The sequence below is a fragment of the Phocoena phocoena genome, chromosome 4 (assembly GCF_963924675.1).
Source record: "Phocoena phocoena chromosome 4, mPhoPho1.1, whole genome shotgun sequence".
Taxonomy (NCBI): Eukaryota; Metazoa; Chordata; class Mammalia; order Artiodactyla; family Phocoenidae; genus Phocoena; species Phocoena phocoena.
The window spans coordinates 95068170-95356527 of NC_089222.1; positions in this window are offsets into that span (position 1 = coordinate 95068170).

A 288358-nucleotide genomic window follows, 5' to 3' on the forward strand; every position below is an offset into this window, starting at 1 on the left:
TCTTACGCTGCTTAGAGGTGGGATTAGTTACAAGTCAAAAAGCATTGGATATTACAACATGAAAGTCTCTGACGACTGTGACAAAGAGCAGTTTCATTGAATTGGAGAAGATGAAGTGGGAAGGTGAGAAAGCTGAGACATTGCATACAGCTTGATTGGATGTTTTGCTCATGAGGGGATGAAACAATTTTCAAAGTAAGAATATGGTCAAGAGAGATCTTTTTAGTTCATTAGCTTATAAATATACAAGACCTAAAAATAAAATATATTGTATGCTGGTGGGCATGACTCCAAAGACTGAAAACTCGATGATACAGAAAAGAAACAGTGTCATCACCATAACCAAGATATTGAGTGTTCTAGAGGAATTGGAATACATAAATTAAATAAATGAAAATTTGGAGCAAAGGCACAGTAGCAAAGGAAAAATTTTTTAGGTTCAGTTGTGGGTTGTTAACTGATTTGATTGTGAGAAGAGAAGAACTTTCTTCAATTCCCTTTTTTTTTTTTTTAAATGAAATGAAAGGCAAAATCTTTAGCTGAGAGAATTGACAGAGGATTGAGAAATGATTTGGTAAGGAATAGGTAGTTTGAAATAGCCTTCTCAGCGGTTGGGAAGGAAAGCCCACTAGGCAAATATATATGTGAGCTGCTGACAGTGTTGAGTGCTCATACAAGAGTCAAAATTATGAATTTCAAGTGAGACCAGTGAGCACTGTTGTGTCATTTTTTAAAGAAATATTGACCTACAAATGGGGATGTGTAGAGAGTTGAGATTTAAGACCTAGATAACAGAAGAGAGTTATTTTTCTTGAAATATGATGTCCTGATGAATATAAAATATTCCCAGTTCCAGAACCCCACATTGGCTGTACTTTGCATTTCAGTTCCAGTGGTCTTCCTCATATAGATGCACTTTTAACTCAAACAAACATCATCTAAAAAGGGATCTGATAAATTCCACACGTAATTATTTAGGTAAGTCATTCAAAACATTTATGAACCAAGAAACAATTTAAAGAAGCAAAAATTCTTTCAGAAGACCCCAATATTAAAAAGGCTTCATTCACTATAAAATTATTTTATTTCTAAGTTTTAGTAATTCAATTTCGTATGAATTAATATGACTTTACATTATATAAAATTTTATATGCATTTATATTCAATGCATACTTTAATCACCAATATAAACAACATATAATCAAAGTCTAATAAAGTTTGTCTTGTCATACTTGTAATGTTACATATTAAATGGTTAGCAAATAGAATAATATGTAAGTATATAAGGGTTGTCCTTATATATACTACAGCTTCCACCCCTATCATATGAACAAGCTACTACATTATTATACATGATTCCATCACATCAAGACAACAAAAAGAAATAAACAAAACAGAAAGAAACATGTTTTTTAATGTGTAGTCTTGTCAAAGATAACGGTTTTTTCCACTAGATTTTTTAAATTGTGTTTTAGAAAATTTGAAATAGAACATATTTCTGAAGCTACTGTTTCCAAATATAATGAATTTTGTAGTCTAAGTAAGAATTATGGTCTTATGTGGAATACACCATACTATGACTTTACCTTAGATAGTTTTCTAATATCGCTGTCTTGAAGTTTTGCTTATCTTGATCATTCCCAAAGCTGCAATTTTTTCTTCCCGTTCAGACCGTTGAAATTAGAATATTACTACCTTCCTATTGGTAAATAGGAGTTGTATTACAACTCTAGTTTTTTAGAGATCAGTACTACTGTTTGAGCTGTGATGTCATCTCTGTATTTTTATATTTTGAATGACTTATTTTGAACTTTGTTTTAGCACCGTGTATAAAGAAGTGTTTATATTAAGGGGATGTGCTCTGTTGGTATGCATTTAGACCCAGCCATGAATATCCTTTTTAATATAAACATTTGATAATCCTCATCCTTACTGTATTTGATTAGCAGGCTCTCTGGTACGTCTAACTATAAATCTGCATTCAACACATTCTAGATCAGACTTGAGTTTAATTACTTTATGACAAGGGTTGGGTAATATTTTAGTGGTGATGAGCCAAACATCAGAGTCCTTATACGATTAATTTTGTTTCTTTAACTTTATATTTAAATGTTTGCCTAAAATTACAGGCTTTTGAGGAAGTTAGTAATATTAGGTCACCTTGTCAGATATGCTTGGATATCCCAATTGAAGATTGATCTGAAATATATTGAAAGCTTTCTCACTCAGGACTATTTTCAATGATCAGTCAATAGTTTGTCAATGCCAAATCAATGAGACTGTTACATGCAAAATCTAGAAGGCTGAATATTTCCTCTTGGAAGACAGTGGTTAATGGATTCCTGATCTCTCTCTCTCTCTCTCTCTCTCTCTCTCTTTTTAATTGTCAAAGTCTGCTCTGAAAATATTTCTTCATATTTGGTTTCAGCATTTATATATGGTTTATAAGATTGCCTAATAATGTCTCATCAATTTTTATATTTGATGTGCCAGTGACACCACCAAGAGACAAATTCTGTGACTGAACATTCGCACCACAAACTCCAACTGCTCTTGACAAATAAAGTAAAATAAAACTAGTGTCCAAGTGTAACCATTTTCATTCACATAGTAGCAAGATTTTCTCCTATTGGTAATGCTATGCCTTGTAAATATTTTGACTATGATGTATGCAAACTTATAATACCTTTCTTCAAGTTGCTATTTCCTTTCATTTAGTTACAAAATTATCTGTTCCTCATTGGAATACTTATGGGAAATCTCAGTTTACCATAGAAGGTGATTAGAAAGCTTAGATGATTTTGTTTTACAATAGGAAATTACAAAAATGTAGTGATAGAGATAAATAACAATAAATCCCATTTTTAGATAGTCATTTTGGCAACTCCTAATTGTATTTTTTCATTGCTTGTGTGAAATCAGAATATTTAGAGGTTAATTCATCCTACCTTTTGCAAATAACCATAATTCAACACAAAAGAAACAGTGATCATTTTAAATTTTACAAATGTAAACAAATGCAAATAACATATATATGTATTTACTAAAATGCACTGACACTGTTCTTAAAATGTATGCACATAATTTAAAAACATAGCAATTATAAAAATATAGAACTCTGTATAAATCACAATTAGCCATTCTTTTCAAATGTATGAAGAAAATTATTCAAACTTCTATTAATAATTTTCTCTCTACATTTACCAAATTGTCAGAGGACTATTTAATACATCACTAGGAACCTCAGTGACTTGCAGAACACTCTGAGAAATATTGTTATTAGCATATTGCAGTGTTTCTCAAATTTTAAGAATCACTTGTGCTGCTTATTACAATGTCATCCTGCAGAGATCTGGATTCTTCAGTAGTTCTAAAGTGGGACCCAGAAATCTACTATGTATTTATTTACTAGCAGGTCTGTAGGTGATTTTGATACAAATTGTTTAAATTCCATATTTGGATAAATATCAGCAAAGCAGTTAAAAAGCACAGATTTTGGGATCAGACAAATCTGGATACATATTTCTACTCTATGGACTTTATTTATTCTTATGGCTGTGAGTCTCCTTGTCTGTACAATGGGAGTAATAATCTTTGTGTTTATTCTTCATACCTTTGTGAGATAGTTAAAATAATGGATTTCAAAAATTTTGCTCAATGCCTAACACTCAGGAATTGCTTAATAATTGTAAAGCAATCACAGTTTTTGTAATTTTTATCAGTCTAAACCAGGATCTAATGATCCAGTATAGGTCAATGGGTGATTAGTAAGAATCCACACTACTTCTTAAAAACTTTTTTTTGTTTTGATTTTTCTTTGAACTCTATGCCTTCTCCTTCGCAGATTTCTTTGTAGGCTTGTTTTATTGACCCATCCCATTATGTTGTTTTTTCATCACTCTTCATTACTTCATCAATTTCTCTCCCCCAATTAATCTACCTCTTCTTTTCGATGAGTGTCCCCTAACATCCTCCTGCTTGTGAAAATTTGATGTAAAAGCATCCACCTTTGGCATTTTTCTCTTCCTTTTCTTCTACATCTCACCTACCGCCAAAATATCTACGAAATACTTCTACTTATCTACCACTCACAGTGGTATTACACGAATTCGAGCAATCAACCACTGAGCTTAATTCCACTTTACCCATTCTGTGCAATACAGAAGAATCATCTTATTAAAACAGATCTAATGATGTCACTTTTTGCTTTACAAAGTTTTGTTTCTATATTTTCTTTTATCTTCAAATTCTCTGAAATATGTACTAAGGTGTTCTGACCAAAGCTTAGCTTTAACTATGAACATAACTCCCTTTAAACTTAAAACAACATTCATAGTATACTCCTCCTCTTTACCTTTCAAAATGGTGGTAGCCAGAGGAAATGCTTAGCTGAATGGACCTTTCTATATAATCTTCAATAATGATTTAAACTATTAAGGCCATTGTGCTTTCATTTCTAGTTTAATAGTACTAATTTACAGAGAATGAAAATCCTAAAGCATCCTTTAGATTGAATTAAAACCTTATCTTATAATCTTTTATAAGTTCAGTAATGCTTCTCAAATCATGTGCCATAGCATGCTTGTGTGCTGAGTGAAATAATGAAGTATTTATTACTACAGTCCTTGGGATAATGGGGTGGAGTGTGAGGTAGCTGGAACCCTTGGGTCTTTCTTCTCACTGTGAACTATCTCACTTCTTTCCCCACATGTGCCATGATAAAAAACAGGTTGATAAGCATACTACTACTATGATTACTCCTTCAATTTCATGTCTTTCACTATGAAAACACACAAAGAATTGGATATTACTTTATAAGCAACTTTAACTTAAAAATTCTGAGGACTGGATTCTAAATCTGGTTCTTTTATTAACTTGGATAAGCATGAAAATTTCACAAATCCATGAACCTGCTTCTCTTCATTAGAAGACAAAATGGATGGACTAGAGATGCTAAGACCAGTTAAAGTTCTAAAAGTGTATGATTATATTCCTTACAATTGCATGGAAGGCCTTACAATTTTATTTATGTATTACAAAATATTACGTAAAAATGACAAAATTATGAGCATTATTATTGTATATTAACTTTATAGAAATGGTTAACTGTCCAGGAAAGGAAAGGAGAAAATAATGCGTGTCAAGTATTAGTAATCATAATATAGAAAAGAAAGCCTTGTATTCCATGAAGATTATACAGACGTAATATAGTAAATTAGATTTCTTCTATGAAACTGAGAAAAACAGAAGAGCAAAATCATAGGTGGTACTTTAAAGAGGCAAGGGCCTAATAATATTCTTAGTGGTTTTGTACATGTTGCAACCTTTTTCTACCCACATTTTCTGATCTTCCCTCATTCCAGGAAGATGTCTGTGGATCTTAAGTATGTATAGCTAATTGACTAGTTATAAAAGGCAAGTGAAAAAGTTCTAAAAGGAGCTGTATATATTTTCCAGGGGAGTTAGCCTTTAATTCAAAGCTTTAATTTCCATTCTGCAATGGACTTCATCATATGGGAGCCTGTTGAGGTAATTTAATATTTCCCTACCATGAATTTCATGAGAGAAACTGCAAAATAAAGATTATAAGATAAATCAACAATAATTTAAAAATAAAATAATTATGATACAAGAGAGCAATAGTGTTTTATAAATTGAGTTTAGGAATAAAATTTTTAAATAAATAGCTATAGAAGGAACAAACTATTATCATCACACACTTTTAAACTTGTGATGCAAAAAAAAGAAAAAATCCCAAGTAAAACAGTATTTCGACTGGAATAAAACAAATATCACATATTAAATTGATAAAATATATGCCTCATGAATTATAACCCTTCTGCTGCTGTAGTTTATCGTTTCCAAAACTGCATTTTGAATGAGCTTGAAGAATAGTTTCTAAGTACATAATGAATTCTCGGCACTGTTTGCTAATTTTCTCCTGTGTTATGGAGGAGAGTATCTTAGATACTTGATTTTGAAAACCAGAAGAGTTTGCCAGCTTGTCTCCCAAAATGAATTCAACTAAACAAACCTTAAGAGCACGATTTCTATCTGAAGATGGGTTTTTATATATTCCTTATGTTTATCTTTTATTGATTGATTTAATCTGTATAAATTAACTCTTTACCTAAGGGCTCCAAAGCTCATGCACACAGTGGAAATTCAACATTCAACAGAAGTCAATTCTCAATTATTCAGTGGCTGGTTCCCCAGTGCAGTGCAATGATAATTCATGCCTCTGGCTGCTTCTCCTTCCTGAGTGCTTGCATTTTGGCTGCTTTGCTTATTGTGATTTTTCTCCCTCAGGATCAACAGTGATGGAATACCAGGTACATTACTTTGACAACGTCACCTTCCAATTTTAAGTTTCCAGCTTCTACCAAATCAGTATTTTGGTTGAAGATTTTACCTTTGATGTCACAAGCTTTCTCTGTCTGTTATTCCCAATTTATATCTTCATGCAAATCAGCCACATGCCATGATGCAAGAACCAGACTGCTGCATTTAAAACTTCTGTGCTTGCTTTAGAATGAGTATTGTAGATTCCTAACAATTCATTTCTTCTAGAAACTGCCACTTCTGATGAATATTTTAGGATTGTTCTTTATGAGTCTTCTTATATATTATTAGTTATTTTGCCAGCATCTGCTGATAATTTGGTAGATGTTATAAAGCAGTAGAGAAATAAGAAATTAAGTCTTATATCATCCCAATTTGCTATTAGTAAATATTTATTTATTGGATGTTTTTGAATTTCATGAAAATCGTATTTCATAGTAGATATTAAACATGTTATTTCCTACCTTCAAAGAGATATATTATTTTTTAAGAAGTTGAATTTTTAAAAGATCTCTTGAAATCTAATAAGATGTCAAGCTCTGAAAGAATGAAGAAACCTATCGAAAATCTGTGAATCAAGCTTTTCTCAATCATTTTTATCATCTTGACTCTGATTTACCATTTTCTTCAATCTAGAATTGTTTTTTTCCATTCTACCTCATGTTGCTATATCCTGCATTTCTATCAAGCTTCACAACACACATAGTGTGTGACAACTTACCATTTTAATAGATTAAAAAATTTAGATCCAGATTCTGTTCATATAATGGATAAAGGCCAAAGAATTTTATTTTATTTCAAGAGGGACTTGACTTGGGTCAGTATTCTTTCCTGACCTTGAAATTTAATTATTGGTAATTAATAGGCATAATATCAAATCAACCACATCAAGCTTCTGTTCAGACAAATTTATAACCATGTACATGTTATATACTTGGTATTTTCAAGACCATGACTACTTATTGTTTATTATTTTTCAGATGAATTTATAGGCTTAGTATTATGGGTTCAACTCAAAGAGAGTTCCTAATTAAAAAAAAAAAAAAAAAATCGTGCCAGACCCATCCATTCCTCCCCAAGGAGGAAGACTACATGCTTCCCTCATGCTTTATAAAGATGCTCATGGTTCTATTGTTCAGTGATTCAACCCCTACTCTTTTCCAGTGGAGAAATCATAATGATTATTCCTTGTAAGTATGTTTGTTATTGTATCTCTTGTTATGCCGGTTCTTTAAGTAATCTATGTACCTTTAATGACAGCTACTACTAAACAAATATGGTAATTTTTTGTTGTTGTATGCTTAGCCTTATTACTTAAAGGCACAGCATCAAAGGTAATTGAAGAACTGGCATGAATAAAGAGAAATATAAATGCGCTCATATTTAAGAAAAAAATCATCAGAAGAAAGCACCTGACAGAGGAAAAATGAAACTCAGTCGACTTAGTTAAACCAAAGAAGCTTCGTCAAAATGCATTAACACTTCACCAATTTTTCCAACTTTGCTGATTAAATAATTTTTTAATTTCTTAATTTTTAAAAATTTGGGTTGACTATCACTAAATTGCTTGCACAGAGAATATTCTAATTGATTTATTGAACAAAGCATTACAGTGAATTGTCCAGACCAATATGAAAACTATAAATACCTAAGGAATGCAATAAAAGTTCATAGTAACATGAATGATAGGGTTATATATAAAAATTTCTGTCATATTTAATCTATGGATTTAAAGTGAGAAAAAAGAATTAATTTCAAAGACCAATTTAATTTCATCTACTGAAAGGACTGGTTTTATTTGAGTTTTTACATATCACTCATCTTGTAAAAAGAAAGGTGTAAATTTTTCATGATAAAACACTCTACAGGAGATTGGGTAAAAGTAGGTTTCAGATTCTACCAGATTCTAAAGGATATTAAATTGGGTTAATGCTATTTGGTTTCTGTAAAAGGCCTATAGGATTATAAGAAAGAAGTTTCATGGAAATCCTAAATTGAAAACATTGTCATAAACCGTACATTCTAAACCTTATTTGACGGGTTACAATACATTATTTTTACCTATAAACGAAGTATAAGGCAAAAATTATAACCCAGAATCTGCCTTTTAATCAGTCTTTTTAAAGTTTATTTTTTATTGAATGAAATATTCTTTAAGTTCTATAGTGCTTTACAATTTTCAAAAGTTTCACAAAGATGATTTCATATAATCCCGTTATAACCCTTTTTTCCCTACCCCTATATTGCCCCCCCCCTTCCCTCTCAACACTAGTAACCACTAGTTTGTTCTCTATATCTGTGAGTCTGCTTCATTTTGGTTTATATACTACTTGGTTGTAGTGTTTAGATTTCACATGTAAGTGATATCATTCAGTATTTGTCTTTCTGTATCTGACTTATTTCATTTAGCATAATGCCCTTCATGTTGCTGCAAATGGCAAAATTCCATTCTTTATGGCTTAGTAGTATTCTATTATGTGTATATGTATATGTGTGTGTGTGTGTATATATATATATATATATATATTTATATATATATATGTATACCACCTCTTCTTTATCCATTCATATGGTGAAGGACAGTTAGATTGCTTCCTTACCTCAGCAACTGTAAATAATGCTGCTATGGCCATTAGGGTGCATGTATCTTTTCAAAGTAGTGTTTTTTGTTTTTTGGGTTTTTTTTTGGTTATTTACCCAGGAATAGGATTGCTGGGTCATATGGTAGTTCTATTTTTGTTTTTTTTTTTGAGAAACTTCCATATTGTTTTCCACAGTGGCTGCACCAATTTACATTCCCACCAACAGTGTACAAGGGTTCCCTTTTTTCCACATCATCACCAACATTTGTTATTTGTAGACTTTTTGATGATAGCCATTCTGACAGGTATGAGGTGTTATATCATTGTGGTTTTGGTTTGCATTTCCTTGATGATTAGCAATGTTGAGCATCTTTTCATGGGCCTGTTGGCTATCTGTATTTCCTCTTTGGAAAAATGTCTATTCAGTTCTTCTAATCACTTTTTAAATCAGGTTGTTTATTTCTTTGATGTTGACCTATATGAGCTGTTTATATATGTTAGATATTAACTCCTTATTGGTTATATCATTGGGAAATACTTTCTCCCATCCAATAGGTTGTCTTTTCATTTTGTCAATGGTTTCCTTTTCTGTGCAAAATCTTTTAAGTTTAATTAGGTCCCATTTGTTTAATTTTGCTTTTGTTTCCTTTGCTTTAGGAGATGGATACAAAAACTACTGCTGCAATTTATGTCAAAGAGTGTTCTCTGCCTATGTTTTCCTCTAGGAGTTGTATAGTATCCAGTCTTACATTTATGTCTTTAATCCATTTTAGTTTTATTTTTGTATATGACGTTGAGAATGTTCTAATTTCATTCTTTTACAAGTAGCTGTACAGTTTCCCCAGCAACACTTATTGAACACACTATCTTTCTCCATTTTATATTGTCTCCTCCATTGTCACAGATTTATTGACCATAAGTGCCTGGGTTTATTTCTGGGCTCTCTATTCTGTTCCATTGATCTCTGTGTGTGTGTGTGTGTGTGTGTGTGTGTGTGTGTTTGTGCCAGCACCATACTGTTTTGATTACAGTAGCTTTGTAATATAGTCTGAAGTTAGGGAGCATGATTCCTCCAGCTCTGTTTTTTCTTTCTCCAGATTGTTTTGGCTATTCAGTCTTTTGTGTTTACATACAAATTTTAAAATTATTTGTTCTAGTTCTGTGAAAAATGCCATTGTTATTTTGAAAGGAATTGCACTGAATGTGTAGATTCCTATGGGTAGTATGGTCATTTTAACAAAATTAATTCTTCCAGTCCAAGAACATGATATATCTTTCTATCTGTTGGTGTCATCTTCAGTTTCTTTCATTTGTGTCCTACAGTTTTCAAAGTACAGGTCTTTTACCTCCTTAGGTAAGTTTATTCCTAGGTGTTTTATTCTTTTTGATGTGATGGTAGATGCAGTTGTTTCCTTAATTTCTCTTTCTGATAGTTCATTGTTAGTGTATAGAAATGCAACAGATTCCTGTATATTAATTTTGTATTCAGCAACTTTACTGAATTCACTGATGGGCTCTAGTAGTTTTCTGGTGGTGTCTTTAGGATTTCCTATGTATAGTATCATGTCATCTTACTTCTTCCTTTCCAATTTGGATTCCTTTTATTTCTTTTTCTTCTCTGATTTCTGTGGCTAGGACTTCTGAAGCTATGTCAAATAAAAGTGATGAGAGTGGGCATCCATGTCTTTTTCCTGATCTCCGAGGAAATGCTCTCAACTTTTCACCGTTGAGAATGATATTTGCTGTGGGTTTGTCATATACGGCTTTTAATATGCTGAGGTATGTTCCCTCTATGTCCACTTTATGGAGAGTTTTTATAATAAGCGGATGTTGAACTTTATCGAAAGCTTTTTCTACATCTATTGTGATGATCATATGGTTTTTATTCTTCAATTTGTTAATGTATTGTTTTAAAATTTTTATTGGAGTATAGCTGATTTACACTGTTGTGTTAGTTTCAGGTGTACAGCAAAGTGAATCAGATATATATATATATACACACACACACACATGCACATATGTATATCTCCACTCTTTTTTAGATTCTTTTCCCATATAGGCCATTACAGAATATTTAGTAAAGTTCCCTGTGTTTTACAGTAGGTCCTTATTAGTTATCTATTTTATATATAGTACTGTGTATATGTCAATCCCAATCTTCTAATTTATTCCTCCCTCTTCCTTATACCCTGGTAACCATAAGTTTGTTTTCCACATCTTTAACTCTACTTCTGCTTTGTAGATAAGTTCATTTGTACCCTTTTTTAGATTCCACATATAAGCAATATCATATGATATTTGCTTTCTCTGTCTGACTTACTTCACTCAGTATGACAATCTCTAGATCCTTACATGTTGCTGCAAATGGCATCATTTCATTCTTTTTTATGGCTGAGTAATATTCCACTGTATATATGTACTGCATCTTCTTTATCCATTCCTCTGTTGATGGACACTTAGGTTAATTCCATGCCCTGGCTATTGTAAATAGTGCTGCAATGAACATTGGGTGCATGTATATTTTCAAATTATGATTTTCTCCAGATGTATGCCCAGGAGTGGGATTGCAGGATCATATGGTAGCTTTATTTTTAATTTTTAAAGGAACCTCCATACTGTTCTCCATTGTGGCTCTTCCAGTTTACATTCCCACCATCAGTGTAGGAGAGTTCCCTTTTGTCCAGCATTTATTGTTTGTAGATTTTTTGATGATGGCCATTCTGACGGTGTGAGGTGATACCTCATTGCAGTTTTGATTTGCATTTCTCTAATAATTAGTGATGTTGAGCATATTTTCATGTGCCTTTTGGCCATCTGTATGTCTTCTTTGGAGAAATGTCTATTTAGATCTTCAACCCATTTTTTGATTGAGTTGTTTGTTTTTTACATATTGAGCTCTATGAGTTGTTTGTATATTTTAGAGATTAATCCCTTGTCAGTTGCTTCATTTGCAAATATTTTCTCCCATTCTGTGGGTTGTCTCTTCATTTTTGTTTATGGTTTCCTTTGCTGTGCAATAGCTTTTGAGTTTAATTAGGTTCTATTTGTTTATTTTTGTTTTTATTTTCATTACTCTAGGACATGGTTCGAAAAAGATCTTTCTGCAGTTTATGTCAAAGAGTGTTCTGCCTATGCTTTCCTCTAAGAGTTTTATAGTTTCTGGCCTTACATTGAGTTCCTCAATCCATTTTGAGTTTATTTTTGTGTATGGTGGTGGGAAGTGTTCTAATTTCATTCTTTTACATAAAGCTGTTCAGTTTCTCAGCACCACTTATGGAAGAGACTGTCTTTTCTCTATTGTATATTCTTGCCTCCTCTGTCATAGATTAGGTGGCCGTAGGTGCATGTATTTATCTCTGAACTTTCTATCTGGTTCCAATGAGGTATATTTCTGTTTTTGTGCCAGTACCATACTGTCCTGATGACTGTAGCTTTGTATCAATTAAGTATATTCTGAAGTCAGGGAGCCTGATTCCCCCAGTTCCGTTTTTCTTTCTCAAGATTGCTTTGGCTATTTGTGGTCTCTTGTATTTCCATACAAATTGTAAAATATTTTGTTCTAGTTCTGTAAAATATGCTATTGGTAATTTGATAGGGATTGCATTGAATCTGTAGATTGCTTTGGGTAGTAGAGTCATTTTCGCAATATTGATTCTTCCAACGCAAGAACATGGTATATCTCTTCCTCTATTTGTGTAATCTATTATTTCTTTCATCACTGTCATGTAGTTTTCTGAGTATAGGTTTTTTGTCTCCTTGGGTAGGTTTATTCCTAGGTATTTTATTCTTTTTGATGAGATGGTAAATGGGATTTTTTCCTTGATTTCTTTTTCTGATCTTTCGTTGTTAGTGCATAGGGATGTTTCCTTTGTTTCTCTTTCTGATCTTTCATTGTTAGTGCATGGGGATGCAAAAGATTTCTGTGTATTAATTCTGCATCCTGCAACTTTACTAAATTCATTGATGAGCTCTAGTAGTTTTCTGGTAGCATCTGTAGGATTTTCTATGTAAGGTATCATGTCTTCTGCAAACAGTGACAGTCTTACTTCTTTTTCTTCCAATTTGGCTTTCTTTTGTTTCTCTTCCTTCTCTGATTGCCATGGCTAGACTTCCAAAACTATGTTAAATAACAGTGGCGAGAGTGGACATCCTTTTCTTGTTCCTGATCTTAGAGGAAATGGTTTCAGTTTTGCGCCATTGAGAATGATCTTTGCTGTCAGTTGTTGTATATGGCCTTTATTATGTTGAGGTAGGTTCCCTCAATACTCACTTTCTGGAGAATTTTTATAATAAATGGATGTTGAACTTTATCAAAAGCTTTTTCTGCATCTATTGAGATGATCATATGATTTTTGCTCTTCAATTTGTTAATGTAGTGTATCACATTGATTTATGAATATTGAAAAGATTTTGCATCCATGGGATAAATCCCACTTGATCATGGTGTATCATCCTTTTAATGTATTGTTGGATTCAGTTTGTTAATATTTTGTTGAGGATTTTAGTATCTGTGTTCATCAATGATATTGGCTTGTAATTTTCTTTTTTTGTGTGATATCTTTGTCTGGTATGGGTATCAGGGTGATGATGGCCTTTTAAATTGAGTTCAGTAGTGTTCCTACCTCTGCAGTTTTTTGGAATTATTTCAGAAGGATAGGTAACAACTCTTCTCTAAATGTTTGGTAGAATTCACCTGTGAAGCCATTTGGTCCTGGACTTTTGTTTGGTGGAAGTTTTTAAATTACTGCTTCAATTTCATTACTGGTAAGTGATCTGTTCATATTTTCTATTTTTTCCTGGTTCTGTCTTGGGAGATTGTACCTTTGTAAGGATTTGTCCATTTTTCCTAAGTAGTCCATTTTATTGGCACACAGTTTTTTGTAGTAGTCTCTTATTATCTTTTGTATTTCTGTTGTGTGGTTGTAACTTCTCCTTTTTCATTTCTGATTTTATTGATTTTGGGCCCTCTCCCTTTTTTTTTTTTTTTTTTTTGATGAGTCTGGCTGAATGTTCATCAAAATTATAAGCAAAAATCTGCCTTTTATTCAAAGTACTAATGGAGTATTGAAGAGGGCTCAAATTAGCATTTCTTATGAGATTAAATTTCCTAAGGATGGCATCATCTATATATGGCATTAAAACGTTTTTTAAATATTGGAAATGGCTGACAAATGCTCCTGTTTCTCAAAGGATTCAGCTTCATTTTGAACAGTCTTCCCAAGCACTGAGCCTTACATTTGTAACATTTTGATTAATTTCATTATCAGCCCTTAATTTGACTCCCAATTAATTGTGAACTCACATTGTCAAGAGGCAATAAAAAATTATAATGAATGATTTATTGCAGAACTGGGAATTTCTCCATGAAGAAGGTTGATACAGATAGGTAAGATAGGGAATAATGAATAGATTAAGATTGATTGGATCCTTCAGTGGGAAGGAAGATGAGGATACTCAGCCCAGTGAATAAATGAACACCACAAACTATTATTTCAACAATAATTTAACATAAATAATGGCATAATGCCTATTGAGAGAAGTTAAATATTTTTTTCAATTTCTAGTAATGAATCTTTTTCTATAAATGTGATATCATAAAACTGTATATATTGTTAACTAGGGAGGTTGTAAACTCTATGTGTATGAAAATTAAATCCAGGGAGTATCTGTGATTTATTGACTCTATGTTTGAGTTAGAATTAAGTAATCATCCATTATATTCAATGTTTATTTATAATTATGTAAGAAGTTTAGGAATATAACTTTTTTTTTTTTTTTTTTTGCGGTATGCGGACCTCTCACTGTTGTGGCCTCTCCCGTTGCAGAGCACAGGCTCCGGATGCGTAGGCTCAGAGGCCATGGCTCATGGGCCTAGCCACTCCACGGCATGTGGGATCTTCCTGGACCGGGGCACGAACCCGTGTCCCCTGCATCGGCAGGTGGACTCTCAACCACTGCGCCACCAGGGAAGCCCCTAAAACTTTTAAAAATATTATTTCTAGTCCAGAAGATGAGAGGGAAAAAAGATCAATTAAACATTAGATTTATTTAGCTGAACCACACAGCTTGCGGGATCTCAGGTCCCCGACGTGGGATTGAACCTGGCCCCTCAACACTGAGAGCACAGAGTCATAACCACTGGACCACCAGGGAATTGGCTAAATGTTAGTTTTAATCATCATTATAATTATTTACAATGGATTAACCTATGGCATGAAATCATAGTGTGAGTTGTTGATCCTAGGGAGAACTGATGAGGAATGGATTCATTTTTCATTATTACTGAAAACATTTTGGGTAGAAATAATTATTTATAAAACAGAACATAAGTATCTGCTGAATGAATATTGCAGAATTTATAACCCTACTATGGTGCCTCTGAATCCCTTGTGAAGTTTTTATTTTCTGTTTTTTCTGTTTTTTTTTTTTTTTTTTTAAATCAAGAAACAGTATTCTCTAAGCAAATATTTTAAAGATTATTTGGTAGTTTTGTTTCATTTTGTTTTTTGATTTTCTAATACATCCCCAAAATCAATTTATTAATTTACTGAATACTGATTTACTAAGTTACTAACACTAAATGTTTATAATTAAGGTAATACTGTTCTGGGAGATGTATACAGTGAAAAAAGATTATCTTTTCATTTTATTTTGTTTTTCTTGGGTTTAATAACTTTAAGAGACTAAAAACTGTATTTATTGATTGATTAATACAGTACGAAACCTGGAGAGTTGTCTAGTAAAAAATCATTTTAACTTTTTTCAGTTCACTATTTTCCAAATTGATATTAGCACAAAAAGTTTTTGTTGAAGTACCACAAATGACCATACTTTTAGACACACCATTTTAACAGTAAATAAAGCAGTAAGTTGTGCATCATGCAGTAGAATCGCATTGTTCATGATACAGAAATGATAGAGAAGTTCCTGGCAAAGGTTGGCATGCATCTTAAGAGTCAAGGGAAAAAAAGTCGCACATACACAAGATCATAAGAGTTAGTAAGATGTTATGAATGCAGATGAGACATTAAAACCCTACCGAACCCTAGTGAAGCAACCGCCTTCTAAAAATGAGAAGGAATTATCAGGAAATAAGGCAAATTCAATTCAATTTATCAAATATATTGAGCATCTTCTATGTACAAAATATTCTGCAATTTGCTTCTGGCATTCAAAAATGAATTTCTAAAGACATACTTCTCAGCTTAAAATAAATTGAACCTAATGTAATAGAATAGTATAGAAGATAATACATAAATAAAGAATAAAACATTTGGTATAGTGTGAGGGTCACAAGAATTTAAAAAAAAAAATTATTTGAGGATCCAAGCAATGAAAGAGACTATATGAGCATTAAATTCATGGTAATTTGGTAGAGGAGAATATATTTTAATAACTGAAGGTGTTTTATATCAATTTTACAAACACTGTTGGGTAGCACACAAGACTGGAATAGAAGATTTTCATTATTTTTCAAAAGAAATAAATCAAATAGGAAGAAGCCATGTAATTTAATATTACTGGACATAGTAACAGAGAAAAAATAAAGTGTAATCCTTGACCAATGGTTCTCAATTGTTAGCACTCAAATGCTTGCTAAAAATTCAAATACTAGATTCTCTTCTTTAGAGAACTTGATTCAGTAGGCTTAGGAGCAGTCTGGAACTTTTAATAATCACTAAAAATATTTTTATTTAGGCAATCCACGCACCAAACATTTAAAACAATATTCTGGTTTTCAGGAATGCAACTGACACAATATTTATGTTTAAAAATTCAGTAAGTAAAAGTATTTTTTTGATTAGTGATTTCAAAAGAGAAGAGGTTTAAGAGTTACGGTAACCTCTAAAATACGGTTCAGACAATGAAAAGGTAAATTAGCTCAGTGGGTTTGAATCTAATGCAATCATTAGGCCTGCATATGGAGTTAACTGATTATCTCTGATTTTAGAAGATCATATATTAAGATGGTTAATACAAATAAATGACATACACCCTAGAAACTGACATCTATAAGAGGAATAAGGGTAAAGACAATAAAAGGAGAAGAGTCTCAGCAATGAGATTCTAAGAAAAACAGAAAGGAAAATTGGTTAGTTGGGGGAAATGTTGTAATAATAAAAACATCTCTTATGGAGAAAGTATAACTTCATCCTGAATAAGAGTGAAATAAATCCCAATATATTTGAAGAGGTCATGAAACATCAGAATTGTTTGCTAAGAGTTAGTCTTCCAACTCATACAAATGACATATAGAAACTGGCAGGGCATAGGGGACTAATTGAACTAGAGCAATCATTGTTCAGAACCTTTGCAGTTATGAACTGCAGTGGTGCCACATGACTGGTTTTTAGCAAATTCTCTACAATTAAAAAAAAAAAGTAGTTTGGAAACTACATAATACCTGGCATTATGTTTGAAACTTGTTGGCAAACTCAAATAATTATCCTTAAATTTTTATGAACACTAAGTAAAAAAATATAAAAGTGGGTAAAAAGGAAAACAGGTATCATTAGGAGTTAACATCATCAACAGGATTACCTATAAGAGTAATTCTGAAACATATTTCAAAAAACACTAATTTTGCCTCAAATATTAATAAATATTTTCATAAAAATAATTCCTTGGTCAAAAACGTTTATAAAATTCAGCCGTGTGTGTGTGTGTGTGTGTGTATTTACATGAGCATTTTTTCATACTAACATAAAAAGGCTCAGAGAATGCATGAAGTTTATAAAACTCATCTCTTTATCATTTTATTGCCCAGAATATCCCAAATTTACTTAACCATAGAGACAAAATTTTGAGTAACTTTTCATTGGATATTAGAATACATTGTATCAAAAATACACAATTGCTATAGTATATGCAAGTTATACTACACTAGCATTATTTCCTTTTTGTGTGTATGTGCCATACAATTATTGGTAGAGCAAAATGAACTTTCAGATATGTTGTGTATTGAATATATAAAGAGTCCCTGATAAAAATATTTTACGAGATCCTTGATGTGGGCTAGCAGAGGCACCAGTTAATCAATTCATATTTTGCTTATGGCTTTGATGCCAAAGGGCTAATTAAGATTGACATCTAACTAGGAGAAGGATTTATTTTTAATGACATTTAATGGATCTTTGTTTTTGCCCTTTTCATATATTTTTAAATGAATTGGAGAAGGGCAAAGAAGGTAATCCTATTAAATTTTGGATTAAAATATATGACAGAAATAACTATAATTTGGGAATAAAATCTAAAATAAGTGGGATAGAATAATGGATTTAATTCCAGAAATTAAAAGTTAAAGATGAGTCCTTTTTCCATATGTTGGTGTAAGTCTGTTGCATACTAATGAATTTGTCAGGGCTCTTAAACAAAAGCAGGCAGATTGTAAAGGGGTTTCAAAACTTGGAAATACGATCCATACAAAAGTGATGTTACCAGGTTATATTTTTTCCCCTTTCCTCTCTTAGATCTGCCCAGAGTATAGGCACTGTCACAGAGCTGCCTTCCAAGACAGCATTGCAAGAGATAAAAATGTAGTGTACTAGCTTCTTAGGGATTCCATAACACAGAACCAAAGACTGGGTGGCTGAAGACAACAGAAATTTGTCTCACATTTCTGGATGCATGAAGTCCAATATCAAGGTATCAGCAGGTCCCTCTGAAACCTGGAGGGAAGAATCCTTCCACGCCTCTTCTAGCTTCTGGTGTTTATAGCACTCCTTGGTGTTCCTCGGCTTGTAGAGATATCACTCCAATTTCTACCTGCATTATCACATGGCCATTTTCTCCCTGGTGCCTCTGTTTTCAGAAATATGTTGTTCTTATCTCTGTATGTGTCTATCTTTGTGTCTCTTCTCCTCCTCTAAGGACACCAGTCATATTAGATTAAGGGCCCATCTTATTCCAGTAGGACATCATCTAAATTAAATCTTTACTACATTTTCAGAGACTCTATTCACAAGTGCCTGTGGCTAGGTCTTTAACATATTTGGAGGGAGGGACACAATTCAACCCACAATACTCAGGAACCCCATATTTCTGAAGAAAAGAAACAGTAATGGGGCCTATACAGGTTGAAGACCGCAGAGGGAATCCTGGAGAGGAAAGAGTTAGAGAAGGTGGGTACCGTAATTCTATGTGTGAATCAACACAGATTTGGGCTCACTCACAAGAGTGAGTGCTCACACACAGGACAGAAAGAAAGCAACACAGCACAGTCTTTGAGAACTTCCCATGTATTTAGACATGGCCCAGTTCTTAGATTAATCTCTGAGTAGTACATGCATGGGACAAATTCAAAGAGGAATAAGCTTTGAAAAGTGAACTGAAAATTGTACTGCCAGAACATTCTCTGAACCTAACTCAGTTGGCTGCCCAGAAAAATAAAACAAAACAAAAAATCAGTGTTCTCCTGAGGATTCTTAAAGGAAAGAGAGTCTGCCCAACATAATATTGAAAATATCCAGGGTCCAGTCCAAAGTTACTCAACATAAAAAGAGCTAGAGATATTTGACCAGTTCTTAAGGGAAAAGACAATCAGATGCTGAACCTGGGAAAACCTAGATAGTATAATTATCAGACAAATATTTTAAAGTAGCTACTGCAAATATGTTTCATTAAATTAATGGAAAGATAGAATTTCTCAGTGCAGAAATAGAAACTAAAACAAAATGGAATTAATAAAAAAGAAAAATCACTGGCTGTACTCAAATAACAGAATGCAGATGAAAGAGGAAAGGATTACTGAACTTGAGGATAGATCAATAATGTGCATTCAGTCTGAAGAAGAGAATGAAAAAAGGTTGAAATAAAAAAGAATAGAGCCTCAGGGATCTATGTGACAACATCAAAAGAAGTACGATTCGTGCTGTTGAAGTCCCAGAAAGAGAAGAGAAAGATATTAGGGCAGAAAAAATTTTTTGAAGCAATAATGGCCAGAATTGCCCAAATTTCCTGAAAGACATACACTTAGATATTCAGTGAACTCCAAAGAAAAAACTAAAAACAAAAACAAAACACACACACCAGGCATACCAAAATGAAATTGCTGAATACCACAACTTAAGAAAAATGCCTTCAAAGCAGCTAGAGAAAATGACACATAATATACAGGACAGGGCTTCCCTGGTGGCGCAGTGGTTGAGAATCTGCCTGCTAATGCAGGGGACACGGGTTCGAGCCCTGGTCTGGGAAGATCCCACATACTGCAGAGCAACTGGGCCCGTGAGCCATAATTACTGAGCCTGCGCATCTGGAGCCTGTGCCCCGCAACAGGAGAGGCCGTGATAGTGAGAGGCCCGCACGACGCAATGAAGAGTGGTTCCCGCTTGCCACAACTAGAGAAAGCCCTCGCACAGAAACGAAGACCCAACACAGCCAAAAATAAATAAAAATATACAGGACAATGATAATTCAAATGACTTCAAATCACTCATCAGAAACATGGAAACCAAAAGACAGTAGCATGACATCTTTAAAGTTTTGAAAGAAAAACCTTCCAACCTATAATTCTATATCTTGAGAAAATATCTTCCAGGAATGAAAACAAAGTAAAGACCTTCCCAAAGGATGAAACAGTGAAAGAATTCCAGAAAAGTAAACCTGCTCTACAGGTACTTCTAAAGGAAGCTCTTTGGCCTACAAGGAAATAATACCAGAGTAACATGGATTTATAGGAAATAGGGAATAAGAAGAAAAATACTAAACAGTTGGATAAATATAAAAGATTGACTTTTCTATTTAAGTGAGGTAAGGTTTACAATGTGTGGATATGTAAGAGACATCATAACTATAACATAAAGGGCCTAGGGAGGAGAAAAGATTCTATATGGTTGAAAGCCTTTTATATTTTAATAGAAATAGTACAATCTGCACAGTAAGCAGACTGACACTTGTAATCCCCAGAGCAACTATAGCCCATAAACCAATATATAATTTAACATTATACAAATAATCCAGGAGATGGGAGAAAAGCTGAAACTGAAAAATAAGAGAGAAGAATCAGAAAACAAATGATAAATAAATAAATTTAGTAGACCTAAGTTCAACCACATCACTAATTACATTAAATAGTAACTGTCTAAATACTGCAATTAAAAAGCAACATAACATTCAAAATGTCCAAGGTGGAATTCAACATACATACTGCAGCACAGATTGAATGGAAATTACTATATGATAAAAGACACAACTTAAAATATCAACACAAAGATTAAAAGAATAGAAAAAGATATAGCATGCAAACAAAACACATAACAAGTCTGGAATTACTCTTAAGAAACAGATAAATACAACTTCCAAAGAATTTTACCAGAGTAGAGATAAGGAGAGACATATCAGAGTGATGCAAGGAAAAATACATTGGGAAGCCTTCAAAATTGAAAATGTATATGCATCTAATAATAGAAGCTTACATGAAGCAATATTGACAACATAAGAGGAGAAATAAAAATCCTGCAGTTATAGTTGAAGATTATAACATGTTGTGGAGCTACAGAGAAAACATTTTTATGTTTTATGTTTCTGCACAGTTAGGGCTCTGTGAGCAAACTCTACTGAAATTTGGAGCTTTATCCAAAAGAATAAGGCTTAGGATAGACTAATCAGATGGTGAGAGAACTCCAGAGGGATTTACCTTTCTAGATGTAAGTGTTTAAATTTCAAGTGGGGTTAAGATCTGGGACCATAGAGAACCCCCCTGAGCCATAAAGCCTGAGTTTTTACTGTTCTTCTAAATGCATGATTTTGTACTTGTCTTAGAATAAATGTGCTTATTAACAAAGAGACCCTTACTTTCTCTGCTTAAAATGGCCGCTAAAAATAAAAATATCTTTATCTTCTCCTATTTGCAATAAATAGTTTAGCCTAACTTCAGAAGTAATGTAACATATCAATTCTTATGGCAAACAAATAAGGTTGATGATTATCAATGAAGTATGAGATGCTAAAATATGGACAAAAGATTTTATTACAAGTATTTAATAACAAAAAATTGTTTTGAAGAGGGATCGAATGGCATTTTCTGACTCATTTAGTAATTTTAAAATGCATATGCTTGATTTACATACATTTGACTATTTGCTTATCCACAGAGAATATTTCCTCTGGCCACTAAGACAGTGCTGCACAAATGGGTCTAAGTTATATGAGTATCAAAATGGAAGTCTGAGAAGCTGGGGTTTACAAGGACTAGTGTAAGAATAGGAGATGTTTATAGGAGGCTTGACATCTAGAGATATTTAGAACACTCTCCAAAAAGATCTAAGAAATCTGTATCAACTTGTATACTCACTTCATGCCTGATAGACTTAGTCTGCATATTTTATTGCATACTAAGTACAAATTTTCTATTGCAGGATTAGATTTCTTGCAAAGTTGGCCATTTAAAATATGCCATAGAGCTTCCCTGGTAGCACAGTGGTTGAGAGTACGCTTGCCGATGCAGGGGGCACGGGTGCGTGCCCCGGTCCGGGAGGATCCCACATGCCGCGGAGCGGCTGGGCCTGTGGGCCATGACCGCTGAGCCTGCGCGTCCAGAGCCTGTGCCCCACAACGGGAAAGGCCACAACAGTGAGAGGCCTGTGTACCGCAAAAAAAAAAAAAAAAGCCATAAATTCAGTAATAAGGAAAAAAAAAAAAAAAAAACCTCTTAGAAGTCATAATGAAATACACAAGCATTGGTACTTTAAACCATAGGAGAAATTTTTAAAAATGTCAATTGCTAATTGTAAACTTGTATATACATATATATATATATATATACATATATATATATATATATATATATGCTTTTTTTAAGCCAACAGTTTGAAAACCATATATAAAACTAAACCAAAGAGATCAAATCTAGGAATTGGAAGAAATACACAACCAGGCAAATATGTTTTGCAGTCAGACGACATTTATAATTAGTATAAACAGATCTATTACCCAAAAAAAATCCCTGACGATATTAGAAAATTTATATTCTGAACAAGAACTCTGAATCAATAAGAGAATTCAAGAATATTCAGTGTGGTATGTTTAAACATACGTGATGAGGGAGTTTATTTTTTTCTTTAATTTTTTTTAAACACATTTAAAACAATTATTTATTTTATTTATTTATTTTTGGCTGCATAGGGTCTTCATTGCTGCATGCAGACTTTAGTTAACTAGCAGAGAACGGGGGCTGCTCTTCATTGCGGTGTGTGCATTTCTCATTGTGGTGGCTTCTTTTGTTGTGGAGTACAGGCCCTAGAGCATGAGGGCTTCAGTAGTTGTGCCATGTGGGCTCAGTAGTTGTGGCTCACGGGCTCTAGAGTGCAGGCTCAGTAGTTGTGGCACACGGGCTTAGTTGCTCTGTGACATGTGGGGTCTTCAGAGGTAAGGAACTCCCTACCTTATGAGTCAGCCCATGCAAATTTTATATGGCTAAATTGTTAAGAAATACATTCTTATGGACAGAAGAAATCTGCCTTCTTATAACTTATACTGTAGTTTTGTCCTCTTAGAACACAGAAGGAAAGTCTAAACCTTTTCAACATGACAGTTTTTCATTATTGGAAGACAACTGAAGGGATGTCTCCATTCTCTGTTCCTCAGCTAGAGATTTCCAGTTCCTTAATACTTGGTAGAGTTTTAGGTCCTTCTATCTTCCAAACCACTCTGCTCTGGGCACACTCAGGGTGTTGAGCCCCACTCTGTGTTCTTCTGTGTACAATGTAATAGAGGTGGGGTTGACTGTCAAATCTTTTCTGCCTCCTTCAGTTCCCTTAGACAAAAATGAGAGAAGGACAGTGTCGGCCAAACATTGAAGGTCTTTGATTTGTCCATGGTCTAACTTGTACATAGTTGGCAATAGTGTAACACAATAACACTTTTGAAGATAAGTTTTCTTACCAACAGGAAACTACTTTGCACTGGGGCAGAACATGAAGTTCCATAAGAGACTGTTTCTTTTTATGTATCTCTTTTGTCAAAATTTAGCCATTTCACAGTCATTTCACAGTGATTGTAAGTCAATCACTGCTAAGAATGGGCCTACCATATTTGACTATCAGATTTTTACTCTTAAGTCATAATAATGAACAAAATCTAATTCTACCAAAAAGAAAGAAGCAAGTATTTGTTATTTTTTAGGTAAGTAATAAAAGCCTGCTGTTTTCAGAATATGAACCAATATATAAAAGTTTCTCAAAGCACAACCATGGTTGACATTTTATAGTGAAGTGAGACTCAGGATTGTGGCCAAAAAAAATCATAACAAATTTTGGAATGAAAATGTGGTCAAGGTCAAAGAATAATTAAATAATTCTAGATGACTAGAAATTTGGAAATCTCAAAGAGCTATCAAGGTAATAAGAGGATTGGAACCATAAAGAGTATTTGGCATTTATTTTTTAATTTACACATTAATTTACCCATTGTTTACATTATTTAAAAACTGTTTCCTTGAGCATCTACTTTATGAGCAATACTTATCTGTAGCATTAGGTAGTCAATGATCAATAGACATGTACTGTCTCTGCCTCATTTTTTGTGTAGTAGGAATAGAATTTAAAATAAAGAAACAAACACAAAAGTATAAAATATAATAAACAATACATAGTACTGCAATATGCAGATGAAGAGACACTTTAAGTAATAATGACATTGAGACCCTCTCATAGAATGTAGCATATATGGTACCAGCTATTCAAAGAACCAGTTGGAAGAATGTCAGAAGAGAAAATATATTCAAGGACTTTAAGGAATAGGAAACTCACAGAAGCAAAGAGCTGAATGAATTTAGTGGCTACAACATAGTGATCAAGAAGAATAGTGATCAGTGAAGAAATTAAAAAGATTGTAGAATCTAAATCATTAAAGACATAGATCATGAAAAGGAGTTTGGGTAGTACTGTAACCCAATGGGAAGCTGGAAATTGATATAAATTTAAGCTGGCAAACAGGAAAGCAAACGTAGGATTCCAAAAGATAGGATAACTTAGCATCTTAGTTAATACCTATGCAAATTAAAGTTATTTTCTTCTCTTCTGTTCCTTCTTCTCTTCCTCCTAAACTTTCTCCTTTCCTCCTGCCTCCTCCTACTCTGTCTCCTTCTCTTCTCCTTTACCACTGTCTCCTTTCCTCTTTCTCTTTACCCCTCTTCTTCCACTGCCCCTCCTCCTCATTTTGTTTTTCTTCTTTAGCAGGAGCAAACTTAGGAACTTTATCAACCTGTGTACAAACCCTTGTTAGTTAATCACGTCTTATTTGATTATGGAAGTTGAGACTGTGTGAGCAGCATAATTGAAGACCATTGATGTATAGGGAAAACTCATTCAGGGCGTCTTTTACCTTATGAGAATGCATCTTTGAATGGCCACTGTACAATTTATGCATAAACTCTTCTCTACCAGTGCTAACTTCTTACAAGTATGAATACTTGTAAGAATATCTAGTAATGAGTTTGGGGATTTAAGCCATCACTGAGGTGTGGAAAACCTAGTAGCATTCACTAATTCATCCAACTAAAAGTGTGTTTACTGCTCAGGTCCTAGAGCTCATACATACAGTGTCTACCACTGAATTTGTTACTTAATTACCCACTGTCTGGAATACCCCCTTATGGCATTGTGTACAGCTTATCTACTAAGGAGACCGCTAACTCTCTGAGAGCATTTATTTTGTAGCTTTTGCTATCTTAAATAACACCATAGAACATAAAAGAGTATTTTTTTCTGAATAAGTACTCAACAATTATTTTGGAATTGAATCAATACTGATCATTTATTCTCTATTATAAATTCAATATAGGTAGGGACTAGGTCACATTCATCTTTGTATAAAATATATACTAGCTTATTACCAAGAGAAGATTAGGCACTCCATGTGTTTGTTGAGTAAATGAACAAGTTTATCAAGCTTTAAGATTTACCTTTCAGGAAAAACTAAGGAAAACACCTTGTCATAATCATCAAATTATATAGTGAATCTATGGCCACCATTTTTTTTTTTTTTTGGTACTCATTCTTTATTTACTTTTTTTTTCAATTTTATTTTTTTAAATACAGCAGGTTCTTATTAGTTATCTATTTTATACATATTAGTGTATATATGTCAATCCAAATCTCCCAATTCATCCTACCACCACCACCTCCCACCTGCCACTTTCCCCTCTTGGTGTCCATATGTTTATTATCTACATCTGTGTCTCATTTCTGCCTTGCAAACTGGTTCATCCGTACCATGTTTCTACATTCCACATATATGCGTTAATATACGATGTTTGTTCTTCTCTTTTTGACTTACTCCACTCTGTATGACAGTCTCTAGGTCCATATACATCTCTACAAATGACCCAATTTTGTTCCTTTTTATGGATGAGTAATATTCCATTGTATATATGTATCACATCTTCTTTATCCATTCACCTGTCGATGGGCATTTAGGTTGCTTCCATTACCTGGCTATTGTAAATAGTGCTACAATGAACATCAGGGTGCATTTATCTTTTTGAATTATGGTAATCTCTGGATGTATGCCCAGTAGTGGGATTGCTGGGTCATATGATAGTTCTATTTTTAGTTTTTCAAGGAACATCCATACTGTTCTCCATAGTGGCTGTATCAATTTACATTCCCACCAACAGTGCAAGAGGGTTCCCTTTTCTCCACACCCTCTCCAGTATTTATTGTTTGTAGATTTTTTGATGATGGCCATTCTGACTGGTGTGAGGTGATACCTCATTGTAGTTTTGATTTGCATTTCTCTAATAATTAATGATGTTGAGCAGCTTTTCATGTGCTTCTTGGCCATCTATATGTCTTCTTTGGAGAAATGCGTATTTAGGTCTTCTGCCCATTTTTTTTTTTTTTTGGCTTAAATAACAGAAATGTATTTTCTCACAGTTCTGCCCATTTTTTGAGTGGGTTGTTTGTTTTATTAATATTGAGCCACATGAGCTGTTTATATATTTTGGAGATTAATCCTTTGTCCGTTGATTCATTTGCAAATATTTTCTCCCATTCTGAGGGTTGTCTTTTTGTCTTGTTTATGGTTTCCTTTGCTGTGCAAAAGCTTTGAAGTTTCATTAGGTCCCATTTGTTTATTTTTGCTTTTATCTCCATTACTCTAGGAGGTGGGTCAAAAAAGATCTTGCTGTGACTTATGTCAAAGAGGGTTCTTCTTATGTTTTCATCTAAGAGTTTTATAGAATCCGGTCTTACATTTAGGTCTTTAATCCATTTTGAGTTTATTTTTGTGTATGGTGTTAGGTTCATTCTTTTACATGTAGCTGTCTAATTTTCCCAGCACCACTTATTGAAGACTGTCTTTTCTCCATTGTATATCCTTGCCTCCTTCGTCATAGATTAGTTGACCATGGGGGCGTGGGTTTATCTCTGGGCTTTCTATCCTGTTCCATTGATCTATATTTCTGTTTTTGTGCCAGTACCATATTGCCTTGATTACTGGAGCTTTGTAGTATAGTCCGATGTCAGGGAGTCTGATTCCTCCAGCGCTGTTTTTTTTTTCCTCAAGAGTGCTTTGGCTATTCAGAGTCTTTTGTGTGTCCATACATATTTTAAGATTTTTTGTTCTAGTTCTGTAAAAAATGCCATTGGTAATTTAATAGGGATTGCATTGAATCTGTAGATTGCTTTGGGTAGTAGAGTCATTTTCACAATATTGATTCTTCCAATCCAGGAACATGGTATATATATCCCTGTTTGTGTCATCTTTGATTTCTTTCTGTGTCTTATCGTTTTCTGCATACAGGTCTTTTGTCTCCTTAGGTAGGTGCATTCCTTGGTATTTTAGTCTTTTTGTTGCAGTGATGAATGGGATTGTTTCCTTAATTTCTCTTTCTGATTTTTCATCATTAGTATATAGAAATGCAAGAGATTTCTGTGCATTAATTTTGTATCCCACAACTTTACAAAATTCATTGATTAGCTCTAGTAGTTTTTTGGGGGCATCTTTAGAATTCTCTATGTATAGTATCATGTCATCTGCAAACAGTGACCGTTTTACTTCTTTTACAATTTGTATTCCTTTTATTTCTTTTTCTTCTCTGATTGCTGTGGCTAGGACTTCCAAAACTACATTGAATAGTAGGGGTAAGAGGGACCTCCTTGTCTTGTTCCTGATCTTAGAGGAAATGTTGTCAGTTTTTCACCATTGAGAATGATGTATGCTGTGGGTTTGTCATATATGGGCTTTATTAGGTTGAGGTAGATTCCCCCTATTCCCAATTTCTGGAGAATTTTTACCATAAATTTTGTTGAAATTTGTCAAAAGCTTTTTCTGCATCTATTAAGATGATCATATGGTTTTTATTCTTTAATTTGTTAATATGGTGTATCACATTGACTGATTTGTGTATATTGAAGAATCCTGCATCCCTAGGATAAATCCCACTGAATCATGGTGTATGGTCCTTTTAATGTGTTGCTGGATTCTGTTTGCTAGTATTTGGTTGATGATTTTTGCATCTATATTCATCATGGATATTGGTCTGTAATTTTCTTTTTTTGTAGTATCGTCTGGTTCTGGTATCAGGATGAGCCACAGCTGCCCCCCACCTCTGCAGGAGACCCTCCAACACTAACAGGTATGTCTGGGTCTGTCTCCAATGGGGTCATTGCTCCTTCCTCCTGGGTCCTGATTTGTATACTACCTTGTGTATGCCCTCCAAAAGTGGAGTCTCTGTTTCCCGCAGTCCTGTCAAAGTCCTGTAGTGAAATCCCACTAGCCTTCAAAGTCTGATTCTCTGGGAATTCCTTCTCCCATTGCCAGACGCCCAGGTTGGGAAGCCTGATGTCGGGCTCAGAACCTTCACTCCAGGGGATGGATGTCTGTGGTATAATTATTCTCCAGTTTGTGAGTCACCCACCCAGAGGTTATGGGATTTGATTTTATTGTGATTGTGCCCCTCCTACCATCTCATTACGGCTTATCCTTTGTCTTTGGATCTTTTTTGGTGAGTTCCAGTGTCTTCCTGTCAATGATTGTTCAGCAGTTAGCTGTGATTCCAGTGCTCTCTCTTTTTTTTTTTTTTTTGCATTTTTCTTTCCCCAATTTTTAGGACTCCTAAGAGTCAAACAAAAGTGAAATATTTGATTGAATTTTTAATTTTGCCTTAGAAATGTGTCCAAGAATGAGAGGCTTGTCATCACAGATTTTCAAAAGTATAATCAGGATATCCAGAGGAAGACAAAATTCCAATTGATGTTTATCAGTAGCATATAGGCAGTGGTAAGCATTCTTCCTCATCATTCCCAAGTTAAAGAGCTAAGATAAAGTGTGTGAAGAGTAGTAAGGGGGCCTCCCTGCATTACATCAGAAGTTCGCAGAAATTTATAAATAGTCTTACGTAAGTCATTCAAATTGTTTGTTAAAGTTTGCATGGACTAACTTTTGTCTGTTTTAAAATGTGTGATTAATTCTCAATTTAGCATAGGTGCCTGATAATACAATTAGAATTACAGTTTCAATATTTTCATCTTACATTTTAATATGAAAATTAAATAATATATTACTGTCAGTGAATTAAGTTATGGTAAGCAATTTGTCAGTAATAACTCTGGATAACATATCCAAAAGAGAATTCAATTTTACAATTCCCTTTGGAGTGCAATTAAGCCCATAATGAACCATTTAATTCACTTGATCAGTTTTATTTAGCATCCAAACCTAAACTAAGCTATATAAAATTTATTGAGTTACTCATATTATAATACATAAATATTTAAGTGATCAATCAGATGATCCTGCACTAATTTTCAAAACATTTAATTCATACATTCAAGACATACATATCAAAAGCTGACTATGTGTCAGCTGTGGGCTATAATGAGTGCTAAATCAAGTCTCACAAATATTTTAGAATTCAGAATACAGTACATTAGGGAAATTTCCTGGGAGTGGAATTTCATGTTCAGTGTCTGGGTAGGGTGAGAATTGGGAGAAGTTGTTACCATATCAGTCTTCATTAAACCAATTTTTTCAAAGTTGATAAACATGGCTACCAAAATTTTTCAGTAGATCTGCTATTTCTAGAACTGCTAACCTCTTTTCTTCTTATGAAGCAGGCAAATATATATTCCTAACTATAAGCCTGCCATCACTGTTTTGAATGTAACTGCCTTTATAGGTACTTTCTGAGACTGGAAGCTGGTAAATAAGGTCAGGAAAAAGAAATTGTAAGAGAAAACATTCAGTAAGCATAAAGTGGATGCTTTAATCAAATGGATATGTTTTAATATTCAGTTATTTTGCTGCATACTATCCAAAGTAAAGAGTGTTCAGTCATTATAAAGCATCTTTTGTAGTTTAAAACATACTGTATGGTGTTAGAAATTCTGATACTATCTGCATTATTCTTTTTTTAAATTTAATTCTCAATGTACACACACATATATGGAAAAATATGTTAGAGATATCACGCTAGCTTCTAATCTCCATCACCAGTTACCTCTTAAGCATTGGTGTTGACTACTGTAGACCAAGAATTTGTAGATCATAGATTCTGCTTTCCTGGTCAAGATCCTCTGCTGCATGTCCCATCTCACTCTTTACCCACTCCATCTGCTCTAAGACGTCTGTTTCCCCTTTTAGTGGTTGTAATTATGGTCCCAGAGAAGTATTAAAATTGGCTTGTTAATCCCTGGGATGGCTGCATAATGTTGCATCTTGCTTTCTTCTAACTGAAGCACACAGTGTCTGTGCTTTCTGCTATTTGTATTCTCTACCTAGAATCAGGATTTCTTTTTAAATCATGGCATGAGCGTGAGCTTAAATCCCCTTCCATAGCAGAAATATATTTCTGTCAAATTTCTACCTTAAATTTTTTTTTCCTGAACTAAGACACTTCCTATATACTATTACAAAAACTATCTACACATAACAGTGGCTTGGGGCATTGCCCTTGAATTGTTTTCCTTCCAAAGTCCTTATAAAGAAAGATGACCATATCATTATATTTTTAGAAAGAAAGCAACCATATAAGCAAAAGCTCACAGCTCATTTGGAAAACTTATTGAAAACTTTGATAAGATGAAAATTAAAGAGTGTCGTTAGCATCATCAGACATCTCTTTCAAAGATTAAAGGTGTGCTGGTATGGAACAAGGTAAAATCTTAACAATAAGCCACAATGTGAAATTATGTATTAACCATAATTCTAATGGAGCCCATTTTTCCTTTCTATACCTAAACTATATTGAATTCAGAGTATAAAATGAGAACACCATAAAGTATAGAATTATAAGAAAAATATATTTCCCCTAGCAATTAATTCATTCTCTACATCTGTGGGCGGGTGTGCTGTTTTCAATGGTTTCTGCTCTCTGTTCTTATCAATACAAGTTCTCTATCACATATTTCAAATAACTTGAAGTAATGAATTATTTTATATGATTTAAAATTTGTATTAGAATATATGTCAGAAGGTTCTGTTTTTTCATTTGCAAGCAACCAAAACATCCTTTAAATAGTTTCTAGAGGAAATGAATGGATCAATTGCTATTATGGAGCCCGCAGAATCTTAAGAAATGCCTGAGTATCAGGCTGTAATGACTCATAGTCAGGAGCATCAAGAAAATGATACTACAAGACTTTTCCAGTGAAAATGTACTGACCCCAGCCAGTTCCAGGCACAGACCCTGCAGCTTGCTGTGCACATGCTGCCACCAGGCACAACAGCTAGAATTACTGCCAAGCTGACCCTGAAAGAGGAACATTGTTGCAGCCACCCATAACATGATAACAAATTCTATGTGTTGCTTGCTTCTCTACATGACCAGTTTCTAGATTAAAGCTTCATACATTGATTTTGATTTGTGGAGTCTAGGGCAAATCTATGCACTCTGGCAGGAAAGGCAAATTTCTGTATTTTCCTTTGGGAGAATTTTCAAATATACTAAAAGTATTCAGTCATTACATATGGCTTAAAAGAATGACAAATGTCTTTTACACAGAGACAATGCAGTTTGTATATTTAATTACTCCATTCAAGCTGAGATTTAATGTGAAACAGGAGAACAAAGTAGAATAATCAATCATTCTCATGTAGCTTAAAGAGACGAGAAAGAGGAGTTGCAATTAGAGTTCGCCACAGGTGCAGCAGGTTGGAAGCATATTCTTGGAAAGGAAAGGAAGGGAAAGGAGATAGATATATCAGTATCTAAATAGATATAGATGTCTATTTATATAAAAATAGACATCCCTATATATCTATAGGGATGTCTATATATAGATATATACTTTTTTTTCTAAATAACATAGTAATTCATTAATATTCAGCTATCTCACTTGCCTTAATTCCTAGAGTATAAATATTTTAATTAAGGATGGAAAAGGTATATAAAAATGTTATTCTTTCTAAAGATTCCTCTAAGAGTGTAGTTATAAAAGTAGGAGTAATTAATTGCCCCAACTCGCAGAACTCTATTATATATGTCGTTGTTAAATATATATCAAGTTTTTAATTTTTATTCATTTGGAGTCAAAGTTGTACTGAACTGTACTGTCAAGGAAGGGGAGGCAGGCAAAGGGACAGAGTGGGTAAATCAGATAAAGTATGCTAAGTACAAAAGGCACACAAAGCTTCATTCTCTTCTATCTCTGTTACTCTGTGAGACATCACCCAGCATCTGACTGAGGTAGGCTTGATTTATAAGAATGGGTATGGATACGTTTCTATTTCTTTTCAAGAGTGATTTTGCTAGTTTGAACAAGACCTCAGATAAGATTTCAGTTGCATTTTTTTCTGTGACAGTTGCTCTTCCTACTTTCTTTGCGTGCATTAAAGTGTGTGTTTAATATGTACTATAATGAATTCACTTGCCTAAGTTTTATTTCAAGGCTTATTTTTATTTTTTTAATAAGTTCATTTTTCACCAAAAGGGTTATGGTTACATAATTGGTAAAGTAGTTAGGAAAGCATATTCCAATCAAAGTAAAAAAAGATACAATTCAAGGAGTCAAGGAGTCCACTAAAATGTCAAAATGACATGTTTCATGTTGAATGAGATGGTATAAAAAATCCCGAGAGAACAGTTTTTGCAAGTTATGTATTTATGTTTAATTTTTGTTCTTCAAGACAATGTTATTACCATGAAGATATTTTCTCTTTAGTAATCTAAATCAAATTATCATATTCCCTATGCTAAGTGCTAGCTTATAATACCTCCTTGCATCCCTTCCAACACAAAAGTATGTGCCAGTGACTGCATGCACACATACATTTAACCATGGTTTTTGGCAAATTATTTTCCTTAATCATCTGATGCAGTGCTACATAATATACCTGCATAATGGCCTGTTTAAGCTTAGTATGATTTCAACACGACTTTGTATTTCATTCATAGGTCTTCTAGATGTATGCTTCTAAAAAGGCTTTTCCGTTACGATGTACTTGATGAATGATATTTACCTGAGTGGCAGATCCACACAGGCTTATTCTAGATGTTGTGGAAGTCATACTTCTTTACTTGCCATAGTTCTTTACTGCTGTCCTATTTGGAATTTAAAACCATCTTGGGAATTTTGTTGTGATCATTTGTTTTGTTTTGTTTTTGACTCTCCAAGACAAAAGAAATAAAATATCTTGATGCTTTGCTCATGCAATAAATTTTCCATGATTTGTTCTTCCTTCTCTCTTCTTTTCTAGATAATATAAACTTTGATGATCATCTACTGTCTCTATTTCTACCACATAATTTATCTGTCCACTTCTAGTGCTTTGTCCATAGGCCAGTTTTGTAGTATACCATTTCATTCACATTACTTCTTTATTTGTGTATCTCCCTTTGGTATTTTTATCTCCCAGAGAGTCATGTACAATAATTCATCTTTATTCTTCTTGTTATTATATCAATATGTAATTAATAGAAAGCATTCAGTAATTGTTAGCTGAATTGAAATAAAATACAAAAGTGAAAACTATTAACTATTTTAATAATATGTAAACAAACTTAAGGGGAAGAAAATGTTATAATGGTTAATTTTGGCTCAGTCTTTTAGAAAGTATGTATGTATGTATGTATCCATATGTACATGAACGTATATACCTTCTAATTTATAAAACCAATGGCAGAGATAAGTCAGAACCAGAAAAATTCAAATAAAGTATCTAAACCCAGGTATTGGTTTTGAAAAACAACTTACAGTACAGTAAGAAGCTCTTCTGTGTTCCTTTATAATATTCTTTATAAACATATAGCTTATATTTTGACTCTGAACAAAATTACCTATAGGAAAAACAGAATATTGCCTAAGATTGGATGTAGAACCCTCTTTTTCATTAGTATTGTGGCAAATCTTTAATAGTGGTTGAATGTAAAAATGAAAAAAATATTGGAAATATCGGTAAAACTTTATCTCTTTTACTTAATCTTATGGAAAGGAAATAAAAAGGATTAAACAGGAAACAGAAGAGATTTCTACAAAATTTTAATTAGTATTTTCAGATAATGAGAGGTTATTGTATCTACACAGAAGAAATAGAAGGCTATGAAATAAATAGCATACATATTTCTGGTAGTGGTATTCCTTTCTCTAATTTTAAAGTTTTCCTGATTATAGTACCACAATTAATAGCATTATTTCTATGAATTCAGTCTACACTGGAAGTGTAGAATGTCATTATTAAACTAACTCAGACAGATCTGACATTGACTTCTTTGCTTTTAATTTTAAAAAAATTAAAAAAAAGGAATCAGTCTGCAAATGAAAAAGATAGGTTTAAACAACTTAAGTTCTGTGAAATAAAAATGTCACATAAATCTTGTTTTCTACATGAAACATCCAATTTAGATGTTTTTAAAAACTGAAATTTCTAATTCAGCATGGCCTCCATTGTGACTGTCTGAAATGTCATTGCATTGCAACTAATACAATTTTGTATTAGTTGCAATGCAACTAATACAATTTTGTCCTTAATTTATTCACAGTTATGGGGTTTTAGTTTGGTGCAAATGTAGACACTGAAATATAGTCCTCACTGTCACCCCTGGACCTTTTTCTCACAAGCTTTGCTTTTCTTTACTTGTCTATGGATGTTTTGTTTATTTATCCCTTCACTTATTTTACCAAAGTCAGGAGGACATTCATCTGTGTTTCATAGGCTTATGATGTTGGATATAAAATGGAGTGAATTTCATTTCTAAACATGGAGTTGGGGAGAATGTAAAGATGGAGAACCCTTAAATATTAATACATATTGTCTTTTCAATTTTAATGCAGAGAAAGTAGTGGTTACGTGTAAGGGAAAGAGAGAAGGTAACAAATGGAGTGAGCTTTGAGAGATGGCAAGATGGGATAAGAGTCAGGAATGTGATGGGGAGGAATGGATTAGAAAGGAATAAGATGTAGAAAGAACACCAATTCTATGCTTTAGTAAGAAAGCAAAAAAGTAGGGGTAAGTTCACCTGTATATCTGTAGGTGAAAGTTGTTCAAATTCTCATCTCATTGCTTACCTCTTTCTATGAACGTTATGCAAAAACATCTGCTGAAAATTAAATCTGATGGATAGTATGTGAAAAATGTTTTTATAAGAATGGAAACATTTGAAATATCTACTGTGTAAATGGGGAAAAATAAACATCATAGGATGGCCAGGATCCAATTTATGTTGAAGACCATGGCTGTGTTGAAGCACCGATCTGTGAGCGTTGGTAGATTTCTCTCTGGAAAGTGTTTAGGTTCAGAGAAGATAAAAAGATTTATCTGGGGTTAGTATTTTCCCTGGTCGTGCTGAAAAGACAATCAATATGATCAATAAGAAAACTGATACAGAAAAACCTAACACGGAAGGATGGAAATGGTTTAGGATTAACGACAAAACAGTAACTAATACTTTGAATAGCTTTATGAGGTCAAAAAGCAGTGCTGTTGTGAGTAACTATATGAGGAAGCTAGAGACAGAAACTTGTCATGGGGTTGGGCTACCTGAATGTATCATTGCAAAGGTAGGTTGTTTCAGATGATTTAAAAATGCCCCAGGTATGTCCTCATCAATGATTGGTTGAAGTTGTTTTGAGAGTTTTAGTCAGCCACAAGCCTCAGATTACATTTTGTACACCTATTACTCATCTAGTCAATGTTCCTAATCCAGTTTGCCGAAATATCCTCTTTCCTTCTAATAAAACTAGATGTTCAGCATTAGAACCAACCCCAACTATTAAGAAATTTTAGAGACATTAGTCCTGTGTGACTTATCAGTTAACTATTGATTACTATCACTACATTTCCTACAAAGAAACACATTTCCAGATTCAGATATCACAAGCCTCAATAGCTAAATGAACACAAACAGATGGTTACACACCAAGTATGACTAACCAGTTTAGATTTAAGAGTTATGTGCCACATAAAGAACCATGCTTCCTTTACACTTAACATCTTCTGACTTGTGTGTGTTAACAAAACAGACAAGCACTCACTAGTAGCACATGAGTCAGGGTAAATCACTGATTAAATAGTGAGTATCTCTGCTGTGATAAACTTTTCCATTAACCCTTAAAAAAAGAAAGATGTATAAGATCTATGGTAAAGAGGAGAAAAGGCATTCTACATAAGGAAAACAATCTCTATCCTACTGTCCAATTCCACAAACCTTTAACTTTATATGCAGATTTATGCTCTAGGCTTTATATGCAGATTTATGCTCTAGGCTGCAAATCCTCTAGGCTTCTGTGTCCCTGATATGATGACAAAGACATATGTCCTCTAACGTCTGCTGTGCTCTTTCCCTTCTGTACTTACCACTGCTGTCTTTTTGCCTTGCATTGTATTCTAAGATATTAAACTCTTAGCCTTCATCTATAGAAAAAGTAAGAGCTAATGTTCCACTAATTCCTGTTTATCATTCTTTGAGGATGACTTAATTTCCTTGTTTCCACTGTAATAACTCAAGTCAGGGTATCAGTTCATCATCAACAATGTCTACATTTTGTTGAAATCTGTCTGAAAGCTACTGTAATATAAACTGTGCACTATTCTCACAAGGTGGAAACAAAAGTGTTCCCTTAAACAAATGCTGACTTATTGCTTATGGGCCAAAGAGAAATCTTTTTCTCTAAGGACATAGGGTGGTCAAATATGACTAGTGTAGGAGAAATCCCTGAGACTAGAAGTTCTGAAAAATTGTACAGTGTTTCAAAGTCCATCTGGGTGTGGAAAGAGAAACTGAACTATATATTTAAATATATTTTCGTTTAAGATTTACTGTATTTTAAATGAAAGCATTATCATGTTTGGAGAGGGGTCATAGTTATGAATTGGGATCCTGGTTGAGGTTGGACAAACTTCAACTCGTTGTGCAGAGTTGAGTGAAAAAGCAACCTTTTTTCCCCCCTATTTCTGAGCTAACTTAGACGGTTGCAATGTTGTTTTCATGTATGTTCAGCTTCAGTTGAACTGGAAGAAACCGTAAACATGGAATTCACTTTGCAGACTTCCTTGGTTCAAGGAAGAGAAATTCCTTTTGGAATTTTTGAAGGCATACATGCCTTAATTCTAGAGTACAAATATCCACCAAGTAGCTTTGGATGTGTGCAGCCGCAGGAGACCACCCATCACTCTTGTCCTCTCACATTTCTGAGGAAATGAACTCCTAATCCTCCTAAAGCATGAAAATAATCACACTGTAAGGCACAAAACATTGCAGATTGGCTGTAGGCTGTGATGTAAGTATGAACAATATTACCCAAATTTTACAGATGAGGAAACTGCCACTCAGAGAGTATGTTTCAGTAACTAATATAGTAGAATTGGGGTAAAATTCAGACATCCATCTTTCTTGAAATTGTAGTTTTCATGATTTCCCTTACATCATTGGTTTTCAGTTGGGGCCTTTTTTGCCCCCAGAGGACATTTACAGTGTCTGGAGACATTCTTTGTCACAACTGGAAATGCTTCTGGCATCTAGTGAGTAGATGCTGGAAAGGCTGCTAAAAATCCTGCAATGTGCAGCATAGCACCCTGCCCCCCAACCCAACGAATAACTCTCTCATCCTAAAAGTCCATATGCCAAGTTGAAAAACTGTGCCTTAAATATTATTGATATATGTTGGCATACGGAAAGAACCTATACTTACTGGGGTACTATAGGAAAAGAATGTCTTTCATCCTTGCATTTACACATAAGCTTTGCTAAAAAAGCAAACCTACTGGTTGAGTTTCCTAAAGCAAATAAGCTGGCTTCATAGTGCTTCCCAGAATATGTAGCCATATCTCAAGGACACCAGTGTTACCCTTAACAGGTCACTAATCAAGTGGGAGAAACCAAAGCTATGGGCTGTAGCTAGGTTATTTTTTCCAACAAACTAATTAAGTTTTATGCATTGTATTCACATTCTATGAGAAAAAAAAATGTTATTTATTGGAGCATAGGCCTTTTCTGGTGTCTGCAGTATTAAAGGGTCCTCAGTAGAGACCAGTATAAGCAAAGAAAGGAATACAAGTGTAAACAAGTACAAATGAAAAGTAGATTGCACATTTGGATAACACTCCTCTTGTAGCGCTGTAAATCAATATGCCCAAATAGAGGAAACTGAAAATTCTGAGCTGTATTTGTTGCTCACCAATCAAATGGTCTCAAACACAGAACTGTTGTTCTAGACAAAATCAGTCATCTCTTAATGGTTGCTGAAATAAAGTATTCATAATCAAGAACTTTCTTTCTTTCTTTAACACACCCCATGCCTGACATATATAGTGTTATTTTATGAAGGTACTCTCTGTGGTGCATTACATAAAGAAAAAAATAATCAATGTATATATCACCAGTGTGTTTAAGTAGCATAAAATGACTATAGCTCACCTTTTCTTCTGACACTACACTTTTGTTATTTAAAAAGAAAATTTGCCAGTCTCTTGGGTAAGGGTTAATAGCTAACATTTTTATTAACATTTTCTTTATTTCTAATTACGTTAAGCATCTTTCCTATGTGTGTTGTCAGTTGATATGTTTCCTCCATGAATTGTCTATTTACATTTTTTCCAATTTGCTACTTTTTTTTTCTTTTCATTATTAAGAAATTTGAATACTGTTTTCTTAATGATACACATTGGGAATGTGTAATTTCTCATAATACCATGGGCTGGCAAGATGAGAGCTACAGAGCTCTTTATACTCCTGAAGGGTACAAATATTTTGAAAAACAATTTCTCAATGTTTTGTGAAGTTGATGATGTGTATATAATACTATCCAGCAACTTCACTTGTATGTGTCTCTCTACTGTTACCACTATACTTATACAAGTAATCATGTTGTAGAAAGATGTTCAAAGTAGCATTTTTTAAGGTAAACTATGTATTGATAATTTTCTATAGTCCAAACATTTGGATGGTTCTATATTCTGCCTTTTAATCTTACAGAATCTACTGAGAGGTAGACTATTTTTAAAGACTTTTAAGAGTCGTATTAGGTTAACAACAAAATTATGTGGAAAATATAGAGATTTCCCTCATCCCCCATCCCCAAACACACAGAGTCTGCTCCACTATTGATAACCCCCAACAGAGTGGTATATTTGTTATAATCTATGCACCTACATGGACACATTATCACCCAGAGGGTCATAGTTCACATTAGGGTTCAATCTTGCTGTTGTTTGTTCTATTCATTTTGACAAATGTATAATGCATTTATCATCCATTATAATATAACAGATAATAGTTTCCCTGTGCTGAAAATCCTCTGTGCTCTACCAGTTCAACCCTCCTCCCACCAACCCCTGACAATCACTGATCATTTTACTGTCTCCATAGTTTCACTTTTTCCAAAACGTCATCATAGAGTTGGAATAGTACAGTATGTAATCTCTTCAGTTTGGTTTCTTTTATTTGTAATATGCATTTAAGGTGTCTTCATGTCTTTTTATGGCTTGATAACTCATTTTTTAGAGCTGAATAATATTCTGTTGTCTGGATGTACCACAGATTATTTATCCACTCATGTACTAAAGGGCACCTTGGTTGCTCCCAAGTTTTAATGATTATGAATAAAGCTGTAATAAATATCCTGTGCAGGTATTTGTGTGTACAAAACTTTTTGCCTCATTTGGTTAAATAACAGAGTGCATTTGCTGGATCATCTGATAAGAGCATATTTAGTTTTGTAGGAAACTGCCAAACTATCTTCCACAGTGACTGTAGTACTTTGCATTCCCACTACCAATGAATGAGAGATCCTGTTACTCTACATCCCCACAAGCAGTTGGTGGTATCACTGTTCCAGATTATGGCTATTCTAATAGGTGTTAGTGGTATCTCATTGGTGTTTTACCTGCAATTCCTTAATGACATACGATGTTGAGCATCTTTTCCTGTTTATTTGCTATCTTTATATCATCTTTGGTGCTGTGTCTGTTCAGGTAGTATGACCACTTTTTAATTGTTTTTTTTTTTAATTGTTGAGTTTTAAGAATACTTTGTATATTTTGGATAACAATCATCAGATATATCTTTTACAAATGTTTTGTCCCAGTCTATGACTTGCCTTCTAATTCTCTTGTTGTTTTCCACAGAAGTTTTTAATTTTAATGAAGTTCCACTTATCAATTATTTCTTTCATGGATCATGCCTTTGACATATCTAAAATTTCATCACCATACCTAAGGTCATCTAGATTTTTTTTTTTTTTTGCGGTACGTGGGCCTCTCACTGTTGTGGCCTCTCCCGTTGTGGAGGCTCTGGACGAGCAGGCTCAGCGGCCATGGCTCACGGGCCCAGCCGCTCCGTGGCATGTGGGATTTTCCTGGACCGGGGCACGAACCCGTGTCCCCTGCATCGGCAGGCAGACTTGCAACCACTGTGCCACCAGGGAAGCCCTAGATTTTCTTGTAAATTAACATCTAGGAGATTTATAATTTTGCTTTCTACCTTTAGGTCTGTAATCTATATTGAGTTAATTTTTGTGATGGCTGTACAGTCTTTGTCTAGATTCATTCTCTTACATGTAAGTGTCCAGTTGGTGTGACAACATTTATTGAAAAGACTTTTCTTTGCTCCATTGTATTGCCTTTGCTCCTCTATCAAAGATTAGTTGCTTATATTTATGTGAGTCTATTTAACCTTTCTATTCTGTTTTATTGATCTATTTGTTCTTTCACCAATACCAAACTGTATTGATTACTGTAGCCTTACAGTAAGTTTCAAAATTAGGTAGTGTTGGGTCTCCAGTTTGTTCTTCTTCAATATTAAGTTCGCTCTTCTGGGTATTTTGCTTCACCAACTTTAAAATCATTTTGTCAATATCCACAAAACCTGCTGGGATTTTGATTGGAATTGCATTGAATCTATAGATAAATTTGGGAAGAACTGACATCCTGACAATATTGAGTTTTTCTATACTCATGAACATGGAATATTTCTTCATTTGTTTGGTTCTTTAATTTTTTGTAAGAGTTTTCCTCATGTAGATCTTGTATATATATTTTTATATTTACACTTAAGTATTTAATTTTTTGGATGCTAATATAAATGCTTTTGCACTTTTAATTTCAAATTCCACTCACTCATTGCTTGTATATAGGAAAGCAATTGACTTTTGTATATTAACATTGTATCCTGAAAACTTCTTATAACCGTTTAATAATTTCAGGAGTTTTTTGGTTGATTTTTTTCATATATTCTACATAGATAATCATGTAAAATGCAGACAAATACAGTTTTGTTTTTTTTCCTTCCCAACCTAGTATACCTTTCATTTCTTTTTCTTGTCTTACTGCATTACCTAGGACTTCCAGTATGATTTTGAAATGCAGTGGTGAGAGAGGACAACCTTGCCTTTTTCCTGATATTTCTGGGAAAGTTTCTAGTTCCCCCTTAAGTATCATGTTAGTTGTGGGTTTTTTTGTAGATGTTCTTTATCAAGTGATGAAGTTTTCCTCTAGTCTTAGTATTCTGAGCAGTTTTCTTTTTTTAGTCATGAATAAATGTTGGATATCTTTCAAATGCCTTTTCTGCACTATTGATATGATCAGGTTTTAACCTGTTGATGAGATACATACATTAATTGATTTTTGAATATTGGACCAGCATTGCAAACCTAAGATACATCCTGCTTGGTCATGGGGTTAATTTCTTTAAACACTGTTAGATTCCATTTGCTAGTATTTTGTGGAAAGGAAGCAAAGCAATCCATTGAGTAGGAGACATGTAGAAAACAAGAACTGGTGTAAAGCTTGAAATTGTTAGAAATTGGCATAAATATTTAAGGTTGCACATTGATATGTTCAACTTTATACTGATTTCTCATCTTTTCCATTCATTTCACATATTGAACAGTACAGATAGAGCATTCAAACTGCTGACACTAAGGTCAAAATTGTGAATATATTTTAAAATTGTTCCTTTTAGAGGATGAAGTATTAACAATATGGACATTGGGCTTCACTGATGTTCTGCACTAGTTATGGAATAAAATGAGGAAATTTTAATGATAGGACAGTGTGGGAAAAAAACCAAGATTAGAAGTCCAGGAAATTTGCCATGGAAACTGTCAAACATTGAATTATTCTCCTACAATTATGTCCCTGCAAGGCATGTGGACCATTAGACATTCTGTGATAGAAAAGACAATGAAGGTCAGCTTCTCCTTGTATTTTATAGAACAGATAGTTACACCATTATGAATTAAGATGAAAGATTACAGTCATAACTAAGTGACAAACTCATAACCATCACAGTCCTGATCAGAATGATGATGATCATGATGATGATTAATATAAGATTATTAATCTTATAGCTATCTCCGGGCCTGTGTTAAGCATTGTGTCTAGCCATTAATTACAGTTGGTTATACCATAATACTAATGGAGCTACATTTGTGGTTATGTCAGCTCTTTAAAGCATACATTTCTTGGTTTTAGAGTCAGGGACTGAAATCTTGACCTGCCAGCTTTCTTGCAGTTGAACACAAGGTGCGTCTACATAAAATGTGTGTGTGATTCAGTACAGTCAGTCAGCACTACAACAAAGTACAGGAAAATAGATAATCTTTTGTCAAAAAGTTCAATGAAATTATGTCTAGGAAATAGCTCAGTATTTTTAGGATTCTCATAGTCTTATGACTACATCTGGCACATTCAAATTTTTAATAATGAAATTATGTACATTAATAGAATACTTAAACATTATCAGAATAAATTTCAAGTATGAGGTTCCCTGATCCTGTACTTAGCTCAAAATTTCTGTGAATGATATGAATAAAATAATAAAATTCATGTTCATAATATGTATGGATAAATCTTGCAGGGCAAATCGTGTGATCCATTACAAACATAACGTTAACAAATTTTTCATTGGTCTGAAAATCAGGTAAAATAAACTAGAGCAATTTATATGAAATCCAAGGTAAACAATTCCATTTAGTCTAAAAATTCTACATAATTATGAATAGAAGCTACCCATAATACAGAAAAAGATGAAATTAAAAAAGCCTGCATACATGGATAGTAAGAAATGCTCAAACTTAGCACAAGCTCCTAAAAAATTAGGATGTCTGCAGAGAATTGTATCTTGAAACTAAGCCATACAATGAAGAAAAATTGTGACTATATAGATCAGGAGAAGACCTTGATAAGTTGTGACAGATGTTTGTATGGCTCTCATTTGGGAAAGATATTTTGTAAATTCTAAAACAAGTGAGTGGGAATTATAAAGAAATTATTTTACATCAGCATAAGAACTTACTATACATAAAAATATGTAAACTTTTGTTTATTCCAAATATTACTGGGCTTCCCTGTGATGTGATCTTCCCATCCCTGAATGAACATATATCCATTTTGCAAGTACTGGTTGCTATGCACTATGTTGTCTCTGAATAATTTATCAGTGGACATGAAACTTACATGTTAGTGGGACAGCTACTCATGAATAGTTGCAGTGGAGAGTCCTCTGCAGTGGGTAGGGAGAATTCTGTGATTGACAATGAAAGCTTATGGAATGTTTCTCTGTTTTTCTGGAATTTTCTTGTTTTTTTTGTTTTGTTTTGGGTTTTTTTGCTTTGTTTTCCTTCTGAAGTTATAAAAGAAAAGAAATGCTCTGAACATAGTGGATGAAAGTGGAATGACAGCTCAAATAGCACCAAGATTCTTGATGCTTTGCTTTGTGTATTTGTTCGTACTGCTTTTTTCAGAGAAGAAAGGTGAATGAGAAGATTCAACTCCTCAGGCTACATCTAACTCCAAGTTTCTAGGGGTCAGATTATACAAACACCACAGGAAATAATATTTTTTAAAAATAACATTTTGAACCAAATATTGTTAAAACTTCTTTCCTTGAAGAGGCACGTTATACTTTTGTTTGCCACCTGGAATGGAATTGTGTCTATTCATATACAAAGTAAATAAACATAATTGAATTTATATGCTAGGAAATATGTTTTATTGTTCTATGTAGAATGATTTTGTCTGTGGTGAAACAGTTGACATCTCCCAGGTAGAGCTATGGTTTTCCTGATAAAATGTTTTTGTAAAAAATGTGTTTTGAAAAGCTAAAATACATTCTGAAACATTTTCTTTAAGTAAGCCAGACATTGTCAGTTGGGGTGGCTTTTATTTCTTTATTTTGGCATGTCTACACAACATGGAAGGAAAAGTAGTGAAAAGCTTTGCCAAATGACACACTGCCATCCATCCATAGGGAGCAGCTCTTGGATTATCATCCCCACAGCAATCCTAAAACAAGTCATTTGGAGTGGAGGAGAGCACAAGTGAGACTTTTGCTTTCTATAACTCTTTGCACCTCCCATAATCTCTAAGCATCCTTCAAGGGGATGATTTTGGAGGAGATGGAGATATTTGCCTGTGATCTGTGGGGCTTCCTGTGATTACTGCACTTTTTAAAACAGGGAAAGCTTGAATGCCTTGCTCCTTAACGTGTGGTCCCAGGACCAAAAGCATCAGCATTACCAAGAATCTTGTTAGAAATGAAGAAACTCAGACCCACCCCAGTCAAAATGGATTAGAAGCTGCATTTTTAGTGAGATCCCACATTAAAGTTTAAAAGTAGTGTTCTAATCTGTGCCTTTTGTCAAGGGAAAATGAGGATCATATAATTTAAAGGAAAGTCTGAGAAACTTGTGTGTGCACGTGAATTTTATTAACTTGCATTTATTGTTTTCAATGGCGAGGTAATGTTCTAAATGCATTACAAACATGATCTTCTTTAATCCTCCCCATACGCTTTGAGTTGAAAACTATTATGTTCGTTTCACCGATGAAGTAACTAACACTTAAAAAGTTCAGGTATATTGCCCAAGACCACAGAGCTAATGAGAATCAGAATCTGTCCCCAAACTTCCTTGCTAGTTCCAATTCTCAGAATATAGAGTCTTGGGCTTCCCTGGTGGCGCAGTGGTTGAGAGTCCGCCTGCCGATGCAGGGGACACAGGTTCGTGCCCCGGTCCGGGAAGATCCCACATGCCGCAGAGCGGCTGGGCCCGTGAGCCATGGCCGCTGAGCCTGCGCGTCTGGAGCCTGTGCTCCGCATCGGGAGAGGCCACAACAGTGAGAGGCCCGCGTACCGCCAAAAAAATATAGAGAGAGAGTCTTAAACTGATAATTTGCCTCTTTGTTCCTCACTTTCCTATATGCCTTTCGATGTAGAACCTATACAGTCGGGGAAAACAGGGTCATATTAGAATGTAGCAGATTGGTAAATACTGTTTATCTCAGTAGGTTAATCTTCACACTAGTAGAATATTGATATGAATTAAATTCTGATAAAAGTAAATTATTGGAAATATTACCAACGATGTCAAGCTCTAGTTAGTCTTAATATTTATGATGACACTCTCAAAAATAACGTTATTAAAATGTTTTTGTGTCTGAATTTTTTTCACACAATAAATACTAGCTACAATTCAACACAGACATTTAGTAGGCAATTAATTAAACTATGACATAGCTAATGAACTTTGAATGACATATCATTAAGATTTGAACAGGCGCTATTTGGAAAATAACTTTCCCCCTTTCTAAAAATTTAAACTCTTGCTAACTGTGCTAAATATGAGTAAACAATGCTTAATTATAACAAAATATAGGATCATGGATTTCTGTTGTTTGCTCTCCCTGAGTTTTTCCTTTCTGGTAAGCATAGCGTATGTTTTACTACTAAGATTCATCACACAAAAAATAAAATAGAAAAAAATATATTTGTCCTCCAAATGAAATGTAAAGAGGCCATGTGATTCAAACACAAACATATTAAACAACCAAATCCATTAACCAAATTTGCAAAATTCTATATTCTTGCTGACCTTGGTGTGGTGCTTGCCTCACATACTAAGAATTTAGGGCAATGACACTACTAAATGCTTCATAGCAAACACCCCAATATATTATTTATACATGTTGATTTTTCCCCTCAATAGTATTTCTCTAGGTAAATAAAAATATGAAAGGGTAGCAAATCTAATCAATTAGGTATAGAATTCAAAACCAGTTTCTCTTGTGCCTTCAGTGCATTCAAGCATGTTATTTATTTTGAATATTGAATCTAAAATGTGCAGAATACGCTCTAATTAAAGGCTCCTGAAGACAAGGTCCCTCAGTCATTGTACAGACTCTGTTTCCTAATTTGATTGCTCTTAAGCTTTCCTTCAAAATGTTTCATTCCTCTCAGGATTATACATGCACACACACACACAATTGTGATCTCATTCTCCCTCATCTTAATTTTTCTCAATTATTTGCAGTTTTTGAAATGTAAAAATGAAACATGATATTATCCGTTACTGAGCATGTACATTTTTACAAACACTGTATGAGTGGTTTTACTATGCATACGTTCTATTGAATATGTGAAACAACTGCATAATTCTATTTCTATTACTCCCTTTTATCAAAGTCAAAAATTGAGACCCAAAGAGGTTTTAAATAACTAACTCAAAGTCACACAGCTAAAAAATCAGAGCACACTGGTATTTCAACATTTTCCTTTTAAAAATGTTTCAATATCTGTATTAAAATTTCTACAATGAGTTTAACAAGAATTTCAAGTCTTATGCTACTTTTAGAATGATTTTAGTATGAATATGATGCAGCGAGCCTCATAAAATTTGTCATAAAGCACTATAATGGGAATCTAATCCATTTCTTAAATGCACTAGGGATCTCTGGATGCTTAAGGAGATCAGTAAACTACACAGTGTTTTCTGAAGAGGGAATATGTACATAAACAAGTGGAATTGACATAATAGAAAATAAGAAAAATGGTAACATATTTTTGGTATTTTTATAATGAAATTATTGCAGAATTGTTCATGAAATTTACTTTTATATAATTTGATCTTTAAACAAAACCAACTAAGTTGATAAATTGGAGAAAAAGAAAAATGAGTCACAAAATAGTATAATTTAATCTAAAAAATTTGTGCTGACATTTATTGCCCTACATCTCAGGAAATATTCAGTCTTTCAGAGGCACCATCATATAATCCTGGAATGCTTTACTTGCATAGACTTAGGTTTAATTTCCATAATTTTATAGCCACGGTAATTAAGAGATAGAGAAGTAAATTATTTCCCGATAAAATTAAGCTAATTAGAGTTATGTCTTTACAAAAACCTAACCCCACTCTGTCTGCAACATTCTTCTATTCTTGTTTGGTGGGAAATGATTTTTATTGGTTTTATAATTTGATAATGATTTGTGTGGCAGTTTGACTCATACAGGATTCCTCACAGCCACAGATTATAGGCAACACCATGAACTCTAAAGATATACTAAAGGCTTACTAAATAAGCAGTTATTTTACTGTCTTATTTATGATTAATAGTATGAATTTGGAAAAACCCAAGTTCAGTGTTGGTGGTGCAGTATGTGACCATTGAATAGAATTAACCTCACAGCATGCATACAAATTCAACCCATACAGTGCACTTTGAAAAAAGCCTTCTAGATTGTAGTACTATAAAGATTTAAAACAAAATTAAAATAGTAATTTGATTGTTTTTATTAAATATTAATAAGTATGTATAAAATAAAATTTCTAGGGCTTGTCAAGGAAAAATATTTCTCAGTGACCAGCTTAACTTTAGAATATTACTAGTCCTGTACAGGACTTTTGCAAATTATTTCCTGACTCTCTACTTCTCACTCCTCCTCAGCAGGTACATATACTTTGAAATTTTGGTCTCTTATTTATTTGTTGTTTTTTACTAATTTATCTCACATACTTTTACTTCAATCATTTGTTGTTTATTTTATGACCTGTTGAATTTTAGCCAAGTGGAATTAACCAATGCATATTCCTGTGTAAAATAGTTTAACTCAACCCTTGAGTGATAAGAGATACATACATCAAAACATACATAAAAATACATACATACCTATATACATCAAAAGGGCAAGTTATGTTGGGTGAAAAAGCAGGCCTTACTGGGAAAAATAGCATGCAGATTTTTGGGAGAGAATTCTCCATGTGTCTCTTAGGTTTTTGCATGTCTTGTGAAGAGAGAACTGACTGCCCTTTCTTTTGGAATATAATTTCAAAGACGTTTGTTTAGTGTACAATCTTAGAAGCCAGAGATAGAATCTCTCTGGAGCAAAGGGAAGGTTTGGAAGATAGAGATGGTGTCACTTTCCAAACAAAAGTGCAGCCCTGTTTACTGTTCAGTTTAATCAAGGTAATATTTGCATCTGGTAAAAAGTGTAGGGCTTCCCTGGTGGCGCAGTGGTTGGGAGTCCACCTGCCGATGCAGGGGACACGGGTTCGTGCCCCAGTCTGGTAAGATCCCACATGCCGTGAAGTGGCTGGGCCTGTGAGCCGTGGCTGCTGGGCCTGCGCGTCCGGAGCCTGTGCTCCGCGGTGAGAGAGGCCACAGCACTGAGAGGCCCGCGTACCGCAAAAAAAAAAAAAAAAAAAAAAAGTGTAGGTACACTTGCTGCCCACTGTAGAACATTCAGGTTTTGTAAGCTCAGGGTTTCTCTTCTATAACTCAATTACTATGTGTAATGTGTCATCTGGATCTATTTGCATTCCTCTATGGGAATCATGGTTTATAAATTGGTTAAAATGCCATTACTCCAGTTCCTATTACTGTTTTGAGTAATAAATTTGTTTGTGTCTGATCCAAGGACACATATCTTCTACCAACTTTCATGCAATCTACGGAAATTTTATTTAAGAAAAAAATTACTTAAGCTCAAAGGACAGCGAGACTTACAAAAGTTAACTTGGCCTACCTCATTCCTCTCCCCTGCTCTGTGGTGGTCTAAAAAAACATCAGACTTACAATTTATGGTAATGATGAAGACCAGCAATGTTGCAGGTATTGGAAGAGATAGGCCAAATTTGGAGCACCTTATAAATCCCTGCTCCCAGGCATTGTCACCATTTGTTCTATCTGTGGCCCTATAGAAAAGCCCTATTCTAATGGTATTGTTAATTTGTGACTTGACTTGGAACACCCTTCGTAGAAAAGGCCCTTTTCCCAAAGACTGTGGTACTAGTTGAAGCAAACAAAAGCCTAGACAAAATTTAAAAGTAAGGTTTGGGAACTAGATGTCCATAGGGTACTTTGAAACGCTCTGACAGATTGCTGAGGATTTAGAAGGATGTGTGCATATGCAGCACTGTGTGCATGCCCAGGCAAGATATGAGACATCTCCAGTTACTTACCTCTGGCTGACTTTAGGCCCTGTGCAAACAAGAAGCAATCGTTAATGCAGACTTGTAAACTGCCTGAGCATTGAAAGTATATCCCAACACATACACACACAGACACACACACACGCACGCGCACACACACAGCCACTTGGCTAAGGTAGAAGATATATATATATATTAGCTAACCTATAAACTAATCAAGCAGTTGCTTCAGTGGCTGCATATGACAAGGAACACAAATTTTACAGAGTCCAGAGAAGTCACTCAACAAACAAACAGCAATAAAAACAACAAACAACAAAGATCAAAAACAAACTCTGGAGACAGGAGAAGAATCTCATTTTCAGAGTTTCCACATGACATTTTTATGTTGTTCAGTTTCAAACAAAAATGTTAAGACATACAAAGGAATAGGAAAATATGGCCTATAAGTTAGAAAAGAAAAATCAGTCAATAGAAATTGTCCTAGAGGGGGCCCAGAAGTTGGAAAATTATAATATGTTGAGTACTTTAGATTTAAAAAAACAAATAATTTGAAAGTAAAATGATGAAATATATGCAAATATAACCTAGAAAGAGAGTGGCTATGCTAACCTCAAAAAAAGAATAGTCGTTAAGATAGTAATTACTACTAAAGACAATGAGGGACAGTGCATAATGATAAAAAATTAGAGATAACAATTATAAGTATATATGCACCTAACAAGAGAACATCAAATTATGTGAAACTAAAGCTGATAATAGTAGACAGAAATAATTTAACAATAAGTTCATGATTTCAATATTTTATTCTCAATAATTGATAGAACTAGAATTAGTTGTTATTAAAAATTAGAAATTAACAGTAATTTGTTATTAGAAAATAACAATATTTAGAAAACTTGTGTAGAGCAATCAACCAACTTGATCTAAGAGACATCTACGGAACACTAAAAGCCAAAACAGCAGAGTATACTTTCTTTTGATGTGCTCATGGAACATTTCCCAAGATAGTCTGTATGGTATGCCATAGACCAATTTTAACACATTTAAAAGAATAAAAGTCATACAAAATATGAATTTTGTACAAAATGCTAAAATATAAATTAAAAATTGAAAGAAATTTGGTAAATCAACATATATTAAAGTTGACATAAAATCTTAGGTAAATATATTATTTTCTTTTTGTCCTTTGGCCCCTACTAATCATTACAAAAGATATATATGTATCCATATTTAAAAAGTGTTTTTGGCAACTGGTCTGTTAAATCTTATGTGTTTATATTAAAACTCTCAACAATGAGGACAAAATAAAAGAAACTACAAAGAAGCTGTAGTACAAAGATGCTAAAATTGAGGGCAAAACAAATAAAATACAGTTTTTATTTTTGTTTTCCAGTTGAAATCAAGGTGAAAACTCTATCTCATTTTGTTAGCTTCATGGTCTGGCTATAATTTGGGCAACAGAGATACACGAGACTTGCCTAGTGAAGAGCTGGCAGTCCATTAGTAAATCCTTCAGGGAATCTTAAAACCAGGGAGAGAGATCCTTACAAATTAACAATAAAATGAGATAAGAACCATTCCTCTTGGAAGAAAAAACTTTGAGAAGTGCACCACAAATACAATATATGTTAACCTTGGACTGAAGTTTAAGTGGCTTGATACAAATTAGTTCAGTCTTTTTTTCTGGGTCTCACTGCAGATTTAACCTGGTGAGTTGATACAATGCAATTACTTAAAACATCATTATTCTAAGTTCTATGTGAAGTCATGCTATTCTGTACCTATTTAAGAAAGATAATATATACATCATAATATGGTATTTCATAGAAACAATGAAATAAAAAGGAGGATATCTTTTCCAATAAAGTGGCATTGCTTGGCTGAATACGAAAATTGCCTCTTCTGAGAATATCTGTGTAATTTAATCACTCATTTGGCAAATACAACTTTTTATAAAGCACTGTATTTAAAAACACACATGAGAGTAAATCCCTTATAAGAGATACACACATTGGTTTAACTTCATACATAAGACATGAGGAAATTCTGAATAAGAAAACACTCTCAGAGGTGCAATATTAATGATGTAAGGCAACAAAACAAATGGGAATGACTGTTTATTAGTTTCTGAAAATCTTCACACATATATAAGACTGTTTCTGTGTGTGGCTCATTTTTATTTTTTCATTGTTATGTTTTTAACCTTTTTCAAAAAATGTTTTTCCTCTCTGTCCTTACTCCTAAACACACGGGTGTACACACACACACATCCCAATACTCACATACAAGGATTCCATTAATTTATAATACAGAAAAGAAAAATCCAACCAACCTGTGTCTTAAGTAAATTTCGACTTATTATTTTCTTGTTTAACAGGAAAAACAGATATAGTCACTTGAGGACTGAACTAATTTCTTCATAATGACATCAATGATTCAGTTGCCTTATAAATTTCTACTCTGTCATTTTTTTTTTTTTGCGGTACGTAGGCCTCTCACTTTTGTGGCCTCTCCCATTGCGGAGCACAGGCTCCGGACGCGCAGGCTCAGCGGCCATGGCTCAGGGGCCCAGCAGCTCTGTGGCATGTGGGATCTTCCTGGACCAGGGCACGAACCCATGTCCCCTGCATCGGCAGGCGGACTCTCAACCACTGCGCCACCAGGGAAACCCTCTACTCTGTCATTTTTAGTTTATGGGCTTCATCCTCATATTTATCACCTCAAAGTCCCAAGAAATCTTCTTCACTTCCATTATATATCTGTATTTCCAGCAGGGAAAAAGAATAGGAAGATGGATAAAATAATATTAATCACCCAAATTTGTTCTTTTTCAAGGATATTTACTGTGAGCCTTATCCAATATCATCTACTAACATCTCTTTCGTCAGAATTATTGTGTCAGATACTTATTTTTTGCTATGAATAATGATGAGAAATGTAGTTAGTTTAAAGCTGAGCACATTGCCCCCAAACTAAATATAAGTTCTGTTAGTTAGCAAGAAAAGGAGGGTGAAAATTGAATTGGAATTTGTCAGTGTGTGTGCACATACACACAGGTTTGAGTCGAATATACTCTATTAAGCTCTCCTGTTTTGTTTTTTTCTTCTGGCTCTCTGCCACTTATATAGTATAAGTAACAATTTTTTTAATTTTTATTTTATTTTTTTTTGTGGTACGCGGGCCTCACTGTTGTGGCCTCTCCCATTGCGGAGCACAGGCTCCAGACACGCGGGCTCAGCGACCATGGCTCACGGGCCCAGCCGCTCCGCGGCATGTGGGATCTTCCTGGACCAGGGCACGAACCCATGTTCCCTGCATCAGCAGGCGGACTCTCAACCACTGTGCCACCAGGGAAGCCCTAAGTAACAATTTTTAATACTCTCTCTTCTTCACTGTGCATACCTTTACCTAACACATTGCCTAGGAAATGGGGACATTTAAGAAATATATGTTAATTTCTGCTTATATATCTGTGTGTATGTGTATATACATGAGTAAACACATCAGATTAGGTTTGAAACTGGTAAGCATATGATGCCAGCAGCCTGGTGACGTCCAGAATTCATTGATGGTGACTGCCAACTAGAAACTGTTAAATGAGACTGCAGAAGTTCTATTGAGAACACAGAAGGAAAAAAGGAAAATCCTTGTATTTTTTTTTAGCAAATTTATATAACCTTATTTTGTACTCCTTATCAGAAAAGCAATATATGTGAAAGATGATTCTCACTGTCTGACTTTTTCTGTTTGTTTTTTTTGTTAAATTCAGTAAAAAAAAACAAGAATGTTAAGAATGAGTCAACTCATATGAAACTCATGTTAAGAGGTAGCAGCTTCCCAGGATAGTGCATCAGAGTACAAGATAAATGAGTATAAATGAAGAATTCATTTCAGGGAATTAGATGTTGATGTATGTTTTGTGCCTTATGGGCTTGTTTCACTGAATGAATTTGAAAAATAATAAATTTTCTTATAAGCTGATTGGAAAAAATTGAGAAAGCTTTTAAAAAATCTGTTTATAAGTAGTTCACATGATTATAAAGGCAAAGAGAAATAATAACTCTGAAGTTTGTGTGTGCGTCTTTATGTGTGTGTGTATATGTGGTAACTCTGATAATAGAAGTCATTTATTTAATTCAACAAACCAATAAGCAGCTATTAGTATCTTGATTTTATAGATTTAAAAAACTGATGGGCTCCCCTGGTGGTGCAGTGGTTGAAAGTCTGCCTGCCCACGCAGGGGACACGGGTTCGTGCCCCGGTCAGGGAAGATCCCACATGCTTCGGAGCAGCTGGGCCCGTGAGCCATGGCTGCTGAGCCTGCACATCCGGAGTCTGTGCTCCACAATGGGAGAGGCCACAACAGTGAGAGGCCCGCATACCGCAAAAACAAAACAAAACAAAACAAAACAAAACTGATGATCAGAGTTTAGTAATGTCCTCAAGTATAAGAGCTGGTTAATGGAACATCTAGGATGTCCCTCTCTTCAGAGTCCTTTTGCGATATATGGCGCATTCAACCCACAATTTTCTTAAAAATAGATATTCTGAGGAATTTGTTGTAGAATATAATTCCCTGCTTTGGCTACCCATTGGGCAGGCATATTCTTTAATAAGATTGTCTACTTATTAAAATGTGACTTTTAAAAAGTTTTCCAAATTACTCACATACAAGTCTTAGAATTTTAAGATTCGTTGTTTATCTGTATATCTCTGTTTAACTCAGCCATGACCTCAGTGATTTAACAGCCTTCTTCTTTTGTGCTGTCACTTGGTCTTAGACCCTTCGTACTGAAGAGTCATGTTATTTTCTGTCTCTTATACAACAGCTCTTTTCATCCTATCTATCTATCTATATCTATATCAATATCATCTATATCTATATCTATGTAGGTTTATGTGTGTACGTGTGTTTCTCATTGATCTTTCCCTGCATATTATTTTATTTTACCTTTCTGAAGTTGCACATTTAGAGTTACATACAGCATGCCATAATTTTAATATTATTTTATTTAAGAAAATTGAGCGCTTGATTTTAATAAGGTACTATACCAGACCTCTTAATATTTTCTCTTTTGTTTCTGTTTGTCTCCATCATGCCAATATATTCTTTTAAGCTATAGCAGCACATTAGGAACAACTTATTGGCTCATTTACATGGTCATATGTTTGGGCAAGACACTTTTTCATTAAAAAGTTATTTTGGGAGGGGCAATGTCCTTGGCATTGTGAATTCTATGTATCAAATATTTTAATAAAAATGCCTTCCAAATAAAAAAACCCATATTTTCCAATTAACTTTTAGATGTGAAACTGAATAAAACAAATATCTACTTAATTTATTAATTTTATATGTGTAAATACATGTCATCTTTGTAAAATGTATTAATTCTTATATATTGTTGACATATATGATAAAATTAAATTTTACATCTACTTTAAGTATCTTTTTCTCTGCAATAAATATAAAAAAAAATTCAGATGCTGTGCTGGCATCTTTGATAACAAGTTTTGATTTATTAACACACTATTCCAGAGGATATCGGGGTTTTTTTTTTTTTTTTTTGCGGTACGCGGGCCTCTCACTGTTGTGGCCTCTCCCGCTGCAGAGCACAGGCTCCAGACGCACTGGCCCAGCAGCCATGGCTCACGGACCCAGCTGCTCCACGGCATGTGGGATCTTCCCGGACCGGGGCACGAACCTGTGTCCCCTGCATCGGCAGGTGGACTCTCAACCACTGCGCCACCAGGGAAGCCCGAGGATATCGTTTTTACTTCCTTTTAAGCCATTTAATATGGATTATTTTTCCTTGTGTGAATTTCGTTTTTAGTTCATTTAGTACGATACCTGAAGAATCCATTCACACATCATTGGACTGCTGTTTTTATGTTTGTATTTTTATGATTACCATATTTTAGTTACTTCTAGTGACTTAAAATGTTTATTTGCAATTACATCAAATAATTGCAATTGTGAAGTTGCATCTTTGAGATTAAATGGCAGATCTGTGTTGTTTGTTTGTTTATCCCCATGATTTTATTTAACAATTTTAAAACAAATTTCTTTAAGTATGCAAATTGATATTGATTGAAAATGTTTCTGGTTATTCTATATTCCCTGAACCATATTTAGGGCTCAAAATACAGCATTATATTTTATCCATTTTAAGACGTTTATTTTCACGTTTTAACAACTTTGAAATTAGGATGTCTCTTATGGTCAGTGATATGTCATAGTTTAATTGCAATCATTTTTTCCCTTTTTAGTAATATATAAAATAATGTGCCTCTTCCAATGAATGGCATTTTAAATTTGAAGAACTAGAGCAATTGAGTACTTTGTAACAACCGATATATTTAATGAATCCCTCTTTTCGGGGGAATAATTATGTACATCCAAGTTTGTACATTTGGGAACAGATGGAACATGATTTCTAACCTTAAAGCTCACATGGAGGAGGATAATTACACTGCAGTTAGTAATGTCTATAATAGAAGTATAAAGAAAGCTCTGCTGGAGTCCGCTGAAGGGCTAAACAGAGTGTCTCACTGTAGAGAGTCAGAAAAGGCTTTAAAGAGTAGATGACTTTGAGGTGAAATTTGTAAAATTAGGCTTTTATTAGGTGGAAAATGTGAAGAGGAAAATTTGAACAGAGGAGGAAACCTGTGAATAAATATGAAGACCAATGAAAGAATGACATGATCTAGATGCCCAATTATTCTGACTGGATTATAGGGTGTGGGACAAAATTGTGAAAATAATCTGAAAAATTATACAGGAGCACTTAAATAAAAGTCTGTGGCCTTAATAAAGAAAATGGACTTTTTCTTATAGGTAAAAGAGCACAATGGAACAGCTATTATTATCCACTATATGATTTAGAATGATCAGTATGAGGGCAATGTGCAGATCAAGACGAAAAGGCTGGAAGTCGGAAGATATAACATGTTAATGAAGAGAGGACCTTAAAAGAGAAACAATATAGCACAAGAAGAGTGATTGTATCTAGAGATTATCTAGAAGAAATTATCTGGCATATGTGATAATGTTACTGAACCAAACGTGGATCCATTGTCCTGTGGGCAGTAAAGCCAATGTACTGACACCAGGTGGTGGTGAAGGAAAGTACAGCATTTATTGCAGGGCACCAAGCAAGAAGAAACAGGCAACTCACGCTCAGAAGACCTGAACTCCAAGTTTCAAGGAAGGGGTTTTAAAGGGAGTGTGAGGGAGGGGGCTGCAGGGTACTTGATCACCTAGTGCACAAATGTCGGATTGGTTGGCATGAGGTGAAGTTTCAAGCATCATCAACCTTCTGGTTTCAACCAGTCTAGGGTCTATGTTCTTGCAGTCCATAGTTTTCATCTGGTGGAGGTCTGCTTCCTGTAAAAACAACTTAGGAGTGTGTGTCAGGACTTTATCTATATCTTTCAAGGAACTGTGTGTTTTGTGATTCTGCTATGTGACAGATTTATAGTCTAAATTTTACCAGTTTCCCAGCCCAACAGCTAATATTTGTTTCTACACCTTTACATTTCCTAATCATTAACTCTTGAGTCGGCCTTTAGAGACTCAAGGGAGGCCTGGGAGACTAAAGCAAAAGCCTGTTACTTCAAAGGACAGGGAGACAAGGGCTTGTATATGGTTTCAATAGTAGACTACATGAAAAAAGAAAGAACTTGAACATGAGCATTTAGGATTTGGGGAACATTAGCTGAGATAATATGTAAAGGAGTAGCTTTGGTGAGAATGTATGTGTTGTTCTAGGTATGGAGATGTCCAGTAGATAGAAATAGTATAAAGTCAGATATCTTAACTTCTAGTGGGCCTCAGAAAAGTAATCATTATAACTATGGAGGATTTTATGTCATAAATAATACCACACAGCTCTTACTTAAAGCTTAAATGTTGCTTAAGTTAATTGTTCCTGGACTGTTAGGGGGAAGCACTAGATAGCACAGGGTTATTTTAAGAGTCTCTTGGATGGTGGGTGTTGTGGGATTTGATAAAAGTAAGTAAAATTTTAGTTTCTTCATCACACTTCACCAAGAGGAGCTCTGCTGATATTTAATTTATTTGTCTATGTTCCTTGGTATGATTTCATTGGAAGAGAGACAGAGACAGACAGACAGACAAACAGGACAGAGATTTCCCATGTACCCACTGCTCTCACTACACATGCATAGCCTTTCTTATTACCCATATCCTCCACCAGAGTTGTACATTTGTTGCAATTGGTAACTAATAGATTAACCTCAATTTACACATTATTATCACCCAAAGTCAATACTTTACATTGGGGTTGACTCTTGGTATTGCACATTATATAGATTTGGACTAATATATAATTACATGTATTCACCAGGTAATTATAGTATCATACATAGTGTTGCTACTGGTTTAAAAACCTTCTGTGCTTTGCCTTTTCATCCCATTTTCCCCCTATCCCTTGGCAACTGCTGATCTTTTTACTGTCTACATAGTTTTGCCTTTTCCAGAATGTCATGTAGTTAGAAACGTACAGCATGTAGATATTTCAGAATGCCTTACTTCATTCTCCATGTCTTTTCATGGCTAGATAGCTCATTTCTTTTGAGCACAATATTATTCCATTGTCTGGGTATAATTCAATGTATTTATCCATTCATCTACTAAAGGACATCTTGACTGCTTCCAAGTTTTGGTGATTATGAATAAAGCTGCTATAAATATCCTTGTGCAGGTTTGTATGTGGATATAAGTTTTCACTTCATTTGGGTAAATACCAAAGAGCACAATTTCTGGATCGTATAAGAGTATGTTTAGTTTTACAAGAAACTGCCAAACTGTCCTCCAAAGTAACTGTACCATTTTCCGTTCCCACCAGAAATAATGAGAGTTTTGGTTATTCCATACTCTCTGCCTCTCTGCAGTATTTGGTGTTGTCAGTAATCTGAATTTTGCCAAAGGTGTGTAGTGTTAATAGGTGTGTAATGCTATCTCATTGTTTTAATTTACATTTCCATGATGACAAATAATATGAAGTACCTTTTTCTAAGTTTATTTGCCATTTGTATAGCTTTATTTTGAACTGTCTGTTAAGGTCATTGGCCCACTTTTTAATTGCTTTTTTATTGTTGAGTTATGAGTTACTTTTATATTTTGGATAACAGTCATTTATCAGATACATCTTTTGCAAATATTTTCTCCCAGTTTGTGGTTTATCTTTTAATTCTATTGTCCTTCACAGAGAAGAAAATTTAATTTTAATAAAGTCCAACTTAATTATTTCTTCCATTGATTGTGTGTTTGGTGTTGTATCTCAAAAATCATCATCAAACCCAGGGTCACCTAGACTTTCTCTTATGTTATCCTCTCGAAGTTTTATAGTTTAATGTTTTACATTCATGTTTGTAATTATTCTTAGTTGATTTTTTGTGAAGGGTGTAAGGTCTTTGTCTAGGTTCAATTTTTTTTGCATGTTGGTGACCAGTTGAAAAGACTATCTTTGCTCCATTGTATTGCTTTTGCTCCATTGTCAAAGATAAGTTGACTATATTTATATATTCTATTTCTGGTCTTTCTATTATGTTCCATTGATCTAGCCATCTACGTTTTTGTCAATACTAAGCTGCCTTGATTATTGTAGCTTTATAATAAGTCAATATCTGGAAGTATCAGTCCTCCAACTTTGTTTTTCTCCTTCCATTTGCTATTCTGGGTCTTTTAGCTCTGCATATAAATTTTAGAATAAAATTGTCAATATTCACAAAGTAACTTGCTGGAGTTTTGTTTGGGATTGCAATGAATCTATACATCAAGTTGGGAAGAACTGCCATCTTGACAATATTGAGACTTCTTATTCACAAGCATTAAAGATCTCTCCATTTGCTTAGTTCTTTGATTTCTTTCATCAGAGTTCTGTAGTTTTTCTCATATAGTTCTTAAACATATTTTGTTAGATTTATATTGCTAATGTAAATGGTATTGTGTTTTAAATTTTAAATTACACTTGTTTATTGCTGATATATAGGAAAGTGATTGACTTTTATATATTAATGTTGTATCCTATAACTGTCCTATAATTGCTCATTAGTTCCTGAGGTTTATTTTTTCTGTTCTTTCAGATTTTCAACTTTTCAATCATGTCATCTGAAAACAAAAACAGTTTTATTTCTTCCTTCTCAGTGCCATTTATTTTATTTTCTTGTCTTACTGCATTACCTAGGACTTCCAGTACAGAGTTGAAAAGCAGTGGTGAGAGTGGACATTCTTGTCTTGTTTTTAATCTCTGTGAGAAAGCTTCAAGTTTTTCATCATTAGTATGCTATTAGCTAAACGTTTCTTTAATAGATATTCTTTATCAAATTGAGGAAGTTCCCTTCTACTCCTAGTTTACTTAGAGCTTTTATCATATATTAGTGTTGGAATTTTGTCAAATATTGAATACTTTTTCTGCATCTATTGATATCATGTGAGTTTTTGTTTTGTTTTGTTTTTTTGCCTTTTGATGTGATGGATTATATTAACTGCCTTTTGGAATGTGAACTAGCCTTGCATACCTGGAATAAATCCTACTTGGTCATGGTGTGTAATTCATTTTATACATTGTTGGATTCAATTTGAGAACATTTTGTTGACAATTTTTGCACCTATGTTCCTGAGAGGTATTGGTTTGTAGCTTTCTTGTAATATCTTTGTCTTGTCTTGGTATTAAGGTAGTGCTGGCCTTCAGCTTCTGTCTTTTGAAAGAGATTATAGAGAAGTGGTGTAATTTCTTTCTTTAACTGGAATTCACTTTTTATCTGAGCCTAGTGCTTTCTGTTTTGGAAGGTTATTAATTATTGATTCATTTTTATATTTGATAAAGTCTTATTCAGATTGTTTATTTCTTCTTGTGTAAGTTTTGGCAGGTGTGTCTTTCAAGAAATTGTTTAATTTCATCTATGTTATCAAATTTTAGGGCATAGAGATTTTTATAGTATTCCTTGATTATCCTTTTTCTGCCCTTGGGATCTGTTGTGATGTCCCCTATTTCATTTTTGATATCAGTAATACATGACCTCTCATTGTCTTAGTTATTCTAGTTAGAAGCTTATTGATTTTATTGTTTAGAAAAATTTTAAATAGAATGGTAAAGAAAATCTCACCAGGAAGTTGGCATTTAAAAACAAACAATCAAACAAAAAGTTTGTAGGAAGAAAAGTGTGAATCGTGTATATTTGGGGAAAATATAAATATGAAAATGTTTTTCAGGCAGAGAAAACAGCAAGAGGAAATCCTTGAGTTTTAAGCTTGTCTGGTGTGCTCCAGGAATAGGAATGGTGCCAAAATAGCTAGAATTAAATGAGCATGATTGGGGAGACAGTATAAAAAGAGATCAGACATGCTATGAGAAAGTGCTTAGATTTTATAGGTTATTTTATGCAAATGTAAATATTGGGATATTTATTTCAAGTAAGATGGAATTTTATTGGAAATGGGTGAGCCTTTACATTAAAGAAATCACTTTAGCTTTTGATGAAGATGGGGTAGACAATACTAGAAGCATTTATCAGATAGAAAACATTTTGTGATTATCCAAGTGAGAGATAATGGTGGCTTGGACCAGAGTCTTAGCAATGGAGGCTCTGAAAAATTGCTGTGTCATAACCACTAGGATTTGATCATTTGTTTTTTAAAAGCCCCAAGTAAATTACAATTGCCAAGTTTATACATACGTGTGTGTGTGTGTGTGTGTGTGTGTGTGTGTGTGTATGTGTATATACATAGACAGAGAGAGAGAGCACTTCTGTATACTAGAAAAGTGATGGGAGTAATACAAAAATAATAACTAACAGTTACTGAGTGCTTAGTAGCTTAGTATATGTCAGGCCCTGTTCTGTGTGTTTGAGATATATTTACTCAGTTAATCGTGATAATAACCCTTTAAGGTAAGTAAGTACTATATATATATGACTATTATAAAGAAAATAAACTTTCTGTATATGGTGCTGTCCAAAGTCCCAAAGTTAATAAATGTAATAGAAACTAAAACTTAAACAATTTAATCTAGAACCTACACACCTCACCATTGTTGTATATTGCTTCCCTCCTGAATATAAATGTGAAGGTAGAAGAATGAGCAAGTATGTGTGCTAAAATTTTCAGCTTTTTTATGGAAAGGCATAGGAGGTTTTCAACATTTAATGAATCAAGTACACAATTTAATTCACATTATACAATTGTACAATTATAGAAGTAATCACCAGAAGCACTAAAACCAGAAATGTTTAATAGAAATTCCCTCTTGGGAATGATTCTCTAAAACAGGGAAGGTAAGGGCAGAAGCCGTTACCTTAAAACCGAACTTCCATGATCACCCCAGTCAGTGCCCACTTTACATGTTTACTAGGCTCACCCACTTTATGGGAAACATTTTCACTCTTAGATGTAAGATGATTTTTTTAAGGGCTAAAAGTTATATTCTGCTTTATTATCAGTAGAAGGATTTTATGAAAGTCAATGAAATTGTAACCTCATAATTAGGATTTTATGGAAGATAGTGCTAATCTCTAATGTAACTCCAGCTCCTTAGCTATTTGAGAGACTTTTGAATAAATAGACTTGGTCTAGTGTTTGTCTAGCTTTTTGAATTTTGATATTAGCTGTAGTATTACTGAGTTACAGATATTTGTCCACATAATTTGTGTGAGAACAACATAGGAGGTACTCAGTAGAGGGCCAAGAGAAGATCAAGAGTGCCAATTAGTAGCCACTCAGAGTCCCCTGCCAGGAACTTTTTCATTTGTATTCAGAGGTTTGGAAAAGATGGTTATCCATGCCCAGAAGAATTCAATGTGAACTCTTGGGTGACATATAAAAGAGAAAAGTTTCATTTCCAGAGAGCAGTGGAAACACAACTAATCTTATGTCCACAATTCTTCCTTCCAAATTTAAGAGAAAATATGTATAGAAATTTTTAATTTTTATTTTAATATTATAATGTAGATGAAAGTCTGAAATTTAAAAAGAAAAAACAACTCATGAAAAGAAATAGTGTATTCATTTCTTTAATTTATAACCTTTGTTTTTTCAAACAAATGACCCAGGGCTTCAAAATTACTTATGTCTTTTGTAATTTAGGATTGTTTTCTTCTTCTTTCTGAAACACTTCCTTATATACTTATTTTCTATGACCCGTGCCTACAACCTATCCTTTTAGAACCTGATTAAAGGAAGACAGAGGGTCAAATAACTTTTGAAGCTCAATAATTTATTAATATAGCTCCAGTCAAAAACATTGACCTGAATACTGTCTTCCTTTTTAACTGAGATGTTAAAAGCTATTTTAGGGATCCTTTTTTCCATTTAATTATGCTTATACTTAATTAAATCTACATAATTCAGCTGATTTCCATCGTTATAAAGTATTGTTGTAGGCATGCAGAGAATAAATAGATTTGATTCTATCAGGAAGAAAGAGCAAAAGCTGAGAGTTGCTGATTCTTTAAAATGTAATTTCTACTTAGTAAAGAAATTAACTCCAAAAAATACTTATGTCCTTGCTTTTTCGCAGGATCACACTCAAGTAATGAGCAATTGGGTAATCTCCAGAGCCTACCCTAGGTTTAATGATAATTTTCCCCTTATCTTTCCCATTACTTTCTTTACTCTTTTTTCTTCGTGGTCTACAGTCCTCTGCGTGCCCTAAATTCTAAAGCTTTCTCCTGATTTCCCAGAGATTCTTCTGTGACACATGTGATTCTCCACCCTGAATTCAAACTAATCTATAATTTCTAACTAGTGTCTTGTGCTCTTGATCTCGTCATCCTTTCCCTACCTCAACTGTCAACAGTTCAATATGATAACTCATATGAGACTCATCTGTGCCCATGTAGTATTTCCTCATAGGAGTAATTCTCTAACTAGATATTTAGGGCTGCTGGGGAAACATATTTTCAGAGTGTAGTGAGTTCTGTACAAGAATCTATGAAAACCTTTTATTTGTATTTCAAAGATCATCTATTATAAGCATATTTTCCGTACTTATTATTGGGATAAGTATTGAATCATTTAGTATCTAAAGGAATTATTCAGTAGATGATTATCATCATTTTTGCAGCATGCATAGATCCAAAGACCCTCCATGAAATTGTAGTTAGTTCAATAGTTCAAATAGAGAAAAACAGTGGGAAAATTAAGCCATTATATCATGTCTAGGAAAAAACGCATGTAGGGGAGAAAAAAATTTCCTTAACTCCCTTAGGATCCCTGGCTGAGCCTGAAAATTAGACTGACAAAGACAAATCAACAGGAGAAACACATAAAAATGTATTTAATTAATAGAAGTTTTATGTGATATGGGGACCTTCATAAGGAAATGAAGACTTAGAAGAAATGATTAAGTCTGATGATTTTATACTATGTTTGATGAAAAGTGGAGAGCTGTGGGAAAACATGATAGCACAAAGGGTATGAGCCAAGGGTAGTAAACTGGGGAAAACTTAGCAAGGCCTGTTCATTCAGATTCCTCTTCGTGTCTTTCCATCTTTGCAGATAAAACTATTGAATTTTATTGTTTTTTAAGAATCATTTGTATCTAGCTTATAATTTTATTGTTAAACTTTAATAATGTTTGTATCTATTGTTTTATTTGTTTTTAAATAGCATCAAAAGAAATATAAAATACATTGACACAGAGTCAAGTAAAATTATTGCATTACTTTTCACTTGGATATCACTGAAGTTTGAAGAAAAATGCCTCATAGCTTCTGCAGATAAAGGGATTGTTAGTCTCTAAGTTAAATGTTTCAATTAGAAGAACTGATTTGTTTTAATTTGCTAATATTAGCATTTAAATGAAGAAAAGTACATTTATGAGGAAAATTTTTATTCTATGGCTAGTCAGCTAAGACATGCCTTTTTTTTTTGTCTCACTGTTGTGGCCTCTCTTTTTTTTTTTTGTCTCACTGTTGCGGAGCACAGGCTCCGGATGCGCAGGCTCATCGGCCATGGCTCACGGGCCTAGCTGCTCCGCGGCATATGGGATTTTCACAGACTGGGGCACGAACCTGTGTCCCCTGCATCGGCAGGTGGACTCTCAACCACTGTGCCACCAGGGAAGCCCTAAGACATGCCTTTTGCACAGCTAAAAAACACACACAAAATATTTTTACCCATAACTTTCAGGTCATATCTTGACAGTTATCTATTTTCTTACAAATTATGCCATCCTCCAAACTGAAGTTAGTTCTCCATCGTCTCAAAAATGTTACATTTTGATTACTTTAAAGGTGAACACGGGGCTTCCCTGGTGGCGCAGTGGTTGAGAGTCCGCCTGCCGATGCAGGGGACACGGGTTCGTGCCCCGGTCCGGGAGGATCCCACATGCCGCGGAGCGGCTGGGCCCGTGAGCTATGGCCGCTGAGGCTGTGCGTCCGGAGCCTGTGCTCCGCAACAGAAGAGGCCACAACAGTGAGAGGCCCGCGTAACGCAAAAAAAAAAAAAAAAAAAAAAAAAAAAAAGTGAACACTTTATAAAGACAAGTCCTTCAAAATATCTCATTTATTTTGATGCCTGCAAATTGTTTTGCTTTCTTTGCTGTCTCACATCAGTGATCAGTTTTCTTCACAACACAAGGTACTAGGAGGAATGGGAACTCTACCAGGTTTAATGTTACTAATAGAAAAATTTTTTTTCCATAGGATCTGAGGTTTTAATCATATATACTTTAAAAAAGCAATTATTTTAATATGGAATAGTACAAACACATATAGATTTTATAATCACTGGCATTCAGAGTGTCTCATCTTCCTGGACATCTGCTTTTACTTACATGGGAATGCATGTGTGTAACTTTACATAATATTTTACTTTTTAAAATTTTTTATTTTTTAAAATCTTTATTGGAGTAGAATTGCTTTACAATGGTGTGTTAGTTTCTGCTTTATAACAAAGTGAATCAGCTATACATATACAAATATCCCCATATCTCCTCCCTCTGGCATCTCCCTTCCACCCTCCCTATGCCACCCCTCTAGGTGGACACAAGGCACCAAGCTGATCACCCTGTGCTATGTGGCTGCTTCCCACTAGCTATCTATTTTACATTTGGTAGTGTATATATGTAAATGTTACTCTCTCACTTTGTTCCAGTTTACCCTTCCCCCTCCCCTTGTCCTCAAATCCATTCTCTACATCTACATCTTTATTCCTCTCCTGACCCTAGGTTCATCAGAACCATTTCTTTTTTATAGATTCCATATATATGTGTTAGCATATAGTATTTGATTTTCTCTTTCTGACTTACTTCATTCTGTATGACAGACAATAGGTCCATCCACCTCACTACAAATAACTCAATTTTGTTTCTTTTCATGGCTGAGTAGTATTCCATTGTGTATATTCCATATGTACATTCCATTGTACATATTCCATTGTGTATATGTGCTATGTCTTCTTTATCCATTCATCTGTCGATGGACACTTAGGTTGCTTCCATATCCTGGCTATTGTAAATAGAGCTGCAGTGAACATTTTGGTACATGATTCTTTTTGAATTATGGTTTTCTCAGGGTATATGCCCAGTAGTGGGATTGCTGGGTCATACGGTAGTTCTATTTTTTAGTTTTTTAAGGAGCCTCCATACTGTTCTCTGTAGTGGCTATATCAATTTACATTCCCACCAAGAGTGCAAGAATGTTCCCTTTTCTCCACACCCTCTACAGCATTTATTGTTTGTAGATTTTTTGATGATGGCCATTCTGACCAGTGTGAGGTGATACCTCATTGTAGTTTTGACTTGCATTTCTCTAATGATTAGTGTTGTTGAGCATCCTTTCACGTGTTTGCTGGCAATCTGTATATCTTCTTTGGAGAATTGTCTATTTAGGTCTTCTGCCCATTTTTGGATTGGGTTGTTGGTTTATTTGGTATTGAGCTGCATGAGCTGCTTGTATATTTTGGAGATTAATCCACTGTCAGTTGCTTCGTTTCCAAATATTTTCTCCCATTCTGAGGGTTTTCTTTTCATCTAGTCTGTGGTTTCCTTTGCTGTGCAAAAGCTTTAAAGTTTCATTGGGTCCCATTTGTTTACTTTTGTTTTTATTTCCATTTCTCTGCGAGGGGGATCAAAAAGGATCTTGCTGTGATTTATACCGTAGAGTGTTCTGCCTGTGTTTTACTCTAAGAGATTTATACGCTCTGGCCTTACATTTAGGTCTTTAATCCATTTTGAGTTTATTTTTGTGTACGGTGTTAGGGAGTGTTCTAATTTCATTGTTTTACATGTAGCTGTCCAGTTTTCCCAGTGCCACTTATTGAAGAGGCTGCCATTTATCTATTGTATAGTCTTTTATTAAAAATAAGGAGTCCATATGTGTGTGAGTTTATCTCTGGGCTTCCTATCCTGTTCCATTGATGTATATTTCTGTTTTTGTGCCAGTACCATACTGTCTTGATTACTGTAGCTTTGTAGCGTAGTCTGAAGTCAGGGAGTCTGATTCCTCCAGCTCCATTTTTCTTTCTCAAGATTCTTTTTGTTATTTGGGGTCTTTTGTGTTTCCATACAAATTGTGAATTTTTTTGTTCTAGTTCTGTGAAAAATGCCATTGGTAGTTTGGTAGAGATTGCATTGAATCTGTAGATTGCTTTGGGTCATATAGTTATTTTCACAATATTGATTCTTCCAATCCAAGAACATGGTATCTCTCCATCTGTTTATATCATCTTTAATTTCTTTCATCAGTGTCTTATAGTTTTCTGCCTACAGGTCTTTTTTCTCCATAGGTAGGTTTATTCCTAGGCATTTTATTATTTTTGTTGCAATGGTAAATGGAAGTGTTTCCTTAATATCTCATTCAGATTTTTCATCGTTAGTTTATAGGAATGCAAGAGATTTCTCTGAATTAATTTTGTATTCTGCTACTTTACCAAACTCATTGATTAGCTGTAGTAGTTTTCTGGTAGCATCTTTCAGATTCTGTATGTATAGTATCATGTCATCTGCAAACAGTGACAGTTTTACTTCTTCTTTTCTGAGTTGGATTCCTTTTACTTCTTTTTCTTCTCCGATTGCTGTGACTAAAACTTTCAAATCTATGTTGAATAAGTGGTGAGAGTGGGCAACCTTGTCTTCTTCCTGATCTTAGTGGAAATGGTTTCAATTTTTCACCATTGAGAATGATGTTGGCTGGGGGTTTGTCATATATGGCCTTTATTAAGTTAGGTAAGATCCCTCTGTGCCAATTTTCTGGAGGGTTTTTATCATAAATGGGTGTTGAATTTTGTCGAAAGCTTTTTCTGCATGTATTGAGATGATCATATGGTTTTTCTCTTTCAATTTGTTAATATGATTTATCACATTGATTGATTTGCGTATATTGAAGAATCCTTGCATTCCTGGGATAAAACCCACTTGATCATGATGTATGATCTTTTAATGTGCTGTAGGATTCTGTTTGCTAGTATTTGGTTGAGGATTTTGGTATCTATGTTCATCAGCGATATTGGCCTGTAATTTTCTTTTTTTGTAGTACGTTTTTCTGGTTTTGATATCAGGGTGATGGTGGCCTTGTAGACCTCTGAGCTGAATGCTGTTTTTCTCCTTAATAGGCGTAATGATTAATGTATCTTACCCTGATTGCTTGTGAGATTGTATTAGTTTTCCACAACTATCCACTCCCCTTTCTCTTTAATACCTTGAGAGGACTACATTTCCCCCTTCCTCACATTTCCTTAACTTTGTGTTTGGCCAAGTAACTTGCTTCAGCCAAGGACATGTGGGAAGACATGAAAATACATGAGTTCCAAGTTTCTATGAGCTTTCTTGCCCTCCTGCAGTCTACCATAAGAAGATTGTGACTGCTTCATGTAGTTACTGCTCTTTGCCTTGTTCCCCAAAAAGCAAATCTATACAGTGGACCTAAACCCAAGTCTAGTCAAGCTCAGCTGAGCCAAGTAGTATGCCATACAACCTACTGACCCATGAGTGAAAAATACATGTCTGTTTTAAGCTAATAAATTTTTTGATCTGTTGTTTATATAGAATTTTTGCAGCAAAATCTAAGATATTTCTTGCAGAGCTGTGATCTTCAAATAGGTTCCCATATACAAATATGATTTATAAATGTTATAGTATAAAAATATCTTACAGCCATTATACTGCAAATAAATCAAAGACTAAAAATAACACACTGCATAATTGTACTTTTGTGAAGTTGTAGAATAGGCAAAACAAGTCCATGGTGATAGTAATTACCTCAGGGGTGAGGCTGAAGGACCTTGGCAATAATTTAATAGTATGAGCATTAAGGAACTATTTGGAGTAGTGGAAAGTTTCTAAAATTTGTTATCCATGTTGAATACAGAGATATGTACAACTGTCAAAGCTCAAATAGCTTAAAAATCATGCACCATATTATATGTTAATTATAACTCAGTAACACAAAACCCATTCAATATTGCTGACTCATCCCTGAACTTGACTTTTACATCCAAGTACACACTCAGCATTTTCACTTGAACATTGATAGGCAACTCCCACTCAGTATTCTCACAACCAAACTCCTAATTCTACCCACCCCTTAAGAAAATTTCTCTTGCAACAGTATGCCTTATCCAAGAAGAGAAAACAGCTCCATTTCCCTAGTTCTTCAGGCCAAAAATTTTTTAAAAACATTGATTCCTATCTCTCAAATAGTGCATCCAACTCATTGTCCACTCCTCACTACTTCCTCTGCAAATATCCTGATCCAAGCCATAGTCATTTGTAAGGCTCCCAACTTTTATCCTTGACATTCTGCTGCTCAGATAGCTAGAGTGTGCATAGTTGATTCTCAATTGATATTTACTAAAGTGATGAGTGAATGAAAATGACTTTGCATCCTAGCTTTTTCTATTTAATTTCATCCAGAAGAATCGTGATCTCCCAGGAGTTATTATGGCTCAAACACCAGCTCTGCAAGCACTTACTGCTTGTTCAATCTAATTAGCATTACTTACAAAGGAAATGTAGAACAGCCCAATGCAAGTGTAAAGAAAGCATTAATCATCCTGAGTGCAAAGCTTAAAAGCAAGATAGTAAGAGAAACTACTTTCCTGCTCCTTTAATTATTCTGGCAGCCACAAACAAAACAGAATGAAGAGAGAGGATGAAGGCACTAAAAAGAACACTGCCATGATTTTATCCCAAGGAAGTCATCCTTTCTCCCATTTTCTTCCAGGTTTCTGGCACCTCCATCCTAAACAGTTCTAAATCTTTACAAAGTGAATTCAATCACCCTAGAATTCATGCCTGAATTCTAAAATTTACAAGCCTGCCTTATATCGGTTAAGTAAAAACAAAATCTTCACAGAGAGAAGAGAGCATCAGTGAGCCCAAAACAATATGATAATGACAACCCAAGTATCTGAACACATGTTAAGACCAACTTTCCCTCTTTAACTTTGTACATTCTGGTTCTTCCAGTCATTAATTCACTTAATAATAGCAGTAAAGTATAATTTTTAAAAAGAATAAATTTATGATTCACACACAAATATAAATGAACACTTGTAAAATATTTCAGTCAACTCAATGAGTGAGCCAGTAGACATTACAACCAGTTCAAATGAGATTTTAATTACAAAGATTTTTATTCTGTACAGGACAAAATTCATTTCCATCACCATGAACAAGAATCATCTGCATTGCTGTAAGCATTACTGTTTTCTACAAGTTAACTTCTATCTACAGAGTTGTTCAGTTGTTGGTTGAAGACATAGCTAGCTACACACCCCTATGGAATCCAGTATCTCCAGTAAGTCTGTTAAACAGTGCAAGCATGCCACTCAAAAGACATTTGAATTCTATTTTGCCCATTTCCAAGTCATTGTCAATTTTTCCTGGCAACAAGAAAAGGAATTACCTTACTGAACTATTATATAATAACTTTTCAAAACAAGTTCTACTGAAAAGTTTCCTAAACAGTGAAATAGTTTAAATATCTTTATTATATCAAAAAAACAGTATGTACATGTTTTCTTCTCAATTCTTCTTTGACTCATGGCTTAAAAGTTTACTCTCTAGAGGACTGACTTTAAAAAAAAAAACAATTGCACTCCATTGCTGCAGTGAAACTATCATTTGTCATGAGTGTGTGACTGCAAAAACAGTGACAAAGCAACAAGCAAAATGTTACAGAAATGCTTCATTTAAATTTATTGTTTTCCATTTTTCGTTTTCATGTGTCTGTAGTCTGAGTGCTCCTGCTGGCAAGAGAAAAGCTCTTTACTCTGTGGCAAAAGTGAAATCAATGAACAATGCCACATACATTGTACAATACTGTTCTCACAGTTTCACTAAGACACATAAACATAAATACCTCCATTCTATAAGAAATTGCTCTTTCAATTTTATACACAGAATTGCCAGTAAGCATTTGGATTTTAAAGTTCGTCATGCTCTCAAATTAAAAAAAAAAAAAAATTTATATATAGATATATATAGAGAGAGAGAGAGAATTTTACATATACTTTAAAGTCTTCTCATCCCAATGGCTTAGAGAATATCTTCATTTTAAATACATACATACATAGTATAAAAATGTAAATCATTTCAAAAATCTGAAATTGATTAGTCACCACCACCACTGCCAACAACAACCAAATAACATGAAATTTATTTTAATAAGTTTACCAGTTTTATATTATTTGTAAGCAATTTTTTTTACTGAATATCAAATCTTGGAAAAGGTTTGAAAACTCATTACCATTTGCTAAACACACTCTTATTATCCTGTTTCACCCTTCTAAATTCAACTACCTTCTCTCTGTTTTGTATTCTCTCAGGGACAAATTCACATCTTCTATTGCCCCATTTGGAATTTTCCTTTGGGTAACATATCTCCATGATTTTTCCACATTTGAATAAAATGAAAAAATATTATGGTTCACATAAACCTACATCCAAATCATCTATACTAGCATAAAAAGCCATTTTTTTTGATGCTAACATCAGTTCTTTTTTATTTTTTACAAATATAACATCTTACTCATTTTATTCTGTTTTTAGTTTTCCAATTGTGTGCTTGTTATTTAGTTGTCTTGTGACAAAATTATTATTAAATTGAATCCCGACCGATGTTTTTATATAATTCAATAAATATTGCACGCATCATTTATTATTTCTTGATATGCAAAGAATCCATGATGATATTACATATTTAAATATGCTATGGTATATTTAAAATGTTATGGGAGAGACCTTCAAGATGGCGGAGGAGTAAGACGTGGAGATCACCTTCCTCCCCACAAATACATCAGAAATACAACTACATGGGGAACAACTCTTACAGAACACCTTGCCTTTTGGGCAAGAAACTCCCCACATACCTGAGCAGGGCAAAGAAAAAAGAAAAAACAGAGACAAAAGAACAGGGATGGGACCTGCACCAGTGGGAGGGAGCTGTGAAGGAGGAAAGGTTTCCACACACTAGGAAGCCCCTTCACTGGCAGAGATGGGGGGTGCGTGGGCAGGAAGCTTCAGAGCCACGGAGGAGAGCGCAGCCACAGGGGTGTAGAGGGCAAAGCGGAGAGATTCCTGCACAGAGGATCAGTGCCGACCAGCACTCACCAGCCCGAGAGGCTGGTCTGCTCACCCGCTGGGGCGGGTGGGGCTGGGAGCTGAGGCTCGGGCTTCGGAGGTCGGATCCCAAGGAGAGGACTGGGGTTGGCTGCCTGTGCGAGGAGAGGGGTTTCAGAGCACCACCTAAACTAGCTCCAGAGCCGCGGCCATCAGCGTGGACACCAGAGACAGGCATGAAATGCTAAGGCTGCTGCTGCAGTCACCAAGAAACCTGTGTGCGAGCACATGTCACACGTATAAAAAGTGAGAAAGTAAATGGAATGCTTCTTTAGAGGATATGAAGACATAGCACAAGGTAAAACAGCTTTTTTTTAAACTCTATGAAACATCTGGAAAACACTATAGACCAAAATTTAGTGTAGTGTAGAGCATCTTGGAAGCCATTTATGTCAATTTAGTCTCTAAATTATTATGCCTAACACAGGGTCTTGGTCAACATAAGTGCATTTTTGCCTTTATGAAGTGTTTTTCTTGAAGTGGCTCCAGTGGCATAAATCCCAAGGATTTCTATAAAATAAAGCACAGGATACAGTCCAAACTCAACTTATTTTCATGTTGATTTACATATATGATAATTTATGTGATGGATATCTTATTTAGGCATCTACAGGAATATTTCATTTTTTCTGTTGTTACAGATTTACTTCTATTTGAAGAAGGAATAATTGCTTTTTATAATTCGATTGATGGTTTATTTGAGATGCCTTTTATTTGAGAATCACTAAGTTAGCTGCCAGAGATGCAGAGGTAGAAAATTCATGTAGCTTGGAGTTCAGCATAAAAGTAAAATGAATGAACAATTATAACAGAGTTTGGGAAAAGTGTTATGATGTAGTTATGCCCAAAGGCCTGCGGGGTTACAGTGAAAGGGTTCAAACTGAGATTAAAAGATCAATGTTTGAAGGATGAATAGGAGTTAGATATAACTAAAGTTAAAGAGAATGAAGAGAGAAGAACATTCTTAACACGGGAAACAGACTGCATGGATGAATAAGAGGTGTGCTGAGAATTTCAAGTGGTTCAACATGACTGAATTGAAAAATGAATATGATGCAATGGCAGAATATAAAGGATCCCACGGTACTTGAACTTTCCTTTTTTCACTTTACCTATGTTCCTTCCCCATAAATTCCCTGTCTCAGAAGCTCCGGTGTCTCCCAGGATCTTCTTATTCACCCAGAAAATAAAGAGTTAGTTGAAATCACAAACTAGTAAAGCTGGAAGGAATCTTAAAGGTGATATATTAAACCCTTCATTTTTCAGATAAATATCTTTAAGTGCATAAAATTTAATTTTCAATTTGTAAATAGGAATTCAAATATGACTATAAACTAAGACTTCCTGCTTTAATTTCAAATATTTTACTAAAGAATTTGTTGATAGTCTCCTATTTTTCAATCAGATTTTCAACCAGCTGAACATCTTGTTTTATTCAAGCTTAAAAGCCAGCTACTGGATGAAACTTATTTTTAGAGTAAAATGTTAAACCCCCAGCTTTTTTCCACCCAGTTTCAATTATTTTGTCAGAGGTCCTTGTTAATTCTACACACATTCACTAGGCAGAGTTGATGGGCACTACTGAGGCCTAATTATTCTTGAATAACATACCACACATATCTAAATCATTCCCTTATGATTGGGATGACTTATAGCCTGGCTTTCCCAGGAGATGCTCACTTTACTACTGTTGTCCTAAATGTAATTACTCATAGCTTTTATTTTGTTCTCTAATAGCACCCAAGTTTGGACAATAAATGATATGGTCACCTTTCTAGTCAGTCAGATGAGTCCCTTTTACAATTAGCATAATTGTCCTACAAAATTTCACCCAATACCATTTTAAGTTATAATTCAGCTATTCCATAATCAAGATAAATGAACAATATGATATAAGCACTCTTATCAAATTGTCAAGGAACAGGGAAGTCCCTAAACTTATCGATACCAGGAACATATACTCTTAGCACATTTATTCTAGAACAGGATCAGGGGAGTTATGACCATGAGTTGTGTCTGGGATACTTCTAATGGGACATTCTGAAAGTGGATGTGGTCTTTAAGCTTTCCAAGGTACTTTTAAAGAACTGACTGATTTTGTATGCCTTTAATTGTGAGAAATGTATATCTTCTTTTATACCTCGGCTAAAATATCTCTTCCTGCCATTTCCTACACAGTGTGAGAAGGAACTTAGCAGAGAGTGAAGATCCCTAGATAACAACCTACTGCCAGTCTAACAGCCCCCACATAACAGTTATTTTTGCTTTGCCCATGGAACTGCTCTATGTTTAATGCCTCCCTGATTGAGGAACCAAATTTAACCTCCTCAGAGCCATGAGAAAAGTCCTGTGAGCCTGTGTCATTTCTGAGTGCCCTTATCCAGGTACAAAAGCTATTGAGCTGTTTTAAAGCACCATTTCTTATTTCCAGAAATGTGATTACCCCTGCTGTAGAAAAGGGAAATAAAACCCTCTCTGACAGAGAACAGCTATACTTTCATGTATATGTTTAACAAAGTGGGGATGAAGAAAAATACAAGAAGCAAATGGAAACTCACATCCTTCATATAATAGAAAAGATCTAGGCACCCTTCCAAGAACTTTTCAGCTTAGGTTAAAACTGTCTGGAGTGAGGCACCATTAAACTCAGTAATACTCCAGACATATTTGTTTAACAATAAATAATTCCACAGTAAATGATTCTGGAAATGGAGTTGTGGTAAAGATATTCATGTATTTAGATACTTTAAAGTAAGTAATTTTTTAAAATGATAAATTACATACACTTGAAAGGATTAGTACAGTGAGTTAACTGATGATGCATATTTGCCTAAAGTTGTCCTAGTGGGTTTTCTATACATAAAAGAGAAAATTCAGTTATACTTAGCGACAACTCTTTTATTCCTGAAATCCAGCTGCTCAAGTTCTTAAAAATTGTTTTCCATTGAAGTATATTGAACATGACTATCTATATACATATTTTAACAAACTTTTCCCCAAAAGGTATGTGAAGATAAATCACAGTCCAATGTGTGAGAATCATTTTGCTGAAAACTGTTAGTTCTGATCAATATAAATCGTTTTATTCAACTAATGTCTGTCTAGTCTATATTTAAATGTGTTCAACAATAAGAAATCAATGCTACTTGATTATTATTGTAGAACTTTAAAAAATTTTCTTTAAAGGAAACAAAAGTATGACGTGTTTCCACCAGTGTCAGACTTCATAGGCTAGCTAGATCATTTGTCAATGATATTCTACTGTTCACAGTTTTGTTCTTAACACCAACTCCCCCTACTACTCCCAAGCACACATTAACTCTACTAACTTGGCCTAGTGACCTGACCAGTCAGGCTTGTCTGTGATGCTTACATAGTCATGTAATAATTACATAGGTATTGGCACTCCAAGACACCTGCCAGCAAATCAGGGGAGAATAACATCTAAGTGGGTTGTCACCAAGAGAGCTGAGTTAACCCTATGATGATCAAACTGTCAGAGAAACGCTAGTAAACATCAACCAGTGTGCTTCAGTGCACAGGGACTTGCAGGCTTCTTGGCCTCTGGTCCTCTCATGGAAAAGCAACATCTGCCAGGCCGTACCTGGAAGCCTCATGACTTTGTATAAACTGAGGAGATACCCTGCCCTTGACACTCTCTCTTTCTATGTTTTTCCTTTTATAGTCTATCTAAAGAGAATGGAAGCATTTTGATCACACAACGCTTTTACTAAAAAATGCACAGAATCTCCAAATCATATAATTGTTTCTCTCCCACTCTCTTTCTCTCCCTGTGTTTGTCTCTCCTCTCATTTTCTCTACACACACACACACACACACACACACACACAAACACACACACACATTGCATTCCACTTCATTATACAGCATAGTATGTCTGACAATGCAAAAAGAACCAGCAACTTTGAGAGGGTTCTTTATCTTTTCATTTCAGAAACAATCCAACAATTAAAAGTAAACATAGGGCTTCCCTGGTGGCGTGGTGGTTGAGAGTCCGCCTGCCGATGCAGGGGACGCGGGTTCGTGCCCCGGTCCGGGAGGATCCCACATGCCGCGGAGCGGCTGGGCCTGTGAGCCATGGCCGCTGGGCCTGCGCGTCCGGAGCCTGTGCTCCGCAACGGGAGAGGCCACAACAGTGAGAGGCCCGCATAACGCAAAAAAAAAAAAAAAAAAAAAAAAAAAAAGTAAACATAATAGTTAAAATAATAAAACATTATGTGATTTACAATCAATATTGTGATTTACAATCATTGTAATCTTTATTTTACAGTCCACATAATATTACTTTTGTAAATACAGCTTTTGGACAACAAATATCAACCAGATTTCCACCTTTACGATCATCCTAATAAGACAAAGAGGACACTCTTGAACTTTAACAGTGTCGAAGAAATGCCTAGGGAAAAAAAATAGGCAAACTCCATAAGAAACTACTAAAAGGAGAAAAGAAAAAAAATCAATCAAGATATTTCAGCTGATGAAAATTCCTTTCCTCCCAAAGCTACCCACAAAGCAGAATAAAATGAAAACACAACTTTTCAACTAAATTCAATATACTTAAATGAGCATTTAGACCTATAAAAACATTGTAAAACAAAAATCCAAAAACTCTGAAAAGAAATAGACAAGAAATACACTGAGAGCTGATCAAACTAAGAAAGTCTGGAGTGGAGGGTGGGTGAAATGAGAGTAGAAGGTCAAAAGGTACAAACTTCCACTTTTAAGATACGTAAGTCCTGGGAGTGTAATATACAGCATGGTGACTATAGTAATAATGCTGTATTCCATATTTGAAAGTTACTAAGAGAGTAGATCTCAAAAATTCTCATCACAAGAAAAAAATGTAACTAAGGGTGCTGATGGATGTTAACTAGACCTTATTTTGGTGATCATTTCATGATATATACATATATTGAGCCATTAGAATCATTGTGTTGTTTACCTGAAACTAATATAATAGTTTATGTCAATTATATTTAAATTAAAAAAATAGGAAAAAAAAAACCCTCAGAAGTAAAGCATAAACTGTAAGGTGCCCAAAATAGAAATTAAATTATAGCAGATAATTTTATATTGCTCTACAGAAATATTCTTTAAAATTTATATGATATAAATTCATAGAAGGATGAAATTGACAAAACTGGCCACAGTAGAGATAAGCACACACACACATAAATACATACATACACAGCCCCAGATGGTTTTACTAACCAATACAACCAACCTTTAGATACACAGTAGTGTCAATAAATAAATTGTTTTAGAAAAAAGAAAATGAAAGAAACTTGCCACATGATTTTGTTAAGTAAGTATAAAATTCATGCTTAAAGATGATAAAGACTGCACAAAAAAGAATAATATTATGCATGAATATTGATGGAAAATATCTGAATAAAATATTAGCAAACAGGATCTAATTTAACATTTAAAAAATGATATAACATGACCAAGTGGGTTTGTATGAGAAATGTAAAGGGCATTCAATAGTGAGTCATTTTAATATAATGTACTAATAGGTATAAGGAGAAAAATGATACCTTTATAGAGGCTGAAAATCCTTTTAGACTTAGCTCATCACATATTACTAATTAAAATCTTAGGAAAATAGGAATGGGTGGATACTTCCTTAATATGATAAAATATATATGTATATGTGTATATATCTCAATTTTAAACTCAGCATTCTATTTAACAAAAAAGTAATGAAGGCATTCTGGCTGTGATCAGGAAAAAGGCAAGGATGCTCAACATCTCCAGTAATATTTAATATTGTATTGTAGATATTAACTACTCAATAAAATTTGATAAGAGTAAACAAATTGAGAAATAATAATTTAAAAAATATAATTTATTTGAAGATGGCAAAATAACATTCCTGGAAAAATGTATAAGACTAATAAAACTAATTCAAACAATAAGATAATTCAGCCAATTAGTATAATATAAAATTAACGTACAAAATATTCATGTAATAACCATTTAAAAGATATAGTGAAAGAGAAGACCCTACTCAATATAGCACACAAAAAATAAAATTCTTAGGAATAAACTTAAAACTTTTTGAAACTTGCAAAAAATTAAAATATTCCTAAAAACACAGAAGTTGACTTGAAGAAATGTAAATATAACCCTGTTCTTAGGATATTTGAGTTCTCTCTGAGTTGCTTTATAAATTTAATAAGATCACAGTAAATTTTCATTAAGATTTTTTTCTGGAACTAAGAGTTGATTCTAAATCTCATAGGAAAAAGTAAACACACAAGAATAGATACTGAGAAGGAAGAGTTATGGAGGTTGATGAGCCCTGCCAAAGCTTAAATATCTATTACAAAGCCTCTATACTTAAAACAGAAAAAGAATATAGAAATAGAATACACAACAAAGACAGTATTATGGCTAATTCTGTCCCCCAAAATTCCTATGTCAAAGCCCTAACCCTGGTACTTCAGAATATGATTGTATTTGGAGAATGGGCTTTCAAAGAAGTGATTAAGTTAAAATGAGGCCCTTAGGGTGTGCCCTAATCCAATCTGATTGGTGTCCTTATAAGAAGAGGATATTAAGACATATAAAGAGGCAAGGAGAAAAGACCTGTGAACACAGTGAGAAGGTGGCCTTTTGTAAGCTAAACTGAGAGTCTTCAGAAGAAAGCAAACCTGCTGACACCTTGATCTTGGACTGCCAGCCTCCACAACTGTGAGAAAATTAATTTACCTTATTCAAGTCACCCAGTGTGTTATATTTTGTTATGACCCTAGCAAATATACACAGATAGTATCTCAAATTCTTGGAAAAGATAGACTTTGAAATAAATGGTGCTTGAACCACTGGCAGCTTTATGAGTGTAAAATTAAATTAGATACATTTCTCACTGTGCACAAGAATAATTTCCATTTAGGTATACAGATCTAAATTTAAGAAAAAAATTCGAGTATTAAAAGATAACATGTGTTAATTCTTATACAAGCTCAGTCATCAAAAAAGTCTCTCTAAATATGACTAAAAATTCAGATACAATGAAAGAAAAGAGTGATAAATTTGATTATGAAATATAAAATATTTTTGCATGACAAAAGAAAAACAACATTAAAAACTCAAAAGACAACAACTAGGATAAAATATTTGCACTATATATAATAAATAGAGGGCCAATATTAGACTAAAAGAACATTTTTAAATTGAGGGTAATAAAGAACTATATTCCTACAGAAAATTTTGTAGAAAACATCAATAGAAAATTAACAGAAGAGAAATAAAGAATGACCTTTAAAAATATGAAAAGATATTCAACTTCATATATACTAGAGTAAATGAGGATTAAAACTGTGTTGACATACTATTTCTTACCCATCAGATTAGTAAAAATTGAACAACCTATATCTATTGGTGAGGCTGTGGGTAAAAAGGCACTCTTTTACATTGCTGGCCATAATGCAAAATGGCACAAATTTTAGAAAGGAATTTAGCAATAAAATGACATGATATATATACAACCTAACCCCAAATAGGTCAGAATTTTGTTGAACTTTGTGTGTGTATGTGTAACAGAGAGATAGACTGATCAAGAAATAAATCTGATTGAAGGGCATATAAAAGTGTCTCTGAATTAGTTTTGTAACTTTTCTATAATTTTAAAATAAAAATAAAATAATTTATAAAGAATGTAGGGAAGAGCATTTTTATGACATTGAGTTGGGTAAATTTGGGTTAGGAAAATATTTCTTAAGCAAGTAACAAAAAGCACACCTCCCCCCCAAATTTTTGCAATCTAGGAGAAGATAAGTAGAATGCATATAATTAACTGAGGATTAATATTCATAATAAATAAATAATATTCACAGTTATAATTTCTAATAGAAAAATAGGCTAATCATGAAAACTTAATTGAGAGAATAAGAATGCTTAACATTTGATAAAATGTAAAAACATTCTAAAAATCTATACTAACCAAATTAATTTTAAAAACAGCCTTAGAATACTGAACATAGATTTTAAATAATATTATACTAATAGTCTTTGATGTTACACCAAGAACTCTCAAACTTTGCTGAAAGTATTACAGTACTTTGGAACACAGTTTGGGAATATCTTAAAAAATGGAAAATCTATGTGTCCTATATTCAGTAATTCTGTTCCTATGTGCATCCAAGAGAAAATTCCCTTCGTGTTAAAAAGAAAGATCTATGCAACAATATTACTTTATTATGATATAAAAACAAAAAAAGGAACAACCTCAGCTTTATCAATTAATAGGATAAATAGTGGTGTATTCATGTAATTGAAAACTAAAGAACAATTAAAGAGAATGGATTATATGTATATATCTTTCTATTTGTATACATGAACCTCAAAAACATAATTTGAGGGCTTCCCTGGTGGCGCAGTGGTTGAGAGTCCGCCTGCCGATGCAGGGGACACGGGTTCGTGCCCCGGTCCGGGAAGATCCCACATGCCGCGGAGCGGCTGGGCCCGTGAGCCATGGCCGCTGAGCCTGCGCGTCCGGAGCCTGTGCTCCGCAACGGGAGAGGCCACAACAGTGAGAGGCCCACGTACCACAAAAAAAAAAAAAAAAAAAAAACATAATTTGAGGGGAAAAGTATATATAGAATTATATGTAGAGTAGTATATGTTACATAAAATTTAAGAACTCAAGAACAATACATGTTTAATATATTCAGACACATGTAGAAAAAGCATAACAAAGGGAAGTATTATATAGACAACTCATGAGAGTGTTTTTATCTCTGATTCCATTCAGAACATGGAATGTAGAAGAGGTAGAGAGTTTCTCTTGAAAGGATTTTCAATATTTATTCTGAAATCAACTTGTTAAATATGGATGATTGGATTATGGTTGATTCCTATATTACATATACATTTTTCTAAGTATTTTAAATACTTCTAATACAAAAGTATATTTATAAATAAAATGTAACTGTAGTTGATGTATTTGCTTTTATCCTGTTAAACAGTGAGCCTGTCTCTGATTTGTAATTTTCCTGTTCTCCTTCCTCCCTTCCTTGTCCACACTTGTCTCCTCTTCCTTTTCTAAAATGCTTAGGATCTACATCATAATACCACATACAATAATAAGTGTTAAGAATTAGATGGGAAGGCTCTAAATCCTGGTGTCACTTCTTACTAGCTGAATAAGCTTACTGAGATACTAAAATTTGCATAATTTTCCTAATCTTTTGTGAGCTACTGCTAGTAACCAGCTACAACTAGCTATATCAAACTAACTAGCTGCTATGTACTACCTCAAAATATATGCCTTAGATGGATCTCAAAAGCATAATTTGAGGGAAAAAAGCATATTTCAAAATACATACAAGTCTCTTTCTTTCTGTCATACCAACGTGGAGATTTTGGAGATATTTGACTAAATTTAGAGTCTATTTAGTAGACAGAATCTCCTTTTTCCACTTTACCCTTTTCATGCATCCCTTCCTTTCCCTCTTCCCACCCTCCCTCCCTCTCTCCCTTCCTTCCCTCCTTCCCTCCTGCCTCCCTTCCTTCCTTCCTTCCTTCCTTCCTTCCTTTACATTTTCTCTCTTTTTAGCTAAATGTCATTTCTTTTGCTCAGAGTCAGGCAAAATATCTCTGCTGAAATGGCATCAGTGGTAGCCTAGTGGATTGTCAACATTTTTTAACCACTATGCAATTATACTATCCACCCTCACCAAAATGTCAGTGAAGAACATGTGGGAAGCTGCTCCCAACCCTGCCCAATAATAAGAAGGCTTCCTTCAGGTGTCAACAGATGTTGACTGGTAAACATGAACTTCTACCTCCACCTGAAAGTACCAAGGCAACCCCCCTTCCATGATGGAGCAGTGTCAGAAAAAGCCACCAAAATTAGAAAGTTTAAATAAGATTCTGTATCTCATAATATAATATGAAAGTGTCTAGGTTTCAAACAAAATTCAAGACACAGGAAGATCTCAAACTGAATTTTAAAAAATCAATTGCTGCTAACACTGAGATGACAGAGATATTAGACTTAGGACTTTCAAACAGCCATTATGAAAATGTTTCAATAACCATATACAAGAAGTAATTAAAACTAGAAAGGTAGGGACTTCCCTGGTGGCCCAGTGGTTAAGACTCCACACTTCCACTGCAGGGGGTGCGGGTCAATCCCTGGTCAGGGAACTAAGATCCCACAGGCTGCATGGGCAGCCAATAAAAATAATAGAAAGGAAAAGCAAAAAATAGAAATTCTCAACAAAGTAATAGATTATATAAATAATCAAATGGAAATTATTAAACTTAAAAAATATAATAACCAATATAAAAAGCTCAGTGGATGTGTTCAACAACAGACTGGATATGGCAGAGTAAGGGATCAGTGAGCTGGAAGACAGAACAAAATAAATTGCTCATATGAACAAGAGAGATAAAATAGGTTAAACAACAACAAAACAAAGCAAAAAATGTGATCAGAACCTCATGAACATGTGGTACTATAACATAGATCTAATAGCTGAAAGCTTCACAAATGTGCTAAGAGCCAGATACCTACAGATTCAAGAAGTGGAGCAAAACCCAAATTGGATAAATGCAAAGGAATCTGTGGCAAGACATATCATAATTACACTTTTGAAAAGTAATGAAAGAAAAAATCTTGAAAGCAGCTAGAGAAAAGAAACACCTTACCTATGAAGAGAAAATAATTCAAATGATAAATACAGCTTATCAGAGACAAAGGAGGCCAGAAGGAAGTGGCACAATGTTTTTAAATACTGGAAGAAAAGAATTATCAACCATGGAATCTGTATCTGGCAAAGCTATGCTTTAAGAATGAAGGAGAAATCGAGACATTCTCAGCTGAAGGAAAACCAAGAAAATCTGTTGTGAGATCTACCCTAAAACAATGGTTGAAAGATGTTATCTAAACAGAAAAAGAAATAATAAAAGAAAAACTATTAGAGCATCAAGAGTAAAAAAAAAGACATGATAAGCAAAAATGTGAGAAAATAAAATAGGCTTTCCTTCACCTGTTGGATTTCTTAAGTTATGTGTCATCGTTGAAACAAAGATTATAACATTGTCTAATGTGGTTCTAAATCTGTATACAAGAAATATTTAAGACTGGACACCCATTGGCCAAATAACAACAAAAAACCTCAGCTAAGTCTCACACCTTATACAAAATTAATTCAAAATTGATCAGAGACTTAAATGTCAAATAAAAAACTACAAGTTTTTAGAAAAGAAATGTAGGTAAAAATTTTTAGTATCTAGGACTAATCGAAGAGCTTTTAGACTTGGTGCCAAATGCACAACCCACACAGGTATAAATTAACAAATTGGACTTTATAAAAATTAAGAACTTCTGCACTGCCAAAGGGTATGTGAAGAGGATGAAAGGACAAATTACAGACCAAACGAAAATATTTGTAAACCACATGTCCAAAAAGCGTTTAGTATCCAGAATAAATAATGTACTCTAATCTTAATAGAAACCAACCAAATCCAATAGAAAATGGGCAAAAGACATGAAGAGACATTTAACTGAAGAAGATATACAGATGGCAAATAAGCACATGAAATGATTTTTAACATCATTAACCATTAGGGAAATGCAAATTAAAACCATAAAGAATAAACAAGACAAAAAGACAATCCTCAGAATGGGAGAAAATATTTGCAAATGAAGCAACTGACAAAGGATTAATCTCCAAAATTTACAAGCAGCTCATGCAGCTCAATATTAAAAAAATAAACAACCTAATCCAAAAATGGGCAGAAGACCTAAATAGACATTTCTCCAAAGAAGATATACAGATTGCCAACAAACACATGAAAGAATGCTCAGCACCACTAATTATTAGAGAAATACATATCAAAACTACAATGAGGTATCACCTCACACTGGTCATAATGGCCATCATCAAAAAAATCTACAAACTATAAATACTGGAGAGGGTGTGGAGAAAAGGGAACCCTCTTGCACTGTTGGTGGGAATGTAAATTGATACAGCCACTATGGAGAACAGTATGGAGGTTTCTTAAAAAACTAAAAATAGAACTATCATATGACCCAGCAATCCCATTACTGGGCATATACCCTGAGAAAACCTTAATTCAAAATAGTCATGTACCACAATGTTCATTGCAGCTCTATTTACAATAGCCAGGACATGGAAGCAAACTAAGTGTCCATCAACAGATGAATGGATAAAGAAGATATGGCATATATATATATACAATGGAATATTACTCAGCCATAAACAGAAATGAAATTGAGTTATTTGTAGTGAGGTGGATGGACTTAGAGTCAGTCGTACAGAGTGAAGTAAGTCAGAAAGAGAAAAACAAATACTGTTTGCTAACACGTATATATGGAATCTAAAAAAAAAACAAAAAGGTTCTGAAGAACATAGGGGCAGGACAGGAATAAAGACGCAGACGTAGGGCATGGACTTGAGAAGGGGGACATGTGGAGGGGGAAGGGGAAGCTGGGACGAAGTGAGAGAGTAGCATGGACTTATATATACTACCAAATGTAAAAATAAATAGCTAGTGGGAAGCAGCTGCCTAGCACAGTGAGATCAGCTTAGTGCTTTGTGACCACCTAGAGGGGTAGGATAGGGAGGGTGGGAGGAGACGCAAGAGGGAGGAGATATGGGTATATATGTATATGTATAGCTGATTCACTTTGTTATAAAGCAGAAACTAACACATCGTTGTAAAGCAATTATACTCCAGTAAAGATGTTAAAAAAAACCAAACACTAAAAGATATAATTACATACTTATAAGAATGGTTAAAAATGATTGACAATACCAAACGCTGATGAGGATGTAGACTAGATCACTCATATATTGCTGGTAGGAATGAAAAATGGTACAATGACCCTGGGAAACAGTTGGACAGTCTCCTAAACAATCTAAACATGCACCTATCACATGACCCAGCAATTTGCACTCCAGGGTATTTTTCCCAGAGAAATGATGGGTTTAGGTCACACAAAAAACTGTACACAAAGAGTTTTAGAAGTTTTATCCATAACAGCTCCAAACTGGAAAAACTAAATGTGTTTTTCAGTGGGTGAATAGTTAAATAATATACACCCGTATTGTGACATACTACTCAGCAATAAAAATGAATGAACTACTGATACACATGAAGCAACCTGGATAAATCTCTAGAGAATTATGAGTGAACAGAGCCAATCCCCAAATGTTACATGATATATGATTGCATGTACTTGAAATGACAAATTTATAGAAATGAGAACAGATTAGGAATTGACAGTTTATAAGGAGTAGATGGGGTGTAAGCAACCTGGGATGGCTATACAAGGGCAATATGAAGGATTCTTGTGGTGATGGAAACATTCTGTATCTGCCTGTAGCAGTGTCAGTATTTTGGTTCTGATATTTTACTATAGAGTTGAAGATGCTACCATTAAGAGAAATTAGGTAAAGGACACATAGGATCTTTCTGTATTATTTCTTGTAACTGTATGTAAATTTATAATAATTCCAAAATAAAAAGTTTTATCAAAAAAACAAGAATTTTTAAAATTTTCACATTGGAATACCTTGGAACATTGGCACAGAGGGCCAATCTAAAGCAATTAGATAGAACAATGGTAGGAATAAATAAAAGACATAAATATATGACCAATTAGATTAATCCTGAAGAACTTGCCCTAAGATTAAGGAAAATGGTATCACATTCAGAAATTTGCATGTGGTTTTGTTTACATTTTCACTTTAATATCAGACTATAGTATTTTACAAAAGTCTACATCATTATAAAATAACAAAAGTAAAGGCTGCCATTACTTGAGCACTGTGTAGATTTTCAGCACTGTACTGCTCTGTGGGTAGCTTTACAATCATTGATGCACTAGATCCTCTCAAATCTCGTTGAGACTAGAACCGTAATTATTTTGAAATGCTTGAGACAAACAGAGGTGAAGTTAATTATGTAAGACCAAATAGTTAATAAATACTGGATTGAACTCATTTGTGACCTGATGATAAATACTGGGTTGAACTCAAGTATTTGTGACCTGAGAACCCGAAGTTTTTAAACCCTATACATCCACCAGACAGATTACCAGAGATTTTAATTTTTCGTCCCTCTCTTTCCCTCTCCTTCCTCACCTCTGATTCTTAGTCACACCCCCACCCTTCTTTCTCCCTCCCTGCCCACCCCCCCACCCCCATCCCTAGCATTTAATTACAACCACTTTATGTCTGGCACTGAACTAGATGGTAGAAATAAAAGATTATATGTACTGATAATTCAGGTCAGTAAGATATAGTCTTCATCTTTGAAATAATGCTCTGTTTCTCTTTAAATAAAAGACAGTATTTTGAAAGAGCAAGTTGACAGTTTGCTCCTGCCCCCTAATAAACTGTTCTGATCCTTCTTGTATCAGAAAAATAAGAAAGTTTAATTTTATATATATATAAATTGTTAGTATTTTTTTGCTGCCTTTTGCCCCACGACCACTATTAAGAACTTGTTCTGGCTGGCAGGGCTTTTCCCTCTCCGAAGTGCTAGGAGGATGATGAGCTGGAAATCAGGAGTTCAGGATTTATTCTTATGAAACCATCATTCTTCTAAATTCAGGAGAAAAAGGAAAACTTCTACTGACTTCCTTCAGAGTCCAAAATATATTCCATAATATTGGGGATACATCCATTTCTGTCAAGATCAAAATGTATAGATATGAAAATTTGAATAATGAACTTTAAAATGGTTTTAGAAAAAAATTTAGGTTATCTCCCCCAAATTTCTGCCATATAGGAAGCTATATTACTTTGCTCACTTAATATGTTAGTTACTGATTTTTGAGCACAAAAATGTAATACCTGATGCGTTTAATAATGAACATGTCATGGTTTTTTCTCTCTATCTTAAAAAAATTATCTATTTATCAATAACTTGCAATCCTGGATTTTTTACTCTATTTTCTTTAAAATTATATAATTATATATCTCTTGAATTTATGAGCTACCTCAAATTTACCACTTGAAAATTTGTTAAAATGAAAGCAAACATCCCTTTCTCAAAATGCGTGTGGTTTTTTTTTTACTTCTTATTTACTATTTCTATTTAGAAAAATCGTTTTTATTTTTATTTGCATATTTATGCACAGTGAAGCCACAGGAGGAGAGAATAAAGGTTTTCTTCTCAGAAGGGGACATCTGTAGATACCCTAAGCTCACAGGTAGCTTCAGGGTAGGATTTAGTTAGATGAGAAAGGGAAAGAAATCAACTATAAGAAAGTCATCCATGAAAATCACTTTATTGCCACATAGCTGGTATCCTGTTCAGAATTCCATAACTTGGCAGACATTGGGAGCATACTGCCTGATAACTGAGTATCACTGTATTTCTTGAATAGGATTCCAATGAGACACATATCCATGGGGATCTTTTATAGTGAAATAGAAAACTCAATTTTTCTCCAGTAAATTGTGATGTAACACTGTTTTTCAGAATAAATGAAAAGGAAGATAACAGAGGAAAGAATCATCATGTGCCACCATGCACATTCTGCCCATTGGTTCTGAATTATTCAGCTACTATGTGAAAACCTGGGCATAAGTCCTGACCTATCGTGCCAGTTACACCAGAGCCATCTGATGGTTTGTTGACATTCAGATTTTTAGTCCCCCAAACAGAGTTCCCCACTGAAACAGAATCTGCTTCATTCTTACTCATTCTACAGGGAGAGAATTGCTTCTCTAAACATCTACAGCCTCCTGGGTAGTTAGCATCTTGAATCACACCTGGAAATGACTACATAGCTGGTCCATAAGGCATCAACAGCAGATGTCCTGCACTGTGTGCAGAGGAAGCTCTTTCCAATACCTAAATCTAGGACTAAGAAGTGTGTTTCTTTCATTTATTATGCTGTTATTTCATGGTTCCAGGAACAGTGTTTTAGTCAGCAGATGGAGAGCTAGATCACGCCTGCCTTCTTATTTATTATCAATAGTTTGCTGTATCCTTAGAGGAATGAACAACTATTGCACTGCTTAGAACAAAAAGAAAATTATAAAATTAGTGTTAAAATCAAGCATCTATTCCTCTCGTTCCCCTTTAGGGGGTGTCCAATAAATGATTTGTAGGCACTTATATAATGCAGTTATGACTGTTTATAGAATTGGCTATTCAAAGCATAATTCTTCTGGTCATATATTGTACATCATAGAGTTTAATTAAAAGTGTATCTGCTTCACTATGTAGTAAATGTTGCATGCACCTTACCTCACAGTACATACATATTTCATGTTATAATTATGCATTTCACAATCTAAAGTTTGCATTTAATTATACAAAAAAGTTTTACAATTTACAAACTTCGTAGATGATAAACACCATTTTTTTAGGAAGGAATGAGGGGAATGTGAAAACAGGGGTTCTCTTAAAGAATTTGTACTTGAAAATTTAACCTCTCTAATATCAATTGCTTTTATCTTTAGAACCATATATTTTAATCCAATATATCATATATATCTTATAGAATGTTTTAGCTGAGGGCCAAGCTGAGGATGATGATACTGAGAATCATAATTCTTGTTTTTACAAGCCCAAAAACATTTTCTGTGAAAAGGCAAATATTTTAAGTTTGTGAAATTTGACATAAATACTCTTAGATGTGTCTTTTGTTAGCCATTCTCTTTTGGGCCTCCTTAGACTTTCAGTTAGTACTGCTGCCATCACTCTTTTAAAACCTGATCTCTGGAATGAAGCTGAAACTTGCTATTTACAAAGAATTTGCTCTGAAATTGACCCTACCTCTCCCAGGGTTAGGCTCATTTAAGTGTCACCTCTATGTGAGCACATCTTGCTGAACAAGCCACTGTTAACATTTTCCTAGAAAAGTACCTGCTTCTTTTTTCATACCTAAGTTGTGTAGATTGGCCTCGAGTCTATTTGTTGCATCACTGTAGATGACTTTTTATTTCTGTTGCTGCTTTTAATGTTTCCTAAGTTTTATTTTCATCAGTTTTGCCTAAAAGAAAACTACTTTAATACAAAGACACAAATAGATTAAATGCACAATTATGGATAAAGATATCCTATGACAATGCAGCTAAAAAAAGTTGGAATGACTATATCTCAAACAGAGGGCAAAATATTACCAGACATATGGAGGATCAATTCATAATTATGAAAAAGCCAGTTCATGAAGGACATAACAATTCTAAACATTTATGCATTGAATAATGTACCTTAAAAACACATGAAGCAAAAACTACTAGTACTGCAAGGAGAAAGACAAATCCATAATTATTATCAGAGATTTCAGAAACCTGAATTCAATAATTAATTAAAAATATGGGAGAAAATCAGTAAAGACATCGAAGACTTGAAGAATACTACCAACCAATCAGACCTAACTGACATTTATAAAACAGTTCACCCAACAATGAAGAATATATATTGTTTACAAGTGCTACTGTATTTACCAAGAATGATTTATTTTTGGCCATATAACAAGTCTCAATACATTTTAAGTACTCTAATTACATAAAGTATTAATATATTCTTTGACCACAATTGATTTAAAATACATACCAACAGCAAAAAGTTATATAGATGATCCCCAAATATTTGCAGACTAAATAACACATTTGTAAATAATGCAGGGGACAATGAAGAAATACAATTAAATTTGAAATAATTTTAAACCAAATAGCAATGAAAAGATGGCACATAAAAATTTGTAGCATGCTGCTAATGCAGTAAAGAGGGAAATTTACATCACTAACTGCCTAAATTAGAAATTATGAAAGATATCAAATCACTGACCTCAGCTTCCACCTTCAAAATTTAGAAAACAATTAGTGCAAAAACCAGAAGATAGGAAATGGATATCAATGAAAGAGTAAAGAGTCAAAAAATGCAGAAAAATTGATGAAACCAAAAGGTAGTTTGCTGAGAAGAGAAATAAATATAACAATCATCCAGCCAGACTAATCACAAAATAAAGTCATAAACTACAGGAAATAGGAATGAGAAAGATAACATTGCTAAAGATTCTACAGATATTTAAAATACATTAAGGAAATAACATGAAAAACTTTAAAGCAATTCAATTGACAACTTGGATAAAATGAAAAAAAATTCTTTAAAGAGAAAAATTATCAAAGTTTGCTTAGGAAGAAACATATAACCTAAATGACTCTAATCCACATATAACCTAAATGACTAATCCATTAAAGAAATTTAAAAAATTTTAAAACCTTTCTCACAAAGAAAACTTCAGGCCCACATGACATTACTGAGAAATTCTATATAACATTTAAGAAAGAGATAATACCAATTCTACATGATTCTTCCAGAAAATTGCATAAGAAACACTTTCAGATTCTTTCTATGAAGCTAGAATTAGTATGAAACCATACCAGACAAAAAAGATATTACAAGAAAAGAAATCTACAGAACAATGTCTCTCATAAATATAGATGCAAAAAAACTTTTCAAAATTATAGCAAGTTGGGCTTCCCTGGTGGCGCAGTGGTTGAGAGTCCGCCTGCCGATGCAGGGGACACGGGTTCGTGCCCCGGTCTGGGAAGATCCCACATGCCGCGGAGCGGCTGGGCCCGTGAGCCATGGCCGCTGAGCCTGCGCGTCCGGAGCCTGTCCTCCGCAACGGGAGAGGCCACAACAGTGAGAGGCCCGCGTAACGCATAAAAAAAAAAAAAAAAAAAAAAAAAAAATTATAGCAAGTTATATTCAATGATATTTAAAAAGGACAGTATAACTTGGCAAAATAGTGTTTATCTGAAGAGTGCAGTGTAGGTTTAACATTTGAGAATGAAGTCATGTTATTCATCATAGAAATAAACTAAAAGATAAAAGCTATGCTATCATCTCAATAGACACTAAAAGAACCACTGACAAAATTCAACATCCATTCTTGGTACAAACTTCCTCAGCACACTAAGACTATAACCAAACTTTCTCAATCTCATGAAGGGCATGTACAAAAAACCTTACGGCTTACACCATATTTAATAATGAAAGACTGAATGCTATAATGTTAAGATCAGGAAGAAAACAAAGATATGCACTCTCACTATGTCTATTCAATGTTTGACTGAGAGTTCTGGCCAGTACAAGTAAATAAAGTATAATTGATTTTTTTTAAAGACTTAAAATAATACATGAACGTACCTGTACTTGCTGATGAAAGGACTGTTCATGTAAAAAAAAAAGTGATAAAATTTTAAAAAGAGCTACTATAACTGCATTGACACCAGATCAATATGCAAAAGTCAACTTTAATTCTATGTTCTAGCACAAATTTAATTCTATATTACAGTAATAATCAGAAATTGAAATAAAAAGAATCATAAGATTTACAATAGCAAGATCTAAGTCTGTCTGAAGATGTGCATATCCTGAACATTAAAAACTGTAAAACATTGCTGAAAAGAATTAAAGAAGACCTAAATAGATGTAGACATATAGGTATTTAATATATATAATAACATTTATTTATATACATTTAATTATATTCATATATCTACATATTATATGTATATATTTTATTTATATATATTTAATATATTTATTAAATGTATGTATATAAATTACTGTTATGTATAATATAGTATTTATATACCAGAAAACCGATTATAGTTAAAGTGCTAATTCTACTCCCAAATTAATATATATATTTAATGTAATCTCAATCAAAATCCCAGCAGCCTTTTGTAGAAACTGATGATTCTTAACTTCATATAGATATATGAATAATCAAATCATTTTGAAAAAGAACAAAGCTAGTAGATAATTTATCCTATCTGGCATTAAGACTTATTATGAAGCTGTTATTGAGAGAGTGTGGTACTAACATCACAGCAGACAAAAATCAATGGCATAAAATAGATAATCAAGAAATAAACCTACACGTAAAAGGAAAATAATTTTGGAGAAAGATCTAAAGGCAAATCAATTGAGAAATGTTAGTCTTTTTTTTTTTTTTTTTTTTGGCGGTACACGGGCCTCTCACTGCTGTGGCCTCTCCCGTTGTGGAGCACAGGCTCCGGACGTGCAGACCCAGCGGCCATGGCTCCCGGGCCCAGCGGCTCCGCGGCATGTGGGATCCTCCCGGACCGGGGCACGAACCCGTGTCCCCTGCATCGGCAGGCGGACTCTCAACCACTGCGCCACCAGGGAAGCCCGAGAAATGTTAGTCTTTTCAATAAATTGCTCTTAAACTAAAATTAAATTAAATTTAATTTAATTTAAATTGCTCTTAAATTAAACTTTAATTTATACCTTATACCTAAAAAAATTAGTGTATAATAACTTATATCCAAAATACGTAAATGAACTTTAACACATATGTCACACCTGCAAAATTTAATACAAAATGTTTCATCACCCCAAATGTAAAATGTAAAACTTCAAAAATTCTAAAAGTAAACATAGAAGAAAAAATGGTGACCTTGGGTTAAACAAATGTTTCTTATTTATGATGCCAAAGCTATGATCCATAAAGAAAGAGGACTTTATCAAAATTAAGAACTGGTTTTTGTAGAACACTATTAGAACAATGAAAAGTAAATAAATAAACTGGGAAAAATTCCTTGAAACCATATACCTGATAAAGAACTTCCAACCATAATACATGAAACATCTCAAAACTCAATAACAGGTAAACAATAAAATTAGGCAAAAATTTCGAATAGACATTTGACCAAAGAAAATATGGATGTTCAGTTAGCATAGAAATGATATACAACATTATCAGTCATTAGGGAAATGCAAAATGCAATGAGATGTCTCTCTATATTATCTATTAGAATGGATAAAGTTAAGATGACTGATCATGCCAAATACTAGAGAGGATGCAGAGGAACCATAACTCATGTCCTGGTGGTGAGAATGTTAATTGCAAAATGTCTTTGCAAAACAGTTTGGCTGTTTCTAAAAAGCAAAATATATATTTTATTCTTATATCAACCATCCTATCTACTCTTAGGTATTAACCCAAGAGAATTAAAACAATTGTCCATACAAATACTTGTATACCAATGTTCATAATAGCTTTATTGTAATAGCTAAAAGTTGGCAACAAACCAAACGTTCATTTGGCGCCAAATGGGTAAGCATATTTTGTCATATCAACACAATGGAACACTATTCAGCATTAAAAATGAAGTTACATACAAAAACATGAATGAATCTCAAAATAATTATGCTGAGTTAAAGAAGCCAGACAGAAAGATTAATACTGTATGATTTAATTTATATAAAATTCCAGAAAATAATCTATAGTAACAGAAAGTGGATCAGTGGTTTCCTGAGGAAAGGGATTGGGCAAGGAAAAAGGGTCAAAAAGGGAACTGGTTTTATAGCTATATTTAGGCAGCAATGTTTATGGTCACTATCTTGATTGTGATCATGGTTTCACGCATATATGCATACAACACAACTTGAACACTTTAAAGATGTGAAGTTTATTATATGTCAATTATACTATTATAAATTTGTTTAAGAATTAAAAAGTAATAAAATATGCAAAATGGCAGTAGCTAGAGAAATGTGTTTGTATATCAATGAGAATGAGCCAGTAGAGAATCAGATATTGATTATGAGGCATGGGGTTTAATTTAAGGAGAAAAATATTAAAGAAGGCAAAATAAAATTGAATTCAGAGAAAAGAAGGATTATAATCAAAATTAAAATATATTTTATTGTAACTAAAAGGATGACAGAGATACATAGTATAAGTGGACTAAACATTTAGGGGTGGCAAATGAGAACATTCCACTTTGCAGTGAAATCAAAAACTTGTGAAGAAAGAAAAATTTGAGAGAAGAGGAAAGCTATACATAGTTTCCTTACAGAGCTGGAAGGAAAATTACTGTACACTAATTGCAGTGTTAATAGAGATGTATACATAATGATGTGGAAGGAGAATGCTGGAGGAAATGCAAAAGATTTCAGGATAGAAGAGATATATATTCTATAATGTAAAAAGCGTTCTGAAGCTACCAGCATATAATGAAGACCATATTTCTTTAAATATTATTTAAAGTGCAGTATTAGTATGACTAAGATTAGACTGTTGTTTTCTTTCCTTTATATTATTGGGTAGAAGTTGATGAACAGAAATGAATATGCTGATTCATGAAATGGAGCTCATTAAGCTTTATTTTCATCTTTTTTTTTTTTTGCGGTATGCGGGCCTCTCACTGTTGTGGCCTCTCCCGTTGCGGAGCACAGGCTCCGGACGCGCAGGCTCAGCGGCCATGGCTCACGGGCCTAGCCGCTCCGCGGCATGTGGGATCTTCCCGGACCGGGGCACTAACCCATGTCCCCTGCATCAGCAGGCGGTCTCTCAACCACTGCGCCACCAGGGAAGCCCTCATCAATATTTTTAATAAGTAAGACATACTTATTATTATGCCAGTACCAAGTCAGCTGTCAAATGTAGACTGAAATAAGATGGACAGGTGTGTATGACATTTCTATGAATGGTTAGGGCTACACATTTTAAGTGTGCATAGTGTAACAGGAGTCAATATTCATAACAGATGCCATATGTAGCATGGCAATACAATCATAACATTAATGATTATCCTAAGGCTATGACTGCTACAAGAAAGAAAACACTATAATCCACAAACCAGAGTTTCCTTTTAGAGAATAATGGGAAAAAATAAGAAAAATGAACCAGAAATAACCCAAGCTTGTCAGACTGCTAATTATCTACCAGTATCCATTCTCTTCTTTCTTAGTCATAGAGTTTGAGTAGGCATGTGACCACTCAGCTAAATACTAATTTCTTTTTTCTTCTTCTTGGTAGATGTGGTCATGTAAATCAATTTTGCCCAGTCTTATGTGTATGATAGAGTGGTTGCCTATTCTAAGAATGGTTCATAAAAGGGTTAGGTATTTCCTACTTTAGTCCTTTCTCACATCCATTTGCAAAAAGATGACAGAAACAGAATAGCACAGTTGACACAGAGAATGGCAAGAATGTCCGAGCAGCCAAAACAGCCCTAATATGCCTACCTTTCTACAGTTACTTACTTCAACCTTGTTTCAGCCATTATCTTTTGTGGTCTTCTTGTTTGAGCAATTTATCGAAATCTTCCCAGAGAATTACCAAATATGTGATAACCATAATGGATACTGTTTATCAAGAGCTTACAATAAGCCAGTATTTTCTTATATTATTTATATCCTAAACAACCCTATAGGCTATAGAGAGAACAATGAGACTGGGAGAAAATAAGCAGCATTCACAAGTTCAGACATTTAACAGGTTGTAGATGTGGAATGGAATTTGAACCCCGATCTTGGGGGGGCGCTAAAGTTCTTCTTCCTTCCATTATGTTACAGAATCTTTTCAAAAGCCAAGAAAAAACTTCATAGAAGCAGCAAACACCCAATCTGAAAGATGTAAAAATGAATCTGAGGTCATGGCTTACCCATTTTTGCATTTCTAGAATTTCTAAGACATTTAAGAAATGCTTTAAGCTGCTTTAAGTTATTCATTAGAAATTGTACCTTCTCTGTCTGTGTTAGACAAGAAAAGTAGCTGAGTGACCTTGTAGGACTTTTCCATGATAACATCAAAAACCAATTCAAAGATATGGGTGGCATACAATCAAAACAATATGCCTCTTTTCCAAACAGAAATAGCAGAATCAGGATGGAAGTCTCTTTCTTGCAGGGCTTGTTGCTGTTGTTGTTCATTTAATAAAGTTTACTGATAATTTATAATCATTAACAACTACTGAATCAATAGTGTAAAACAATTATAAAGTGCCTCAGAAGCATGTGCCTTTAAAGGAGTGTGAGATGGCAGAGTGGATAGTATAATCTGTGACAGTCTTTATTTAACACAGCCAGCTAAGGCAGCCACATAGGATTTAGTAGTTAAGAGGCCATGTAGCAACAGCAGCATATCCAGCCAGTTTTCAGAGAAGGAGCGTGGCCTCCTCAGTGTTGAAGTCAGTGTGGCTCACCCAGAGCTATTTAGGAACATTGGGTATAGCAGGACCTCTAAGGGTCCACAGCCACAGGAGAAGTGGCACACAGATGAGAAAACTCCATTTGTCAGGTTATTGCTTGTGACCAAATGGTAGCTTACCAACTGCTGCCAGGGCTCGGGAGAGTGACCCAGCAGCTGCTTCCGTATGGGAGAGCATACTTCATGAACGGACAGATTCAGTGCTGCAAAATAGGCCAATTCCCAGGATGCCTGTGAAACTCTGATAAGCCCAGCTTCTTTCCTTATAGCCTAAGGACACAAAGTGGAACAAACTTAGGTAGACTTTCTTTTTAAATTTTATTTCATTTTATTTTTGTTTTGTTTTGTTTTTGCCAAGAGTATGTGGGATTAAAAAAAACCACTGACTGAACCAAATAATGACTTAAGATGAAATTTCAGAATAAGTTATAGAAACCAGGCTTAATTATTGTGTTAAAATACTGTTTCTAGATAAAAAAAAAGAATGTTAAAATGTTCCACTATTGCATTTGCTTCATAGTAATATAATTTACTTCTCAGCTAATTGTCAATTCCTATAAGCTACATCTTCCATTTACCATCTAAAAATGGCTTTTCCTACATATACTTGATGCTATCTCATGCCAGAAATTATAATCATCAAAACCACTGAAGGAAAGAATAGCAATTGTTAAAAAGTAATGAGAGGCATGTGTGGTCATTGGGTGGTAATAGGAATCAGAATATTGCAGCAGAATCCCCCATGACTCTCCTTTCCCACATACACAATACACTCATACCTATCTTCTCCTAGCATATTGCCTCAGTCAACTAAACCGGGAATCAAAACTCATTGCTAGACCATGTTAAGGATGGCACCTGCCCTTTGAGCAAGAAAAATAGAGGCCTCAAGAATTCGGTTCTTTGTCCACACATGCACTACCCCATTTGTGATATTCTCTCAAGTATTTTTTAATATGTATATCTTTAAATATGTGCATTTATATAAACTCACAAGAGAGAAAAAGAGCCTGCAAAATACAAACGCTGCCGAAGTTTGCCCATATTTTCAAAAGATTTTATGGACATCAACAAAGTTCAGCAACTGTCTTTTGAGCAACCTCTTAGGTGGTTAGCAAGGCAGACACGATCTCCTTTACTAGGACTTAGTAAAGGAGTCCTTTACTCCTTTGCAAGAGTAAAGACACACCTTACTCTTTGCAAGACACACCTTAATCAAATATTTAGCAGGACATAAGCTTTTTTTTTTTTTTGCAGTACACGGGTCTCTCACTGCTGTGGCCTCTCCCGTTGCGGAGCACAGGCTCCAGATGCGCAGGCTCAGCAGCCATGGCTCACGGGCCCAGCCTCTCCACGGCATATGGGATCTTCCCGGACAGGGGCATGAACCCGTGTCCCCTGCATTGGCAGGTGGAATCTCAACCACTGCGCCACCAGAGAAGTCCCAGGACATAAGCTATTTGAGTTCAGAGATGGTTTTGTGTTCTATATATATAACAACCTAGAGCAGAACTGGGCATATATTAAAGACTCAGTAAATACTTGTGAATGACTCCTAAGTAAAGTTCTATGAAGAGCTTTAGTTCAACATAACCTAATCTACATGGTCTGGAAGGAATTCCCTGCAGAAAGAATATTGAAATTCTAATCTAAAAGTTATGAAGATGTTAGCTGGGTGAAGAAAGATATGAGACCATCCAAGCAGAGGAACATATGGGAATGTTTCTAAGATGTTAGCATGATGTTGTGTTCATATAAATGGAAGAATTCTAACAGGGGATTGGAAAGTAAAGAATGGTATAAGAAGACAGGTAGAAAATGTATAAGACAAAAAGTCTTAAAGGGCACCATATAGACTGGGTATTTTTTGCTAAGAACAATAGAAAGTCATTGGAGCAATCAATACATTTTGTCTATTTATTATGTTTTCATTCATTCAATCATTTATTATTTAATTAATTTAATTTATCAAAGCTGTTTCAATATTAGGAGATATTATATTGACTCAGATCAAATCTTCCATACTTAGTTCTGTAATCTTAGAGGAATCACTTAACTTTTTCTTGTCTTAGTTTTAATCATTCATAAAATATTTTTAAAATGTAAATAGGTAATCACCAACCTTCCCTTGTCTAAAAGCTTATACTTTGTAACAGTTGCAAGTATTTTTTAATAGACCCTTAATTTAATGTTTGGCCAGCAATGGGTACCTTCCCTTAGTGAGCAGGATAATCAGAGAGGAAGAAGAAATGCCTACTTCCTGACATTGTGCCTATTTACATATGCTGTTGCTTTAGTTTCAGTTCTCTCAAAAGCAAAATCTATGTATCAATACAGATAGAGGGAGGATGTGGACAGAGCTGATTTGGATGAGGGGATCAGGAGGATAGGATAGGATGAAAAAGGAAGAAAAGTCAAAAGGACCATTGTTGAGCTCCTTACTGCAGTGGACAACTGAGTCTCCATCCTACTTGGAACCCTCTGAGGATTTGTGTAAAATGCACCTTAAAATTGCACCTCCAGATTACAGGGATATAGACCAAATTTCTACACCCTCTTGCTCTCATTAATTGAAGGCTAGTTCTGAGAACATTAAGTCTTCATACTTGTAAGCTGTACCAACGCATGGGCTTAAGGAGACTTCTGTCACTCAGGAGACATCTCTGGAGTAGAAATGAAAAAAAAAAAAAATGCCCCAATTAGTTCCTGAGGGGAACCAAAGGTCTACCAAGTTGGCAATGTGAGGATACAGGGTATCAGTAAAGGTATAGAGAGTGATTCTAGGGAATCTGAGTATCATTCCATTGGAAAGAGTAGTCATTAAAGGGTTCTATGGCGATAAGTGATGGCCCTATCTGTATTTTAGACTGAAAAGTTTGGATGCAATGTGGAAGTCAGTTTAAAACTGGGAAACTCCCACTCGAATACCTCTTTAATTCTTATTAAAAAAAAGTCCAGGGCTTCCCTGGTGGCGCAGTGGTTGAGAGTCTGCCTGCCGATGCAGGGGACACAAGCCCCAGTCTGGGAAGATCCCACATGCCGCAGAGTGGCTAGGCCCGTGAGCCATGGCCGCTGAACCTGTGCGTCTGGAGCCTGTGCTCTGCAACGTGAGAAGCCACAACAGTGAGAGGCCCGTGTACCAAACACACACAAAAATGTCCACACTCAATATTCTGTATATTCTACTCAATTAATGTAGGGAGGCTATAAAAGTGATACAAATAATAGATTCATAAGATGATAGAAAGAATGAAATGGTGGGGAAAGAACTGTGAAACATTTTGGAAATTAAATCGATTTTATTTGTGGACTGAGTATGGTGAAGGAAGAATTATCTAGACTGATTCTCAAGTCTCTGGCATGAGTGACTGAGAGTAAATTAATAATATCAACTAATGCTGGGAATACAGATAAGAAAATATTTGTTGTGTTTTGTGTTTTTTATAGTTATGTCTTGAAAATAGGAAGTTGAATTCACTTTTGAATGATGAGTCTAAGGTTCTAGCTTGAACTAGCACTAGATTTGGAAGTCATTCAAACACAATTATATTTCCTGCTCAATCAGGACTTGTTAGAGAAATGTTTGATTCCAACTCTGAGACATTAAATATACAATATAAACCTGGAACACATTGTCACTTCAGAGAGCAAAAACTAGCAAAGTCCACGTGGGTCACGTTAAAAGAACTTAAGAGCCAACTAGAAATGGTACCACAGGCCAAAAATGGAACTTTTTTTAATCATTAATTTAAAAAATTTCAATTGATTAAGCATATCAGATATTTAAATTTCTGAGGTCATAATGGGAAAAAAATCTAATTTGCTATAATTGGAGGATGTGAGGGAAGAGCCTACTGTTTTGAAAACTAGTAATTAATGAGAAAATAATAACATTTATTCCTGCTATTCCTATGCAAATTTTATCACTGTATAACTAAATAGTAAACAAAAGATGTTTTTATTATACAAATACACAGGTAAGCAAATGTGAAAGGAACAATAAGATTAAAGAACATTGTTTTATAACTCCAGTAAATCAATGGAGCAAGGCATTGATTATTGACAGTTGTTAATAGAATAAAGAGTCAAGCAGAACTTTTGAAGATGGAGTAGGAGGACTGGAGTTCATCTCTCCCCACAAACACATTAAGAATACATGTACAAATGGAGCAATTCTCACAGAACATCTGCTGAACACTAGCAGAGGACCTTGGACACCTAAAAGGACAAGAAAGATCCCCATGTAACCGTGTAGGATGAAAGAAAGAAGAAGGGAGAAGAAAGAGGAGAGGAAGCAGGATGGGACCTGCACCCCTGGCAGGGAACTGAAGGTGAGGAGAGGTTCCCACATCTGGGGAAGCCCCCTCACCAATGGGGAGATCTGGGACAGAAGGGGAGCTTCGGGGGCTTGGAGGAGAGCTCAGCAACTGGTCTGTGGCAGGCAAGACAGAGTGAAACCTACACAGATGGCCCATGCCACAGCCCTGCACAGCCCAGCCTGAGATGAGTGTCCGCTGGTGCACTCAGGGGCTGGGGGCTGGAACGTGGGGTTTGCAGAGCAGACCCAGGGAGGGGACTGCTGTTGGCTGTGAGGGACAGCCTGAAAGGATGGGAGTGAGGAGCTCTGCAACTGGGAATGCTCGTGGAAGAAGTCTGGACCACGCACAGAAGTGAAGCGCCATTGTTGAGTGACTCGCAAAGGGTGGGGACACCATTGTAGCCTCTCTCCTCATGTACTGGCCTCTGCCTCCACTGGCACTAGGGAGGGCTCCTGCCTGAGCCAGCTCTGGTGCCTGAGCCCTTGCCTCCTCCATTTTCTCCCCCTGCCTGGGCAACTCGCTTGCCCAGATCTCCACCTGATAGGTGCACTTTCCACTCGCTACCCCAGCACCCTCCTTCCTGGGTGGCCTGCTCGCCCTGATGGCTGCCTTGGTTCCTTCCTGTCTGACGGGCTCGTGGGCTCTGGAAACCTCTAAAGCAGACTCCAGAGGGAGGAACACACACAGAAGTGGGGCTGAAATCACAGCTGAGCCCCAGGGGTCGTGTGACTAAGGAAGAAGAGCTAAAATCTCTCCTCCTGGCTGTGTGAACCACAGAGTTACAACTCCAGTGATGGCTTCCTAAATCCAGCGCCTGCAAAACATCCCAAAGGACAAGTGCTCCTGCAACTGGGAAGGTTCTAGCTTTAGCAGCTGTGGGATTTATGGGCATGTACATGCAGGAGTTAGACCAGGCCAGAGTCTGAGCTGCCTCCATATCTTCCAAATGGGGCCAGATGCACAACTACTGCAGCACCTGACCTCAATGGATCTATTCCAGTGGCCTGATGAAAACAATGCCTGATAGTCACCAGGGTCCGTGGCTGTTATACCCACAGTTAAAGTGGGACCGAGAGCAGTGCCAACAACAGTGTACTTTGAGAGCCTGCACAGTGGGTGAAAAGGGACAAAACAGTGCATATTCACAGGTGAACAGCTCCAGAGCAGGAATACTCAGTGGCTTCTCTCCCAGTGGGAGTGCTCCAATCCCACCTACCTTGCACCACAAATCAGAAACACAGCTCAGAAACAAATCTGGGAACCTCTACTCCAACAACTAGGGAACAGACCATGTCCCTGATAGGGCAGTGACAACCACACAGCAAAAGGGAGGAACCACTCAATATCCAGGGCAGGGTCTGATCACCACAACACCAATCAAACCCCCTATTAAGAGGATAATGGCACAAACCTCTGGACCAACCTCACCCACCAGGGGGCAGACACCAGAAGCAAGAGGAACCATGATCCTGAAACCTGTGGAGAGGAGACCACAAACACAGTAAGTTAGACAAAATGAGATGACAAAGAAATATGTTGCAGACAAAGGAACAAGATGAAAACCTAGCCACGACATTCAGAGAAGAACGAGAAATAAAAGAAATCCAAATTAGAAAAGAAGAAGTAAAACTGTCACTGTTTGCAGATGACATGATACTATACATAGAAAATCCTAAAGATGCTACCAGAAAACTACACAAGCTCATCAATGAATTTGGTAAAGTTGTTAATACACAAAAATCTCTTGCATTGTTACGCACTAACAACAAAAAATCAGAAGACAAAATCAAGGAAAAATCCCATTTACCGTGCACCAAGAAGAATAAAATACCTAGGAATAAACCTACCTAAGGAGACAAAAGACCTTTATCTGAAAACTATAAGATACTGATGAAAGAAATAAAATATTACATAAATAGAGGGAGAGATATACCATGTTCTTAGGTTGGAAGAATCAATATTGTGAAAATGACACACTACACAATGCAGTCTACAGATTCAATGCAATACCTATCAAATTACCAATGGCATATTTTCACAGAATTAGAACAAATTTTTTTACAATTTGTATGGAAACACAAAAGACCCAAATAGCCAAAGCAATCTTGAGAAAGAAAAATGGAGCTGGAGGAATCAGGATCTGTGTCTTTAGACTATACTACAAAATGACAGTCATCAAAACAGTATGGTACTGGCACAAAAACAGAAATATAAATCAATGGAGCAGGATAGAAAGTCCAGAGGTAAAGCCACACACCTATGGTACCCTAATCTATGACAAAGGAGGCAAGAATATCTAATGGAGAAAAGACAGTCCTTCAATAAGTGGTGCTGGGGAAACTGGACAGCTACATGTAAATGAATGAAATTAGAACACTCCCTAACACCATACACAGAAATAGACTCGAAATGGATTAAAAACCTAAATGTAAGACCGGACACTATATAACTCTTAGAGGAAAACATAGGCAGAACACCCTTTGACAAAAATCACAGCACAATCCTTTTTGAACCACCTCCTAGAGTAATGAAAATAAGAACAAGAATAAACAAAAGAGACCTAATTAAACTCAAAAGCTTTTACACACCAAAGGAAACCATAAACAAAATGAAAAACAGCCCTCAGAATGGGAGAAAATATTTGCCAATGAAGCAACTGACAAGGGATTAATCTCCAAAATATACAAACAGCTCATGGAGCTCAATATCAAAAAAGAACAAGCAACCCAATCAAAAAATGGGTGGAAGATCTTAATAGACATTTTTCCAAAGAAGACATATAAATGGCTAAAAAGCACATGAAAAGATGCTCAACATCACTAATTATTAGAGAAATGCAAATCAAAACTACAATGAGGTATCACCTCAAACCTGTCAGAATGGCTGTCATCAAAAAATCTACAAACAATAAATGCTGGAGAGGGAACACTCTCCAGGAGAAAGGGGAACACTCCTACACTGTTGGTGGGAATGTAAATTGGTACAGCCACGTTGGAGAATGGTATGGAAGTTCCTTAAAAAGCTAAAAATAGCACTACCATATGATCCAGCAATCCCAGTCCTGAGCATATATCCAGAGAAAACCATAATTCGAAAAGATACATGCACTCCAATGTTCATTGCAGCACTACTTACAATAGCCAGGACATGCAAACAACCTAAATGTCCATCAACAGAGGAATGGACAAAGAAGATGTGGTACATATATACAATGGACTATTACTCAGCCATAAAAAGAATGAAAGAATGCCATTTGCAGCAACATGGATGGACCTAGAGATTGTCATACTGAGTGCCATAAGTCAGACAGAAAAAGGCAAATATCACATGGTATTGCTTACAAGTGGAATCTTAAAAATGTGTACAAATGAACTTATCTACAGAACAGAAATAGAGTTACAGAGGTTGAAAAGAAACTTATGGTTACCAGGCAGTAAAGTGGAGAGGGAGGGATAAATTGGGAGATTGGGATTGACATATATACACTACTATATATATAAAATAGATAACTAATAAGGACTTACTGTATACCAAAGGGAACTCTACTCAATACTCAGTAACGGCCATATACTGGGAAAAAAATCTAAAAAAGAGTGGATATATGTATATGTATAACTGATTCACTTTTCTGTACACCTGAAAATAATGCAACATTGTAAATCAACTATACTCCAATAAAAATTTTTAAAAACTAAAATAATTTGTTTACTAAATAAAATTTTAGAAAAAGAGTCAAGCAGACGTGTTTAATGGTAGAACATAATATGACCTATACTTTCTTAAAAGAATTGAAACCAGAATCTATCAAGCCTCTATATATAATGCCAATTTACAGAAAATAGAGCCAAAAAGTACACTTAAACTACAACATAAGGAAAAAATCAGCAAAATCCTAACAAATTCTATAGAAAAAGTGATCTAGTTTCCTCAACAATTTAATTTCTAGGAAAAAAGAAAACATAGAAGATGAACCTATAGATTAAAAGAAAGTTAAAAAAAATATCCAAACATAATGTGTGGAATGTCTTTGGATTCTGAGGCAACATAATTGTAAAAGTAGACATTTATGAGACAGTTGAGAATTTGTCCACTGACTGAATATTTGAAATTATTATATTATTGTTATATTATTAACTTGCTAATATATTATAATTTTGTTTAAAATATATATTTAGTTTTTTAGACATATATACTGAATTATTTATGGGTAAAATGGTATATGTAAAGTTTGCTTCAATATAATCTAGGAGTAGCAAAGGAGGCTGTGGTTATGATTTGATAGTTGTTGAGGTTGGATGAAATTAGATGGAAGTTCATTATACTGTTTATCTTTCTTTGGTGTATGTTTGAAATCTCCTTTTTAAAAAAAACAAATAAAAAATAATCATTAGAATACAGAAAAAAAGCATACCAGAAGAGTTATAAAGTTAGTAGGTCAAGTATAAGGAAAAGAACAGTAATATTTAAGAAGTGCTAAAATTGGGAGACTTGTTAACATGAATAAGTCTCAGTTTTTATATCTATACATGAAATAGGTATATAAAACACCTATAAGCAAAGGGGACCTTGAAGAGTGTCAGTTCTCTTCCTAAAAAATGTGAATGAAAATCCTGCTTGTATGTATGTCTACATATTTGTGTCCTGCAGTCAAGGAAATGAGACTGAGCATTAGAAGCTATAGTGATTATATAAAAATATAAAAGTGAGCATATAGGAATAAGAAATTAAGAAAAGTAACAATGTGAAAATCAGCCCCATTCTGAAAATCAGACGGAAATACTTTAAACCCTCTGTTGCTTTATGCCTCCTTGCTGTGAAGAACATCATCACAGTAGCTGAGTACTACTCCTCTCCCACAATTTATAGTTTATTTAAAACCCATTTTAAGCTGCCTCTCCAAACCGTAAAAGTGGAAATCCTTTGGCTTTTGACAAAGCCTGGAGGGAGAAGGAGGAGGAGAAGATGATGGGAAAGTGATATAAGTAACTGTAAAAATGAAAAGGGCATTGACTTAGAATCAATGGCTAATATGAAAGGCAAATGGAATAATTAATACCAATACCTCAAACCTCTACCATCTTTGAGGAATTGATATTTTGGCTTATCACCATAATAGGCACAAGCACATTTTGTCATAAACTCTAAAATGCAAATCAATATATTTTTTCTCTTCTACCAAATCCCTAACACCACCTTTATTAAAGATGTTTAAGGCTAGTGAGGTTAGTAAATGCAACTGATACCAAGAAGATAATAAACCTGACCCAGTAATCTCACTGGGTGATTACTGCCTCTCAGGCATGCAATATTCTTATATTTACTCGTCCACAATTATAAACAGCAACTGAAATTTCCCTCAGAGGGAAAAGCCTTGCAGCAAGATACTGTAAAATAGTTTTGCTTGTTTTTAAAGTGTAAATTTCTATAACGAAACATAATTGAAAAAGAATGATTTAAAAACAAAGAAAATGAATGAATATGTATGAGACATTGGGTATCTCATATGGATATGTATGAGAAATTTAGCAGCTGTGTGTCTCACACACATACACACACACACACACATACACACGTCCAATTTTAAGTTGGTCTTTATCCTGTGAACTGGATTCAAGTCCGCCTCTATTCTGTAATTGTCAAATAAAACCCTTAAAATCAGAACTTGCTTCCTAAATCCTCAAGTTTCTGTAAATAATATAAGCCTCCACCTATATTTTTAACATTAGTCTGAGTTGTTTCAGTAAAACCTAAGATTAACTAGTGGTATGTGTCAGACAACTGTTTTATAGCCAAATGCCAACAGAACCGAGAGATAGAATGGTATATTTACAGTAGCAGAGCATCCATGGATCACTCATGAACTGGAACAGGTTACTGTGGAAATGGCCTTTAATATGGTTAGTCAATAACTATACACTCATAATGCAAAAGGGTGATATGTAGTGTACATCAAAAATCATGATATTTAGCTGCTTGACATTTTGAAGATATAATCAGATTACTAATGTGACATTTCAAAACCAGAAATGGTTATCATAAAAAGTAAATTATCAGATGGGGAGATGGGTAACTCAAAAAGTGTTGATGCCTCTTAGAATGTAGAGAAAATGGCTGTATATACCATATGAATTTGCTGCAAATGACGTGTGTGATAAAGAACAATGTGACCTCTAAAACAGGAAAAGAAAATCTACTAGTAGCTATATTTTCAGACTTCATTATTTTCTTTTTTTATTCTGAAGACAAATTTCAATTTCAATTGCTGTTCATAACTGTGGATAAGTAAATATAAGAATATTATATATCTGAATGGCAGTAACCACTCAGTGAGATTACTGGGTAAGGTTTATTATCTTGCTAGTATCACTTACATTTACCAATAATAGTTTGGAAGTTTCCCCACGGTATAAAAATTAGGTCAGATGACTCATCAACAGTGTATCATATGGATTAAGATATCTGGAACTTTCTATAATACCTGGTAGGAACCATGGGTTTCCAATTTATTCTGTCAAAGAAGAGTTATAGATATTAATCTTCAGCTGGAAGATATGCACAAAAGAACTATAAACTCTCAATTTACAAGGATGTATTTCTCTTCCCCTTGTATTTATAGGTGCTATGCCATCATAATGCTGGGAACTGTCATATTTGTATGTTTTCTGCAAAAGGATCACTTACCGTAAGACTATTATACTGACTGAAGAACAGTCACTAAAATTGAGGCAATCAGGAGATCCCCTCCTATATTACTAAATTTTTACGTGGTGAGAAAATTTCTTTGGGCTATTTAATATTAGTGTGGATTAGTTAGTACAATGGAGCAGGAAATCAGGAGCATTATTTTCCTAAAGATGTGATCTGTGCATGTTTACCTGAGAAATTATCTGACCTCCTACCTTTCTGACACTTTTACTCAGGACAGTATCTTACAGAATTGCCTGAACATATTGATACTCATGATATCCAATGTGGGTCTGCTCTATTCTCCCTGCTTGTAAATATCTCCCTGTAAATGTTTGTTTTTCCATGCATGCAATAAACTATATGGAACACATTACAATTCTGAGTGATGCTTGCAACAGGAAACAGCAGTTTTGAATTGCAGAAATGAATAAAAAAATAATCCACTTGTGTAGGAAATCAGATTTTAATGAAATTGTCATTAATATTTATGTTAAATGCCATCTAAATCTAAAGAGACATGTTAACATCAGTGTCTGAATACATTAGGATTGCTTGAAACTACATTTCCAAGGAAATATTTTGTTTTTATTCAAAAGCTCTCTGATTTCTGCTCAAATGTTTATTGTTTTATTTGAAAATGCTTTCTCATTTTTGTTCCAGATGTTCACAGAACAAACACAGAACATGGTCGATAAATGAGAGTTTACAGCTGTAAGCCTAAATTGACTGTTTCATTCACTAACAAGTTACTCTGATAAGGTCTTCTGATGATTGAGTAGCAAAATATTCTTTCCACATGGCTTTTATGGCTCACAGTATTATGTACTTGCTATGCAACATTTCACTTAAAATTTCTTCTTCTTATCCAATAACCACAGGCTGTATGTTTTTGCTCATAAGAGGTCATTTTGATATTCACTATCTACTGTTTTATGAAATTATGTTTCAGGAAAATATTATTAAAGCTTAAATTACAGTGTTTGGAAAGTTAGAACAAAATTATTAAAGTATGTAATCTTTCAGAAATGAAGGGAAATGATAAAATGCTTATGATGAATTGTGATCAACATATCAAATGCAGTACAATATTCACAATATTTGGGTATAATTATACTCATCTATCATTATAATTGACCACATGCTTTTATACTAATAATCTCTTTCCCTAAAATGATAATTAATTTGCATATTCTCAGTGTAATCAAAGAAATGTTTACTTTTTTGGGTTTTTTTTCCTAGTTCCCTAGACTTACAATGTACTTTTCATCAGAGATGTCAGTAATCCTTTGAGTTCTTAGGAGTGCCATTAGGGAAACTTTCCCAGAATGCTTAGAGGTGTTTGCTTTATCAAACACTTTTATTTAGATGGAGTATAAATAAAAAGGAAAGTGGCCTATTTATAAATTGACAGAAGAGAACCCACAAAATTGTTTTTTGACAATTTCAGAGCCTATGCTTTGACTTTCAGAGCCTATGCATTTACTTTAATAGTAAAGTTATTGCTCAAATAATCTTAAAACTCCTTTTAGTAACTATCTTCAAAATAAGGCTACCAGCCTCTTAGAGAAGCAGTTGCATCTTCTATAGTCACCATTCTTTCACCCATTCTCTCCTAATAGATCATTTAAGAATTTTAAGGAACCTAAGCTTTGTAGTGATTTTTTTTTAAAGCAATCATAAAGAGTTGTTCTTTCAATGATCTACTATCGTAGGGAAACATGTGTAACAGGGTAGGTGCAGGGAATCCACTTTCAACAATCCCCCAGGTGGCTGATACTCTAAATGTGTCCTCAGCACCATGAAGTATGGAACACAAGTCTTATGCCAAGAATAGTTTATATGCTCTATAGACTTCTCAAAAATAGCTTTGGACTAGTAGTAAGGAGATGTGTGTTCCCATTACCTTTCCAATATAAAAATGTAAGAAATATACCTAGTTCACTCTATTTCACAGGGAGATTTAAAATAAATATATAAACTCATGTCAGTCAGGCCTTAGTAATTGTTGTATAATAGGTTAATTTTTTTTTGAAGTACTCCTGTTTTCTATCACACAGCTTCCTCCCCACCTCACCATAAGGCAACACGGTGTTGTCATTCTGTACAAGCCTTTATCTCAAAATGAGCAAAACATAACATGCCACTGACATTTTTGTCTGATTTTAAAATTACCTTTAATTGTTGGAAACACTCTGAGAGTTCTGACATCTTGGAAACTAGATCAGGAAATTATTTTAGAATAGATTGACTTCCATGTAATATGTCTTCAAAATGACAGTGATAACTATCACATTTACCTTGTGTTCTGTCCTCCAGAAAGAGGGTCATTTACATTTTAGTTAAAGTGATAGGAACTGAAGTTGTGGAAAGAAAACAGTGATTTGTTCTATTTCATAAGGCAAGGAGGATGGCTTACTATGCAAATTCTTTTTCCTTTCATCTTTTTTCTCTTTCTTCCTTCTTCTCCCCCTACTCTTTTTTTTTCCTGTTTTTCTTTTTAAGGTTTTAGCTGAGTGAATTTTCACTTTTAGGTATCCACTCCTGGAAATGATATGAAAGTAATTAATAATAAGCTGTAACCTTAATTGATAAATCTTTTCTTTGAGCTGAATATAGGTGTGTCTGTGGAAAAAAATATCTAAGATAGACTGGAGAAATAAAAAAGAGTTTTTACTTACATTAAACATGAATTTATGTAGAGGAAGGACATTTATCTTCCCCTTTTTAAAGGAGAATTCATCCTATTGTTCTTTTATGAATACCCTAAATACAAAGTTATTATCTTAATATATAAAGATATTAGATATATACATAGATATATACATATATGTATGTTTGTGGATCTATCTATCTATCATCTCTTTATCATCTGCCCAAGAGAGTGACTTTTATACATTTATATTGATGCCATGTATTCATATCAAACACAATATTTATAGATTTAAGGAAACTCTATTTGAAGTAGCATTTTAAAAAGTGCTTTTGTGAAGTGTGGATCTTCAAATTACCTATGTAAATCCAATGATAAATAATGGATGGATCAACCCCATTTTTTTTTTATCTTAAATGCATAAGTGTGCTATTTAGTTTTCTAAAGAGAAAACTGGTTTGATCCATAATAGGTTTATAATGTCTAATAGGATTACAAGCAAATCTTTTAGATGCATTTTGGTTTTCTCAAATTTGGTCTTCTATCTGAAAATCTCTTCTAGTTAAGAGTTGTGAAATGATTCTTCTTTTGCTTAACTTTTACAAACAAAACTAACAAGTTTTTATTCTATATGTCTGAAAAATATGGTAGATAGGATTGTATATCTGATCACAGTTTTAGATAATCCACACAGCACATTTTCTCATCCTCCTACCTATGTATATTTGACTCACCAGAATAATTGCAGTGTTTACAATTAAGGCCTATCAACCATACATAGACCAGTCTTTAGGAGTAAAGATATTGATAATACTAAGGAGAAAGGGAAAGGCTCAATAAAAAAGAAGACAAAGGGGAAGAGGTGAAGTGTAGGAGGTGGAGGAGGGGAGAAAAGGAAGGAGAAAGGATCAAAGGAAGGAAGGAAGAAAGGAAGGGAATGAAGGAAAGGCAACATCTGCTGTTAGAGAGAAAGTTCATTTCAGTCTTTGGTAGAAAGACTACAAGAAAAATTCTTCCCTCTTCTATTAGATTTATTTGATGATGTCATCATTACTCTGAAACAGAAGTTACCAATGTAGTGAGTATACAAAATTATAAAATGGTGACATCCCCTCCTCCAAAAAAAGTATCATTTTTATTTTAAAAAATCATCCAGTAGGCCAAAAGGAATAATTTGAGTGTTTCTTCAATTGTCATTAGATCAAAATGCTGTGAATCATTTTAAGTTCCTTATTTACATTTAATACTTTCCTACGCAAATGTCTATCATCTTAAATAAAATTGTAAATGAATTTGATTTTGTGCGCCTCAAAACACTAAAAAAGGAACAAATTTCTTACTACCTTTAATTCTAATAAATATACTCAGTACATGATCAAACTATCAAAATGCTTCTTTTTTTTGAACACGTGGATCAAAACCCAGTTTCCTCAGGGAAATCCTCTGACTTCAAATAGAATCACAAACAGAAGCTCCTAACAGTATGAGCCTCATTAACCAGATATATTGCAATACTTTAGAAGAGGGGTTAAAGAGCTAGAGTGAAATGGCAATGGCTTGCAGTGCCTAATCCTTAGAAGTAGATACACTTCTCATATATAACAGGCTTTTTGTTATGCAGATACCATATAAACCACTACAGTTGGCACATCAGAGACATTTTTGTTTTTTTGCTTTTTTGGCCCACATTATTAATGAAATGAAGATGAAAAACCAATATTTTATAAATCATTAATTTTAGCCACATAATCAGAAGAGAGTTAACAATCATAGTTGTTTTTAGAAATTTGATGCATAAGAATATGGTAGAATAGTTTGTCATTGAAGAAGATCCAAGGTTTCTTTTATCTGAAGCAGGAAAAGGGTGAAGTTCAGTAATTACCCTTAGAATTATGAATCATTCATAAAAGTTGGAATTTTAATGACTGCAGATACAACATTCATCATTCTGGTTGAAAATATTTTATTATTCAATTATTAAACATGTTATGCAGTGTTGCATTCAAAATGAGAAATTTTCCTGTGTAAACTATTATGCAAGGATATTAGTCCATATATGTTTATTTATGCTAGATTATGCAGTCTTGCACTTTATTTTCTAAAATATAAAAATTAATAGAAAATGTTTCACATAATTTCAAATGTTTCACATAATGAAATTCCTGCTGATTATCCAACATATTCAGTTTTTTCAATATATCCACTTATAAGGATTACAATTCAATAATAACGAATTTTTTTAACTTAAAGAAAGAATTGCCTGTCGTTTCAGATTCATATGCTGTATAATGTTGATTACTACATGGAATGAGATATAATACCAAATTCTGGCTGAGTCAAAAAAGAAGACCAACTTTTAAAAATTGAAGTATAGTTGATTTACAATGTTGTGATAGTTTCTGGTGTATAGCAAAGTGATTCAGTTATATATATATATATATATATATATTCTTTCTCATATTCTTTTCCATTATGTTTTTTTTACAGGGTATTGAATATAGTTCCCTGTGCTATACAGTTGTTTATCTATTTTATATATAGTAGAGATGTACTTTTAAGTCATGAAATATTGCATAGAGTTGACTCAGTGGAGACCCAGCCTTGAATTTATATTTTGAAATGTGAGATCTTATTATCTATTTACCCATGTGGTAGAAAGGACAGTGCCCCCTCAAAGATGTCCAGAAACCTGTGAATATGTTACTTTAAGTGGCAAAAGAGACTTTACAGGTGTGATTAATTTGTGAATCTTGAGATGGGAAGACTACCTTGAATAATACAGATGGGCCCAATGTAATCACAAGGATCCTCGTAAAAGAGAGGCAGGAGGGTTAAAGTCAAAGAAGGAGGTAGTGGTGATGAGTGACGACAGAAGCAGAAATCGGAGTGATGCCGTTTCTGGAAGGGGCCATGAGCCCAGAAATGCAGACAATCTCTAGGAGCTAGAAAAGCCGAGGAATGGAATCCTCCCTAGAGCATCTAGAAGCAACACAGCCCAGCCAGCATCTTCACTTATAGCAAGTAGGATACATTTCTGATCACCGTTGGTATAGGATAATATATTTGTATTGTTGAAGCCACTAAGTTTGTGGTAATTAGTTATAGAAGCAATAGACAATGAATATACACAGATACCATAGATAATTTTCTCTCTTCCTATTTTCAAATTAAAGATAGTTCTTGATAATTAAAAACATCCATAGTTCTGTCATCCAGAAAAGAAAGGAAATACAAGTGCATCAGCAGTACAGTAACTGTGCACATGGCATTCAGTGTTACACTTCCACATTCTAAGATTTTATGCATAAGAAAGAATACTTACTGGTTGAGCTTTCTTCTATAGCTCCACTATGATTTTGCTTCCTTAACTATTGCAGTTTTATAATATTATTTATGTCTTTTCAGTTACTTAAGAATTCATAAAAATAACATTGGTTCAGGCAAATAACTAGTAATAAGGACAATTTTTTCAAATTTTATATCACCCTCTGTCGTGAGTGCTCTCCATTGCGAAGGGACAAGAGTCAGTGTAGAAGTGATTAAACACAGGTTTCATTTCTTCCTCCATCCATCAGCAACTCTTCAAAAGTTGACAAAACCTTTTCCTTTATATTTTGACTTTTAATTTTCATGTAATTTTAGATTGACATGCACTTGTAAGAAGTAATACAAAGTAAGCAGATATAACTATCCCCTAATTGTAACATCTTGCCAGGGAATTGACATTGATGTAGTCCAATCTTAGTCTTACTAAGATTTCACTTGTTTTACATTTACTCATGTGTGTGTATACGTGTGTCTGCCTATGCGTGTGTATTTACTTCTGCATAATTTTATCACATTTGTAGACTTGTGCGGTCACCACCACAGACAAGATTCAGAAAAGTTCTATTATAAGGATCTTTCTTGCTACACTTTTATAGCCACTGCCACCTTCCTCCTCTCCACACTATAGAGTTCTGACAACTACTATCTCTTCTCCACGTCTATAATTTTGTCATTTCAAGAACATTATATAAATAGAATCGTACAGAATATAACATTTTGAGATTACGCTTTTCACTCAGCCTCACACTGAACTTGGGTCCTGCCACTCTGCTGACTTCAGTTATTATTTCTAGGAATGATTTTGTAGATATTTTGGGATTTTTTACATAGACAATCATGCCATCTGTAAGTAGAATTTATTTTTTACAATCTATATTCATTTTACTTATTTGTTTGTTTGTTGCTTTGTTTATTTGGCTAGAACTTCCAGTACTCTGTTGAGTAACAAAGATGAGAATGGACATTTAGATCTCAATTTTAGATGGAAAGCATTTAGTCTTTCACCATTAACGTATGATATTAGTTGTAGGATTTTTGTAAATTCTTTTTATCAAATTGATGAAGCTTTCCTCTATTCCTAGTTTATTGAGATTTTCTATATTGAATGTGTGTTGAATTTTGTCAAATGTTTTTTATGCATCAATTCATAGGAAAATGACTTCTTTTTAGCTTGTTATCTTAGTTACATTAATTGATTTTTCATATGCCAAACCATTCTTGCTTATGTAGAATAAATCCCACTTAGTCATGTTGTGTAATTCTTTTTATTCTTTCCTGGATTTGATTAGCTATATTTCATTGATGATTTTTTTGGTCTTAGTTCATGAGATAGTAATTTTTCTTTTTTTGTTACTGTCTTTGTCTGGTTTTGATATCAAATGAGTGTCATAAAATGGGTTGAGAAGTATTCCCTCTCGTACTTTTCAGAAGAGATTACATAAGATTGGTTTAAATTTTTCTTTAAATACTGGGCAGAATTATTCAGTGAAATCATGTGAGCTTGGATATTTGTTTTTCAGGAGTTGTAATTACAGATCAAATGTCTTTATTGATTATAGAATTATTCAGGTTGTCTGTTTCATCTTGGATGAGTTTTGACAGTTTGTGGGTTTTGAGTACTTGGTTCTTTTAAGTTGTCATATTTATGAACATAAAGTTGTTTTATATTACCTTATAATTTTTATTGGCTTCAAAATCTATGGCACTGGCCTCTGTTTTCATTCCTACTATTGGTGGTTTGTCTCTTATCTCTGTCATTCTTGCTTTTTTATTGAAATTTCAAGAACATTATATAAATGGAATGATATATAATGAAATTGATTTCTTCTCTTATATAATTTTATTTTTTTCTATTTGGTTTAAGTTTATTTTCCCTTCTAGTTTCTTGAGGTAGTAACTCAGATTATTGAAATGAGACATTTTCTCTTTTTAAGGGCAAAAGGTTAGTATTGTATATTTTCTTCTCTGTGCTACTCTGGCTGGATCTCATATATTTTGGTATGTTGTATTTTAATTCCATTCAGTTCCATATATTTCATAATTTATTTTAAATTATATTAGACCTCTCCTTTGACCTATAGATTATTTAAAAGTGTATTTGTTTAATTTCCAAGCATTTGCGTATTTTGCAGCCTTTCTGTTATTGAAACAGAAATGCTAATTCATATGTTAAGCTATTCAATTATCATAGAATATACTCTGAATGATTTCAATTCTTTTAAATTTCTTGAGGTTTATTTTATGCCCCAGGATATTCTCAGTCTTGTAGACTGTTCCATGAGGGCTTGACAAACATATGTATTCTGCTGTTGCTTGATGTGGTGATGTGTATATGTCAACTTGTTGGCTGATTGTTTTGTTCAACCATTTCCTTTTCTGCCTTAGTCTCACCAGTCATTTAGTGCTGATTTCTTTCTCCATAAAAATGGAAACAAGTACTTCCCTGTGTTGCAGAATTTTTGTGAGAATCATATGGAATAATATAGGTAAAAGTTATTTGTTATTATTAAAGTACCAAACATATAGATGCCATTATCATATCTCTGCAATGAGTGTATCTTTTCCATAAACTGAAGACCTTTCCCTTTAGATGTTTGAAGTAGAATGTTATGAAAGATTTTGGCACAGTGATCAGTTGAGATAAGGATTATAGAAAATAAATAAATATACTTAGCTTCAGGTCATGTGTAAAAAATGGTATTTTTGCTCCATCTACTCTTCATCTTTAATAAGTTCCACATAAACCAAAAAAAAAAAAAAAAGAAAAGAGAAAACTGTACTGTGTTTTGAATGAGCTATAAAGATATTCAACAAATATTTAATAATATTTGTTATATTATTTATACCACATTAAAATTTTAACAACTCTTCAGAAATGCCTATTAAGGTAAACCATTTCTATCTGTGTTTTAGACGTCATACTTAGATTTGGCTTACCTCCCCCCACCAAAATCTCACATCACATTGTTTACTCTTTCTATTAATATTCTATTTAGAAATAGACTTAAAATATTTAGACTAGCATGTGACATTCCTAAATCAAACCACAATTACAAAGACAGTGCTTCTCAAACTATCTCTAGGGAAAGACCAATATTTCATTTTCTGTTTAATTACCAACATGACTAGTAATTGCCCATTACCAGTAACTCACACCTCATCTAACTCACCACCCAAGTTTTACAACACCTACACTGCTCTGCAACTTGTTTAACAATATGTCAAATATTCCTATAACTTTTCCTATACCTTCGAGTGAGGAACAACAATAAACAGTTAGCAAATGTTTATTTTGCTTCTTTGTTTGTCTTTGAATAGTCCTAGTACCCATATATTCTCTTATCTAATCTAACAAACTTCTGTCAAGACCTGTGACAAAGCAACAGCTCAAGATATGTGTTGTAACTAAGGATGTACACATGTTAAACATAAGAACCTTTCCAAACAGCATGGATTTTTTTTAACAGAAATTCTAATGTGAATATATGCATCATCACCGGCATCCCCAAAACCATTTTCAATTATTCTCTTGGGATCTAAGCTTTATCAAATGTGGTAGGGAGAGTGTCAGTTCAAGACGGCAATGCAGGAAGATCCTGAACTTACCTCTTTCCATAGACATACTGAGTCTTCAGCTACATATGGAACAATTTCCTCTTTAAAAACCTAAAGGTTGACAGTGATAGCTACAGGTCAGGAAATGAGTAAGAAAAATAAGCCAGTGGGAGAGACTGGATCACATTATTGCTGTGAACCTTACTCCTGGCATAGTGACCCACAACCAGGAGGAAACTCAAAACCCAGAGCTGCTCCCAGAGGAACGAAATGTTCTCGCCCCACATTGAACATCCCAAGTTTTAAGACATATACTTGAGATGCGAGCCTTGAAAACTAACTTTGAAAACCAGTGGGGCTTGTTTCCCAAGACCCACAAGACTATAGTGATCTGATAAACCACTCTTAAAGGGCTCAGGTGCTCAGATTCACCAGCCCCTGGGTCCAGCTCAGAGGCAGCCAATCAAACCAACATTTAAAGTGAAGGAAGCTCACCTGATTATATTAATGTGTGTGGCTGAGAGGCAGGCATCTAGTCTAACACACACATCTAGGAGCCTCCTGGAACACTCTCAGGGACAGACTGGCAGATGCCCTGTTTGTACTCTCCCTTTGCTGTGCTCCAGAGCACCAGTATCTCCCAGAAGGAAGCTTTCACATGTACCTGGTACTCCAGTTTTTGTGGCTGCTGTGCAGGGGATGCCTCTTGTTCATCTGCATCTGGAGGCCAGGAAAGCCTGTGTTCCTGGTCACATGGGACTGTAGTAATGGGTGTCACTCAGAAGGGAGCTCGAACGTACCCTTGTCTGGTGTCCTGATTATTGCAAGTGCTGCCAGGAGGCACCTCTACAATGCCTGGCTCTGGTGGCTAGTGGTGCTTATGCTCATGGGTTGCTCAGGACTGTAACCAACAGAAAAGGTGTTCTTTAACAGCTACCACCCCCAAGAGGCAGCAGATCCAGCAGCTTGTTCTTTCTGTAAAGGAGGCCCATTAGCTAATCTTTATGACTGTAGCTTAAGGGGCAGGCTTCTAATGACACATCTAGGGACTGATTGTAATCCTTTCCAGAGACCTCGAGGCAGGAACTTTCTTTGCTCTCACCCTCTGCCACACTCCAGAGTACCAATGTCTCCTGGAGAGAGGCTTTATACATGTCTGGTGCTCTGGTTTTCATATCTGGTGCCTCCGTTTTTGCAGCTGCTGCCCAGGGTGGAGCCCTTGATTACCTGGTGGCTAGGGCTTGAATTGGAGAGACAGTTCTTGGCAGACTACAACCCCCAGGGCAAGCATGGACAGCCGACTGAGCCACACCTCCTGGTTTTTCTGTGAGGGAGGCCTCTTCGCTTGCCCTGGAGCTTCAGCCTGAGGGGCAGGCTTCAGGTTTGGCACACATCTAGTGGTATGGAGCTGCTCTCAAGGAACATAGGCTGTGGACAACATCTTGGTTCTCTCCTTCTGCTTTGCTCAGCTTGCTTGTATCACCCAGAAAGGAGCTTATATACTCATCTGATCCCCAGTTTTTGTGACTGCTGCTCAAGAGACACCTCTAGATCACCTGGTTCTGGTAGCCAGAGGAGCTATGCTTGTAGTCCCGCAGAACTGTATATATTTGCATACTTTTAAAAACTTGATTCCTGAGAGTATGACTTCCAGTCAACTTGAATATAAGTGCTGATATCCTCCCCTCTGGGACAGTTATAAGCCTTGGAACACCCGCAAATACTGCGAACTATTACGAATATAATAGTCTGCTTGACAAGCACAAAGGTTTGAGAGACAATTGAGAGCTGAGGCAGTTGTGAATGACTGTGTTCATCTCTTGCATGAGGATACTCCTTCAAGACTGGGAGACATGGTTGCTTCATCTACTTTATAAAACCAACGCAGACAGCCACGCAAAATTAAGAAACAGAGGAATACATTCCAAATGAAAGAGCAAGATAAAACCTCAGGAAAAAAAAAGTAATAAAACAGACAAATAATTTGCCTAATAAAGAAGTCAAAGTAATTGTCATAAAAGTGCTCATGAAACTGGGGAGAAGAATGAATGAACACTGTGAGAACTTCACAGGAGATGGAAAATATAAGAAAGTACCAAATAGAAGTCAGAGCTGAAGAATACGATAATTCACTAGTTTCAATAACAGGCTAGATGAAACAGAAAAAAAGAAGTTTAGTTAACTCAAAGACAAGTCAGTGAAATTCAATCAGAGCAGCAAAAAGAAAAACAAATTAAAAAGTGACTTTTGTCATTGATCAAACAGACTAACATTTGCATCATAGGGCTCCCAGAAGAAGAAGAGAAGAGAAAGGGGTAGAAGTCTTATTTAAAGAAATAACGGCTGAATACTTTCCAAACTTGGAGAAAGAAAGACAGCCAGACTCAGGAATCCCAGAGAGTGTTATATATGAGGAACCCAAAGATACCCAGACCGAGACACATTATAATTAAAATGTCAAAAATTAAAGAAAAGGAGAGAATGTTAAAAACAGTAACATTGAGAAATGAGAAAAACAACTTATTATGTACAAAGGAATCTACATAAGACTATCAGCAGATTTTTTAGCAGAAACTTTGCAAGCCAAAAGGTAGTGGCACATTATATATAGTTAAAGTGCTGAAAGGGAACAAAAAACAAAACTTCTAACCAAAAACACTCTACCCAGCAAAGTTATCATTCAGAACTGAAAGAGAGGAAAAGATTTTTTAAGCCAAGCAAAATCTAAAGGAGTTCATCATGACTAAACAAGCTAGGCTTATGAGAAATGTTAAAGGGAATTCTTTAAGCTGAAAAGAAAGCATGCTAAACAGTACCAAGAACACATATAAAAGAATAAATATCTCTGGAAATGTAAATATATAGTAAAGGCAGTGAATTAATCACTTATAAAGCTAGTAAAAAGGTTAAAAGAAAAAAGTAGTAAAAATAACTATGATTACAATAATTAGTTAAGGGATACACAAGATAAAAAGATGTATAATGTGACACTTAAAAACACAAAACATGGGTGAGGGAGAGTAATAATATTGACCTTTACAGTAGGATCAGACTTAACCAAAATTTATGGCGTGAAGCAAAATCAGTTCTAAGAGGGAAGTTCATAGCAAGAAATGCCTATTTCAATAAATAAGAAAAGTCTCAAATAAACAATCTAACTTTGCACCTCAAGGAAGTAGTGAAAGAAAAAGAAGAATAAACAAAGCCCAAAGTCAGTGAAAGGAAGGAACTTAACAAAGATTAGAACAGAAATAAATGAAATAGAGACTAAAAAGACAATAGAAAAGATTAATGAAACTACACACTGGCTCTTTGAAAAGATAAATAAAATTTACAAACCTCTAGCTACACATACCAAGAAAAAAATAGAATCCAAATAAGTAAAATCATAAATAAAAGAGGAGATATGTTATAACCAATACCATAAGAATACAAAGAATTATAAGATATGATATAAGGAACTATATGCCAACAAATTGAACAACTGAGAAGAAATGGATGAATTCCTAGAAACAAACAACTTACCAAGGCTGAAATATGATGAAACAGAAAATCTGAACAGACTGATTATTAGACTGAATAAGAAATCAAAAAACTCTTAACAAACAAAATTCCAGGACCAGATGGCTCTTCTGATGCTACCACACATTCAAAGAAGAATTAATACCAATCCTTCTCAAATGTTTCCAAAAATAGAAGAGGAGAGTACTCTTCCAAACTCACTTTGAAAGGCTAGCATCACCCTGATACAAAAACTAGACAAGGATACCATAAGAAAAGAAAATTACAAACCAATATCCCTGATGAAAATACATGCAAAAATCCTCAACAAAATGTTAGCAAACCTAATTCAACAATACATTAAAAGGATCATACAACATGATCATGTGGGTTTTTTCTCATGAATGGAAGGATGATTCAACATTGGCAAATCAACCAATACGATGCACCATGTTAACAAAAGGAAGGATAAAAATATCATCTCAAGAGATGCAGAAAAATCATTTGACAAAATTCAACCTCCATTTATGATTAAAACTCTCAATAAAGTAAGTATACAGGGAATGCACATCCACATAATAAAAACCATATATGACAAGACCGCAGCTAGCATCATAATCAATGGAGAAAAGCTGAAAATTCCTGTAAGATCAGGAACAAGATATTGATGCCTCCTGTTGCCATTTTTATTTAATGTGGTATTAGAAGTCCTAGCCAGAGCAATGAGGCAAGAAAAAGAAATAAAAGGCATTCAAATTTGAAAGGAAGAAGTAAAACAGTCACTATTTGCAAATGACATAATATTATATATAGAAAACCCTAAAGATTTCATTAAAAAAAAAAACTGTTAGAAGTAATAAACAAATTCAGTAAATTCTCAGGATACCTCACACCTGTCAGATGGCTATCACCAAAAAGAACTCAACAAATGTTGGCAAGGATGTGGAGAAAAGAGAACTCTCCTACACTGTTGGTGGGAATGTAAATTGGTGCAGCCACTGTGGAAAACAGTGTGAAGGTTTTCAAAACACTAAAATCAGGACTACCATATGAGCCAGCAATTCCACTCCTAGGTATATATCAAAAACAAAAACATTAATTCAAAAAGACACATGTAACCCAATGTTCACAACAGCATTATTGATAATTGCCAAGATATGGATGCAACCTGAGTGTTCATTGACAGATGAATGGATAAAGAAGATGTGATATGTAAATATATATATATATATATATATATATATATATATATATATGTATACACACACACACACATATATACACACAATGGAATACTACACAGCCATAAAAATGAAAGAGATTTTGTCATTGGCAGCAACATGGATGGACTTGGAGGGCATTATGCTAAGTGAATAGGTCAGACAGAGAAAGACAAATACTGTGTATTACTTATATGTGGAGTCTAAAAAATACAACAAACTAGCAAATATAATGAAAAAGAAGCAGACACATATATAGAGAACAAACTAGTGGTTATCAGTGGGAAGAGAGAAGTGGGGAGGGGTACGATAAGTGTAAGGGTCTAAAGTCACAAACAAGTGTAAAAAAAGCTACAAGGATATATTATATAACATGGGGAATATAGCAAATATGTTATAATAAATATAAATGGAATATAATCTTTAAAAATTGTGAATCACTATGTTGTAACCTGTAAATTATATAATACTGTATATCAACTATACTTCAATTTAAAAAATTGTTTATATTTCTATACATGAAGAGCAAACTACCATAAAGAGAAATTTTTTTAAAATCCATTTACAGTGCATCAAACAGAATAAAAAACCTAAGAATAAATTTAACCGAGGAGGTGAAAGACTTTGTATATTGAATACAAAAGTAATACAAGGGGGTAGACCTTCAGGATGGTAGAGGTGTAAGACGTGGAGATCACCTTCCTCCCCACAAATACATCTACATGGGGAACAATTCCTACAGAACAGCTACTGAATGCTGGCAGAAGACCTCAGACTTCCCAAAAGGCGAGAAACTCCCTACATACCTGAGTAGGGCACAAGAAAAAAAGAGAAAACAGAGACAAAAGAATAGAAACAGGAACTGCACTTCTGGGAGGGAGCTGTGAAGGAGGAAAAGTTTCCACACACTAGGATGCCCCTTCACTGGCAGAGATGGAGAGTGGTGGGGGTGTGGAGAAGCTTCAGAGCCAAGAGAAGAGTGCAGCAATAGGAGTGCAGAGGGCAAAGTGGAGAGATTCCTGCACAGAGGAACAGTGCCGACCAGCACTCAACAGTCTGAGAGGCTTGTCTGCTCACCCGCTGGGGTGGGTGGGGGCTGGGATCTGAGGCACCGGCTTCAGAGGTCAGACCCCCAGGGAGAGGACTGGGATTGGCTGTGTGAACACAGCCTGAAGGGAGCTAGCGCACCACAGTTAGCTGGGAGGGAGTCCGGGAAAAAGTCTGGAATTGCCTAAGAGGCAAGAGACCATTGTTTCAGGGTGCGCAAGGAGAGGGGATTCAGACCACCGCCAAAATGAGCTCCAGAGATGGGTGTGAGCTGCAGCTATCAGCACGGACACTAGAAAAGGGCATGAAATGCTAAGCCTCCTAATGCAGCCACCAAGAAACCTATATGCAAGCACAGGTCACTATCCATACCTCCCATCCTGGGAGCATGTGCAGCCCGCCGCTGCCAGGGTCCTGTGATCCAGGGACAACTTCCCTGGTAGAACACATAGCATGGCTCACACTGTTGCAATGTCACGCTGGCCTCTGCTGCCGCAGACTTGCCCTGCATTCCGTAACCCTCCTTCCTCCCAGCCTGAGTGAGCCAAAGCCCCATAATCAACTGCTACTTCAACCCCGGTCTGTCTGAGTGAAGAACAGATGCCTTCAGGCGACATACATGCAGAAGCGGGGCCAAATCCAAAGCTGAACCCCAGGAGCTGTGTGAACAGGGAAGGTAAAGGGAAATTTCTGCCAACAGCCTCAGGAGAAGCGGATTACATCTCTTCAGTCAACTTGATGTACCCTGCATCTGTGGAATACATGAATAGACAACGAATCATCCCAAAATTGAGGTGGTGGACTTTGGGAGCAACTGTAGACTTGGGGTTTGATTTCTGCATTTAATCTGTGTCTGGTTTTATGTTTATCTTAGTTTAGTATTTAGAGTTTATTATCATTGGTAGATTTCTTTATTGATTTGGTTGCTCTCTTCTTTTTTTATATATAGATATATACATTTTTTTCTTTTTCTCTTTTTGTGTGTATGTGTGTGCTTCTTTGTGTGATTTTGTCTGTATCGCTTTGCTTTTGCTATTTCTCCTAGGGTTCTGTCTGTCCATTTTTTTTGTTTTAGTATAGATTTTAGCACTTGCTATCATTGGTAGATTTGTATTTGGTTTGGTTGCTCTCTTCTTTCTTCTTTTTATTTATTTAAATACATTTTAATTTTTAAATTTTTCATTTTTTTTTATTTTTTAATTTGATGACTTTCTTTTCTTTTTCTCTTTCTTCCTTTCTTTTTTCTCCCCTTTCTTCTGAGCCATGTGGCTGACAGGGTCTTAGTGCTCCAGCTGTCTATCAAGCCGGTGCCTCTGAGGTGGAAGAGCTGAGTTCAGGACATTTGTCCACCAGAGACCTCCCAGCTCCATGTAATATCAAAAGGTGAAAGCTCTCCCAGAAATCTCCATCTCACGCTAATACCCAGCTCCACTCAATGACCAGCAAGTTACAGTGCTGGACACCCTATGCCAAACAACTAGCAAGACAGGAACACAAACCCACCGAGTAGCAGAGATGCTGACTAAAATCATAATAAGTTCACAGGCATTGTAAAACACACGAATGGACATGGTCCTGGCCACCAGAAAGACAAGACTCAGCCTCATCCACCAGAACACAAGCACCAGTCCCCTCCAGTAGGAAGCCTACAAAACCCATTGAACCAACCTTAGCCACTGGGAACAGACACCAAAAACAAGGGGAACTATGAACCTGCAGCCTGCGAAAAGGAGACCCCAAACACAGTAAGGTAAGCAAAATGAGAAGACAGAAACAGCAGATGAAGGAGCAAGGTAAAAACCCATCAGACCAAACAAATGAAGATGAAATAGTCAGTCTACCTGAAAAAGAAATCAGAGTAATGTTAAGTAAAAATGATCCAAAATCTTGGAATTAGAATGGAAAAAATACAAGAAACGTTTAACAAGGACCTAGAAGAAGCAAGAGCAAACAAACAATGATGAACAACACAATAAAAGAAATTAAAAATTCTCTAGAAGGAATCAATAGCAGAATAACAGAGGCAGAAGAATGGATAAGTGACCTGGAAGATAAAATAGTGGAAATAACTACTGCAGAGAAGAATAAAGAAAAAAGAATGAAAAGAATTGAGGACAGTCTCAGAGACCTGTGGGACATCATTAAATGCACCAACATTCGAAATATAGGGATCCCAGAAGAAGAGAAAAAGAAAGGGACTGAGAATATATTTGACAAGATTACAGTAGAAAACTTCCCTGATATGGGAAAGGAATTAGTCAGTCAAGTCCAGGAAGTGCAGAGAGTCCAATACAGGATAAATCCAAGGAGAAACACACCATGACACATATTAATCATACTAGCAAAAATTAAATAGACAACAAAATGTAAAGCAGCAAGGAAAAAGCAACAAATAACATACAAGGGAATACTCATAAGATTAACAGCTGATCATTCAGCAGAAACTCTGCAAGCCAGAAGGGCATGGCGGGACATATATAAAGTGATGAAAGGGAAAAACCTACAACAAAGATTACTCTACCCAGCCAGGATCTCATTCAGATTCGATGGAGAAATTAAAACCTTTACAGACAAGTAAAAGCTAAGAGAATTCAGCACCACCACACAGCTTTACAACAAATGCTTAAAGAAATTTTCTAGGCTGCAAACACAAGAAGGAAAAAACCTACAATAACAAACACAAAACAATTAAGAAAATTGTAATAGGAACATACATTATCGATAACAACCTAAAATATAAATGGATTAAATGCTCCAACCAAAAGATATAGACTGGCTGAATGGATACAAAAACAAGACCCATAGATATGCTGTCTACAAAGGACACACTTCAGATCAAGGGACAAATACAGACTGAAAGATAGGGGATGGAAAAAGATAGTCCAAGCAAATGGAAATCAAAAGAAAGCAATTCTCATATCAGACAAAATAGACTTTAAAATAAAGACCATTACAAGAGACAAAGTAGGACATTACATAATGATCAAGGGTTCAATCCAAGAAGCAGATATAACAATTGTAAATATTTATGCACCCAACATACGAGCACTTCAATACCTAAGGCAAATGCTAACAGTGATAAAAGGGGAAATCGACAGTAACACAATCATACTAGGGGACTTTAACACCCCATTATCACCAATGGGGAGATCATCCAAAATGAAAATAAATAACGAAACACAAGCTTTAAATGATAAATTAAACAAGATGGACTTAATGATATTTATAGGACAGTCCGTCGAAAAACAATAGAGTACACTTTCTTCTCAAGTGCTCATGAAACATGCTCCAGGATAGATCATATCTTGGGTCACTAATCAAGCCTTGGTAAATTTAATAAAATTGAAATCGTATCAAGTATCTTTTCCAACCACAATGCTATGAGACTACATATCAATTAGAGAGAAAAATCTATAAAAAATACAAACACATGGTGGCTAAACAATACACTACATAATAATCAAGAGAGCACTGAAGAAATCAAAGAGGAAATAAAAAAATACCTAGAAACAAATGACAATGAAAACACAACGTTCCAAAACCTATGGAATGCAGCACAAGCAGTTCTAAGAGGGAAGATTATAACAATACAATCCTACCTCAGAAACAAGAAAAATCTCAAATAAACAACCTAACATTACATCTAAAGGAATTAGAGAAAGAAGAGCAAAAAGAAGAACCCAAAGTTAGCAGAAGGAAAGAAATCATAAACATCAGATCAGATATAAATGAAAAATGAAACAATAGCAAAGCTCAATAAAACTAAAAGCTGGTTTTTAGAAACACAAATATAGATCAATGGAAAAGGATGGAAAACCCAGAGACAAATGCAGGCACATATGATCACCTATCTTTGATAAAAGAGGCAAGAACATAAAGTGGAGAAAAGACAGCCTCTTCAATAAGTGGTGCTGGGAAAACTGGACAGCTACATGTAAAAGAATGAAATTAGAATACTCCCTAACACCATACACAAAAATAAACTTAAAATGGATTAAAAACCTAAATGTAAGGCCAGACACTATCAAACTCTTAGAGGAAAAAATGGGCAGAACACTCTATGACATAAATCACAGCAAGATTCTTTTTGACACACCTCCTAGAGAAATGGAAATAAAAAGAAAAATAAACAAATGGAACCTAATGAAACTTAAACGCTTTTGAATAACAAAGGAAACCATAAAAAAGACAAAAAGATAACCCTCAGAATTGGGGAAAATATTTGCAAATGAAGCAATTGACAAAAGATTAATCCCCAAAATATACAAGCAGCTCATGCAGCTCATTATCAAAAAAACAAACAACCCAATCCAAAAATGGGCAGAATACCTAAATAGACAGTTCTCCAAAGAAGATATACAGATTGCCAACAAACACATGAAAGAATACTCAATATCATTAATCATTAGAGAAATGCAAATCAAAACTGCAATGTGATATCATCTCACACTGGTCAGAATGGGCATCATCAAAAAATTTAGAAATAATAAATGCTGGAGAGGGTGTGGAGAAAAGGGAACAATCTTGCACTGTTGGTAGGAATGTAAATTGACACAGCCACTATTGAGAACAGTTTGGAGGTTCCTTAAAAAACTAAAAATAGAACTACCATACGACCCAGCAATCCCCCTATTGGACATATACCCTGAAAAACCATAATTCAAAAAGAATCATGTACCAAAATGTTAATCACAGCTCTGTTTACAGTAGCCAGGACGTGGAAGCAACCTAAGTGTCCATCAACAGATGAATGGATAAAGATGTGGTACATATATACTATGGAATATTACTCAACCATAAAAAGAAGCAAAATTGAGTTATTTGTAGTGAGGTGGATGGATGTAGAGTCTGTAATACAGAATGAAGTAAGTCAGAAAGAGAAAAACAAATACTATATGCTAACATATATATATGGAGTCTAAAAAAAAAAAAAAAAAGGTCATGAAGAACCTAGGGGCAAGACAGGAATAAAGACACAGACCTACTAGAGAATGGACTTGAGGACACAGGGAAGGGGAAGGGTAAGCTGGGACAAACTCAGAGAGTGGCATGGACGTATATACACTACCAAACGTAAAATAGAGAGCTAGTGGGAAGCAGCCGAATAGCATAGGGAGATCAGCTCAGTGCTTTGTGACCACCTAGAGTTGGGGGATATGGAGGGTGGGAGGGAGGTAGACGCAAGAGGTAAGAGATATGGGGACATATGTATATGTATAACTGATTCACTTTGTTATAAAGCAGAAACTGACACACAATTGTAAAGCAATTATACTCCAATAAAGATGTTTTTTTAAAAAAAGCTGGTTCTTTGATAAGATAAAGAAAACTGATAAACTGTTACACAGATTCATCAAGAAAAAAAGGGAGAAGACTCAAATCAATAGAATTAGTGATGAAAAAGGAGAAATAATGGGGCTTCCCTGGTGGGGCAGTGGTTGGGAGTTCGTCTGCCGATGCAGGGGATGTGGGTTCGTGCCCCGGTCTGGGAGGATCCTGCGTGCTGCGGAGCAGCTGGGCCTGTGAGCCGTGGCCGCTGAGCCTGCACGTCCGGAGCCTGTGCTCCGCAGCGGGGGAGGCCACAGCAGTGAGGCCACGAAATACAAAAGATCATGAGAGATTACTACGAGCAACTATATGCCAATAAAATAGACAACCTGGAAGAAATGGACAAATTCTTAGAAAAGCACAACCTTTTGAGACTAAACCTGGAATAAATAGAATATATAAACAAACCAATCACAAGCACTGAAATTGAGACTGTGATTAAAAAACTTCCAATAAACAAAAGCCCAGGACCAGATGGCTTCAATTGTTGAATTTTATCAAACTTTTAGAGAAGAGTTAATACCCATCCTTCTCAAACTCTTCCACAAAATTTGAGAGGAAGGAACACTCCCAAACGCGTTCTAGGAGGCCACCATCACCCTGATACCAAAACCAGACAAAGATATCACAAAGAAAGATAACTACAGGCCAATATCACTGATGAACATAGATGCAAAAATCGTCAACAAAATACTACCAAACACAATCCTACAGCACATGAAAAGGAGCATACATGATGATCTTGTGGTTTATCCCAGGAATGCAAGGATTCTTCAGTGTATTCAAATCAATCAATGTGATATACCATATTAACAAATTGAAAGAGAAAAACCATATGATCATCTCAGTAGATGCAGAAAAAGCTTTTGACAAAATTCAGCACCTATTTATGATAAAAATCCTCCAGAAAGTAGGCATAGAGGGAACTTACCTTAACATAATAAAGGCCATATATGACAAACTCACAGCCAGCATTGTTCTCAATTGTGAAAAACTCAAACCATTTCCCCCAAGATCCGGAGCAAAACAAGGTTACCCACTCTCACCACTATTATTTAACATAGTTTTGGAAGTTTTAGCAACAGCATTCAGAGAAGAAAAAGAAATAAAAGGAATCCAAATCGGAAAAGAAGAGGTAAAACTGTCACTGTTTGCAGATGACATGATACTATACATAGAGAATCCTAATGATGCTACCTGAAAACTTCTAGAGCTAATCAATGAATTTGGTAGAGTAGCAGCATACAAAATTAATGCCCAGAAATCTCTGCCATTCCTATACACTAATGGTGAAAAATCTGAAAGAGAAATTAAGGAAACACTTCCATTTACCATTGCAACAAAAAGAATAAAATACCTACGAATAAACCTACCTAAGGAGACAAAAGAACTGTAGCAGAAAACTATAAGACATGGATAAAAGAAATTAAAGACGATATAAACAGATGGAGAGATATACCATGTTCTTGTATTGGAAGAATCTACATTGTGAAAATGACTATACTACCCAAAGGAATCTATAGATTCAGTGCAATCCCTATCAAACTACTAATGGCATTTTTCATAGAACCAGAACAAAAAATTTCACAATTTGTATGGAAACAAAAACGACTCTGAATAGCCAAAACAATCTTGAGAAAGAAAAACGGAGCTGGAGGAATCAGGCTCCCTGACTTCAGACTACACTACAAAGCTACAGTAATCAAGACAGTATGGTACTGGCACAAAAACAGAAATATACATCAATGGAACAGGATAGAAAGCCCAGAGATAAACCCACACACATATGGTCACCTTATCTTTGATAAAGAAGGCAAGAATATACAATGGAGAAAAGACAACCTCTTCAATAAGTGGTGCTGGGAAAACTGGACAGCTACATATACAAGAATGAAATTAGAACACTCCTTAACACCATACACAAAAATAAACTCAAAATGGATTAAAGACCTAAATGTAAGGCCAGACATTATAAAACTCTTAGAGGAAAACATAGGCAGAACACTCTATGACATAAATCGCAGCAAGATCCTTTTTGACCCACCTCCTAGAGAAATGGAAATAAAAACAAAAATAAACTAATGGGACATAATGAAACTTAAAAGCTTTTGCATAGCAAAGGAAACCATAATCACGATGAAAAGACATCCCTCAGATTGGCGGAACATATTTGCAAATGAAGCAACTGAAAAAGAGATAATCTCCAAAATATACAAGCAGCTCATGCAGCTCAATACCAAAAATCAAACAACCCAATCCAAAAATGGGCAGAAGAACTAAATAGACATTCCTCCATAGAAGATATGCAGATTGCCAACAAACACATGAAAGGATGCTCAACATCACTGATCATTAACAGAACTGCAAATCAAAACTACAATGAGGTATCACCTCACACCAGTCAGAATGGCCATCATTAAAATGTGTACAAACAGTAAATGCTGGAGAGGGTGTGGAGAAAAGGGGACCCTCTTTCACTGTTGGTGAGAATGTAAATTGATACAGCCACTATGGAGAACAGTATGGAGATTCCTTAAAAAACTAAAAATAAAACTACCATATGACCCAACAATCCCACTACTGGGCATATACCTGGAGAAAACCATAATTCAAAAAGTCATGTACCACAATGTTCATTGCTGCTCTATTTACAATAGCCAGGACATGGAAGCAACTTAAGTGTCCATCAACAGATGAATGGATAAAAAAGATGTGACACATATATACAATGGAATATTATGAAATGAAATTGAGTTATTTGTAGTTAGGTGGATGGACCTACAGTCTGTCATACAGAGTGAAGTAAGTCAGAAAGGGAAAAACAAATACTGTATGCTAACACATATATATGGAATCTAAGAAAAATATGGTTCTGAAGAACCTAGGGGCAGGACAAGAATAAAGACGCAGATGTAGAGAATGGACTTGCAGACACAGGGAGGGGGAAAGGTAAGCTGGGACGAAGTGAGAGAGTGGCATGGACATATGTACACTATGAAATGTAAAATAGATAGCTGGTAGGAAGCAGCCACATAGCACAGGGAGATCAGCTCGATGCTTTGTGTTCAACTAGAGGGGTGGGATAGGGAGGGTGGGAGTGAGACACAAGAGGGAGGGGACATGGCGATATATGTATACTTATAGCTGTTTCACTTTGTTATACAGGAGAAGCTAACACACCATTGTAAAGCAGTTATACTCCAATAAAGATGTTACCATGAAATGATGCTCAATATCACTAATCATCAGGGAAATCCAAATCCAAATTACAAAAGTGAAATCACCTCACAACCTTTATAATAGCTATTATCAAAAAACCCCCCAAAAAACTAGAAATAACAATTTGAAGAAAAGGAAACCCCTGTGCACTGCTGGTGGGAATGTAAACTAGTGTGGCCATATGGTAAAGTATGAAATGTTCTTCAAAATATTATAAATAAAACTATCATATGATCCAGCAGTCCCACTTCTTGATGTATATACAAAGGAAATGAAAACAGGATACCAAAAACACAGCTGCACTCCCCTGTTTTTTGTAGCATTTTTCACAATAGCCAAGATATGGAAAGGAACTAAGAGTCCATTAATGGATGAATGTGGATGAATGGATACAGAAACTGTGATATGCACATGTGCGCATGCACGCGCACACACACAGACGATGGACTATCATTCAGCCATAAAAAGAATGAAATTTTGCCATTTGTGGCAACATGGATGGATCTCAAGGGCATTATGCTAAGTGAAATAAGTCAGACAGAAAAAGACAAATATGGTATAATATCACTCATATATGAAATCTAAAATACAAACAAACAAACAAAAACCCAAACAAACTCATAAATACAGAGAACAGACTGGTGACTGAAAGAGGTGGAGGGTGACGGGTGGGAGAAATGGGCAAACTCTTTTGGTTTTTTTTTAGTTTATATACAGTGAATAATAATGAAAGGTGGTAAGTCTCTAGAAACTTTGAATTATACTGATTTTTCTAGAAATATTGAATTGATTTGGGAAGCCAAGACCATGGAAGGTGTGTGGACTCATACAGTGGGTATAAAATAATTTTCTATGATTGTGGAATAAATGGGTACCTTTGAAATTACATTTTAGAAATCTACAGTTTTGAAGATTTTCTAAATCTGATATGTGAAGAATATCCTAAATCTCTTACATAAGTACAAACCACGTAATGAATAAATCCCCACTGAGAAAGCTGGCAGAAACTAGTTTAAGAATATCCAGATGGACCAGTTGTCCCAGTATATCAGCAGACCTTGGCCATTAGTGACTGCTTCAGTGGTATTCAACTGAGGAATTTAATTCTCAGAGGTTTCCAGTCTATGAAACAACACATCTAGATGGATTAAATCTATTACTGCTCCTTAAGTCTCTCAGGCTTTCTGTTGTATTGCAGAAGATTAAATTGCTAAAAATTATTTATTTTTACAAAAATGGTGTTGTTTTACTTCTTTCTAATTTTCTTGTCATAGAAACTTACATGGAATTATTATTTTTTTTTTAAATAAAAACTATATAGGTTATGAGTAACTTCTATTATGATTTTGGAAGTGTAGGTACCCGTTGTCATTTCTAACGATGATCTCAGAATAGAGACAAAAATAAAAATGAGTCTTACACATTCCTCAAATATGATGCTTAATGCAATAACAAATATGAACACTGTATCATAACAGTTAAATTGTTACTTATCACCCCCTGCAGGGGACAAAAATCCCATAGCAGATAAACAGAGGAATTTAATGTTAAGAGATTGTGGGCATAAACTGCACGTATCTGATTATATTACCTGGAGGCATTTGATAATATTACATTTAGGAAAATTATGTTGATGGACACTTTTGATGCCATCCTCACATCTCTAGATATTTTAAAATATGTATGTGTGTATATAGATGTGGGACTTGCTTTAGCCACAGAATTCTTTGAAGCTATTTATTAGCTTTTTATATGTATCTTAACTAATTAATTCACCAGAATCTGATGAATTGTAACTTTATATTTTAACAGTAATAAATCAAGAAATCTTTAAATAGAAGAAACTGCATAAGATTGTCATTATTTTAATACTACTTTTCCAGTCCACATTTTATCAAAATAGTGATTATTTAGAACTTATCAATTTTCCATCTGCTACCAGGTAAATTTAATGATATGACATACCCATACATATATATATAGATATAATAGTTGTAAACCTAATTTTTACTTTTATTACTATTTTTTCATGTTCTTTCGTGTGTGATCTTAAAGATGTACAGTAAAGTGAAGGTGAAATATGCAAGATTATAGAAATTTTAGTGTTCTTTTCCAGATAACTAATTTTTTATTATATATTTATAGATTAATTTATTTCTAACTTTATTAAGAAATTTTTAAACATATATTTTCTTATTTTTATATCCTTTCATCTATGTGACTTTGCAATTTTTTTTTCTTCTTTTATAGTTGAAGCTTTTGATAAACAGCTTTCATTTATTGAGTAGTGAACTTTCTCATTAACCCATAAAGGTGTTTTCTTGACTTGTTATCCTCTTCAAGTAATATGCTGAAGATATTTTAGACCTGTCTTTACTATCTACCAAATTAAAACAATTCCTGACTCCTACAATATGACATGTATTAATTCTCTATCCAAATCCTAAATGTTAGTAGACATTTTAATTTCAAATCATCTAAATATTATCTTAAATTCTAGCTATGAAGGCAATATCTATAGTACTGTGAAACATAGATTAGGAAAGATTTTAAAATTTTGTGTGGAGAGCAGAGAATTCTTCTCCACTCCCAGAAAGTATTTAAAATAGGGATCAGTTTAAAGACAAAAACAAGGAAGTGCTCAAATACACTGGAAAGTTTAACAGAATAGGAGTAATAGAATAGAACATTTAATTCAGTGTATCCAGCTATCTTAGTTGCACCCGTTAGAGGAGACTAATTCTTAAGAGGATTTTTAAAATTATTATCACTTTCAAAACAGTTGATTATTCCTATTTGATACAGGTATAATAACAGATATACAACACAACCTTATTTTAGTTATTTGTATAGTAAAATTGATCACAAAAAATTCCAAAATACTCCTATTACTACTGATGAACTGGGTATTTTAACTGACTATACAAAGTCTGTTATAATCATATTCAATTTGGGAGTTTATCCTTTTCATTCCTTCAGATTTCATTTTATGCTCTATTTAGCTCATATTTAAAATTTCCACATCTCAGAAGCACATTTTTTACTTATTTTACATGTGCCTAAATTGACCCTAATTATAAATATATAATAAAAACACTTCTGCAAATAAAGAGATTACAAGATTTTTTATCATCTCTGATAACACATCTAGTTCACAGAAGAGTTCAAACATGCCATCAAATACAGGGAAAAAATTAGTGTTATATACATAATATTTTGCAAAGAAAATAAAGAGCTTGTGGTTTCTAATGAGACTAAGGAGCCAGTCAGAATTAGGTTCCTATAGTGTTTCTCAGTGGAGGTACCCTTAACATTTTGGTCAGGACAAGCTTTTATTTTGTCAGTCTATACTCTATATGGGAGGGTGTTCAGCACTTCCTGTTCCAGAAAACAAATGTCAATACCATTCCCCAGTCAAAAGAGAACTGTAAGTTGCCCTTGCATGTTTTCGAATTTATCTGGGGGCTTGGGATTGTGACTCCTGATTGAAAACCACTGGATGTAGAGGGACCCATGTAGCTTCTACTTCACAAAATTTCAAAGATGAATACTTCTCCTGCTCTGCCCTATCTCACTCATTTCTTCCTAATGAAGATGTGTTTGAAGAAGGAACTGATTGTATGCTACTCAGTCTCTTCTGATTTCTTTCTTTAGGAGTACCTTGTCCTCACTGTGCCAACTCTTCCACTTCTCTCAGCAGTAAACCTATAGAGGTAGGCTCAGGGCCAGCAAAACTCTACAGTTTTCTAGATCCATCCGAGATGGGGAGAATAAAGTAAATTCTGGGGACAAATTGACACGTATTTATGTTATTTTAATCTTCATCTCTCTGGTTGTTTTTCCTCATTTGGTATCAAATTTGGGAGGACCAGAGAAGTGAATAATTAGGTTCCTCAAATCTCAGCTAGGCTGAGAACAGAGATCCCGCTCTCCCTAAGTGAGTATGAGCATATGCCAAATCTCTAGCTATACTTTAAGCATATAGGACACAGATACCAACTTTATCCTAGGACCCACAGATTTCATGGTCATTCCCAATCTCTTCTTTGGCTCTTAAATTCCTAAGTGCATTTATTGTTTCTTGGCATCAAATGTCTGGAAGTGTGAATTCTGAATAAATGAAGTATTTTCTGGTAACAGTAAATTCATAATTATGTGAAATGGATGAGGTTAACTATAGTAAGAAATAGTATTAAAAACATATCTGAGGACAACAGTGAGAGGCCTGCATACTGCAAAAAAAAAAAAAAAGACAATGTAAATTTTCTAAGAAATCAAGAAAAACTTACAAGTTGTCTATGCTTTACTGTAACTGTAGTATAGTTTGTGCTTTCCTCTCAGTGTCTTCTTGCATTTATTTATACATAGTTCACACAATCTGGCCATCTGGCTTCATGCTCTTTGTTCAAGCTTTTATCATGTCCAATCTGAGGAATCTGCGTTTAAACTCTCCCTTCTTTTTTTTTTTTTTTTTGCTGTACGCGGGCCTCTCACTGTTGTGGCCTCTACCATTGCGGAGCACAGGCTCCAGATGTGCAGGCTCAGCGGCCATGGCTCACGGGCCCAGCTGCTCCACGGCATGTGGGATCTTCCCAGACAGGGGCACGAACCCGTGTCCCCTGCATCGGCAGGTGGACTCCCAACCACTGCGCCACCAGGGAAGCCCATAAACTCTCCCTTCTTCATTCCACTATGTGTACTTTCCGTTGTGTTATTTTCTAAAATATAAAGCTAATAATGTCACTCCATGTTTAGAAAAGGTTCAAAGCTCCTCATCACCTAAAGTAATATTAAACCTCTTTAGTTTCTTTGTGACTTTGAGCCATTATCATCTGTGGAACCTATTCTTTCCTTATTTCACAACTGCTATCTTCAGTTCTGGCAATTCAGAACTGATTGTAGTCATTGAATGCCTCCCCCTTTTCCCCCATTGCACATGCTGTTTGGTATACAAGGACTACCTGTGCTTTCTGGACTGCCAGGGAAAATCTTAAACATGATACTGTTTAAACATTCTATCTCTGTGAAGAAGATGGCCTTCCTGAAATGAGTTTGAACATCCCAGTGCTCTACTTCTGCTCCTTGTTGTAGGTTCTATACCATATTTTAATTGCATACACAGACATGAACTTTTTGAAGTCACATCATTTTAATAATTTTGCATGTCACAAAGTTGCTAAGAGAAGGAACAAAAGACAGGAAGAAGATAAAACCAAGAAATTCTGCATAATTAGAATAATAAATGAGTATCTTCTTGTAGAAAGTAAACTGGGATTTTTAAGGAAAGAAGCATCATCTCATGTTCTTCATACCTTCCTGTTTATTCACTTCATTCACTCATTTATTTCTTTTTTCAAAAATACTCAGTACCATTCACAGAAAAAGAGGTGTTGAAAGATATAGAACTATGTTACTATTCTCTATGGAGAGAACTATTGTTAGTGACACAACTTTATACACAGAGTGATTTAACTATGACCATGACCAGAATCTATAATTGGACAGATTGATTTCATTTCTTGTGTGGTGTTTTAGGAATGACTTAGGAATATATCCTATAAACAATATAAAGCAATACTTGATATCCTGAAAAGATGTACTGAACATTCAAAGACCACAAAATTTTTAAAGTAATGAGTATATTCTAAGTGTGAGGGTTGTACAAATCAGGACAAGTCATGGTTTATGACTGCAAAAATACTGTGCACTTTAGGTAAACTGGTAAAGGACTTTAAAGCATAAAATGAGAGCAGAATGAGATAGGTATAGGGAGTGCTTTGTGGTCCTATGTGTGTCCTTACAAGAACTGGCATAATAAGACTTCTGTTTTAGAAAGCTAGATCTGCTAGTAATATGGAGAATAGAGATCCAAAACACAAGGCTGAAGAGCTGGAAGCTCATCACACTTACACAACATAACCAGTATTTTGTTGATTTATGTTGGAATAAATGTTGAGCCAAGCTTTGAAATCTCATTTATGGATCAAAAGACTTTAAATCCTTGTGGCTTTTTCATCTCTTCTTTGGTTGATATTTTCAGAAAGGAAAAAGCATAAGTGGTGTATTAGATGATATCATAAATAAGATTGGATTCTATGGATTTTGCTGTCAAAAAAAAGTGAGCTTCTAGGAAAATATGGATTGTGTAGTGAGAAGATTAGAAACATATATTTGAAGAGAAATGTGAGACATACCCAGATGAAAAAAACTTTAATGGATACTACAGATGCATGCCATAGAAGAAGTGCAATAGTTTTTAGTTTTGAAAAACAAAGAAGGGAGGCCAGGAATATTAAGTGTGAGTTAAGAAGAGAAGTGCAAATTTTAAAATGAGGTGAGTAGGATTTTATAGATGTCACCAAGATGTAGGGTAATAGCGTTTGTGACTAGAAAGCAAAAGTGAAGAATACGTTGTTCAAAGAGACAAATCTGGGGCTTCCCTGGTGGTTCAGTGGTTGAGAGTTCACCTGCCAATGCAGGGGACATGGGTTTGTTCCCCGGTCCGGGAAGACCCCACATGCCGTGGAGTGGCTGGGCCCGTGAGCCATGGCCGCTGAGCCTGTGTGTCCGGAGCCTGTGCTCCACAACAGGAGAGGCCACAACAGTGAGAGGCCCGCATACCGCAAAAAAAAAAAAAAAAAAAAAAAAAGAGAGACAAATCTATTGAATATGACATGTTTAATATGGATGAATTGTGGAGAGCATATGGATTAGTATAAAATTAATATTTAGTAGAATTATTTTGAGAGAGTACTACAGCACCTGTTCTGAGATAATATTCCAGATTCGATTTCAAGGAACATTCTAGAAAAATACAGTAAAAGAAGCCAAGAGAACACCTTTATGCTTGAAAGGAAATTTGAAAAACCTAGGCGCCTAAATGGGTAAACACAAGACTATATAACTGGTAGTTGTATTTGATTTGTGGCTCAAATAGTGATTTGATTTACTTGATATTTTGCCAAAATCCAAGATTAAATAGTGGCTCTATTCTATTGATAGTATATCTAATGAGTTAATCATATCCTACTTTGTAAATATACTAAAAGCCAGTTATATTGATAAGAACTATATTATAAATGACCCCCAAAAATAGTTTTTTACTTTTGTACTGCAGTTTTCAAAGTGGTGAGTAAGAATAAGATGTCATGCAAATATTTGAACACAAGGAAAATAATTCCAGGGGCTTAATAAAAACAAACAAAAAGGATTATGTACAAATAGTTTGAAATTTATAAAAAATAAAATATATTCCCAAGACTATGTAAAAAATGTAAATTAGTAGACAGAATATAATTTGAAAGTCTGTATATATCTCTATTAGTCTATTAGACTGCATAAAGGAAGGTCCTAATTTATTTAAGAAAAGTTTTAAAAAGTAGTCTGTAGGAATATGCAATGTGTACATATGTGCTAAAGGATAAACTTTGGGTATTTCCTTCCTTATTGGAAAAGCCACTTATGTTACCAATGTTTATATACTGTCTCTCTCTTTAGGATATAATTCAAATCATAAGCAGTCTTTCTCAAAGTTTATGAATGTAAACTAATTTGAAAACTCTCCCAAGTTTTATTTTTCTCTCCTTATATTTTAAAATGAAATCCAATAAAGACTTACATTAAAAAAACTAAAAGAAAACAGAAAAGAAAATTTAATAACATTGACAACTCGAGAAGATTGAAAAAACTCATAGGCAGGAGAAAATTAAAATGAAATAAAAAGGAAATGACAAGAAATACAAATATGTCACAGAATCTCAAATGAAGAGTCAATTGAGGGAAATATGAGTAAAATAAGATAAAGAAATTAGAAAAAACTTTAAAAAACATAAAAAGGAAAATATGTAGCTTGAAAAATGAAAAACAAATGCATATAGAAAGGAAAGAACATAAAACATAACATTTGATAATACTTTTTGAATTTATATAGAAATTCCACTCAACTTTCCCTTTATTTCCCTGCAGCACAATCCTATTAACTTTTCTCCTACTTGGAGAAACCATTACCATCAATAGAGTTATCTCTTTGATCTATGTTTGATACATTTTTCTGTACAGGATATATATGTAAAATTTATAAAATATTATGTTTTAAAATTTACAAAAATGATAACAAATTAAATGCATTGTACTTCAATGTCCTTTTCTTACTCAACATTGAAATTTAAAAATGTATTTTCTTTGATAAATAAAAACGCTATTTAAATATAGTAAAATAATTTTAACTCATGTCATAAATATTTTGTCATATCAATAGACATACTTAGTTTTATATTCTAAGATCGTTTCTGACATTAACACACATGTATATGTTTCCTGTGTGCATATGAAAATGTCTTCCTAGAAGTAGAATTGCTGGGTAAGTATATTTTAAATGTTTTCCAAATTTGGTAAAAGTGTTTTCCAAAATATATTTTTAAAAATTTCTACTACTACTAGAAGTATATGCAAGGTCCATTTTCCTCCAATCTCCCTAGAAACTTTCTATGAGAAGTTTGATTTTTGCCTTTCTTGTTGGATTGCATTAATAACTTACTGTTTTAATCTGCATTTCTTTGATTATTAATCAACTCAAACATATTTTCATATGTGCATTGGCCCCAAATAGGCCTTCTTCAATGAAATATTTGTTTTCTCTTTTACTCTTGATTTCTTGACACTATTTACATATTCTAGATCTTCCATTTTCTTTATTTTATGGTTACGAATATCTTCTACTCTACTATTAGCCTTTTCATTATGTTGATAAAGGTTTGGAAAATTTTTGGTCTTAAATGTATCTGGCTTGGACTCTTTCACTCAAAGCATTCAGGTTTTAAATTCTTACCCTAGAAACCCTGTAGATTTACGGCTTTAGTCTCCATTTTCTGTATTAGGTTTGAATTTCATTTTGGTCCACATAGGTATTCATTTTGCTTTTAAATGTTACTGTATTTATTTTTATATCTTTTAAATACACTCTATCATTGTTAAATATTGAGGTGTACTTTGTAATACCTTGTATGTTTGCCTGTAACAGAATTCTGATGAAGACATGACTGAAGTTTTGAAGCAATAAAATCATTCATTCAAAATGTTGAATGTATACTCTGTTTTCTAAGAGAGAAAATACATATTACTTTTGTTCTAGGTAGACTTGTTCCCCAATTTTTTTTCAGAAACAAACCATATTTCAAACATTTGTTCTCGAGAAATCCTTAATACAGTGAAGCAATTCAATTCTTAGATTAAATTATACGAAAATGGCCTTATTTGACCATTGTATTAGTCAAGGTTCTCCAGAGAAACAGAACCAATAGTAAATACACACACACACACACACACACACACACACACATACACACACACACATACACGCACACACAGAGTTGATCCTCAGTATCCTCAGAGAATCAGTTCCAGGACCTACCCATGGCTACAAAAACCCTGGCATGCTCAAGTCTCATAGTCAGCCCTCCATATCTGTAGATTCAACCAACCACTGTGGATCACTTACTAAATTTACAAACCTACAGATATGGAGGGCTGACTGTATAGTTATTGAAAAAATCCACATGTAAGTAGGCCTGTACAGTTCAAACTGGTAATGTTCAAGAATTAACTATGTATAATAATATATATACTTTTTTATATATAAAAAGACATTTGTTGTAAGGAATTGGCTCATGTGATTATGGAGGCTGAGATGTCTCAATATATGCTGTTTGCAAGCTGGAGACCCAGGAAAGCTGATGGTATAATTCCAACCTAAGTCCGAAGGCCTGAGAACAAAGGTAGCACATGGTGTAAGGGCAAGAGAAGACCAGTCTTCCAGCTCAAGCAGGAAGGCAGGAAACAAAAGGGCTGAATTCCCCCTTCCTTCACTTCTTTGTTCTGTTCAGGCCCTTAACGGATTGGATGATACGCAGCACATTGGGAAAAGCAATCTACTTTATTGAGTCCACTGATTCAAATGCTAATCTCATCTGGAAACACCTTCACCCACATACCCAGAAATAATGTTTAATCTATGTATCACTTGGCCCAGTCAAGTTGACCCATAATATTAACCATCATGCTTACATAAAAGAAGAAAGTCAGTATCAATTTCATATGATTCGACCTAGTAAATATGGATGCTTCAGATCATGTGGTTAAACATCCTATTTTGGAAATAAACTATACCACTATTTTGATTTAGAGAGTACTTTGACTAAAATGTATTGCTTTATTTTTAATTTTCCACCACCATAATATCTGTGAATGCATGTATATGAGTGTCTGGAGTTTGTGCATTTGGATCAGGAAGGATGTGAAGACTTAATCTTTATTTTGTTATTTACTAGAAGAAAGTCAGTGATATAACAAATATGGCGTTATTTGAAATGAAATCATCCCAAATCCCAGGCACATGTTATTTTATTTTTGAATAGTTAGCCATATGTCAGGCTCATTGGAGGCAGAACACACTATTGGAGATAGGGGAAGGAATTCTCTACTGAGGGAAATAAATTCATTATATCATTCATTCTGAGAGGGTTTAATTGTTGGGCAAGAAATATGATAGGGCTTAGAGGATGAAGTGTATGTAAGCAGCCATTTATTCTTGGAAATTTCTGATGATGCAGATGAGTCAGAACTGACCTAAAGAAGTTATTCATGTGGTCTTAGCTGTTACCAAACTTTCACAAAAAATGTCATTGTTACTTACACTTGGGCTTAGCTTACTGTAGGAAATTAGCTAAATTATGAAGAGGCTCTTCCATATTTCACAACAGCACATGTAAGAAAAATTTGTAAATGTCTTTGGGAATTAGAAGGGTGGCTATTTCTAATGACTAGTCAAATGGACCTAACTAATTTGATTACAAAATGATGAGTTCTGAAACAAACGTGACAAAATGTTATTTGCTAATTCAAAGTGGTAGTTAGAAGGGTATTTGTTGTCTTGCTCTCTGTATTTTTTCATATGTATGAAAAACTTCATTACTAAAAAGAAGTGTAAGCTTGTTTTACAGTACATATCACTTTGTACTAAAATTATTTACATGGCTTCACATCTGTGACTTCCAATATTTAGCAGAAATCATGACTTTTTCATCTTTGTATTCACATCTTTAATAAAATGTGAAATCATGAATAATGACTGCATAAATAAGTAAATGATCAAATTAATGAACAAGATAAATAAATGCAGAGCAGAATGTGTATGACACATTTGTTGAACTATGAGTAGATACATTCATACAAATGAAGTGTTGGTTTAGAGATACAGGGAAAGTATAAATAAGTAGAAACAAGTCTAAATAAGGAATGTCCTGACTGAGACATGTAGACTTCATCATGAGAAAATAACTGTGAGTGCCAGATTTTTTTTTTTAGATCTAGGATATGGATGAATTATGTGCAAAATAATGACATATGTGTGGCAGTGATGTTTAAGATGAAGGTGAATTGTACAGGAAAGAACGTTTTCGTTCCAAGGGATGCAATGAAAAACAATTGGAACAATCAACATATGGGGAGCTGAAAGTCTGGACTAGTTATATAGGTAGGAAGAAATGAAAGAAATATATATATATATATATATATATATATATATATATATATAAATACTTCACAAATATTAAACAAAATGACACCACGACGTTGGTACTATAATTGCCTTTATTTTAAAGAGGAAGAAACTGAAGCACAGAGAATTTAAATAATTTACTCAGGGTTTTGTAGCCAGGCCTTCTGGCCCTAGAGTCAAGGTCTTTCTTCAGGGATTGAATAGCACATTATACTTGGTTAAAGAGCAAACTGGTAAAGTAAAACATCACCTTATTGAAAATCACTAAATTGCTATACAAAGAGATGCGTTGGAAACTATCAAATATAATTTAAAGAACAGAGGATAGATCCATAAAGCCCAACATGTGACTAAGAGACATTAAGAAATCAGTGAATAAATAAGATGATAGAAGGATACTGTTTGTAGAAATAATGATTGAAAGTTTCCTAGAACTAGTAAAAGGCATGAGTCATAGGTTAAAATCTCAATAAATGGCAAGTAGGATTGAAATAAAATTTAAAAATATCTCTACACCTAGATATATCATAGTGTTTTAGAAAACTATGGGTAAAAGAAAAACATCTAAATGAAGAAAAAAATCAGATCTGTGGAAAAAATAATAGTGAAATTGACATTGGATTTATCAGCAGCAGCACCAACAATGTCGAAGAAAGAAGAGGGATATCTTAACTATTATGCTTTTAGAAAGTAGCTTTGAGTTTACAATTTTCTACTTGGCCCAAGTATCATTACTGAGAGAAAAATGGAAAATATCTGTCACAATGGTAAACAGAAAAGATGTGGAATTTCCCTTGCCATTCCACAAACTTGGTGCTGTTAAAAAATATATATATGAAATATGAAAAGAAAGCTCAACAGTCAGGAGATGTTGAAGATATGCTACACATGGAATAACCAGCAGCTACCACACCCCTTATGTCCTAGAGTGGAATGTCTGCATTAGAAGGAATTGAGCTTGCTGTATTTGGGCAAGGCAAGTGGGTGTATAACTGGGCTTCCTGTGCAAAGCCAGGAACAGAACAACAACAACTATGGCCAGAACAGTTGTAGTTAAGGTAGTGCATGAGTTTTACTCCTTTTCTTTTAATCACTCACTTATTTTAAAAGTTATCATTTAAGCATCACAACATAATTGGCATTGTAATAATTACTGGAAAAAAATTCCTCAGACAAATCCACTGCCACTTAAGGAAGTTAAGTTTAATGGGAAGAATGACATGTAAAGGAGTAATTTTAAGACATTGTTCAATAAATATTTATCCCTGCCAGAAAAGTGGAAACATGGAGCATGATTTCTATTTAGAGCCCTAGCAACCTCAGTTGGGAGTGTACACCTGGGGTTGGGCACAGTGTGGAGCTGGCTAACTCAGAAGTCTGTCCAAGGGTGAAATGGGACTAGGAGAAAACTATCTGTGAGACTGTAGAAAGAGGGAAAATCAAAATATAAGAAAGTAAATTGCCATATGGAGATATTTGGAGATAAGACTTAAAGCATAGCCTAGGAAGAATAGCCTGAAGAGATATCTTGAATCTAAACACATATTTATGGGTTTTTTTGTTTTGGTTTGAATTCTTTGTGTGAAACTCTGAAGTGATTTTTTTAAATGTCTATTAAATAATCAGTGAAAATAAAACCTACACTGAGTAGGATGTCTGCCATTATGTTCATGACAGGTATCAAAGAGGAAATAGGATACAAACTGTTTTGAGTTTACCAGTAAGGCAGACAGAAGAAAGAACATGCTAACACTTGGAGGCATGATATTGCAGCATGTTTGTGGCAGTACAAAATGGTGATAAAACTGAAGCTTAGCCTATGGGAATATACGTGATTTGGGAGAAATAAATAGCAAATTTGGGGTCTGAGGTAACATGGAATATCTAAGGGAGGTATAATTCATAGACGGTTGAAATGTAAGTCTGAAACTCAGGAAGTAGACTTTCCCATTGGGAAGGCATTAGTATATAAGGAGCTCACAGGTGAATTAAATAAGGTCACTCAGCGAGAAAAAAATATATTTATATACAGAGAAGGAAAGAGAGAAAAGAAAATAGTATTTGGTTCCAGTAGAGCACTAGATATGTGTCAGTGATATCTCACAACAATACTATGATGTAAGTATTAATGTAATAATTTAATATATGAGGAAACTGAGGATCAAAGAAGTTATGCTTTTCCTAAGACCACATATACTGTTTGAAAAATGAGATTGAAATCAACACTTCATGGCTTGAATACTATTACTGGTCTCCAACTACACGATGATAATTATATGACTTTTGGAATGCAAAATATGAAAGTAAAGTCGGAGGAAGAGAGGCCTAAGAAACAACTATAGAGATGTTTCTCTACAGCCCCATTAGCACATTGACATTCCAATTCCCCTTTTCCCGTATTTGTTATCCCCATTCTACCAAACCTAGCTTAGACTTCATTATCCACCATTTCAATAATCTTCTTCCAAATACCCTGAACTTCTTTGCTTTTCTCATTTTTATTACAACCACCTGTTAAAACTGCCACCTCGCATGAATGTACCTATCCTTCTTCAACGTAACTGCACCAAAGTTGAAATTTTGAAATCTCTCTATAAAGTCATGCCTAGCATCGTAACTTGGGCTCGTTCTCTCAACACTCACTGCTGAAAAATCCTACTAGTTGTTTTTTATTTTGTTGTTGTTGTTTTTCCTGTTTGTTTTTTTGCAGTACACGGGCCTCTCACTGTTGTGGCCTCTCCCGTTGCGGAGCACAGGCTCCGGATGCACAGGCTCAGCGGCCATGGCTCACGGGCCCAGCCACTCCGCGGCATGTGGGATCCTCCAGGACCGGGGCACAAACCCGTGTCCCCTGCATCAGCAGGCGGACTCTCAACCACTGCGCCACCAGGGAAGCCCTACTAGTTTTCTTCAGTCACATTTTTCACCTTTTCTTCTGGATAATTATGATTACCATTCGTACACACACACACACACACACACACACACACACACACACACACACACAGACTGTTAGAAACCAAGCCTGTCTACTACCTCAAGGAAAACAGAAACCATCAGAGGGTATCTCCATCAGTGTCACATTACCATGTGCATAAAGAAATGACACATGGCCATCTTCTTCTCCTTTACATGCTTATATCAGAAATGATACCTTTCTCTAGGCCCACTCCTTACATTTTCAGAACACAGGGAAAGACAAGTCAAAATCAAACTAGAAAGTTGTTAAATAAAATATGTTCTCTCCTTCTTCCTTTGAAAATATAACTTTATGTTTACAACCAGAAAATAAGATTTGAATTTAGATTTCTTGCACTCCTCACAATCCCTTCTAGGGACTTAACGACACAAAGAGTTTCCCTAACACCCTAAGCTGCTCTTAAAGCTGGCCCACCTTCTTTCTCTTCTCACACCCTTTCCCTTACCAAATTTCATCAGCTTCTTTTCTGAAGATCATGTATGTGCAAAAACATCTTTACATCTAAGATTTTTTTATATCCTTTGGCTATACCTTGTGTCTCGGGCTATACTTGCTGGGGCACACTGGCAGTGCTGTTTCTTACAGGGAGGAAGAATGTGAAGAAGAAACCCAAGCAGCCTTGGATGTAGGTTTTCATCCAAGTTTGCAGGCTATTGCAGGATCTTGGTTATTAGAAGAGCTGAGCATGTGGTCCAGATGGATACGTCTCCTTGGTCCCAAGGACTCCTCACTCTGCTCTGTCAAGTATGGTCAAAGGAGGGCCGTAGGGAGGCTTTCTAAACATAACTTCCAAAAAAAGTGGGTGTGGAGTCTCCTACTTGGATCCAATTTAAGTTTGCCAGAAAAATGTAGCATGTCTAGTTAAATTTGAATTTCACGTAAGTGACAAAATTTTAGTAAAAGTATGACCCAAATATTATATTGGACATACTTATAGTAAAAAATTGTTTATCTGAAATTCAATTTAATTGGAAATCATATACTTTTACTTGTTAAATCTGGAACCCTAGTCTAAGGGCCAAAATGTATTCATCCATCTAATGCTCATATTTTATCTTAGGCCATATATTATAATATATATTATTTTCTAGGAAACCTTACTTTATTGATTATTGTTCTCTCTCCTTTATCTTCACCCTTATACTCTGCAAAAGCTTTCGTATCATTTAAAAATTCCCCTAAGAACCCACAATTTCTATTATTTAAAATATTTTTTAAAACACAATTTGAAAGTTTTCAAATTCCACTGTCTTTTAAACATTATCATCTTAACTGATTTTCTCCATTACTGCCAAGTTTTCAAAGAGGTATTTATGCTGTTTACATTGCTCTTACCAACTCATTCCATTCTGTTACCATCTTTCATCATTCCACAGCATTTTCCATGTTTTGTCAAAGCCTAACTCCAATGGATGTATTTCAACCTTCTGATTTCTCAGTCCACCATATCTTTCCTCTGTAATTATATTTTCTGTGGTTTCCATGACACCACACATCTCAGGTATTATTCTTACTTTACTGGCCTCTGCTCAGTCTTTATCAGCTCATCATTATTTTTTTTTTAATTTATTTTATTTTATTTATTTTTGGCTATGTTGGGTCTTTGTTGCTGTGCACAGGCTTTCTCTAGTTGCGGCGAGGGGGGCTTCTCTTCGTTGCGGTGCGCAGGCTTCTCATTGCGTTGTCTTCTCCTGTTGCAGGGCACGGGCTCTAGGCGTGTGGGCTTCAGTAGTTGTGGCTCGTGGACTCAATAGTTGTGGCTTGCAGGCTCTAGAGAACAGGCTCAGTAGTTGTGGTGCATGGGCTTAGTTGCTCCATGGCATGTGGGATTTTCCCGGACCAGGGCTCGAACCCATGACCCCTGCATTGGCAGGCGGATTCTTAACCACTGCGCCACCAGGGAAGTCCCAGCTCATCATTATTTACCTGATATTTACATGTTTGAATTCTTGAAGATGTCTCAAATTTCTTCTCTTACCACTTTTCACAGTTTGTCTAGAGAAAAATGTTTGTATATATAATGATTTCCAAAAAGAATATATCCAACCCAAGTTGTCCTTCAAGCTTGATACAAGTTTATTACATTGGTTTCTTGGCATCTGTACTTGGATATATCAAAAACAACTATTTTAAAACATCAGAACTCCAATCTTCCAGCCCTGATCTTTTATTCATTTTTTGATCTTTCAGAAAATTGAATAAACCACCCCACTAACACACTCACAACAAAAGTGGGGATCACTGATACCTAGCAGAGAGTTGATTAATGGGCTCAATATTAAGTGCATGAAGATTTGAAAAGCAAAATTTTGAAATGATGTGCTTTCACCTAGTTTTCCTGACAATTTTAACCATTACCAATTCTAGTTTCTTTACTTTTTATGTGACTGATAATCCTGACCCCTTCTCACTTTTTTTCCAACCCTAAAACTATTCAATAGATATCATTTTTTTAAATCTAAATGCATAGAGTCTTAATCTGGGATCATTGGTTATAAGAAACTGGTATTAGTTACTTATAAATATTAGTTTGTTTATAAGTAACAAATGTCCTCAAGACTACCATAATTATTAAGGAGAATTTGAGAGAATTTTACTGAGATCTAAAGTGTTAATATGATTCTGAAATATTTCTCAGGAGACAAAAACCATAAACAGTAAAGCTACCAGGAGTCAAGGCTCATATATTTCCTTGATATTTGTCACTCCACATGGTCCCTTTTTTTGGTGGGTGGGGGCACATAGTAAAAAATGGCTGCTTGGCATTATGTTGCCTTTATGTTCATTTGCTCAGCAGGGTCTGAATGCAGTCACTATATGGTCTTTCTGTAGAAAAGAGAATCTCAGTATTCTGGCTTGAGACAAGTGAACACCTATAGTTATATCAGCAATGGCCAGAAGGTGGAACCAAGGGCTTCCTTGAGAAGAGTTTTTACAGCAGACTAAAACGGCATAACCTTGTTCTCTACGAAGGAGATATGGGAGTAGGAAGGAAATAATAAGTAAAGGAAATGATTACTATCTCTCATAGACTAGGTGGAAACATATTTTAAGTACTGTGATTTGGATTCCTTATCAGAACCTAAAGGCACATCAGAAGGAAAGCCATTGACACTATTCCTCAACAAATTTATTTTAGATAATTTCTACCATGTATAATCTATAATGATTCTTACTATAGAGAAGAAAGATAATTATACAAACTAAAGATGGTTCTGTAGAATCTATTTTATTTTCAATCTATAATTCCACTATCTGCTAATGAACCTTCATGGAGAGTGATTAGTAAACAAAATGTGTCTGATATAATATAGATTGTATTGTATTTGTTAATGACCAAATTATGCTATATATTTCTATAAAGTGTTAATCCAAAACAGACTAATTTAATTTTTGAATCTTTACTTACACTTTAGATTAACTAACTACAGAAGTCAATATAAACGTACAAACTGTGGAGACAAAACCTAAAATTGTTCCAAATTTAAAATAAGATAATTATAAATTTGAAAGATATCACTATGTTATTCAGGAAAAAAAATTGCTTGTGAAATAATTCATTTTCCCCGTAAAGCAGTACACCGCACAAACTAAAATTTCTTAATAAAATACTACCCAGGTAAAATTTTATGTATGCACGTTATTTCTGTGAATGGTATATGTGCCTCTGTGCATGTGTGTGTGTGTGTTTGTTCATCTTGGACAAAGACAATTCTGGAGAATTAAATAGCTATGGTGTTCTCTCTTTTATCTATAAGCAATGCATCATTTGCACATAAATGACCCAAACGATTCTTACTAATAAGGCCAAAATTATTTATGTTTTAGAAAGGTAATCAGTATAATATGTATTCAGTTGTGTTTATTATGAATAATCCGTAGTTCATCATCTTTAACCATATTAATTTTGCATCTTTTTTAGGTACTTTAAATAATTATGTGAATTCTGAGAATAAAACACATTCACTTAAACTGAATGATATTTGAATATATATTTTACTTCAGTATGTGAAAAGGAAATCTGTGGAATGACCAAGTAGAAGTTACTGATCATAAACAGTATACGGAAACTAAAACCAGACTTAACAACTTACAACTTGAAATGAAAAGCTCTTCTCTTTAATAATAATTATAATAAATAATAATTACAACCATAATGAAGATAATGATACCTGATTTTATAGAACATTAATATGTATCTTATATGTATTCATTCATTTAACCTTTGTAACTATCTTACCACTTCCATTTTATAGAAATAGAAACTGAGAAACAAAAGTATTAAGTGATGTGTCAAAGAAAATAATTGGTGAAATGAAGATTCTAATCTAGGCAATCTGTACCCAAGTTTTTATTATTTTCAGAAAAACAGAAAAGGATCTTTCACATATTTAAGCTGGGGAATATAAGCTCTTTTATTTATCAGTTCATCTCTAAGCATCACTGAGAATTCATTATTTTGTGTCACTCCTTTGAAACAGCGAGAGAATCACAGAAATATCAATGAATATACCCCGTGATTCTGAAGCCCATTCCACACAAGTCACTGAGTTTGCAAATCCTGCAACTTCCATCCCTTCATTTTGTAATTGTCCTGGAGTTCCAGTCAGTCTCCTTGGGTACCGTTATTGCTCTCCTGCTGTTGCTTTTCTCTGTTGTTCAGGATCCAAAGCTGCTGCTGCTGCTGCTCTATTACCTTTGCAACATCTTTATCTGTTCTTATAATTGCGGATTGTATTGTAGAAGTTCTCAGACTCCCTCTCATTCTTCTCACCCTCAGTTCCCCAGCTGTTAGTTCTGTGTTCATGAGAGAGGAGTTTCTATCCAGAAATGTAATACTCAATTCGTGTGTCTCACTTCAAAGCAATATCACTCCATTAGTTTTCGATCAATCTTGTAAACACTTATTGTTCTTTCTACCACAACCTTTTATAAAATTGTAAAAATTCTCTTCATAGATATTCTGGCAACATTTGCTTGAAACCACCAGTGCTGTATAGAAAACCACTTCTGCATGTTAGAATTAATCAATTTTCCAGGCTATTCAACTTTCTGAAGCTTCTAGTGACCACCCATAATACTTCCTTAAAGATCTGTGCCTACCTCTATCCTTTACTCTTTTGAAGTTTTAATTCTTAGATCTTCTCAATATTGCAGACTTTATTTCTCATTCTTCCTAGAAGACCAGCGTGTTCTTTTGTAAATCACATGGCAGAAGAAAGAAATTAACATGTATTGAGTTCTTGTACTTGCTACGCACTGTGTGCTTATTATTAAGTGCCCATTACTTCTCAGGTGATTTACATACATACATGTCATTTCATTCTCACAATAATACTGTAAGAAAGGTATTATCACACCAGTTTACAGAGAGGCCTTGAAAATTAAATAAAATACTCATTCTTAACTGCACTTAGATAGGAGCACAAACCATTTTCGCTTGACTCCAAAGAATGCACGCCTTCTTTTTTTTCCTACTCACTATAAATATATAGACTTGCACACTTACATAGAGCTATAGTTTTCATTCCATGTAGAAAATTCCGAGTAGAAACAACGAGGGCAATATATTCAGGCACAGGTGTTAGCACTATCCACAGTTCAGTAGCAGATGGGAACGCATTCCAGATGCTCACCAAAAGAATAGTTTGACTCAGTTTTCTTGATCTGTGCTAAGAGTGAATTGCAAAATCAGTTCTTATGTCCAATAAAAAGAAAAACATTGAGGCACAATCGTTGTTGAAACATCGTAATATAAAGTGATATTATTTCTTGGCATAAATAGCAAGGCCATAATACATAATATGAAACCAAAGAGGTGAAAACCCTCCAAGGAATATACTACTACCTCCTGTAAATATTTTCTTTTTTATTTAATAACTTGTATAGTGTTCTTATGGAAAATAATTGCAAAATGTTTATTAATTACTAAATAATTTGTTTTTTAGAGAATTACCTTAAAAACTTAACTATGTTAAATTGCAACTTATGATGTGAGTAAAATTTAAATAAGTGCAGGTTTTTTATCCATTAAACATTAGGACCATGAGGATTCTCAGAAGAGAAAGTTTCATTTAGGTGTAAAGAATTATGCAGAGTACTGCAGTTGCTGCCAAGTAGCCAATACATAAAATATGAACTATTGACACAAGATGGTAAACTAACTTTTTGTTGTTTTTATTAAAAAGCAAGATGGCATTTCTAACATAAATGTAAATATATTGAGGCTGTAGTAATGCATTCCAAAGAGAATAATAATAATGCTACTGCAGCTGAATTAAATCTTAGCTGGACTGAAACAAATCATTTTTCCTGCCTCAGATAAAAGTCAGCGGGCCACTTTTATTAACAGATCTATGATTTCATAGTATTTCATTTCAATGAAATGATGTGAAATCACCAGATCTGAATACGCAAAGACAAATAGGATTTTATGGAACTATTTTACTAAGGATGCTTCTTTGCTTTTGTTTCAAAAGAAAGCCTATGAATAATATGAGCTTTATGTAATTTGAAAATGTAATAATTATATCCCATTTAAATTTATACTTCTATTTATATTTTATATTACTTCTAATGAAAATTAGCCTTTTTCCCTTGAAAAACCCTTCTTTAATTTAAAAGTTATCTTATAGAGTGTGAAATGAACAAATACATGCATGTGAGACAATTGGACATACACATGACATTTACATTTCTATAATAATAGTCACGATTCCTAAGAAGCAAATATCATGTATACTTAGATGAAACACTTCAAAGCTCTTAGTTGGGAAATTTCAAATTCAAATACTATGTAAATAAGTTAAAAGCAACACAATGACAATTAGATTTCACAATATTGACACACAATTGTTATCTCTTCTATAAGAATAAAGAAATAATTATTGCTGAAATTTGGCCATCCTCCATAACAAAAATAGTCAGATATAGTCTCATGAGTATTACACACGTATTCATGCATTTCTGGTTACCAATTCTGTATTCCCACTTTATTCCAAATTCAAAATCTATGAGAGTATTAGAGAAGAAAGTAAGTTCACATTTTCAGTGGAGGAATAAAATGAGAAATCTTCCTCAAGAACTGTGGTTTCCACAGTTTAACAAAAGACAACAATGCTCTTTTTTGTAAATAAATTCAATTATAGAATGCTAATATATAAGAAGAAACAATAAAAATTATGTCCTGCCTGATTCCTCCTTTGCATACCGTCATCTCTTAGAAAACTGAAGTTCTACATAGTTAGTTGAAAACCACTGTTCCAAAAAGTGCTTGCTTTCTTGCTTGTTGTAGTAGAAATTAACTGAGTTATTTTCTGCTTGTTCTGAAAACTAAAATGCTCTAAAAATACGTACCGTGTTGTCATAATTAGCCAGGGGAGGTTTATATTTGGTTTTTCTAAAGACGTTATTTCAATTTCCTAAAAAGTTTCCATCTTGCTCATGTCTATCTTCCTTTAAAATTTTTTCTTTTATTTACTTTGCAATAACTTAACTTATATAGAAATAAATTAAAAAGAAATACCTTTGTACCATGACATTAGTCTGAAGTTTAGTGATATTTCAAGGTAGTTTTTTTTTTTTTTATTTGAATCATGTTATTCTGAAAAACTCATGGGAATTTGAGAGATTCTAACATGGGATTGCTTCACCCACAGTCTTCCCTATCTGCACTGATGACAGATGTATCCTTCCATTACTCAGGTCGAAAATGGGACGTAATTCTTGACCACTCTCTTTCTCTCTCACCTCATACCTATTGCATAAGGACGTTACTTTATCTGTACTATGTCAAGAAGCCAACCACTTCTAATCATCTCTGTTAGTACCTCCTTTTACCAACCTACTGTCATCTTTAGTATCAATTGATACATTGTTCCTCTATGATCTATTCTCAGAAAAACAACCATAGTCAAAGATTTATGACTGCTCATAGATCCCATCTTCCTGAGAATAAAAGGCAAAGTCCTTACAATGCCTGTATAATTCAGGGTTCTCCAGAGAAACAGAACCAACAGATTTTATACACACACACACACACACACACACACACACACACATATATACATATATGCATAGTTTACATCTATATCTTAAGGAACTGGCTTTTGTGATTATGGAGGCTGAGAAGTTCCATAATCTGCCATCTAAAGCTGGAGACCCAGGAAAGGTGGTGGCATAGTTCCAGTCCACAGTTGAAGCCTGAGAACCAGAGAGTCAATGATGTAAGCTCCCAGTCTGAAGGCAGAAGAATGATCATCATTCAAATAGCCTAGCAGAGAGAATGTATTTTCTCTTCCTGTGCTTTTATTTCTATTCAGACCTTCAATAAATTAGATGGTGCCCACCCACATTGGGGAGGGCAATCTGCTTTACGCACTTTACTGATTCAAATGCTGATCTCATCTGGAAGTACCTTCACAGATATACTCAAAAATAACGTGAACAAAATATCTGGGCACCACATGACCTAGTCAAATTGATGCATAAAATTAACCATCACGATGCCTTACCAGGTTCTTTGCAGACTGGCTGCCATTACCTGAATATCTCATCTCTTGACGTCCTGCTGCTCCAGCTGCACTGGTTTGTTATACTTTAAACACAGAAGATATTCTCTGACTTTAGGATTTTGCATTGGCTATTTCCTTTTATAGAACATTTCTTTCTCATGTATCCGCATTGCTAACTCCTTTGCCTATATCAAGTCTGCTCAAAGATACATTACTACTGAGACTGCTTTGACTACCCCATTTAAAATTACAACTTTCCCCTCTGCCTTGGACCACCTTGAATTCCCAATTCCGCTTTCCCGTCTCTACCTTTTTTTTTTAACATAGCTGTATCAACAGCTAACATACACTATAATTTCCTTATTTTTACTTATTTTGTCTCCTTTCAATAAGAAGTACACATAAAGGAGAAGAATATTTGTCTAATATGTTTGCTGACGGTTCTAAGAACCAAAAAAAGAAAAAGGAAACTGGTACATTGTAAATTGTTTTGTTTTTTTTTTAACATCTTTATTGGGGTATAATTGCTTTACAATGGTGTATTAGTTTCTGCTTTATAACAAAGTGAATCAGTTATACATATACATATGTTCCCATATCTCTTCCCTCTTGCATCTCCCTCCCTCCCACCCTCCCTATCCCACCCCTCCAGGCGGTCACAAAGCACGGAGCCGATATCCCTGTGCCATGCGGCAGCTTCCCCTAGCTATCTTCCTTACGTTTGTTAGTGTGTATATGTCCATGACTCTCTCTCGCCCTGTCACAGCTCACGCTTCCCCCTCCGCATATCCTCAAGTCCATTCTCCAGTAGGTCTGTGTCTTCATTCCTGTCTTACCCCTAGGTTCTTCATGACACATTTTTTTCTTCTTAAATTCCATATATATGTGTTAGCATACGGTATTTGTCTTTTTCTTTCTGACTTACTTCACTCTGTATGACAGACTCTAGGCCCATCCACCTCATTACAAATAGCTCAATTTCGTTTCTTTTTAAGGCTGAGTAATATTCCATTGTATACATGTGCCACATCTTCTTTATCAATTCATCAGATGATGGGCACTTAGGTTTTTTCCATGTCCCAGCTATTGTAAATAGAGCTGCAATGAACATTTTGGTACATGACCCTTTTTGAATTTTGGTTTTCTCAGGGTATATGCCCAGTAGTGGGATTGCTGGGTCATATTGTAGTTCTATTTGTAGTTTTTTAAGGAACCTCCATACAGTTCTCCATAGTGGCCGAACCAATTCACATTCCCACCAGCAGTGCAAGAGTTCCCTTTTCTCCACACCCTCTCCAGCATTTATTGTTTCTAGATTTTTTGATGATGGCCATTCTGACTGGTATGAAATGATATCTCATTGTAGTTTTGATTTGCATTTCTCTAATGATTAATGATGTTGAGCATTCTTTCATGTGTTTGTTGGCGGTCTGTATATCTTCTTTGGAGAAATGTCTATTTAGGTCTTCTGCCCATTTTTGGATTGGGTTGTTTGTTTTTTTGTTATTGAGCTGCATGAGCTGCTTGTAAATTTTGGAGATTAATCCTTTGTCAGTTGCTTCATTTGCAAATATTTTCTCCCATTCTGAGGGTTGTCTTTTGGTCTTGTTTATGGTTTCCTTTGCTGTGCAAAAGCTTTGAAGTTTCATTAGGTCCTATTTGTTTATTTTTGTTTTTATTTCCATTACTCTAGGAGGTGGGTCAGAAAGAATCTTGCTGTGATTTATGTCATAGAGTGTTCTGCCTATGTTTTCCTCTAAGAGTTTGATACTTTCTGGCCTTACATTTAGGTCTTTAATCCATTTTGAGCTCATTTTTGTGTATGGTGTTAGGGAGTGATATGTGCGTGGGTTTATCTCTGGGCTTTCTATCCTGTTCCATTGATCTATCTTTCTGCTTTTGTGCCAGTACCATACTGTCTTGATTACTGTAGCTTTGTAGTATAGTCTGAAGTCAGGGAGCCTGATTCCTCCAGCTCCTTTTTTTGTTCTCAAGATTGCTTTGGCTATTCGGGGTCTTTTGTGTTTTCATACAAATTGGGAAATTTTTTGTTCTAATTCTGTGAAAAATGCCAGTGGTAGTTTGACAGGGATTGCATTGAATCTGTAGATTGCTTTGGGTAGTAGAGTCATTTTCACAATGTTGATTCTACCAATCCAAGAACATGGTATATCTCTCCATCTATTGGTATCATCTTTAATTTCTTTCATCAGTGTCTTATAATTTTCTGCATATAGGTCTTTTGTCTCCTTAGATAGGCTTATTCCTATATATTTTATTCGTTTTGTTGCAATGGTAAATGGGAGTGTTTTCCTGATTTCACTTTCAGATTTTTCATCATTAGTATATAGGAATGCCAGAGATTTCTGTGCATTAATTTTGTATCTTGCTACTTTACCAAATTCATTGATTAGCTCTAGTAGTTTTCTTGTAGCATCTTTAGGATTCTCCATGTATAGTATCATGTCATCTGCAAACAGTGTCAGCTTTACTTCTTCTTTTCCGATTTGGATTCCTTTTATCTCGTTTTCTTCTCTGATTGCTGTGGCTAAAACTTCCAATACTATGTTGAATAAGAGTGGTGAGAGTGGGCAACCTTGTCTTGTTCCTGATCTTAGTAGAAATGCTTTCAGTTTTTCACCGTTGAGGATGATGTTGGCTGGGGGTTTGTCATATATGGCCTTTATTATGTTGAGGAAAGTTCCCTCTATGCCTACTTTCTGCAGGGTTTTTATCATAAATGGGTGTTGAATTTTGTCAAAACTTTCTCTGCATCTATTGAGATGATCATATGGTTTTTCTCCTTCAGTTTGTTAATATGGTTTATCACATTGATAGATTTGCGTATATTGAAGAATCCTTGCATTCCTGGAATAAACCCCACTTGATCATGGTGTCTGTTCCTTTTAATTTGCTGTTGGATTCTGTTTGCTAGTATTTTGTTGAGGATTTTTGCATCTATGTTCATCAGTGATATTGGCCTGTAGTTTTCTTTCTTTGTGACATCCTTGTCTGGTTTTGGTATCAAGGTGATGGTGGCTTCGTAGAAGGAGTTTGGGAGTGTTCCTCCCTCTGCTATATTTTAGAAGAGTTTCGGAAGGATAGGTGTTAGCTCTTCTGTAAATTTTTGATAGAATTTGCCTGTGAAGCCATCTGGTCCTGGGCTTTTGTTTGTTGGAAGATTTTTAATCACAGTTTCAATTTCAGTGCTTGTGATTGGTCTGTTCATATTTTCTATTTCTTCCTGATTCAGTCTTGGCAGGTTGTGCATTTCTAAGAATTTGTCCATTTCTTCCAGATTGTCCATTTTATTGGCATAGAGCTGCTTGTAGTAATCTCTCATGATCTTTTTTATTTCTGCTGTGTCAGTTGTTACTTCTCCTTTTTCATTTCTAATTCTATTGATTTGAGTCTTCTCCCTTTTTTTCTTGATGAGTCTGGCTAGTGGTTTATCTATTTTGTTTATCTTCTCAAAGAACCAGCTTTTAGTTTTATTGATCTTTGCTATTGTTTCCTTCATTTATTTCTGATCTGATTTTTATGATTTCTTTCCTTCTGCTAGCTTTGGGGCTTTTTTGTTCTTCTTTCTATAATTGCTTGAGGTGCGATGTTAGGTTGTTTATTCGAGATGTTTCCTGCTTCTTAAGGTGGGCTTGTATTGCTATAAACTTCCCCTTAGAACGGCTTTTGCTGCATCCCATAGGTTTTGGGTCGTTGTGTCTCCATTGTCATTTTTTTCTAGGTATTTTTTTTATTTCCTCTTTGATTTCTTCAGTGATCACTTCATTATTAAGTAGTGTATTGTTTAGCCTCCATGTGTTTGTATTTTTTACTGATCTTTTCCTATAGTTGATATCTAGTCTCATGGCGTTGTGGTCGGAAAAGATACTTGATACAATTTCGATTTTCTTAAATTTACCAAGGCTTGATTTGTGACCCAAGATATGATCTATCCTGGAGCATTTTCCATGAGCACTTGAGAAAAATGTGTATTCTGTTGTTTTTGGATGGAGTGTCCTATAAATATCAATTAAGTTCATCTTGTTTATTGTATCATTTAAAGCTTGTGTTTCCTTATTTATTTTCATTTTGGATGATCTGTCCATGGATGAAAATGGGGTGTTAAAGTCCCCTACTATGAATGTGCTACTGTCGATTTACCCTTTTATGGCTGTTAGTATTTGCCTTATATGTTGGGATGCTCCTATGTTGGGTGCATAAATATTTACAATTGTTATATGTTCTTCTTGGATCGATCCCTTGATCATTATGTTATGTCCTTCTTTGTCTCTTCTAATAGTCCTTATTTTAAAGTCTATTTTGTCTGATACGAGAATTGCTACTCCAGCTTTCTTTTGGTTTCCATTTGCATGGAATATCTTTTTCCATCCCCTTACTTTCAGTCTTTATGTGTCTCTAGGTCTGAAGTGGGTCTCTTGTAGACAGCATATATAAGGGTCTTGTTTTTGTATCCATTCAGCCAATCTGTGTCTTTTGGTGGGAGCGTTTAGTCCATTTACCTTTAAGGTAATTATCGATATGTATGTTCCTATTCCCATTTTCTAAATTGTTTTGGGTTCATTATGATAGGTCTTTTCCTTCTCTTGTGTTTCTTGTCTAGAGAAGTTCCTTTAGCATTTGTTGTAAAGCTGGTTTGGTGGTGCTGAACTCTCTCAGCTTTTGCTTGTCTGTAAAGGTTTTAATTTCTCCACCAAATCTAAATGAGATCCTTGCTGGATAGAGTAGTCTTGGTTGCAGGTTTTTCTCCTTCATCACTTTCAGTATGTCCTGCCACTCCCTTCTGGCTTGTAGGGTTTCTGCTGAGAGATCAGCTGTTAACCTTATGGGGATTCCCTTGTGTGTTATTTGTTGTTTTTCCCTTGCTGCTTTTAATATGTTTCTTTGTATTTAATTTTTGACAGTTTGATTAATATGTGTCTTGGCATATTTCTCCTTGGATTTATCCTGTATGGAACTCTCTGTGCTTCCTGGACTTGATTCACTATTTCCTTTCCCATATTAGGGAAGTTTTCATCTATAATCTCTTCAAATATTTTCTCAGTCCCTTTCTTTTTCTCTTCTTCTTCTGGAACCCCTATAATTCGAATGTTGGTGTGTTTAATGTTGTCCCAGAGGTCTCTGAGACTGTCCTCAGTTCTTTTCATTCTTTTTTCTTTATTCTGCTCTACAGTAGTTATTTCCACTATTTTATCTTCCAGGTCACTTATCCGTTCTTCTGCCTCAGTTATTCTGCTATTGATCCCATCTAGAGTACTTTTAATTTCATTTATTGTGCTGTTCATCGTTGCTTGTTTCATCTTTATTTCTTCTAGGTCCTTGTTAACTGTTTCTTGCATTTTTTCCATTCTATTTCCAAGATTTTGGATCATCCTTACTATCATTATTCTGAATTATTTTTCAGGTAGACTGCCTATTTCGTCTTCATTTGTTAGGTCTGGTGCATTTTTATCTTGCTCCTTTATCTGCTGTGTGTTTTTCTGTCTTCTCATTTTGCTTATCTTACTGTGTTTGGGGTCTCCTTTTTGCAGGCTGCAGGTTTGTAGTTCCCGCTGTTTTTGATGTCTGTCTCCAGTGGCTAAGGTTGGTTCAGTGGGTTGTGTAGTGTTCCTGGTGGAGGGGACTATTGCCTGTGTTGTGGTGGATGAGGCTGGATGTTGTCTCTCTAGTGGGCAGGTTCACGTCTGGTGGTGTGTTTTGGGATGTCTGTGGTCTTAGGATTTTAGGCAGCCTCTCTGCTAATGGGTGGGGTTGTGTTCCTGTTTTGCTAGTTGTTTGGCATAGGTTGTCCAGCACTGTAGCTTGCTGGTCGATGAGTGAGGCTGGGTGCTGGTGTTAAGATGGAGGTCTCTGGGAGATTTTTGCCATTTGATATTATGTAGAGCTGGGAGGTCTCTTGTTGACCAGTGTCCTGAAGTTGGCTCTCCCACCTCAGGCAGAGCCCTGACTTCTGGCTGGAGCACCAAAAGCCTTTCATCCTCACGGCTCAGAATAAAAGGGAGAAAAAGTAGAGAGAATTAGTAGAAGTATGAAGAAAGAAAAAAGGAGGGAAGGAAGGAAGGAAGGAAGAAAGAAAGAAAGAAGGAAAGAAGGCAAGAAGGAAAGAAAGGAGGGAGGGAGGGAGGGAGGAAGGAAGGAGGGAAGGAAGGAAAAAAGACAGAAAGAAAGAAGATACAGTAAAATAAAGTATAATAAAGTTATTGAATTAAAAAATAATTATTTAGAAAAAAAAAAGGGACAGATAGAACCTTAGGACAAATGTTGGAAGCAGAGCTATACAGACAAAATCTTACACAGAAGCCTACACATACACCCTCACAAAAAGAGGTAAAGGGGAAAAAATCATAAATCTTGCTCTCTGAGACCACCTCCTCAATTTGGGATGATTCATTGTCTAAAGGAGGCAAGGAAGGAAGGAAGGAAGGAAAGAAAGAAAGAAAGAAAGAAAGAAAGAAAGAAAAGTATAATAAAGTTGAAAATTAAAATTAATTATTAAGAAAAAAATTTTTTTAAAAACCATGGATGGATAGAACTCTAGGACAAATGGTGGAAACAAAACTATACAGACAAGATCTCACACAGAAGCATACACATACACATTCACAAAAAGAGGAAAAGGGGGAAAAAATCATAGATCTTGCTCTCGAAGCCCACCTTCTCAATTTGGGATGACTCATCTATTCATGTATTCCACAGATGCAGGGTACATCAAGTTGATTGTGGAGCTTTAATCCGCTGTTTCTGAGGCTGCTGGGAGAGATTTCCCTTTCTCTTCTTTGTTCTCACAGCTCACAGGGGCTCAGCTTTGGATTTGGCCCTGCCTCTGCGTGTAGGTCGCTGGAGGGCGTCTGTTTTTCGCTCAGACAGGACGCGGTTAAAGGAGCTGCTGATTCGGGGGCTCTGGCGCACTCAGGCCGGGGGTAGGGAGGGGCACTGCGTGCGGGGCGGGCCTGCGGCGGCAGAGGCCAGCGTGACGTTGCACCAGCCTGAGGCCCGCCATGCGTTCTCCTGGGGAAGTTGTCCCTGGATCCCGGGAACCTGGCAGTGGCGGGCTGCACAGGCTCCGCGGAAGAGGGGTGTGGATAGTGACCTGTGCTTGCACACAGGCCCCTTGGTGGCGGCAGCAGCAGCCTTAGCGTGTCCTGCCCATTCCTGGGGTCCGCGCTTTTAGCCGTGGCTTGCGCCCATATCTGGGGTCCGCACTTTTAGCCACGGCTCGCGCTCGTCTCTGGGGTTCCTTTATGCTGCGCTCTTAAACCCCTCTCCTCGTGCACCAGGAAACAAAGAGGGAAGCAAAAGTCTCTTGCCTCTTCGGCAGGTGCAGACTTTCTCTCCAACTCCCTGCCGGCTAGCTGTGGTGCACTAACCCCTTCAGGCTATGTTCAAGCCGCCAACCCCAGTCCTCTCCCTGCGCTCCGACCGCCATTGTAAGTTTTTAATGAATATTTATTGACAATAGATGAGGGGATGAATAAATCCATTTGCAGGTGAAAAGATTCATTCTCATCTGTCCCTTGAAACTTCTTTCATGTCTTTCTACATTTTAATCAATCACTTTTGAACCAAAGGCAATGTAATATACTGCAGCAGTTAATTGTTAATTAGTGCTATAGACTGCCATTTACTTCAGCATCATAACAAGACTGAGAGCATGGCCCAATGTACATTTGCATCCTATACAGCTTCTTCAGGACAATGGAATCTACACATGGTCTACTGCTAGCTGAGTAATAAGGCTAAGCACTGGGAATAATGAATAGAGTATAAGGAGTGACTTATTTCCCCATTATGTAGCAAAAGCTGTTTTAATAACCTTGGCTGTAGATAGCAAAAGAAAATAACAGTCACTAAAAATATATATATATATTCATTTATTAATCTTTAAAAGAAATATTGAATAGGTTTAATGTCTTAATATGTCACAAGTGAATATCAAATCTGAATTGGTCTGAGTTGAACTCATTCCAAAAATCCCTTAGTATTATGACTGTTATTCAAATGACAATTTTTTCCACTGCCTTTATACCATTCAATGTTTATTCTTCATATCATTTCTAAGTTAATTATTAGTACTATTGAGCTAATTGCATAGTGATAAAATCATGTAAGAAAGATTAAATGATCTATCCAAGGACAAATTGCTGTGCTTCAAGAATAAGATAAAATAAATTTAAAAAAATATTTACATCTGTGTGACTATAAGTCCTTCTCTTTATCTCAAATCTCTTAATATTGTACATAGCTTTTTAAACCATATAAGTATTTACACTGCTCTTCTCTATTTTTTAAACTGCTTTAACATATAAAAGGTGAACTAAAGTTAAAAGATGAGAAAAAAATTCAGGATTTGAAAAATGAGAAATAGGTTTTGTTTTTTGTGTTTTAGCATTTTTCACATGGCAACATTATTGCCCAACTGTGAGGCTGTTTGTCATCAAGTTTGAAAAGGTTACTGCATGACCACTCAAACGAAGTATGAAACACTTAAACCTCTGCTTGCATTTAGAACCAGAAAACTATTCATTATATTTCATATTCTCCCTCTCCACTTGTTTTCAAACACAATAAACTTGATAGATTCAACATCAGTTATATTCTATGAATATTTCTGGAAAGGAAGAGTAGCAATATCAGGCAATTGCTGCTTAAGGATGAGTTTATCTCTCTTCCTATTACTTTTGCTGGTTTTGTGACTTAGGTATTATTTTTATAGCAGATTTCAGTGTAAAATATTATTGCACGGGTACTACAAGCAAAAAGCTCAACATAGCTGTTTCATTTTGAGTTTTGCTGTGCAATGCACGAGGCAACTCATGGGTCATAATTTCCTATTTCTTGTTAGCTACAGGAATCACTTAGCATGAGTGCCTACAGACTCTGATATTTGCCTTACATGCTGGTATGATTTCCTTTTTGTTTAATTTTCCTTCAGATTTGATTGATTGTAAATATCCTGATTCTTCACCCTCACACAACAACCCACCACTATTTTTAGTTGATTTAACTGTGTCAATATCTGACTTCAAATTACCAGCAGTCCTCTTTCAGTACTATTAATAATCCTTAGCCATTCACTGCATGCTTTTCTTTTTACCTGGCCTTTGGGATGGTTCTGAGCTATATTTAATTGATATTTCTCTTCTTTTATGTGCTTTGGTAATAGTCCCAAAGTTTCCTATCACATAAGAATATACACTATTAGGAAGTATTTGCCAAGTTTTAATATTACCAATATTGAACCTCTTAATTGAAACTCTTAAAATTATTAAATAATTAAGAAAACTTTGCTAACTTAATTATTTTTACATAAATAAATTTCCTCTGGAAACATATATAATCAATTTGTCAAAATTAATAACCAAAAGGATAATCCTATAATTAACCTTAATTCTATAATTAAACTTAATCCTTATATTTCAATGACAGTAAAGTAGGAAATACATTGTTATCTTCACTGTAGGGAAACTTATCCTTTTTTAAATCAAATATTTTAAGATAATTTTTACTATAATTTCAACAATTCAATCCCTAAATTAATGAGAATAAAGAATTCTAAGGTTGAAAGAGAATTTCTAAAGATGTTACTATAGAAAATATTAATTTAGGAGGAAAAATCATGGTTTCAGTGAGTTAAAAAAATTTGTTCAATGTCATAAATCTAGTTAAGGGCCAGAGATGAACACGAAATAGTTTATCAAGATTTCAGTTTGGGTATGTTTCTTAAATCATTATCTTAGTCTCCCCTAAAATATTTAAAAATACTGTGTCTTGTTATTAAAATCAACATCAGTGGTTTCAGTCAACCAGTAGATTTATTTATTTATTTATTTATTTAAAAAATCTTATTTAAATCTCATAAAATACTTTCAGTAATGTGCAGGATTCTTAAGTAAACAGCCTAATGTATTTTCACAAACTGAACACACAGATCAAAACAACAGGATCTAGTTAGTATCAGAAGTCCCCTCATGCTTCCTCCAGTCACAATTCCTTCCCACCAACCCCACCAAGAGTAGTCCTTATCCTGACTTCTAACTTTATACATTAGTTTTTCCTGTTCTTGTACTTCACATAAATGAAAGTATATGGTTGTGTACCCCTTTATGTTGGCCCCTTTCTGTTTGTAAGATCCATTCGTATGTCCTAATTGCTATATAGTAGTTCATAGTATAAATATATCAAAATTTACTTGCTCATTCGGTTTGTTACAGTAGATTATATTTTGGAGATATTATGAATAGTACTACACTAAACAATAATGTGCAGGATTCTTCATAAATATGTATAGGCATTTCTGTTGAGTATCTTTATGGGCTGAATTATTCCCCCCTTCTTCAAAATTCATGTGTTGAAGTTCTAACCTCAGAATGTAACTACTTAGAGATAGGGTTTTTAGAGAGGTGATTAGTTTAAAATTAGGCTGTATGGGTGAGTCCTAATCCTATATAACTTGTGTCTTTATAAGAAGAGGCAATTTGGACATAGACACAGACAGAAGGAAAACAAAGTGAAGGCATGGAGAAGACAACCATCTAAAAGCCAAGCTAAGAATCCCAGACAGATTCTTCCTAATGGATCTCAGAAGAAATCAGCTCTACCAAAATGTCAACCTTGGACTTCTAGCCTCTATACTGAGAGAAAAAAAATAAAATTTTCTGTCATTTAAGCCTAGTCTGTGATACTTTGTTCAGGGAGCCCTAAAAAAGGAATGGCTCAGCAAAATGTGTGTATATGTATAACTTGAGCACCAAAGATTTCTAAATTACAGATTTATACTTTTTCTAGACATGTATAAGCATTCCAGATGCTCCCAAAACTTCTCTAACACTTTGCATTTTCTTTCATTTGTCTATTCTGGTTGGTATGAAGTAGTATCTCATGGTTGCATTTTGCATTCCTATGATTACTAATGTTGAGCACACTGACACATGTTTATCAGCCATTTGGATGTCATCTTTAATAGGAAGCCTCTCTTCATTACTGTGTACTTATCTCCGTACCTTAAATTTAAGGAACATTGGCTCTAGCTTCTTTGCATGTCTAAACTGTAATCTTTTTTTTAAATTTATTTTTGGCTACATTGGGTCTTCTTTGCTGCGTGCGGGCTTTCTTTATTTGCGGCGAGCGGGGGTTACTCTTCATTGTGGTGCACAGGCTTCTCATTGCGGTGGCTTCTCTTCAGTAGTTGAGGTGCGTAGTCTCAGTAGATGTGGCTCACGGGCTCTAGACTGCAGGCTCAGTAGTTGTGGCACACGGGCTTAGCCACTCCACAGTATGTGGGATCTTCCCGGACCAGGGATCAAACCCGTGTCTTCTGCACTGGCAGGCGGATTCTCAACCACTGTGCCACCAGGGAAGTGTCTGTAATCTCTTTATATCCATCCTGTTGTCAGCTGTACAGCCTACTCTTTGTCAAAGTCTCCCATGTAGGGAAGTCAAGAAAGTCTTAGTTAATTCTGTTTGATTATGTTTTATCTTTAATATCAGCTCTTCATTGTTATATTTTCTCCGTAAACCAGAGTTACTATTAAAAATGCTTGCATTTTTTACTGATTCTACCATTCTTTATACTGTACATATGTATTTCACTGTCATTAAACTATTCATAATTCCTTGCATAAAATGTGTTTCTCCCTAGTGTAGCAGTCCATTAAGCCTTTCTTTGAATGATGGTCACTGATCTTCTCTTTCCAGTTACAGAAGATTTGCAGGATATTTTAAAAAATCCTGCTGTATTCAAACTTTTAAAGAATCTAATAATTATGATCTGAGCTAAGTAAAATAAATAGCTTCAAGGTTAGAGATAGCTGTGGTGTGAAACAAATGTTTTTCTTCAAGAGCTATTGGTTTAAATCTTTGTAAATAAGCAAATAATCATTTGAAGATTTTGATATGAATATAATGAGTTAAAAATAATGTGAAAAAGCAAAGATTCATCACTCATCAACTATTCAATAATTTATAATTAGTAGTAGTTCTAATTTACTGAGACCAATTTTTTTTTTCATCTCATTGCAAACATTTAAGAAGGGTACTCTTAAGGGCATCCTTTCAAAATCAGACAGCACATTCTAGACACAGAACACCTGGATAAAGCAAGAGGGGTCTAATTTCAAAGCAGTACATGTATTTTTAAAATTACATTTATGTACTCATAACATATAATTTATTATTATCCCAGTACTCAAAAACGTACCAGATGGTATCAAAGCACTGCTTGCCCTTTTCTGAACTCTGAAATGCATCCTAGGGGACTATCTAAATAGTTTATAAAATTTTACTTCCTTTTTCCATTTTGCTGTTTCTGCTAAGGAGTGTTTTGATTAACTTTATGATAAAAACTTGCTGCCTTTTATAAAATACCTAACTAACTTTTTAAAAAAATGTTATTCTAATTGGAGGAATGTTTAGAAAGGCAAGAAATATATATATTTCTTTATAATGCACAGATGCTACTTCAAAAACAGAAACTTAAATTTGCTTATGGATATTTTAAAAACAAACAAATAATATTCCATGTATATGTAGCTTCAATTTTCTTGCCATCCTATCATGTCCTCTTAACTATTTCATTGTGTTGGTGACCATGTAACAAAGTTATTTTGATGAGCAAATTTAATGAAAACAAAAAGTATGTCATGAGATTTGCAAATGTCCTTTGCAATATTTCTATCAATATCTAATATTTTATGTAGATGTATAGGAAAAGGAGTTTTATCCGAGACCCCTTCACCCACACAATCTACCCCCTAATTCCTAGCTCTTTCTCATGGATGAGGAAAACCAAAAACTTATTGTCCAAATTCCAGGATCCTGAATAGAAATGCTGGGCTTTGAGGAATCAAAATAGTATATGGTGGTCTCTCTTATGCTTCTTCTTTCTCTGCGGAAACAGCAGGTAACTTGTCATATGAAGTTCTGTAAAGTCCCTATAAGAACACCTTGAAGTAAATTGACGTTTTCTTTTGCAATTAAACGTAATTCTTTAAGAATAGCTCTTGTTTTTCTATTAGGCTTTTGATAGGAACTGGTTGTTAACCATGAAGTAACAAGGATACTTTATTTTCTCTTTATTAACTGGATCATTTCCACAAAGTCATATATTTTAGTGAAAATAGCATTGCCCAGTTTTAAAGGGGAAGTCGTATATTTTATATCAGACCTGAGTGGCTATGAAAACTCAAGTAAATTGCATGAGCAAGTTTCTCATATTTCCACAGCACCTATTTTTGACTCATTTCCATTCCTCCCTGAATTGATTCTTATATCCTCATGAGAAGTTTGCTATGATGAGTTAGCGAAGGAAAAACAAAAACAAAAACAAAAAAAAGCTGATATGTTAGTTTCCTATTGCTTAGTGGCATAAAACCACACAAATTTATTATCTTACAGTTCCAGAGGTCAGAAGTCCTAAGCGGTTTTCACTGGGCTAGAAATAAAGGCGTCATCAGGGCTGCATTCTTTCTGGAGGATCTAGGCAAAAATATGCTTCTTTGCCTTTTTCAGATGCTAGAGGTCTCCTGCATTACTTGGTATGGTCCCTTGCTCCATCTTCAAAACCAGAAGAACAGCAAGGCATCTTAAAATCTTTTTCTGACTCTAATCCTCTTGCCTTAATCTTTCTCTTAAAAGGACCCTTGTGATTATATTGGACCTACCTGGACAATCCAGGATAATTTCCTTACCTCAAGGCCAGCTGATTAGCAAACATAATTCTACCTGCAACTTTAATTCTCTCTTGCCATGTAACATAACATATTCCAAGAATCCACATATTAGCTAGTGGACATATTTAACTATACTATATTATTGGGTATTTGAGCTGTTTATTTTTATCTAGTATAAAAATAATGCTGCAGTGGACATTTGTATGTGCAGGTTTTTTTTTTTTTTTTCCCATACTGTTTATTACGCTAGATTTGTAGTGATGGAATTACTAGTTCAAACAACTTAAATTTTAAAATATTATTATGTTTTGATAACAATATTTTTACTTATAAAATAATTTTTGTTTATTTTAGAATATTTGGTGATCTAATACTCAAAACAAAAAGGAAGTTAATGTTGAACTCAAATACTTCTATTCTGAAGTGAGGGAACTAGTCTGTTAGCTTATATCAGGTTGATTATATTAGATCTGTTAAAACATGGAAAAGGAAACAGGATCTCAGGCCCATCCCAATCTTCTGGTGCCAGTAAGATTGCCAAATGATGTAATCACTTTCAGGAGCGGTCCTTAAACATATTGGGAGAGAGTGTCTTCCCAGTAAGCAGAATTTCAAGTGATATATTTGGTTGTCACTTTGTATGGATATAAATATAAATATGACCATATCTATAGCAATAAATATATATAGAGAGACACTGGCTAATAATTTAACCGTATGATCAAAGATGTCAAAAATTGGAGAATTGTTAACAAGTTGGTCAGAGGAAGAAATATGTGGATGAATCTTTAAAAAATGGCAGTGAGAGGGCCTCCCTGGTGGAGCAGTGGTTGAGAGTCCGCCTGCTGATGCCCTGGTCCGGGAAGATCCCACGTGCTGCGGGGCGGCTGGGCCACTGAGCCTGCGCGTCCGGAGCCTGTGCTCCGCAGCGGGAGAGGCCACAACAGTGAGAGGCCCAAGTACCACAGAAAAAAAAAAATGGCAGTGAGAATGCTTGTGACTAAAGCAAATGTATAAATTATTGTATTTTATGCAGAAGATGCCATTATTAATTATATAATCAATCAATCAGCCGTATTTTTTCCAGACATGTCAGTACTTTCTCAATGGACTAATTTACAAAGTGGCCATGGTAGCAGAGTTGGAATTTACGACTTTAACAGCATAGATTATATCTCACCAAGTCTGATTAGTATAATGCATGACTAAATGCCCAACCTATGTACAGTGAAGGCTAATATTGAACTCTGAAATAATTCTATTCTATAGTGAAGGAACTAGTCTGGTAGCTTATATCAGGTCGATCTGCTGGATCCTTTAAAACACAAAAAAGACAGCAGAATCTCAGGCTCACCCCCGACCTACTGATCCAACATCTGCATTATAATAAACTCCCTGTGTAATATGTACTTTTAAGTTGGAGAAACAGTAATCCAGAGGATGGATAATCTCTACTTGTAAGAAAATGAAATAATTGATACTTTTGAGTAAAATGGCATTTTACCATATTAATGATATGCATTATCTGCCCTTAGGAACATATTGAGGACGTAAAACAAAAACAAACAAAAACACTTTTAAAAGTACATAGAATGTCTAAGGTACCAATTTGAGGGATTTATATGATGATGATGAAGCTGATGATGACAAGGATGATGATGATGTTAATAATGAGGTGTTTTCAAATTTTAATACAAATGCAAATCATCTGGAGAGTTTGGTAGAATTTAGAAGGCTGGGATAGGAACTGAAGTTCATAATTTTTAAGAAGCTTCCAAGTAATATTGCCGTTGCTATTCCAAAGGCCATACTTTGAATAGCAAGGATAATGATATAATAAAGATGCTACTGCTGCTGATGATTTCAGTTATGAAAACATGGAAATCTAACTTTCCATAGTGGATAAAAATTTTTGTGCTTTATTAAGATATTTCTTATGATTCAAACAACTGTTTTCTCCTGATTCAAAAAGTAACTCATAATAAAATATTTTAAATTGTTATCAAAGATTTTTAAAAACCATTTATGGAAATGTCACTATAATCAGCATACATTAAACTCATGTCAGAAAATCAACATTGTAACTGGGTTTATTCACGAAACAATGATGAGCTTATCCTCACATTAATTAAGCACAATGGCCTATGTAATTTGATATTGACAAGGATTAACCAAGCAAAAATAGGAAAAGGGCAAACCTATAAATTTGGCCTCAAATAAATGCTGTTACAACATTGAACATTTTTAGCTTTGATATTTCACCCCAATGATGTGGACTTTTTATCCTAATTTTCCTGTCTCGTGCTTCTGGAACTGAGGGGCAATAAGTTGTCATATTATTTTGTTTGTTTCACTGTAAATAACTCCTTACTCGGGGTGTCTTCTGTGAAAACAGTCCACTAGTAAGAACCAGAGTATCAGAGGCTGTTTAGAAAATTGTGTCTCTGAGTGATGCTTCTTAACTTTTTAAAAGCCTAACTAAAAATATAATGGCCATGACAGTCTGGGCCCTGAATGACAGCAGAGTTTCAGTGAACCCATGAATATACCATCTCAGTGGGTTTATTCCAAAATAGAGTAAGTAATTCTCAGGCATTATTGCACTACAAAGACAAATATCAGAGAGATATTTCGTCAATCGAGTCAATTAATTAACCAATTAAAAATTAAACAATTTAATGCTAAATCAAAATCCACATATATGTCTATATGTCAAAAATCAGTTGTTTCATAGTATTTATCTAAGGACCAGAAGAAAGCAAAGACTTAAAGAATACTTTCTGATCATTCTTTTTAAAGAGAAGATATACAGAAATAAACAAATAGTGATATGTTACTTTTAAACTCACAATGATTGTAAGAATTTGGAGAAATAAGAAACAACTTTGGCCAAAACCATTAGAGAAAAAGATAAAATTCAATTGAGCTATTTTAAAAAATAGATTTTTCTGGGTAAATAATGAGGGGTGTGTATTTGTGTGTGTGTGTGTGTATACTTCAAACAACTTCTGGTCAGATGTTCAGAAATTGTAGTATTTCTCTTCATTTTATTTGCATTATAAACCTAGTATATTTTGTGTTTGGGGATAAATTCTGGGCATATAATGATTAATAAGTTCTGATCCCAACTACCAGGAATGGACAACTAATTTAGGCACAATGATTTATAATGGATTATGGGAAGAAAAATGTTATAATGGAGGCATGAATAAGATACAGTTAAGTTGAGAGTCAACATGCGTATTAAACGCGAAGGAGTTCAGTGTGGGTACATATTAATATATAAAATTTTGGCTAAAAAAAATGTTAATACATAAATATTGGGGATAAAGTAGGCAAGATTTGTTGAGAACAGATTCTAGAGGATTTTTTAGAATTTGTTTTGCTTTGCCTTTTCTCATGCTTCCTTTTTGTTTTATCTCCCCTTTTTGCATAACAAAGGCTATGCAATTTTTTTTAAGGAGGTGGGTTTGGCTTTTTTTATTGTGGTAAAAAACACATAACATAAAATTTACCATCTTAACCAGTTTTAAGTGTACAGTTTGGTAATGCTTACTATATTCACATTGTTGTGAAACAGATCTCCAGGTCTTTTTTGCCTTGTATAACTGAAACTTAATATTTATTATACAGAAAATCCCCTTTCACTCCTTTCCATAGCCCCTGGCAACCACAGTTTCTACTCTTTGTTTCTATGAGTTTGACTATTTTAGGTATTTCATGTACATGGAATCATGCAGTGTTTGTTCTTCTGTGACTGACTTATTTGTCTTTAATGTAATATCCTCCAAGTTCATCCATATTGTCACATATGACAGGATGTCCTTTTTTCAAGGCTGAGTAATATTTCATTATATGTATATACCACATTTTCATTTATTTATTTATTTAAACATATTTATTAGAGTATAATTCCTTTACAGTGTTGTGTTAGTTTCTGCTGTATAACAAAGTGAATCAGCTATATGGATACATATATCCCCATATACCCTCCCTCTAGCATCTTCCCCCCACCCTCCCTAACCCATCCCTCTAGGTGGTCACAAAGCACCAAGCTGATCTCCCTGTGCTATGTGGCTGCTTCCCACTAGCTATCTATTTTACATCTGGTAGTGTATACATGTCCATGCCACTCTCTCACTTCATCCCGGTTTACCTTTCCCACTCCCTGTGTCCTCAAGTCCATTCTCCATGTCTGCATCTTTATTCCTGTCCTGCCACTAGGTTCATCAGAACCATTTTTTCTTTTTTTAGGTTCCATAAATATGTGTTAGCATACGGTATTTGTTTTTCTCTTTCTGACTTACTTCATTTTGTATGACAGACTCTAGGTCCAGCCACCTCACTACAAATAACTCAATTTCATTTCTTTTTATGGCTGAGTAATATTCCATTGTATACATGTGCCACATCTTCTTTATCCATTCATCTGTCAATGGACACTTAGGTTGCTTCCATGTTCTGACTATCGTAAATACTGCTGCAATGAACATTGCAGTACATGTTTCTTTTGGAACTGTGGTTTTCTCAGGGTATATGCCCAGTAGTGGGAGTGCTGGGTCATATGGTAGTTCTATTTTTAGTTTTTTAAGGAACCTCCATACTGTTCTCCACAGTGGCTGTATCAATTTACATTCCCACCAACAGTGCAAGAGGGTTCCCTTTTCTCCACACCCTCTCCAGTATGTATTGTTTGTAGATTTTTTTATGATGGCCATTTAAGCTCAGTAATTCTTTCTTTGACCTTTTAGGGTCTACTGATAAGTCTATCAAAGCCAGTCTTCATTGGTGTGACAATGTCTTTGATTTCTAGGACTTCCTTTTCACACTTACTTAGAGTTTCCATTTCTCTGCTTACATTATTCATTTATTCTTATCTGGTATCTATTTTTTCCATTATACCTCTTTAATATATTTATCACAATTAGTTTTAAATTTTTTATCTGCTAATTCCAAAATCCATATCATTATCTGAGTCTGGCTCTGATGATTGTGTTCTCTTCAGACTATGTTTTTCTTGCCTTTTGGCATTACCTTTTTGTTGTTAAATGTCCTGTATGTTACATCTGGTAATAGATACTGAAGTAAACAGGATTTCAGTGCAAGGATTAATTTTAATATGGCTAGGTATTGGTCTGTGTTTAGTGTTATCTATTGCTCTAGGTGCCTGTAGTGTCCTATTCTTGTCTCCCTTCTTGACTTTAGGCTTCTTTAAGAACTCTTCCTTACAGAGAATCTGTGCCTTGAAACTATTATAACATGGTACTCTTGTTGGTATGGAAGTAAGGTATAAGTGAGGAGGAAGGTTTTATAATCCTCCAATTAAAATCTCCGTCTTTTAGTGGGCCTTTGACCCTTAGAAATGTTTTTCAAGCGCTATAGCTGTTTTCCCCCAGTCCCTTACTCTCTCCCCTGGTGGCTGTATTTTCCCATCAAATGCTGATCTCTGCCGGCTGCATGTTTTTCCTTATGTGAGACAGAAGTTTAGAGGGGGCTGAAGTAGGAGGAATTTTCTTCCCTTAGGATAAGGATCTGGAAAAGCCTTCTGCCCTGGAGAAAAGGCCTTTGTTATGGAGAATGCTGTGGGCATATTTCACAATGAATTCTCTCTTCCTTTCCCCTGCTGAGCCAAGAGGGAATACTTATCACATCTCCATGAAATCTTGGTGGAGTTCCTAGAAGGAAAGTCCACAGAAGTGTGGGGACCCTGCTCAGACTGCAGCTCCCAGGAATTTCTTACTCTATGACTAGTCCACACAGCCTCCAGCAGTTCATCAAAATTAGCATTTAAATTCTCCTACAGTTTGTGTCTTCAGAAGTTTCTGTTCCAGTAAGTATATCTTGGCTGTGTCTCTCCGGATGTGCCTATCTCTCCAGATTTCTAGTCAACAGTTTTCCCTGCAACCTCAGTTCTCTGAAGCATCCAAGATTGATGACTTCCAAGAACTTTTCAGGCTAAAGCCCAAACCAGAAATCCTTATTTTTTCTTTAAAATTTAAGTATAAAAAGATTGGTAATAAAAAAAATAATAATGTATTTAAAAAATTTTTCCTATATTTATCTTTGTGTAGATTTAGAGTATACAGTTTTATGCAAACAAACAGAAATCTTGGTAAAATGTTCTAGAAAACACAACATGAACAAATAGTCATGAGATTTCCAAATAAGTCACTCAAATGCACAGAACTACTCCAGAGTTGTTTTTGGAAGCTTCTTAAAACTAATCAGCTATACAATCCATATAACCTACCTCAACCTTTAATTAAATAGTGTTTAATACTATCTGCTTCATGTCTGTACTAATTTATAACATCCTTGAAGATGAGATCTGTCAGTACATTTCATGTATCACTTAGGACATCCAAAATATTACTGAACACATCATATGCTCCATAAAATGTTGTCAAAATAGATTCAGAGATAATAAACACAAGTATTGTTTGTTGAGTGTTGGAGAAAGCACATGTATCCTCTTTATATTGCCTTTGAACCCTTATCTTAAATATGTAGTTGATTCTATTGCAATTATTTGGATGCTGTTCATTAAAACATCACAGTTTTAGCTATATCTAAGAGTCTCAGAGGGGTCTATATATAATACATTTCAGTGATGCTTTTCTTTATAACCATATGCTTGTTGTATATTGACATCATCAGTCATACTTGAATATTGATTTGCTGTATGTTTTCTGTGTAAGAAAGAGAGTTTGTCATTCATTAATTTCTTCATTTGATTACGTATATCTTTGAAGGTAATAATTTTATATGCTGAGTTAATGATTGCAATTTATTTGTATGCAGAGCTAATTGGTTTGTACAACACAAGGCTATAGAATATAAACACAAAAGATCTGCTGACTTGTTAAGTAAAATAAAAGACAGTATCTATTATCAGGTACTTGTGACACTTTCAGCTTTGATTTTTTTTTTTTTTTTTTTTTGCGGTCCACGGGCCTCTCACTGCTGTGGCCTCTTCCATTGCGGAGCACAGGCTCCGGACGCGCAGGCTCAGTGCCAATGGCTCACGGGCCCAGCCGCTACGCAGCATGTGGGCCGGGGCATGAACCCGTATCCCCCGTATCCCCCGCATCGGCAGGCAGACTCTCAACCACTGCGCCACCAGGGAAGACCGATATTTTCTCTTTTGAAAAAGAAGCGAATACATTTAATTTCTTCTTCAAAAATATTTGTTTATTCTGATTACCAAAAGTAACTAATTAATTATGAATATATGAAATCATTCTTTAAGCTTGGAAAGTGAAAGTATTATCAGTTGCACATTACAGTATACAGATCTATGTCCATGCAAATAGACATTTTTATAAATGAATCATAATAAAACAACATTTGGTATGATTAATGTATAGTTTTTAAAGAAATGAGAAAAAAAGAGCTAAAAAGAAGACCATCTGCTAGTTCAATAAATATTTGTTGAGCATTTATTATATACAAGATACTAGATTAGATGCTATGGAAATTTATAGTGATAAACCAGTCATGTACCATTACAGCAGGGAAAGAAGAGGGAAGGAAACTAGTCTTGACTTACTACCTAATAAAATAAGAAGTATTCTGTCAAAACACTTTACATAAATGATTTGTTTTCTGTTTTTGTTTACATGTAAACAAAATGGTTCCAGTAAATAAACATTCTCATAGTTGGTAGTTGATAAATATTTGCTGACTAAGTGGATTTTAAGGAAGAAAACACTTTTATCAAATACTGGCAATAGAGTTCTAGCTCTGTCTACAGGAGGGAAAATTTGCTTCCAGAAGATGTGTGAATTCTAGGAAAACATAAGAGGGGATCTGACACTTTAAATAAGCCCTAAGTGATAGGTAGGATTTACATGTCTTGATGGAGAGAAAGCCATTCTAGTAATAAGTAGACATGTGATTACTTTATGGTGATTAGTTAGACTTGCCTGAAAGGTAAGGCCCTTGGAATATTGTGTAATATTGATAAACAAGTAAGTTTTTGTCAGGATATTGAAACACTTGATTCAGCCTGAGGATTTCAATTCTAGGTTGTAGGAAAGTGAAACCCCTGGAGACTTAGAGATAAGATGAGCCATGAACACATGAACACAAATGTGTTTTTCAGGATATTGAATCTGACAGTATGTAAGAAATGAACTAAGTCAGAAAGTGACTGAAGCTGATGAGGTGAGTTGAAAAGCTATTAAAATATCCCAGGTAGGGCTTCCCTGGTGGCTCAGTGGTTGAGAGCCTGCCTGCCGATGCAGGGGACGCGGGTTCGTGCCCCGGTCTGGGAAGATCCCACATGCCGCGGAGCGGCTGGGCCCGTGAGCCATGGCTGCTGAGCCTGCGCATCCAGAGCCTGTGCTCCGCAACGGGAGAGGCCACAACAGTGAGGGGCCCGCATACCGCAAAAAAAAAAAAATATATATATATATATATATATATATATATATATATATATATGTCCCAGGTAATAGGTAACAATGACCTGAACTCTGATACCAGCATAGGAATGGAGCAGTAGGCCAAGGTAAGATAAATTATCCAACAATATATCTCATACTCCAGTCTCATTTCCATCTATCCTGCTAAAATGCATGTCAGCTCTCTTTCACACATCCTTGTGTGAAAGCAAATTTGAAGTTAATAACACCCCAACTTTCTGTCACTGTTTCTTTTTTCATTTAATTATGTGGAAATCATCTTCATTTCTCCATTTTCCTACGTTAGCAGTTGTAAAACATAATTGAATAACATTTTACAGCAACCTAAGTATATGCCACAAGCCAAACAGCACAGTTTGTAGTGATAGTGATAAAATGTAGTCTAATTTTAAATCTCCTAATACTGTGGATAGGGGAGCCTAAATTTATTCAAAAGTTTCATGGGAACACCTGTCATTTCTAAATTCATTTTGCTTTATATATTTAATGAGATTTATCAGTACAGCTAATTTACTTTTCTTTCCTAATGTTCTTATTTAAAATATCTGTGGTTAGCATCATAAAACGTCCTTGAAAGATAATACCTTGATTTAAACATGCTAAGGGGTCATCATGAACATATAACACAGACAAAGCAAATGTCAAACTCAATTTGGCAAATAGATAGAGCACATTACCCAGATACAAGAGGAATATTGTCAGACTGCACCGCTTATTAAAAATTGTCATGAGAAGATGTGTTGACTCTAACTTGATTAATGCCAATGATATATTTGTCCCATCACAGTTTCTGGATTCTTTAAGATTTCCAATACAGGCTCTAAAGGTGACAAAAGAAGAGGAAGGAACTTGAAAAGTGATCTCCCTATGAGTATTTTTGAAGTGATTCAGTAATATTTAGAAATATACTAAAATGTGGATGCCAAGCCTCTTCAAGATTTCTCATCTACCATCATTCAGCTTTTTTAATCCTATACCCTAACTTCTGGTGATGGGTGTAGTGGAGAGGTGTTGGAGAGGAAAAGAGGAATCATAAAGTTCACACATTTTGCATTTTATGTTTCCAAATTTTAAAATATTTTGCAACATTTTTTAGAAATGTCTCATCTTAAGAGGGTGGTTGAAATGCTTCAGTTGCATTCAGGGATAAAACAGTATAATTTTTTTAAAATATCAGTATATCTTGAATTTTTGAACCACTGGGATAGCACTCAGTTGAATAATTCCATGAACAAGAACTGAATTAGGAAGGTTCTGACTCTTTTACTTCTTTATAAAACAACAATATTTTGCAGGCTTCTCATTCTATTTACATAGCCAAAAAAGGAAGTGATGTTTTCTATATGCATGTGTATATTAAAACAAGATATACTGTATAGGAATGTTATGGAAGAGATCTCTACTTCAACCTAAATGGCCTCTGAGCATCTTAATAACTATGACAATAAGTATATAAAAGTACTGTGAAGTAAAGCATTATGCAGAAATATATAAATGTTTTGGTGAATTATATTTTTTCAAAGACAAAGAGGCTGTGTGAGACATATGCCCTGTTAAAACAAAATTTAAAATATCATATTTAAATTACATTAAATGTTAAGTGAAATCATCTATCCAAAAGAAGGCCAGATTTTTGGAGTATTTCTTTGCATCTACATGACTGAATTCTTTTGAAAGCTTATAATGACTATATTTACTGCGCTTCCTAGAATATGTTTACCAAGCTTTTTGTTTATTTAGTTGAACAGAAACCTCTATATCTATTCAACAATAATTCAAGGAGATTTTACATTTCATTTTTTTTATTTCCAAAATTTTTCTACCCAGTTAAGCCCCAAAATTAACTCCTGAACTCCTATTAATTTTATTTATAGGTGGAGGTAATAAAGTCAAATGGCTACAAAAGCCAGGTGATAAATAAGATGAAGGAGGTAAAGGTATTTTAGAGAAATTACAGCATAGACACAAAAAGGATAAATCCTAAACTCATGTCCAAGTGACTGTTGCCATATTATAATTCAGGACTAGTGTTACTGGATATAATGTTTGCTTGTTGTTTTCCCCAACAGAATCCAGAAATCCAAATCTTTACAAGTTAAATCTCAAGAGTTTAATTGTTTTTTTAGTCCAAACAAAACCTGTTGTGTCACTGTTGTCTTCTCTTGCATAGGCAGCCAGTTCCCCTAGAATATATAGTGAGTCACTAAAATTGCTGGGTATAAAATTCATGATTAATTAAGTAATAAGTGTTACTAGATATCCAAAATGACAGATACTCCTATTAAAGTGTGGTACCAAGGTCATTTAATTATTATTAGGAAGGCTCCATACTTTAAAAAATCATTATCAATGAGGTTATTAAAGTATTAAATCAGATTTTTCTTATCTGAAGGGTATTAAGGAATTTGGATTAAAAAAAAAAAGGGACTTCCCTGGTGGCACAGTGGTTAAGAATCTGCCTGCCAATGCAGGGGACACAGGAGTGAGCTCAGGTCCGGGAGGATCCCACATGCCACGGAGCAACTAAACCTGTGTGCCACAACTACTGAGCCTGAGCTCTAGAGCTCACGAGTCACAACTACTGAGCCCACATGCCACAACTACTGAAACCTGCACGCCTATAGTCTGTGCTTGGCAACAAGTCACCACAGTGAGAAGCCCACACACCTCAACGAAGAGTAACCCCTGCTCACTGCAATTAGAGAAAGCCCACACTCAGCAATGAAGACCCAACGCAGCCAAAAATAATAAAATAAAATAAAATAAATTAAAAAAAAAAGAAGCAGAGGAAGAATGTTGTGAGCACAATGCAAAGCTATAAAGATTCAGTCCTGCCATGGCAGTAATGATGATGTGAGACATTAGGTACTTGTGGAAAAGGGGAAAGGGAGCAAGTCTTTGCCAGGGCTCTTAGGTGGGAGACAACTGCTGGTGTTTTTATTTTGCTTCACTTTTCCTTATTTCAGTTTCACAAATATCCATCAGCTAAGCATTGTATAGCCATCATGTGTCTGACTAGATGTTAAGGACTAAAACTATAAAAGTGAACTAGCAAGGATATAACTTAGTGTTTTTTAGAGAAGCTAGGCACTAAACAAGTAATTAACACCATGGTGGGTATTGAGAAAAGAGACCTGTTGGGTTCTATCACCCTCCTATGTACTGTGGATTATTATTTGCTTTGTAGTGTGTGGTTCAATATTATTCTTGGAAACCTGTTATTACCTGTTATTACTATTTGTATGTGTATGCAAACATTTCTAGTTAAAATTAAATGAAGTATTAAATGAAGTATAGGCATTTCCACTCATAATTCTGAAAATAATACTGCTCAGAAAGACCCAGCAATCATTTAAATTCAGTTCAATGAGAACTGAAGAGAAGTCTTTACAAATTCTGGAAAACTTAATATTGTTGAAAGAGTCATATATGAATCATAAAGTATTCGCTTGGAAGCTAATGAGACTTTTTTCAAGTTATTTGGAGGGAGAGTAAGATAAATTCCCTGCCTGGTTCTGTTGTGAGTGTAGTCCTCAGCCTTTAAAACATGTTGTTATCAGATTGCTTCTCCTTTACTTTCATTTATAAGTGCTTGAACAAATGAGTCCACCACCAGAGTCTTTGGGGAATGTTTGATTTATTTGAGTTAATCTATGCCCCCAAGAAGAGGGTCAGCTAGGGAGGAGGTGGGGCAGGCAGTTAGTTCAGTTTGATTCTCTTTTCTAATACCTTACAGACCTTGCCATGGTCTAAAAGGAGCCACTGCTTCTTAAAAGAGTTCTTTGCTGTTCTAAAATGTTTACTTCCACCAGGAACTTGACGGATGCTTAGAATTTCTGCACATTATATTATTACCTTTGCTCATCCAGTCTAAATCCCTACAACCCAGGCTTGATGATGTTGAGTTGGAGCTTTCTGCTCTCCTTATAAAATGTGAGCAGCTCAGTATGATTTTCCAAAACACTCTGCTGTGCTCTGCTCTTTACTGCTCTGTGTCATTGGAGACTTTGTATCGCAGTTGGAGTTGCTTTAAATGATCACTCCTAAGGATGCCCAAGAAGAAGAATTTGTACATCCTTAGGTCTCTCAGTTTGGAGGTATACATTGTTCTTTAGGGAAACAAACAAACAAATACGGAAGAGATTCCCAACATGAAGCAAGGAGTGTGTTTTCAGTTACAGTTACTAGTTATCTTGGTCATTATTAGTTACTGGTAATAAGTAACTAATAATTAATGGCATTAATCAAGGAGTGTGTTTGCAGTTACAATTACTAGTTATCTTGGTTAAATTCTCTAATTCGTCTGAATCTTACTTTTCTTCTATGTAAAATTAAAACAATAAAATATGTTGGATTGTTGAAGTTGATGCCATTTTAAAATATGTGAAAATATTTTTACAAAAATACTGAATACATATCAGGGAATATTGAAATATTGCTATGAGTTTTTATCACCTCATTTACCATCTGATAATGAGGGCTTTGGTATTGAGCAATTGAAGAGTCCAGCTGAATACATACCCCAATAAAAAAGGTAGTAGGCATTCCAAAAGCAATCATAAGGATACTGGGATTAAATGTAATTTGTTTTCCTACATCACAGATTCAGTCCTGTGTTTACGGGATCTGACACAAGCTAGTTTAGTGTGAAAATTTTGGTGACTTTTCTTCTTCTTTTTTTTTTTTTTCGGTATGCGGGCCTCTCACTGCTGTGGCCTCTTCTGTTGCGGAGCACAGGATCCGGAGACACACAGTCTCAGTGGCCCTGGCTCACAGGCCCAGCCGCTCCAGGGCATGTGGGATCTTCCCGGACCAGGGCACGAACCCATGTCCCCTGCATCAGCAGGCGGACTCTAAACCACTGCGCCACCAGGGAAGCCCAGTGAATTTTCTTCTTAACTTTGACTCATAGGGCATTGAGAAGTATAATTCCGATGGCATTTATAAGAAGCCCTATAGACACTGAGTATCGTTTAAAATGATAGCATTGCTATCCTGCCTGAATTTTAAAATGTCAACCCACATTGTTTTCCTCAGTATACATTCAAGACCACTTGCTGCCCTTTAAAAAATAGACTGGAGCTAGAAATATTGGCAGATCTGGGTAACATATCCAACAGCAGAGCACCTCTTAGGTGATACACATTCACTTGATTGGCACCTGTTCTCTGATGACATTGTGGAGACCTTCAGGCTTTCAGATCTGCACTGCAGAGAAGCAGTCAGGGCTTCCCCAACATAAGAAACCTCTGTTGTCTCACTGTACCTTGCTTCTTCTTCAGTGCAGACTGAGACCTCACTAGGAAGTGTCTTTACAACTTCAAAGTGCATGATTCCATTCTTACACCTAGCTAACCATTTCTGAATTAATTATTGATATTTTGTCAGAGGGATATTTTTCCTCAGTGGTTTATATGGAGCAGTTCTATCCTAAATAGCATAACCATGCTCTGCTATAGACCCCCAACAGGGGGGAATGTTAGAAGTATTTCGTTTTCTACTGTGATGTCAAATCTAGCTTTGTCAATTCAACATTTTAGAAAGTGGTACAGCTTCAGTTTTCAGAGTACAAACAAAAGCTAAAAAAAAAAAAAAGAAAAAGGGAATCACTATATAATATATGAGAATTGTTTGACTGTTTTGTGGGCTTTTTTGTGAAGTATTCTTTCACTGTTTTATCTGCACCCAGTCCAGGACTCAGTGCTATGGTAGATCCAAGAAAAAGAGAGAGACAGGAAAAAAAACAGAAAGAAAGAAAGCAAGCAAGCAGATTTTGGCTTAGAAAAAGTTTATCATTTAGTAAAGAATCCACATTGTAAACATATAAAACAACTTGAGAAAAATATTAACAGATTCTGATTTTTTTTTCTGATGTTGATTCTTTTATTTTCCTTTTGCATCACTCAAAACTAGGCTTTTTGTATTATCATTCTTGAGGGTAGAGTAAAAGTAAAACAAGGAACAAAAAAGTGACATCTAGGAAATAATTGTAGAAATAACAGAGATAAGCTAAGTGTAGACAGGTGCTTCTGGTATAAATTTAATACCTTGTTAATGTACTTTTCAAAGGCTGAGCTACTGTTATGGTGCAATTATGGTCATTCACTATCTAGGTGTGTGCATGTTTGTGTGTGTGTGTTTATGTATGTGTGTGCATATGTGTGTACATTAACCTTCAACAATAAGAAATATCTTCACAACACTGAGTAATAGTCTTTGAATAACTGGTGTTTTCCTTCCCTTGGATGTGTCCAGCAGTTCAGAATAAACCCAAAATTTCAGCTGCTTGAGTACCCCAAATATCAGTTCTTCAGCAGAGAGTATCTGCATATAGAGCAAGCTCACTGCTCTCTAATTTTCAGTGACCTACACCTCCTCCTTTCTCTTTTATTTCTGATGTAGGATCTGACTAACAAATTTTATTATTGAGAAAAGGAATAAGCAATTAACTAAACATAGAGACAGTTGTCCAAATGCTATGGGAAATGATAATCATCATCTTTTGTGGCACTTAAAAGAGTAATTATTTGGATAAGTGCAACCCTGAGGTAAGGCTTTGCAGAAGCCAGTGTAAATAACCAGGGCCACAGACCAGACAGGGACCAAGCCTAAATCCATGTTCATTGTGAGTATTTTTAGCTAGGCTGCCCTCGATGAGTGTTCTGAAACTCACCTTCAGTGGCCTTGGGCAACTTCTAGTTATTCAATTGGCTGAATGGAATTTAAATAGCTGGCTAAACAAAATAAGGGTTTTTAGTATTTTGAAAGTCTATACAGGGGAGACCTTCAAGTTGGCAGAGGAGTAAGACGAGATGTGGAGATCACCTTCCTCCCCACAAATACATCAAAAATACATCTACGTGTGGAACAACTCCTACAGAACCCCTACTGAATGCTGGCAGAAGACCTCAGACTTCCCAAAAGGCAAGAAAATCCCCACGTACCTGGATAGGGCAAAAGAAAAACAGAAACAACAGAGACAAAAGAATAAGGACGGGACCTGGGCCTCTGGGAGGGAGCTGAGAAGGAGGAAAAGTTTCCACACACTAGGAAGCCGCTTCACTGGCAGAGATAGGGGACTGGCAGAGGGGGGAAACTACTGAGCCACAGAGGAGAGCACAGCAACAAGGGTGCAGAGGGCAAAGCGGAGAGATTCCCACACAGAGGATCGGTGTCGACCAGCACTCACCAGCCTGAGAAGCTTGTCTGCTCACCTGCCTGGGTGGGTGTGGGCTGGGAGCTGAGGTTCAGGCTTTGGAGATCAGATCCCAGGGAGAGGACTGGGGTTGGCTGCGTGAACACAGCCTGAAGGGGGCTAGTGCGCCACAGCTAGCTGGGAGGGAGTCTGGGAAAAAGTCTGGAGCTGCAGAAGAGGCAAGAGACCATTGTTTTAGGGTGTGCAAGGAGAGGGGATTCAGAGCTCAGCCTAAACGAGCTCCAGAGATGGGCACAAGCCACAGCTATCAGTGCAGACACCAAAGACGGGCATGAAATGCTAAGGCTGCTGCTGCAGTTACCAGGAAGCCTGTGTGCAAGCACAGGTCACTCTCCACACTTCCCCTCCCAGGATCCTGTGCAGCCCGACACTACCAGAGTCCCGTGATCCAGGGACAACTTCCCTGGAAGAACACATGGCATGCCTCAGGCTGTTGCAATGTCATGCTGGCTTCTGCTGCTGCAGGCTTGCCCTGCATCCGCATCCGTACCTCTCCCTGCCCCCGGCCTGAGTGAGCCAGAGCCCCCTAATCAGCTGTTACTTTTAACCCTGTCCTGTCTGGGCAGGGAACAGATGCCTTCAGGCGACCTACATGCAGAGGCGGGTCCAAATCCAAAGCTGAACCCCGGGAGCTGTGCAAACAAAGAAGAGAAAGGGAAATCTCTCCCAGCAGCCTCAGGAGCAGCGGATTAAATCTCTACAGTCAACTTGATGTACCCTGCATCTGTGGAATACCTGAATAGACAACAAATCATCCCAAAATTGAGGCAGTGGACTTTGAGAGCAACTGTAGAATTGGGGTTTGCTTTCTGCAACTAATTTGTTTCTTGTTTTATGTTTATCTTAGTTCAGTATTTAGAGCTTATTAACACTGGTAGATTTGTTTATTGATTTGGTTGCTCTCTTCCATTTCTTTATATATATATATTATTTTTTTTTCCTTTTTCACTTTTTGTGAGTGTGTATGTGTATGCTTCTTTGTGTGATTTTGTCTGTATAGCTTTGCTTTTACCATTTGTCCTAGGGTTCTGCCTGTCCATTTTTTTTAATATAGTTTTTAGCACTTTTTATCAATGGTGGATTGGTTTTTTGGTTTGGTTGCTCTCTGCTTTCTTTCTTTCTTTCTTTTTTGTTTTTTCTTATTTTTATTACTTTTTTATTTTTTAATTTAAAAAAATTTTTTTATTTTAAGAATATTTTAATTTAATTTTTCTTTCTTTCTTTCTTTTTTCTCTTTCTGCCATTTCTTCTGAGCCATGTGACATGACAGGGTCTTGGTACTCTGGCTGGGTTTCAGGCCTGAACCTCTGAGGTGGAAGAGCCAAGATCAGGACATTTGTCCACCAGAGACCTCCCAGCCCCATGTAATATCAAATGGCGAAAGCTCTCACAGAGATCTCCATCTCAACGCTAAGACCCAGCTCCACCCAACAACCAGCAAGCTACAGTGCTGGACACCCTATGCCAAACAAATGGCAAGACAGGAACACAACCCCATCCATTAGCAGAGAGCCTGCCTGAAATCATAATAAGTTCACAGAGACCCCAAAACACACCACTGGACTTCATCCTGCCCCAAAGAAAGACAAGATCCAGCCTCATCTACCAGAACACAGGAAGAAGTCCCCTCCACCAGGAAGCCACACAACCCACTTAACCAATTTTACCCACTGGGGGCAGACACCAAAAACAATGGGAAATGAGAACCTGCAGGTTGCAAAAAGGAGACAGTAAGTTAAGCAAAATGGGAAGACAGAAACATGAAGCAGGTGAAGGAGCAAGGTAAAAACACACCAGACCAAACAAATGAAGAGGAAATAGGCACTCTACCTGAAAAAGAATTCAGAGTAATGATAGTAAAGATTATCCCAAATCTTGGAAATAGAATGGAGAAAATACAAGAAACATTTAACAAGGACCTAGAAGAACTAAAGAGCAAACAAGCAATGATGAAGCACACAATAAATGAAATTAAAAATTCTCTAGAGGGAATCAATAGCAGAATAACTGAGGCAGAAGAATAGATAAGTGACCTGGAAGATAAAATAGTGGAAATAGCTCCCGAAGAGCAGAATAATGAAAAAAGAATGAAAGGGATTGAGGACAGTCCCAGAGACCTCTGGGACAACATTAAATGACCCAACATTTGAATTATAAGGGTCTCAGAAGAAGAGTAAAAGAAAGGAACTGAGAAAATATTTGAAGAGATTATAGTTGAAAACCTCCCTATGGGAAAGCCATGGGGAATAGCCAATCAAGTCCCGAAAGCACACAGAGTCCCATACAGGATAAATCCAAGGAGAAATAAGCCAAGAAATATATTAATCCAGCTATCAAAAATTAAATACAAAGCAAAAATATTGAAAGCAGCAAGGGAAAAGTAACAAATAAGATACAAGGGAATCCCCATAAGGTTAACAGCTAATCTTTCTGCAGAAACTCTACAAGCCAGAAGGGAGTGGCAGGATATATTTACAGTGATGAAAGGTAAAAACCTACAACCAACATTACTCAACCCAGCAAGGATCTCATTCAGATTCGACAGAGAAATTAAAAACTTTACAGACAAGCACAAGCTAGGAGAAATCAGCACCACCAAACCAGCTTTACAACAAATGCTAAAGGAACTTCTCTAGGCAGGAAACACAAGAGAAGGAAAAGACCTACAATAACAAACCCAAAACAATTAAGAAAATGGTAATAGGAACATACATATGGATAATTACCTTAAATGTAAATGAATTAAATGATCCAACCAAAAGACATAGACTGTCTGAATGGATACATAAACAAGACATATATATGCTGTCTACAAGAAACACAGTTCAGACCTAGAGACACATACAGACTGAAATTGTGGAGATGGAAAAAGATATTCCATGCAAATGGAAATCAAAAGAAAGCTGGAGTACCAATTCTCATATCAAACAAAATAGACTTTAAAATAAAGACTATTACAAGAGACAAAGAACACTACATAATGATCAAGGGATCAATCCAAGAAGAAGATATAAAAATTGTAAATATTTATGCACCCAACATACGAGCACCTCAATACCTAAGGCAAATGCTAACAGCCATAAAAGGGGAAATTGACAGTAACACAATCATAGTAGGGGACTTTAACTCTCCACTCTCACCAATGGACAGATCATCCAAAATGGAAATAAATAAGGAAACACAAGCTTTAAATGATACATTAAGCAAGATGGACTTAATTGATATTTATAGGACATTCTATCCAAAAACCACAGAATACACTTTCTTCTCAAGTGCTCATGGAACATTCTCCAGGATAGATCGTATCTTGGGTCACAAATCAAGCCTTGGTAAATTTAAGAAAATTGAAATCATATCAAGTATCTTTTCTGACCACAATGCTATGACATCAATTACAGGAAAAAATCTGTACAAAATGCAAACACATGGAGGCTAAACAGTACACTACTTAATGACCAAGAGATCATGGAGAAATCAAAGAGGAAATCAAGAAATACCTAGAAACAAATGACAATGAAAACATGACGATGAAAAACCTATGGGATGCAGCAAAAGCAGTTCTAAAAGGGAAGTTGAGAGCAATACAATCCTACCTCAAGAAACAAAAGATCTCAAATAAACAAGCTAAACTTACACCTAAAGCTATTAGAGAAAGAAGAAGAAAAAAACCCAAAGTTAGCAAAAGGAAAGAAATCATAAATATCAGATCATAAATAAATGAAAAAGAAGTGAAGGAAAGGATAGCAAAGATCAATAAAACTAAAAGCTAGTTCTTTGAGAAGATAAACAAAATTGATAAACCATTAGCTAGACTCATCAAGAAAAAAAGGGAGAAGACTCAAATCAACAGAAGTAGAAATGGAAAAGGATCAGCAACAACTTAATCTGCAGAAATACAAAGGATCATGAGAGATTCCTACAAGCAGCTATATGCCAATAAAATGGACAACCTGGAAGAAATGGACAAATTCTTAGAAAAGCTCAACCTTCTGAGACTGAACCAGGAAGAAATAGAAAATATAAACAGACCAATCACAAGCACTGAAATTGAGACTGTGATTAAAAATCTTCCAACAAACAAAAGCCCAGGACCAGATGGCTTCACAGGCGAATTCTAACTTTGAGAGAAGAGTTAAAACCTATCCCTTTCAAACTCTTCCAAAATATATCAGAGGGAGGAAAACTCCCAAACTCATTCTACAAGGCCACCATCTCACTGATACCAAAACCAGACAAAGATGTCACACAAATAGAAAACTACAGGCCAATTTCACTGATGAACATAGATGCAAAAATCCTCAATAAAATACTATCACACAGAATCCAACGGTACATTAACAGGGTCATACACCATGATCAAATGGGGTTTATTCCAGGAATGCAAGGATTCTTGAATATCTGCAAATCAGTCAATGTGATTGATTTGTTAGTAACCATATTAACAAATTGAAGGATTAAAACCATAATATCATCTCAATGGATGCAGAAAAAGCTTTCAACAAAATTCAACACCCATTTATGATAAAAACTCTCTAGAAAGTAGGCATAGAGGGAACTTACCTCAACATAATAAAGGCCATATATGACAAAACCACAGCCAACACCGTTCTCAATGGTGAAATACTGAAACCATTTCCACTAAGATAAGGAATAAGACAAGGTTGCCCACTCTCACCACTATTATGCAACATAGTTTTGGAAGTTTTAGCCACAGCAATCAGAGAAGAAAATAAATAAAAGGCATCCAAATTCGAAAAGGAGAAGTAAAACTGTCACTGTTTGCAGATGACATGACAGTGTACAAAAAGAATCCTAAAGCTGCTACCAGAAAACTAGTAGAGCTAATCAATGAATTTGTTAAAGTAGCAGGATAAAAAATTAATGCACAGAATCTCTTGCATTCTTATACAGTAATGATGAAAAATCTGAAAGAGAAATGAAGGAAACATTCCATTTACCATTGCAACAAAAAAAATAAAATACTTAGGAATAAACCTACGTAAGGAGACAAGAGACCTGTATGCAGAAATCTATAAGACCCTGATGAAAGAAATTAAAGATGATACAGATGGAGAGATATACCATGTTCTTGGATTGGAAGAATCAACATTGTGAAAACGACTATACTACCCAAAGCAGTCTACAGATTCAATGCAATCCCTATCAAACTACCAATGGCATTTATCACAGAACTAGAACAAAATATTTCACAATTTGTATGGAAACACAAAGTCACCAAATAGCCAAAGCAATCTTGAGAAAGAAAAACGGAGCTGGAAGAATCAGGGTCTCTGACTTCAGACTATACTACAAAGCTATAGTAATCAAAACAGTATGGTACTGGCACAAAAACAGAAATACAGATCAATGGAACAGGATAGAAAGCCCAGAGATAAACCCATGCACATATAGTCACCTTATCTCTGATAATGGAGGCAAGACTATACAATGGAGAAAAGACAGCCTCTTCAATAAGTGGTGGTGGGAAAACAAGACAGCTACATGTAAAGGAATGAAATTAGAACTCTCCCTAACACCATACACAAAAATAACTCAAAATGGATTAAAGACCTAAATGTAAGACCAGACACTATAAAACTCTTAGAGGAAAATATAGGCAGACACTCTATGACATAAATCACAGCAAGATCCTTTTTGACATACGTCCTTGAGAAATGGAAATAAAACTAAAATAAACAAATGGGACCTAATGAAACTTCAAAGCTTTTGCACAGCAAAGGAAACCATAAACAAGACAAAAAGACAACCCTCTGAATGGGGGAAAATATTTGGAAACAAGCAACTGTTAAAGGATTAATCTCCAAAATATACAAGCAGCTCATGCAGCTCAATATCAAAAAAAACAAACAACTGAATCCAAAAATGGGCAGAAGACTAAATAGACATTTCTCCAAAGAAGATATACAGATTGCTGGCAAACACATGAAAGGATGCTCAACATCACTAATCATTAGAGAAATGCAAATCAAAACTACAATGAGTTATTACCTCACACTGGTCAGAGTGGCCATCACCAAAAATCTGCAAACAATAAATGCTGGAGAGGGTGTGGAGAAAATGGAGCCCTCCTACCCTGTTGGTGGGAATGTAAATTGATACAGCCACTATGGAGAACAGTATGCAGGGTCCTTTAAAAACTAAAAATAGAGCTACCGTACCACCCAGCACTCTCACTACTGGGCATATACCCTGAGAAAACCTTAATTCAAAATAGTCATATACCACAATATTCATTGCAGCTCTATTTACAATAGCCAGGACATGGAAGCAACCTAAGTGTCCTTTGACAGATGAATAAAAGAAGATTGGCACATATTTACAATGGAATATTACTTAGCCACAAAAAGAAATAAAATTGAGTTATTTATAGTGAGATGGATGGACCTAGAGTGAAGTAAGTCAGAAAGAGAAAAACAAATACCTTATGCTAACACATGTATATGGAAATCCAGAAAAAAAAAAAAGGGTTCTGAAGAACCTAGGGGTAGGACAGGAAGAAAGATGCAGACCTAGAGAATGGATATGAGGATAGGGGAGTAGGAAGGGTAAGCTGGGATGAAGTGAGAGAATGGCATGGACATATATACACTATCAAATGTAAAAAAGATAGCTAGTGGGAAGCAGCCACATAGCACAGGGAGATCAACTCCGTGCTTTGTGTCCACCTAGAGGGGTAGGATAGGGAGCGTGAGAGGGAGACTCCAGAGGGAGGTGTTATAGGGATATATGTATATGTATGGCTGATTTACTTTGTTATAAAGCAGACACTAACACACCATTGTAAAACATTTATACTCCAATAAAGGTGTTTAAAAAATAAAATAAAAAAGTAAAAGAAAGTCTATACAAATAAAGTAGTCCAGTCCCAGCATGAGTTAACCCATTATTTTCCTTTCCTCTTGTTGCAATCTTTTGTTTATAGAAATTATCCTTTATCTCTTATACCCTTTCCTCTGTGACTCAGAAGGGTACAGATCAAGCAGTGTATGAATGCAGTGAAGATGAGTGGGATTTGTATCGATTTGTCTTACTATTATTTCTTAATCATAATGATTGATTTACCACTTGAATAGGAAAATGGGATTGGAGGACTGATAGTTTGGAGCTACAGAAAGAGCTAATAAAGGTGATTACAAGAGATGGAAATATCTCCATTGGGTTATAATGGTAAAAGAAGTCTAGGTTGGTAAGAATATATGAATGAGATAATGTGGTATGGTGGTGTTGGGCTGCACCCCACAGTCTTGCAATCCTTGCAACTGCCCAGTCTTGAGACCAAAGAAAGAACCCAAAGTCAGCGACAGAGACATCAACAATTTGTTGGACAGGGAATCTTACAAGTCAGCGGCAAATATCTTGGAGCTACACCTCATCATGTGTGGCAGATTGCAGGCAGGACACAGTAGCAATCTTCACTACACAAGGGAGGAAGAGGCTGTCAGTTACAGAGGACATGACATCAGAAGGCTCCGTGGTTGCAAGGGGAACTGCTAGAACAGGTCTCCCACAACTCTTTGGCTTAGCAACTGTTGCAAGGGCTGCTGTTTCCAGTTGATGACCAAATATACTGGAGCCATTTTGGTCTGAGGGCTAGAACAATCTTTAGCTGGGAGTCTGGCCTATCACACAGGTAGTTACTGATTAAGCTTTCAGCTTAGAAAGGGGAGCAATCATTCACTTAAGGTAAGGCTGAGGCAGGGCCTGGTCAGGCAGGGGATGTACAGAGAGCAAGAGAGCAGCCATCTTATAATGACTGATCAGGCTTGGACTAGAAGAAAAGGAACAGGTCTGAAAGACAGAAACCTTGAATTCCAGTCCTGGATATTTTTTACCTAGGAATTAGGTGACCTTAGGCAAAACATTCGACTTCTCGGAGACTTGCTTTCTCTTGGTTGCTAACATGTGCCCAACCAATCTCAATGATGATTTATAACAATCAGATGAGATCATGAGTGCAGTATAGTAATTTCTTCTCTGTCTATATGTATACATGCTCTCTTTATAAATAAGCTTGGAATTGCTTTGAGTAGGTAAGAATAAGGAATTTTTGCAGAGATAGATATGACTTTTTTTTAAGTAATACAGTTTCCTTCCCTTGAATCATGTGGGTAAAAGAAGCTCTGACTCTTATAAATCCAAGAAAAGTACTGTGGTCCTAGTGTTTAATTTCTCATGGCTTCAGCCTAAGTAGTTACTAGAGAAGGAAAGTTCCTTGAGACATTAGAATGTAAATTAGAAGATAAAACGTGGATATAATTTAATTTAACTAAATGTTTATGAAAGTTTGCTCTTAAAATTTAGTTTGAAAATTCACATGAACTTTTTTCTCCCCTCTTCCTAGAATACCCTTATTTAACATTGTTCACGTGATCGAGTCAACTTCCCACTGTGTATGTAGGCCATATTTCAAAGCAAGACTACAGCTTTCTGAGGCAGCTCTAGGCAAAGTTTAAAAGTACATGAATTCTTTTATGGAGACTCTTCTGTCACCCATTCCTTCCAGGCACCTATGCTCTGTGTCATTCCCATAGAATTATAGTCTTAACTTGTTATCTCCTTGTGTTTTCAGGTATCACTCTAAGATTCTTCATAGTTTAATAAATAATTATTGGAGATCGACAATTTACTGTGAGAGACCCCAGTGAATTCCCGAAGGTGAAATCTGAAGCTCAGTTATAGTAGTTAGAAAAATATTTTAGGAGCAGAAAGCCCTCTCATATAAAAAATCTCCAAACTGTATCACATATATCCTAAGCCTTCCATTTGCTAGCTCATCCTGACAGCTAGCTTGTCATTTCTTATAAACAACAAGGTATTCCATCAAGGAAATGAATATTCTTGAGATGGTTCCTTCATATAACAATAGATATTTACTGCTGACATTGATATAAATGATAAAGGAATGTTGGTGTTTAAGAACTATTATTTATTATTTAACGCAAATTGCATTTAATGTCAGACTAATATCACACACAGAAAATGCATTTCAGTTGAGATTTAATCTTATTATTTATAACACCTAGCATTTATTCTTGCCTAGTTGCTTATTTTTATAATATGGCTTCTTCCTGCCCTAAGCAAAAATGAAACTTATGTACAGAAACTAAATATCCTGATTGGATTCATGTAACGATTTTTGTCCAACAAATTCCAAAGGACCTTATCCATATTAAAGATGCCCTGACTACCAATAGAAGCCACTCTCAGTAGAAAGTCAGCTGGCTGCTCCCCTTTAAAGTAGGGTAGAGCTCTGTCTGTGACCTTGAATTCCCAACTGAGAAAATAATTATTTCAATTAATTTGCTCCTTTCCTTTTTATTCTTTTGTGGTAACTGGATGCATGAGGTGGTAGAGACTGCTTTATTTACTTGACAAAAGCTGTTTCTCTTTCATGACTTAAATATTTACTTAGGATGTCCCATCAAATAACATTTCCTCAGGCTGTGATGCATATTGTAATATATTTTTGAAAAGCTTATTTAAAAATCACATCATGGTTTCTAATTTATCATATGTTTCTGGCTAAAGAAAACCTTTGGGTGCTGACTTCTTTTGAAAATGAACACAGTTTCTGTTATAATTTCTGACAATTCATGAACTATGTAAAATTTTTATGTTATCTTTAGAGATGGAAATCTGGTTGGAGCAAGGGAGTAAAGGTTTTATCTCGAAGCTATGTTTACATGGAAAAGCACATTATTTTTGCTTAGAACATAATACAGCTCACTTTAAAAATAGCAACATTGTCTAAAGATATTTTTATTATCACTTTTCAAAAGACTATTCATGAAGCATATTATTTTATTAAAGGTAGTTCTGGCGAAAATGATCAAAACTGGGGGATACATAACTAGAGTTCTCTCTTGGTCACCCATCCCCAACTACTAATGGTTATGATTTCACTGAAACCTGTTTTGCATATCTAATTGATAATATATCTAACACAAATTGTAGTTCAGATCATTCTACACTCATCCACCATGGTTTAGCAGGTAGGAGATTTGACTCAGAAGGTATGTTGAGAAAGATCTCTTTTGAGAGAAAAGAAGTTGCTATTTTTTAAAAATATATTTGTATATGTATGTGTATTAAGTTCTTACTCTTCATTTAATAGTTCATTATGTGACACATGTGGGCATGATATAATTATATTTTTAGTTATCTGAACTATTAAGAGTGTTTTTAATTATCCAACAAATAGCCTAAGGAGATAGTTCACAGAATCTGCATATTTAAAATGGACACTATAGAGGAAAGTCAGTAAAGCCAATTTTGGGTTACTTTAAATAATATATGTAATTTAATGAAATAACAATTTGACTTGAAATTAGTATTGATTTTAGAATGATAATACAGGTGATGCTGGGCCTTCTGAATAAATTTTGCAAAGTTCTTTTCTCTTCCATTGAGTTCTTCTTTTCTAGTAAACTAATCCTTTGGCATACAGTTGATTCTCACAGTTCCAGATTCCGTATTTGTAAATTAGTCCATTTGCTAAAATTTATTTGTAATCTCAACATCAATACTTTCGAGGTCTTTTGAAAACATGCCCATATGTAGTGTTGCAAAAAATTTGAGTTGCCTACACAAGTCTGAGGTCAAATGAGGCAAAGCTCTGCCTTCTTGTGTCAACTCTCATACTACAAATAGTGTCTTTCTTGCAGTCTATTTAGTGCTACATTGTTTTTATTTTGGGCATTATGTTGGTGATTTTTCACTGTTTACAATGCCTTTACAAGTGTAATGCTGAAATGCTGTCTAGTTTTCCAAAGTTCAATAAGGCTGTGACATGCCTTAGAGTAATTACACATGTAAGATAAGCTTCCCTCAGGCAGGAGCTATAATGCTATTGGCTATGAGTTCAATGTTAATGGACCAACAATGCATTAAAATGTCTTTAAGCAGAAACACATAAGAATTAAGGTTTTGTATTGATCCGTTGACTTTGTGACCTAACAAGTACCTAACCCTATATTTTTCCTGGGGCAATGATTCAGTATTCACTAATTCAGAGTTCCAGGCAATTTCATAAACCATAACTACGCGAATAATGAGAATCACCTGTCTATGGCTTAAGCTTCTAAGCACCAGTGACTTATGTTGGCATTAGGTTGCTTTAAGCAGTGCCCTGCACAAGGCCTTTTGTAAGAGCATATTTGGCTTAATCTACCAAGGCATGTACATTTTCTATTTTTTCGAGAGAGAATATATAAAAGGACAGTCCATTTTATCTTTCACACCTCTTTACATTGATCTTCTTTTGTCTTTAAATGTTTCATCACAGGCCAGATTGTAGATATATAGTAGAAGAATGGCCTCAATCCTATAAGAAATAATTACAGTTTTACCTGGTAGAATAGCTTTTCTATTTCTGGGTTTGAACTGATCATCACCTGGGATGTTCTTGCTTCTGTTTCATGATATATTTTGAATGGTCATATCTGCATGGGGATTTTCTGCTTTATTTGAGGAATTTTTTATCAGATCATAGTTATAATGAAATAAAAGAATTTTTCACCACATGGTCAACATGATGATTATATTTATTGCTTTTTCTGTTGTTGTTTTTTTTGTTTTTTGTTTTTCCTCCCTGCATGGTACTACCCATAGCAAAAGTCTCCTATGGCTAACTTTTACCATGAAAAAGGAATGAAATATACCATCAAAAATCATGCATTTCACATAAGACTTAGCAATGAAGAGCTTATGAAATACAAACCTTAGAAACTCTTTGTTAGTTTTGCTTTGGTGAATGAATTGAACCACCATCAGAGAGAAAAATTTTGTTATTGCTACAAATGATTCGTAACTTTAGATCTGAAGGCAGATTTGTGTTTGTGGAGCTACATACGCAGTCAGATTTTATGCTTTCTTTATTGGTACCCACAGATTGGTTTGCAATTTACTGCTACCTTTGCTCTCTTGTGTTAGATATCTGGAGAGAGGAAATAAGGAGCTGGAGTCATGATTTCTTCTCTACGATTTTAGAACCAGTTTACTTATCCAATATCCTTTTGTTTGACTATAGCACCTATAAAACTGAAAAAAGAAAGATTATAGAAAAACTGCCTATATGGCCTCAACCTAAGCAGTATGTACATAATGACATCTATGTAGCTAGTAAACCAATCATTCTAACAATCATAGGACATATTCTGGTGAAACAGAAAGTTGTTAGAGTTCTCTGAACTGGCTAAGGTCTCTTTGAATGGAAACGGTTTTCTCAGTTGTTTCTAGATAAAAATTTAATGAGTTATAATTATTTATATTTCCAAATTCAGTAGTGCACTGAGCTATACTGTGTGATTTTAAAGATACTTTTTAAGGATTAGAGGTTAAGATTATATGTTTTAAAATTTTGATTTGTGAATACAAAACACTAGGGCAGAGTAGGACTGAGGTGGGAGTCCAATAGCATCTTTTTTTTTTTTAATGATTTCTTATGGATACCTCCCCAGAATGCCAATATATACAGTAGAAATGCTGACAGTTTTAAAAATTTTTTATTGTAATTCTACCTATAACCATTTTAAAAGTAAATATTCTGCTTTCTAGTTGTCTTTGGCGTTCACGGAGCACAGTGAAATAGACTCTTTTGTTGATTTCCTTTTAGGGGCAAATATGCATAGTCATCACAATTGACAATTATGTCCAAATCTTACCAATATGTTCACGTAGTTAGGATAAGAGTTTATGAAAAAGAGGACATATGGAGAGTGTATGAAAAGCTACAGATGTTTTAAACAAAAATTGCTATTATTTGAACTTATGTAGTACAGTATTTTACAAATTTAACATCTCTGCTTTTCTGTCTTTCAAACACATATACTGTGGGCTGTGATGAACCTGATGTAGATCCTTTGACAGAAGCTCCCAGCGAGTAAGATTACATGTTCCTTAACAATAAGACTCAACTGAAAAATCAGAAGGGGACCTGGCAAGTCAAATCCCAGCTGTGGGGTCTGTGAGTGAACACTTTTAATCTTCTACTCAAGACTTCAGCCTTTCACACCAGCAAATTTGCAGAGGGCTTTTTGTTCTCTGCTCTAAACTTTTGTTTGACACGTGAATAAAATTCAGTGTTATCATGTTCTGTAAGCCCCAGTGTTTACATAGCTCCTGGCTACTTCTTTATCATAAGGTTCTATTAATCTAAATTGTCTTCTTTCTGCAAAGTGTCTTCCTTATTATTCCTTATAGCCTTTGTACCTGCTCTCTCCTCTGTCAAGAAATTCTGCAGATATTTTCACAACTTTCTTACTTCATTTGACACCTCCCAGAAAGGTTTATTCTGACCACCTGTTATTACCTCTCAATACCTTTATAGTATTTTATGTTGTTTATTCATAGCACTTTTCACTACCTGAAAAATATCATTTATCTCTTTATTTGTTTTGATCACTAGACTATCTCTTACAAATAGGGACCTAATTTTTTTTTTATTGCTTTTTTTCCCCCACTCTATCCCAAGCACCAAAAATGCCCCTATTACAACGTAGTAGGCACACAATAAATATTTGTTGAATAGATTAAACAATTTCATTGCTGTATTTTTCTTTTTATCCTTTCTCTTCATTTTCATCAGCATCAGGTAAGATAAAGACATTAAAAACTAGGATAAGCAAAGATAGTTAAAAATTTAAAGGCAGCATGTATGCACAGTGTTTAGGCAACAGACTTCTGAGAGCATAAGAGAGCCTTGCCAGGTTCATATCCTGGCCCTTATGCTTGCTAACTGTGCAAATGTGGGCAAATTACTCAATCTCTCTGTACCTCAGTTTCTTTAACTATAAAATAGGGTAATCATAGGGCATGTATCTATCCCCCTGAATTATTTAAAAAATTAAGTGGATTAATTTAGATAAAGCTTTTGGACAACTACCCTAGTATATAAGCATGTATTTAGTGTTGGCCACAATTGTTAGCATCTGGGTCAAAATAATTCGGAAAAGGAAAAAGACCTTATTTGTATACACTATGGGATATGGGATGATATGGATTGGAAGGAGTTTGATCAAAACATATAATTAGCTCTTTGCATTTGGTAGTCAGTGAGCTCACAAACACAGTAAATTTTATTCCAAATCTTCCAAATGTCTTTTCTTATTGAGATGAACCAGTAACTCTAAAATGTCAAAATCTGTCTGCATAAGTTTAACATTTTTCAATTCACCTGCACAAATTAGTCATTTATAATATTTTAGGGGAAGTTTCCCCCTACTTCAGCTTTGTAAGCTAGGATAAATGTAACACATTTGGAAGTAGGAGACAGATGGGAGGAGAAAGTTCACAACTTGTTACCCCTTTTTTGTCAGTAAGCAAATTCCAATCAGTATCTCTAGGTCAGGCCTACTTCCCAGCAAAACATAGACATGATACACAGGCAGACACACAGGTATGTTTCCTGTGTGTGGCTGACATTGCTAACAATCATGGCTCACCCCTCTGGACGGCTAAGTTGGCTTTAGGGTCCTTCCTAGAACAGCATTCCAACAAATCAGAACTGATGTAAGCTCTCCAAGATCATGGATTTCTACTATATTTCCTGAATTAATAAACAGTGACTTTTTAATCTTCTGGCTTGATAACATTGTCAAAGCTGTAGGTCATTGTTTAACCTAGCTGTAATTAATTGTTTCTGTCTGTTTCTCTGTAGCTCTTCTCCCCACTCCATAGCTATCTATATTTTTCTATCTCTGTCTCTCTCTATCTACATATTCTTCATTTGTATTTCCTTTTTTCATTTCTTGGAAAAGTCTGAAAATCAATAAAGTGATACTAATATTTTAAATGCTAGAAACTGTAGAGATAGAATGCTAAGAATTTCTAAAAGGTATAAGAGCAATTAGTTTTTCTTTCTTGAGCTTTAAAAATGTTAACTCTGTAAGAAATTATTTCTGCTAAAATTTCAACTAAGAAATATAATTAAATAATATCTTTTTTCACTAGTTAAAATAAGAAGAGCTCTAGTTCCAAGATAAGATGATAAGAAGATATTTTAAACGGTATTTTTAAAGTTTAAAAAAATTGAATACAGGAGTTTCCAAATTAGAACATTTTTATATAATAGCTGTAATAAATATATGAATCTTTGAAAATTTAAAGTGAGTTAGTGATTTTGATTTAAAGACTATTGTTTGTCTTTTCACCCATTTAATTGTATAAAATTAAAACGAATACAGTATTCTAGGTTGTGAAAGACTAAGCTTAATTGATTCAGACTATACTAGGTATAATAATTACAGAAAGATGAATATTCATATTAGTAAATTAATGTGGTATGGCAGTTTATTTCGAGAATTGTTATACTTAAGATTGTAAATTTAACTATAATATGTATTGTTTTATTTACTATATCAATAAGTCAAGTAAGCTTAAATTTCCATGTTTAAGGTCTAATTTTATTATCTATTTATATAAATATAAATGTATTTGTGTATGTTCAGCCATATACATAAAGTTATATTAATATTAGTTAAAAAGCTTATAAATAGTAAAAATGAAATTTAAAAAACAACAAAATATCTTAAAATGCTTAACACAATTAGCTGCATATTAGTGGGTTTATTTATAAGGAAAAATGTATTAATATAATTTTTTTTCTCTAAATTTTTATGTGGATGATATACAAAATGGGAAGAAAAAATTTGAATTTTCCTTCTGTGAGACAGCCAAGTTATTCTGTATCCAGACCACATAAATTCTTCTTCTTATCACAATATTTTATTAACTCCCTCTACTTCTGACAGTCTTTTATATTATTTTAACATTTCTCTATTTTTGAAAAAAGTTAAATTCCTAATAATGTTTTCTTATAATTTGGTTTTTAAATATTGCCTATAACTATCTCCTCACCTTGAAAAATTATGATTTACTTTCAAGTATTTTCTCCCCTCTCAATCCTTGATATTTCCTTTCTCAAACTCAGTCCTCAAATTCAGCAAACTGGCAAGACATTCTTTATGTCTTAAACTATCTTTGAGTTGCCTAGAAAGGCTGTTAGATAATCCCATTGTTTTGTCTTTTAAAAGAAAGAAAAACAAAAATATTAAAGTTGATCTTGGCGTTCTGTATTAATTATCTAAAAGCTATTATAAAAAAATTTTACTTACCAAACTTAGGATAAATGAAAAAAATCTAATATATCAAAAGGAAAGTTCTTTTATAGATTTACTACGTAACCTACGTAATATTATGTATTATATCTCAAAGGCTGTATGCCTTTCTGTCTACCATTTGATTTTGTTTCTACGTTTCAACAACTTGTCAATCAGGAAGAGTCAGGTAGCCGTCCCTACATGCTTTTGGTCCTGGTGGTTGGCCAGGGTCCTTGCTGTTCATAAATACTCTTATTTCTATTGCAGTCATGAACTGTATACTGAATGTGCATTATGCAGCAGGAAAGGGTTTCATACTCTTTTATTCTGATAACACCTGTTCACAAAATACATCAGCACTTATTATTCTAGGCCTGATGGCCCTGGCTCCTTCTCCATTTTGCAGTCCTTAGACATCAAGTAGCTACCACTGGTTGTTTCATGCAGACATTGACACTGAAAAAGACCCATGAACTTGAAAGTGCTTTTTCAGTCACTGTGATAGACTTTCTCCAATGCACATACTGTATTCATTTAATTCTTCAGTCTCCCTTTTTTTTTTTTTTTTTTTGTGGTACGTGGGCCTCTCACTGTTGTGGCCTCTCCCGTTGCAGAGCACAGGCTCCAGACGTGCAGGCTCAGCAGCCATGGCTCACGGGCCCAGCTGCTCCGCGGCATGTGGGATCTTCCCGGACCGGGGCACGAACCCGTGTCTCCTGCATCGGCAGGCGGACTCTCAACCACTGCGCCACCAAGGAAGCCCCAGTCTCCCTTTTAAACAATTGTTAAAAGTTGCTTGGAAATTGTAATGTGAAATATGAATAAACATTTTTTTCCTGTAAAAAGCTTAATGCTTTCTATATACTATTTCCAACCACACCAAACCCTCTACAAGACACCTATCAAGCAAGTGAATAAAAGTGAAATTTGGCTTTTTATTTATTAGTTGCACGGAAACCTACAACATAAAAATTGATTACAATTGTTTTTAAACTTTATACTAGGATGAACTACTGCTCATTCAGTCACTAGAGATTTAAAGGTCAGAGCTGCTGTTTGTATTCAGCTCCTAAGAGCTGAAACATTTCACTCTTCTTTCTGTAATTTTAGCTGTTGTAATTATGTGTTCCTGCTGAGTAAAGGGCAGAGTGGAGTTTTCAACAGATTAGGTACCCATCGTTACTAGTACAGCAGTCTAACTGAAGGGTGTTTTTGTTTGCTTTATTTTATTACTTATCTGTTTATTTATTTAGTGTGTGTATGGGTGTGTGCATATGTGTGTGTGTGTTTTTCCTGAGGGATCATTCAGTAATTCAGCATATCTATGTTTGTTACTAATTATTTTCCCCCTTTAGTTCCCTTCTCCTTTCCCATTCCATTAACTCAGTTACAAATTTTAACACATACAATATATTTGGCTATTATTTCATCAATGAAAAATTCCACTGTGTGGTTTAACTTTCAAAGATACAGGGAAGTTAAAGGTATTTGTTTTGATTTTCGGTTTTTGTTTTCTGTGTTGTTTTTTTTTTTGCAGAAAATCATACTGAGAAATCTACTAGATCTAGATGGGAGAGATTTGTCTTAAGGTCTGGAAGATTTTGCCAATCTGAGGAAGCACATAATATCAAAGAAAAGCCCAATTTGAGTGAACTATGTGGTGTAATAAGAAAATCATAAACGCAAACGCTTGTAAACACTGCATCTAAGACAAGGCTACAGTAAAGCCTTTGGCTTGTTTTAGACACTATCAGTTTGCAAACTGCACTCATGTATTTTACACTGCTATCCCACTTTCTCCCTTGGTTTCCTTTTGTGGCAGTCTTCTTTATGCACTCAGTTATGTTGGTTGATTGTGAATGGCTTTGAACTCATTGCTATACCATGTCCAGGTTCTTAAATTCTTCATCTTCCAAGAGGAAGATACAAAGTAATCAGCAAACCTTATAAAAGATGAAAGAAAGGTATCATCTATTTAAAATAGCCCAAGGGGACAATTTTAAGAGAATTAAATCTGTCTTTAGGTACTGCCAGCTTCAAATCCTGAATTTTCCCCCCTAAGCACATACTATCTATTTCTGGCTGTTTCAAAGGCCCTCATACTGTAGGGGCTCTAATATATTCAAATGAAACTTCATGAAAATAATAATTTGCCTTTTCCCTGATGTACCATAGGATGACAGCCCCAGATGGATATATGAGTTGTGCACAGAGTTTATAAGTTGTCTATTTTGAACCTGAAATATATTTGCCAACTGAGGGGGAAAAAAGAAAAGTTCAATAAAGTGCTTAGATCTCCAGGCTAGCTCATCAGAGCAAAAAGTAACTGGAGATGAATTTGCTCTCTTATTTCACTTTGGTGCCTCCTAAAGCTAACAGCATCAGAAAATACCTTGAAATCTTACTCAAGTAACTGAACAACCATTCCCTTCCTCTTACTCAAATTGTAATGTGGTATATCTAGAGAATGGTTTGGTATATCATGGATTTTAAAAATAACTTCCGAAGATACTTAGTATTTTAATGTGACATATATTGTACATAAGAAAGAATGTATAGTATTATGTATAAAGTTAAAAGCAGGATAAAATGAACATCCTTGCACTCACCACTTGGTTTAAGAATGAGAGCATTATTATTTTCTTGGAAATTCCATATACAACTGTCCTGATCCTGTGTTTTCCCTTCATACCCCATAAATTAACACCAGCCTGAACTTTATAATCTTTCTCTTGTTTTTCTTGATATTATTACCAACCGTATATGTATACATTTCAATAAGTGGATAGATATGAATTTTTGCCTTTTTTGAAAATTATGCAAATGGAAACATACTTCAACTGCTTATTTATTTATTTATTTTTACATCTTTATTGCAGTATAATTGCTTTACAATGGTGTGTTAGTTTCTGCTTTATAACAAAGTGAATCAGTTACACATATACATATGTTCCCATAGCTCTTCCCTCTTGAGTCACGCTACCTCCCACCCTCCCTACCCCACCCCTCCAGGTGGTCACAAAGCACCGAGCTGATCTCCCTGTGCTATGCGGCTGCTTCCCACTAGCTATCTACCTTATGCTTGGTAGTGTATATACGTCCATGACTCTCTCTCACTTTGTCATAGCTCACCCTTCCCCATCCCCATATCCTCAAGTCCATTCTCTAGTCGGTCTGTGTCTTTATTCCTGTCTTACCCCTAGGTTCTTCATGACATTTTTTTTTCTTAAATTCCATATATATGTGTTAGCATACGGTATTTGTCTTTCTCTTTCTGACTTACCCCACTCTGTATGACAGACTCTAGGTCCATTCACCTCATTACAAATAGCTCAATTTTGTTTCTTTTTAAGGCTGAGTAATATTCCATTGTATATATGTGCCACATCTTCTTTATGCATTCATCCAATGATGGACACTTAAGTTGTTTCCATCTCTGGGATATTGTAAATAGAGCTGCAATGAACATTTTGATACACGACTCTTTTTCAATTATGGTTTTCTCAGGGTATATGCCCAGCAGTGGGATTGCCGGGTCATATGGTAGTTCTATTTGTAGTTTTTTAAGGAACCTCCATACTGTTCTCAATAGTGGCTTTACCAATTTACATTCCCACCAGCAGTGCAAGAGTGTTCTCTTTTCTCCACACCCTCTCCAGCATTAATTGTTTCTAGATTTTTTGATGATGGCCATTCTGACTGGTGTGAGATGATATCTCATTGTAGTTTTGATTTGCATTTCTCTAATGATTAATGATGTTGAGCATTCTTTCATGTGTTTGTTGGCAGTCTGTATATCTTCTTTGGAGAAATGTCTATTTAGGTCTTCTGCCCATTTTTGGATTGGGTTGTTTGTTTTTTTGTTATTGAGCTGCATGAGCTGCTTATAAATTTTGGAGATTAATCCTTTGTCAGTTGCTTCATTTGCAAATATTTTCTCCCATTCTGAGGGTTGTCTTTTGGTCTTGTTTATGGTTTCCTTTGCTGTGCAAAAGCTTTGAAGTTTCATTAGGTCCCATTTGTTTATTTTTGTTTTTATTTCCATTTCCCTAGGAGGTGGGTCAAAAAAGATCTTGCTGTGCTTTATGTCATAGAGTGTTCTGCCTATGTTTTCCTCTAAGGGTTTGATAGTTTCTGGCCTTACATTTAGGTCTTTAATCCATTTTGAGCTTATTTTTGTGTATGGTGTTAGGGAGTGATCTAATCTCATACTTTTACATGTGTCTGTCCAGTTTTCCCAGCACCACTTATTGAAGAGGCTGTCCTTTGTCCACTGTACATTCCTGCCTCCTTTATCAAAGATAAGGTGTACATATGTGCGTGGGTTTATCTCTGGGCTTTCTATCCTGTTCCATTGATCTATCTTTCTGTTTTTGTGCCAGTACCATACTGTCTTGATTACTGTAGCTTTGTAGTATAGTCTGAAGTCAGGGAGCCTGATTCCTCCAGCTCCATTTTTTGTTCTCAAGATTGCTTTGGCTATTCGGGGTCTTTTGTGTTTCCATACAAATTGGGAAATTTTTTGTTCTAGTTCTGTGAAAAATGCCAGTGGTAATTTGATAGGGATTGCATTGAATCTGTAGATTGCTTTGGGTAGTAGAGTCACTTTCACAATGTTCATTCTTCCATTCCAAGAACATGGTATATCTCTCCATCTATTGGTATCATCTTTAATTTCTTTCATCAGTGTCTTATAATTTTCTGCACACACGTCTTTTGTCTCCTTAGGTAGGTTTATTCCTAGAAATTTTATTCTTTTTGTTGCAATGGTAAATGGGAGTGTTTTCTTGATTTCACTTTCAGAATTGTCACCATTAATGAATAGGAATGGCACAGATTTCTGGGCATTAATTTTGTATCCTGCTACTTTACCAAATTCATTGATTAGCTCTAGTAGTTTTCTTGTAGCATTTTTAGGATTCTCCATGTATAGTATCATGTCATCTGCAAACAGTGACAGCTTTACTTCTTCTTTTCCGATTTGGGTTCATTTTATCTCGTTTTCTTCTCTGATTGCTGTGGCTAAAACCTCCGAAACTATGTTGAATAAGAGTGGTGAGAGTGGGCAACCTTGTCTTGTTCCTGATCTTAGTGGAAATGCTTTCAGTTTTTTACCGTTAAGGACGATGTTGGCTGAGGGTTTGTCATATGTGGCCTTTATTATGTTGAGGAAAGTTCCCTCTATGCCTACTTTCTGGAGGGTTTTTATCATAAATGGGTGTTGACTTTTGTCGAAAGCTTTCTCTGCATCTATTGAGATGATCATATGGTTTTTCTCCTTCAATTTGTGAATATGGTGTATCACGTTGATTGATTTGCATATATTGAAGAATCCTTGCATTCCTGGAATAAACCCCATTGGATCATGGTGCACGATCCGTTTAATGTGCTGTTGGATTCTGTTTGCTAGTATTTTGTTGAGGATTTTTGCATCTATATTCATCAGTGGTATTGGCCTGTAGTTTTCTTTCTTTGACATCCTTGTCTGGTTTTGGTATCAGGGTGATGGTGGCCTTGTAGAATGAGTTTGGGAGTGTTCCTCCCTCTGGTATATTTTGGAAGAGTTTGAGAAGGATAGGTGTTAGCTCTTCTCTAAATGTTTGATAGAATTCGCCTGTGAAGCCATCTGGTCCTGGGCTTTTGTTTGTTGGAAGATTTTTAATCACAGTTTCCATTTCAGTGCTTGTGATTGGTCTGTTCATATTTTCTATTTCTTCCTGATTCAGTCTTGGCAGGTTGTGCATTTCTAAGAATATGTTCATTTCTTCCAGGTTGTCCATTTTGTTGGCATAGAGTTGCTTGTAGTAATCTCTCATGATCTTTTGTATTTCGGCAGTGTCAGTTGTTACTTCTCTTTTCTCATTTCTAATTCTATTGATTTTAGTCTTCTCTCTATTTTTCTTGATGAGTCTGGCTAATGGTCTATCAATTTTGTTTATCTTCTCAAAGAACCAGCTTTTAGTTTTATTGATCTTTGCTATTGTTTCCTTCATTTCTTTTTCATTTATTTCTGATCTGATTTTTATGATTTCTTTCCTTCTGCAAATTTGGGGAGATTTTGTTCTTCTTTCTCTAATTGCTTGAGGTACAAGGTTAGATTGTTTATTCGAGATGTTTCCTGTTTCTTAAGGTAGGATTGTATTGCTATAAACTTCCCTCTTAGAACTGCTTTTGCTTCATCCCATAGATTTTGGGTCGTTGTGTCTCCATTGTCATTTGTTTCTAGTTATTTTTTTACTTCCTCTTTGATTTCTTCAGTGATCACTTCGTTATTAAGTAGTATATTTTTTAGCCTCCATGTGTTTGTGTTTTTTACAGATATTTTCCTGTAATTGATATCTAGTCTCATAGCATTGTGATTGGAAAAGATACTTGATACAATTTCAATTTTCTTAAATTTACCAAGGCTTGATTTGTGACCCAAGATATGATCTATCCTGGAGAATGTTCCATGAGCACTTGAGAAATATGTGTATTCTGTTGTTTTTGGATGGAATGTCCTATAAATATCAATTAAGTCCATCTTGTTTAATGTATCAGTTAAACCTTGTGTTTCCTTATTTATTTTCATTTCGGATGATCTGTCCATGGGTGAAAATGGGGTGTTAAAATCCCCTACTATGATTGTGTTACTGTCATTTTCCCTTTTTACGGCTGTTAGTATTTGCCTTATGTATTGAGGTGCTCCTATGTTGGGTGCATAAATATTTACAATTGTTATATCTTCTAATTGGATTGATCCCTTGATCATTATGTAATGTCCTTCTTTGTCTCTTCTAATAGTCTTTATTAAAGTCTATTTTGTCTGATATAAGAATTGCTACTCCAGCTTTCTTTTGATTTCCATTTGCATGAAATATCTTTTTCCATCCCCTTACTTTCAGTCTGTATGTTTCTCTAGGTCTGAAGTTGGTCTCTTGTAGACGGCAAATATATGGGTCTTGTTTTTGAGTCCATTCAGCCAATCTGTGTCTTTTGGTGGGAGCATTTAGTCCATTTACCTTTAAGGTAATTATCGATATGTGTGTTCCTATTCCCATTTTCTTAATTGTTTTGGGTTTGTTATTGTAGGTCTTTTCATTCTCTTTGTTTCTTGCCTAGAGAAGTTCCTTTAGCAGTTGTTGTAAAGCTGGTTTGGTGGTGCTGAACCCTCTCAGCTTTTGCTTGTCTGTAAATGTTTTAATTTCTCCATCAAATCTGAATGAGATCCTTGCTGGGTAGAGTAATCTTTGTTACAGGTTTTTCTCCTTCATCACTTTAAATATGTCCTGCCAGTCCCTTCTGGCTTGCAGAGTTTCTGCTGTAAGATCAGCTGTTAACCTTATGGGGATTCCCTAGTGTGTTTTTACTTGTTTTTCCCTTGCTGCTTTTAATATGTTTTCTTTGTATTTAATTTTTGACAGTTTGATTAATACGTGTCTTGGCATATTTCTCCTTGGATTTATCCTGTATGGAACTCTCTGTGCTTCCTGGACTTGATTCACTATTTCCTTTTCCATATTAGGGAAGTTTTCATCTATAATCTCTTCAAATATTTTCTCAGTCCCTTTCTTTTTCTCTTCTTCTTCTGGAGCCCCTATAATTCGAATGTTGGTGCATTTAATGGTGTCCCAGAGGTCTCTGAGACTGTCCTCAGTTCTTTTCATTCTTTTTTCTTCATTCTGCTCTTCAGTAGTTATTTTCACCATTTTATCTTCCAGGTCACTTATCCGTTCTTCTGCCTCAGTTATTCTGCTATTGATCCCATCTAGAGTATTTTTACTTTCGTTTATTGTGTTGTTCATCACTTGTTTCATCTTTATTTCTTCTAGGTCCTTGTTAAATATTTCTTGCATTTTGTCTGTTCTATTTCCAGGATTCTGGATCATCTTTACTCTCATTATTCTGAATTCTTTTCCAGGTAGACTGCCTATTTCCTCTTCATATGTTACATCTGGTGGGTTTTTATTTTGCTCCTTCATCTGCTGTGTGTTTTTCTGTCTTCTCATTCTTCTTATCTTACTGTGTTTGGGGTCTCCTTTTTGCAGGCTGCAGGTTCATAGTTCCTGTTGTTTTTGGTGTCTGTCCCCAGTGGGTAAGGTTGGTTCAGTGGATTGTGTAGGCTTCCTGGTGGAGGGGACTCGTGCCTGTGTTCTGGTGGATGAGCCTGGATCTTGTCTTTCTGGTGGGAAGGTCCATGTCTGGTGGTGTGTTTTGAGGTGTCTGTGGACTTATTATGATTTTAAGCCTCATTGCTAATGGATGGGGTTGTGTTCCTGTCTTGCTAGTTGTTTGGCATAGGATGTCCAGCACTGTAGCTTGCTGGTCATTGAGTGAAGCTGGGTGTTGGTGTTGAGATGGAGATCTCTGGGAGATTTTCTCCATTTGATATTATGTGGAGCTGGGCAGTCTCTTGTGAACCAGTGTCCTGAAGTTGGGTCTCCCACCTCAGAGGCACAGCACTGACTCCTGGCTGGAGCACCAAGAGCCTTTCATCCACACGGCTCAGAATAAAAGGGAGAAAAAGTAGAAAGAAAGAATTAGTAGAAGTAGAAAGAAAGAAAGAAAGAAGGGAGCGAGGGAGAGAGGGAGAGAGAGAGGGAGGGAGGGAGGGAGGGAGCAAGGGAGGAAGGAAGGAAGGAAGCAAGGAGAGAAGGAAGGAAAAAAGAAAGAAAGAAGAAAAAGTAAAATAAAGTAAGATAAAATATAATAAAGTTATTAAAATAAAAAATAAGTATTAAGAGAAAAATTAAAAAAGCAAAAAAGTGGACGGATAGAACCCTTGGACAAATGGTGGAAGCAAAGCTATATAGACAAAATCTCACACAGAAGCATACACACTCACAAAAAGAGGAAAAGGGGAAAAAATCATAAATCTTGCTCTCAAAGTCTACCTCCTCAATTTGGGATGATTCGTTGTCTATTCCTGTATTCCACAGGTGCAGGGTACATCAAGTTGATTGTGGAGCTTTAATCTGCTGCCTCTGAGGCTACTGGGAGAGATTTCCCTTTCTCTTCTTTGTTCTCACAGCTCCCAGAGGCTCAGCTTTGGATTTGGCCCCGCCTCTGCATGTAGGTTGCTGGAGGGCGTCTGTTCTTCGCTCAGACAGGACGGGGTTAAAGGAGCCGCTGCTTCGGGGGCTCTTGCTCACTCGGGCTGGGGGGAGGGAGGGGCACGGAGTGTGGGGTGAGCCTGCGGTGGCAGAGGCCAGCGTGACGTTGCACCAGCCTGAGGTGTGCCGTGCATTCTCCCGGGAGAGTTGTCCCTGGATCCCGGGATCCTGGCAGTGGAGGGCTGCACAGGCTCCCCGGGAGGGGGGTGTGGATAGTGACCTGTGCTCGCACACAGGCTTCTTGGTGGTGGCAGCAGCAGCCTTAGCGTCTCATGCCCGTCTCTGGGGTCCACGGTTTTAGCTGCAGCTCGCGCCCATCTCTGGAGCCCCTTTAAGCAACGCTCTTAATCCCCTCTCCTCGCGCACCAGGAAACAAAGAGGGAATAAAAAGACTCTTGCCTCTTCGGCAGGTCCAGACTTTTCCCCGGACTCCCTCCGGGCTAGCCGTGGTGGATTTACCCCCTGCAGGCTGTGTTCACGCCGCCAACCCCAGTCTTCTCTCGGCACTCCGACCGAAGCCCGAGCCTCAACTCCCAGCTCTGCCCACCCCGGCGAGTGAGCAGACAATCCTCTCGGGCTGGTGAGTACTGGTTAGCAGTGATCCTCTGTGCGGGAATCTCCCCACTTTGCCCTCCGCACCCCTGTTGCTGTGCTCTTCTCCGCAGCTCCGAAGCTATCCCCCTCCGTCACCCGCAGTCTCCGCCCACGAAGGGGCTTCCTAGTGTGTGGAAACCTTTCCTCCTTCACAGCTCCCTCCCACTGGTGCAGGTTCCATCCCTATTCTTTTGTCTCTGTGTTTTCTTTTTTCTTTTGCCCTACCCAGGTACGTGGGGGGTTTCTTTCCTTTTGGGAGGTCTGAGGTCTTCTGCCAGCGTTCAGTAGGTGTTTTGTAGGAGTTGTTCCACTTGTAGATGTATTTCTGGTGTATCTGTGGGGAGGAAGGTGATCTCCACATCTTACTCTTCTGCCATCTTCCCAGAAGCTATCTCAAGTGCTTTTTTATAACTTGATTCCTACAGACAACATTGTGTTTTTGAGGTGTAGCAACACTTACGAGTTGCAGTTTACTCATTTTCAATGCCCTAAAGTATTTACCTCCATGTATCAAAATGTATTCACTCTATTCTATTACTAACAGCCATTTGGATACACTGCATTTGAATCCAGAACCCGTTGTTAAACTTTTTTCAAATCTTAATCTGTCAGTATAGGTTATTTATATAGTCAATTTTATCAACAATTAATGGCAGCTTTATTTTTTTTTAATTTTTATTTTTCAATTGTTTTTCATTGATTTTTTTCCCCTTACTGTAATTTGTTTAATCCAGGTTTTCTAGAAAGCAGAGACAGAGGTAATAAATATAGACTAATGCTTTATGGAAGGGGGATGCAATCCTAAAAGTGAAAAAGAGAAGTGAGGCAGGAAAGTAATTACAAGATAGTATGCTACTTAGCTGTTAACAAAATTAAAACAAACAAGAAAACATCAGACTGCTGTGGCATATAAGAAATCTCAGGCGAGACTACAGGTAACCTCTGATTCTTAGAACACTGTCAGCAGAAGGAAGGTGGCAACATTTATCTACCATCTCTGTGTCTTCTGTTATCTGTCATGTTGTCCCACAGGGCATTTACTGCCAGACTTTTGAGTTATGTTACCAGACATCTCCTGGAAGCCTTGGGGAAACCAGATTCTCTACCCTGCACTCTGCTATTTCATGTGAATGAAGGTCGAGCAAGGGGAGCTAGAACTTCCAGGGATCCTGCTGCTAGAACTTGCAGTTTAATCCTGGGTGTGAAAACCCCTATAGCTTCTGTCATGCAGGCACAAGGAAAGTCTGGAAAAGACGGTGACAGTCAATGGAGTTAAGAGACAAGACAATGACAGTGATCCATTGAGAAAGTAGTGAGGGTGGGAAAGTGGGGATGGGAAGAAGAGGAGACCAAATGATTTCCATGAAAATTGTTGTGAAACATATCGCTAGTACAATTTAAAAATTTTTTTATTTTATATTGGAGTATAGTTAATTTACAACATTGTGTTAATTTCAGGTGTATGGAAAATTTATTTAGTTATACATATATCTATTCCTTTTCAGATTCTTTTCCCACATAGGTTATTACAGAGTATTGAGTAGAGTTCCCTTTGCTATACAGTAGGTCCTTGTTGATTATTTTATATATAGTAGTGTATATGTCAATCCCAAACACCTAATTTATCCCTTCCTCCACCTTTCCCCTTTAGTAACTATAAATTTGTTTTATAAGTCTATGAGTCTGTTTCTGTTTTGTAAAAATGTTCATTTGTATCATTTTTTTAGATTCCACATATAAGTGATATCATATAACATTTGTCTTTCTCCGTCTTACTTCACTTAGTATGATACAGTTTTGAAACAGGAAGCATGGTGGTTCCAGATATTCTTTTATTTTCTTTGACCTTTGGAAAAGGGTTTGAACCCCTGCTGTATTTTATTTGTTTGTTTTTGCCTTCCTTTAAGCTAAGGAAATTTCCATTTATTTTTATTTGTTATAGCTTTTGAAATCATGAAAGAATGTTGAACCATATCAAATATATTCTTTAATCTATTTAGATAATTATATGATTTTTCTCCTTTTAACAAATGTGATGTATTTGAAAAGCAGTATCTTTTTTGTTTGCTATTTTTTCCTTTAGATTAATGAATCTTATTTACTAACATTCTATTGAAAATTGTTCAGCTTTTCCTTCATGTTTTGCAGCACTTTAACTGGTTAGGCTGGCTTTACTGATGGGCTCTAGATCATCATTCCTCAGGTGTTTGAGTTCTAAGTTTTCTTGACTTCGTTGGGCTCAGCCCATCATAACTGTTCCTTTAAGTAAATCTGATCCATTTACATTCTGCAAGTTTACTGTTTCCAATAGAGAACTATATCACAACAGCTCCAGCCTCCAGGACCATGACTGGTCCCTTTGACTTGATTATAAACCAATGGAATGCACAGAATGTGGCACAAAAAGCAGACACTTCATTTATTTAAATAAATGAATAAACAAATGTTTGATGTGAAAAGAAATATAAAAGTATATTTGAGCATACTCAAAGGAGTGAGGAAAGAATTACCTAAGTATCAGAGGAAAGCTCTAATTTGGTATTTCTTTAAAGAAATGGGAAGCTGGCTTTTGTGTTGAAAATGCAAGGATAAAGTAGTAGCTGAAAATGCTGCCTATGGCATAATTCTAAGGTTGGTAAAAGCTTACCATTAAGAGTTGTAAGCATGCAAATTGGAATCACTGTCCATTTCTCGTATTACTTTTTCCTTATATTCTGTCACTATATATCTTTATGCAGTAGGCACGCTAGGTATAGTAAGACACAGGTGTCAGTATTGGGAAAAAAAGAAATCGGAGGGAAAGAAACCAAATCAGACAGAAGGAGACCTCTTTGATACTGGGTAGTAGGAGAAAACCCTTTTTCACACAAAGAATGGCCTTTTTCACACAAAGAATCCATGAACAAAGAAAGGCAAAGATGGGCTTGGTTATAAATACTTTTCATTCACTCCTACTGTATTTTTTTTCTTCATTATGTATGTCTGTGTGTAAGTATGTTTGTGTTAATGATGTAAACTAACAACTTTCTTATCATCAACTAAAAGTATAATTTGAAAAAAGTTATTGGCATGTTTAAACATCGAAGAATTCAATCCATTGCCATCAGGCGTTAGAAACATTTACCTTTAGTTTAACTGTGATCAAGTAAAAAATGCATCAGGGAATACGCTGCTGTCATGATTTGACTCTCTTTCTAGAATGGAAAAAAACATTCAAGAGAAAAATGTAAAGTGGAAATGTTAATACATAAAACCATCAGTGAATAAAGAAGTCATCTGGCAAAAACTGCCACTGAAAGATAAGGCAGGAAGAAGGAGGAGAAATACAAAATCCGCTTTGTCAGATTACCTTAATATTAACAGAGAGCTATTAGAAAGAAACCATTTAAAATCATATCATAGAGTACATCGACCAGTTTTGCAACCTCTTCTATTTAGTATAGGTAAATCTTTTAAAATTCAATGGAAATTTCTCTTTTTGTCTTCTATATTTGGCTTTTAAATAAGAGAATTTGGATTATTTATATTGTACTGACATCTGGTGGACCTTGGCCTTGATACAGCTAGAAAAAAGCAATGATTGGAAACATCCATCAAGATCCATTGAACAAATCTCTGGCAGTCTTCAAGTTACACACTAAATCAAATAAGGGTAAGAACATTATTTTAGGTTCTATCAACATCCACACACTACATTTAAAAGGAAATATTGAACAGTTCTTGGCCACACAGGGAAGCTGCTTTAATACCATGCACTTTAATAATGTCTATCTTTGTGAAGGCCAAAAGTTATGGCATTTAGGAGATTATCATAAAAGAAAACTGATATCTTATTTCTTGAATCCCTGGAACTTTTCGTGATGATGTCTCTTATGCTCTAGAATACTTGGAACAAACACACACACAGACACACACACACACACACACACACACACGGAACTATGTATATGTAACTATTGCCAAACTACTTGAAAGCAATTCACATATGTCAAAAATGAAGGGATATTTACAAGGTTCAGAATGAACTGTCTTTGATCCACTTTAGTTATGTTCACTTGACAAAGCTTAGCTTGGATTCATGGGTTCTATCCCCTTTGAAATAGTGTGAAAATGTAACCAGAGAAAATGGGGCATTGAGGATAAGAGAACATTTTTAGTTAGTCAAAACCTACATGAGGAAATGGCTTTCCTGCAAACAAAAATTTTCACCCTGTTTTTCTTTTAGACTCCTGAGACCTACCTAGCATATCCATTAGAACTAGATGAGATAAAATCAGGGAAATTCATTCCAAAAGCTTAGTTATGTTTAAGAAAGCCTTTTATTTTTTTATTCTATTTCACTCTGAAGGATTTCTTCTGCTGTTTACAAGTCATAGAGGAATTTTTACATGGTAATGAAGAGTAAAAGTATAATCATGTTATATGCTTTTTCAATGCTATTGGTATTTCATTAAAATTGAATTACTAGTCCAAGATACTACTAGTCAAAATTATGCATGAGAAACCTGTCCGTGCATTTTATTCTGACTCTGATTCACTGGTCTCATATACTCGCTTATGTGGTATGGAGTTAATAACCTCACTGTACACTAAATTCCTGAACATCCATTGTACTCAAAACAAGAGAATAATTATGATTAACTCCATCCCAGAAAATGCAAAATTACTGAGTTGAGAAGTTGTGTAGCAAGGTATATATCCCAAAATTGACAAGTTAATAATACATATTGCAGTTTCTTTTAATCTTAAGAATTCCAAATAATTTTGAAAATGAAATTTCTGGGTACTTATCTAGCAGGTCTTTAACAGGACACAGATATAATTCACAATGATGAGGAAAAGGAAATCAATATTTCTATGTCCACAGAAGATTTATGGGAGAAATAGTTGATTTAATTGAGTGAACATTCTACAGTGGAGATTAAGCCAATGAAATTATCTCTGTTAAGTGTTATAAGTTAAGTATTTATGTATATAAACATATATATTAGTACATGAGTTATTTGTGAATATCAGTGTAGGATAGCACATACATAAACCCTTCATTTGGAAATTACTTGGTTAATTTCATTAATGGAAAATGCCACTTTGGGCTAAATAATGAACTTTGAGACTATAGATTGACTGCATTAATCAGGAAATGGCAAATTTGCTCCATCATTATATTTTGTGTAACTACAACTTCGTGTGTTAATACACTGATACAACTCTACAGTTTTCTTTTATCTCATAATATCAGTTCAAAACTACAGTGCTATTTTTCTTTCCCAAAATGGCCATTTTTATTGTTTTATTGCTTTCCATTCTGATGCTTCTAGATATAATTGTGACAGTTCTTTTCCTTCTCACTTATATTATTCAATTTTTATGAAAAAATCTATTATTATACTTTTTTCCCTGCATTTTATGTTCAAATATAAAATGTTGAGATGTTATGAACAATGCTGGTCTTAGGAAAATAGAATGTAGTGAATGGCTACAATCACTTTCAAAACCTATCTGGGGGCACGGAACGTGATAGAGATAAAAGGCACTCGTAGCTATATTGGCTTAACTCTTCTTAAAGACACAAATAAACTATATATATATATACACACACACACACACACACACACACACACACACACAATTTTGTCAGATGGTTGTGGTTATTAAGACTGAAGACACAAGTTCATAGTAGTATATATGAAGAAGAAAAATCATCATTTATTCCTTCAGTAAGTATGAGTGTATTAGGGGAAAAAAACTGAGTGCTAACTGCATTGTTGTCCCTCTGAATAGTCATATTTATTACCCAAGTTACAGTAAGTAGTTACACTAAGTCAAAGCATCCTTTATCTAAAAAAATTTATTTTTATACAACTTTTTTAACATCTTTATTGGAGTATAATTGATTTACAATGGTGTGTTAGTTTTTGCTTTATAACAAAGTGAATCAGTTATGTATATACATATGTTCCCATATCTCTTCCCTCTTGCGTCTCCCTCCCTCTCACCCTCCCTATCCCACCCCTCTAGGCGGTCACAAAACACGAAGCTGATCTCCCTGTGCTATGTGGCTGTTTCCCACTAGCTATCTATTTTACGTTTGATACTGTATATATGTCCATGCCACTCTCTCACTTTGTCACAGCTTACCCTTCCCCCTCCCCATATCCTCAAGTCCATTCTCTAGTAGGTCTGTGTCTTTATTCCCATCTTGCCCCTAGGTTCTTCATGACCTTTTTTTTTTCTTAGATTCCGTATATATGTGTTAGTGTACGGTATTTGTTTTTCTCTTTCTGACTTACTTCACTCTGTATGACAGACTCTAGGTCCATCTACCTCACTATAAATAACTCAATTTTGTTTCTTTTTATGGCTGAGTAATATTCCATTGTATATATGTGCCACATCTTTATCCATTCATCTGTTGATGGACACTTAGGTTGCTTCCATGTCCTGGCTATTGTAAATAGAGCTGCAATGAATATTTTGGTACATGACTCTTTTTGAATTGTGGTTTTCTCAGGGTATATGCCCAGTAGTAGGATTGCTGGGTCATATGGTAGTTCTACTTTTAGTTTTTTAAGGAACCTCCATACTGTTCTTCATAGTGGCTGTACCAATTCACATTCCCACCAGCAGGGCAAGAGTGTTCCCTTTTCTCCACACCCTCTCCAGCATTTATTGTTTCTAGATTTTTTTGATGATGGCTATTCTGACTGGTGTGAGATGATATCTCATTGTAGTTTTTTTTTTTTTTTGGCGGTACATGGGCCTCTCACTGTTGTGGCCTCTCCCATTGCGGAGCACAGGCTCCGGACACGCAGGCTCAGCGGCCATGGCTCACGGGCCCAGCCGCTCCACGGCATGTGGGGTCTTCCCAGACCGGGGAACGAACCCATGTCCCCTGCATTGGCAGGTGGACTCTCAACCACTGAACCACCAGGGAAGCCGTCTCATTGTAGTTTTGCTTTGCATTTCTCTAATGATTGATGATATTGAGCATTCTTTCATGTGTTTGTTGGCAATCTGTATATCTTCTTTGGACAAGTGTCTATTTAGTTCTTCTGCCCATTTTTGGATTGGGTTGTTTGATTTTTTGATGTTGAGCTGCATGAGCTGCTTGTAAATTTTGGAGATTAATCCTTTGTCAGTTACTTTATTTGCAAATATTTTCTCCCATTCTGAGGGTTGTCTTTTGGTCTTATTTATGGTTTCCTTTGCCGTGTAAAAGCTTTGAAGTTTCATTAGGTCCCATTTGTTTATTTTTGTTTTTATTTCCATTTCTCTCAGAGGTAGGTCAAAAAGGATCTTGCTGTGATTTATATCATGGAGTGTTCTGCCTATGTTTTCCTCTAAGAGTTTGATAGTGTCTGGCCTTACATTTAGGTCTTTAATCCATTTTGAGTTTATTTTTGTGTATGGTGTTAGGAAATGTTCTAATTTCATACTTTTACATGTACCTGTACTGTTTTCGCAGCATCACTTATTGAAGAGGCTGTCTTTTCTCCACTGTATATTCTTGCCTCCTTTATCAAAGTATTTTTATACAATTTTAAAGGTTGCTTTCCATTTAGTTATTACAAAGCATTGGCTGAGCCTATATTACACCCAATAGTTTGTACCACCCACTCCCCCACCCCTATCTTGCCCCTCCCTCACTTCCCATTGGTAACTGCTAGTTTGTTCTCTCTATATATGAGTCTGCTTCTTTTATGTTATATTCTCTAGTTTGTTGTATTTTTTAGATGCCACATGTAAGCATCAAAGCATCCATTTTAACTGGCATCAATTACTCTATCCTTACAAACTATCTAAAATCTATGTGAATTGGACAAAGAGTCTTTACTATAAAGGGATATCTATTGCTGAAAGAAATATTTTTCAGAGGCTCATAGTACATAAAGTTCTATTTTACAGTTGAACAATTTGAAAGTTAATGAAATGAGTTGTCTCATGGCAACAGAGTGATAGTGATACAGTTAGTGATAGAGTGAATTGAACATGTTTGGAATATCTTGAATGTCCCTTCATTTTATTAATCGGCAATTAAACATGCATATCTGGAGGCAAGTATCATCATCATTACAAGAAATTCACTGAAAAAAATGGGGTCAGGTGCAACAATGAACAAACAGTTTAGCAAAGCAAACAAGTGGCAATAATTGGATTGTTCCTTGTTGCACTAAGAATTCAAGGAGCCTTATATCCCTGCCAATTTTTAAAGTAAGAATTGATAGATGAGAGACATATTTCACCTTCGCAGGCAGAAGCAGGTTAAGACAGGGCACCAATAGGAGGCAAGTGAAAGGAAGATTTGAAAGCTCAAATTATAATCACTAGTTTTGATCACACTCCAATCACAGTGGGCATAAATTAAGCTGTGTGAAAATTGAAAATGTAAAGAATATAATATTTATCATAAAATTGCCAAGATTTTTTTTCAGTCATGCTTTGTGTAAAAGCATTTACAGTATGGTACATCAATATTAATAAATCCAGAAGATAAGTAAGTTTCCCCAAACTGCATCTAATACAATGTTTGACCACCATAGCTAGAACATGATGTCACAATACCATCACCCAGTGGACGATCCAGGTAGCTATCCAGCCACTTGATCCAACTAATGGCTAAACAAGATAAGCCAGGTTGCAAGGATATGTTGTTCAGTGTGAATTATCCAGATTTCCTTTACTAGCAAAGAGATATTTTTCCTTCCACCAGTTAGCTAGAGCCTGTTTCCTAAAAGAAAAAAATGTATGAAGTAATCAGTTCAGACTACTGTCACTTGACCTTTGTGTACTCATATATGTCCACTTTTTGTTAGTACGTGGTCTGAATTTTCTAATAATGGGCCTAAATCCATTATAATGAGGATAGCCAACTGCCTGAGGTGTTGAGGTGGAAGAATGCAGTGAGAGGCATCAGGACTATCTGTAAAATCCATTTATAAACCTTGCAGCTGTGTTTATGTGACTGTCTGATCACTGAGATTGGACATTGAAATAAGTAACTATGAATAACTAATTTAAAGCCAAGATCAGATATTGAAATTAAACATTTGCATTTATTTTTTTAGATCATACAAATAAAAGATGTTTTCCACCATAGGCAAGGTAAAACGTACTCTTACATCTTTCTAAACGTTCAAATCCAGTGCAAGGGTTTGTGTAATTGACAGGAGAAGTATATTCAAAATAACCCAGGATTAAATCATAGCTTTATCTTTGACATCTTGGACAATTAATATAACTTTTCTGAAACTTGGTTTTCTCTTTTGGAAAGTATCCCTTGATCTACCTTCTAGGTTTTGCCAGTTATCAAATATGGTAATAGTATTAGTTTTCTGTTGTTGCATTACAAGTTACCACAAACTTAGTGGCTTAAAGCAACACACACATATATTAACTCACAGTTTCTGTGGGTCAGGAATCCAGGCATTACTAAGCTGGATCCTCTGCTTCAGGGTCTTTCACAAGACTACAAAGTGTCACTCAAGGCTGTGATCTCATTTGAGGCTTCAAATGGGCAAGGATCCACATCCAAGCTGATGTGGTTATTTGCAGGATTCACTTCCTTGCAGATTGTTGAACTGAGGGCCCCAGTTCCTTGCCACTTGTTGACTGGAAGCCACTCTCAATTTCTTGACAGATGGGCCTTTCTACATGGCAGCATCTTTATCAAATCCAGCAAGGAAGAGAGTATGTTAGCAAGATAGAAGTTACAACTCTGGTAGCCTAATCACAGAAGTAACATCCCATCACCTTTACTCTAACATATTGATTAGAAGCAAGTTTCTAGGCAAGCCAGCATGGGAGGCTGGGATCACTGCGGCTATCTTAGTGTCTGTTTACCACAGGAATCTAGGAAAAAGTACTAAGCTTTTAGGAACTTGAAATATAAAATTTAAAAATTGAATTTCTGAGAAGTAAAATTGTCTTTACTCAAGCAAAACAGCTCTAAATACCCAAATTTCTGGTAGATCCACTAATATAATTACTTCTTTATTAATATGCACAGTTTGACCTTCATAATCAAGTAGTTCAATATGTTGGACTTGAGGTCAAATAAATATGGGTTGAACCTTTGACTCTATCACTTACTGAAGGTGTAGTCCCTGGCAAGTTACTAAACTCTCAGTTTTAGCCTTGTCATCTGTAATATTTCACTCTGGGTATTTTCATTATTAAATAAGACTTGTTAAGCATTGACCACTATTTTAAAATGTTGTATTATATTTTTAGAAATAGTGATATTATAGTTAGTTACTACTGTTGCTATTACTTTACATACCTGTCACCATAGACTAAGATTTATGATAGCAAAACAAACAAACGAAAAAATGACCAAAACCCAAATCATTTGCATTTCCCCCACTTCTAAACTTTGATTCCCTTTCTGCTTTCATGTTTAATAACACTTTGACATTTAATATGAAGGTGAAGAATAATATAATACATTTTATATTTTTGATGTTTGCATGGGTAATGAGTATGGAAGTAACTTTTTCTGTTAGAGGAACCTATCACAGGCCATTTTATTATAGGTCAAAACTGCTGAGTGCAGACTAGAATGAGTTCCTCTGCTCCCACCCAACCCTCACTATCCTTCAAGGCTGGACCAAAGCCTGACCTCCTTCTTTAGATAGTCATCAACACTTCAGCCCTCAGTGACCTCCTTTCTTTATGAATTTTTTTTAAGTGTACTCAAGCCTGTTCTATACACTTTAATATAGAAATATGTAATATATCTTTCTTCTACAGATAAAGGGCCAACTATTTAAAGGTATATCCATGCCTATTTTACATTTATAGTTTTCAACACCACTTAGCACAGTGATAATAAAACTAAGTATTAAACAAGTACTTACAGACTGTACTACTAAAATGTCTAAATGTAGCAAGTAGTTAAAAACAAATCAAAATTCAAACTTGGCTTACTAGGAGTTAATTGAGTGATCTATTGGGAAAGTCCAGAGTTTGGGCAGACTTCAGGGTTTATTGGTCCAGAAGATTCAATGATACTACCAAAGGCTTAGTTTTGCTTTAATGGCATTTCTAGTAAGAATTCTAAAATTCACATTTATATATATATATAATTATATAATTATATATAATTTAATTTATATAATTTCCTTGGAATTGGCATTAAGATCTAAACTTGGCACTGTCAATAGAACTTTCTTTAATTATGTAAATGTTCTATATCTGTGCTCTTCAGTAGGACAGTTACTAAGCTACTAGCCATGTGTGAATTGTGCCTAGAATCTTTTATTTTTATTTAATTTTAATCAACTTAAATCTAAATAGCCACTGTAGCTAATGGCTAGTATAGTGCATAGCACAGGTCTAAAGCATATAGGCTACTTGGGAGAAAGGTAAATATTCAGATAAAACTCAGAGACTATTTAGGAAGGATTATGGGGAAAATGGATAATGGATAAACAATAATATTCAGTAAATTGACTGAAAATGGGTCATTTTAAACAACTTGAAAATTAATTCATGATCATTTGGAAGGAACTAAGATATCAATTACCTGTAGCCTCAATATTCTGTAACTAATGCTTCCAAAAATAGAGTGATTATAAACATACAAATCATCTTTATTTCCATGTAAAAACCTGTATCTTACCACTTACCCAGTCAAATATAAATTAACCAAAACATAGTTACTTAACCCCTGTCATTGTAGTTAAGCAATTCTGGCATAGTAAACTACAGAAAATATTATTAATTATTTGGCAAATTTAAGAAATGAAATCAGGTTCCCATATGTCAGCTTTCTGGTTTTACCTATGTTCACCAAATGAGCTTGATAAATATGAAATTGTCCTTTTGCTTTGTGCTATAGTTTAAAAGTTCTGGTAATTACATGCTTCTTGAGGAGAAAAACCATTTTGGTTTGTGTTCATATGTTCAATTTTTTTCTGCTGAATTTATTAGAAAATAAATGAGGTATAAATTTGCCTTCATGACAGTGACTATGAAAAGTAACTGAATTATTTGGTTTAGAAGTACTAATGATTAAAAATGTCAACTTCAATGTTGCATTAATGTAGTATTTAAATTAAACTCTTTATAAAATTTAATCATGGCATCATGTGGATTGGCAAGTTCAGGAGCAAAGGGGTCACTTGGAATTTAAACTGATATGTGTTTGGCAGGACGCACAATGCTTTTCCAATGTATGTTGAATTCTCCTTTAAACTCCAAGCTGACACATATTCTACATGTCTGAAAACTGAGCTTGAATCCCACAGTTTTGTGGAAATAAGAACTGTTTTAGTTCTGCATCTTATAGTGACTATAAGGCACACCTGGGAAGAAGACAGTGACACACAGCCTAACACTGGATTTCTCCTGTCGATGAATTGAATCACTGCCCTAGAGCCTCTGGGTGCAGCTTCTACCTCAACACTCAGCTTCTTGCACTCCAAAGGCAGTTGTGCAACAGGGTTTTACTCGTTAGACATCATGATCAGAAATACAAGTAGATAACATAGCTTGTAGAGCTGAATCAACCAACACATTTTCTGGTTATATGAGATTGAAAAGATTTCGAAGTTAAGATTACATCCAGATAAACCCTACCAACCAGTTTCCCACAAACAAAATAGTAATAGCTAGTGCAAGAGGTGACTTAGGTTTGCTGTTTAGGTCCATTCTTTTTTTTTTTTTTTTTAAAGAAGATGTTGCGGGTAGGAGTTTATTAATTAATTAATTTATTTTTGCTGTGTTGGGTTTTCGTTTCTGTGCAAGGGCTTTCTCTAGTTGTGGCAAGTGGGGGCCACTCTTGATTGCGGTGCACGGGCCTCTCACTATCGCGGCCTCTCTTGTTGCGGAGCACAGGCTCCAGATGCACAGGCTCAGTAGTTGTGGCTCACGGGCCTAGTTGCTCCGTGGCATGTGGGATCCTCCCAGACCAGGGCTCGAACCCATGTCCCCTGCATTAGCAGGCAGATTCTCAACCCCTGCACCACCAGGGAAGCCTTAGGTCCATTCTTTAAAAATCAATTTTGAAATGTATTAAAAGATCTGATGAAAGTATTTCCAACTGTTAAGACAAAAGATGTCATAGTGACAGTCTTCTGGCACCTTAGAGACATGCAGTAGGTGTTTATTAGAAAAAAAATAATTTTATTTCATTAAGGATTCAACCTCTGCTCCTTTATAAGGGTGACCTTTAATAGTTCTTAATGGTATGACATAGCTCTTACTGTACTAAGAGTTGATTACTTCCATTACTGTGCTCATCACTATGGAGAATAAAAGGAAGTAAAAGCCAGGGTCCCTGACCTCTAGTTGCTTATTGTATTATTGGTGAATCAAGACACTTCATCATTTATTATTTTTTTAAATGTTCCCTGAATTTTCTTCAGCCTTTTAAAACATTCTCTATTTTCTCATCTTACTCAACAAGCAGTGTAGAAAGAGCTGTCTCAGAATGCCTCAACTGTGTTTTCAAATCCAGTACTTACCAGTCTCTGTAAGCATAAGAGAACTACTATGTTAGGTGAACAAAGGGTGCAAATATTTTAAGAATTCCTAAATGGAGGAGAACATTGAGATTTAGAATGGTATGAAAATCTCAGTGTTTATGGAATTGTTGAGCAGAAGAAAGGGAGGAGTTCATATAGCAAATCCCTTATCATTTTGCAAGTGAGAAAACTAAGTTCAAAGAGAGCAAATAATGGCTACGAATCACCCACTGAGTCAAAGCAGCCCCAGGACTAGACACCCAATCCCCTGTCACTCATCCAATATTCATTTTAATGCATTAGATTGCTTCAAATGGCAGAAGTGGATTTTTAACCAGGTATAGACTGCGGCTGGTTTTTCAATTACTATATATCAAAGTAAACAAGGAGTTGGTCTCATATGTGAATATATTTCCCTCTGCCATTTTACTGAAAGTGACTTTTGCTAAACTGAACCAACTTCACTCTAACTTAGAATGCCCTCTTGTGACCACTAACATGTTTCCTTATTCTAGTGGGTCAACTGAAGCATGGAGTGCAATCAAATGTATAGTCTGAAGCTTTAACCTATGCCAGTTCACTGTTTCAACATGTTTAACTAACTGGATTATAAGCTCAGTGAGGCAGTGGCTGGCATCACTTGCCCTTTTTGTCTTTAGATCAAGCACAGTGCTGGCATATAGTAGATATTCACTAAATATGGGTTAAATATATAGTTTAATGAAATATCTGTCTCATCACCACAGTGATTTAAGATGAATTGCTTTGCCTTTGTGCTAGTTTCTTTACTATTCAATGTCAATAGCTGGGATATGTCCCAAAGTTGGTATTCAGAATAAAAGTCTCTGGGATTTTCTCTTGGGCAGGATAAAAGCACAACATACCATATCTGGGATTAAATATGTAACAACTTATCTTCTATTACAAATGGAAAGTTTGAGTCAAAGAGATTATTTGAATTTATAGAAATTATTAAATTGATGGAGATAAAAGGAGAATTACATTTATATTATTTGCCTTCTCATGTCTTTACTTAGACTACATTAGCCACATTGATAAACATGCTGCAATGCCAAACCTGACCCAGGCTCCAGAGAGAAACCCTCAGTACATGTATATTAATTAATTGAAAATATAGCACAGCATTATTTACCATGATAATTTCAACATTTCTCAGACAAGTCTATTGCAAAAATAGATTTTGTTATTTCTCACTTTTACCTTCCTTCTTTTCATTCTTTTTATAACCACCAAATTCCTGGAAAATGTCTACTCCCTTGTTATCTTTTGAAAGTGTACATAGCTTCCGATTAAACCCAGTGGTTATTTTTCTTCCATTGGGCCTTTCCCATTCATTACAGCTGAAGCTTTTTCTTCCTACTTTCATACTGTAGAACTTACTGGCTCATTCTACAAATTTCACATCTATTATTATCCTATATTATTAAGTAACTTTTCTATTTATATATGACACGTTTTCCTCAACAACCTGTAGGGCAATTACCCCAATTCTGCTTAAGCCTAAGGCAGGTGAAGTTATTGTTGATTATATCTAGTGTTAAATTTTTTAAGGCATGAAATTATGATTACATGGAATTATATTTTTTATGCAAATAACTTAGATTCTCTTGAGAAGTCATTTACACTTATTTTATAAGACTCAAATGAGACAATATGGTAGAGTGAGAAGTAAAGTAGATCTAAAGTGAAGAAACCCGATTTTTTTAAATCTCTAATTACAGTTGTGGCTTGGACTTTGTTTGAACATTTGCTATTTATCTGAGAACACCCAGATAAAAGGCAGTAGTGGGGCCAGGTAAAAATGTATCATAAAATATGGTGTTTTGAGCTTACTATAGTAGAACATGTAACAGATACCTAATGTTCTACTTAAAAACAGAGAACCAGAAGAATATCCCTGAACGAAGTCCTGAAAAGCACATAGAAATGAACTGGCAGAATAATGGGAGGTCAAAGCATTTTGGCTAAAGGTATATATATTACCAAGGGCTTGGTGGCATGAAAAACAAGGAAAATCTGCAGAGAACTGAATATGTTTTCATAACCAAATTGGGTGAGGGGTTGTGGGAAAGAAAGGGGGTGTAGTGAAATGAATCTGGAGTGGTTCACAGTACACTTGGGAAAAATAACAAAGAAATATTATTTCATCTTATAGACTATGATGAGTCATTTAAGAATTTATATTCTATTTAAATATTCTAAAGTCTATTTAAACTATTCTAATACTGACACCAATACAGATGGGTAGGTTTAGGGATGATGCATTTGAAAGTGATTGGGAAATATAAAGCAATGACTGGCTTCAAAATCCTCTCCAGAACTAAGAAGAGAAAATTTCCTCACCAACCTGTGGGACAAGTGCCTCTCTTACTCCTCTGCCTGGATCTTCCTTTGGAAAACCATTTTTTAAAGGACTTTTATCTCACTCTAAAAGGAAGATGATACCCAGACAGAAAGTTTATAAGCTCATCAAATTCTAGGTCTGTTTTGTCACTTGTGAGGTTGGGAGTCTACATTAGATTTCTGATGCCTAGGAAAGCTTTGATTTGCAGAAGTTGTTTTATTCCTTTACAGATCTTGGACTATACTTTGAGAAATAAGTCCACTTATCACATTTATGACATTTTATTCGAAGTCCTTGTCAGTGATTAAGCACTCAATTGTTTCTCTGTAGGACTGTGATTTGCTTTGTGATAATCTCCTCTATAACATGCTTTCCAGAAGCCCATCATGAAGAAAAGAAAGAATAGTTGGTAAAATACACAATTTAATTTAATTTCTACTTATGTACCCTTCTGTCTGATTTCCAGATAACTTAAAAGGAGCTATGCTGAGGGCACAAGAATGAATAATTAGGGAGTCATATATTCAAATTAGATTATATTGTCTCCAATATTTAATTTGTATTTCTCACAACGCCTAATACAATAATGGGCTCTTAATATCATTTTTCATAGACTATTTCACTGAATGCCTGTTATGTTCCAGTTGACTCAACAAGCCTACTTAGGCTCCACAACAACCTACATGGTAATAATACTCCTTATTTTATAGGAGAATAAGACTTAGAGATCACTCAAATGATAAAAGTTTAACTGCAAAATCAAGACTTGGAAAAAAATTTTACTTAAATAGGAGACACATTTATGTAACATTCTTAAAATCAGAATAGCCAACCGTAGGCCAGCAGGGTTAGATCCAAGGTGCTAGCAACACAGGCTACTTATACCTTACTTTTTCACTATTCTCTAGGACATTGTTTTTCTCTTCATGGTCAAAGATAGATCACCACCACCTTATCTGGGTCCACATTCAAACTAACAGGAAAGAGGAAGCAGAGGGCACACTCTTTCCCTTTAAGAAAGCCATGTGGAAGTTGTAGACATCACTTCTACCCCACTGGCTAGGATTTAGCCACAGAACTATTCCTCAGTATGAAGAATGTTGGGAAATGTTATATTTAGCTGACAGTAGGAAAAACTAGATATTTGATGTTAACAAACAGCCTAAACTATGAATTTGTGGAGTAAGGATTTAACACTTTCCACCATTCCAAAGCTTATTCCTTAAATTAGGGGTCAGTAAACTGTGGCCATGGGCCAAATCTACCCAGGCTTCTGTTTTTATAAAGAAGGTTGGTTTGCAACTCAACCATACCCATTCTTTATGTATTATCTAGAGTTGCTTTTTTCCTTACAGAGGCATAGTTGACTAATTGCAACAGAGACTGTGTGATCCACTAAGCCTAAAATACTTACATCTGGCCATTTATAGAAAAGTTTGCCATCCTGCTCTAAACTACTGGTTTAACCTTGTTTGTTTCCTTTAGTCCACCACCCTCACATATATCTAGTCTCCACCTTCTACTATGCTGTACTATGCATTGAGTAGAGGAGTTTTTTGACTTCTCTTGTACTAATGCAAAATTAGTACAAGGAGAAAGTAGTGCAAAATGATGCGTGAAAGCAAATAAATCAAAAGGGAGATTTTTAAAAGAACATAGGAAAAGAGAGGATAAAAAAGAGAAGAAGGAAGAAAGGAAGTAAAGATGAATAAAATAATGGAAATAAAGTGAAAACATAAAATATTGAAAGTGGAAGAGGCAGAACGAATAAAGAAAAATCTTTTGTGACACCCACCTGCAAAACAACCCTTAAATCCAAACACCCTTTATTTAATAATTCCTATACAGACTTTGTAATCTTTCTTTTCTGAACTTACTTCTTTATCAAGAATGCAAGAGACCCTCTGCCCTTGGCCCCTCACCCCGTCATTCTGGCTCAACTTTTGTGTGCTCACTCCAAATTCTCCTTACTTACTCCACTCCAAACTACCACTTTATACTTACATCTTATTTGGAGCATTTAGGCTTTCTTTTAATTGCAGCATCACTACACCTTGGGGCTCTTTCTTACCCACATGTTTTAAGAATGGAAAGATTTGTTCTCCTTCTGACACTAATCAAATCCTTGTTTTATTGCACTTCACTTTATTGCACTTGGCAGATATTGCATTTTTTATAAATTGAAAGTTTGGGGCAACACTGCATCCTGCAAGTCTATCTGTGCCATTTCTCCAACAGCATTTGCTCACTTTGTGTCTCTGTCTCACATTTTGGTAATTATCACAATATTTTAAACTTTTTCATTATGATTATAGTTGTTATGGTGACCTGTGATCAGTGATCTTTGATGTTAGTATTGTAATTAACCTCACACCATGCCCATATAAGATGGCAAACTTAATGAATAAATGCTGTGTGTGTTCTGACTACTCTACCCACTGGTCCTTCTCTCATCTCTCTCCCTCTCCTCAGGCCTCACTATTCCCTGAGATACAACAATATTGAAATTAGGCCAGTTAATAGTCCTACAATAGCCTGTAGATGTTCAAGTGAAAGAAAGAGTCACGCATCTCTCACTTTAAATCAAAAGCTAGAAATGATTAAGCTTAGTGAGGAAGGAATGTCAAAAACCAAGACAGGCCAAAAGCTAGGCCTCTTGTACCAAATAGTTAGCCAAGCTATGAATGCAAGGGAAAAGTTCCTGAGGGAAATTAGTGTGCTGCTCCAATGAACACAAGAATGATAAGAAAGCAATACAGCCTCACTGCTGACATGGAGAAACTTGTACTGGTCTGGATAGAAGATCAATATAGCCACAACATTCTCTTGCTGAAGCCTAATCCTGAACAAGTCCCTAACTTTCTTCAATTCTATGAAGGCTAAGAGAGGTGAGGGAGTTTCAGAAGAAAAGTTGAAGCTAGCAGAGGTTGGTTCATGAGGTTTAAGGAAAGAAGCCATCTCCATAACATCAAAGTGCAAGATATAGCTGCAAGTCCTGATGTAGGAGCTGCAGCAAGTTATCAGAAGATTTAGCTAAGATAATTCATGATGGTGGCTACACTAAACAACAGATTTTGAATGTAGACAAAACAGCTTTCTATTGGATGAAGATGCCATCTAGGACTTTCATAGCTAGAGAGGAGAAGTCAATGCCTGGATTCAAAGCTTCAAAAAACAGACTTACTCTCTTGTTAGGGGCTAATGCAACTGGTGACTTTTAAGTTGAAACCAGTGATTATTTACCATTCCAAAAATCCTAAGGTCCCTAAGAATTATGCTGAATCAATTCTGCCTGTGTTCTATAAATGGAACAACAAAGCCTGATGACAGCACATCTGTTTGCAACATAGCTTACTGAATATGTTAAGCCTGCTGTTAAGATCTACTAATCAGAAAAAAATATTTCTTTCAAAATTTTATCAGTCATTGACAATGCATCTGTTCACCTAAGAACTCTGATGGAGATGTATGATGAATTAATGCTGTTTTCATGCCTGCTAACACAACATCCATTTTGCAACCCTTGGATCAAGGAGTCATTTTGGATTTCAAGTCTTTTTATTTAAGAAATACATTCCCTAAGGCTATAGCTTCCATAGATGGTGATTCTTCTGATGGATCTGGGTAAAGTAAATTTAAAACTTGGAAAGGATTTGCTATTCTAGATGCTATTAGGAACATTTGTGATTCATGGGAAGATGTCAAAGTATCAACATTGACAGGAGTTTGTAAGAAGTTGATTCCAATCCTTGTAAATGACTTTGAAGGGGTCAAGACTTCAGTGGAGGAAGTAACTGCAAATGCATGCAATGGAAATAGCAAGAGAACCAGAATTAGAAGTGGAAACTGAAGATGTGACTGATTTGCTTCAGCCATGATAAAACTTGAATGGACAAGGAGTTGTTTCTTATGGATGAGCAAAGAAATTTGTTTCTTGAGATGGAATTTACCTTTGGTGAATATCCTGTGAAGATTGTTGAAATGACAACAAAGGATTTAGAATATTACATGGACTTAGTTGATAAAGCAGTGACAGGGTTTGAGATGATTGACTCCAATTCTGAAAGAAGTTCTACAGTGAGTAAAATGCTATCAAACATCATTGCAGGCTGCAGAGAACTTGTTCATGAAGGGAAGAGTCAATTGATGTGGCCAACCTTATTGTTGTCTTATTTTAGGAAATTTCCAAAGCCACCCAAACTTTATCAGCCATCAACATATAGAGGCAGGACCAGCAAAAAGATTATGACTTGCTGAAGGCTCATATCATGATTAGCATTTTTAAGAATGATGTGTTTTTAAATTAAGGTATGTACATTGTTTTTTTTTAGACATAATGCTATTTGCACTTTTAATAGATTACAGAATAGTGCCAACATAACTTTTATTTGCACTGGGGAAAAAAAGAATTGTGTGACTCTCTTTCTTGCAATATTCTCTTTATTGTGGTGGTCTGGAACTGAACCTGTGTATCTTCTAGGTATGTCTGTGTCAGGCATAGATCCGAGAGTACCAGGCAACTTGACTTTGAAGGTGAAAGCCAGGGATGAAGGCAAATGGGGGTTACATCGATCATCAATTCTATAAATAGACAGAAAATTACAGGTTGAATCATTTCTTGGATTCCTACCTCTTGAAGCAATAAACCACTAATGTGGAAAAAGAAGATAAATAACAGCAGCTCATTTCAGTCAAGAGAGGAAATGCTGAGTGTATTGATGATTGGAACTGAGTAATTTGGTGGAGTATTAGTATTGTGGGCAGTATTTTCAGTTGGAGTTAAGTTCAGGTTGAGTCTTCTTATTTAACAGATAGTGTAAGACTGATGGACTCTAAGAATTTAATAAGTAAAACTCATCCTTGCTCTCACTTTCTGCATGTGTAATTTAGAAAACAATGCATAATTTGAGCAGATCCTATATAAACAACTATTTGCATATTATGAGTAGTACAGCAGTAGGTGATCCATTTCAAACCCTAAATCATGATCAAGTATGCTTGGAAGTAAACAGTATTTTTGTTTTTACCAGATCTTCATTTTATGCCATTTCTTAGGACTTCTATTTAATTACATGTATATTTTGCACATGTGAATCAAGCAAGTCTGATTAAGTCTCCTGGATAATTACTTCCTTAACGCCATAAAAAAATCTTTAAGTATGAAACAGGCTTACATTTTTTTTATTATGGTAAAATACACATAACAAAAATTTTACCATTTTAACCACTGTTAAGTGTATAGTTTAGTGGCATTAAATACATTCACATTGTTGTGCAACCATCCCCACCATGCATTTCCAGAACTTTTTTATCTTCACAAACTGAAACTTTATACACATCAAACAGTAACTGCTCATTCTCCATTCCCAGCTCCTGGTGACTAACATTCTACTTTCTGTTTTTATGAATTTGACAAATTTAGATACCTCATATAAGTAGAATCATACCTATTTATGTCCTTTTGTCTCTGGCTTATTTCATTTAGCATAATGTCTTCAAGATTCATCCATGTTGTAGCAAATATAAGATTTTTCTTTTTTTTTTTAAGGCTGAATAATATTCCATCATGTATATATACCACATTTTATTTATCCATTCATCTGTTAGTGGACATTTAAATAATTTCCACCTTTGGATATCGCCAATAGTGTTTCTATGAACATGAATGTACAAATATCTGTTCAAGTCCTCACTTTCAATTATTTTAGGTATAAACCCAGAAGTAGAATTACTGGGTCATATGATAATTCTATGTTGCATATTTTGAGGAACTCATGATACTGTTTTACACAGAGGGTGTACCATTTATGCTTCTACCAGCAATGCACAAGTATTCCAATTTCTCCATATCCTCACTGACACTTATCATTTATTGCTTTTTTGATAACCATCCTACTGATTGTAATGTGGTATCTGATTGTGTTTTTAGGATTGCATTTTTAATTGTATGAAGATATAAGATAAATGGTCTTTTCAAACTGAGAGTTCCTCTGTGGACTAACAGAAACATGAGTGTTGCAGACCACCTGATGAGGTACAGAAATAAGATATTATTCCTAAGGACCAGTTGTAACCTTGCAGGAGGTATTTCACCTGGTGGTCAAGAATTAGCTCTATAGTCTTCAGTTCCTTAAATACTACTTCAGCTGGTGTTGTGGATTTTAAGTCCATTTGTAGTGTTATATGGTGTTCAGAAGGTAGGGCATGGGTTGATAAGTGAGAACTTCAGTTTCATAGATTTAGGCCTGGGAGAACATAAATAAGCCTAAATAGTAGAGTTGTCCAGCAGAATAACAGCTCACAGGTTAAATAGGTAATACCTCCTCACCAGAATTATTCAAGGAGAATTCACGAAGAGGATTTAAGAAGAAATTTCTACATTGATTGGTGACTAGCCCCAATAAAATGCCAAAGCTTCTTTCACTTCTCAAATCCTGCATCTTACTTTGAACCATCTGTGTTGTATTCCAAAAGATGAGCCCTAACCTTAAAAAAAGTCTACCTTTATACCTGTGACACACATTTCGATGGTATAGCGTGCACATGTCTACATTATTTCTGTAAAATAGGAACAATGTTATGTGCACAACTCTATGCCCCTAAGAGAAAATCCTTACCAATTTACAGACCGATAAAATGAACTCAGAGGACACCAGTAAACTTCTGTTCTCCAGTGATGCCTGTGGAAGAATCTATTAAGTTTAAAACAATCATTTTAAAAATCATGAACAAGGTACCCTAACCTATATGAAATATAATATAGTATGTGTTCCTTACTGAAGTACTGCCCTGTAGAGTCCTTTGAAAGCATTGAACACTACACTGATTATAAGAAAAATTCCATTTTCAGAACATTCAAGTTGCTGTCTGAATTTGGCTCTGTAAATGGTATTCCTTGGCTCAAGCTAAACACTCAGTCAGATGCAGGGGACATTAGAAATGTCCCCTGCATCTGCTCTCACAGATTATGCCCAATGCTATAAATTGTTGTTGAGTTATAATGTTCACTTACTCTGCTTTATTAGATAGGAAATGATCATCTTTGCTCAGGCTATAATTGCCTTTATCAAATTTGACCACTTGAAAACAATTGATGAGAGATCTCTATTGCTTGTAGGGTGTGCCAAATTTTATTCAGAAAGCCTATCTACTCCACCAGAGCAAAAATTTTATGCTAGGAATGGCTGCAGTTGACACACTCTAAGTTGCTTTCTCAGAACCACAAAAGCAGGTAATTATACACATGGGTTGAAATTGTCTCATGCTCATTTGCAGTTAAGCTTAAAATATCCATTTTTGTGTGCAAAATATGATCATACGTGCCCTATGAGCATTTGTTCAATTTTTTAAACATAGTATTTCAGAATATAAGGGCAGATGTCATACATTATTTGTAATAGAAAAGTAAATACATCTTCTGTAATATGGCCAAATTATCTATTCAGAATTTTGAATCATGTAGATTTTAGCCCAAACAAATGAAAGACATTGTTTGTACACATTTCTTACAAATTTCCATTTTAAATAATGCTTTTTGTATTTTTTCCTAAGGCTGTTATAACAAATTTCCAGAGACAAGGTGGCTTAAAAAAACCCAGAAACTTATTCTATAACAATTTTGGAGGTCAGAAGTCTGAATCAATGTGTCAGTAGGGCTGCTCTCCCGCAAAGGCTCTAGAGGAAAACCCTTTCTTGCCTCTTCCAACTTCCAGTGCCTCCAGATGTTCCTTGGCTTAGGGCTGCATAACTCCAGTCTCTGCATCCATCATCACATGGTTTGCTTCTCTGTGTCCCAAATCTCCCTGTACTTTTCTCTTATAAGGTTTTAGAAGGACACCTGTCACTGAGTAGGCCCTAAATCTAGTGAGATTTCATCTCAAGATCCTTAACTTACTTGCATCTGCAGAGTGCCTTTTTCAAGTAAGGTCAGATTCACAGGATCCAGGTATTAGGAAATGGACATATCTGTTTGTTTGTTAGTTTTAGTGGGAATGGAGGCACCAGTCAACTCCCAACACCATATTCTTCTGAAATGTTTTAAGAGTTGTTCCATGTTAGGGTTATTACCCATATAAAAGACAAACTTTAAAAAAAAATCAGTTATGTCAGTCTGATCTATAAGCTGTGAGGAATCAAGTCAGATTTAAGATGAGGTTTATCACTTAGGTGAAATGACATAGTAAATGTGAGAGAATCATGAGGAGCTAAAGCATGCAAGGATACAAAGTGGAATTATTATGTCTTCACTTTGTTTGTGATAGTCCCTCTAGCTTGATAAGAAAATAAGAGGGGGAAATAATACTCTGTTAACTATAACATTCAAATAACTGGCTTAGACAAATAGGTGAGGTGATAAACTTCATTTAAAATATGCACTATATGGGAACATCATTGACTCTTCAATCCCTTAAAGTATTAATAATAGAGTTAGTGTCCATAAGCATTAATTCACATTGTCTGCATTAATTTTTCTCAAACAAAAATAAATGGCTTAACTCTCTTCAAAAATTATATTTAAATTGTCATTAAATTTCAACTCTTCTGCAATGATGCTATATTGCTTGCATAATGAAAAAAATGTTTTGAAAAAAATTTCAAGTTATGCTGCCTTTTGTCAAATACATAGTTTCTTTTAGGTTAGATTCTTCTAAGAGACTCTAACTGCAGTTATTCGGAACATGTGTAAGTTGTTCTGTATACTATGGCAACTTACTTGGAACTGCTTAATTCAGAATATTTTATTGCTCTTAATACAGGTAAATAAAGTTTAAAATTAAAGGGGTGAGCATTTTCAGTAATCAAGGGAAATTAATTTGTAATCTACACATTTGTATTAAAGTATAGACTATAGATAATAATATTATCTTGGTTAAATGGCTTACGTATAATGTAAAGTCCATCTCTAGAAGCCCTTATCTGTTAACTTAGTTGACCTTTATTTCTTAAATATTTTGACACTTTTTCCTCCTGTGTTTTCCTACCCAGAGTCTAAAAATTTGCCCATTCATAGAGACTAACATCCTCATATGCTCCCCCATGTCTTTTGCTTACATTTAGCCTAACACTTTGAGTATATTTCACATTCTGAATGATTTGGTGACCACTATGCCCTGCTTCTATACTAGTCAACACTATCTTCAGTGTGGGATGCAGGCAGGTATAACAATCCTCTCTCTCTCTTTCTCTCTCTCTCTTTCTCTCTCTCTCTCTCTCTCTCTCTCCCTCTCTCTCTCTCTCTCTCCCTCTCTCTCCCTCTCTCTCTTTCTCTCTCCCTGGAAGCACATGCCCTTTATTCTACCTCTAGTACTCTAAACCTTTGAGGTCTGGCAGAGAATTTGATGATTCTCCAAAATATTCACCATTATATATCATAGAAAAATTATTCTAATTGTAAAAAGGCAAAGTTACTAGAGAAAAAGACAATAGTAACGTTTGTGTATTTATGTGTCAGTGTGTAATTCACTTCTGTAGATTCAAAGACCAAGTGCAGCCCTACAGGCTGATATAGGGATTGGTTGGATAATCACATTGCCTATTACCTCCAAATTTTTCTATAAAGTTCCGTTTTGGAGGGAAAGTCCTTACTGAAAAGTGAATACAATTAATTAGAGATCATCTAATTCAGCTTCTTTTGAAAGCTAAGTAAAGGCCTAAAAGATAAGAGGATATATATGACCCCGGTATTTTAAAACATCATTTCTGAATCACGTGAGTAAAATAAATGAATGTGCTAATGAACATCTCCTTTCTTCTTATCATCCCTATGTATCAAGAGCAGTAGGAAGAAAAAAGAAACCAGCATCCTCCAATAGCACTGTTGATTAATGATCATTCTTAATTCTGATTCTTGTTTCCATATACTCATAAATTAAGATTACATTATTTTGAAATCTTCAAATATGTAATACTTTATAGAATCTCAGAAATCAAGCTTTGGGGGTTATTTATTTATTTATTTGCTTATTAAGAGAGACCAAGCAATGGTAACAGATATTCCTACAATATAAAGCTTTTACATGCCGATTGTTTTCAGTCACTTTGACAGCTGATATTCTATTTCCGTGTCTGTTCTTTATTATGTTTCAGGAAATATGAACTCTATCAAGACTGAACTATGTGGTTGTCTCCTCACCTAACTTATTAGTTGAATTATAAAGGATGTAGCTATGATTTGCACATAAGTTTTATGACTGTAACATGGTAAGCCAGGTTTGGTTTCCATTAATGATCTCCTGAATTTAGATCTATATCTCTGGCGCTTTCTCAAGTGATGACAAAATCAAATAGAGTGCACACAGAAGCAGGCATCAGTGAAGCTAGTGGATATCTTTAACACTTGCCTGAAGAAATATTTTATCATATTGGAAAGACACATAAAAATTTATTTTTAAAGTGTATATCAATGAAATCTGCCTAATATTTAAATATGAAATAATAGTAACTGAATAAAGCAAATTCAGTATTTTTTGTACTTATTAGAAGTAAACAATTTAAAACCTCTGTGTCATGAGACTATATAATTTCCATTCATAATGAGATCATCTTGTCCAAATAGTACATTTAAACCTTAAGTCTGTGCTACTGCATTCTTGTAACTCTTCTCTTCTCTCTTCTTTTTTTATATTCAAAAATCTATAGCACCTTTATTTCTGAAAATTTTTTTCTTTCCATTTTGATTACGTTGTCTTCCTTTCCTCTCTCCCTTTCACTAACAAATATTTGTAAAATGTTGTTTTATGTCAGGTACTCTGACAGACTCTTTGGAAACAATAAAGTTTGGTCCTTACTATCAAGAAGTCAACCACTGACAACCCTAGAGGAGTAGGTAAACACCAGTCATCTTTCTAGTTCTCATTGACAGAACATACACACACACACACACACACACACACACACACACACACACAGAGGGACACTCTACTTTGGGGATGGGGATTCTAATTCTGGGAAGTGACATAAAATTACAAACACAAAATTAAGTACAGAGCCTTGAAAAGATGTGAGCATCTGATAGCCCTGAAGCCTAACATTTTCAGCTTCCAGGTCAATCCATCTCTACTTGTATGAGCCAGGGTGAGTGAGTGTGTGTGTGTATGTGTGTGTGTGTGTGTGTGTGTGTTGCTAAATCCAGGCCTTCTTAGGAGAAACAACAATAATTATAGTGCTGAAATTCTCTTAGATGTGATATAGTATGTTGAATGAACTCTTAGGAACTATAAGCTACACTGTTGTACATTAAATATGGCACCTGATCAAATAGTTCTAGAGTAAGCACACTCAACCTTAATTTTTCTCTTTCAGCCCCTTTCAGCTAATAATTTAAGGAAAAAAATTCTCAACATTATTTTCACTCCTATCCTAACCAAGGCACTTGACATGCCCTTGTAGATGTCTTAAAGCTGCTATAACAAGTACCACAGACTGGAAGCTTAAATAATAGGAATCCATTTTCTCACAATTCTGGAGGCTAGAAGTCTGAGATCAAAGTGACTGCAGGTTTCCTCTGAGGCCTCTCTTCTTGACTTATAGATGAACATCTTCTTATGTTTTCACATAGTGTTCCTTCTGTCTTCTGTGTCCTAATTTCTTCTTCTTATGAGGACATGAATCATATTGGACCAAGGCCCAACATAAGACCTCACTTTAACTTAATTACTTCTTTAAAGACCTTATCTCCAAATACAGTCACATTCTTAGGTCCTAGAGGTTAGGACTTCAACATGAGTACTGGAGCCCATATCACTCTACTATGTTGGGAACAGTTCCCTACTAAAACACTCTTATAATACCAGACACAAGACCCGAATCCTGACCCTTCATTATCCCAAATTTTACCCATAATTAATTTCAGTTTTCTGAGATCCTGAGAGTTCTTAAGCAGCGATAGTTTTTTTTTTGAATGCCATTAAATTTATTTTATTTTTATAAGTATTAATATTTTTGTGACCTTCACTCTTTTTACCTAGGAGATTTGCATTTTATCTTGTCTTCAGGTCTTGCATTAAGTTATTTGAAACTTTTGCAGTTTTTTTCACATTTGCAGTTTCTCCTTTAATTTTTTTTTATATAGAAAAAAAATCGATAAACTAATCCCTCCAGCTGTATCAACCTAGCTAAGAGTTTTAGGAAGAAATGCTAATGACAAGAACCTCAGGAACTGTAAAAGAGTTGGTAGGAAACATTACTTATCTAGGGGTCAGTTATAACTACTCAAATTCTGCTATATAGGAAACAATTTACATCACTAAATATAAAAGGCCAACTCTTCTCTCATTAAAATGGAGAAGTCACCAATCCAAAACGATGCCTAGATGAGTAAATAAATTAAAATTCTGGCTAAAAAGCATGGAAGAATATTAGATATCATAAATATTTATGCATTATAGCTTATTTATTCCCAGCTCTGTAATTATTTCAGTTTAAAAACTGCATTTCCAGCTGCCCTTTCTATAATAAGGTAAAAGATGAATACCCTCCAAGGACAATATTAAGGCTTAATTACAAGTTATAAAACATGCTTCCAGGTGAAGTCACAATACTCATCTGTCTTCTCATTAGTGACAAATTATTGATATACTTCAAAGCGATGTTATGACAACATCCTCAAGATCATGCCTAAATTATTTCTATGAAAAATATATTTATGAACGTACCATTTTAAGACTATATTACATGGCTACAAATTGGAAAAGTCTACATATATGTATGTGTACACCTGTGTATATAGGTATGTTTTCCAATTATCATTACAATTATCTGATGGGATGCTTTGATTTTTCTTGTAGAGTATGGTGAACACTCTGGATTGGGTAACTTAGCCATCATTCCATTTTTTTTCAAAGAGTAAATTACGTTCTATGTATTAAGTGATTCTAACTATAAATTTGTGCAGAATTTGAAAGGTAGAGGTACATGAAAAGAAAAGGCCTTCTACTTGCTCTTTTGGACATGTTTTGATTTTTCCTTCTTGTAAGAAAAATTTTGTTAACATGAGGATTCTCTGCAACTACATTCCATCTTTCTGGGTATCATAAGATAGGTAGAGTAGTAGCAACGGCTTTTTGATTAAATTTTGTATTGCAGTTATGAGCATAGACTTTTTTCAAGAAATCAAATTGGTGGTCAGAGTTGCTTCCCCGGTGGGTTAGTTCTGGAAGACATTCATGGAGTTTGAGGCTAAGACTCTCTTCCTTTAGTCCTTCCAATAATTTTGTACAATAATTAGCCAAAGTCCCTAATCCTTTGTTTGATAAATTTATTCCTGCCATGTTTAGACCTCACTCCATGCAGTGTTTTATTGTTATTATTGTTCTTAAAATTTCTTAATACTATGTTTTATTTTAGCCAATTGATCTCAAATTTCCTGAGGGCTAATCTCTGCCACTTCTCATTTCCTTTAGATAAATAAATAGGCTCAGATTCAAGTGTACTCTAAATATACAGGTAGAGACTCTTACCCAGGAGGTAAAAGCTAACACACCAAAGTAATTATAAAATGTTTCTAATTAATACAGGAAGTAACCTGATAACTGTGTACAAAAATAATTGTAATGGTTCTAGAACACGTAAAAAGAACTTTAAGCCAAATGCATTACTATGGGTACACTTACCACAGATTCTGTGAGAGTCTAACCCATTGCTCTGCTGTTTGGCAAGAAATCTGGACCCAGTGGTGTACTACACTAAATGAAGTAGAGATTTGAGAAATCCAGTTGTACAATGAAAAGAAAAACATCCAAAGTTAGGCTCAGAACCTCGTTGAAGGGATTTGTTATGTGCTCATATATTTGTTAAATATGTCATCAAGATGATCCAGAAGTCACTCCCTTCAGCAAGATTTTGTTGCTGTAGCTGTCCTCAGCAAGATGGAAACAAAAGGTCTGAATATTACTATTGAAATGGAATATTTGATTACAAACAAGGTTATTTAATCCCAGAATTACAGGGGACTAGTATTAGCACTTAACCACCACTAACTAATGAGTCTGATCATCATAATGGGTATCTGGGAGACAGTGGTAAATATAATACTTTTACATGCAGTCCTTTTTGCTCTTACCTAACTGATCATGTTTTCACTAGGACTGAAATATGCGATAAGCCTACTAAGGGGATGCTTGATTGTAAAACTAAAAATATGAAATTCAAATTCAGTTTTGAACTGAGTCCTGACTTGAGTCACTACAATGAGTAATCAAAGACTTTGATCTAATTATTAGATCTGAATCATTTCACAGAATTGGCCCCTGGAGTGATGGGGAATCTGGATATCTTGATTTAAAAAAGCACACTTTTAAACTGCCATAAATATATTCTTTAATTTTTCTACCAACATTCCCTAAATTGGTCTAAGTCCATCTACAAATATGAATGGGTACTGTGGATAAAATAAACAACTGGACGCTGGTTCTGATTCAATGCCAATTCCCAGGTGTCAGAATACAATTGTAGTATACTAGTCAGAGGAATACCTTATGGAAGCCAAGTGATAGTGATTTGGCTGAATTAAGGTAACAGAAATGTCTGTGTCTCTTTGAGTTTTATTTTGACTATAGATCATGTCTCCCTGATTCTTAGCATGCTTCATAACTTTTGATCATATTTCAGATATCATTGTACCTTACAGAACTATACAATCTAATATACATATATATATACACACAATATATGTGTATATATATACACACACACATATAAGTGCACATATGTGTATGTGTCAACATTCTTTCCTCTAAGAAGCTAGAATGAGGGACTGGTCATGGTGACCCTATCAGGAGTTGAGCTTGTTTGAGTCTGGGCAGCAGTTTAATCAGGGCTTTAGAATATAAACACCAGGAAACCAGAGGAAAATCTCTTTGAATTTCAGCTCAGTTCCCAATTTCTTCTACCTCTACTGTGTTAATATCTTTGATTGTACTGAAGTTTGAATTGGATTTGGTTTTCATTGCAACTTCAGTTAGATGGCTTACCTCAGTTTTCAAAGGCTTTAAAAATGAGTTCAGGCCTTTTCCTCCAGGAGGGCTATTTAACTAAACATTATGAAACTAACTGATTGACCTTAAAGCAGTGAGAATACAAATAAGTTGGACTTTGAAACTGTAAGGCCACAAGGATGCTAGCTTTAGAATCTCAAGAATATATATGGATCATGAGACTTTGAGAGTGAGAAATCAGGGACTGTACAACCTCAAGGCTGAGATTGTGAAAGTACAAGTTAAAAGATAATAGCTGGACTGTGAGACTGCAATACCATGTGAGACTTACAGATTGTTGGATGTTGATGGTGTGTGACAGACACAGATTTCACAAGACTGGGAGACTATGAGATCACATGATTCATTCCCACTGTGTGTCCTCAGTCATGAGGACAGTACTGAGGACAGTAGCTGTGTCCTCAGTCTCCACTTTGTAAAATTCCCATGTAGGAGAATTACTTGACAGAGAGCATTGTCTTACTTTGGGTGTTACTCTAGATTAAAATACAACACACCTACAACTGATTTGTCAAAAGATTGTCTGATGTTTTCTAATCTGAGCAAAGAGTATCCTTCTATGGTAGGCTTGCTCTTCTGCCTGCCCAGCACCCAAAAGTATCATCTGGCCTCAAGTATAAAAGCTTCTATATTTCTTGCTCATCTAGGAATTGTTTATCCTTATGTAATTCAGTTCTTTTAGATTTCTTTATGTCCATAGCTCTTTAATGGTTTTATGATTTTTAAAAATGATCTGGTTTCTTATTTTGGCAGTATGAAGACTTTCATGTTCATTTATTTCCTAATTGTTACAGACCTGTATGTTTTAATATTTGATAGCTGTGTTAATCAGGGTTTTCCAGTAATACAGTGTTTTTTTATTTTTGTTTCTGTTTTCTCATTATTGCTCTTTTATCTTTCCTGAAAAAAAGTTAATATTATTAATAAATGACTAAAATGATATATGACAAGAACACTTAATATGATTTTTTAAACATTATTTTGGCACATACCTAGCTGTTCCTAAAACTAAACTTTCTTTGTAACTGAGAGGTGTCTATAAAATAGCAAAAATATCCAGTTAACACACAAACATTCTGGGGACTCATCTTCCCAAGGCAGCCTGGGCCGGAAGCCCGATGTGGGGCTTAGACCACTTCTCCTTCAGGAGAACCTTTGCAATTGTGATTATACTCCCATTTGTGGGTCATCTATCCAAGGGCATGTGTCTTGACTATACAGTGTATCTGCATCTCTTACCTATCTCATTGTGGTTCCTTCTTATATCTTTAGTTGTAGAATATCTTTTCTGCTAATCTTCAAGTCATTCTCATCAATAGTTGTTCTTAAATAGTTAATTTTGGTGTGCCTATGGGGGGACGTGAGCTCAGGGTCTTCTTACTCTTCCATCTTGGCTACTCCTCTCAATTCTGAATGAAGTTATAAATAGACAAGCCTGTACATACAAACCCACTTGCCACAAAGAGAATCTCAGACTCTGTAGGCCAGAACAGTCCAGCTGAATCCCCAGCCACTGTATGTGTCTCCACCCACTAGGAAAGATCAAAGCAGTTCCTAACACCAACAGCTGAGGCCCTCTATTATTTTTTAATCGATTTTTCTTTATGTTTGTCCAATATTTGCCAATTTTTGTCTCCCTTACATGCACGTATGCCAGGGAAAGAATCTGTTGACTATGGTTGTATTTGTCTACCTTGAGACATTTGCCTTTCTAAAATTTTATTTTATCTGTATGATTTACCAGATAAAATGCATCCCAATGGCGTAGTTACCACTAGGAACTCAAAGTTCTACTAACACTATAGAGTACATACTTACAAATATTCTATAGTCCAAACTCACAACAAGAGATTACTATATAAAATAAATGAAGTACATTAAAGGCTGTTAAGGGTGAAATTTTTAAGGAACATTTTTATCTCTTTGGTAAAAGTCATTAAACATCATAACAAATACATTTTAATTATTCATGGTAAGTGTGTTCCAGAAAAACACAAGGAATTTATTAATCTATTGATTTGTTCCAAGAAGAATATCATGATTGTGCCAGACTTGCATGGAAATTATAGAGCATGTACCAACAATGAGATAGGAAGAACATCTGTGATCACCTTCTTAAGAAATGCATTTTAAGAAGCAGACCTGAGTCTAGTTCCCTTCACATTTTCATGTACTCTCATATCTTCAATATGCAGTGATTCTGAAAGCTGAGAATCTAATGTAAATGGTGATTGGCTAGATGAGGCAGTATCACTAGAAGAAAAGGGACCTAGTAGCTAATTTTAGTCAAATATGAACTTTATTTTCCTCATCTACGATCATATTTTGTTGCACACATAAAATATTTACACTAACTCCTCTCCAGGACACTCTTTTCCACTAGATACTGTTTATCCTCCAAGACTTACCTCCCCTTGCCCCAGGTAATAGTCTCAAAGTTTAAATATAAAATTATATCCCTATTTAAACCAATAATCTCTATGGCTTGAAAGACAAAGACCTAAATCTTTAACATGGTCATAGTTCTAGCCCTTATTTACTTCTCCACCCTCATCTCACACCATGTGCCTCTTGGCACCACATACTTCAGCCACATGGGCCTGTTTTTCATTCTTATAGTGTGTTGAGCTCTGTTCTACCACATAACCACTACCTGTGTTGTTCTGAATCTGAAAAATTCTTACACCACCTCTGCTCTAAGATTCTTCAGACCTCAGCTTAAGTTTTAATCATGTAGGGATGCCCTTCCTGACCTCCAAGTTTAAGTCAGTAATCTCATAAGACTGAGGCTTTACCAGCATAATACATAGCAGTTTGCATTATACATCATTTAGTGATTACTTGGTTATTTTTTCTCTTTTCCTTATAGAAACAGGGTCATATATCTTTGCTCAGCACTGACTCTTTCATGCATAACATGTCTGTTACACATATAAAAAATGTTCAACAAATATGTTTTGAATAAAGAGATGAATGAATTAATTTATACTTTAAAAGGTTTTGCTTAACAAATTCCAAAACAGCACTAGGTGGTAGAGTAAATCTGTTTGCTATATATATAGCTAGGACTTTTTAAAGAAATATCTTTGATTAGTATGCATCTTAAGTAACAAGTGATGAATTGTTATAGTAATGAAAAACAAATGCTTGAGATATTGGAAAAATCGATAAAAAATAAACAAGAATATGTTATTACTCATGACAACTTTAATAGATGTAGAGGATAGGAATAATGAGTGGCTATGCACCTGGGTATTGGGGCCAATGTAATTTTAATGACAAGATGTTATACCTTAGACTAAGAGATTCAAAATAAAAATTTCCTCATGAATGATAACTTTGTGGAATGAAACTGTCTATATCTGCTGAAGGCAGCATGTTTTTCTCACTTACCAAATTCCTGCAACTCATTCTTGTAAAAAATGAAGGGTCTGGCTCAAAGTCTCAGCATATTGTAGGCCCTTCATAATTTCTGAATTTATCCATTAAACCAATCTAGAGCAAGAGATACGTCATTCTTGTTCTTGATAACAAGCAGATGTTCAGAGCAGCTTGTGTCCAATTATGATACAAATATTTAAAATCTGCATTGAAATACAGTCTTCACTCTTTGTAATGAGAGACAAAGATGAGTGTGCTTTTACATAGAATTTATTTTAACGATGCTTTAATGGATAGCACAACCTACAATGAATAAATTAAATGCTGACAAGTGGCATAAAATCCAAAGATGAACTATCCTGCCATACTCCACAATGAGGGTTTAGTGGTTGCCTTTTATTCACACTGCTTCTTAATACCACTTAACCACAATGGTCACATCAACCACATATCACCTCCAATGCTTTTCTAAATTATATTATGGAATAAATGGCTTACAGTAGAATCTCTCATAGAAAGCAACAAAATGTTATGGGATAAATTAAGTTACATTGCGGGAATCATATCCATTACCTAGTGATGGGATTTTGGACATGCCACCCCAAAATTTGGCATCTTGGCATATTCAATATTTTAAGCTGAAGGAGTCCGAGAAAAAATGTCAGAAGAAGGAAGGTCATTCTAACTTTCACTCTGCCCTTCTCTTCTGAAGCAGATCATAAGACCCTCATGTGATATATGTCCTCTCTATACCCAGAGGAGAGGAGCATCCTTATCTCTGAAGATAGAAGGATACTGAGAAGAATCTGAACAAACAGGCCTTGCTAAGCTTCCCACAGTTTACTACACCTACCTCATACTCTTTGCCCTATCATATTTCTCCAGGACTGTCCATTCTTTGTCAAACTTAGCATTAAAATACTCAGGTTTAACTGTATCTTTGGATCTTTATTTCCTTGTGAAAGCTCCCATGTTACACAAAATATATATTAAATATTTTTTTGCTGTTTTCCTGTTAATCTGTCTTTGTTGTTTTAATTTTCAGGCCCACCCAAGGACCCTAAAATGGTTGATAAAAACTTTCCTTTCCTACACTAAGAAAACAAAAACAACAGAATTTACAAATACATAGCAAAAGTCTTTATTATCTACATGTTAGATTCCCTGTCATTCCTCTGAAAAAGTTTGGGTGTGCTTATGTGAGCCTATGTGTGGTGTGTGAGTAGGTTATTATACATGGACTTTCTGGACTTCATAGCAACAATTCTAAAAGGTTATCAGTTTAGGATTCCCTTTACCTAGCATTTTGTCAAAAGATTGCCATGTGCCTAGCAGAAAGCCTTAAAGGCAGATGCTCAATAAGTAGTTATATATTTGTATTTTCTAAGACCCTGGCTTATTGACTGTATTCTCTTTCCATAATTTACTCATAAAAAAACAGATTTCCATTTAGAATAAGGTGAATTACCTAAAAGCAAAAACTATTGACTTTCTAAGGAAGGATCACCTTCATCAATCCTGACTTATTTAATGATCTTTTATTTCATCCAGTATGCATACTTTTGTAAGATTGTTTCATTTATCAAACAAGTTCCAGAATCAATATTAATTAATTGAATAATTAATCTACTAATTAAACTTCCTTAAGAATTAATGAAATTAATAAAATCTTTTTTTCTTGTTATGTAGTTATTTTTGAGCATACACTCTAGAGAATAATATCAGTTCTGTTAGATCCTAAGAGTTTGAAACATTTTGTAACCTTATTTAATATTATAATTGTCCCATCCACTAACTTCTTAAAAATTTTAATGTTTTTTACAGAAGATTAGTGATATATATGAAGAGCAGACTATGTTAAGATAATGGTCAGGTAGAACTTTTATATATAATAATGATAAAAATAGTCTGTCACTTTATTAACCTATTATTATTAGTTAACTTCAAACTAATGTCAATAATTAGTCTATTTATTGGAACAGATGACTCCAGATTGATTAATCATTTTTGTCTGTCTATATATGAGAGAAAACGTTTAACCTTGTTAGCAAGCCTTTTGTCTAGGCAACATTTTCATATCTATATTCATAAATAAATAAATAATTTTTATATTTTAATCTTTTACAATAGAAACATAAAGTAGCACTAATAAATTGATGTGCTAATTGTTCCACCATTTATAAACATCTGATGAACTTTCTGCCATAATACCTATACTACCTTGTGTTAATAATATTAGGCTATAGAAACATTTATAAAAAAAGAAACATGTTTATAATGTTTCTTTAAGTTGTAAGAAAATTCAGTACTTCTATGCACTTAAGAAGTGTCTGCATATAAAATATTTGAATAGAAGACAATAACCGAATCACTTCTGAGATTATCACCCTCCTAATACAATCGACCATCATAAGAAAATCTTCAGAAGAATGAGATAAAGTACTAAAGACTTAACTTCTAAGATCAATATGACTGGGAAAAAAATCATTAACCTGTGAGTGTTCTTAGCATCTGTTTTCCTCCTCAACCTATTCTTAGGTATTTTGTGCAGCTTATTAGGAACAATAAGAAAAAGAAACAAAGTGGGAAATTTGCTTCAGAATAGGATAGAAATTACTTCGGAGGGCTTGAGGAAAAACGACGTTATATGAAAGAAAAAGACATATGAACTGGATAACAGATTTTTCATATGGCTGTTGAACTCTGAGGGGAAAACTTCACCGTGTAGAGAAAATTGAGTGAGTGAGATTTTGAGAAAAGTTTTAAAGATACTTTTCATGGATTAAAATTTTTTCACCCTGATTTCCATGTCCTCAAGAAATGATTTAAAGATTAAAATGAGTTTCAATTTTCTTTGCTGATTTCTGCTTTTTTGAAAACTACATTATTTCGAGACTTTGCTAGCTGAGTAGCCACTTATATTTTGGTTACATGTGCTGATGTCTATAATGCAAACTAGGCATTTCACTTCATTAAAATGCCAAACATTTTCAGGGGCGTGAAAAATAGGTTAATATTTTTGCCTAATTATTTTTTATATTAAGATGATTTTATCAATGTATTTTTGTTTATTAGAAATAAAATTTAAGTAAAAGTGCTGCTGATGGTCTCACATTAAAAAATTAAATCACAGTATGACAGAATGGGAAAAAATTAATCATAGATGAATGCAATGGAAACAAGAACATTAAAATCTGTTAAATATTTTAAATAAAAGCTGTTATAGATAAGAAGCTAAGAAAATATCTATATTAATATTTATCTTATCTGATGTATACATCTATCTACTTTATTCATCTATTTATATAGGTTTATAACAGAATTTTTTGAATATGCAAATATCTGGAAAACTCTGAATGTTCTGTAATAGAGGAATGGTTAAATTATATATGATAATATAAAACAGTATAGAAGGTTTTAAAAGTGGGTTAGATCTTTATGGATGTATCAGACACATATCTATGATTTGTTGTTAAATTTTAAAAATCAATGTTTATAGTCGTGTGTTTAAAATGATTTGGTTTTTAATTTTCAAGAAAATATAACTTGTATATGTTTATGTAATTTAATTCATTTTTTAAAGAATAGAAAATTGTATATATGAAAACATACCAAACTATGAGTACTTTTAATTTCAGGGATTTAAATGAGTAAAAATTTATCACCAATGTCTTGTTTATAAGCTCCATAGAGAGTTTGAGTCATAACTAACATTCATTTATTTACTTTGTAAAATTCAATAAAATGAGGGGTATCAACGTACTTCAGACCATTCAAGAATTTGTAGTTGTTTTAGAAAACACTGCTTAATTATAAGGGTATTTAAACTAAGTACACTTTCTCCAAATTTAAGTGGCTCTAGCAATCCATGTTACTTTATAACATCAAACAGTAAATATCTGCCAGTACTGGTTAGATTATGTGCTTAAAGATAACTTCCTTTCTGACTGCATGATTCTGGTGGAATTATGCTTTAGCCAAGATCAAGTTTTATGATTATCAAACTCTTTTCAAACACCAGACATTCTGTATTTTATAGGGATAGCAACTTACAATATTTTGAATATAACAGTGTCTCCTATTAAATATTGGAACTGTAGAATAAAAACGAATAGAGAAAATGAGGTACTAGCTAGAAATTTACTTTGTAATTGAAGTGACCTTATAATTTACGGTCAGAAAGTGAAAGAGAAGTAGAGCTATTTTTTTTTCTTTTTCCTCTGTTGATAATTGTGAGCAGATACATTGTCTTCCCAGATGCAGATAAGTTTTAAAGCTATCTGTTGTTTCCTTCAGTCTTCTTACCCTAGGCGGCTGTTCTACCTTTCTTTGGCAGTAAAATTGAAAATTAAGGCTGTCACATAGACTTTTTTCTTCTAAAGTTTTGTAATCACAGAATTTACCATTTCTCTCTTAAGTCAGTCCCTAACTGATTCAAAAAACAAAAGTGGAAGCAAATAAACTAGTCTGTGCCTATTGCACTAATCCTGGTAGGAGAAGTTGATAATAGGGAAATGGCACTGAAGGTCATATCCAGGAGATATTTGAGAGTAGAGCCAAGAGGATTTCATGATGAACTAAATGTAGGGTTTGATAAAGAAAGTAAGGATTACTCTAAGGATAACTCTAAGGTCCCATGGAATGCCTACAAATGTCATAAAGAAGAGATCATCAGATCTCTTCACATCACAACCAGTGATGTAGTGGAATAAACAATAGCGGTGTTCTCAATGCAATGTGAAGAAAATTCCTCCAAGGAAGAGAATGATTAACTGAATCAAATGTCGCCTTTAAGTCAGTAAAGATGAAAACTCATCATAAACATGAAGAATTATAGTTGGATTTAAAAACACGAAGACATAGGTATACTTGACAAGAACAGTTTTAGCAAATTGCTGAGGATTAAACATGGAAAAGGAGTAAAGGAGATCACCTGCCTTACCTCTAGGCCCAGTTGTATGGGGATTATGGAAGGAAAAAATAAAAACTGTCAGAATTTGAGAGAGCTGAAGGGAACACAAGTGCCTTCAAGAGAGAGCAAAATTTCTGTTAGAGTGAGAAAGTTATGGGTATGATCAGAAAACAGTTTGAGGATGAATATTAAGAAGGCAAAGAGAAAGCAATTCCAGAGTTGGGAAGGGATGAAATAAAGAGACAGAACAGGTATTTCAAGACTCACACAAAGGTTGGTGCAGAGGATAAAGGATAACCTAAGAGTCTTGTCCCTCTTCCGTAGACTGTTATGAAAAAAGAAAATATATAATGGCGCCCTGAAAATGGAGTCATCTAAACTACATATTTTAATGTTATGTACAATTCCTATCTGTATTTCCACCTGTTCTTTATACCAATAATGATCACAGCTGGATTCTGGTTATTCCCTTTTCACAGTGTTTGTTCCACAAACCAATCATCTTTCAAGTATCCCATAGATTTCCCAGAAGAGAGAATACATGTTACTTTCTCTCTGAATGATTGCTTCTGTTACGGCACTTTCTCACTGGTGCAGAGCCAAAGCTGAGGGAAATGGCTGCTTGTATTGTTCTCCTTTTGGGAGCCAAATGGAAAATAACAGCGTTTTTAAACACCTGTTTTGAGATTTCTCCAGTTACAGAAAATAGTTGTGCATGATACAGATGAGCAGTGAGAACAAACTTAACCCTTAAAGAATAATACAATGGTACTCAACTGTGAAGCAAAATTAAAACAAACAAAAATTGCTTGGATTTTTTAGGAGTAGGTACATTGAATGTTAAATAAAACATTTCCTAATCTACTTCAGTTGCCTACAACCAAGGATGCCATCTGTTACTTGATGTGTGACTTCTCTCTTTTCTTAGACACAGTGATTAGAATAAATACATCTATGTAAACTTGTTGTGGTCTAATTAACCAAGATTTCCATAAGACCTTGAATTAAGGTGGAGAGTGGAAGAAGGGACAGAATTTAACTACCTAATAATCTCTAGTGAATACCTTTGTGAATCTTCTGTAAACAGATTGAGTAGCACATAAATATGCAACACTATTTGAAAATGTATGTCTAATGAATACAATAAAAATACAATTTAAAAGCTTAATACATAGATATTTTTACCAATATGTTTTCTCCCTAAAACCACATCTAAGAATCTGATATTTTCATGTTAAAAAGCTTTAAAAGAAACATATATTAAGCTGTTTAGCGGCATCTACTTTTCTGCAACAACATAGTGACAATGACCTTTTTAAAGAGAGAAACCGTGGATGCTGATGGAAGGTGGAATCACTAACCAGACATGTAGCACCATAAATATGAGGCGCTCCTCTATTGCCTCATCTTACCTATTATTAATTCAACTTACAGAATCTCCTGAATTTACCAAAGTATGCAGTAAAGCAAATTCATATCAAATCACTTTGTAGCAAATGAATCCAATCACCCACACCAGTCTTAAATTCACACAGACTAAGCTACTGCCATTTAAAGATGTGATTGAATCAGCTGTCTTCAATCCTGGCTGTTCTTTATAAACACAGACGCCAAGGCCCTACCCCCATGTGTACCAAATCAGAGTCTCTGGAGGAACCTCATGATCAGTATTTTATAAATCCCTGTTAGTGATAGGGCCCGAATGCACACTGGAGTTGGAAAATGCTGAGGTAAGTGATGTGAAAAAGTTGCTCTTGCTTAAATATATTCTGAGGAAAAAAGCAAACAAACTTGCAATGACACATGTAAGACATCTTTCTTTTGGTTAAAATATTAACCAATGTTCAAAAAAATAATATAATTAACCATTTTGAAGCACTGACACCTGAGCTTGAATTAGCTTATTAAATCCTTTATTATCTGGCAGTTTCTTTGGGGTAGCAAGGTGGGTTACAGGTAGTGTAGGATGAAGAGAAGATACCAAATATGATTGTGAAGGCAGAATAGCACTGCAGGAAAATATTGCACTTTCAAAATTATGTATGAAACAACTCATGCTAAAGAAAGGGGACGCGCTCCACCTAACATTCAGTTGCAACAATGCTTGGTTGACTTCATTATAAATACATTTTCAGATGAGAATAATGACCAGGAAAACTAAGGAGGAAGGACAGCTTTCAGGTTGAAATATTTCCTAAGGCATGTATTGAAGCAGAATTAATTACTATGCAAGTGATTTCCTCTTAGTCATGAACATGTTGTAGTTATTCTCAGTAATCAAAAATCACAAAGCTCTGACGGTATGATGGACCCAGGTAAATGGGATGGAGTGCTACTGGTAATTTGTCAAAAAACTTATGCCACATTTCTTCACTGAGTTATGAAATACTCTTAAGCTGAGGCAATATCTACAGGAGACTGTGTGGGGAGACGTGAAATGAGCCTGAAAATTTGTCATCCACATCTAACCCTGTTGGCAAATTCTGAAATTCTGTGATTAGTTTTGTCATTATTCTGTTAAACATTGTCCTCTTTTTTATATTAAAATGGAGGCAATTTTATGAAGACTTATATTTCTCTTCACTAGCTCAATATCGTGAACTAACTGTAAAATTTTTGTTTGTGTTAGAAGAGATTGGGTAAGGTTTGAGCACCTGATAGGAATAAAAAAATACATAAACACCAAAAATAAAGAGAGAAGGCTACTATTTTTTATATTAATATTTACTGTTGAACTGGTCTTTTTTTCTTGGACAGTACAACTAATAACATGCATTTCTTCTGCCTTCCTAGAAGAAAAGTAGAAATTTGGTCACTGCTAGTGTCTAGGTCCCCACTATTTTGACTCCTCAGACATCCTTTAACATATGGCTTTCCTATTCCCATCTCATTTACAATGATGATATGTGATTCTAACAAAAATTATCTGAAAGAAAGCTAATAAACTGATTACCTTGTTGGGACAAAGATAGATTTTATATTTTGCTTTGTGTATTTAGGTATCTGTGGTTGTATAATATTTGTGAAAGAAAAGTAAATAGTTTTCCTTAGATAAAAGCAAAAAATATAATTATTAATTTGACATTGTCTGTGGGATTTAAAGGACAAACTAGTATCATACCCTGAAACTTGTTTAATATGCCTTGCACTGGAATTTGACCTCAATTTGTGAAATGGTGGATATGGAGAGAACAAAAAAGCCCACACAGTTCAGCCCAGAGACATATATTTTTCTCTGAGCTAACAGATTGTTTTCAGAAGCCATGGCGCAGGCTGCCAGGATTCTTGCTCTGCATTCTGTGCCATTCCTTGCAGGGTCAGTGGATAACAAAGTTTCCCCCAAGCATTATCTAATCATGGGTGAGGCTTCTAGCTTTATTGCAGTCACTGTACTGGATGATAGGGTATGACTCATATTGGCTCAGCTTCCCTGGACTGGTAAAACATGAGTTGGAGGGAAGTGTTAGTCTGCGAATCTCACTGCAAAAGGCATATCTCTCTTTAACCAGACTTTTATTTGTGTTTGCGTATACATATCTGGGGCCAAGAATAAATCAGTATTAGTTTAAATTGATCAAAAATCATGGTTTATATGCACACTTCTAAACTTAGTCCAAAAAATCAGTCTTCAGAGATATTCAAGACCCTAAATAACACAGTAGCTTATTTTCAAGATGAATGGTTGAATTTGATAGCTTTTTTTAAAACTAATTCTAAAAATGTTAGTATAAAATTTGAACTTGAAATTAGAGACCAAAACATGAGAACAGTGGTTTGAGTTAATATTATCATTTTCTGAATATTTGAAAGGCATATGAGTATAATTCTGATTTGAGCAGATTTTGGCATGGATTTTTACTGTTTCTTGAAGCATATTTTTAAAATTGTTTTAGGCCCTAGATGATTTATTGTAACTTTATCACAGACAAAGTTAGCCCCAAATCTAAAATTGTCTAAATTTTTTTTTCCATACACAAATTAATCATTATTTCTACACCTTCAGTGAATGAGGCTGTGGGAGTCTGACATTAAACTGGATGTTTTCTAGCTCCCAATCCTGTGTAACATGACCCATTTGCACTTTCTTCAATATTCCATACATTCTCTGTTTTTTGAGAAATCACCCATTTCAAAAAAAAAAAAATCACAGTAAAAATAAGCTCAAATAATAAAATGGTCTAAACAAATTTATTTTAAATTGAATGTAAAATATTATATAACTTATATAATAATAATACAATTGTGGAATAATGATGTCTTTTTTGGATGTCATTGATAATCTTACCAGTGAAAGATTTTTCTATCATATTAGTAAGTTTTATACATGTTATCAACATGGGTTTCTTCACAATTTGAACATAATGCATGTAGAAGCTAAATTTTTTTCTTGGTGCTCTTGTGTTAGTCAACTTAGGCTGCCATAACAAAATGCCGTGGAATGAGTGGCTGAGCAGATATATATTTTTCTCACAATTCTGGAGGCTGAAAATCCAAGAAGCTTCTGGCAGGGTTTGACTTCTGATGAGGCTCTGCTACTGGCTTGCATATAACTACCTTTTGCTCTGTCCTCAAATGGCTGAGAATTTCCCAAACCTGGGAAGAGATTTGGACATCCAAGTTCATGAAGCTAATGGATTACCTCATTATTTTAATTAAAAAAAATCTTCTCTAAGACAAATTATAATGAAATTATCAAAAATCAAAGACAAAGAAAGGATCTTAAAAACAGAAAAAGACAAAAAGACTGTAACCTACAAAGGAACCCTCATTAGGCTATCAGTGGAATTCTCAGAAAAAAATCTTACAGGCTAGGAAAGAGTGGAAAGATATATTCAAAGTGCTCAAAGGAAAAAAAAAATATGGCCAGCCAAGAACATTCTATCTGGCAAATCCTATCCTTCAGAAAGGAGGAAAAATAAAAACTTTCCCAGACAAACAAAAGCTGAGGGAGCTTGTCCCCACTACACCTGCCTTAGAAGAAATGCTGAAAGTAATTCTTCACACTGAAATAAAAAGACGCTAATTAGTAACCTGAAAACATATGAAAATATAAAACACACTACTAAAGGTAAATATATAGTCTGATTCAGAAAACTCTATTCTGCAATATGATAGTGTGTTTATCTCTTAACTATAGTGCAAAGATTAAAAAAAGTATTAAAATATAATATAATTTGTTAATGCATTCACAATATACAAGGAGGTAAATTGTGACATTAAAAACATAAAGTGGGGAAAGAAGAAGTAGTTTTTGTATGAAACTGAAGTTAAGTTGCTATCAGCATAAAATAAACTGTTGTATCTACAAGGTGTTTTACATAAGCCTCATGGTAATCAAAAAGCAAAAATCTATAGTAGATTCACAAAAGAGAAAGAGAGAGGAATCACAGCATACCACCAAGGAAAATCACCAACCCACAAACTTAGGCAGCAAAAGAAGAAAAATGGAATACTAGATCTACAAAACAGCCAAAAAACTGTTAATAAGATGGCATTAGTGAGTTCTTACATATCAATAATTAATCTAAATGTAAATGACAGTATTTCTCCAATCTAAAGTCATAAAATGTCTGAGTGGATAGATTAAAAAAAGAAGACCCAACTATGTGTTGCCTACATGAGATTCACTTACTATTTAAGGACATGCATAGGCTCAAAGTGAAGAGATGGAAAATATATGCCATGCAAGTGGAAATCAAAAAGAGAGTGGGGTTACTTACACTTATATCAGACAAAAGAGACTTTAAGCCAAAAATGGTAACAAGAAACAAAGAAGGTCATTATACAATGATAAAAGGGTCAACTCATCAAGAAGTTATAAAGTATTTAAAAATATTCATCAAACATCAGAGCACATAAATATATTAAGCAAATACTCACAGATCTGAATGGAGAAACAGACAACAGCACAATAACCGTAAAGAAACTCAATACCTCATTTTCAGCAATGGATAGATCATCTTGACATAAATACAACAAGGAAAAGATGTATTTGAACCATACTTTAGGTCAAAGGAAACTAACAGATATAGAGATAACATTCCATTCAACAGAAACATAATACACATTCTTCTCACATGCACACAGAATATTCACAAGTATATCAAATGATAGGCCAAAAATAAGTCTTAAAAGTCTTAAGAAAATTGAAATCATACCAAGTGTCTTTTTCAACCACAATGGTATAAAACTAGTAATCAACAATAAGAGAAAAACTGGAAAATTTACAAACGTGGAAACTAAACAACACACTTCTGAACAACCAATGAATCAAAGAAGAAAACAAAAGGTAAATTAAAAATATCTCAAAACAAATATAAATTAAAAAACAGCAAGCCCAAACCTATATGATACTGCAAAAACAGTTCTTAGGGGGTAAGTATATTAATAAGTTCTGGACATCTAATGCACAGTATTGTGATTATAGTTAATAATATGTTATTATACACTTTAAAGTTGCTGATACAAGATCTAAAATATTCTCACCACAGAAAATAAATAAGTATGTGACCTGATGGAGATGTTAGCTAATGCTACAGTGGAATTTGTATTGCAAAGTATAAATGTAGCAAATGAACATTTTATATGCCCTAAACTTATACAATGTTATATGTCGATTATATCTCAATTAAAATAAATTAGTGTGCTATGTGTGTGCATGAATCCAAAACCTGTTTTCTTACCAGATATCACTTTAGTGTTTTAACACAGATATTTAAAATTTTTGTCACATTTGTATCTTTGAATTATCTTTCTCATTGGCAATGTACAGTGCTAACACATTGTGTAGCAAATGATTAAAAATGTATACTTTTCAAGCCTCTATGAAATATTATTCAAAATTACGTTTTATTTTTGATCTGTGTGTTATTTTCTCAAAATATAGAAATCTCCTTTGTGATAAAGAATCTGCATTATAGAGATTCTCCATCATCCAATTCAGTGAAATAAATAATGCTTCATTATACTCATTAAATTGCATTAAATTAAATTGAGATGAAATCAGTGTAATTTGCCATTTACCAAAGAAAGTTGTTTAACCTTTACTAAATATTGTTGATTTTGCATAGGTAGTGAAATTGTTGAGGATTTTTTTCGTACAAAACACCACCACATCCACCTTAAAAATTTATTTTAAATGTCACTTTTGCATTATTAAGAGGAAATAGACCCAACATTGCAAAAGTATTTTATACTGCAAGGAGATTTGACCAATACTAAGATCTCGGTTTTTACTAAGATTTTCATTTCTTCACTTTCATATATTTGTAAATATATGTAAATAAAAAATAATGTAAGTCATGTGGAGACCTTCAACTCATCTCAAGATAGATATTTTATGGACTCTGTTGATTATTTTTGTTGCAATAATTATTGATTTTCAGTGAAAATTTGATAATATTCATGACAATGGGCTCATCAGTATTCCTTAGTAGCTGGTAAGTGAGGGACTATCTGTGTTTCCAACTGTGAGAACTTCTTAAATATCTTTTGAATAATGTTTGGGATAACAGAGGGAAATGAAAAAGTACCATCAATAAAAAGCTAAAAGGCTAAGGAAGTTACCTAAATCTTCTCTTCAGAGCAATTATGATTGAAGTATTGAAATACAGACAAATAGGGGAAATTAATTCAGCTTCAGTTCAGAAAAAGCTTTTGCCTGAGGTTGATTTGATGTAATGTCCAGGCAAAGAATGAATACATTTTTTGAGTATAGAAAAGATGGACAAGCAAGCAAACAAAATTCCAGAACCAACTAGAAGAGAATGTATTTTTTTTCTCCCAGACTCTCTTGTGTAGTGAAGCAAAATAATTATTCTAGGAATCTTGTTTTTATATAAGGTCAAGAGTTCATGTGTCATGAAATTGGACAAATAAATAGAATATGCTATGTGTTAAAAATGAGAAGCAAAATATAAGATGTTTTCAATAAAAATGATAATAAGTAGAGCTCATACACAACTAAGTATAATAACTAAAACTCACCTGAAAGAAAATATATTCTGTGATTACTGAAATATGTGGAAAAGGTATTTTTTTAACAGAAAAAGAAACTAATGGCAAGGACACTGATATGTATAAGGCTAGGATACAAATTGAATACGTACCATTTCACCTTAAAAATATTAGATTCAAATTCTTGGTGATCAGGAGACTTCTATCTAAAAAATGGAGTGTATTATTAGTTTACAAGTTTCCTCAAAAAATTTTGATCAGAGGAAATCTAAGAAAAACTTAGCACAATTTTGTGTGTAGTCAGAAATGAGTTGCCCACATTTTTGATGGGGTACTGGGATGAATTTGTTCTGAGTCTAACAAAAATTAAGCTTTAAGATCTCTCACTTGTACTGGCCCTTTCAACGCCATGTACCCAATTTTGCACTTATAATTTTGTATTCTTGTAGAGAGTCCAACAATTTTATAGGCTTCAAGGCTCAAAAACTTAGATCCACTAGTGGAGATAGTATAATCTAGATTAAGGTAACAAACAGAAATAACAAAAACATTGTCATCATCATTGTCAAATATTCATGCTTTTTTTCTTAGTATTAACCTGTGACCATGTTAATAAGGCATTTCAAATCACTTATTTTCAAGGTGTCCTGCAATATCTTTTCAGTTTCTAAGAACGAAAATGAGTTGCTGTTATTGCCTTTAGATCAGACTGAGAAATGCTCACCAAGAATTATTCACAGATAGCTGAACTGCAGCAATACTATTCATACTTCTACTGTTCAGCATCTATGGGATTCCCTCAATAAGCCATTGTTTTAAGAGAGTAGTTCTAACTTGGAGGAAAACATTGACAATTTTTCAATAAACAAGATGTTGACTTTAAAGAAAGAAGTTAAATTTAACTTTTGATGCTACACTATATTTTTAGATATGTTGAACAAATACCAAATGACAGTTATACCACCTCCTGCTGAAATGTGTGTGCATGTGTTTGTGTGTGTGTGTGCAGAGAGTGTGGAAGAGGGAAGGGAGAGAATGGTGAATGATAGTAGGATAGAGACTAAGGCAAGAGGGAAAAAGATCAGAGAGAGTAGAGATGGGAGTTCTCAGCTGCTGAGTTAAGATGCTCTTGTTATTGTAGGAACTCCAGAGGAAAGCACAGTCTTATCTGTCTCAATATTTTGAGGTGTTTGGTCCCACAATCTTGATGCTGAATAGAATCTGCCTAGAAATTTGAGAATCATATTCAACAGAGTCTAAAGGAAAGTCCAGACTATATGTCTTTCCTAGTTTTAGCAGTTATATTATTTCTTTGGGGCTGCTATAACAAAAATACCATAGACTGGCTAGCTTTAACAACAAACATTTATTTCTTACAGTTCTGGAGTCTAAGAATCCAAGATCAAGGCTCCAGCAGATTTGATGTTTGGTGAGGGTCCACTTCCTGATTCTTAGATGGCCATCGTTTGCTGTGTCCTCATAGCATGTGTCTGTCACATGGTAGAAGGGACAAAGGAACTCTCTATGTTCTCTTTCATAAGGTCACTAATCCCTATGAGAGCTCTACCCTCATGAGCAAATCATCTCCCCAGAGCCCCAGCTCCAAATACCATCACACTGGCGATTAGGTTTCAACATATGAATTTTGTTAGGACACAAGCATTGTCTATAGCAGCAGTCAATACTTCTCACCAGATCCTATTCAGAGACTGTTCTTGATATGGATATAGAAATGAAGAAATCTATTTTAGAAGAGATACAGGTATTTTCTTGCATTCCTAAAAGGGTCAATTGCTTACATTCTTACGAATTAAAAAAAATGATTGTTTTGCATCCTTCTACATGCATTCACATTACTACTATTAATATTTTATTGTAAATGTCCTTACTATAAATTCTGTAGTGAAGGAGGGAAAATGATAATAATATTTGTGTTATTTCTTTTACAAAATATGTAAGGACCTATTATTTCCAATGACATAACATGGAACTTTTGTTATTCTACAATATGCCTGTGACCTATATACATTCCATTTTACTTTCTGCTATTCATTATATATGTTAAATATTTATGTTAAATTTAAACTGTGTGCTTCCTAGAGGTGTTGTGCATTCCTACATTATATACCCTTTTTGTAATGCACCTGTGTAAATATTTTATATTTAAAAGACTGCCCCAAATGTATTTGTCCCTCAGATGATCTTTCCTGAGCCCTAAAGGAGAGATGCTCTTCTATGCTAGTAACCCTCTGCTTTGCATCACTCATTGCATAATTATTTTAATATATCTTTAATTATAGACATGTGTGTCCTAGTTTCACTATGACTAATTGATTATAAATGGACAAAGAGCAGAAGCTTGGTCTTAATTATCTTTCCATCTACTCTCACCCCCACCTCCACTCTTATCCTCACCACTTCACTTCTGTCTGAAGATATTCAGAGGTGATATTTAACAAAGAATAGAAAACCAACTACATGTTAAGTAATGCATTTTACCATTAGATCTATTAGGCATCCTTTAATCCATTATTCCTTTTAACTCAAACAACCCTGTGCAGTAGATATTGTAAGTATTCAAGTATTCAATTTTACAGATAAGGAAACTAAAGTATACTCAGCAAGGTTAAAAGATGTGTTCAAGCTAACACAGCTGGAACATGAAAATAACAGTGTTCTAGAAAATAAGTCCACTAACCCCAAGGACCCTGAAATTTCCATGTGCTCTGCTCTTAAGTAGGTTAAGAATTAAATAAGGTTAAATAAGGTTAAGAATAATAACCTTCTTAAATAAGGTCAAGAATTTATCTAAACAGTCTGAGTTATTTAGCCTTACATGTCAGTCCTCTGGACATTAATAACATCTAAAGGGGAAGAGGAAAGTAGCAATAATTCAGATACTAATATGATTATGCTATGAAGGCTGATTAACCCTTTAAGGAAAAAAGGTTAATATTTTGTCATAAAACCTTTTATAACTTACCATTCTTCCAGAGAAACACATCAGTTTAAAATTTATCACACACACATATATATATAATATTTTGGAGGTGAGGGATAAAACATTAGTATAGTGAAGTGTGCAAAATTTATTAATTGGTAGGTATTTTCTGTGATGGATTTTTACATATATGGATACTCATGTAACTACTGCTTATCAAGATGTGGAACACACCCAACATCACAAAAAGACTTGTTAGTGTTCTTCCTTGGCACATCAGAAATAGCACATATTCTATCCCCAGTGACCATAAGTTAGCTTTATCTTTTTTTGAACTTCATACAAATGGAATCACACAGCAATGTGGTGTTTTACTTTCTCTAAACATATTATCTGCAAGATCCATCAGATTGTGGCTTATACCATTTTTTTATCACTCATCCACATTTGGGTTATTTCCAGTTTTTGGCCATCAGGAATAAAGCTGATAAGAAAATTTTTGTACATGTCCTCTGATCAACACATGCCTGCATTTTCCTTGGGTATATCTCTAACAGTGGGATTGCTGAATCATAGAACAGACACATAAGCAACTTTAGTAAGTTTATGTTTTAATGGAAAGTACACCATGTTCATTGATAAGAAAGCAGTGATCAAAACCATATACTAGAATTCATAGGTTTGACCTTGGATTTTGTCAACCTCATAGGAATATTATATTGAGTTACTGGATTTTGAATTAATACATATATTTATTGATAATTTAAATTGACTCATGTTCTGTATTTACACTCTTTTCATGTGAATATGTAGAAAATAAATGATAAGATTGGCACATAATAGTTTTGTTAAGGGACCTCTAAAAATTGTTTGCCTTGATTTTTATAAATCATGGCATACAGTATAAATAATTTAGTAGTAGTGTTAATATTTTGTGAAATCCCTGGATATATTTCCTTCAACAATTTTTCCTCCTTTTCAGTATTTCTACACTTAAAACAACACCTTGACACTCTGTCACTTTATGGAGAAAGTGGGTGGATTATACTTAGAAACGAAAGGAGAAAAGGAGCCTTGCGGATAAGGTAAGTAGAGAGAGCCTTGGCTGTTCAAACAAACAAACTAAAAACCAACTATCTATATCTATCAGAAAACCAAACTTTGATCACTTTTTACTTCTAAGCTTTGGTCCAGAAAGGGAAAGTGGAAATCACTGACAGAATGGAAACCTCAGATTAAGAGGAAAGAGTAAAGCAGATGGGCATATGGTCTTCTTATTTAGGATTCTGGAAGAAAGAGCATCACAGAGTGTCTCATGCAGAATGGAGCATGTTTGTCAGGCACTTAGGAATCTGTGTGGCATAGGAATGATATTATACTCATACGTAAAAGGTGACTGAGAATTGAAAACCTATGCACCTGCTATAGAGTTGCTTTGGTGATTAGTGAGGTGATCCCATAACAATAGCTATAGGGTCACTGCTGAAGCCAAGGGATGGGATGATGCACATGCCTCATGGGTTTCAGAGAATCTGCAGTATTATGTTGGAGGTGGGCCTAGTCAATCTTAAAGTAGGGGTTGGAAGGGCAAGGAAAGAAAGTCCTGAATGTGCCAAGAGAACAGTCACAACAATCATGGATAATTCAGCTGATATGTTGTAAGATAACAAAAAGAGATCAAGTGTCATGAGACAATGTTCAAGAGCAACCTGAGATAGAGAATCACCTGAGAGACATAAATTAACCTACCACTGTGGAATAATACATTTTGCCTGATAATCCAAAATCAAGTTTTAAAGAATATTTTAAGGGGAAATGTGGGGGGAAGAATGATAAAGAAGTATAAAGATACTCAATACAGAGTTTGAGCCTTAAATTGAATATGTACCCAAAGTGAAATCATTAAATTATTTACCCAGCTAAACATTACTGAAGTTTGCCACTTCCATTCATTCTAAGGTGAATCTAATATTTCTTTTCCCTTCTTCCTTTTGTCTTTTCTCCCTTTGTCGCTTTTTCACTTTCCTCTTTATTTAGATAGATTATTTTCCTATCCTTTTCATTTTTTTTTTCACTTTTAGGATATTTAACTGCACTTATGATTTTAGACAAAATGTAAGCTGAAACTTCTAGTATAATTATATTCTATTGGCAAAATGCCCAGTTGTGATTTTCAAGAATGATTTAGAGGGCAATAAATGACAACATAAAATATGTGCATCTTTTAAACAGGCAAACAATCTTTCAGATAGATGGAATATGCATTAATTGATAACTGCAAGGCCTTAAATTCAGTCAAAAATTCTGTTGATGAATTCATCCACATTCCTTTATGTTTATAAAGCCTGCTTATTAACTTAATCTGTTCAAAATTTCTGTACCCTAGTACACATCCAAGGATGGCTTATAATGTCTGTGATCTTTCAAGGCAATCAGGAGTATAAGAGACATACATTAATTTTTATTATTTTTTCTCCTACTCCCTGAAAGGAAGGTCACCTCATGTCAGTAGCCTGTTCTCTCAGCCATTCTCTCCTGGCATGTCATCATTCAGGATCTCAGTCAGAACAAAGGCAATTTCAACCATCGTAAGTGCCATATATTCCTTTTTCCTCCAACATTTTGACGTGAAAATTTTCAAACATCCAGAAAAATTGAACTAATTATATAATGATAACTTGTATATCCACTACCTAGCTATTAACATGCTTACTTTATCACACATCTGTCTTTCCCTTTACCATCTATTATTCCATCATGTATTTTTTTATTTCAAAGTAAGTAATGAAAGATTGAACTTCTGAATTATGTACACCACATGGCATAATTAAGTCAATTCTATGTTTGCCCACTTATCCAAACTTTCAAATTTCATGAGTTATAGAAGACAGGTAATAAAGCTCTGACTTACTAATAGTCTATACCCCAGAAAAATAAAAGATATGAAAAGTTGAATATAAAACAAACACTTCTTTATAGTATAAATCATGTTTTCATTTGGCCAATAAATCTTTCTTTTCTTTTTTAAAATTGTATTGAAGTATAGTTGATTTACAATGTTGTGTTAATTTTTGCTGCACAACAAAGTGACTCAGTTATACATATATACATTCTTTTTCATATTCTTTTCCATTATGGTTTATCACAGGATATTTAACATAGTTCCCTGTGCTATACAGAAGGACCTTGTTGTTTATCCATCCTATATATAATAGTTTGCATATGCTAATCCTAAACTCTCAATACTTCCTTCCTGATCCACCCGCCTTGACAACCACAAGTCTGTTCTCTGTGTCTGTGAGTCTGTTTCTGTTTTGTAAATATGTTCGTGTCGTATTTTAGTTTCCACATACAAATGATATCATATGGTATTTATCTTTCTCTTTCTGACTTATTTCTCTTAGTATGATAGTCTCTAGTTCCATCCATGTTGCTGCAAATGGCATTATTTCATTCTTTTTAATGGCTGAGTAATATTCCATTGTGTGTGTGTGTGTGTGTGTGTGTGTGTGTGTACGCACGCATATATATATTCCAGTAAGTGAGATGTTTATTTCCCACTTTCTACTTTGTTATCTGTAAAACCCCATCCCTTTCATTCTTTATTTTAATTTTGTCACTTAGTTCATACTAATACTATAAAAGTCCATGGGGTTACTGGAAAATGCTTAAAATTTCCCACACAAAAGTTACTTTTTAAGTATTTGATAAAGTGGTTTCGTTAATGAGCACATGGCTTGGAATTATTAAGTATTCTCTAACAAGCATTTTAAAAAATCACCCTTTACCCACAGAACATGCTGTTTTTTGATGCTGTAGACAGGCTGTCTTAAGTGTAAAGTTAAGGGAAGACATTTTTTAAAGAACATGAACAGAGTTAGAAAGGCAGCATTTTTGTCAATGTTAAGTAGGAGGCTAGAGTTAGAGAAAATTCTCCTGACATAAGAGTCCAGAAACTTCTCTGCCACAGAATAAGTCAAATGTCCAAACACAACATTAGGAGATAACAAAGCTGTTAGCAGTCTTCTGTATATACTAGAGAAGCAAACCACAATCTGTCTTCCAGAAAATACCAACTGGAAACTTCAGAAAGGACTATTTCTGGCACCCTCCACAAAAAAAGAAAAAAGAAAAAAAATTCCTCCTGAATTTCATTAAATTGGAAATTTGATGGAAAAATTGGAAAACAAATCCAGCAAATGCAAGTTTTTCTAGGCCATACAGCTAGGGGTGGGATTGCTGGTTAGATGTCAAAGGCAGACACAGAAATTATATGCATATCTAATTTTAATAGGCATGTCAAATAGTTTTTTATAAGATTTACACTAATTTACATCTCTGTCAAAGGCATATAAATATTCTGATTTTACCACATCCTTGCTATCCCTTGATGATATTACACTTAAAAAAATTCCATTCTCATGGTGGGTATGACATAGTTTCTCTCTGAGGTTCTATTTTACATTTTCCTGCTATGTATGGATATGCACTTATCTTTTTATGCCATATAGACATCTTTATTTTTATATATTTTCATCTTATGCCATACTAAACAAGCTCTTTAATATGGAATATGAGCAGCTAGCAATAATGTTGCATGAATACCTTTGATGTAGGAGTAGTAAACCGAAGTGATTAAGAACATGGACTGAGCAGCCAGACTATGTGAATATGAATCATGCTTCCATCTCTTACTACCACTATGAACTTGATAAAGTTAATTTGCCTTCTGTGTCTCATTTACTTAGTCTTTAAAATGGGCATGAGACCGTACATAGCTCATAGATTTACTGTGAGAATTAAGTGTTACTATACAAAAAGTACTCAGACAAGTGTTCAGCACATAGTAAGCACTGTATAAGAGTTGACAAGGAATAGTGTTTTATTAACACATTATCTGAATATCCCAGTGGAATAGTTTGAAAAATGAACCTCAGAAGAGCTAAATGAAAGACATTTCAGGTAACTTTCTCCAAACATTTCTGGTATCAAAGCCTGGAAATAGAATGTCACTTTTTCAGATGGCTTAGCTGCCAACTTGACATCAGCTCAATTGATAGAATTGAGTGAATAATAATCAACTATCAATATGGTCAAAAGAAATGACAATCAGCAGTGTGTTTATCTCATAATGTTAAAAAAACACACTTAGACACTAGTTCAATTGTAAATTGCCTAGATTGTTTAAAAGTTAGCAGCTGGGATTTCAAGATAAAAGAAAAACTTCCTCCAGGGCTTTAAAAATGATAATTTTATTTTTAATCAAGTTTTGAAATTGCAAAATAGTAAGTCAAACACAATGAATTTAATAAAGAAAACATTGATTTTGAACAATAAATTCAATTGCCTAATTTTTTAAGGGAAAGTCTTTTTGAAGCTGTTTATGTATAAATTGTTTCTCTTTACAGAATAGATTTTACTCCCACATGGGCAGAACTCAACTGCCAATTTTTAGGACTATTCGTTTGTAAATGGGTTGATGTTTGTACACAGACTTTACTTTTTTACTCATTCATTTATGTTTTTTTAAAACACTGTATCACCACATTTTAGAAAGAAAGAGATCTTATTTTTTCTTATGTTCTTTTGTTGAGTTATGATTGATCACAACCAGTAAATATTAATTATTAGGGCTCTCACTAACTGACAATTCATTTAAATCCCTAAGATAATTATTGTGATGGTTAATTTTATGTGTCTATTTGTCTGGGTCATGGGATGCCCATATTTGATCAAACATTATTTTGGGTATATCTCTGAGAGCAGTTTTAGATGAGATTAACATTTAAATCAGTGGCTTTTGAGCAAAGTAGATTGCTCTCCATAATGTGAGTGGGCCTCATTCAATCAGTTGAGTCCCTGAATAGAAAAAAAAGACTGGCTTCACCCAAGCAAGAAAGAATTTCTTTAGTTGACTGACTTTGGACTTCATCTGCAACATTGGTTCTTCCTGGCTCTACAGCATGACCTTCAGATTTGAACTGGAACACTGGTTCTCCAGGGTCTCCAGTCTGTGAGCCTTTGGATGGAAACTGCAGTAACAGGTCCCCTGGTTACCCGCCTTGCAGATTTTGGACTTGTCACCCTCCATAATCCTGTGAGTCAATTTCTTTATAACAATAGATATATACAAACACAGATATGGGTATAGATATAGATATAGACACAGACACAGACACAGATACAGATATAGATATAAATATATACACATCCTTTTGGTTCTATTTCTCTGGAGAATCCTGGCAAATACAATTACTATAAAAAAAGAATTACAAATACTCAAGACTATTCCTCCGAGACCAATAACTATTTCACATGTCCTGCTCCCAGGGACTGGGAATAGAGGGATACAAGTACATTGCCATTTACACACACACACATACACACATATATACATATATATGTTTATTTACTCTGATTCATCATAGGACAATCTCCAATCTAATTGTTCTGTAAATATTGGTAGGTATATATCTTTTTTTAATAAATGTATTTATTTATTTATTTTATTATTTTTGGCTGTGTTGGGTCTTGTTGCTGCTTGCAAGCTTCCTCTAGTTGTGGTGAGCAGGGGCTACTCTTCATTGCAGTGCTCAGGCTTTTCATTGCGGTGGCTTCCCTTGTTGCAGAGCATGGGCTCTAGGTGTGCGGGCTTCAGTAGTTGTGGCACGTGGGCTTAACTGATCTGTGACATGTGGGATCTTCCCGGACCAGGGCTTGAACCCATGTTCCCTGCATTGGTGGTGGATTCTTAACCACTGCACAACCAGGGAAGTCTCCGATAAGTTTATATCTTAATGCAGGGCAAAAACATAGTTCTGGATTCAACCATTTATTTCCATCTGAAAAAATGATAGATCATTATGGTACTACATCCAAAATAATGACCAAGACCTTTTTATTACCTGTGCTATTTATAAATTTGAAAATGTTGCTTTCTGGTATTGTTTTTTGAAAAGACAGTAAAATGTTTTAAACAACTCTGAATAAAATATGATGGATTCAAGCCTTCTTCAACTTCTACACTTGAAATCCTTCAAAATGGTCAAAAAGAAGAAACAAAGGAAAACATTCCATTTGTACTTATTGAATAGAGGCAGTTTCCTGAGTAAAGTTTTTTCTTGTAGTCAGTAATTTCAGAGAATTCTTTATAAAAATAGGATGAGTAGGGTTGGGGAGCTTTGGCTTAGTTTTTCTGTAGTGTCCTTGTTCCTCACCACAGATGCCAAGTTGGTAGCTATGAACAGACACACACTTTAAAGTAGCACTAAAGGAGAGAATAATTGAGAATTATAGATGAATTGTTAATTTCAGGCTTAGAAATATAAGAATACTTCCCACAAACATTTACACAAACGTTTCCCAAACAGTCTAAAATAAATTAGTGAAAAAAGAACTGTTTTTACAAATATCTTAAACAGAAGAAGAAACAGAAGTTAAAAGGCTCTTATAGATTTTTATAGGTAGAAAAAAAGCATACTGTCTTGGCAGATCTTGGCAAGTTAAAAATAATAAACCATTGCATAAATTTAAAAATATTTTTATTAGAATATAGGTCACTAAAAACATTTATTAGTATGAAAATATTTAGAGAAATAAGTAGAATACAGGGAGAAAGATAATAAAATAAAAGTCATTACAGAAAAAAAAATGATGAAGTAGAGAGCAGAAATATTAATAAATAAATCTTACATATTATGACCATCTTCTTGGCTCTGGTCTAAGCACCTTACACATATCAACTTGTTTAATTATCACAAAAATATTCTGAAGAAAATTATATTATTTCCACATTACAGAGGATAAACACAGTGGATTAACTGAGGCTAAAAGATTAAGTAAATTATCCTGTGGTCACACAGCAACTAGATTATGGAACTGCCAGTGAAGCCTAATCAGGCCTTTATAAGAGTGCATGTACTTAACGCTTATGCTAAACTACATTTCGTGAGGCAACACAGAGATGGCCAAAGAAATTCAACACACACATAGTAGCTGATACTGAAATAGAAAATAAAGGGAAGAATAACTGAAATTACACTGAATAAAATTATCAAATTAATTATTGAATAGGTATGTTAAACACTAGAAAAATTTCATAAAGAGTAATTTATACTGAGATATATCTTGATAAAGGTACTGATCTTCAGTTACAATGAAAACAACTAAAAGTAAGCAGACATAAAAGCAAGGCACCTGACAGGTATAATAGCATTCTGAAGTTGACCTTTTTCATACTAATATTCGTTTCCAGAAAACAAAGTAAATATAGGATTGCATGGGGGGGAAATGGAGTATGATGTGAATTTTATGTTTTTTTTAATACAGGTAGAAGAAAGACATTTTCAATTACACAAGAGCTTCTTCTCTGAGGCATAAGTAGATTAAAAAATTACCAAATGACAAAATTCAACTAAACAAGGAAAAAATCACTATTAAATAGATATAACTATAAATTAAAAATTTAGAGCTAAGTAAGTGGAGAACTAATGGACAAAAGACAAATATTGAAAAATAAATGTGCTTTAGTAATACCTCTGGGACTTTATATTTTGAAATATTAGCTTTTTTATCTTAAAAATGTACATTCTACAAAAATAGTTCTATAATTTTAATAGCTTAGAATGGAAAATTCTGGTGCATTGATATATAAAACAGGATGCTGATTTGGTGAGGGTATAGAGAGATAGATAGATAGATAGATAGGTGTGTTAAATTACTGGAAAGTTAAAACAAACTGTTGGATTTAATTATTTCTGAAAAGCAGAATTTGAAGATGGAAAATCCTCTAATAAACATTCCCATATTCTTTGTACTTTTATATAAACAATATTTGTTATTTAAAATATTAATAAGCAGATATGAAATGCTTAACATGCTTTTAAATGTTATTTACAATATTAATAAGTGGATATGAAATATCAGACAATTTAGGTTCAAATCTGTGGACCTTAGATAATTTACTCAAATTTTCTAAGTCACAGATTTCTCATAGGAAAAATAGTGATAATGAAAGTATATACCTCAAAGTACAGTACAACATAAAATATTAATAATTTTGCACAGTGACTAGCACATAACAATTATAAAATTATAGTTAGTTGTTATTGTTAGCATGTTTGTTTATTTTTCACTCATCTTACTCTAATTGTATTTTAATAGATGAATGCTAATTATGAAAGCAAAAAAAAAAATTAAGGCCATAATGGTGCTAAATCTAGTCTATTATCAGATGCATTTCTGTGTCAGAATTTTCAATTGACTCCTTGTGGGGTGTTCACCATGATCTCTTTGAAATTATACATTATATCTCAAGAGAAAAGATGGGAGTTGTTCCATTTCTTGCTCTGAACAGAAACACATTGCACGAGCCGATTTAACACCATTTATTCAATCCTAATTGACACTCAATCTATAATGGACAGTAAGAATTTTAATATTTAGCATTATTCTCCTCTAGTGCAGATCACTTGGCATCACTATCCAACATTTTATATCCTAACTGGGTCCCTTTAGTGAATTCATCTGTGATTCTCTCATTGTTTTCAATAGACTTGAATTCTGAAAATAACTCAGTTGATTTCTTAAACCCTGTATCCTTTCACTATGTGTTTTGGAAAATACTTAATACTTTTTATTTTCTAAGATGTTTATATTTGTGTACTGAAGAAGTGATTTTTGTGATAGTTATTTAACACTCTGAAGGAATCTTTATGGAATCTCTTAGTAGTACTTTAAATTAAATGAAACATATTTGACAGAATAAATACAATTTAATTTCTTACAATTTAGATTTAATTCCTAAATATAAGTTTCTTTCAAAGGTGAAGTAGAGACTGGTATTTTGGAATTCATTGTGCTTAATATACCTCTGGTCTCTTAATTATTTCTGTTTGCTACTAGAAAATTTGCTTTATTTATTCTTCTATGGTATAGATGAAAGGCTTTGCAAGGACATTGCTTCTCAATATCTCTTCACTCATATTTTATAGCCAGATGAAAAAAGCTAGTTATTAAATATTTTTTCATATTACTAAAATATTTTCAAAGTTGTGTTTAAATGGACTGAAGAATATATAGTTGACTCTTGAACAACGTGGGTTTGAATTGCACAGGTCCACTTACACATGGAGTTTTTTCAATAAAGAGATAGGAAAAAAATTTTGGAGACTTTTGACAATTTGAAAATAACTCAGACAGGCTGTATAACCTAGAAATACTGAAAAAAATAAGAAAAAGTTATGTCATGTATGCATAAAATATATGTACATACTATATTTTATCATTCATTACCATAAAATATACACAACTCTATTATAAAAATTTTAAATCTATCAGAATTTATGCTCACACATACTATACATGGCGTTATTCTCAGTTAAGAGAAATGTAAACAGTATTAATCATAACTGCATAAAATTAACTCTATTATATACTCTACTCCTGTAATAATTTCGTAGTCACTTCTTGCTGCTACTTCAGTGAGCTCAAATGTTGCCAGTATCCGCTCAAAATGGACTCTAGTCATCTCCAAGTGAGCAGTTCATCTCTTCAGTAAATTGAGTATCATGGTAAAAAGTGATCTCTCGTGGTTCTTGTGTATTTTTCATCATGTATAGTGCAAGTGTCCTAAACATTGAATAACACATTGGGACCCATATAGCACCACAAGTGATGTGGAAGTGCTCCCAAGAAGTAGAGGAAAGTCATGAAATTGCAAGAAAAAGTTGAATTGCTTGATATGTACCATAGATTGAGGTCTGCAGCTGTCGTTGCCCACCACTTGAAGATAAATGAATCCAGGTTATGGATCGTTGTAAAAAAAGAAAAGAAATTTGTGAAGCCATCACTGCAGCCATGCCAGCAGATGTTAAAGTTTTGCACTTTTTGTGAAATACTATTTTTATCTCATACTGAAAATGCAGCTTTTATGTGTGTACAGATTGGTATAAGAAAGGCATACCTATAGACTCTAATAAGATTCAAGAAAAATTATAGTCATTATATAACAACTTAAAGCAAAAGAAAGGTGAATGATAGAAAGCTGGAGAATTTAATGCCAGCAAAGGATGGTTTGATAATTTGAGAAAGAGGTTTGGCTTGAAAACTGTCAAGGTAACAGGAGAAGCAGTTTCTGCTGACCAAGAGACAGCAAACAAATTCCCAGATGCCATTAAGAAAATCATTGAGGAGAAAGTATATCTGCTTGAAGAGTGCAGACAAAAGTACCCTATTCTGGAAAATAAAATGACATAAAAAGACATTTTAAGGGCTTCCCTGGTGGCACAGCGGTTGAGAGTCCGCCTGCCGATGCAGGGGATGCGGGTTCGTGCCCCGGTCTAGGGGGATCCTACATGCCGTGGAGTGGCTGGGCCCGTGAGCCATGGCCGCTGGGTCTGCACGTCCGGAGCCTGTGCTCCACGGCGGGAGAGGCCACAGCAGTGAGAGGCCCGCGTACCGCATAAAAAAAAAGACATCTTAAGGAAGATAAGAGAGCACCAGGATTTTGGGCCGGAAGAGATAAACTACCTCTACTGTTTTGTGTAAATGCAGTCAGGTTTATGATCAAAACTGCCCTTTTCTGGGGACTTCCCTGGTGGTCCTGTGGTTAGGAATCTGCCTTTCAATGCAGGGGATGTGGGTTCGAATCCTGGTGGGGGAACTAAGATCCTGCATGCCACGTCGTGTGGCCAAAAAAGGAAAGAGTGCCCTTTATCTATATAGCTGCTAGCCCTAAGACCTTGAAAGAAAAAAATAAACACCAGCTGCCAATATTTTGGTTGTACAACAAGAAGACCTGGATGACAAAACACTTTCTGGACTGGTTACATCTACGCTTTTTCCATAAAGTCAGGAAGTACCTTGCCAGTAAGGGACCACATTTTAAACTTCTTATGACATGAGACAATGCTTTGCCCAGTGAGAATCCCATGAGTTCAACCCTGAAGGTGACAAAGTGGTTTACTTGCCTCCAAGCTCAACGTCTCTAATTCAGCCTCTAGGTCAGGAGGTCATAAGGACCTTTAAGGTTCAATACACAGCGTTCTTTAGGGAAAGGGCTGTCAGTGCTGTGGAGGAGAACCCTGATAGAGAATCATGAAAGGCTGAAAGAATTACACCATTGAAAGTGCCATCATTGTTATATAAAAGCTGTGAAATCCATCAAGCCTGAAACTATAAATTCACCCTGGAGAAAACTGTGTCCAGATGTTGTACATGACTTCACTAGATTTATGACAGAGCCAGTCAAGGAAATCATGAAAGAGTTTATGGATATGGCAAAAAGTGGGGGGGGGGGTGAGGAGTTTCAAGATATGGATATTGGAGAAATTTAAGAGCTAATAGACACCACACCAGAGGAATTAACAGAAGCCAACTTGATGGGATGAGTGCTTCTGAACAAGTGCCAGACGATGAGAGAGACATAGAAGAAGCAGTTCCAGAAAACAAATTGATATTAGATGATTTGGCAGGTTTCCAATTATTCAAGACTACTTTTGACTTCTTTTACAAGGACTCTTCTATAAAATGTACACTGAGACTAAAGCAAACTGTGGAAGAAGGATTGGTTTCATATAGAAACATTTGCAGAGAAATTAAAAAGCTACAAAGCCAGACAGAATTATGATATATTTCTGTAAATTTACAGTGAGTGTGCCTGCTGTCCTGCTTCTCCTTCCCCCTCCTCCACCTCTGTGACCCCTGAGACAGCAACACCAACTCTTCCTCTTCCTCCTCCTTAGCCTACTAAACATGAAGACAATAAGCATGAAGACCTTTATGATGATCTGCTTTCACTTAATGAATAGTAAATAATCATCATGCCTTATGGTTTATAAACATATCGGTTGTGTATATGTGTGAGTGTCTTCATGTGGAAATTTAATAACTGTACAGCAAGAACTGTATGGGATGTTTTTGTGTCTTCATCATCATAGGCTAAGTATTCATCTTGTGGAACACTGAGTACAAAACTTTTACTGAAGTAAATAGCCTATCCTTACATAAGCATAAGGTGATTAATATTAAGTATAAAATTAGTATTGTGTTAGTCTTCTTACTGTTTTATAACTGTGCTTTCAAAGAATCACCTTACATACAGCATGCCTCTGTTTCTCTCTAGTAATTGGAGAAACTGCGTATCAGCCTATCATCACAGGTAGGTTTTTTAATATAACAACGTTTCCAATATTGTATTATGAATATGACTGTAATACTGTCTGCCAGTAAATTCTTATAATAATTCATTCATTAGTGTATAGGATAGTGAAGCAATCATATCGATTACATTAGGCTACCATAAAGCAATCATATCGCTGCTTCTTTGTTACCAGTGCATGAATTGTAAATACTTGTAAATTAATATGAATTTCTTTTTCACATTATCTTTTCATTTTTGATGTGTAGTGTTAATAATATGTATAAAATCTGCAGTGTTTTGTATCACATAATGTAGTATTGATATAGATACTGACAGACAGCTGATTCCTCTTGTAAACAGATGACACAATATTGCTAAGAATGGTATAGTACTATAAATGTATTTTCTATTCCTTATGATTTTTAATAACTTTTTTCTCTAGCTTACATTATTATAAGAATACAGTATGTGATATATATAACATACAAAGTGTGTGCTAATTAACTGCTTATGCTATCTGTAAGGCTTCTGGTCAACAAGCATATATGCAGGAATGTGCACATACCCAGGAAATGGGAACTATTTGAAGAGAACATGGCTGAGAACTGTTTTAGTATTGTTAAACATATCTTCGTATTTAAAAAGCACAATGAATCCAATTCAGAATAATCAAAATTAAGCCCACAACCAGACACATTGTGGTAAAACTGCAAAATATAAACAACAAAGAAAAAATCCTAAAAGCAACCATGAGAAAGTAAGAGGGCCAAGTACACAAGAGTAATCAAAATAACAAATGTCAACAGCAACAATAAAATCAGGAAGTTGTAGAATAATACTTTCAAAATTATAAAATGGAATTAATGTCAGTTGAGAATTGTATAACAAAATATGGATTCTTAAAGCATATTGAGATATTTTCAGATGTAAAGAAATGAGAGAGAGAGAGAGACATACTGAGATTTCAAGTATCAGTTCCCAGTTAAAAGATTCCCTAAAACATACACTTTAAGAAGAAAATTGAACCCAGATGGAAAAAGATACAGTAGCAAAAAAAAAAAAACAGAAATAAAAAACCTGATAAATCTGTGGGTAAAGACAAACAATATTTAATGAATAGCTATAATTAAAATTACTTATTTATGAAGTAAAAATTTTAGGTGATTATAAAATTGGGACAATATTATCTATAAAATGGGAAGGAGTGGTCAGAGTTAAATAATAATATTTCTTATGTTATACAGAAGGATAGTAGTCATATTGATAAATTTTAATGGTAGTTAAGGAAAAAAGTTGGCAAAATTTACAGTGAGACAGTTGAGAAAACTTAACGTGGAACTGATTCTATTTTAAGAGCAGAAAGCAATTAAAATAAACTATAATTTCACAAAGTGGGAAAGGAAAAAAAAGCATGTTACTGAACCAAACTGATTGCAATCTAGCAGAAACCTATGGGGCCTTCCTGGGACAGACCTCCTATATCCTCCATCTACCTCTTGTTTGTAGAAAAGCTTTAGTCTTCCAGGCCTGCCCTGAGTCACAAAAGACTGGCTCAAATATTAATGATTGAAGAAATGTGAACATGTAGTAACAAAAAATAACAGTTAGGCCAGGAGAACTGGTAACAATTTAAACAAGAAATCAGCCATATAGCAGTCACAGATTCTCTAGTTCCTCCCTGAAGGACATAGATAACAATGTCTGATGCACATTCCTGAGTTGTTTCACAGATATTAAAACCTCCACCAGATAGAAGTTAACTACATGATGACCATGAGCATGTAGCTCCCAGACCTGGGGTAGCCTGTAACTCCTGTGACACCACCCTGTTACCTCAGCATCAACCAATCAGAGAATTGTGCACAACTTGATCATGTACCTTACAAATTCCCTCCCTCACCTTGCCTTTAAAAACTCTTCCCTAAAACACATCAGGGAATTTAGGACTTTTAAGCATTAGCTGCCCAGACTCCTTGCTTGGCACCTGCAATAAAAGCTGAACTTTCCTTCACCACAACCCAGTATCAGTAGATTGGCTTTACTACTCACAGGTGAGTGGACCCAAGTTTGATTCAGTAACAAGCATATAAAAGCAGGTCTACATTAAAACATCAAAGCTAGTTGGTAGAGGTAAATCTAAATATATAAGTAATAATATAAATATATTAGTTTTCCAATTAAAAGGCAAAGATTGTCAAATCAAATTTAAAAAGACAGTGAACTATATGGTGTTCCAAAGAAAAATGTAAAATAAAGATTCCTATAGATTGGAGTTTAAAGAAGGAACAAACAGAAAACTAAACAAAAGAAAACAATTTGTCTCATTTATATTTTGTTATATTATAACAATATGATGAAAGAATTTATGCAAAAAAATATGAGAAATAATGTGTGATCTCGTGTTCTGATGGTAAATTTATAATTAATTAGGAAGACATAGTAATTCTAAATATGTTTGTTCTAATATCAATGTAAAAATTTTTGACAGAGTTATGAGAAAAATTGACAAGTCTATATCATCAGAGGTATTAAAACACCTACTTTTTATTGATAAGAATTGAGCATTGCACAAAAAATAGATCTTACCCATTCATCCCAAGCTTTTAAAATTATCAAAAATGAATTATGTATTAGTCAATAAGTCATTTTTAACAAATTCCAATGAGTCAATATTGATCATATTATTTATCTAATTATAGTTTAATTAGGTTAAAATCAAATATAAAAAAAAATTACATTAATGTTTCCAAATTAAGAATGTAATTCTAAACAACATAAAGTTAAAACAGAATCATAACAAAGTGAGATCTGCAGTATTGCAGAATAAGAAATAATTAAAATGCAATCTACCAAACTTGAAACATGCACTTTAAGTAGTGTATTGATTGGAATGTGTAGCCTTAAATATCCATGTTTGGCAACAAGAAAAGCTGAACATTAATGAACTAAGAATCTAAGTTAGAGTGTGAGTAGGCAGACACAGTAACAATAAAGATGAGAAAACACATTTCAAAAATAAAAATAGGGGCTTCCCTGGTGGCGAAGTGGTTGAGAGTCTGCCTGCTGATGCAGGGGACGCGGGTTCGTGCCTCGGTCCGGGAGGATCCCACATGCCGTGGAGCAACTGGGCCTGTGAGCCATGGCCGCTGAGCCTGCACGTCTGGAGCCTGTGCTCTGCAATGGGAGGGGCCACAGCAGTGAGAGGCCCGCATACCGCAAAAATAAATAAATAAATAAAAATTTTAAAAAAATTAAAAAAAAATAAAAATAGGAATTATTGTCAAAACAATGTCATTTGAAAAGTCTAATGAAATAGCAAACTTCTGATGGATTACTTTAAAAAAAGACAGAGGTAAAGAAATTAATATTTGAATGTGGTAATAATTACAGAAATATTGAAGGTGAAAAAATGTGAATGCTTGAACAGTTTCATTCCATCAAATTAAAAATTTTAGGCAACTTGTAAAATTACCTGTATAAAACATAACTCATCATAAGTTAGAGCAGAAGTAGAAATCCTTACTAGATTATAAGTCAAAAAACAAAAAAAGGCAAACAGAAAAAGAAAGAAAAATAGCTATAATCCTTATAGGAGCAAGTTCAAAGATACATTGGAGTGTCCACTGAAGTCCAAGTGAAATCATTGAGTAAAGAACAGCCATTCCTGCCATCTAATTTTGCTATGTCAGTATTGGATCAATAACAAGATAATAATATAAGAAAAAAGTTGCCAGCTAATCTCACTTATGAATATAGACACAAAAATTCTAAACAAAATATTTATTTACAAACTAAACCCATGTACAACACACATAGTTCTATTTGATTGTCCAGTTATTAAAATACAAAAAGAGGGCTTCCCTGGTGGCACAGTGGTTGAGAGTCTGCCTGCTGATGCAGGGGACACAGGTTCGTGCCCCGGTCTGGGAAGATCCCACATGCCGTGGAGCAGCTAGGCCCATGAGCTATGGCTGCTGAGCCTGTGTGTCCCAAGCCTGTGCTCTGCAACGGGAGAGGCCACAACAGTGAGAGGCCCGTGTACCGCAAAAAAAAACCAAAAAGAAAACAAAAAGAAAATTCTTATAAAGCTAGACAGAAATGGGAAATTTTATCTTGGTTAAAATGTATGCATAATAAGTTACAAACATTTCTGAATAACATCACAGAATATCTAAATGGAGGAATATACTATATTCAAGGTTTGAAAAACCCAATATAATTAATGTGTCAATTTCTTTCAAAGTGTTCTGCAGATTCAATACAAGCCCACTAAAAATACCAGTAGTTTTTTTTTTTTTCCTAGAAATGAGTAAGATGATTTTAAAAATAATTTGAATAGGCAAAGGACCAAAAATAGCCAAAACAATCCTGGAAAGGAAAAACAAAATTGGAGACTTACCCTAAATTCAAGAATTACCATAAGGATAAAGTTATCAAGACATCATTGTATTAGCAAAAGTATAGACAAATATATCAATATGACAATATCAGAAGTACAGAACTATGCCACATATAAACAATAATTTTTAAAGTTTCTGGAAAGAGAAAAAGAAAAATCAACTATCCAACAAATCATGATTAAAAAACTGGATATCTCTATGAGGGGAAAGTATTCAACTTTAATCTCATGCTAACAACACGGACTAATCTCAAAAATATTATGCTGAATGAAAGTAGCCAAATAAAAAAAGGACCTATTGTATGATACCATCTAAATGATATTCTAGAATAGTCTAACTTAGGTAGAAATTAGAGCCAGCTGTTGCTTCTGGTAAGAGATTGACTGGAAATTGGAATATTACTGGGTGATAATTTGTTTAGTGTCTTCATAGGATTTTGAGTTACATGAGTATATGCATTTGTCAAAATTGTTTAAATAAGATGCTTACAATCTGAATATTTTACTGTATATTGAGTATATACTGTATAAAGTATACATACATCGATAAAATTTCAGGAACAACATTAAATGGGTCTCATTGACAAAAAGTGGAATAAATTGAGCAAGAAGAATAATAATCAACTCAATTGTTTGAATTATTGCATATAAAATCTATGCATTTATAATTAAAATTATTCAAAGAAGGCTACTGCTGCTCCAAGAAAATTTACATTACCTTTATATCACTGATCATAATTACAGGTTAGGTAGATATCTACTTCTTACTCTGAAAATTGGCAGTAGAAGAAATAGTCATGCATTTTATCTTGTCCTTCCTATAGAAATTGTATTTCAGAGTAACCAAATATTATTAGACCACAATCATTTTGCAACTCCTACTGAAACCTGAACTTAATGACCATTCTTAGCATGGCTAAGACTGAAAGACTTAGACATTATGTGCTTCCTAAGGTGATGAAATATGAAGTGCCTATCATCACTTCTATAAGATTCTTGTCCAAAGAAATAGAACATAGGTATAAGAACTAACTTCCAGTTTACAGGAAACATAAGTTATAGAGGGACAAGTTACATGACACCATGTAATAAGGAGACAATTCTAGAATTCAGAACAACTGCACTCCTGGTTGTTTCAGCATAACGATAACCAAAAAGTTAAAAAGAAGGGAGTATGTGGAGTTTGTTTGGATCTTAATTGCAAGAAACCATCTTTAAAAAAATGTTTTTGACACATTTGGGGAAATTTGAACATGACATGAGATCTCAACAATACCAGTAATAATTGTTCATCTTTTTAAGGGTGATACAGCGTTTTTAAACAAATATTTAAATGTTTACATTGAAAAAATATACAATATAAATAAAATGTATAAAAGTAATAAATTTTAGTACTGTTGCTGTATGGCACACGTATACAAAATTGAATTCCCTTATTATATATATACAATAAGTACTGAATAATAATATCACATGCCATAGCAACAAGTTAAATTTCTTTCATCAGTGTCTTATAGTACAGGTCTTTTACCTCTTTAGTTAGAATTAATCTTAGGTATTTTATTCTTTTTGATGCAGTTGTAAGTGGGATTGTTTTCTTAATTTCCCTTTCTGATAGTTCATTGTTAGTGTATAGAAATGCAACAGGTTTCTGTATATTAATTTTTCATACTGCAAGTTTACCAAATCAATTGATGAATTAATGGTTTTTTGGTGAAGTCTTTAGGATTTTCTATGTATAGTATCATGTTATCTGCAAACAGTAACAGAAACTGTTCTTTTCCAATGTTAATTATTATTTTTTTTTTCTTACTGCTGTGGCTTGGACTTCTAATATTACTATGAATAAAAGTGGTGAGAGTGGGCCTTCTTGTCTTCCTCCTGATCTCAGAGGAAATGCTTTTAGCTTTTCACTGTTGAGTATGATGTTAGCTATGGGCATGTCATATATGGCCTTTATTATATTGAGGTATGTTTGCTCTATACAAACTTGTTGAGAGTTTTTATCATAAATGGATGTTGAACTTTGTCAAAAGATTTTTCTGCATCTATTGACATGATAATATGATTTTTATTCTTCAGTTTGTTAGCATTGTGAATCACGTTGATTGATTTGCAGATATTGAACCATCCTTGCATCCCTGGAATAAATCCCATTTAATCATAGTGTACAATCCTTTAAATGTATATTTGAATTTGGTTTGCTAATTTTGTTGAGGATTTTGCATCTATGCCAATCAGTGATACTGGCCTGTTTTTTTTTTGTTGTTTGTTTGTTTTTTGGTACCTTCACCTTGTTTTGTTAACAGGGTGATGTTGGCCCTGTAGAATGAGTTCAGAAGTGTTCCTTTCTCTGCAATTTCTTGAAATACTTTCAGAATGGTAGATGTTATCTCTCCTCTAAATGTTTGGAGAATTTACCAGTGAAGCCTGGACTTTTGTTTTATGGGTTTTTTTTTTTTTTTTTTAAATTACCAGTTCAATTTCATTACTGGTATGTTTGTAATATCTATTTCTTCTTGATTCATTCCTGAGAGATTGTACATTTCTAGGAATTTGTCGATTTCTTCTAGATTGTCCATGCTATTGGTGTATAATTTTCTGTAGTAATCTCATATGAGCCTTTGTATTTCTGTGGTGTTAGTTGCAATTTCTCTTTTTTTCATTTCTGATTTTATTGATTTGGACCCTCTCTCTTTTCTTCTTGATGAGTCTGGCTAAAGGCTTATCAATTTTGCATCAGCTCTTAGTTTCATTGATCTTTTCTATTTTTTTTTTTTAGTCTCTATTATATTTATTTCTGCTCTAATCTTTACAATTTATTTCCTTCTACTAACTTTGGGTTTTATTTGTTCTTCTTTTTCTATTTCCTTTAGATGTAAGGTTAGGTTGTTTATTTGAGACTTTTCTTATTTCTGAGGTAGGCTTGTGTCACTATGAACTTTCCTCTTAGAACTGCTTTTGTCACATCCCATAGATTTGAACCATTCTGCTTTCATTTTCATTTGTCTCCAGGTATTTTCTGATTTATTCTTTAACTTCTTCAGTTGAGAAGCATATCATTTATCCTCCTGTGTTTGTGATTTTGGAGGTTTTAGTTCCTTTTAGTTGATTTCTAGTCTCTTAACATTGTGATCAGAAAAGATGCTTGTTATGATTTCAATCTTCTTAAATTTACTGGTATTTGTTTTGTGGCCCAGCATGTGGTCTATCCTGGATAATGTTTCATGTGCACTTTAAAAGAGTGTGTATTATGCTCCTTTAGGATGAAATGTTATATATATGTATATAGTCTATCTGGTCTATCTAGTCTAATATGTCATTTAAGGACAGTGTTCCCTTCTTGATTTTCTGTCTGGAGGATATGTCCATTGATGTAACTGGGTGTTAAACGCCCCTACTATTATTGTGCTTCTGTCAATTCCTCCTTTTATGTCTGTTAATATATGCTGTATATATTTAGGTGCTTCTATGTTGGGTGCATATTTATTTTTATATATTTAATATATTTTCAGTTGTTATATTTTCTTGTTGGATTGATTATTTTGTCAGTATGTAATGTCCTTTGTCTCTTGTACAGTCTTTGTTTTAAAGTCTATCTTGTCTTTTTTATTTTATGGACTGATGACTTTAGATTTTTGTTGTTAGATTTTTAAATAACCTGATGAACCATCTGTACCAAGAATCTGACAAATTGGAAAAAATAATGTGCAAATGTGTTAGCTTAGATAGCTTAGAAGTAAAAAAATATCCTCTTCCAGTTCAGTATTTAATTCACTACCTGATAATATGTATTTAAATAGAATTTAAGAATGAACTATTTCAATTCATTCTTTTTTTTAAAACTTATTTTAAATTTATTTTTAAATTTAAATTTATTTTTATTTATTTTTTATACAGCAGGTGCTTATTAAGTTATCCATTTTATACATATTAGTGTATATATGTCAATCCAATCTCCCAATTCATCACCACCCCCCAAACTCTATCTTGTCTTGAGGAAGCATATATATAGGTCTTTTTTTTTTTATTAATCCATTCAGTCACTCCATGTCTTTTCATCAGAGCATTTAGTCCATTTACATTTAAATATTGATAGGTATATATTTATTGCCATTTGGTTGATTGTTTTGGGGTTGTTTTTGTAGCTCTTTTTTGTTCCTTTCTTCTTGTCTCTCTTCTCTTGTGACTTGATGACTATCGTTAGTGTTATAATGATAGCACTAGGTTATTTGGATACCTATCTCTTTTTAGTGTGTGTATCTATTATAGATTTTGGGGTTTTGGTTACCATGATATATGTGATATCATGATTATTATATATAATTAAGTTGCTGATCTCTTAAGTTTTAATGCATTTAACAACCATGAATTTTTACTGCCCCCCGCAATGTTTACTGTTTTTGACATCATATTTCATGTCTTCTTGTTTTGTGTGCCCATTACTGTGAATATAGATTATTTTACTACGTTTTTTTTCTTTTAACCTTCCTAGTAGCTTTATAAGTGGTTGATCTACTACCTTTCCTATATATTTGCCTTTATCAATGGGTTTTTTCTTTTATAATTTTCATATTTTTAGTTGTGGGCTTTTCTTTTCCACTTAGAGAAGTCTCTTTAACATTTCTTGTAAAGCTGGGTTTGTGGTCCTGAACTCTTTTTAGCTCTTTGTTGGTAAAACTTTTAATCTCTCCACCAAAACTAACTGAAAGCCTTGCCAGGTAGAATATTCTTGGTTGTAGGTTTTTCCATTTTATTGCTTTAAATATATCGTACCACTCCCTTCTGGCCTGTAGAATTTCTGCTGAACAGTTAGCTTATAGCTTTATGGGCCTGTAGAATTTCTGCTGAACAGTTAGCTTACAGCCTTATGGGGTTTTCTTTGTATGTAACTTGTTGCTTTTCCCTTGTTGCTTTTAATATTCTCTCTTCATCTTTAATTTTTGCCATTTTAATTACAGTGTGCCTTGGTCTGGTCCATTTTGGGTTGATATTGTTTGGGATTTTGTGCTTCTTAGACCTGGATGTCTATTCCTTTTTCGTATGTTAAGGAAGTTTTCAGCTGTTATGTCTTCAGAAATATCCTCTGTCCCTTTCTCTCTCTCTTATCCTTCTGAGACCCCTGTAATGTGAATGTTAGTATGCTTGATGTTGTCCCAGAGATGCCACTAACTGCACCACCAGGGGAGTCTCTGTCCAGGTGCTGACCTACTTATGGGTGAGGTCAGGTCAAAAGGTGACTAGGTAGGGGGCCTGAGGTGTGCCAAGGCTAGTGCTGGCCCACAGGTACACAGAACTGTGTCCTGAGGTGGCCAACTGGGGAGCCAAGGATCCCAGACCTAGTGTCAGCTTCCTGATGTGTGGGGCTGTGGCCCAGGAAGTGGCCCTGAGCTTCTGTGCACCTCCTGGTGGATGGGGCCAGCTCCTGACGCAACTAGCTTCATGGTCTAGGATGACCCAGAGCTGGTGATAGTCAGCAGGTGGGTGTGATCAGATATCAGGGTGACTGGTTGAGAAGCCCAAGGAGTCCTGGAGCTGGTGTCAGCATGCTATTCAGTGGGACTGGGGCCATGGGGTCCCTGGGTGGTGCCTGCCTGATGGTGGGTGGGTCAGGTCTTGACCCAGTTGGCTGTGGGGCCATGATAGTTCTGGAGCTGATGTTGGCCTGTGATTGAGTGGAGCCAGAGCCCAGGGAGTCCTGGGGCTGGTGCCAGCCCACTGGTAGGTGGAGCCATGTCCTGGGATCTCTGGCTGCAGGGGCCTATTGGCACTGGAGTTGTTGTTTGGTCCATAGGTGGGTGGAAGCAAGTTAAGGGGTTGCCACCCCTCCAAGTCAGAGGGTCTAGGGGCTGGTTCTGGACCTCTGGTGGATGAGGCCAGATCCTGGGGCTAGTGCAGGCTAACAGGTGGCTCTGTCCAGGGCCCACAGTATCCCAGGGCTGTGCCCTTCCCCTGCTGGATAAGCCTTAGATCCTGGGCTAGTATTGGCCTACTGATGGGAGGGGCCAGGTCCTGCACCCTCTGGTGGATTGTACTCAGCTAACTGCCTTGCCTGCAGCCTCCTAGAACTGGTGCCAACTGGCTGATAGGCCAGACTGTTTTCTGGCACTAACAAGCTAGAAGGGAGGATTCCAAAATGACACTTATCAGCACCAGTGTCCTCATGGTGGGATGAATTACTGCCAGTGTCCGTGTCCCCAGGGTGGATTTCAATTGTCTCCTACCTCTCCAGGAGGCTCTTTAAGATCAGCAGGTGGGTCTGACCCAGGTTCCTTTCAATTTACTACTTCTGCCCTGGGTCTCCAGAGCATGTGAAATTTTTTGTGCACCCTTTAAGAGTGGAGTCTATTTTTCACAGCCCTCTGGGCCTCCCATACACAAGCCCCACTGGCCTTTAAAGTCAGAAATTCTTGGTTCTTTTCTTCCTGGTGCAGGACCCCTGGGCTGGGGAGCCTAATGTGGGGATAGGACCACTCACTCCTTGGGGAGAACCTTTGCAATTGTAATTATTCTCTCACTTGTGGGTTGCCTACCTGGGGATGTGGGTCTTTACTATACTGTATCTTTGCCCCTCCAACCTATATCACTGTCATTCCTTCTTTATATCTTTAGCTTAAAGTTCTCTTCTGTTAGTCCTCAGGTCCTTCTCATCTTATAGTTGCTCTGTAAATAGTTGCAATTTTGGTATGTCCATGGGAGGAGATGAACTCTGAGTCTTCCTACTCTGCCATCTTGGCCACTCCCCTCATCGTTGTTTTAATTTGCATTTCCTTGATGACAAACAATGTGAAACATCTTTTCATACGCTTATCTGCTATTCCTATATTTTCTTTGCTTGAGGTGTCTGTTAAGGTCTTTGGCCTATTTTTTTGGTCAGGTCATTTTTTTTTTAATTGCTGAGTTTTAAGATGTCTTTATATATTTTGGATAATAGTCCTTTCTCAGATGTGCTTTTGCAAATATTTTCTCCCTGTCTGTGGCTTCTCTACTATTCTCTTGATGTTGTCATTCACAGAGCAAAAGTTTTTAGTTTTAATGAAGTCCAACTTATCAATTTTTTTTCTTTTTAAATTTTCTTTACAAGGATTGTGTCTTTGTTGTTGTTTGTGAAAAGTTGTTGCCACACCCAAAGTCATCTAGGTTTTCTCCTATGTTATCTTCTAAAAGTTTAATACTTTTGAAAACATTTAGGTCCTGTGATCCATTTTAAATTAATTTTTGTGAAGGCTGTAAGGTCTGTGTCTAGATTTATTTTTTGAATGAAAAATGTCCAGTTGTTCCAGCACCATTTATTGAAAAGATTCTTTTATTGTTTTACTTTTGCTCCTTTGTCAATGATCAGTTGGCTATATTTGTGTAGGTAAATTGCTGGGCTCTCTATTCTGTGCCATCATACTGTCTATAAATTCTTTTGTCAAAATAATGTTGTCTTGATTACTAAAGCTTTATAACAAGTCTTAAAGTCCAACTTTTTCTCCTTCAATATTTTGTTGATTATTCTGGGTCTTTTGTCTCTTTATAAAAGCTTTAGAATCAGTTTGTTGATAGCCACAAAATAACCTGCTGGAAATTTTTTTTAAAATTTTTATTGGATTGATTATAGTTGATTTACAATGTTATGTTAGTTTCAGGTATACAGCAAAGTGAATCTGTTATACATATACATATATCCACCTTTTTTTTTTTTTTAGATTCTTTTCCCATATAGGCCATTACAGAGTATTGAGTAGAGTTCTCTGTGCTATACAGCAGGTTCTTATTAGTTATGTATTTTATATATAGTAGATAAATCTCCCAATTCATCCCTCCCCCTCTATCCCCTGGTAACCATTAGTTTGTTATCTACATCTGTGACTCCTGTTTTGTAAATAAGTTCATTTGTACCCTTTTTCTTAGATTCCACATATAAGTGATATATATTTGTCTTTCTTTGTCTGAATTACTTCACTCAGTATGACAATCTCTAGGTCTATCCATGTTGCTGCAAATGGCATTATTTTGTTCTTTTATATGGCTGAGTGATATTCCATTGTATGTACGTACCATATCTTCTTTATCCATTCCTCTGTTGATGGGCATTTAGGTTGCTTCCATGTCCTGGCTACTGTAAATAGTGCTGCAATTGGGGTGTGTTTCGAATTATGGTTCTCTCTGGGTATATGCCCAGGAATGGGATTGCTGGATTACATGGTATCTCTATTTTCAGTTTTCTAAGGAAATTCCATACTGTTCTCCATAGTGGCTGTACCAATTTACATTCCCTCCAACAGTGTAGGAAGCTTCCCTTTTCTACACACCCTCTCCAGCATTTATTGTTTGTAGGTTTTTTGGATGATGGCTGTTCTGACTAGTGTTAGGTGCTACCTCATTGTAGTTTTCATTTGCATTTCTCTAATAATTAGTAATGTTGAGCATCTTTTCATGTGCTTTTTGGCCATTTGTATGTCTTCTTTAAAGAAATGTCTACTTAGATCTTCTGCCCATTTTTTGATTGGGTTATTTCTTTTTTTGATATTGAGCTGCATGAGCTGTTTGTATGTTTTGGAGATTAATCCCTTTTGGTTGCTCCATTTGCAAATATTTTCTCCCCTCCTGAGGGTTTTCTTTTTGTTTTGTTTATGGAATTTTGATTGAAATTGCATTGAATATACAGAGCAAATTGGAAAGAACAAATATCATAGTAATACTGATGCTTTCTATCCATGAACATGGAATATGTATTTGTTTACTTCTTCTTTGATTTTGTTCATCAGAGTATTGTAATTTACCTCATAAAGATCTTGAACATATATTGTTAGATTTTTATCTAAGTATTTCATTTTTGGGGTGCCAATGTAAATGATATGTTTTTAATTTCAAATTCCACTTTGTTGCTGTTATATAAGAAAGCAGTTGACTTCTATATATTAATCTTGTATCCTGCAACCTTACTATAATTGCTTATTAGAGCCAGAAGTTCTTTTGTGAATTCTTTCAGATTTTTACATAGAAGGTTATGTCATCTGTGAACAAAGATAGTTTTATTTTTCCTTTCCAACCTGTATGGCTTTATTTATTTATTTATATTCTTATTGCATTAACTAGGAGTTCCAGTAAAATGTTGAAAATCAGTGGTGAGAGGGGACATTATTATCTTTTTTCTGACCTTAGTAGAAAAGCTTCAAGTTTCCTACCATTAAGTATGATGTTAGCCATAGCTTTTATCAAGTTGAGGAACTTCTCCTCTACTCCTAGTTTACTGAGAGATTTTGTCATGAATGGGTTAGGTTTTTTGCATCTATTGATATTACGCGATATTTCTTTTTAGTCTGTCAATGGCTTACGTTAATCGATTTTTGAATGTTGAGTTAGTCTTGCATACCTGGAATAAATCCCACTTGGTTGTGATGTTAACAAATTCTCTTTTGATTTAACTAAAGTGAGAGATAATTGAGAGTGGTATATATAATGATTCAAGTGTTAGTGGCAGTGTAACTACTGATGTGTAGGCATATATGTAACAATAATTTCACATGGATTTATAACTATTTTGTCTGGATATTCTATCTTAATTTTAAATCTAAGAAATTTAATCTAAGTTAATGTGTTTTTTTAAACTTTATTCACAGATAATGTGTTAATGAATGACATTCATTTTTCATATTTATTTTTGGCTGTGTTGGGTCCTCGTTGCTGCTCATGGGCTTTCTTTTTAGTTGCGGTGAGGGGGGGGCTACTCTTCATTGCCGTGCATGGGCCTCTCATTGTGGTGGCCTCTCTCGTCTTGGAGCACCGGCTCTAGGTGCACAGGCTCTAGAGCGCAGGCTCAGCAGTTATGGTGCACGGGCCCATCTGCTCCGCAGCATGTGGGATCCTCCCAAACCAGGCCTCGAACCCATGTCCCCTGCATTGGTAGGCAGATTCCCAACCACTGTGCCACCAGGGAAGTCTCTAAGTTAATGTTTTAATAAAATAAAATGTAATTAAATATCCTTATAGGAAGTCATAAGAAATTTAATTTGCTCAAAAATATATATCACTTAGTACAATCATTTAGTTTAGTGTAATAATTTTTCTTTTTATGATAGTCATGTTCACTTGTCTGGAAATGGGATATAATTTTAATCGTATGTTATCAATTTCCAGGCTGCAGTTCTTCAATATTTGAAAATACTTATACTGTCTTTCTTCAGACTTGATAAGATAAATATCTTTATAGTAACAATTGTTTATCTGTCCCATCATCCAACCTCACCTTCGTTTTTCATGACAAAACTTCAATTTTGTTCAATTATATACTTGTAAAAATGCAGCCCATGTGTGTCAGGAAAGTGCACACCATCCACAGTACCTGAGTCTTTGTATAACAAAAGTAATCATAGGAATTCCAAACCCTTTGAAAATGATAGATTAAGAAACTTTTTAAGTTAATTAGCATTTGTTACTCACCTGGCCAAAGTTTTAAGTCATGTGTGAACACCTGAACCAAGCCCAAGTACAGGGAAAACAGTAAGAACATATCTAGTCCCACTGCCATTCCAGTGATTTATGAGCAGTGGGGAGCCAGCCTTGCCAGCTGATGACCCCTAGAGAATGAAGCCAAGATCATAACATTGTTGGACCACTGACTGATTCAAAGATTGAAGTCTGCTCTATTTCTGGACCTCAGATTAGATGAGTTTGTTGTTTAAGGCAGTTTGATTTTTTTTCCTGTTGCTTTCTAAAGTTTATACACTTTAAATGTACATAAATATAAATTACCTATATGCTATATATGGTATATTATATACATTATATATATCAATATTATATATATTTTTCTACCTCCCTGAACAATTAACTTCTCTAAAAATGATAAAGAAACAAAGTTTGATTTGGAAGAAAAAATAAGGTAGATTAGTGATGTGCAGTTGCTGAAGGAAACGACACATGGAACTATTTGGCTCACTAACAGCTTAGTCATTGCCAAGACCTCAATAAGTGCAAATAATTAGGAAAAAAAGGTTAATGGGTTATTTTATCAATATAAAGTGTAAAATCAACTTCATTTGTTTCTATTCATATTATTTCCTGCATATAGGTAGATATTTCTCCATAATGAGGCTCATCATGGTGTGGAATGAGTAGATAATACCACTACCCCAAAATTTCACTCTTACAGATTTCTCCCATAGGTGTTTATTCCTTTGGGTTGAAATATTGTAAAGTCTTGTAAAAACGTAAAAACATTATCTTGGAGGAGGAGAATTATCATTCAGTAATCTCTGAGCTAAAATAATTTTATCAGTTAAATTAGCTATTTGGCCACTTAGTTTAAATGAAAGTCCATGAGAGGAAATCACAGTTACATTTGTCATAGTTTGTTCTGGGTCTATCCTTTTCACTTAGTATCAATGCTTAGAGAGTATTGTGGATTTACTTTTGAAAATATGACTCAGATAAATATGCATTATAATTCACTTACTTTAAGAGATAGGTGTTCCTTTCATCCAGGAGCCAGAAGGACATTATGTTAATGTGTTGTCTCCTAAAAAACATATAAGACTCTTTCTTTACTATTCTTTTAGAAGTACAATATTATCATTTTTATAATTCTATGTATTTGTTTACTGTCTATAAGAGCCAAATATATTTATATAATCTTTGAGGGCTTTGATTTTGTTTGCCTGGATGCTGCATTTTTTTTCATCCATAAGCAGTTGA